Raw genomic sequence first — 254,683 nt, 5'->3', positions numbered from 1 at the left:
GTCCGTTTACATTTTTTTTTTTAACTTTCTTTGACAAATATATAGCCAATTAGGGGTGGGGTTCTAGCTCCTTATTTGGAAAGGGGTCTCAGAGAAATTGGCTTGGTTTCCAAGTCGTTTTCCACATGTATACTCAAGAAAACTTCATTCTGCATAACATTTCTCATAATTCCACACATATATACCCTTTTTGCTGTCACCTTATGGGAACATAAGATCTAAGGACAGGCGTGTGTCCCTTTGCTAGAGCAGTTCCTGACAGATATAGCAAGTCACGCCAGGACTTGTTGATTGAGCACAGAGTGAGTTTTCCTTTTTAATACTAGAATTCACCCTTTAAATTTAATATGATAACTATTGAATTGATTCTAGCTCAGTATTTTATTAGTTCTCATTACCATACCTCATGAGAAAACTGGAAATTCAAGAAATTATAGCACTCAAATTCTTTGAACTTCTGTGTCTTTATCCCAAAGTAATCAGGTTTCTGAAATTTTTTGCTCAGATAACTTACAAAATTGCCAGTCAAGTGGGAGCTTTAACCTATTGACATTTACTATTTTTCCAGAGAAAGGAAAAAGGACAGTTTCCTTGATATAGTTGGCAATAGAAAATAACCAAAAAAGGTGCACGGTATTTCAGAACTAACAGAGGTGAGGGTGTTAAGAACTGGGCTTGTAGTTTGATATTTGTGTCCTGGCTTAGATCCCATAACATGTTTCCCTGACTGTTGTATGTGAGGGACAGGCCTGTTGCACTCAGGTGGGCCACTACAGGGAATGCCTTTGAGAGAACTTATGACAGAACCAATACATGACTCATATTTTGCACTTGAGAATAAAAGGTTAATTTTGCCAAAGAGTGTGTGGACAATATGGGGAGGAAATTTGGGAAGAAGAAAAGCACAGGGGTCTTGAGGGTTTTGACAGATTTTTCTCAGTCTATAGTTTTGTCAATATTAGTTCAAAGCATAATTAGTGGTAAACATTCCCTAAATGCCTTTTCTTTTTACATCAACTTCTGTGAACTGTGGTTTTCATTAACCTAGAGTTGTTTAGGCCAAGTTTAGTGATGTCAGTGTAAGTGAAGATGATGAATGCAAGCAGAGACATATATAAATAGTAAGTGCAGAGATGATGTTCACATGAAAAGCTCCTTTTTTTGGGCGATAAACTGCTGGAAGTTTTGCAGATCCCTATTCTCCCCTTCTTTAATTTCAGATCACCTGAAATTAAATGTTTATCTGGAAAACACATTTTTCAGTCACTGGGGCTTTGAGCTAGTTTAAGAGATGTGATTGAATTCTGACCAATAGGATATAAGCAGAAATGATATGTGCCACTTGTGCATGGAAGAGGAATGTTCTTGCTTCTTGCCCCTTTACAATGGCTGGAATGCAAATATGACTGTGGGAAGTAGAAGAACCACTCGAAGTGGACATGGAAGACAAGGGATGAGGATTTCAGAGTTTTGTTGCCCCTGGGGGAGTTTACCACCACCACCATCCCCCACCACTGCCCAGTGATATTCTTTGTTACAGCTACTTAGACTGTGACCTAAGAGGTTCTGCTTACTCTTTCAATCACTCTCACTGAACCCTTGAGTGCTTTCTACAAGTCAAGCCTCATACTAGGTGGTAGAGTTGGAGTCATACTTCTTGCCTCATTAAAAGCAAAGCTATAACATGGAGCATTTAGTTCCTACCTAGTTAGGAGTTAATCTGATCAGTTTTGGAGGGTGCCCAAACAGGAGCAGAATATTAAAGAAACTAACATACAGACTCTGCTTCTTGTTGCTGAATATCTGGGGGTTTTGTTTGTTTTGTTTAACTCAGCAGTATCAGGTTGTTCATTCATTCAACTAATATCTGAGATCTGTTAGATGTCATGCTGAGGATAAATGTGATAAAACAGTTTTCTTTGTGGTTCTTCATTTTGGTTGATGGATATACCAAACCAGGTAAATAAAATGCAAAGTAAGTTTACTGGTGAATTCTAAGGCAAGGGAGATGGCAGGGTGGGGAAAGGAGAGTAATTACAATTTTAGGCATAGCAGCCAGGGAAGGTTTGAGAAGCTAATGTTTTAAGTGCTGAAAAAGGTAAGGAAGGTGTTATGTGAAGTAGATAAAACATTCTTATTCAAGGCAATTGACAAGCATGTGAATGATATTGCTAAGGTCTGTGCTTTCCTATGCAAAAAAGGAGTATTTCATGCAGAAATAGCTAAAGGCACAAACTTCTTAAAATTGCATGTTCTTTAGTCTCTGCAGGAGATAACAGTAATACCTGAGGCATTACATAGGAAATATTACTTGCTGACATCTTTGTGAATTACCACCCCAGGAATCAGTAAGGGAGAGTTCAAGTCAATATTTCATCTGATACAATTTTACTTTAAGGTGGAAAATCAAAGGAGACATGTTCAGATGAAGAATTTACAGGTAAAGTTACTTTCAACTCTAGCTCTGTTTTCTCACTGTTTCTTTCAACAAATACCAAAGTGCCTGTTTATGGTTAAAACAGTTTTCATAAAACAGTGACAAGAAGATGTTTCCATGACTTTATATAGCTTACATGTTAATAGGAAAAAGAGACATTAGGCTACTAACTACACAGTAATTTAATAGTTAAGTTTACAGCAGTGATTTGGGGCTACTAGAAATTTCAGGTAAGTCCTTTTTGAGGAAGAAAGATTTAAGTAGAGATCTAAAGGATGAAAAGGCATTAGCCAAAGGAAGGTGAAGGACCCTAAGGGCTAAGAGGGCCACCTTCACTAAAGCCTGGAGTACAAGAAGGATGTGAGGAGATGTGGGTGGTGCCAGATGATTCTGGGCCTCACAAACCAAAGTTAGGGTTTGTTTTAAATCATTTAGTCACAAGTACTAACACTCCCTCATGCTCAAAACACTAGAAAAAAACAGGGATAGTAGGAACATACCTCAACATTGTAAAGACTAACTGTGCTAAGCCCACGGCCAACATCATTCTTAATGGAGAAAAACTGAAGGCATTCCCTCTAAAAACTGGAACAAGGCAGGGATGCCCTCTTTCACCACTTCTATTCAACATCGTGCTTGAAATACTAGCCAGAGCAATTAGACCAAAGAATTAAAGGGATACAAATAGGAAAAGAACTCAAACTATCACTATTTGCCAATAACATAATTCTATATTTAGAGGATCCCACCAGAAAACTTCTAGAACTAATAAATAAATTCAGCAAAATAATAGGATATAAAATCAACATGCATAAATCTAATGCATTTCTATTCATAAGTGATGAATCCTCTGAAAGAGAAATTAGGAAAACTACTCCATTCATAATAGCCTCAAATACTTGGGAATCAATCTAACAAAAGAGGTGAAAGACCTCTCCAATGAAAACTACAAAACACTAAAAAAGCAAAAACCTTAGAAGATGGAAAGATCTCCCATGTTCTTGGATAGGCAAAATTAATATTATCAAAATGGTCATACTTCCAAAGGCACTATATAGATTTAATGCAATTCCAATTAAAATCCCAATAACAGTCCTCATAAAAATACAGAAAGCAATCATGAAATTCATCTGGAAGAACAAAAGACTCAGAATAGCCAAAGCAACCCTGGGCAGGAAGAGAAGGTATCATAATACCAGACCTTAAACTCTACTATCGAGCAATAGTAACAAAAATGGCATGGTATTGGCACCAAAATAGACAGGTAGACCAATGGCACAGAATAGAAGACACAGAGGCAAACCCACATAAGTACAGTTATCTCATATTGGACAAAGGTACCAAAAACATACAATGGAGAAAAGATAGCCTGTTCAACAAATGGTGCTGGGAAAACTGGAAATCCATAGTGGTAAAATAAAATTAAATCCCTATCTCTCACCCTGTATAAAACTCAACTCAAAATGAATTAAGGATCTAGGAATTAGACCTGAGACCCTTCACCAAGTAGGAAAAAAAGTAAGCCCGAATCTTCATCAGGTTGGTTTAGGACCAGACTTTCTTAACAAGACCCCCAGAGCACAAGAAATAAAAGCAAGAATCAATAAAAGGAATGGATTCAAACTAAACAGCTTTTGCTCAGCAAAGGAAACAATAATATGAAAAGAGAGTCTACAGAGTGGGAGAAAATCTTTTCCACACACCCTTCAGACAGAGCACTAATCTCCAAAATTTATTAATAACTTAAAAAACTATACCAAAAATACAAAGAATACAATAAATAAATGGGCTAAGGAACTGGGCGGACACTTCACAGAAAAAGATACACAGGTGATCAACAAATAGATGAAGAGTGCTCATCATCTCTAGTAGTTAGAGAAATGTAAATCAAAATCACCCTAAGATCTCATCTAACTCCAATTAGAATGGCTATTATCAATAACACAAGCAATAGTAAGTGTTGGAGTGGATGTGGGGAAACAGGCACACTCATACATTGCTGGTGGAGTTGCAAATTGGTGCAGCTACTCTGGAAAGCAGTATAGAGATTCCTCAGAAAACTTGGAATGGACCCACCATTTGACCCAACTATCCCACTCCTCGGTTTATACCCAAAGGACTTAAAATCAGCATACCACAGTGATGCAGCCACATTAATGTTCATAGTAGCTCAATTCACAATAGCTAGGTTGTGGAACCAACGTAGATGCCCTTCGATTGATGAATGGATAAAGAAACTGTGGTATATATGCACAATAGAATATTACTCAGTCATAAAGATGAATAAAATTATAGCATTGCTAGTAAATGGATGGAGTTGGAGAATATCATGCTAAGTGAAATAAGCCAAGCCCCCAAAACCAAAGGTCAAATGTTTTCTCTGATAAGTGGATGATGATACATAACTAGGGGTGGGTGGCAGGGGGTGGGCAAAAGAAGAATGGAGGAACTTTGGATCGTGTAGAGGGAAATGGGGCAGGAGAGGGTGAGGGAAGGAAACAGACATCATTACTCTGTGTACATGTATGATTACACGAATGGTGTAAGTTTACATTGTGTACAATTATAGAAATGAAAAGTTATACCCGTTTGTGTACAATGATCAAAATACAGTCTTTAAAAATAAAAAAATAAAAAAATAGGAAAAAAAAAAAAGAGTGTGAGCTGCTGGAGGCAGATACCACGATCAGATGTGTGTGTGTGTGTTTTGGGGGGGATGGGGATTAAACTCAGGGGCACTCAACCACTGAGCCACATCCCCAACCCTTTTTTGTATTTTATTTGTAGACAGGGCCTCACAGAGTTAGTGCCTTGCTTTTGCTGAGGCTGGCTCTGAACTGAGATCCTCCCTCCTCAGCCCCACCCCCACCCCAGCAACTGGGATTACAGGCGTGCACTAGCATGCCTGACCAGATGTGTGTTTTGATTGGAGAGAGGTGAAAGTGAATTAGGGCTTTGAGGTAGGGTGGTGGTGGTGGAGATGGTGTGGATTTGATGGGGTAGAATGGAGTCTAGGAGATGATTGCACACAGGAGCATGCAGAAGAGATTGGGGTTAAGAATGACCACCATGCTTTTTTTCTTTTTCCTTTGGGCAGCCATATGTTGGTGCAATTTATTGAAATTGAGAAGAGTGAAGGAACATCTAATTAAGAAAGATGAAGAGTTTTAGACTTGTTGAGTTTGAGGTCTCCTGTGAGTTATCCAACAGAGATATGGAGGGGGCTAAGGGATGGTGTTGCAAGAGTCATCTGAAAAGCAACTGAAGCCATAAGAATGAATGAGATCCAGAAGAACTGCCCTCCAACTCTGGGTATAGTGACTGTGAAGTGGCTGACTTCTGTACTGTCTTGTGATAGCACATTCCTGACAAAGGACTGCAAGTCACTGATGGAAAGCAGTTACTGTTTGTACTGCTGCAAGCACTTCTAAAATGGTCATCCTGGTTAATGATGATTGCTCACATTAAGAGGACTTCCTGTATATCAAACATGAGTTAAACACTTCACCTACAATGTCTCACTCAGTGTTGAAAATCCTGTGAGGCAGTTACTATTATTATCTCCATTTTACAGTTGAAAGTTAGCAGAAATTCAGAAACATGATAGAGCAGATGATCAAGCTCAGGTCATCTGGTTCCAGGACTCAGGTTCTTTGTTATCACTGTTGCTTCTTCCTGGTTCCTAGCTAGTATCTACAACCACTATCCCATTTCAATTTCAACCCTCCCACCCATCCATCCCCTATCAAAAATGTCTTCTTAACCCTCTTGCCTGCTTATAGTGGCTGATTATAGCAGAGGAGCCCAAACACCTATGGCAACTCAAATCCTATTTTTAGTCTGCCATGCTCAACTCCCTAAAGGTATTCTAAGGTATCCTGGAATTGTTAGGATAGCAAAAGGCAGGAGGGTGTGTGTGTTCAGATCTACCTCCCAGATAGACATCTATCTTAAGTGAGTTACCATAACAAAATACCATACACTGGGTAGCTTAAACAACAGAAATTTAATTTTTTACAGTTCTGGAAGCAAGTCCAAGATCACAGTTCTGGCTGATTCAGTTTCAGGTGAGGGCCATCTACTTGGTTTATAGATGGTCAACATCTCCCTATGTCCTGACATAGCCTTTCCTTGGTGCATGGAGAGAGTGTGCATGAGATCTTCCGGGTTTCATAAGGACACTAATCCTATAGGATTAAGGTTCTATCCTATGACAATATGTGGCCTTAATTCCTACTCCGGACACAGTCATTTTGGGAGGCAGGGCTTCAACACAGGAATTTGGGGAGAACATTTGTATTCATTTTGTCCATAACATCGTCTGAATGTGTCATCACCACATTATATTCCATTGACTCTGCATATTAGTAGAGGGCAGACATGAACTTGGCCACATCACTTGCATAGAGGAGAATCTGAGACTGGATCCAATGTGAGAAAGAACCCATTGTCACTCAGCTAGTTCAACACTATCCTAGAAAAGGGAATGAAGTTACTTAGGTAAACAGTGCTGGCAAACAGTAATCTTATCAACCCAGCTTGCTTTCTAGATTCAAGCTTTATGCAAATCCAATTACCCAGGTATTTATTTCAGAAGAGTTTCTTCATCTGAGATGGCCAAGCCTTTGCTTAGGTGGCTGGGGTCACCGCAACCCTACAGAGATATCAGATGCTTCCCAAGTCGTATATATTTTAGCACTTTTTGGTTTACTTTAAGGGAACCCAAGAGTCTCCTGGATCACTCTCGTCCAGCTAATAGTGGTCTAGGAACTTCAGGGGATTTTTAAGCCACTGAAACCTTTCTCACATGAAAGGACCAGTTCTTGCATTTGTTTGTGGTCACAGAAGGCAGTTCTTGAGAGAGTGCATTATGTTTGGAGGTCAGCTTCTCCCATCAGTAGTGCTGCCTCAAGTCTACAGCTCAGTTATAACAATAACTTACACTTGGGTGGTCACTTTGTGCAAAGATTGCGCTAGCATGTCACACTGTTTAATATTCAATTCTGTAGCACTAGGTAGTATAATACCCATTTCACAGCTGGGAAACAAGCTAAAATGGATTAAATAATTTGCTCAAGGTCATGTAGACATTCAGAGGTGGACATGAAATCTAGAGCTAGACAGTTGAACTCTAGAGCTTGTCTTCTGACCACCTTTCATACTACCTTCAAAGTCTGAGATGTATAAGAATGTCCTGCCCATACATTAATCTCCTACCTCTCACAATCCCAGATCAAGGCTGAAGGGTCCCTGATATCAGCAATATGTGCTTTTGGTATGCCAGTCAGGGTCTTGTATTTTGCACATTTATTCTCATCTAGTTCTCTCTGCAACCAATGTTGGTGCAAATGAACTGGATTACCCTTACTGTAGACTGGAGAAATTTAGATATGTTTCCAAAGACCAAGCTAAGATGCTCTGCAAGATGATCACAGAATTGGAGTTCTTGGTTTTTATTACTCTTATCCATTGCTTCCCAGAATAGGAACCAGGAGAGAATCTTGTGCTGAGAAGTGGTGATAGAGCCCGGTTAGTCTCTTCTGCAGTTCCAAGCTTTGCCTTTGGAATGTTTCAGTGTCTAACAACATTTATAAATGTTGCAGACTTGCATGGCTGTATGCATCTGGCCAGGAACAAGAGTCCTTATCTTGCTTCCAATTCTCAAAGCCCAGTGACGCCCTAAATATTTTTGAATTACCGAATTAGATAATCTGTCAATTTTTTCAGTTAGAACCCAAGTTCTGACTTCTCTAACTTCTCTAAGTTTTAAGAGCCAGATGATTCCTAAAACTCTTTAATTTAAAAAAAAAAAAAAAAAAAGGACTCCTTAGAATAAGGCTAACTGAAAATGGTCAAGGTTAGCACAAACTTCTCTATTCCCTCTCAAGTTCTTTGAAATTCTTTCTCCTGGAGGGGTTTATTCATCATTTCTTTCCTGGGGGGTTTTCCAGGGCAAACCCCTGTCTACACAGGATGAAGTGTCAGAATACTGCCCTCTCTACCTGATCTTCCAGTCTTTCTGGCTCAAGATGGCTCTTGGGAGGCTTCAGGTCCAAGGAGGCTCTTGGAAGGCTTCAGGTCCAGGGTGCAAAGGGGAGGACAGCGGGTGGAAGGAACTGCCCGCAGAGAGTCTCCAGGGAGTCCAGTTAAAAAGAATTTATTCAGCAGGTCGGGTAACAATTTCCCTAGAGACCGCCCTGAAAAAACTCCTCAGAGCAAGTAACCGACTGGAGAAAGGCAGAGAAGAGGAGAAGGAGGTTATTAAACTGACCTGGACCACAGCGCTGGGAAGGCGGGTCAAGCTTGGGTCTCTTCCCACTCAGATGGACCAGCCCTTATTCCCTTTCCCAAAGCGGCGCAACCAATAACCAGAGTGTTCTCAGCGCTGGATTTAATTCGGTGAGTTTTTATTGTAGAAATGTGGCTCACTGAGATGTGAGATGTGGATCCCCACCGCCGCGCCCTGCATGTGAGACTGTGTGCCTCTCCACCGGCCCCCTCTCGATCCCTGCCTGAAGGAATTGGGTTATTTGGACCTAGCCGGGACCCACTGAAACTCCGCGTCCTTTCATGTCCCTAGGGGAACGCGGTTCCCTATGAACATCATTCCAAAGTCCGACTGAGTTCACGCTAGGATCCTGGGGGGATTCTCAGTGCCAAGGACCAAGAAAGGTTGTAGCATCCTCCGAGAGAAATATTCACAGGGCCTGGGAGTCCGGACGCGCAGCTCCTGGCTAGTTGTGTACCGGCGGTGCCTGCCCCTTCGGTAGCAGGCCAGGCTTCTGCGCCCAAGTGGGCACACTGTCTTTCAAGATGGTTCCCCGACTGCACCCTCTGTCCAGGGGAAGAAACACTGGACCCCGGGAAGAAAGACACCCTTTCAGGTACTGGGCTAGGGACCCTGCGCAGCCTCCAAACGCCTTCATCTCTTTTTACTTTTCGGTTGCCGCTCTAGGTGGGAAAGGGTCTGAGCAAAGTGTTCCCAGGGACCTGCAACCTCAGATATCAATCCCGCTCTGCCGGGTTCATGCTGGAGTGCCTTGGCGAGACCTGGACAGTGCACCCAGCGACCTTGGCTCAGTTCACCACTACACCGGCCGAGTCTTCCAGGGAGCACGGGCGTCGCGCAGCGAACGGTCGTGGGGCAGCGCGGCGAAGGCCGAGTGGCGCAGCTGGCAGCCGATGAAGAGGACGACGAGCGCCACCGAGAGCAGCAGCAGGAAGAAAAGCAGCAGGTAGGTGGGCAGGTCGGGCTTTGTGGCCGTGCCATCCCGCATACCGCGCGCGGTGGCCAGCTCCAGAGGCAAAGCGCCCTCTGCCTTGACGGTGGCTCCCGGGGCCAGAGCACCGCCAACCGCCGCCTCGGGGCCGCCCGTGGCGTTGAACACGTCGCCGTACATGGCCCGCGGGTCCTGCCGACCCCTGTTGGACCTCCTCACTTGGCTTCGCGCGGACCTGCGCTAACCAGCGCTTCCATGGAGCTTTTCTCCCGCCCTGCCTGAAACTGACCCAGAGAGTCGGTGCCTTCCGGCCAGCTGGGAGAACACAGATCCCGGGACGGTCTGCTCACTCTCCTAGGTGCTCGGCTGCCTTTGCCGCGCCGCGGCGGACCTCTGCCCTCGGACCCCACAGCTCTGTGCCTGCGCCCCTCGGGCTTTCCCTGTTTCTCTCTGTTGCCAGCAAGAGAGAGGTCCCAAGTCTCTGATTGTCTCACGGTTTCCCAGCCGCCCTCTCAGCTCGGACCCTTAGCTCGGGGGAGCTCCGGGCTCCAGGCGCGCGTCTGGGCTGCAGCGGCTGCGAGAGGTGCTGGGTGAGTGCTGCGGCAGCTCCGCACTGGACGCAGAGAGCACCGGGGGCGGGTGGCGCGGAGTCCTCCGAGTCTGTCCTCTGGCGCCGCCGCCGCCGCCGCTCTCAGAGCAGTCCTGCAGTCCCGCAGTCCTGGGTCCCTGTCGAGACGTCCCGGTGTGTGGCGAGCTTGTCCTCACTCGCTCTGGCGACTGGGCTCCTGTTTGAGCAGGAGCCAGCTCCAAGGCTGCTCTGGGCGCGCTTTGGTCCCGGGCGGGGGAAGGGGGCGGGATTGGTGGTGGCTGCCCCCGGGGGAGAAGCTGCGAACCAATGAGTGCGAGGGAGGACAAGGCTGTGACTGCCCGCTGCCGGCCTCACATCACTCAGGAACAGAGGATACAGAAGAGCGAGAGAGCTAGAGAGGGAGGGGAAGGGGGGGTGGGGAAAGAAACGTGCGTGTGTGGGGGTGGGTCGGGCGCGGGGGGTAGGTTGGGGTCGCCAGAGAGCGCTAGCAAGCGTGCCCATAGGACCACGGAAAGACAGAGGGACAAAGACACAGCTACAGACTTATGAACAGAGCCACAGGGAAACAGTTGAGGGCTGCAAACTCAGAAACAAGGCTTAGCAGAGCATGGTCACCTGCCTTCTTCCCCCACTTGATGTCTTCCCTCCAGGCAGAGCCGGTTTGGGTGAAACCTCCACAGGCTGCTGGGTAACTTAGGTAGGGCACACCTAAGTAAAGGCATAGACCTTCAGAAGTTGTTCACAGGCCCCAGCCTGTGGGCAAGTGTGTTTCTCCACCAGGAGCTCTCTTGCTCAACACATCTGCAGCCCTGCTAGGGAACAGAGGGGCAAGAGGAGAATATGGGACTGGCTATGTCCCTACCACCCAGGCAACCCTGGAAGGGTTTGATGGCCAGAACAGAGGTGAACAGTCTGTTGACTGGGAGTGGGGAAGTCCCCTTTTCTGGGACTCCAAACTCCTCACTTCCTACTAGAAACTTTCCAAACCCCCAGTTAGAATGGGAACTCTGTCCCAGGCCACCATGGACCCTGTGCTTCTCCATTATAAGCACCAACTGGTCCTGGAAATCATTGCCCAGCAAGGCCAAAATCAGAGGCAGCAGGTAAGAAGCCTAATGAACAAGTTTGAAGGAGACTCTTGCTCTCAGGCTCCTGCAAGGACAGGGGCAGGAGCAGGCACCTCCTGCAGGTTTGCACTCCAGATGCCCCACCTCTCATGGTAATCCCAGCCCTGTTGCCTGATCACTTGTCTGACACCCTCACTGAGTCAGCCAAGTTTACATCTGTGTCTCTCTGCCCCTTCTTCTCCTATAGGGGCAAATACATAGAGAGAGCTTGGTGACATTCGCTGAATGAACTGATGAAAAATGAGTTAGTTATTCCCCTCTCCCTTCTGCATTTTGTGCCAGGTCCCAGCATAGCAAGAACCACCAAGTTGTTTCAGGCCACCTCATCCTCATAAATCCCTGTGACACCCAGAAGAAATACCTCTGTGAGTTCTTTGTCTGATTTTGAAACTGTAGTCCCCAAGTATTGACTTCAAGGTGCAAAAATTACTCCAAGAGGCCCTTTGCATATTTTCCATTTAACTTCATGGGTAGGTCTCTGCGGGCCTTACCAGTCAGGAGGGGATTGCATGGAGGGCAGGAATCAGCAGAACTCAGCATGGCCCCATCTGCTGGGTCCATGCAGACAGAGCCTGCCTTGGTGCTGGAGAACTGTCCAGTGTGCTCTAAGGGCACAGGACCCTGGCCTCTACTCTTGGCTACTGCTTAGGTCTACACCTCAGTTTTTGTATGGGAAAACTGACTCTGAGAGGGGACAGAGCTGGATACTTGTTAGAACAGGAAAGTTACCATGTAACACTGATGTAGTGGCAGCAATATCTGTGGGCAGGAGTCCTTTTCTCTAAAGAAAGAATATGAAGTTTACATAGCTTTTTATACAAACCAAGTGACCTTCCATTAAGGGACCATTGTGTACGCATACATTTAAGTCTTTGGAAAGATTATAAAAGGGGGCTCAGAGGACACTCAAACAGCAGGATCCTATAGGACATTTTGCAAAACCAGAGTGGGCTCTTTCAACTATGGGGAGTGATAGTATGAGGGCTAGATGGATGAGGATACAAGCTGTCAGTAACTTCTTGGGTCCTGGTAAAACTTGAATGCAGGGTTTGAGTAGCTCAGTTTGGGGCTTGGCCTGGAATTTTCTCCTGGAGTTTGTATGGGGAATAACAAGGCCCTTTCCTCTACTTCTTTTCAACTTCTTCCATGATACCAGGTAAGAGCTGGGTGGCTCAGTTGGAAGATCCAAGTGGAATCTGTGTAGGCCTTAACTCTTTGGGCTGTTGTTCAAGGGGTGAAGCTAGGTGACTTCTGGTCCTGCTCTGGAAGCAGGCTGTGATCATTCAAGAAATGATTGTGAAGCAGGGGAATCTGCAGAGAGTTTGGTATGGATGGAGCATCCTTGTAGCTCCACTGGTTATGGTGGGGTCAGGGCAGTCTCTGAGTCTGGGGTCCCTGACACTACTTATTCCCTCCCCACAGCTGCTTTTCATCCCCATCCTGTATCTGGGAATGAAGGAGCTGAGGCTTGAACCTCACTTGAGGTCCATGCACTTGACCGCTATGATGAACAGCCTCCCATGGAGGAGCAGTTCTGGTAGCTATTATGCATGACCTTTTACCATAAGCAGAGGACCAGGTTTCAGCATTTATCTTTTCCCCTACAGCAGCCTCTGATGGCACTGCTCTCAGTCCCACTTTCCCCAGGAGGTAGCTGGAAACCCCCAAGAGTGGTGTCACTTGGCAAGCTCACACGGTTGGGTGGTGGAGCAAGCAAACCACAAACTCGCAGCTTGTACTCATGCATTCAGTCTCAGCTGCTTTTTCTCCTGAGAAGCTCAACAAAGAATGTGTGGTCAAAATGCCTTTCCTTTTGGCAAAGATGGAGGAAGTATATTGCCCTTTTGGGGGGGTCTTTTGGTTCCAAAATGGGGATGGTGCGATTTCCCTTTTGAAAGATGTTCAGAGCCCTGAGAGGGCAGTCACGTTCCCTGCACATCCCTGGCAGGAAATTAAACAAGGCCGGTACTGAGTAAATGCAGAGATGAAGTTTACATAGCTTTTTATACAAACCAAGCGACCTTCCATTAAGGGAGCATTGTGTACTCATTCATTTAAGTCTTTGGAAAGATTATAAAAGGGGGCTCAGAGGTCAACTTTGACAGGCAGAGGTCACAGGGCTGGGACCTCAGTGGCACCTCTTTCCCATTAGGTAGTTGTTGAGTGACACACACATGCCTTCCCAGTTGGCCTGTCTGAGAAGAGCCAAGGGAAGGGAAGCAAGGGCGCTTTCCTGCCACCAGAGAGCCATTTGGCAGCTGTTGAGTGGAAACTTGGGAGACAGGGAGCGTTGGAGCCCCCGGATTTTGTAAACTGTGCTGCACCAGCTTATGGTTCTTAGTGAAGCCATTTTCCGTTTCTTCTCCATGCTAGGGGAATTAAACCACTGATTGTTGTCCAGAGGCTGGGACTGAAGGTCAAGGTGAAGGGTTGCTATCTTAAGGTTGGAGTTGGTTGCTGCTGCACTTTGCTAACCCTGTGTATGGAGAAAGGGTGGGTTTAGACTACTCTAGAATGGAATGACCCCTCCCTGTCTGTGAATGCTGCCAATGCTCTTGTTCACAAAACTTTTGTTTTTTTTTCTTTAAATCATGATCCCTGGCAATGGTTTTTCTCCTCCTCCTCCTCTTCCTTCTTTGTTTTTACAGGTAACTTTGGCAACTGCATTGGTTGGTGATTTAAGGTTATATTTTAGAATGGCCAATTTAAGAACTAAATGGCAAGTAGCCTAAGGCTAGATTCCAAAATGAAAGTTTTCCAGATGACAGTAGGCAATCGAGGACTTGGAAAATGGTCATGCCAGGTGTTCAGGGTGGCTGTAGTTTGGATCGTGAAGCAGGGCAACTGGAGAAAGCATGGGGTGTGAGGGAGAGATGGTACTATGAGGAGAGAACTCCTCTGTCTCTGTTTTCCAGTTCATCAGTCTGTGGATCTCTGACCAAATCGGATAGTGAGATGGAGAGTCAGTCTTGATATGAGTGACTGACTGGGGATACCAGAAGAGGGTACAAACCTGGACTTGCAGGCAAGCTGTAGGTGTGGGCTCTGACTCTGGTGATGGCTGATGCTGGATGTGCTATTTTTTGGACCAAGTCTCCCACCCACTGGTTAGTTCCTCAACATTGTTCTTGTTGGTTTGAATGACACGTGACTTTGCCTGCCTCTCTGGATTCCTTCAGTTGTGTGGTTTCAAGCCAAATGGGTCACAGCATTACAAGGCTTCCAGGCCACTGGGACTGATGGTTGACTGATTGTCATCCCCAGAACCTCCTCACCTCCCTTCTCAGGGATGGGCAGGGGTTTGCAGGACAGTGAAACTGTACTTTTCCTCCTGCTGCCTGAGCCCAACCAGGGGTGCTGGGGTGGAGTCATGAATGGGATCATGGCACACTAAGGGCCAGGCCACCACTCTGACCAAGAACTAGGCAGTTGACTGAAGCTGGGATAGAGCCAGCATGTGACAAAAGGAACAGGGGGACTTGGTAACAGGACAGTTGTTTGGTAGCTATTCTCAGGGACACCTGGTAGTCCAGCTTAAGTTTCCAGGTCCCTGTTCCTATACTTTTGTGTGCCTGACCTGAGAGATTATGCTTGGAGGAGGCTGGGAGCCTCAGACCCAGACACAGAGACAGGTAGTAAGGAAGGGGACAGTGGTGCTCAGTTGAGGAAGAGGCTTCACCCCTCAGTAGCACTGATGGAGAACTACTTCAAGGAAAGCTCTGGGGTCAGTTAGTTAGGCTAGGGCCAAATAACTCATTCAGGAAGTACCTGAAGCACCAGGCAACAGGGAACCTTCAGATCAAAGTGCTGATGTGAGCCCTGGGAGAGGAGAGGGAAGGGAGGACTTGGGAGGAAGAGACTGAAGTTAAAAGAGTCTCAGCCTGGCCTGCAAAGGCTGCTGGTTAGGAATTCCCTGTCAGGAAAGATGTATGAAACTGGCAGCAGCATTGGGCTCCCTGATCCAATGTAGGATACTCTGACCTCTGCTGACACTGGGGTTGGTGACCCTTTGCAGAAGGTTGTCCAGTCCTGGAGGAAGGGGCCGGGTGCCAGAGTTTGAAGTCCCAGTGAGACTTGCCCCTCTTCACAAGTCTCCTCTCCCAGGCCCTGGCCCCAGCTAACCCTTCTTTCCTGTACTCTCTGGGGCAGGTGAGACCCCAGCTGCCCTCTGCTGGTTCTGTCTCCCCAGGTTTCCAGTCATGGGTTTTAATCTCTGAGTCTGGGCTGAGGTCAGAGTCCAGGAGGTTGGCCAGCTCCCCCTTGAAGCCAGTGACTCACTAGATGGTGCTAGATGGTGTAAAGCCCATGTATGTCACAGGCTTCAGGTCCTGCCATCAGCATTTCTACTGGTATAGCTATTGCCCAAGCCCAGAGCCCTATTTCTGGACACTGAAATGACAGTGGCCTCCTGCCTTTCGCTTACCCTGTGGTCAGTCCTCAAGAGTAGATCTGAGTCGTGTGGATCTTATTCTCAGAGAGAACCCCTAAAATGTACAAGCTCAGATATTAAGACTCCAGGACAGGACTCCAGAGACTAGACTGAGAATAATAGTCCAGAATTAGATTTTGTTGAACTCATGCTAGGCAAGCACTGAACCACCTGGCTACCTACCAGAATTAGGTTTTTAAAGTGAATATTTATTTTGTATAAGAAACAGAATTAAAATAAATTGAAAACATAAAAAATCTGACAAAGATTCCAAATACGAAATGAAACAAAACCACACTATCTGGATTGGCTTCCAGCCACCAAAGAAGGACTGGGAAGGGCATCTGACTCAACCCTCTTAGGGTTCAGAAACAGTCACCCCTGTCTAGAAAGAGGAAGAACATCCAAGTTTACAAAGCTCAGAAGCATATTCCCCAGGGTTTGAAATTATATATCTTTTCTTTTCTACCAAAGGTTAAAAAACCTGAACAACTTGGTTTCTCTCCTATAAAACCCCAGTCAGCCTTCTGTAGCTGCAGATTCTATATCAGCAAATTCAACCGACTGCAGGTGGAAAATATTCCAAACAAAAAAACTGTACCTGTATGGAGCATGTACAGACATTTTTGTCCTTGTTATTCTGTAAGCAATGTATTTCTAACAATGATTTACATAGCATTTATATCAAATTAGGTATTTTAAGTCATCTAGAGATGATTTCAAGCACATGGGAGGAGGCACGTGGATAGGACATACACCTGTTTATATAAGAGACTTGAGCATGCAAGGATTTGCTATCTGAGGGGGTCCTGGAACCAATCACTTGTAGATATTGAGGGATGACAGAGGAGGGACCTCATTCTCCTGTTCAGATAAGTCTCCCTACTGCCAGTCCCCTGCTTCAAATCCTCCCTTTGGCCACCATCCAAGGGAGCTCTCATTTCTGTCCTCTTCCTTCTTGTGCAATACTGACTTCTCCCTCTGGGAGTGGTGGTGTCATGATGGTGGCCCTGAGGCCTGGGCAGAAGGGACTGTGGAGGGGGGTCAGGGGGAGACAGACAAAAGCCCCTGACATAGAAGCAGCTCAGTGGTCATCGAGAATCCAGAAAGATGATCCCTTTTCCTCTGCTAGTCCTTGATAGAGAGGGAGGGAGGGACACAGAGACCCATGGCCTGATTCGTGAGGAAATGTGAAAAAAGTTTGAAGTGAGAGAGAGAACGGGAGCCGTCCTTTACGTGGCATTTCAGAATCTAAATCGGAAACTCCATTAGCATTGCCATTTTATGCAGAGGCCATAGGGATCTATCATGCTCCTCCCCTCAGGTCCAGATGGGATGTTAGGTCGGCTCCCTCCTCTGGGGAGGCACATATGGTCCCCTGCAGCCCACCTTTGTTGGGGAGGGGGCCTCTCCCACCCCTGCAGGCTCATGTCTGGGGGATGGGAGAAGTGAGTTGGATGACTTGAAGTCATCTGGCCCCTTCTTGGAAAACGTCTTTGAGATCACACTCCCCCAGGGATGGTGCTGGGTTGCGCCAGTGAGCAGGTGGAACTGAAGAAGACACTCGGGGGGCGTTAAGGGCATTTCAAGATATGACAAGCTGCCATCCAGTTCAGGTCTCCTGTTCTTGAATTTGCCTACCTAGGCGAGAAAAGCAGGGTCCTGTGGATCCCCCAATAGGAGCTGAAGGGTTGGGGCGGCAATTCTCCAGGGACTGATCTCAGATTCTCCTCAGGGGACCTCCTCTACCCTAGCTCCTTCAGAATTACCTGTCATGCTTTTGGAAACTCAGGTTTTGGTCCTGAACCTTAAGATCCAAACCCAGCATTTGGAGCTGTGAATGGGTTGTGTATCTGCATGTATGAACATATATGTGTGTGGGTGTGTGTGATACTACCATAAACCAAGGCATTCCTCTTGCATTTGTTGACACCTGTAATCCTTTTTTACAGTCAGCCAGCAGCAGCCTGACTGCTCAATATTACTGCCTCAGGGAAGGCACAATGACATTGGACATTGCAACATTCAGCTAACAAATGAATCAAATTATTGACATATCAGATGTCCAGGCTGAGGTTTGGAACAACACACAATGAGAAAGGGCAGGGCTATGGCTAGCACATATGGCACCTACGGGTGAATTATAAAAAGGCACCTTTCCCTTTGGCTTTTTGTTGCACCCCACCCTTCAGCAGGGCGTCTTTGTGCAGTGCACACACTGCTCAACCTTATGTAGCAGCTCCGAGTTGGGACAAGTTTTTCCATTCCTGAAGTTAGAAACTATCTCCTGGGTCTTGGGACAGGGTAGAGTGGAAGATAAGGAGAATTGGTGGGGAGATAAGGAAACCTTAGCTTTTGAGGGATCTCTGAGAGGGGGCCCTGGTATGTTCTGACTGAGCATGCACCGAAGTGCTGAGAGGTCACATACTGGTCCACACAGCAGCAGCCTGCAGGCCCGACATGTGGGGAGTAGAATGGACGAGGAGGGTGACCGATGCCAGTGCAGACATAGAGGGCTGTGGGAGGGATGCAGTGGCCACAGCCGCAGAAGTTCCAGCCAGGAATGCTGGATGGGCTCTCTGGCCCTGCTGAGATTTCCACTGACTTGGAGGAATGAATTGGGGTGAGATTCCTAACAGAGACTCAAACCAAACCAGACCTTACATTTCTTATTCACTTGTGTTTGCGGATTTTTATATAAATATGCAAAGGAAGCCTCAAGCAAATATCCACTAATCATTATCTCTGGGTGGTTGGATTAAGGGTGATTTTCTTTTCTTTTCTTTTTTTTTTTTTTTGTGAGTTGCCAAGTCTTTCAGAAAACGACTCCAGTGACCATGGTTTACTTTTGTAATGAGGATAATATTTTAAGAAAACGGTATAAAACAAAACAGCAAAAGCAATTTGCTTTTTCACTCCTTTCCCCTCTCTTGGGTCCCTCCTCATTCCTCCAGGGCCTCATCCATCTGCCTCCTCCAGCCCCTCTGCCTGCATGGGCTGGGGCTTCCGGGGAGGAAGTCTGTGGGCCCCAACTCATGATGACAGTGACAATCACGTCACACAGGATACTTTTCCACCCTCCCTGTGCCCACTTGAGAGGACAACCAGGGTAGAAGAGAAACTCATCATTTTGCTTGAGAGGGTCTGGAGGGGCTAGGCTCTGCTGAGCCAGAGGGTGAGTGGGCTGGGCTCTTTCATGTCTATCTACACTCCCAAAATAGTACCCTTGCTCAAAGTCTGCTTCTCTGGGCCTGTGCAGCCGTGGCTCAGAGCCTCATTTTGAATCACGACAGAGGAAGAGGGTCACCCTTGGGGACCACTAGGACCCTTTGGAAAGGGAGGGAAGAGATGACAGACCAGCAGGGCCCCTTTAAGGACTCCCCACCTGGGCGGGGATGGGGATGAAAATAGATGCAGGGAGGCAGGAGGGGGAGGTTTAGTGGGCTGTGGGGAGCAGCGTGCTGATTATTAAAGAGCGAATTACCTGGGTCTAATTATGAATGCACTTAAACAGCACATTTTCTACTGATGCAGATCGGAAGTGGCTCAGTTTCAGTCACAAAGAGTAGGAAAGGGTGAGAGAAAAAAAGGTGACTCTCCAGTTTGTGGAAACAGCTCCTGCGTCTTTCCCATGAGCTGGGATGGGAAGAGGGGTGGACCCCGCCCCGCCCCCGTCTCTCACCCCATCTCACTTGTTCAGCCTCTTTGGTGCTTTTCATCCTGCCATCTTTGTCCCAGGATCCAACAGCGTGATTGGGATGAGGCCCCACCTTCCCCAGCTGGTCTAATGCCAGGACACCTTGGAAGGTAGTCTGTGTCAGGCTCTGCTCTGACTCCAGGTGAGTCCTAAGATCTAGGACAGAAGTGGGAGAGGATGCTGCTCATGTCCCTGTACATGAATAACATTTCCCCAGCTCTGAGAAATGGGAGACATAATCCAAACGAAGTTGTCCTTGGACTCTGGTTAGTGTCTGCTGCCCCTTTGCTGTGAGTGTTCACTTCATAGCAATGCTGTCTGATGATGGAGATGCAGCATAGGATAGGGCGGATCGAGCTATCCACCCCTATTTCTTTTCTTTTCCTTTTCTTCTCTGCTGCCTCCATGTTTCATTCCCTATCTTTTCTGCATGCCTGAATTCTAAATATCCTCCCCAAACTGGATCAGAGCCACTTTGAGCTAGCTAGAGCTCTGTACCAGGTTTGGGGTCCAGTCCTATCTCTACCACCCACCAGTCAGGTGACCTGATAACCATGGCATCCAACAGAGGACCTCTGTGGCAACCGTGTCAAGTACAGTTGGCCATCAGATGAGAGCATTTACACCCCACTCTCACTCTGTGGATCTACATTAGTAATATGGGTCTTAGGGGACCTAGGCAGGACCATTTTGAGAAATATTTATCAGTGAGTGTCTCTCCTCTCCAGGTTGCCTTTTAGGGGCAGTACTATGTACTCCTTGCTCAGCCTAAGGGCATTTCTATCATTCAGTTCTGTTCATTTGTACCCACTCTATACCCAGGCTAATTGAGCCTTCAGTTCATAGAGAGTCCCACTGAAAGGGACCCCTGCTCTACTTAAGCTTTTTCTATGAGAAGGAGGTAATGAATTCTGCCCTGCCTACCTCAGTGGGTTGTTGTGCCAATTAAATGAGATAAAGAATATGAAAATGTTCAGATAGCTGTAAGACTGGAAATATAAGAGGGAATTATCAATGATCCCTGGGTAATATGTGAATTTTCTGTCACTATAACAAAATACCCAAAATGATTAACTTATAAAATAAAAGGTTTATTTTGGTTTACAGTTTTAGAAGTTCCAGTTCATGAATGACTGGCCCCAGTTTTTTGGGCCTGTGTCAAGGTTGCACCTTATGGCAGGGGCACGTGGCAGAGCAGAACAACTTATGCCATGAGCCATGGAGCAAAAGAGAAAGAGGCAGGATCTGACATCCCACAACCCCCTTTGAGGGCACATCCCCAAATCTTTGCTAGATACTGTTCTACAGAGGATTACTATCCAGAATATATAAAGAACTCCAAAATCTTAGCATTGAAACTCCCCCAAATAACACAATGAACTAGAAAGACACTTCTCACAGGAAGTACAAATGACCAACAAGTATATGAAAAACTGTTCTACATCATTAGCAATTAGGGAGATGCAAATCAAAAGTACACTGATATTCCATCTTACTCCAGTCAGAATAGCAACCCTCAAGAGTACAAATAACAATAAATGCTGGGAGGATGTGGAGAAAAAGGAACACTTACTTACATTGCTGGTGGGATTGTAGATCAGTATAACCACTAGGGAAATCTGAATGGGAGTTCCTCAAAAGACTAGGCATGGAAACACCACATGGCCCAGGTATACCTTGCCTTAGTATTCATCCTTAAGAATCAAAGTCATCATACTAGAGTGATACATGCAAACCTATGTTTATAGCAGCGCAATTCACAACAGCCAAACTATGGCAGCCTAGGTGTCCATCAATGGAAGAATGGATAAAGAAAATGTGGTAAATATACATAATGGAGTTTTATTCAGTCATAAAGAAAAATTAAATTATGTCATTTGCAGAAAAATGGATGGAACTTGAGAAAGTTATGTTAAGCAAAACAAGCCAAACCCAGGAAGTCAAGGGTCATATGATTTTTCTCATATATGGAGGCTCTTTTCTTTCAAGAGAGAGAGCTTATTTCTCTACAGAGAGAGAGAAGGAGAAGATGGGGGTGATCTCCTGAAAATAGAAGAGAGATCAGTAAAGGAAAGGGATCAGGGAGATGGCGGAGGAGAGGGAAAGGGGAACTACTGGGGAGTGATATTGATCAAATTATATTATTATATTGTGTGCAGGTATGCATATATAACAACCAATCCCACCATTATATATAACTATAATGCACCATAAAATATGGTCCATTACATTTTAAAACATATTTTATAGGGGAAAAAAACTCCTTGGAAATCTTCAGTCCCAGGATTACCCTGTTCTCTGGGTGAGGCTCAGAGAGGCCCTCAGCAGGAGTTCTGGAGCCTGTTCTGTCCTTCCCATAGTAAGGTGTGTGAACTGAGCTGAAGACTAGGTTAACTGGCTGCCTTCAGCTTGTTCAACAAAGCATGGATCCTCCCATAAGATGACCAAATCTATTTTGCAGGACAGGGCAGAGGTTCTACTGGTGTCTAGAAACAAGGTTTCTAAGTGGAGCATAGCTGACCTGGGTAGGTAAAAACCCTGAATGCAGTTTCCTTAATACCTGCTAACCTGCGTTTCTAGCTACTGTTGGTTGAGGTGCCAGGCTGTAGGATTCAGGAGTAATTAGTTTTGGGGGGATGCATGGGTAAGATTAGTCTCCTCTAAAAGGACTGAGTATGACGTGGAAAATTCCTGGACCATCCTTATCCCCTGTGTTTTAGCTCTCTTTTGTGGGGTAGCATACTTCCTCAAAACTAAGGAGCCTAAAGTAGCAGCACTATTATTTCTCATGGTCCTGTGGTTGGCAAGGTCAAGTTGGGCAGCTCTTCTTCACACAAGTGAATCACTCTTGTGGCTGTTCTCAGCTGGGGGCTTGACCAGGCTGGAAAGTACATGAGGCCTCTGGTCCTCTGAGGTTTCTGTCCATGTGCCTCTGCACATTGGGTAATATAGGTGAGCTCCTTGACAATGTGGCAGGTGGCTTGCTGTAAGATAAGATCCAGTGGGAGTGTATTTATGAAGCCAAGGCTCCTGCTATATTTGCTAGTGCCCTATTAACTAAAGCAAGTCACATGACTACTTAGTGGCAATGTGGAAGAGAATACACAGTGCATGTATCATGTCTCATTGGCGCCACAGATGCAATGATTCACCACAACTGTATTTTCTTTTCTTTTAAAGTCATCCAAGCTCTTCACAGAACAGAATGGTGGCCATGCCAGGCACATAGAGTATCTGCCCTGAAACAGTGTATCTCTTCCAACTGGGACCAGTGCACTGGCCCACCACTTCCTGGACTTAGAGGCCTGTGGTGTGACACGGGGGAGGTCACACAGGCCCATGCTTCTCTGCTCTGCACTAGTGGTGGTTTGTGCCCATGGGTAACCATAAATCATACGGAGGAGACACTGAGGCCTGGGCCATTTTCAGATTGTGTGATTTCCCTTTTTCCATAGAGTGCCCTCACATGATGCTGCCTCTTGCCCGTTGTTCTCTGGTGTGGCCTCTAGGGAGGCCTGCAGGAGTCTCTGCTCATCAAGAAGGTAAAGCCACTGAAATCTGCTCCATATGTCCTTGGGTGGCCTCCAGGTGGACGAATGTGGGAGTACATATGGCCCATTTTCCCCCTCCTCCTCTTCCTTTCTGCCTCTGTGCTGGAGGCTTAGGGTCCAGTCCTATTCTCACCTCCAAGTCCCCCTCCTTGTCTCTGCCCACACAGCAGAGTCCTGAGGTGGTCAACCACATACCTTGGCTTGGGGTACACTTTCAGTTTCTGAGAGTTGACCTGTGACCCTCAGCCTGGTGCAGAAGAATAATGCCCTTGGTTTTCTCACACCTCTGGGTTCTTGTCTCAAGCTGTTAGCTCCCCTTTCCAGAAAGTATTCCTTTTTCGCCTCAGGCTGAATCTTTCATATGTTTGCAGGAGAGGACAGACCAAAGGTCTCCAAGAATTGGGAAAATGGTATTTCTACCCTTTGGGAAAAACACTGAGAATCTACACAGAGTGACTAGAATACTTATCCATAGCACCCTCACCTTGCGGTCTCGGCACAATGGAAATCACTTGCCTCTGAGCTCAGGCTTGGGGACCAAGAGGCTTAGGAGTCCTAGGGCACAGAAAATCGTCTGTGTATTTCAGAAGGAGCAGTGCCATGAGGTGACACTCCAGGCCTTTGCTGAAGCATGGAATATGCATTCTGCTCATGTGGTTAGTGACAATGAGAATTCTGTGAATGGCTTTATGTGAAGCTGCATCTGAAAAACCAGCCTGGTGTCAGATAGAGATGGTCAGCAGGGCTGGCCAGGCCTCAGGGGCCTCGATGTTAGTTCTGTGGATTGGGAAGGCCCCAGGGGCTCTGCCTTGCTGCAGGGTACTCTCTGTGATGGATTTGAGCTGAGCATGAAATCCTGGAGTTGTATTCTGTCTATCATTAAAATGATCCAAAAGTCACTTCCTCTCCTTCTCAGGTCTGGGGTGGTCACTGCTCTCCCCCTGGCATCTGAGTCAGTGGCATAGCTGCTGGGATTCATGCTGCTTTCAATGATCCATGCTCATGAAAGCAGCAGAAGTCCCCAGAAATCCAATATTAGGTTGTATTTATGTAATTGAAATAGTCCACTTCACCAGCCTATACCTAAAAAATAAGCCTATATATTTCCTATTTATAGCAGCAACCTCACCAGCTAGAAATTGGTTATGCTCAAAGTGTCTACTGGTTATTTCTGGAGTCTCTGAGGGATCACCCTCACCAATAAGCACAATAACCGTGGTCACCATGCCAGCAGCTTTGTCCCACCTCTGGTTTGTATCTCTGTTGGCCTCCTCTTTACCTGCTGCCTCCTCAGCTGTTGAGAGATACCTCACAGAAATGCCTGATGTGCCCATTCTGGATCTTTCCAAAGTTGTGGCCTGGACAGAGCTGGAAGACTCTTCTCCTGGGTCCTGAGGGGCTGGTGTCCTTCAGCCCCATAGCAGTCCTGCTAGGCCCCATGTAGTTTAACCTGGCCCTCCTCATTGTCCAGAATCTTACTGAGTCTCAAGAAAAACAGTCCTGGCAGATTTTGGCCTTGGCACATCTAATCACAGAAGTTCAAGACCAGACCCAGGGAAAGGGTGGGGAAAAGAAGATACAGTGTCATTTCTGTGTTCATCAGGACTCCAAGGAGGTAAGTGACAGAAAACCAATACAAATCAGCTTGAACAAAAATGGGGTTCATTTGGTGGTGAACTGAAAGGTCGTCTGGAACAGGTCACCAGATTTAAGGAAGAGCTATAGGAAGCAGGGCATCAGGGGTGGGCTAAACCCAGGGTCAATGTTATGCTATATTCTCTCCTTCCCGCTCTTCTCCCTCCTCCTCCTATCTCTTCTCCCTACTGTTTTTCCTTGCTCTTTGGCATCATTTACAGACAGTCCTTCTCCAGATGGCAGGGAGGTCTACTGTGAACTGGATGCACTTCTCCTCTTCCTCAATCCTGTGGCCGCACACACATAGACAACTCAAGGAAAAACTGATCAGCCTGCTTGGGTCTGTTGTCAATATTGGGAGAAATGAGCTTCCAGTTGACTGCATTGGGTTTAGTTTCAACTCCATGTCTGGAGTTGGGTGTGATCTGTTCACAGCCAGTACAAGGCCTGCATGCCCCACAACCTTTCCCTTTCTTCTCTCTCTCCTGTTGGCTGATGCACCTGCCCTTAAGTGCCCAGAAGTATCCTGTTAAATTTTTATTTGGCATATATAAATTGCTTTCTTTTGTCTTCTATTTCTCCAATGTGCTCCAAGTCTGCCAGGGCAGGGTGAAATACTGACCTTGGGGAGTGTGGGGTCAGTGGCCTACTAGAAAGTTCTTGCATGTCATTGCTCCCAGGACATATGGCCTCTTGGTCAGCCCAAGTAGTTGATGCTACATCTAAGCATGCCTGTCAAGGCACAGGGTGCTGTTTGACCCAGTTATATCTGACTCAGATACTCGGAAGACTCAAAATCCACACTTTTTTAAAATTCACATCATAAGTAACTTTGCCCCTGCCTGAACTCCTTCTTCCATGTCATTCCTCCTGGGAGCAGGGCAGGGACTGGTTGCTCTGGAGACCCCCTGGATACTGACAGGTGGTTGAACTGGTCCCTCGCTCATTCCAGAAGAGCCAGTGTAGGGTTGCTGGTTCAGCCACAGCCCAGGTTTCTAAGGTCATTGGTACACTCCTCTTCCATCTAGCCCTCTCTGCTGACCGCTTTGACCTCTGCTCTCTGACCTGGCCTCCATTTCTCTCATGCCCCAATTGGAGGAGAGCATTCCTGGGTTGGGGAGAACCCTGAGCTCCTCCAACACCATTTCTCTCAGATTTTCAATTTTTCCCTCAATCCTCCTCTCCCTTCTCTAAAGACCCAGATCTCTGGAAACCAGAGCCCACACACATTTCCCACCTGTGTTGTGTCTTTTCCCTGAAGCAAAAGGCATAGGGTGTCCCTGCTGCTTGCTAGGGGAAGCAGAGGAGCAAAAGCAGGTCAACAGTCAGTGGGTGGGTTTCCCACAGTGGAAGCTGGCCTCGTGGTCTCCCTCCAGGGCCAGGCAAGGTTGGGGTGAGCCCCAGAAGCTTTCTGTGCCTGGGGCCCAGGGCTGAAGGTACTTTCATTGCCTGCTTGACTTGTGTAAGTTGGGTTACAGCCATGTGTTTCTCCTGGAATTCCTTCCCCCAGGAGTTCCACCCTTTGAGGGAAGAAGGGAAGAGTGGAATAAACATAAAATGGAGTTGTGCATGCCTGTCTGCATGGGCAGATCAAAACTCCTTGGCTTGCTGCCTTGAGGGCCCCTCAGACTCTGCACTTCACATAAGCATTAATGAACCTTTGGAAGAGGGGCATACATCCATGAGGGCGTCTCATCCTCCCGAGACAGGTATGTGTGGTCACAGTCTTCCCAGGCCGCAGCCATTCAGGTAGATTTCTCGAGTCACACCTGCATAAGGGAATCTCCTCCAGGTGTGTCAGGCAATTTTTGTCTTGGGACCTTGCTGGGTGAGGGGTTGGGAGTTAATCTCCCATTGTTAGAGGAGGCTGCTGTGCTTTCTCAAGTGTGTTAGCATGTGTCTGAGCATGTGTCCTTTAGCAATAGCTCTCTGGGCTAATTCGGGGCTTTTGCCTGGGAAATGTCACTAGGACTTGTTGAGTCCTATTAGGAGCTATTGGAAGGTGACAGGTGACTGGAGAACTTGCTGCTTAACCTTTGGTCACCTCAGAGACATGGCCAGCAGTTTTCACTCCTGAGTCCTTAAGACAGTGAGCAGTGCATTGTGTTGGGAAAGGCAGTGGGGCTTCCTTCCAGGCTGTGATTAGAAGGGAAATGGGTCACATGGTTCAGTCACATCTGGGCAGAGATGCAGCAGGGAACGGATTGCATTTTCTGCAAATCCATGAAGTTTTTCAGCGTCCAATGGTGCTGTCTAAGGAGCTTTAGAAAAATGAGGCCCAGAAGGGCCCAGCAGTAATTCATTGAGTGCCTACCCTTTGGCCCTGTGCCAGTTGCCTGGTGGAGAACAGACCAGATTCCCTCATGGAGTTTCCTCATGGACTGTGAATAAAGACACTCAAGGCATATGTTGTGGACAGAATGACAGTAAGTGTGCAGAGACACAGAGCACAGGAGGTACTTTAGGAAATGTGGGAAATGTGCATATCTTGGGGGAGTTATGTGAACTTTTTCAGAGAGGTCCTGGGCCCTTTCTCATTTGTTCTTGAGTTCCTCTCAGGTTCCATTCCACACTGCCTTGTCTGACATCTCCAAGAGCTTCTTCCTCTGCTTGGCTAATTCAACACAGGCCAAGGGTGTGGGGCAAGTGAGGGAGGTTGTCGGTGCCTGGAAAATCACTAAGCTCCTGGCCGATGTGCTCTGCTGGCCCTCTGTTCCAGGCCTCCTCAGCAGCACTCCAAAGGGGAGTCCCTTCCCCGCTCCACCTGGCCACCATGAGTCCATTCCTGGACCACTCTCTCACCTCCTGGAACTTGGCATGAAAAACTTAACAAATGGCCTGGTTTTCTTTTCCCATTTTTAATTACTTAGGGTGGTTTGTTTTCTTTTATCTCAATGAGGAGCAGATTGGATACTTAGGTGTGATAGGAAAAGGGTGCCACAGCTTGAAAATGGGTTTGCCAACTGCCTGTGGTTGAAGGCAGATAGGGAAATTGAATAATGCATCTCAAAAGTGTTGATTAGCATTCTGATGAAGATAAGTGGGCGATCTGAAAGGAAATCTTCCAGAAGTGTTGATAATTTATCCCCTGGGCAAATCAATTGCTCTTCTACAAAGCATATCCGTCTCTCTATTCCAAGTCCAGGCTTGAAAAGGAACCCTCCTGGACGCATGTGGCCCGTCCCCAGTACTTGGCAAGGGACTAAGAAAATATTTGCTGAATGAGTTCATTCATCTTCTGCAGGCTTTGCGGGGCTTGGATGCGTATTTGAGAAAAGCTGTGGGTATTTTCTCCAGAGCTGTGCCATCGCAAAGACTGGCACACGATCTGAAGGACACTTTAGGACTTGAGGTTCTTTTAAATTCATCCATGGTCCCCTACAGGCCCCAGGTTAAAACTCCCAGACCAGAGTTTATATCTGTAAAGTGCCCACACATGCAGTTTGCCCGAAGTACCCACAAGACACCTGTATTTCTGTGTTGTTTGAGCACTGAGTGGTGGTGCAGATGGGCTGGGGAGACCCAGGTATGGAGTCACATATCAGCAACATTTCTGATGACCTATCTCAGCTGCCAGGGGCTCAACAAAATTGACTTTTCCTCCAAGAAATTGGGAAGATTTGGCAAAACTGGGCCGGATTGCTTGAGGCAACCCACAGTGGGGCTGGTGTCTGCAACCTGCTTAAGAAGGGCACTGACCAGTTTGTCACAACCCATCCTCACAACCCCGTAATGCTGGGAGCAACTTCACTTTTATTTACTACTTCATCTCATCCACTGTTTTCTTAGAATTCAGTAAAAATCTTTTGCTACTGAAGATATATTGTTCATCTTGAAACACAAACCCTCTCTCTTTCCATATATATATTATATATATATAATTCTGTACTTATGTGGGGTTTACACCCCAATTAGGTCATCTTAAGTTGAAAATATTGTAAGTAAAAAAATGCTTTCAATAAACCTGCCTTGCTGAACATTACAGCTTACCTACCTTAAATGTGCTCAGAACTCTTACATTAGCTTACAGTTGGGTAAAATAATCTGACAAAAAGCTTATTTTATAATGAAGTGTTGAATATCTCCTATAATTTGTGGAATACCTGTATCCCAAAATGCTGGTAGCACAGTCCATCATAGAGTGCTGGTAGTTTACCTTTGTGATTGGGTAACTGACTGGGAGCTGCCATTGTCCAGCATCATAGAGAATATCACTATGCATGTGAACAGCCCAAGAACAAATCAAAAGTCAAAAATTAAAGTATGTTTCTACTAAAAATGTATGACTTTCACACCATAATAAAGTGGAAAAATTGTTACATTCAAAACTATTATACACTGAGGACCATGACTCATATGTACATACACACAAATATGTGTGGATATATGTATGTGTGTTCTCATGCATGCATATGTGTGTGTGTGTGTGTGTGTGTGTGTGTATATATATATATATATATATATATATACAATACATAAATATGTATCTTATATATTTATGATTTTTTGTTCTTCCCTTTCTAGGGCATCTTCAAGGTATTTGAATTTGTAACCCTGATCCTCACAGGGTTGCTGTGAAGATTTAGAGAACTGATCCATACAAAGCCCTGAGCATATCTCCTGGTACACAGTAAGTGCTTAACAACTTTGAATGGCAGTCCCTGGAACCAGTGGGTTCTTCTGGAACCCAATGGTTTCTTCAACCTGCTCAGAACCCAGGTTTCTTCAACCTGCTCAGAATGGGCATTGTTTGGGACTGGGCGCCCTCTGGTGGCTGTTCTTCAGATTCCAAAAAGGAGAATGGGGTTCCATTCTTGACCCCCAATTTCCTGTACATACACACCAGAGAAAAACCTGAGAGGTGGATTGGGAGAAAACTTCATCTTTCTCATCATTTTTTTTTTTTTGGCTTCCTCCTGGCTTTGATGAGTCTAGGGTCACCAGGTCTGGGGATAGAAAGTGGGGCTTGGCAGTAGAGGCCAGAGCTGGTAACTTCTTGGGGATCTTGGCTGCAGGATTTCGCAGGGGTTGGTCCCTTCTCCTTCCAAGTCATCCCTGGTGTGAGAGTTCCTAAGGCCACCTTCAAGACAGAGTGCAGGACAGCTTAGCAGCACATCCACAGAGATTCCCCAGGTTCTTATGAGGTAATTTTATTTCTTTCCATTTTAGGTAAAAATAGTAAATACAAGATAATCTTAATAAAGGTAAAAATACATCATTTGGATTTTTTTTTTTGTTGTTGTTCTCTAAACAGTGCTACCTACAGTACAATTTTTGACTTAGGATTTTTAAACATTTTTTTTTTATAAACAAATAGAACTATTTTGCTATTAGGCTATCTGTGTTCTCATCTGGCACTTAAGAATAGATCACAGGTCACCTCCCGGTTCTGGCTGGATGTGTGGATAGGTGGCAGGGGGCAGCAAGAAGGGGCTTGTGGGGTGAGGAGGTTTGACTTCCCGGGACACAGCCAGAGTCGCAGTCCTGTGTGCCGTGGGAGGGCACATGTGTGCATCCAGGATGGCCGTTTCCTGCTCTGGCCACAGGAACGTATTTCACTGAGGCTGGACTGGAGGCCTCCTCTGTGTCGGGGGCACTACTCTTCCAGGTAGTTTTTCTTACCCAGCAGCCTAATTTCACAACTCTGGGTCCAGGCAGGTCCCTGGGCTGGAGATGTCAGTGGTGTGCTCGAGACCAAGCCAGTGGATCCCCTTGTTTCCTAGAGGAGTGGGCCAGCACCCTCCCCACCAGGGCTGGGGGCCAGGGCATCCAACCTGGCCTTGGAATGCTGGTAGAAGTCACAGATGCCCACTGGGCTGCTAAATGTCCTTGCCCTTGTTCACCCTCAGGTGGTCTTTGTTTAAGTTCTTTCCAAATTTCTCACTGAGCTGTTGGATCAGGTCAGCCAGCTCACCAGTAGCTTGGGACTTCTCTTCAAGAAGCTCATAGCGCAGGCTAGAGATATCCTGCTTGATTTCCTTCAATTCACCTGCAAGGACAGAGAAGGTTTTGCTGAGTGTGAGCAAGTAGAAGGAAGAGGCTCATCCCAGGTACACATGGGACCAGATACCAGGGCTAGAGGTGGAGCAATGGCAGCTCTGTTTGACCTAAAAACTACCCAGCCTCCCACTATCGAAGAATATATCCACAGAAAGTCCTCCTCCTACCATTGCTGGAAAGTCTCTCCCCCATGACTAGAAGGAGGTGTGGAGATCAGGGCTATGAATTGTGTCAAGCACCTATCTTAAGAATGTTTTTCTTGGGGTCATTAAAGGCACATTTCAAGACTGAGCAACACCTTCATTAACTGGAACATGAATCATTTTCATGATGCTTTATGTTTTGTTCTGTTGAGATCTGCAGGGAAGGGAAACTCCAAGACACCTGAGAGAATGGCTCAGCACAGTGGCAGCCACAGGCTGGTCAGTCTCCAGGAGTGAGCCAGCTGCCTGAGCAGGTCCCCTTTGCCCACATAGGCAGCATGGCCTCACTGATAGAACCCTTACTGATGCCTGCCACTGCCTCCTCCCATAACAAGGGACCACCCACTAGGGACCTTCACTTTTTATTTCCACAGTAAACCAACCATGTGGTTAGAAGTCCAATGATCCGGGCTGTGGGAATCTTTTTGTTAACCACAAAGAAGAGCAGAAAGGTTCTTTCCTGATATTATAGATACTGGACTTTACTCAGTGGGAATCCACTGCCTGTGGACATGTTATATGAATAACAAAGTAGATATGAATCTATTTCCTAGGCATGTCTTACATACATAAAATGTAGAGATCATGAAAGTACAGCTTGATCCATCTTGACAAATGCCTGCACCTATATTTTCTTTCATCAGGTGCTTCACTGAGACCCATGTTTGTGGTGTCATTTAGGTGGCACGACACCTGGTTTTCCCTACCTTCTCTATCAATTGCATCCATGTCAATCAGAGTTAAACACTGCTTGAGGCTGGCAGGCATGACACCTGGCAGTTTTATGCTTGAGACTCACAGTAGGGGTGGGTAGATGGGCTGCTGCTCAGTCCCTAAGCAGTGTCAGCTCAGGAACCAGCTCATCCTTGTTGAGCTTCAGGCTACAGGCTGGGTGCCCAGAATGGGGCAAAAGTCCTCTCACTGACCAGGCCTTGGTAGCCCCTGAGGCCTGAGTGAGGGGGAGACGAGTGCCTTTGGTCATGGACTTCGCTGTTTCTAGGTAGTAAACATCCTAGGTGTCTTGTGGAGATTAATGACCTGGTATAAGAAAATTTTCTTTTCGTTTAAAAGTAATTGCTTAAAATAGACTGGAAAATAACCCAAACAGTGAAAATAATGTAGTGGGAAAACTTCAGTGTGCCTGAGAATCACCTGGTGTTATTATCCAAAATGCAGACCTCCAGACCCCATTCCGGATACGCCACTTCATTAAGTCCAGCTGGAGTTTGGGATTTGCAGTTTTAACAACCAGTACAAAGTTGGGGGATACTTAGAGAAACCGCTGGTTGTCAGAGGCTGAGAGCCTGAAGCTGAGACAGGACAGGGCTGGCTGGAATCGGCCCAGTGACAGCCTCTGAAAATGGTATACAGGTTGCCCCCTCTGTATGTAAACCCACAGAATGAGGTGAGGCACTGGAACTTTGGGGTGTCCTGAACTCAGGGGACCTGAGACTGACTCAAAGCAGCCTTCACTGTGGAAGGCACAATAATGTCTCCCACCTCCATGATGTTCACATCCTAGCCTCTGGTGTTCACCTGAAAGTGCTGCATTACATGGTGCCCAGGAACTAAGGTCACAAACAGAATTGAGATTGCATTTCGTTTGGCCTTAAAATAAGGAGATCATTCTGGATTATCGAGGAGAAACCAATCTAATCATGAGTTCTTAAGGGTGGAGGAGGAAGGCAGAAGATGAGAGACGACAGGCAGGTGAAGTGGCAGCATGAGGGGAGGGAGGCTCTGCTGCTGGCTATATGCAAAGGCAGGAGGTGGCCTCTGGGGTTGTGCTCAGGGCAGCCCCAGCTGTACCAGCAAAGGTATGGAGACCTTGGTCCTGCTGCCTCATGGAAATGCACTGTGCCACACCCAGTGAGGGAATGGATTCCCCCAAGCCTCCATAAAGGAACACAGCACCCCAACCACACCGTGATTTTTGCCCTGTGAGACCCACATCTCACTTATGACCTGCAGAGACCCCCACGTTAGGCCCCCACGTTTGCGGTGATGCAAAATAACTTACCTTCATTGACTTCGTCATTTTCTCTGTCCACCTGGGCCTTCAGGACATACCTTTTTATGAGCCGTTTCATGATTTTCTGAAATGTGAAGCAAGAGGAGCTCAATGCCAGGCCTAGCACAGAGGCAGCCTACATGATGTAGCAGGAGGCCCCCTTCCCTCACAGTGCCTCCGGAGTCCCTGTGACATGCCTGACCCTGGTGCCTCGCTCGGGATGCCCTGCCTGTTGGGGGAAGCTAGCCAGTCTCCCTTTAACCTCTTTAGTTCTCAGGGTTCAATGTCCGCCTGCCCCTGGGATATAAGAACAGGACACTTCTCAATGGCAGGAGGCTGAGCCACAAGAGAGGGAGAAGGAATCATCTGGGATGCATTGTGTTGCTTGAGGGTCCTGGGCCTGATCCTACTGTGGCCAGTCATGGCCTCTTTTCTGGACCTTAGTTCCATTTAAGGAGGGTATGTTGGGAACATTTTATCTGTCCAGCCCAGGTGGAGCTGTGTCCCCTGGAGGTTGACAGTGAGAGATATGCTATTCACAAGAGGAGATTGCTTGGTGCAGAGGTCAGGGTCAGGCTTGGAGGACAAGTCCACCATACCTTGGAAATCCCCTGCCAGACATGGCAACAGTTACAGTTTGAGAGACCACTTCCCACTAAATCCCACAGGTCTGACCCTGTGTTGCCATCATGCTGGAGGAGAAGGGTTTGGGCCTGAGGTTACAGTTATTATGTAGTCACTGTGTTCTCTAAGCAAATGAGGCATGAATAAACACATAAGAGGCACCGAGAATAGAGCAAAGTGTAAGAAAGACTGCAGGAGGTGAACTTTGGGTTTTGTCAGCTAGTTGATCCAGGGTTCCTGCAAAATCACAGAATTTAAAAATATTCTGGAAGTTGAGACTCTGACTCTTAAGAGAGATGAGCAGCATGGAAAAGAAGGAGGGATTTCCCTGCTCCTTGATCATCCTGTACTGTGGCCTACTCATCTGCCCACACTTAGGACAAAAGGGACTGAGGCAGCATTTTCTAGACTGAAAAAACTCTAGGGGCTCAAATGCTGTTCTTGGTTTGCAGTGTGACCTCATACAGGTTGCTAAGTTCTCTCTGAATACACGGGCTCTGGAAAAGCTTCCTGGAAGTAAAAAGGAAGTGAAATAGATGCAAAGAGCTGAGGGTTCAACTCATTTTTATCACCGTTTGCTGGTTCTCTCCATGCCTAGGAAGTTTCCAGACTCTGATTCCAAGACTCTGTCTGAACCTGGCCAAGGCTCTCACCCGTGACTCTGGGTTGACTCATTCAGGCTGGTGTGCCTTTTTTTCTGCTATGGGGCTCATGTCCTCCTGGCTCCAGAGTTTGGGGCATTGGAGCAGTTATCAGCAAGTTGCCTTTCTGCTACTCCTTCTCAGAGAGCCTGGGTGTTCTCCTATTAGTGGTTAAGTTGTCATGCAGACTTTCTTAGGGACATTCTTCTAGTCAATACAGTAGTTATCTAAGTGTTATGGTTTGGATGTGTGGTGTCCCTCAAAACCTCATGTGTGAGACAATGCAAGAAGGTTCAGAGGAGCAATGATTGGATTGTGAGAGACTTAAACCAATTAGTGAATTAATCCCTTTATAGGGATTAACTGAGTGGTAACTGAAGCACGGTTGGTTGTGGCTAGAGGAGGTGGGCATTGGGGGCAAGACTTTGGGGTATATATTTTATATTTGGTGAGTTGACTTTCTGCTTCCTGATCATGTGAGCTGCTTCCCTCTACCACACTCTTCCACCATGATGTCCTGCCTCACCTTGAGCCCTGAGGAATGAAACCTGCTGTCTATGGATTGAGACCTCTGAAACTATGAGTCCCCAAATAAACTTTTCCTCCTCTACAGTTTTTCTGGTCAGGTCTTTTAGTCACAGTAGCAATAAAGCTGACTAAAACACTAAGTTATAAGAATATGTACCTTTCCATGAGACTTGATGATACTATTTTCACTTCTTCTTTTCCTTCCTGAACTAGCAATTTGAATCCAGGGCTCTCTATTACCTAGCTACATTCTTGGCCCATTTTTAAAATTTTGAAATAGGGTCTCACTATGTTGCTCAGGCTGGCTTTGAACTTGCAATCCTCCCGTGTCTGCCTTTCCCTCCCTGCCCCTGGAAGCTGATGTTACAGGTGTGCACCACAGTGCAAGACTTTTTTTCTCTTTGAATTGGAAAAACAAAAGCAAAAACATTGTTCTCATGTGGGGTGGGGGTAGACCAAAACTACAGATACCTAAGTATCCATCATTCCTACTAAATAAAAAATTCAGAAATACTCTTCTACTGCAAATGTTCAGGGTAACACAATCTAAAGGGATCTAGTTCAAGTTGGTTGCTTTAAGGACAAACCTCAAGAATTAACGGTTCCTCAGTTTCTAGATCCATCAATAAAAGAGGCTTTTATGTATGATGATAAACCAGAGCCTAGAAGTTCAGTGGCATTGAGTAGAATTCTTTCATGGACATGGTTCTTCCTGCTCGATATGTACTGTATCTGTACCACATGACTAAACTGATTATATTTAAAAAAAAAAAAATTCCGTGGGTTATTATAACAAAATATGCCCTTCAGGCTCCATTTGGTTTGAATTGATGAGATCCAGCTCACAGGCCTCCTTCAATGCCAAGTAGGAAGGGAGAAAGGATGGGAAAGAAACAGACAGGCATATCGAGTGCTTCCTCTAGACTAGGGTTGAACTAGTGTGTCTCACAAAAGGATCTCACCAAGTCCTCCCAGAAACTCAGTGAGATGGGAGTCTGATCTCCATTTATAGTGAGGACACAAGGACACGGATGCTCAGACAGCAAGGTGATTTCTCTAAGGTCACACATGGGAAATGGGAGATCTAGGATTCAGCCCAAATGGAAGCCAAAGCCAGGGCTGTGTCTGGACTTCAGAAAAAGGTTAAGTGTGAGATGGGTTAGGGAAGGAGATGCCTTGCTTGGTAACTGGTTCCATTAGTCAGAGGGGGTTTGGGCTGCTTCTGGTACCATGAGCTGTCAGGTAGGAGGAAGTCTCACTAGGTTTCAAAAGTGGTGCCTCATCCAGTGTCCACCCTTGGGGGAGAGGTTCACTGGTATAGCACTGGGATCAACACTCATGCCCATTTTTGAGCACTGGCATTATTGACAGGAGTGGGGTTTCTGCAGACCTGTGGTTCAAAGGGTTTCAAAGAGAAGGTTTGCTTTTAAGTCCTCAACATGCATTAGGATCATAGATGCTTTGTGGAAGCAGATCCTGATGGCACTGTGGGTGTGCAGGGACTCTGACATTCCTCTTCACCCCCAAGTTACTGCCAAGGTGACAGGGACCTTCAGTGGGAGCAATGTGATTATTCACTGTCCTTGGAGATTTCCTTCATGTCTTCAAGGGAATCTAGTTTTTCTTTTGGTACCTGCATGTTGGAAAACTTGGACTCTGCAAGAGCGAAATGCTGATATTGCCATCAGAAAGTTTACAATGGTTGGAAATAACCCTATTTAATATGATGGTATAGAGGATATCTGTTTCCAGAGAAGGTGGACATCAAAAGCCTCCCCTCCTTTACTATGTGGGGAAAAAGTTGTAAATTTGAGATGTCTCCTTGCTGTCTTCCATAAGAGTACTTTCAGCTCATGACGATGAACTTTCCCTGAGTGAATATGTCCCTGTTGGAGGCAACTTTCCTGCCCCTGCCCCCATGCCTTTAGCAAGCACTGGAGAGGAGTATATTTAGCAATATTACTCAGGCAAAAGAAGACTCAAGTGGATGCAGATGGGATGCACAATGAGTAAGAATGGCTGTCCCACAGAGACCTACCTCCAAGGAGGAAGGCACACAGTTCCCCCAGCCCAGACTCCAAGGGTTCAGTGGCCTCTGGTTGCAGCTGGTGGATGGGAAAACAGAACATCTTTCTATGGGCGATAATGCCCTCTGTGCAGCCAGGGCAGTTAAGGACATAGATATAAGGACATATATAGTTAAGGACATAGAGGAAGAGAACACATACACAGCCAGTGTGTAGCAAGCAAGAATCCAGAGGGGAGCCATGCTGTCACAAAGGTACAGAGAAATTGAGGAATGTTTGGAAGAGACTGGACAAAATGGATGTCAGGACAAGTCATTTGTTAGACTGGGGTTTATCAAACCCTGGAATAGAGGGAATAAGCATTAGCAAGTTGTCTATCCTATTGGCTTTGATATACTGTGTGCGTGTATAAATACACTGTGGAGAGTGGTGACAGAGGATGGGAGAGCAGTGACTGAGATTGGGGGTCTTTCCTGACCTCATGGCTGTGGCATGCCTGGTGCCTGGGAATGTTCCGCTGCAAGGGCACAGGATGCTTAGCTGCTGTGGTAATGCCCTGCATGAGGAGGCTCTGGGAATGAGTCCTATCAGCTCTGAACTTGATCTCAGGCATACGGTTCCTGGGAATAGAGGAATTATTATGCTAGACAACTGCAATGTCTCACCAGCTCCGTTACTCCTGAGCCTACCCATTTTACAGTAACTTTAAACAATGGACTTTCTTGAGAGCTACACAAAGCTCTTAACATTAGACTCTGCAACTGCGGATTGCAACCATGGGAAAGCTACATAGATGTTCTAGTTTCTGTAACTTTCCTGAGCACAAAGAGTAATGGTTGCATAGTCTTTAACCTGATAATGAGACACATAAATAAATATTGCTGGCATAACTCTTTAGATCTGCTTCTCCATCAGAGAGCAGAGCTCCACCTGAATCCAGCTTTATCTTAAAAATCTCCTTTTGTGAGTCTTTTATTTTTCAAATTCCCTTTCATCCCTTGCTGGAACCACAAGTTTGGCTATGCTGGATATGGCAATACACCACAGTGAATTCCACCTTTATGAGTATTTATAAAGCAACAATCAAATATAAATAAAAGGAAATGAAAGGAAGACCAGTAGAGTAGAGGAAGGAGAATAGGGGGAGGGCCGAGGAAGGGGTGGGTACTGAAATGGAGTAAATTAAATCCCAAGCGTGTAGGATTGTCAAAATGAACCCAATGATTATATACAACTATAATGCACTAATAAAAAGAAATAAAAAAAGAGGACTTCCCACTGGGTTTCGGGAAAGAGAATACATGGTAAAGATTGGAACTTATTTGAAGAATGGGCTGTGCCTGGCTTCTCTGGTTTATGTGAGATGCAGCTTGTTTGCTTTGTCCATAAAGAAATGTACCTCTCACAGAGTGGAAATACAGGGTCTGTACCCATCCCCAATAAATTGACACACTGGATCTTGGAACAGGTCACAAAGTAGCTCTGAGAGAAGGCACACTTTGGCCATCTCACCAATATCAGAGTTTTGTTCCATTGTTGGGTCTTCTGCCACAGAGTCCAGAATGAAAAGATTGCAAAAGTAAGAAACTAGTTTTTGTGCAAAACAACAACTCAGACTCCTGGGAGTCTAAGAAAAGCACAGAATGCAGAGAAAAACCTCTGAAGTCTGCCATGTGTTTTGTTTACAAAGAGGGGCTCCCCAAAGTCGGAGGATTGGTGAGCTTAAAGTAAACATTGAAACAATTTGTGAAGATCTAACTGAAGCAAGCTGACTGTGTGTGTGTGTGTGTGTGTGTGTGTGTGTGTGTGTGAGAGAGAGAGAGAGAGAGAGAGAGAGAGAGAGAGAGAGAGAGAGAGAGAGAAAGAGAGAGAGAGAGAGAGAGTTTTGTTTTCAGAATGCTACAGGATTTCTTGGAACCACAGCAATGTGAGAGGCAGACAGAACATGTTCTCAGTGAGGCAGCATTTCTGGGGACAGCCTGGAGAGTAAGCAAGAAGGAGTGATCTGGGCTCCTCCTATTCTCTGCACATCTGGAAGCTGCTTTGGAATGAAAGCATGCAATTTTGACACCCTCTAGTGTGTCCAAGGAAACAGATGAGCCATCATCAGATCCCTGCCTAAATACGTGCTTTGGCTTCACCTGATGTTTGTATGGCCACAGTGCACAAGTGCCTCCTACTGCTCTGTGTCACCGGAAGCTTGGAAGGCTCAGACATGTCTCAACGCAGTGACCATCAATTAGACAGGCAAAGCAGGTTCTGAAGAAGGCTCTGGTGCAGTACTATGAGGATGGGTGATAGGCAAGTACCTGGATAATGCAGTGTGATAAAAGAGGCAGTCACAGTTCAGCCAGCTGTGTGACCTAAGCCATGGAGCCTCAGTTTCCTTATCTGTTAAATGGGGTGAAAGATAGCACCTCTCTCCCAGAAATGTGGTGAGACTACACCTGGGCTAGTGTTGAAGCTGCTCTCAGCAGTCATTTAGGGCCTCAAGGTTTCCTCCTATGGTGAGCAGCAGATGATGACTCAGGAGGATGCCAGGTATAACCTGGTAATGTGGAGGAGAGTGCCCATGTGCAAATTCAGGGTGCTTCAAGCCCTACTGCTGTCCCAGCAAACCTTTCCCTCTGATGCTTGCTGGTGGGATTTTTTCCCCCCTTCTTTGCTATGACAACTATTTGAATAAGTAGCCTGGGGGCTTTTCTACATGGATTCACAAAATACAAGGTGAGCAAAGCTTGCCAAGGTCATTCACAGCCCAAGGCTGCAAACCAACCAATTTCTGTAATCACAGTAGGAAGCTCTTGGGAGATTTAAGGCAGGAGGGGCCCAACCAGTGGTGATGGAAGATGAAACAGGATTGCTCTGAAACTGATTTTGAAGACAGACTCATTCAGAAAGGATTCATTCTGGGTACAGGACATTCACACCTAATCAGTCTTCCTTTATCTCAGTAGCTGATTCTGCTCAAAATCAGGAGAGATTTGGCCCTAACCCATTAGGGTGTTCTATCTTTTTCATGACACAGATAATCTATACTTCTCTCTGAGAAGCTGAGAAATAAAAATCCTTCCACTGACCAAAGGATTTGTCCTGTAAAATAACTCAAAGCTGATCATACTGGGCAGTCCAAATTTTGTGCACGATAAAATACAAGATTTGCCCATTGCCAATTTTTAGTCCATGTCATCTGATAAAGCTATAAGTGCTTTGAGGGATGAGTCGTTTCTTAATTGTACAATTAAATCCTCCTCACTGCACAGCTGGCTTCTGAAATATGGATGGAGAGATTCAATTAGAGACCTGTGTCTGGAAGATGCTAAGTCTGTAATTGCTCCCTGTGGGAAGGTGGCAACAGGGACATGTCACCTCAGCCCAAAGGTATGCTCAGGGACAGTTTTAAATTCACATCTGATAAGAAATGATCAGCATGGATGAAACTGCTGATGGAGGAGAAGTGGGAGGTAGGAAAAGAATGGTCTGAACTTTTATAACCCAGTACCTGTAGTTAGCATTCATCACTAGCTCATGAGCTGGTTCAAATGGATACAGAAATTTACCACTAGTTTCTAGAAGCAATTCAAGAATTACAAACACAGAGGATCTTTTTTTCTAATTTTCCTAACAACAGACTGGGCAAGCTGGCAGTCTAAGGGCAGATGCTCACTGAAGGCCATGATATCTAATTGGTTGCTTAAGAAACATACCCGGGAATCAGGCTGGGTGCTGCTTCTTCCTCCCCCATGTCCACCCCCAGCATCAAGTCTCCTTGGCTGGTTGTCCAGAAGGTACACTGAACTGGTCTGCTTTTCTCCACTGCCCTGCTTATACCCCTTACGCCCAAATGACTGTCACATCCTCTTCACTGATCTCTTGTCTCTTCTCATTAAAGCATAAATATGATTTTATCATTGCCTCTCCCCTGCAAAGTTACCCTTCCACCACCCTGACCTTTTTAGAGAACTATAATACACTTCACATTCACAGTGGTCAGACTCTGCCTTCCCTCTGCCCTCTTTTCCCTCTACTGTCTCCTCCAACTGCTCAGGACCTGCCCAGCTTCTCCCTTGCTCTGCCTGTGTGTGGAAGCCCCCATGGCTGCCCGCCTCTTATCCATGAGGTCTTGGCAACTGTTCTCTCCTTGAAGATGCTCTCTCAATCAGGACCTCCCTTTTCTTCTTTATTTTGAACCCTAGTCTTTTCTTCTAGTCTTTTTAATCAATTTGAAGTCACATTTATCTGTGTGTTTACTTGTTCATTGTCTCTCCCTGTCACTAGCCAGCCTGGAGGTGCCATAAGGTAGGAACCATGTCTGTATCCTCAGTAAGTAGCACGTGCCTGGCATGTAGCAGGCACTCAATAAATATTTGATCAGTGAGGGAAGGAAGGGAGCTGTGCTCTGGGGAGATGGCATAGCCATGTGACTAAATCCGCGTCTTTGTGGTGTCTGCTTCTGCTCGTGCTTGGGAAAAGGGTGGTTACCTGGTATCTGGTAGGCTTGCTGAAAGTGTTATTTGCTGTCAGGTTTTCAGAATTCCTCATGCCAGCCTGGTAGCGAGTCTTCTGAAAAAAAAAAAAAAATCTATATATATGTACACTTATGGCAGGATTTGAATAAACAATATCCACATGTGGGGTGGCTCTACAGGAACCTGTAGGAAGCTGATTTACCCCTGCTGCTTAGCTTCCTAGGCCTCTATTCCTGGGAAACTTAGTTCTGTGGGGTGTTCACAAGGTTACAGAATGTTGATTGGTTAACCTGGTATGGGAAGCTCTGAGTTAAAGTTATGCAGGTGTCTTTCCTCTAGGACTCCTCAGAGCTTCTGCTAATGGTCAATGAGAATCTATAGGAGGGGAGAGTGGCCAGGGAAAATTGCTCAGAGACCCTTCTTCAGATACTTTCTTGGAAAAGCTATTCTACTTCCAAGTCCACTGAAGAGTTATCACTGGGGTCATGGCTCAGCAAGGCTTTAGGCAGCAGACAGTGTGTTATGTCCCCAGCAGAGCACTCTCCACGGAATTAATGGAAGTAGGGACAATACCACAGGTGGCCTCTGCTGGGTTGGGCCTTTGGGGATGTATCCAGTAGATTCTAAAAGATACCAGCCCCTCACAGCTCCAGGTTTCCCTTGTGTAAGGGGCCACCATCCAAATTGAACACACACAACTCCCACCCCGCTCCTGTTGCCTTTTCTAGCCCCATAAACCAGATGCTACCTACCCTGAATTTGGAATTCAGCATGCCCATTTCAAGGTCATTTTCACAGCTTTTGGCCTTAGATTTGCAGAGTTTTATGAGGCACATCTTGATTCTCATTATGAGATAATAAAATGATTTAGGGCTTGGCACTAGATTAAAAGGAGCAGGTAGAGTTCTTCCTTCATCAAAGTAAGACAGCCAGAGTTTTGCTCGGGCAAATTTCCATTCCACGTCTGCATCCTCCTGTGGAACAAGGGAATCAATGATACGCCATCAAAGGGCACGGCTTAACAACTGAGCTCAGTGTGACGGGTAGAGATACAGTCTGCAGATTCTGAGAGCAGACTTCTAAATAGGACTCAGGAGCGCTTGTGGATATTCACCCTTTCTACAGATGGCATAAAGATGGGGCTTGTTCTTGCCAAGACCACAGGCATGCGTCACTCTTAAAGCTCCACCTACCTCCTTGGAATTCTTCATGGTGGAAGAGCTGTGGTCAGTGCATGTCACCCTCCCCTATACCCTATGGAGTGTTTTCCCCAGTGTGCCCCCCTTGCACCTTACCAAAGAACTTTTCTCCCTGCCACTTCATCTTGATATCCCTTAAGTTTTACAGCTCTGCTAGCAGATTCACCAACTACTACAGCATCAGGGTATTTATTGATCATTTAGAGAAGTGCTGTCCAATAGAAACACATTGTGAGCCATGAAAGTGAGCCACTTAAATTTAAATTTTCTGCAAGCCACATTATAAAAAGCAAAATGGAACAGGTAAAATTAGTTTCACTGATGTACTTTATTTGATCTAACAGATTTAAAATATTGTGGTTTCAATAAGTAATCATTATAAAAGTTATTGCTCAGTGGTAGAATGTATGCTTATGATGCACAAGGCCTGGGTGCAGTCCCCTGCACTACCAGGAAAAAATATTCCATTTTCTCTGCATACTAAAGTTTTGAAATCTGGCATGAATTTTATATTAAGAGCATATCTCAGTCTGGATTAGCCTCATTGCAAGTGCTCTTTAGGCATGTGTAGTTAGTTGGACAACACAGTGTATTTATTAAAAAGCGTATTTCTTATTGGTCAGAGGAGTGCTGGGGTGGGAGATGTTAAGAGATCTAGCACATGTTGCTCAAGGGGAACAAAGCCTGACTATGGTTTGTAGGAGGTAGTCCAGCTGCATTCTCTTCTGGGAGGTGGGGGGGTAGATTAAAAATGAGGATCTGTTTTCTCTTACTTAATGTCAATCCCAGAATTCTCAGTGCCCTCCCCCTCCACCCCCCGAAAGGGTGGTGGTGTGTTTTTTTTCAATAGACAGGCTCCTGAAACCTCTGTCCTAGGAGAGCAGTTTGAGGCCAGGAAAGAGGATAGGATTTTAGGTTTTTTTTTTTAATTTAAATTTTTATTTTTAATTGTTCATGATCTCACTCATTTGAGAATAGGGTTCAGAATCAGAACAGCTCTTGTTTCAAACCCCTTATTAGCTGTGTGACTTTGCTTATCCAGAAAATGAAGACATCATAGTTCCCTCACGTGGGAACTGAGGTGGGCATAGAGCATGTGCTCAGTTCCATAGGCAATGGCTACACACCAAAGGGCTATGAGGCCAGCAAGGGTCCACAGGAGGCTGCTGGGATGCACCATGAGAGTATAAGGTCATAACCAGCAGGTTCAACCTCTTTGTTTGCTTTTGTGGAGGATCAACACCTGGCCTGGTCTACTTAGGGACATCCTGGGTGGGTCTGTTAGACTGGAAGTTTTGTGAGGGTTGGGTCGCTTCTGGTCTAACAGTTCACAGGAACATCTTCGCTGAGAGGATGGGTGGTATAGTGGTAAGAGCACAGGTTGTGGAGTCTGCTTGGGTTCAAATCCTGGCTCTGCACCTTACTAGGTGTGAAAACATGGCAGCTGACTGGGTCATTCTGGGCCTCAGTTACCTCATTTGCAAAATGGGAATAATAGTACCTACCTTATAGGTGGTTGTGAGAATTAAGGAAATTAATGCATAAAAAACATTTAACAGTGCCAGCCCTGAGTAAGCCCTCAGGTAATATTTTTATAATATTTTCATAATATTATTTTTAATATTATAAATATTATAAAATATTATTTTTATAATATTTTATAATATTATTTTTATTTCCATACCCCAGAACAGGCCTTGTGAGCAAACATTTATCGAGTACCTACTCTGTGCCTGGTCAGTGCTGGGGAAGAACTTGCCCTGATGGAACACCTAGTCTGGCTCATGATGGAAGTCTGTTAAAATGCTCATCAGCCAGTCTTTGACTGAGAGGTGTGCTGGGGCCCTGGGAGGATCTCATGCTGGCCCTGACCTGGCCTGGGGCTGGGAAGGCTGCCCCATGGCTGTTGTCAGAGCTCAGCAGTTCTCATCCTGGTCAAGTGGGGATGTGTGGTATAGAGAATGAGTAGGAGTTCACAAGTGGGAAAGGCAGAGGGAAGCATAAACAACTCTGGAGAAGGTCGGCAATAAAGAGCAAGGAAAAAGCGACTGAGAGCTGAAAGTGAAATCCAGGGAGGATTTTTTTAGTTCTTCTTTTTTTTTTTTTTTTTTAAAGATCAAGGGACGTATTTAAATGCTGACAGGAAGGATTAGGTAGAAAAGAAGAGAGTGAAGACACTGGCCAGGCTGGATAGGTTTATCATGCAGGGGAGGTGCAGGAGGGAGGGAGCCCCAGGCTGGGCAGGGCTGGCCCCAGGTGGAGAAGGCCTTTCCGGCCCAGCTGGAAAGGGTCGGGGTGGCAGGCACAGCTGCAGGAGAGTTTCTCATAGAAACTGCCTAAGACTTATTGAGTGAGTAAATAAGTGTTCACAGGGAAGGATTTGCAAATATTCTTCATCAAAACTAAATGTGGCCAAGAATCCCTGGCATTTTTCATGGTTCAGTGAGGCAGGTGGGTGTGTGAGAAGTTCAGAGGAGAAGTTCAGAGCCCAGAGGGGAGACGTGGGGCTGCAGCATGTTCTCTCCATCTCAGGCACCATTCCAGGCAAGGGAACCTTGACAGCACAGCTGTGAGCTGGCCCATGACTGCCCTAAGTTAGGGGGCATCTCTCAGCCAATCATGGGCCTTCCTATGCCTCAGTCATTAGGAGTGAAGCATGACAAGCTTGTTAGGATGTGGCAGCTGCCCTGGGTGAGTGTCACAAAGACCCACATATTTTCTAGGAGCCATCTGGTTTTCTCTTGAATGCAGAGAAACTGAGGCCCAGAAGGACAGAGGACTGGTTAGAAATAGCTCATCATCTGCATAGGTGACCAAGTATATGAAATGCTTTTAAAAAATCTATGTTGTTTGTCCATTTGCACAGTGCTGTGTTCTCCCGGGGTGAAAGGGTGGACAGCTAAGACTTCGGGACTCGGGACACCTCTTCCTCTCACTTCTTGCCTCTTTCAATTGCTCATTCTATGTTTTGGTGGTGCCGAACATGTCACACCGTTTCACCCCTCCCCGTCCTGAGACACACTGTTCCAAAGGTTTGGAATACTCTTTTTTGGATGAGCATTATGGGCTGAATTGTGTCCCCTTAAAACTCCTATGTTGAAGCCCCAATACCTTAGAAGGTGACTGTATTTAGACATGGAACCTTTAAAGATGCAGTTAAGGTTAAATGAAGTCACAAGGGTGGGACCCTAATTCAACAGATTGGTGGAAAGGTCACACAAAGACACAGCAGGAAGGTGGCTGTCTGCAAGCCAAAGCCAAAGAGGCATCATGGAAACCATGCCTGTGGACACTTTGAACTTCTAGTCTCCAGAACTATGAGGAAATGAATTCCTGATGTTTAGGCCACACACTCTGTGGGATTTTTTTAAATAAAAACCCTAGTAAATAAAGACCAGAGGTCTTTATTACTTTTTTTAATAAGAGAAATATACAAATAATCATTTCTTATAATTTAAGCAAAAGTGAAAGCCCCAATCTCCCCTCTCCATCCCCTAGAGGATGCCCTGGTCAAAAGTGTGGTGGCATCCTTGAAGTTCCCTTTTCTACCTTTGCTTTCTGTATATTTGCATTTGTATTAGTATGTGACTATGAGATTAGTATGAGACTATTTGTAATTTTTCACTTAATAATCTGAGGGATTTTTTCCATGTCAGTACAAAAAGGTCTTTCTTACTGTATATATAAAATATTCTATACAGTATTTGAGAGTGTGACTGTGTCAAGGGTTACTTTAACATATTGATGGGTTATTTTCAAGTTTTCCTTTAGTGAATATCCACATAAGATCACATTTACACATGGATCTATTCCTAGAATTGGAAGAGCTGAGTAAATAGGTTAGTGCATTTTAAGTTTTAGCTTGTTTTATTTAACTTTATGATAGGCAAAACAATGATGTGATTAATAAAGCATAAGAAGATAAAAAGTATAAGTGAGGACACCTGCCAGCAGGTCCTGTCTTATGGCCTCTTTCAGAGGCTTGTTTCTTTTTCAAATGCTAATACGATCACAATTGAGTGTACAGTCCCTTTTCTTCTCTTCTACAAGACAGAGCACACTATATATATTATTCTGCAACTTGATTTTTTTTTCACTTAACACTATAACTTGAGGGTCTTCCACCATCAGCATATAAAAAATATCTTTATGATTTCTTTATAAAGATGCACAAGTGTGCTATTGTTCAGAAATATAATCTATTTAATGGGATTCCTGTTGCTCATTTAGGTTGTTTTAAATTTCTTGATGCTTTAAACAAGACTGCAATCAAAAGTTTACAGTTTGTGCATTTTAGATTTTGGACAATTTACCCCCTGATACTTTTGCCCCTTGATTCCTTTATCTGCCTGGAATATTGTTTCCATATTTAAATAGCCATCAAGTATCACCTCTAGAAGCTTCCTTCCCCCACAGTTCATCTCTCTTTGCGTTGCACTTTCTGTTCTTGGTTGCACTGATCCCAGAACATTAAAACTTATTGATGACCATGCCTGTTTTTCTCAGTGGACCATAAGCTCCTGGAGGCAGGGTCTGTGTCTTAGTCATCTTTGTGTCACCAGTGCATCGCACAGGTTTGGCATAGAGTAGGAACCTAATAAATAACGTGAGAGGCACATGGGGAGTGGGCTGAAAGACGGTCATTCTGATGTGCCCTGGGCCACTTGCATGATGCCCTGAGGGGACACGTGTCAAAGACACATGATTCAGGACCCCAGTTCTTCCTGCTTTCACTGGGCCCTTCTATGTGGTGGTGCCAGTCATGCTATGTGGCAGACTGACTGGAAGCACTTGTTGGAGCAGTCCCCAAAGAATATCTGGTGCTTCTTATTTGAACTTAACATTTAATAACACACAGGTTTCTGACGTCATTGCCCACGTTGCTCAAAGCAGCCATGTCAGTTACCCAAGGGAGGTAGATCATTTTCGATGAGCTGGCCTTACCTCGATTTCCTGATAGGAGTTGTTGATCATGGCTATTAGCATGTTGAGCAGCACTACCACCATGGTGACGTTATAAACGCCATAGAGAACGTAGCCGATGTTCTCGATGAATTTGTGGTCATATTTCAGCACCACCGAGATCACTTCAGATAAGCCAAATATGGACCAAAATAAGGTTTTAAAACTTTCTTCAACCCTACAAGAAAACAGACAGTCCTTTCATGCATTCCTCATGGGCTTACACTTTAATGAATGCTGTCCTTGACCAGACTTTAGTGGTCCCCCTGGTGTGGGGACGAGGCTTGTTGGTGGGATCTATGTTCTGAAATAATGAGATCTTCAGATTTCTAAAAAAAACTTGGAAAGAGTATAATAAATGGCAATCTCTTCCTTTTCCATTCAATCTATTTACTGGGACTCCTGGCTGAGGTATCGTTTTTATCTTGCTGTAATTAATTAAACATCTAAAATTAAACACCAGGGCTAATGTTTGCTCTGAAGCACTATCAGCTTCAGAAAGTACACGGTTCCTTCGGTAGACTCTTCAGCATCTTGTCTCAGTCTACAGAGCCCCACATGAAGGGGAGTGAGGGCTGTGACCTGGGGAGGTGGGCGTATCCACAGATGGCACTGGCTTCCTTGGGGCCTGGTATTTGCTGGGCACTTGGCTGGGAGCAGCTCATATAAGTCTCATGACCACCTGTGTGGTGGGCTCACTTTTTCCTCCATTTCACATACCTGGGGCCAGCTGCACCTATTAAGTCTTCTAAACTGGGGTGGAATTGTTAGAAACGAGAGTGTAGAGTCCACATTGTTGAAATTCACCAGGAAGCTGCACAAATCTCCCCCAGTGGCTCATTCAGGCGGATGCTGCACATGCTTTGAGGGTAGTTTAGATAAGATCTGGCTTTTAGAACATTGTTCTTGGACTCTTTTGAGACTAAGAAGTTTCTGAAATACAGTTTTAAGACTAAAGGCCAAACACATTTCATAGTCCCTATTTATGGATATGCCCATGTATCAGATTTATGACCTTGAATATATAAGAAATCTGAATTTTGCCTGGGTGGTTTAGAACATACCGATATAGATGGTACCATTCAAATGGTTAAGTGCAGTTCTTTAATCATGCACCCAAATTTTTGTTACCATTGTGAGAAAGAAAAATAACTTCTTTTCTTTTTAACATTTCAGGTTTTTAACACTCCACCCACAAAAGGCCAGGATTAACTAGATCTCAAAAAGAAAAAAAAAAAAAAAAAAGTGTCTCTCAAGGATTGATATTTATTTGACAAGATGTATAAAAATACTAGTACTTGTCACTTGAGCTAAAAATCCACTCTTGACTTGCATGAATTTACAGCTTTCCTGAGTGTGTGTGTGTGTGTGTGTGTGTGTGTGTGCGCGCGCCTAGCCAGCTGTTTGACTTGTTCCCTATGAATCCAAGAGTCTGAAAAACTGGTAGGTGAAGTTGGGTTTGTGTTGTTAGTGTTCTTTTTAAATTTCTTTTAAGGCTGTGATTTTGGAACATTTAATTTATTTCAGTGTTAGCTGGAAGAAATTTGGTTATGGGATTTGAAGTAATGACTGGGTCCCTAAGCCGTGACTGCAGAGATACAGCTCCTGATGCTGTTCTGAGATGTAGAAAAGCAGTTTCCTTATGAGATGTGGCACCAGCTTTGTGGGACATGATGCCACTTGCCGTGTGGCAAGATTCACTGAAGTACTGTCTCCTATTGCAAAATAATCTTATGGTTATCATCCCAGTGGAAGAGAACAGTGCAGCTGGAATCCAAAACCACTGGATGAACCCCAACTCCCAAACTGGTAGGGGATGGCCAGGATGTGGACTCTTTGATGGTTGTTCCCATCAGGGGAAAACCAGAGGACCCACCCTTTCTGAGAGAGGATTGGGAAGGCAAGTGCTGGCTCAGGACTCTGCACTTGCCATGAACAATGTAAAAAAAGGATAATACTTGTGACTGAGAAATGTTTTACCCAAATTCATTTTTCTTCTCTTACCTTGGAACACCCCACAAACTTTGGCTGACATGAAAGAGGCAAGCAATTATAGAACGTATCCATGGAAAACCTTCTGAATTTCGATCAGGTAAAATGGGACTGGTTTCAGTATATATATTTTTTTCTCGTTTGCTTCTCACCATGAATTTTGCCACTGAGCCCTGATTTACCCCTGGCTCCTAACTTAGGTATTCTGGGTTAATAATCAGGAGGAGGCAGAGGTGGCCCATTAAGCATTGTGTGTTGTGGAAAAGAATACTTTCAAATATCTCAACTTTCACCTTAGCTCCTCTACCTAGACCTCCAGCAGAGAACAAACATAGCTTGGAATGATGATCAGTTCTGTTTATTGCCTGTTTTCCAGACAGACTCTATTCTTTACCTGTTTCATTTCCATTCTATAGTTGAGAGATTAACCTCTGGACTTGGTCTTGACCATGATCTTTAGGAGACTCTAATTGTAAGGAGCCCAGACTCAAGGGGATTGCCAGGGTGAAAGTCAACCCCTCTAGAGCAATAACCAGTTGTGCCAGCTGGCCAGGAAGAGCTTTTGGCCAAACTATGCATTTCTAACAATTTTTCAAGCTCTGAAGGGACAGGATCTATGGCCCTTGTTTCTTCTTTTTGTTGTACTGCTGGGGATTGAACCCAGGGCCTTGTGCTTGTGAGGCAAGCACTCTACCAACTGAGCTATCTCCCCAGCCCATATTTCTTTTTTTTATGAGGCAAAATGAGTTGAGATAATAAAAATCTTTAAAGAAAAGGTGGGTGCATTGACTTGAATCACCCCAGATGACCAGATTCACCATTTGGGTCTCTTGGGTCTTTCATTTGTACCCATTCCTTGTGACATGACCATAGAAAATTAACTTGTAGATATCAAAAACATAATTTAAAAACTATAAGGCAAAAAACTAATGGAGGAAAAAAATCTGTATTTGCAAACATGAGGAAGATAATGGATGATGTCCTTAATACCTAAAGAACTCTTATAAAAATCAACATGAAAATGATAGACATAATCATAGAAAGCAAAAGGGAAGAAAAACTTTAATGAAAACTATAGTGATAAGAGCTTTATAATTAATGTGAGGTGCCATGCTGGTGTCATTTTCTAATTTTAATATGTGGCTGGAAATAAATAAAACTTGGCCTTACTCTGCTGAGTGGGAAAAGATTTGTGTTACCTTGACCTGGAAACCTACAAAAATATATTCTCAGAGAGAAGGTTGGTCCTGGCAATAAGCCACTAGTACATTTCTGATCCCAAGGGCTCAGGCCCTACAGTTGGCCCTAGTGTCCTGGGAGGTTATTATGCTCTCTGAGTTAGACATTAATCATCATCCACAATTTTCAGGGGCAATGGAACATAGAGCATGGGACACTCTTGTCACTGGGGAGATCTGGGACTGGCTTTTAGGAAAAAAGTGTCTTGGCATGGGCTTAACTGATGTTTACCAAGAAGCCACTCCTTTCACAAACTAGTTGGTTTCAAGGCTAAAATTGAGGTTATTTACTGACAGGGATGGAAGCCACTTCCTTCCACCCATGCTGCCTGCAGAGTCACAGATTCCTTCAACTGTGTCAATCACAGGAGGCTTCATAGAGATAGCTAGGAGAGTAAAAAAGGCAAAGGTGCATAGCTGGGTTCAAATCTCAGCAACATCATGCACTGACTGTGTGAGTTTGGGCATGTTACAAAGCCCATCTGAGTCTCAATTTACCTATCTGTGAAATGGGCATAATGGCACCTTATCATTCAGTTTCTATGAAAATTGAGAAACCTATGTGATATATATAATAACAGCCCAATAAATGATAGCTACTATTTTGATTCATTTGTGTATTTTCTGAATTTTGTGTACCAGGTTATGAGGATATAGTGGTGTTCAGAAAAAATGTGTTTGTCTTTTTTTAGGTCCCAGTAGAAAAGAAAGCCCACTAAGGTGAGAGAATGCTGTAAAGCCATAAGCAAGTTGTTCTGTTTGCCTCTGCCTTCCTCAGTCACACATATAACTCCTCAACTCCTTAGGTGCTTCCATCCAGGTCTGAATGAAGTTAATAATTCAGTTACTTATTGACTTCTCTGAACAAGCCTCATTTTCTTTCCTATCTGCAAAGATCATCACAAACCCTCGATTTCATGCAAATTATCCTTCTGATTTCTCCAGCCCATGCTGTCTTTTTATTTTTGGCTCTTGGCTGGCAGTGGAAGGGACTGAAGTTTAGTCAATAGGCCACCCTAGCATAAGAAGCACTCCTAATGAAGGAAGAGAGAAAAGTGCCGGTGAGTGATGTTGAATAGAACATGATTCACCCTTCTCTGACTGGGCGGGGGTGTGTGTGTGTGGGAAGGTTGGGGCTGATTTGTCATGCAGAAAGCAGGGACAAGGTAATCAGTTCTCTACCAGGTCTGTCTCGCCTGGATAATGAGACTTTAATAACAGGTTGCCTGAAGAGGCAGTTGTGTATGGGCCTCAGAGAACAAACTGATCAACAAGGCGAGGGTTTAGGGAGATTGTTATGAAAATTGCTGCTTCTTCAGAATGCCAGGACTCCCTCCCCCCACCCCACCCAGCAGTTCAGTTCAGTTACCTACCCAAATCTGCACATAGCAGGCTAAAATTAAGCAGGAGGATCAGACCTCAAAAGGCTGTTTCTTGGGTTCAGAAGATAATAGCGGCTGCTGTGCTAGAGTTCTACCACAGGGAAACAATGCCTGCTGCCATCGGAGCTGGGTTGATGGAGGAAGTGTCCGGAGTGAGAACAGATCTTACTGGAGGGCTTGTTTCCCCAGTGGCCAGACCCAGAGACCAAAAACAGTCAGATTAGGCTTGAGGTAGGTCAGGGGAGATGGCCAAACAAATAAGGAAGTCTGTCACCCTGCAGGGTTTTATCCTCTGAATCACCTCCTGGTTCTACCTTGGGTCCTGAATAAGGAGTTTGATATAGACAGTCCAGAAGGAGAGGAGTCTGTCCACAGAATCAATACCAAAGAATTGGGATTGGCGTAGCCTGTGCAGCCTGGATTCATTTACATTGAGGGTCAAACTATAATCACAGTAGCTTGGGAACTCTTCGAGGACAGAGCCTAAGCCTTCTTGTCTTTGAGACTACACACGCAGCCTGACACCCAGGAGGCACTCAGTAAATTCAATGTGAATGAATAGATCTCTGATGCGCATTTTGACTTCCTTTTCTCTGATCCTAGCTTTAATGGTTGATGAATGGGTCAGTATGTGTGTTCTGAAGCCAGGCAAACCTGTGTTTGATGGTAAGTTTTTGGCCAAATATCTTACCCTCTCTATGTCTTTTTTTCCCCTAGTGATAAAGCAGGAAAATAATAATATCTACTTCATAGGATTGTTGTGGGGATTAAACGAATTAATAGGATGCTTTTGAGTTGCATGGAATACTGTCTGGCACTTACCAATTGCACAATTAAGGTTACTAATTTTATTATTATTATTAGTATTTCCCCCCTTCCATAACTGCAAGAGGCTTTAGGATCTGACTGAAATCCTCTCGCACCCACCGTTAACTCTCAGAAGAATCCTTTACAAGTTGAAATCGGATCCTGTTCCTCCCTTCTTGGAGTCCATATGGTCAACAATCAAAGCCAATCACCTGGCTGAGCCCTCTAATGCCAACCTGGCTCCTTCCACCTTCTGGAGCCCCCCTGGGCAGTTCAGTTTCCTGTCACACTGTCACTTTAAGGAATGACAATTTAAACTGTATTTCTACCCCAGAATTGAATTTTAGTGAAAAAAAAAGGTAGAAATTTCTTTCCTGTCAGGCTGCATCTGAGAATAAGATGGAGGATGTGGGGAAGCGTCTGGAATGTGCCAAGAGGCCATCGTTCAAAGGAGCATGTTTTCTGTGTATCCTTGGGTCTCTTTCCTCAAAGCTTTGTGGCCTTTCAGCCTGGTTCAGAGGCCCAAAGTTACCAGGTTTTTCAAATCCATGTCATGGATAAACATGAGAAGAACAAATAAGTAAGCATTATATGATAGGAGAATGCTGTAACAGACCTTATTATTCTTCTGAAAATTTACATTTGTATTGTTTATTAGAAAGTTATACAAAGATAAGAACTTATATTACATCTAAACCACTTTGTTTTGGACACATCAAAGTCATTTTCATTTACCCAGTGTCTCTGGGCCTGACCTGGGCCCTATCATTGACCATGTGGTGTCCTTCAAGTCTCTGAATTTCTCTGTGCTAGTTGCTCTGCATGAAATGGGCTCAATAAGCCCTCATACCCTCAAACACCTTTATTAAAGTTGTAAGATGAAAGGTGGAGATAACTTTCACAATGTAAATAAAGTATGATGATAAAACCTGGCCTGTGGAGCTTCTGTATCGGGATGCCCATGTTTCAACACTGACCCAGGAACCTGGGAAAATCTGTCCTCTGTGGGACCCAGTAGGTTGATGCCCTTCCATGTTCCCCACCTACGAGCACATTCAGCATGCTCTGCACAAAGACAATGGCAGTCAGCCAGGTCCTATGTGCCATAGGGTGACCTATCCCTGGCTTCTCTTAATAGGACATTGGTTTTGGTGGGTTTTACAACATAACTCAGCCTTGGGTGCCACAGCAGGACACCCCTGTGTGTCCAGATCCTTGCACTGTATCTCCTCTGCATGCCTCCTCCATCCATACGGCCACTCCCTTAGTGCAGCTGCACATCCTCTCTGTGGCTCCCTGCCAGAGCCTCCTAGCTCAGGTCCCTCTGGAGTTGCCCTTCTTTCAGGTTCCTTTATTGCAGAATGTCTTCTCTGTTACCATGCCTCTTTCCTGTGATTATGTGATGAACACCTGTCTTTCCAACCGATCTGCAGCCATCGTGATGAAAGAGGCTGAGGCTGTTCTAACCACCTCATCCCCCTTCAAACCTGTCCTTCACACAGTTGCCACAGCATTCTTCCTCAAGGTTTCTTTGAGCATATCTTCTTCCTTTTTAAAAGGCCTTAGTGGAGACTATAAAACCTAATTAGGACTTAGCCCTCCACAATCTGATTCCTTCTGGACTCTGATTTAATCTTCAGCCATCTCCCCAAACTCTTACCTACTTGTAATTCCTCAAAAGTGCCCTGCATAGGCTGGAATGCCCTCTAGTCATCCTCTGAAACCTTCCTAGGGCCACCCCTTCCATGAAGCTGTTCCTGGCCCTTCCAGGTAGAGTTCAGCCACTCCTCACCATGCTGTCATTTGCAATGGTCACATGGTGTCATAGCTGCTAGCTGCTCCCCTCCTCCCCTAGTTTCCACTTGTCTACAAGTTCTCAGAGGCATAAGGAATCTCTTATTAATCTTCATGACTCCAGGGCCCAACCCAGGACTTGGCATAGAGTGGCTGCTCCCTAAATGTTCCTAAATGAATAAACTCACCTTGGAGTAGAGGGCTTGTTTCACACGGGGGAGAATCAGAGGCTGCACAGTTAGAGCTGAGATACGTAGAATCATCAAATTCTCATCAATAATCAAATTCTGGATTGAGCACCCTATTCTTTAGAATTTAGTACCACAGGAAAGTGATCCAACCTTTAAAGAGACAGGGCCTTCACCTGAAAAGCTCATGGGTATGGGGTTCCCACTCTTGTTAATTTCAGGTCAGAAGGTGGAGGATAGCCTTGAATCATAAAAATCTGGGTTGGATTCTCTTCCTGGCTCTGTGATCTTGGATTAGTCCAGGATCTTTATAAGCCTTGATTTCTGTAGTGGTATCTATGTCATTCCACAGCAGGGATTAAATGAGAGGGCAGATCTTCAAGTGTTTGTCGTAATGTGTGTTCAGCACATGGTATTTATTATTTGTATTCCTGCCCCTCACTGCCTCCACAGGGACTGTTTGGAGCCTTGATTTCTCTGAACCAGGAGTATGTGAGGCTCAATCTCCAGACTTGGACAGTTGGTGGCAGGTAGAACAGCATTAGGGTGGGGAGGATGTATGTGGACAGGATCTTCAGGATTCTCTTCGCCAGCCCTATACCCTTCAGTATCACTGGAAGGAGATGGAGCTGGCTTTTCTGTGACCTGGATAGGCTAGGCAGGGCTGGATCAGTGCTTTCTTCTCCTGGTGGTATATGAATCCCTTTCTTTTACAGTGGGGAAATTTTCCATAACTGTCATGGAAAATAGAAGCTTCTAATTTTGCCTAGCACTGCTGAAACTCCTTCCATTAAAATAATTCCTGGGGAGACAGAACAATCTTAAGAGAGGTATTATTTTTGATTAGAAAAGTGTCAACCCAGCTCTGCTATGAAGCTGACTCCACAACAGTCTATAGAAAAGGTTGTCTGGGATCATCTTTTGAGGGATGGAGCCCACATTTAATCTGCAATCAGAGTTAAATGGGGGAGGCCATATTCACCCACAGGGGAGAGCAGGAGCCCACCATGTGTTCTGTTGGCAAGTTCTCCATTTCTCTGCTTTGGGTCACTTTATTGCCCCTAACTTTTCCTATTTTTCTTGTATTTGTTTACACATAATAACATTTCTGTCAAATGCTGGGTTGCATCTATGACAGTGGTCACATATAGCCTAGGTGTATGGTAGGCTGTACCATCTAGGTTTGTGTAAGGAAATGATATATTAGCACAGTGATAAAATTGCCTTGTGTTGCAATTCTCAGAATGTAACCTTGTAAAGCCATGTGTGACTGTATAAGGAGGGCATTTATTCTATGCATTTTCTCCCAGTTATATTTCATCTATGAGCTAAGGACCTTGTTTCTCTTTTTCTAACACCATACTAATAGTTCTGGGACTACGAGGTTTCCATATAATCTCTAATCAGAAATTCCTTGCTTTATGGAATATGTGCACTTCAAAAAAGTTGCCTATAAAACAAACATCCAAAAAGCAAATCCTATTTCTCCACTCACTTCCACGATATAAGCAAAACTATGTCCCCAAGAAGAATGAAATTCCTAACAATCTGAACTGAGAACTTAAAAAAAAAAAACTTTTCTACTTCCTCATCCACATCTTGGAATACTTTGATTTTGTACTCTGAGAGCATAAAACTGATCTGAACACCTTGTCTTCCTCCCCTTTGGTCATTTTCAGTTTGTAATAGAAGTGGCTTGGAGATAATGAACTGCCAGCAGGTGTGCTATTTGTCATGTCCAGACAGGTTCCTGCTCACCAACTAGGGACCCTTGTCTCCAAGCTCACCCACCAGCGACCTTTGTATCCACTCTACTCCTTCCCTTCAGGCCAGCCTCTCTCAGGGAAGTGCCTGTGAAAAACAACCCAGACCTTTGGGAGAATCTTGGTTCTGAAGTGGAAGGAAGATGAGAAACTGAGAACCACTTACAGGATCTGACTCGAGGGCTCGGTCTTCTTGGATCTGGCTATCTACTCAATACCTTATGCTTAAAAAAGTCTGCCTGCATGGCCTGAAATCCTACCAAATAAGATAGTCACTTAGGTTAATGAGTTTCTTGCTTTTGAGATTCACAGATGTACAGTGGCTGCTATCTCCTCAACTATGCAGTGATGAAGTTGGATCAGATCCACATTTCTTATCCTGTGATCCTAATACTACCTGTGCAGAACCCTGCAGAGCCTTTGTTAATATGGATTTCTTGGCCCTACCCTGGAACTACTATAATTAGATGCTAAAAGTTGTCCCAAATTTTTCCACTCCCCCCACCCCAGTTGATTCTGGTGTGGTTTGAAGACCACTGACTTCAGTTAAGGGTGTTCATGTTGTTTTTATTCACACTTTTGGGTGAATCAGTTCAATCCATCCATTTTCTTCTAGCTCCTTTACTGAGGTCTACTGGATGGAGGAAATGGGATTTTTGAATGTAGAGAAGGAGTTTTGTGACTTTGAAGTGGGAATACACTGAGAGTTAGTGCAGGGCTTTATTGAGGGCTGGAGGTTACAGTTGGTAGAAAAATTTTATTCTCCTTACCTTTCCTTTTGTCTCAGACTATCTGCTTTACCCTCTGCCTTACTACATCTTGGTAAATCTCTAGTGGTACTGACTTTGGTGACCTGACCTGGGACCATACTCCTAGAGCAAGAAAGGCTCTTTTTGTCTGTGAGACAAAACTCACAGACAAAAATCCCAGATAGATTCCTAACAGCTGCCTTTAAATTTTTTTTTTAATTTTAAAATGTTTTTATTAGTGCATTATAGCCATACACAATAGTGGGGTTTATTTTGACATGATCACACATACATGGAATATAATTTGTTTCCTTTCAGTCCCCAGTGCCTCTTCCATCCCTTCACTTCTCCCCCACCCCTGCTCTACCTCTTCTACTCCACTGTCCTTCTGGCCTTCCCCTCATCTATTTATTATTTTTATATATTGGTGCTTCCCTATGGTACAGTCACACATGCATACAGCATAATTGGGTCAACATCATTTTGCAGTTCCTCCCCTTTCCCATCCTTACCTCTTCCCACTCAACCCTGCTCCTCCACTCTACTCTACTGATCTACCTCCCATTTTTGTAGTGGTCCCCATTCCCCACTGCCTTATTTTGCTCTAGCTTCTGCATTTGGCCTTAACTTTCTGAGTCTGGCTTGTTTCACTTAGCATGATGTTCTCCATCCAGTTCCATCCATTTACCAGCAAATGCCATTATTTTGTTCTTCTTTATGGCTGAGTAAAACTCCACTGTGTTTATGTACCACATTTTCTTTATTCATACATCTGTTGATGGGCACCTGGCTGGTCCCATAACTTGGTTATTGTGAACTGAATTGCTATAAACATTGATGTGCCTGTATCACTACAATATGCTGATTTTAGTTTTTCTGGATAAATACCAAGGAATGGGATAGCTGTGTCATATGGTGGTTCCATTCCTAGTTGTTTGAGAAATTTCCATACTGAACAGCTGCCTTTTAAGTGGATTCCTGAACAGCCTTTAGGAATCCAATTTTCCCTTGAACACAGCCAGAACAGAGATGGGGGGCAGGTGGGTTGGTTCAGAGTGGAGGTGAGGGGATTCCTGCAGTGTATTGCAACCCACATTTCCCTTCTGTAGGATCGAGTCTTCTGAATCTACAGAAACGGATGAGAAGAGCGCTCTGCCTTACCCTGCAAACTCAAAATTTTGTAGGGAGAAGGCCACTTATGTGTGGGTGGGCAGGTCTGGTTTGCTCTGGAGCAGGCACGCACCTGAGTGGGGTCTTCATCATCAGCATAGCTGCAGTCAGCAGAGCTTTGAGTTCCCTAAGGTACAAGTCTTATTTATTCTCTCATGGCTTTTTTATTATCAAAGATCTCCGGGGGGAGGGGGTTGTGATACACTCCAGAAAGCAGTCAAAAGGTAAAAGATGACATTTACAAAAATCCATTCTTTCCTCTCTCCACTTCAATGCTCTATTGACTTTTCCTGTTCAATCAAATCCTATTTACAGCTACTCATCCCATTTCAGGAACTGCCAAGGCAATGACTATCCTGTTTCTTTTTCACTGCACTTGCCGCTCCCCACATGTACCCATCCCCATCCTGGAAGAGCTGGGGTCCTCTTTGTTTGGGTCCCTCAAGTCTAGAAAGTCTTAATTCCATTCCAAGCACAAGGGAGTTTCCTTTCTCCTGATTTTACTTTTCCCCATAACTTCCTGACCCAGAGATCCCAGTTCAGGCCACCTCTCCTTACTCTCTCTACAGATAGCTAGGTTACATCTGGTTGAGAATTATGGCCAGATCAGTCCTATTCATGGCCTTCTTCATGGTCCTGTGGGTTCATATGGGTTCCCTGTAAGGGGAGGAAATAAGGGCTGCACAGATCAGCCAGGACAGCACAGATGGGACAGGTAACCAGATGCCTAGTCTATTGCTTACCTGGCTGCCTTGAACCTGGCTTTATTTTTCCTGTTTATTCCCTCATTCTTGCTCATGAAGCATTTAGTGGGAAACTACTCTGTGCAAGACACTGGGCTAAACTGGAAATGGGAGGGACATCAAGGCCTGACCACAGAAAGCAAGAGCCTTGTTTCCCAGGCTGTCAACTTCTTCATGTCCAAAACAATGCATCTTATGTCAAGGGGATGTGTTTAGCTCTCCTCTAGCACATCTAGAGCAAAGTTACTTGTGGAGAATTTAAGCTTATTCCCTTCCTGCAATAGTTAGCTGCTGAGTACTGCAGTGATATAAAGTAGTCCACCTAAATCAATAATGTGCTTAGCCTGAGCTGGTGGACAGGGTGTCAAGTAGGCCACTATCCACAGAGGGTCCCATAATGCCAAATTGGTACCTAGGTGTCTCTGCTGTTTGTCTTTTCCCCAATACTTGTCTCCATCTTCATTATCATCAGTACCATTTGTTAAAGATTTGTGATAAGTCAAATCCTGTATATGTCCCATTTCTTCTAATCCTGTATGGATGACTCTCTTAGTATGTTTTATCCTTCCAGAATTGGAAAAATCAGGGTACAGCACTTACCCAAGACCACATAGTGAGCAAGAGGCAGAGCACAGACTGAAACCCAGTCTGTCTGCCTTTTCTGTTGTTAAGGCTGCAACATAGCCTGTGGCACCTTCAGAGACATTTCTCATGACTGGGCCTGGCATAAATTCTCTGTGGACAATAAGCTAACTTCTTTTTTTGCCACAGATAGCGGTAGCCTCTGAGGTTCAGCATGGAGGGCCACCCATCCAGTAGGGTAGCACAGTCCCTGGTTCTGTGCTGAGCAACATGACACTCACTGCACTTGGTTCTGAGACACAAGTATCTTTCCTTGATGGGAGATTTTTCCAGAAGCTGGGTAAGCTGAGGTCCTGTTACAAGGTGGGAATTGCTCAGGGTGCCTGCATGACTAATGCTTACAGCCATCTTTAATAACTGGAATAAAGGAAAACTTAAATGTCAGACCACCCAGGGTTTCCTGGGGTTAAGTGTCAGGAAGTGCTTAGCCTGTTGGTCCCAGCTACTGCACTTGTGGTTGGAGTCCTCACTCTCTTTTCAAGATTCTGGTAGGAGACTGATGAAGGCAAGGAGAAGTTGTGTAACTGGGTGGGTCTGTGGAAAGACTAAGACTGGAAACTCCCTGTGTTCAGGCACTTTACATAAACTGCCACATCATCTATCCATGTAGGTATTTATAAAGATGGGAAATCCTATTTCCATTTTACAGATGAGTACACAGGGCTCAGATAAATCAAGTGATTTGGCTAGAAGTCATCAGCCAGTAAATGCCTGTGTCAGAGTATACATCTAGCCCTGCCAGATCCTTTCAGACCTGGCTCAGGCCATGAGCACAAGGGAGTCAACTGATTTGCTGCTATCTCCTGATCTTACCCTTACCTCATCTCTTACTCTCTCTACAGATAGCTGGGTCACATCTGGTTGAAAATTATGGCCAGATCAGTCCTACTCTAGATCATGGGCTTTTTCATGGTCCTGTGGGTTCATTCAGGTTGCCTGTAAGTAGAAGGAAGAAGGGTGGCACAGATAAGCCAGGGAAGGGAAGGTGCGACAGAAGCCCACATCACCAGATGTACCATCAGCCTGCTGTTCCCCACAGAGAAGAGTAGTTTTGGATTTTTGTGGGCACAGGCTTAGTGAGCTCTGTCTCATAGTGTTTGGGTGCCACTGTGCTGCTTTGTTTGCTTGGCTGGCTGGAGCCCCTCAGAAGCAATTTCTGAACCCTGATGTCAGAGCCTTACCTCTTGCCCAGGCCACATGTCTCTTGGCTACCTTTCCTGGGCCTCCTCTCTGGCTGCAGGGGCACATGATGCTGCAGGACTTGCTTGGTGCCCAGGCATGGGCAGTGGTGTGCCCAGCCAGGTGGGAAGAGTTGCTGACCTGTGCCAACTTGCAGATCTACTTCCCATGCTGTGTGTACATAGCTTCCCTAGGGCTTCCCTGGAAGTGTAGGTGAGTTCATGAATCTGAGTCATGAGAGACAGCAGATAGTAAAGATCTGACTGGTAAGTTCTCTTTCTCAACCTGATGGGTTATTCTGATGCCCCTTTCTTAGTACACAGCAGGTACTGAAAATGCTTGTTAAGTAACTGAATGAACTCCTAACCACAAGTTCAGAGAAGTCACAAGTAGGAACAAATGAGATCTCACAGGGACCAGGAATCTGCAGGATCTTGCCTGAAAAAATATTCTTGGGTTTTATTCCCCAGGTAGTCTCCCTAGCAGGGTCCATCATGCCCAGGTCATGTATTCTGGCAGATGGTGCTCAGGGCAGCAGCCTGTATTTGCCTTTCCCATACCTTACTTCACATATTGCCCACACAGTGAGACCTTGACTTTGTCCTTGCTCACCCTCACATTTCATATTTCATACTCTCCTCTCATATTCACTTTCCTTTCCCCTTCAGTCTTATTTTCCTTGGATTACAACTCACTTCATCTAATAAAGTGCAGGCATGCATGTTTTGCCCAGGGTTCTGTTTTCCAGGCAACAGAGGCAAGATGATGATGATGATGATGATGATGATGATGATGATGATATGATGATGATAATTATAACAATAATATCAATTCCTCTCATTTACAGAGCTTACTGTGTGAGTTATATCATCTCATCAAATCCTCACACTACAAAGCAGGTATTATTATTATGTCCATTTTAAAGATGAGGAAATGAAGGTTCAGAGGAGTTAAGGAAGGTGCTCATGGCCATACAGCATGTAAGTGGCAAAATAAGGATTTAACCCAGCTCTTCTGTTCTTGCAACTTTAGAACCTGAACTCTAAGCTACCCTTGAATAAAGCTATCTTTAATCTTGAGAAATACCAAAGAAACCTGAGTTTCTGCAAGAAACCACTTGCAAGAGACTCCCAAGGATTCCCAGGAAAGCCAGAGAGAGCCTCAGGGGAGAGCTCTGGGATACTCACGTTGTAAACGCTGGGTTGTACTTTGCACCTCGGTAGTAAGAATATAGGTTGAACATCCCAATCATGAAGGCCACAAATACCATAATGAAAATGACCATGAACTTGAAGATATCTTTCACAGTTCTCCCCAGGGAGATCTGCAGAGGCCCAAAGCTCTCGTTGGCTGGCAGGATGTACGCAATGCGAGAGAAGCTCAGCACGACCGCTATCGCATACAGCCCTTCCGATATGATCTGGGGGTCTGAAGGCCACCACTTGTCCCTGGCTAAAAGAAAACAATCTGGGTTACTCACTGGGGGATAGAATCTGCTCTGGAAAAGAAACCAGTTAGGCATTTTCAGGAGTCTCCAACCACATGACTTGTCATTCCTACCCTGCCCTAGATTAATCCCAGTACACAGAACAGAGGGTACCACCCTCTCAAAACGTGCTGGTCCACTGCCCAGAACACACTTTCCTCACTTCAAGGTCTGATTCATTCCCAATCATCCTTTAAGGATCTGCTCAGGTGTCACCTCCTCCAGGAAGTCTCCCAAAGGCTGGATGGGATCCCTATTCCCCTGTCTGCTCTCATGGTATCCTGTGCACACTCTGGTCATGGTACTTGCCACACTGCTTGCTATTCTGTCCCCCTTACCAGTGTTTAAGCCCCACATCTAGGCACTGTCCCACTCACTAGGGGAAGTAGCAGGAGGAGGAGGTGGCACAGGAGCACCTATGGCAAGGGTTTGGAGTCAGTCAACTGATTTTCTGGAGCCTGGTTCCTCTTATCTGTACATTAGGGATCATATCAACTCACAGTACTATGAGGAAGATGAAATAAAATCTGAAATGCAGTACTCAGCACAGCACCTGGCACACAGTAGGTGTTGATGAATGCTTGTTAAATGACTAGATGAATACGTAAGCACAAGTTCAGAGTAACCACAAGTTGGAACAAATGAGCTCACATAGGGACCAGGAATCTGAAGGATCATGCCTGAGACAATACTCTTGGGTTTTGTTCCCAGGTGGTATGTGCTGAGGATTTCGTTTCCTGTTTGAGTTAAGGCCCCCAAAGTGGTGACCATTCAGGCATGTTTGCCACAACAGCTATGTGTTCTGGGTGGGTAAGAGTGCTAAGTCCAATCCTGAGCTGGAAAGACTTTGCTGGCAGTCACTGGTGACCATCAGTGCTTCAACTACCCTTTGGGCATTCTTGCAGCAGACCAAACCTACAATTGCTCATACTACAATTCTAATGCCATGAGAAGCAGCATCTGTCACCAATCAGCTGCCTACTATGTGCAGGACACACAGCCAATCTCAAGCGAGGGCAGCACTTCCCTCCCAGGAGAAGTGTGTGGGGCTGTCTGTGGTCATTGCAGTGACTGGGTAGGAGTATTACTGGGATGCTTAATATACTGTGGTGCACCAGACGGTCCCGCACCATGGAAACTGCCCTGCCGAAAAAGCCAATAGTGTCCCTGTTGAGAAATGCTAAGTGAGACTTAAATTGAGAAACATTGAGAAACCTAAATTAGCCCTTACACTTACATTAGCTGTAATTTTCACTACAGCCCTGTAGAGTAGATATTATTATTGCCATTTTTAAGATTGGATTTGGGGTATGGGGTCCTTTTCAGAGACTTGTAAGTGCAGTTAGCAAGGATATTGCACAGCAATTCCTGGCACCCCAAGGGAGATGGAAGAGGAAGAATTTTATTCTTTATTTTCAAAGCTAGATTCTGTTAAATAATTATAATAATGGAGAGCAAGTAAGAAACCTTTAATAAGGAAAGCAGGACCACAAAGTTTCATGTAGCACATTCTAAATTATATTTGGAAATATAACAATTGTATAGACTCTATGTTCTCATCAAGGTCATACTCAGAAGTTCATGAAAGACAAGTAAGGAGAACAAATTATGTGTTTTCCAATATATCTGTCACCCTCTATGGATAAGTAACACATTTGCATAACATGAAATAGGATGTGACTTCTTCTATTAAACAGACACTAAAAATAATTTTTTCCTGCCACCTATAATTTACCATCTTCAACCTCAGCTGTAATAATACCACACCAATAATCTATTAAGATAGATTTAGCTGTTGTCAGATTCTAGTGACCAGGTCAGGACTTTTAGTGAAAAATAATCTGCTTGGAATGACTTATAAGAGTTGTGATGGGTGTAAAACAAACAGCACTGTGATGATTCAGACCTAGGGAATTTCATCTTGGAGTTGTTTCCATGAGAAAAATGACTTTGACACAACCTGAAAAATCAGGGTCTGTCTATATGGGGTTGTAGAGGTTGGAAAGAACCACTGGTTGTCTGGCCACAAGGGGGCTCTGTTCTCCCATAACTGGAGCACAAGGGAGCATGGAGAAATGCAGATAATTTCCAAGGGCAGAGGGTGAACCACAAAAGCAAGGACAATAATGTGCTATGCTCTGGGTTGTATGAGACTTCATACAATTCATAAAGGAATAAAAGTCACAAGTGAACAATACTGCAGCCTGAATCATGGCATTAAGAAACGTATCTCTCATCTTTCCTTGATGAACTTTGAGCAGTACTGAGGGGAAAACATACAAGCTTATTGTGCTTTAAGAAAGTCTGAGTTTGCCAAATTAACAAATGGTGGTTTGTGTGCGTGTCAGGGGCATGGGTAGTGGAGGGGAGAGTAGATGATTTGTAATAATACAAGACTCTCCATTTCTCAATGGGGGTTTTCCTATCAATTTTGCACATAATACCATCTATGTTGATAGTAAAGAGCAAATCAACTTTCACATTAAGCGACAATCCTCTACAGATCTTGCTTTACCTGATCATGAAGATTTTGTAGGGACAACAGCCATTTGGTTTCATGTCACAGGGACATTTGACACTTACACCCTTCAAGGTATAGCAGCTGCCATTAAGGAACACTTATTAAGCATTCAGCTACTTTTTACTGGTAACAACAAATAACTTGTTCCTTCACTCTCTCATCTTTCTCTTTCATCATGGAAAGTACAGTGTTTGAGCAAGAAAATGACCCAAGAGAAAGTACTGATAATGACTACTACCATTTAGTGAAAATTTAGTATTATCAGGACATGGGGCCCAAACTCTTCACAGGTACTATTTAATCTTCAAAACAAACATTTTGACATAAGTATTATTATCTCTGTTTTACTTATGAGAAAATGGTAGCTCAAAAGAGTTAAGTAAACTCATGTCACAGTAAGCTACAGAACTAGGATTTGAATTCTGGTCTAATTGTAAAGCCTGGGACATAAGTACCATGCCATTCAGCATTACTTTCATTTCATCTCAGGCCAGGATTCCCTGCTATACAAAGCAATCCTGTATTTCTGGTCATAGTATTAGCCCTGCCTTGAAACATTTTTTTTTTTTTCAGTTATAAAATAGGAACAAACAATCAGGTCAATTTTGTAAACTATTACAAGGACTGGAGTTTATGTGTGTCAATATCTACACAGTTCTTGGCACATAGTAAGTCCTCAATAAATGGATGCTATAGCTATTATATTCTTATAATCTCAATTTACTACTTCAAACCATATGGCTTTGTGGTTTAAAAGGTAACTTCTGAGGACCTATCTCCATGAGGAAAGAACTTTTGAACTGGAAAAGTAGGTCTTGGTACAAAGCAGGGATCCAATATGGAAAAACAATTTTGTGGTATATATGTTCCTTTTAGTACTGGATTCACATCAGAAAAAAAACGTTTTTTAAAATGCAAAAACAAAAACCTACAGAAATAACCTTTCCTAAACAAACTCATCCTTCCTAATACAGACAGATCCATTTCTAATTCACTAAATTAACTCCACGTTCTGTTCAGCTGGTTGCACTGAAGGAACAAGGTCTTTTAGGGGGTTCTGGGGGCTCTGACCCAGCAGTCAGATGACATGACCAAGTGGGCCAATGTGTAAATCACAGGCTGTGACACCAGCCAAGGTCAAGGGCCAGGGCCGCGTGCCAGAAGCACTCAGGGCGGAACCAGACTTACCATAGGTGAAGTAGGCCACTTCCGGCGGAAGGGAGACGTTGTGCAGCGTGTCGTCCTGCACGTACTGGTCCACGTACAACTGGGCCTCGCTGGCCTTGAGGAAAGCCATGAACCGTGCGGTGAAGGAGGCCACGAAGATGGACAGCATCCCGAAATCCAGGAGGTTCCACAGGTGCAGCACGTACTCCCGCGGCCCCTCCTCCCAGATCTCCTTACATTCCGACCAGATCATTCCTGCGGGAGAGGGAGAAGGCCAGGCCGGGTTTTCAGATCCTTGGGCGTTTGCGACCACAAGAGCGCAAGGAGGGAACCAGGATGCGAATTCTGAAAATAGCAACTTTTTGGTGCTAGGAATGCTGTTGACTGGAAGCAAACAGAAAAGTGCCTTCAAAGATAACTTTGTAATCAGGAGTTCCTCAGATTGGGAGAAGACATCTCACTTGTCCCTGTCCTTACATATAAACCATTTTTGGAAGAGAAGAAAGAGTTCTCAACAGACAGATTCTTGGAAGCATAATAGGGGAAGTATGGTTGCTGGCACTTACACATGGTAGATGTATTAAGGGACCATTCAGTCATAGATTAAATGTAGGAAAACTGAGTCCAGGAATTTCTTAAGGTTTCACATATGACCTAGAACCTAGTTTCCCTAATTTACAGATTAGAATGCTTTCCTCTATATTTTTGTAACTGTTTCAGTGAGCTTTAGTATGTGATTATTTGGTCTTTTTTTTTTTTTTTTTTTTTGGTAACAGGGATTGAACCCAGGGATGCGTAACCCCTGAACCACATCCTCAGCCCTTTATTTTTTATTTTGAGATAGGGTCTTGCTAAGTTGCCGAGGCCAGCTTTGAATTTGCCATCCTCCTGTTCCACCTTACCAGCTGCTGGGATTACAGACGTGAGCCACCCCACCCAGCAGTTATTAGTTATAAAAAAACAATTATTTTTTAGTTTTCAGTTATTTTTTAAAAAATAATTTGTTGGATTTTTTTTTTTTTTTTTTTTTTTTTTTTTGGGCTGTGCTGGGGATTTGAACCCAGGGCCTGTGTGCTTGCAAGGCAAGCACTCTACCAACTGAACTATATCCCCAGTCCTAATTTGTTAGATTTTAAAGACATGAACTATGTTAATAGTTTCTCCACCACTTTTCCAAGACAGTCCTGTGAGGTGACCTGGGCTAATACTTTGGTGGGTATTCTGCACTGTCTAATATGTAACTACCTTGCAGATGTTTCACAGGTGAATATCTTCCTATTTCTTTTTAAGAGCTTCAAAACTGAATTCCCCCTATGCAGAGACTGCTGTTAGTGAATGCCTTGCCAATGCCCCAATGCCAGAAATACTGCCTACCCCAAGCTGGCCTCCCTATCCTTCCCACCCTCATTATGTGTCTCCATTGCCCAGTACTCTACTGCATTTCTGATTCCTCTGGATGTCATCAGTGATCATGGCAGCTCTGCATATCCTTCTCTGATAGACTTTTAGATCCATCCTGTCCTTTCAATTTTCAATTCCATTCTCTTACCTCATGAAGTACAAGTCATATCATGGTTAACTTTCCTTTTCAGACACCTGCAATGTAGTCCTCATTTAAAATAGACTGTGGATCTTCTACTATCCCATACATCCTGCACTCCAGCAGATCAGTTCTACCTACCAGTCCCCCAACAGTTCAACCTTCAGTCATTTGCTTATGTACTTTTCTTCTTTTCCCCACATCTCAAATGCAAGCACATTGACAGATGCGCACCTTATAATACAGTCCTACTTGAGGGTTTAGCTGCTGAAAAAGCCTGAAGTCAAAGATGATACTGAGAGCAGATGACAGTGATGGTGGCTCTGCCCTGGCCAGAGTATGACTGACTTGGTCATAGGCCCAGCTCTGGGCATGTGTGAGTGATGAGCTGATTGCCTATACTCTTCTGGGACTCTGTCCAGGAACTGTTTTTGTCAGATTTTTTTTTCTTTTTTCTGGTGGAAATGGCCCATAAAATATAAAAAGAATTGAAATGTTTTTCTAAGCAAAAAATAATTTGAGAGCAGCTGTTTAGAGAAGAGTCATGGCTTTGTGTGCTGAAGATCAAATTGGAGTCCCCACATTAGGAAATATCCCAAAACACTGCAGGTCTGTTGACAAGACTTCCCCCAACCCCTGCCTCCAACCTACCTCTATCCCTCCATCCTGCTACCCTGTCAAAATTTTCATGATAATTCAATAAAGTCATAATTTTCTTAAAACACTGAAATATACTTCCATTTTGCCTGTTCAAATAGGTATTTTAAAAATGTTATTAGTAAAACCATTATTTGCTGGAAAATGTTTATTGCTTTCCTCTACCTCTAAATTAAAATTCCTAATGTTTTAGTGAAATTACTTTTAGCTGAGCCTTAGGAGAACCACAGGCTATCACTTAGGGTGATTGGCTTTAATTTAGGAAATCCTGGGTTCAGGGTATAGCTTCATCAATTAATGGCAGTGTGACTTTGGATAAGTCCCTCGATTTGCTATGGGACCTCAGATTTTATATTTGTGAAATGAATGAATTGAGATTTTGGAGTAACTTCAAGCACTTAAAAGCTCTTTGGATCTGAAATGCAAATTATTTACTGAAAACTGACTTTCCTGATGGGTAGAGTAACACCTCATTGGGCATTGCAAATCACTTTCTCCATGGTCAAATGTCTGCATCAGTGTTCCTGGATTTATATATCAACTCACCCAGACTAATTTAAATTATTCCAAGGCCATAAGTAAAAGTAACAGTGGCCCAAGTGTTTGAGCAGCAGGAATGCTTAATAAAAAAAGAAATGTGTGAAATAAACTACTTTACTGAGTGCAATGAGGCCCCCTACTTCCAAGATGCCACGGGTAGTTCAGGATTTTATACTGGAGCTGAGCCCCAGGGTCTTTTGCCTCCAGCATGCCAATCAAAGTATTCAGAGCCCAAGGGTTCAAGGTCTGTGAATACTGGGCACTTGAGCCTCCTTCAGGCAAAATTCTCATCACTTAGGAATGCCTAGAGCTCAGAGAACAAGGTCAGAGATAATTAAGAAGGGTGCCTGGCAGAGGAACCGGCTGGGACTTGCCAGGAAGCCTTAAGGGAAATGAATAGCTTGATGTAGATAGCTTCTGAGTAATGGTCTGCAGGCTGTGGAGATGGAGTTTGACAGCTAAAAAGGCACTCACTTCCATCCAGGCCTCAGATGGTATTCAGAAGGGCTCCCCTTCAAAGTCCTGTGAGGCCTAAATATGCCCAGTCTTTAAATGGTCATTGTTTCCAAGGCTTCCTCTTCTCTGTCTCAGGGCCCCACATTCACCTTTCTGTTCCCTCAGGCCAATTTATTATCATTGGTCCAGGTCAGGGATGTTCTGTGAACTCACAGGAGGGCAAATATGCCTGGAAGCTCTGTATCCACAGGCCCTAACATCTGAACTCTATCTCAATGACCAGTCCTTTGCAAAAATCTGGATTTCAGACACTTTAGGGTTTGTTTTCCAGGAACCAAGATATTACTAGATTTTAAAATGTCCTAAGAAAACTCCTTCTTCTTTTCTAATTATAGTAGCCAGTAATTATTGAGTACCTTCTAGGTTACCAGGTCCTGTGCTAAGCACTTCACAAACATCGAATCTTCATACTATTCAGATAGATAGTACTATAATTATCTCTACTCTACAGGTAAGGAAACTCATATAGAAAGGTGGCAAGTGGGCTGTGCAAAGCCACACAGGCAATCCAGGCTTCTTGGTGTCCACAGTGCTGTCTCCACTATGCCTTTCACTAGGCACAAACTTACTGTCCTTGGATGGGAACTCACTTATCCATGCATGGACCAGAATTTCACCTGTGTGCTGGCACCATTCTTGGGATGCAACAACCAAAATAATGGTAGTCTTTTTGTAACAGTGATCCACTTTATGCTTAGAATATAGCCCTTGCTGCTCTGCCACTGCAACTTATTTTTAGAATGAACAAGTTTCTTTCTCTTCCTCTCTCCCTGATCCTCCCTAATCTCTCCCCCTCCCTAATCACAGGGGAAACTGGATTATCTTTCTTCCCCATTTTAGGCAGATTTATCTGTTCTTGAGGACACACCCACCATAGGAACAAAGTAACCCAGACTTTGGGATGGCACCAGAAGTCTCAGAAATGACTCTCTCTCAAATTAACAAGTGAATTAGAACTCCAGCAGAGAACACATGGAATGTAGCCTTTGAATCACTTCTTTAGAAGCCACCTGTTCCTGCCAATGGGCAGAATCACAGCCTCTGGGACAGGAGTCACCTGTGTTTGTCCTTTGCTAGCAAAGCAATAAGCCTTCTTTATATATATATATATATATATATATATATATATATTTTTTTTTTTTTTTTCAAAACTCTCCTCATTATTGTATTGGTATTGGGGACAGGGACCCAAGCTTTTGGTAACATTTTCCTAGTAAGTTAAATCTAGTGCTGGAGACCGATGTGTCTAAAGGTAGCAGTGCTACAGGGATGTTGTAACAAAAAATGTCCAGGAGACTGTTTGCAGAGACACAGGGATAAGAGAGTCAGCATTACAGTCATGTGACCTAGAGTGCCTGGTATACCATATATCCATTGACTCAGTGAAGGGGTGAGTTCATGGAGGGGGTGACACTTGCGGTGAGTGACCAGTGATTGGCTAGGTGAAGGGGCAGGGCAGGCAAAATGTTTCAGGTGGTGGTCATGGACATAAGCAGGTCTTTCTAGGGAACTGAGGTGCTCAGTCAAGTTCAAGGATCAGGTAGTAGCTGCAGGTGAGGCTACTGAAAGATTCTCTTTTAGGCCATGCTAAGGAGACGGGTTCATTCTGTGATAAGAAGGGCAGCCACATGGTCTGACTTTATGGAAGGAACTTTGGAAAATGGTTGGGGTATTTTGTTAAGAAAATTTACCTAGATAAGTGGAGGCTGTAAAAATAGCAGCCCACATGACTTTATAGTTTTACTCTTGATCAAACCTAAATGTGTGATTCTGGAGCTAAGATGTAGCACTGCCCTCAGAGTTTATAATCCTGGGTGGGTTGGGTTGAGGCAATAGCTAGCCTCTCACATTTTACAGATGTGGAAACTAGAATCCAGAGAGGCAAGACCACCAACCCGAGAGGGACACAGTCAGGACTGGGTTTCCTGACTCCTGGTCCCAAGCTCGTTCCTCTAACATTTTTTTTGTTTTGCTGCTGTATTGGGCATTTGCATCTCACTTCAATTGAGTTTTCAATACTTTGACATTAAGAAGACACTGCCAGGTTTTCTAGGAGACCTAGGAAAAGTGTCTTCCATAAAATGATTCTATTCTTGGATGGAGGAATCACATGCATTAGGAGAGGTTTCCTGACCTCCAAGCCTCTGATGGTTTTCTGGGAACTACTAACATTTTATGCAGTCCGCTGATGAGCATCTCCAGTTGAGGAACTTATGACAAGTTCTTTAACTACTCTGGAGTCATTGTGTATAATTGGTAACAAATATAGGCAGCTGATGTTGGGGATTCATCAGGCTGGAAGGAGCGATGGTCTCTGGTTGCTTCATACTCTCTAAATCTACTCATCTGAAAACTCTACAGAAGATACATGCCTACTAGTAAATTTGTCCTTCCTTCCTTAGTCATGCTTCTCACTTGGCATCCTTGATGCTGTGTCCTCCTGGGTCTTCTACCTCGCTGGTTATATTTTCATAGTCTCCTTCTGATCTTAACCTCTTCTGCCCATGCTTTAAATATCTTGGGTTGACAGAATTTTCAGGAAATTCTGCTGATAACCAGGTAAAGCATTTGGAGTGAAGGAAGAACATATTTCTAATTGGGTTTAACTGTCCTGTGAAATGATACAGTGGAAGAGGAATAACCTACATGCTCAATAGGAGGAGGTTGGGGAAATATGTCACTCTGTGTGGACACTGAAAGAGGTCATTGGGAAAATTAGGTGGCCATATGGAGAGAGGACAACTGTTAAACAGAAGATGACAAGAGACAGCTGCAAATTTGTGTAACTGTGGAAATAATCATGCTAATTTAGACAAGAAACAAAGAGCATAGCATATAATCTTGTCAGAGGTGTTAACTATTATGAAGAAAAACAGAAGGGAGGAAATACAGAATAGGAAGACGGGGGTAGGGAGACTTGCCATTTTAAACAGGTTTTTCAAAAAAGGCCTTATTTTAAGAAGGGGATTCTTGAGCAAAGACCTGAGAATGTAAGGGAGGAACTCTCCAGGCAGAGGGATCAGCTTGTGCAAGCCTTCTGAGGCAGAAAGAATGAGGCAAAAAGATCGTGGGCCTCAAACAGGGTTAGTGAGAGGAAAAGTGGCGGGAAGGGAACCATAGAGATGGGGCAGAGAGCTGAGGGCATCATAGACCACATGTAACACTGGTTATCATGCTGAGGGAAATGGGGAACTACTGAAGAGTTTTTGAGGGCACAGTGACAAATTTTGAGTACATTTTAAATGGATCACTTTAGCTCCTATGCTGAGAACAGACTGAGGCATGAGAGTGGGAAGGGCAGAATCTGGGAGACTTGAATAAGGTCATTCTCCTCCCTGTGACTAAAACCTCCATCCCTGAATGGAGCAGGTTGAACTTGTTAGGGTCCTAAGGTTCTCTTCAACTCTAGAGCTGCTTATGGCAAAGAGGCAACAATGACTCAGGTCTTTTCATAACCAGTCTGTCTGAAATACTGCAGTTATGAGTGTGATATGTCGTGGGGAGAGAGGTCTATGCAGTTGTGTTTCTAACTGATTCAAGGCCTTCCTGGCAGTGCCTGGGAGCAGAATTCTAAGATGCCATCAGCAGGGGCCTGGTTCAACTTCATGCTCTGCCACTTCTGAGCAGGGAGTGGATTAGATGTTGGATCAGAATGCATCAACACGAGCAGCTTTCTATATGAACACAAAGGTTATCTCTCAAAGGTTATCATGATTATTTTTGTAATAATTAAAGAGTTCCAGAAGATATTTAGAACAAGGTAATACTAGCCCTATTTATAGCTGCTTGTCTAGTATCTGGCACAGTGCTTAATAACTAAATGCTTAATGAAAGTGCTTAAAAACCAAAACATACTTATTGAGAAAAATGGATAAAATAGAAAACATCAGAAAAGAGCATCTATATGTTCCCATCACTGTATCCCACACCATCTGCACTATGCCTTCACCTTCCCACCTGTTACAATAAATGAAGTTCCTGGTAAGACCAAGCCCTCTACTTGGGCAATGGATATCATTGCTCTTACCTGTTCAGGAACTTTCCTTCCATAGTTGATGGTCAGTCAGTTCTTAGGTCTCATGTTATTTGATCCATCAGTCATATCTGACATAAATGATCACTCCCTAGTTCTTGACATAGTTACTTTGATTGGTTTCTGGGTCAACATGCTCTTGGTTAACCTTTTACCTCATCTTTTTTGCTGGATACTTTTCATCTTTCCATACCTTAAACATTTCCATACCTAAACCATTGGTTTGATTCTCAGTTCATCTGTCTATGCTCAAAGTCAAGGTGAGCTCATATAATTTACTTAAGTATACTCCTATGTCCAATTTTGTTTCCAGACTCACTTCTCCTCTGAACTTCAGACATGTGTGTCCATTTGCTACTGGACATTTATTCTTAAATGTCTAATACATAGATCTCAAACTGAAGTCTTGATTTCCATTTCTTTTCCCTGTTCAAATAGATTTTTGTCTGGTCCTGTCTTAGTGAATGGCTTTGTGTTATCTCATTGCTTGACTGCTCTCTTTCTTTCATATCCCATATTATATAATACAATAGTAAATATTATTGGGTTTTACCTTCAAAATATAATCACCATCTCCTGCCTCCTTACATTAACCACTTGCCACTTGGATAATTTCAGTGACTTCCTAACTGACCTCTTGCTTCTGTTCCTTTTTTTTTTTTTTTTTGTAAACAAATGGGGTACAGCTTGTTTCTCTGGTTGCATTGCTTCTGTTCTTGTCCCATGGTCATCTGTTCTTAACACAGCAGTCACTGACCCTTTATTGAATTCATCCAATGTCATTTCTGTGCCCAGAATTCTGGAAAGCTATTCCCCTGCCTTCATCTGTACTTCTCTCCTCTGTATTTATCTACTCCAACCACACTAGTCTTCTTGATGTTCTTTAAACATGTCCAGTTTGCTCTGGATTCTAGCTTTAACAAATACTGTTCCTTCTGCCGAGAGTGCTTTTCACCTTATCAGAGAAGGGGCATAAGAGTGCATACTCCCATCTGCTCAGCTACTCTGATAGGGTGAAACAGAGATCTGAAGGAAGAGAGGAAGCAGGTCATGCTGTTACTTATTCATCATACCTCTCTCAAATCAAAGGAATTTGTTAGTAATTGGATGTATGAAGATATTAAGAAATTATTAATTTTCTTTTAAGTTTGATAATGTTTTTCTGGTTGTTTTTAGAAAAAGTGTCCTGATTTTCTTTCACATTGGAATAACAGAAGAAAAAAGAATTATTTTCAGACACTGGAGACAGCATAAGACTGTGATTCCTAAGTAAAGGGAACCGTGAGGTAAGTCATATGAGGACACTGTCTCGCTTTCTGGAAGCATATTCCATTCTGCCAGGCATGGGAGGGGACCCAGAAACACAGCAGGCAGTCTCACTGAGTAGAAGAGACTGAGATTGGAGCTCAGGCAGAGCTCCAGAGAGAAGGATACTGTGCAAACACAAGCAAGCAAGTAAGCCAATCAGCAAAAAAACCCAGAAGAAAACAAACAAAAGATTCCAGAAATTTGAAGAATTTGAATGTTCCTTGAATACCAAGTCATGAAAACACAAAGCAGATTCCACAGACAACAGTCAGGGAGCTATACGTTGAACAATTTCCAGAGCTCACCCAGACCTCTGACCATCAGAGCTGAGAGTCTTTGCTGACCACTAGGACCTTCAGTGGCGCCTCAGAAGTGAATCTCCATAATACAAAGATGAACAATCCTTATGATAAAGCTTTCCAGATCCACTCTAAGAAAGTTTGGAAAGGAATCAAAATGATCTGCAAATAACGTAAAACCCTATCAGAATAAAGTGAAACACTCTTTTATCTTTTCCCCTTGAATACTAAGGATTGAATCCAGGGCCTCACCCATGCCAGGCAGTGCTCCTCCACTGAGTTACACCCCCAGCCCCACTCTTTAAAAGAGACAACAGCTATGATTTGAATATGGTTCAGGGAGACTTGAATTCCCAATGTACCAGTGTTGGGAGCTAGGCCCTAGTGTTAGGTATTTGGGTTGTGGGGGTGGAGTCCTCATGAATGAATTGTTGCTGTCTTACATGAGTGAATTTTTGCTCTTGTGGAACTGGATTAGATACTGTTAATGTGGGTTTTTGTAAAAGTGATCTTGCTCCTAGCATTTTCTCTCCTTCATTCATGCCCACTTGCCCTTCCACTTCCTACCACAAGTTGACACAGCACGAAGCTCTCAAGTAGACGCAGCTGGCTTATCTTGGACTTCTTAGACTCTAGAGGTGTGAACCAAAATAAACCTCTAACACAAATAATGAGAAAATATTACCCTTTAAATTGTAGATTTATATTTATTATCAAGATTTTATGTGTCTGCAATAACAAAAATGTCTTTTAAGCTATACAGTTTTATATCCTTTTTTTTTAGAAGCAGAACTTAATTTCCTAAGGTTTTCAGGAGACTATATTTAAATGATCAAAATAATGTTTCCCATACAAAACCACTTTACAATCACTTTCAATACATGTATAATGAAAAGTACTTAACAAATTTTCCCCCAAACATTTCCTTTCAAAATTGGGAGTTAAGGCCATTAATATTACTCCAATTAGAATGGCTATTATCAAGAACACAAACAATAATAGATGTTGGCGTGGATGTGGGGGAAAAAGGCACACTTTTACATTGGTGCAGCCACTCTGGAAAGCAGTGTGGAGGATCCTCAGAAAACTTGGAATGGACCCACCTTTTGATCCAGTTATCACACAACTTGGTTTATACCCAAAGGACTTAACATTAGCATACTACAGTAATGCAGCCACATCAACGTTTATAGCAGCTCAATTCACAATAGCTAGATTGTGGGACCAACTTAGATGCCCTTCAACAGATGAATAGATAAAGAAACTGTGGTACATATACACAATGGAATATTATTCAGCCATAAAGAAGAAGAATGTTATGGCATTTGCAGATACAGGGATGGAATTGGAGAATATCATGCTAAGTGAAATAAGTCAAGCCCCAAAAACCAAAGGCAGAATGTTTTCCCTGGTGAGTGGATGGTGATATATAATGGGGATGGTGGGGTGAGAGAAGAATGAAGAATGGAGGAACTTTAGATTACGTAGAGGGAAATGAGAGGGAGGGGTGTATAAAAATGGTGGAATAAGAGACATCATTTCCCTATGTACATGTATGATTACACGAATGGTCTGACTCTACATCGTGCACAACCATAGAAATGAAAAGACGTACATTCATTGTGCACAATGAATCAAAACGCAGTCTGTAAAAAAAAAAAAAAATTGGGAGTTATATTACACAAGCCTGTGCATTTTCAACACAAGCTCATATAAAAGTTGACTTTGACTTTCTTGTTGGTCATCCACTTGCGAGAGGAGATTGAGTTCAGAAATCAGAGTTTAAAAATGGCCTATTATAATGAGAGGTGGAGAGAACAAAAGAGAAGAGCAACTTGCTTACCTAAGACCCACTTCATGATGAGCATTTCTGTCCACGAGAACTGTGTAGTTTTCACTCTGAAGATCTGTTTTGGGTAGTCTGTGAAGGTTTCATTGGGCAGGGTTTTAACACCTTCAAATCGGTCGGATGCATTTACCACTAACAGTCCCAAGAAGATTGTAAAAGAAACTGCATGGGCTACAAACTTCATGAATGGGCTCCTCAGGGTTCGTCCTAGCTGAAAACAAAATATGCACAAGATGTGTTAAACTGGCAGCTCCAGGTGGGTGCAGGTCTTTTTTTTTTTAAACATTGATTTCATCACACCAAAGTTTAATGAGAGAATCCTTCACCTTAGACAGAAACTACTAATGAATCCAGATAGATTTTCTCTTATACATAAAGGTGAGATACTGTTTGACCAAATCTATTTTCTACTGACTTCAGTTTTTTCCTATTTAACAGTCTGAGAGGGGCTAAGGGAAAGGAATGGCACACACTGATATATCATCATGTTACATCTGATTGCACAGGTACTCTTAACTGCATGGGTATGATTTTTATGTCCTTCAAATCTGGGAAAAAATAATAAGTCTGAATAGAATATATAATTTCAAAAGATGTATTTTGGGTATGCTCTTTTGCTGTTTATATGGGATTTATGCTTAGATAGTTTTCAACATTTCTTCTATCTTGATTAGTGTTTTTGAAATCTATATATTCCTGCTGGTTCTGCTTTAACTGGGCATTTTCATTGATAGTTATGCATATTTTATAATTATCTTTTGATTTAATTTTCTACTTAGGTATTACTTTCTTTCCTTATTTTTCCTGCTTTCAAAAATTCTAACAATTGCAGCATATTTATAGAACAGAGACTATGCTATTATTTTAAAATTGAAGTTTTCCTTATGGCCTAGTGTTAATTCATATAATCATTCTATGTGAGCCTAAAATGGTTCAAAAGTTGCCCTGTATGGGTGCAAGTTTTTGTCACATTTTCTCTGATCTCAGGGCATCCCATCTAAAGGCCACTTATATTTTTGAGGGCTAAATTAAGGACTGTACATTGAGTCCTTGATGAATCCCTATTAGTGAACTTACTTGGGTCTATTCCTGGTCACTGTCGTCACCTTCATTTAAGCAGCCCTCAGTCAGTTACAGTAACAAGACAAGAGCAAAGAGGGAAATCATTTCTGAAGCTCAGAGCTTCTGTAGTATAGCTATTCAGTTATAACCAGTGACTGATTAACTGATGTTCACACTCTGCCTCATTCAGGAGTCCTAGAGTGAAATGTTACCCAGGAGCTAGAGTTTGGATACAATAGAAAATCAATTACAGGGACTTTTCTAGGTAAAATTTCCTAATTATGACTATGTTCAACATCATGTTTGTAAATCAGATAACCTGATAATGTTCTTTAAATGTGCTTCAGTATGATAGTTTTTTACTTCTTTTTTTTTGGCCATGCTGGCGATTGAACCCAGGGCCTTGTGCTTGATAGGTAAGCACTCTACCAACTAAGCTATATCCCCAGCCCCAATAATCTTTTACTTTTAATTCTAGTTATTAGTGTAACATAATTTATTATGAGTCTGATGACATGGAACCTATCAACTGCAATATTTTATAAAAGTTTGTTTTTATCTTTAAAAAAAAAACCCTGCATCTCAGGTCCAGATGAAGGAAATCCCTGATGGTGTTAGAAATTACCTGAGTTCACATGTGTATGATACTTGAAATAACTTCAGAAATGTAAAAAGATGCTTAGCTGAGAATGAAAGGCCCACAGCAGCTTACAAATGAAATTTATATAAACTGTAATGTTTAATTTATTTTTGTTATTTACAAAAATAGAGACTGTAGTATAATTTTGGCAATAGGCAGATGTACTAATTTCAGAATTCAGAAACTAAATGAAAGAACTAATAAAAATATCTCCCAGATATTCAATAAAAACATGAATTAACTCATGTCTCATTTTATTTATATGATATTAAATATACAGCTTGAAATTTTCAACATTTTAGCTAATGGTATTGGCATCTTGGAGCACCATTTCCCAGCCAGGACCTTGGAATATTTTGGTGTACCTAGGAGATATCCTTAGTCTTCACATTGTTTCTTATCATTTTGTCCTGACCAAGGTTGTGATTAGAGGTAATAGAAGATACAAAATGACCATTGGGAGGACAGTAGGGAGAGGGGAGGAGAGGGCAAGAGATACCTTATCTTGTGTGTCACAGCAGATTCACAGGAATGTCAGAAAAAGATGGAATACTCAGACATGGACATAGCTCTTAAGGAGTTGCTGGTCAATTTTCCTGACCTTTTATCTATGAACTCTACATAGTTTCTTCCATTGAGCACTCAGATGAGGATATGGGGTACATGTTTCTATCTTCTTACCTAGGTGAGGCCCTGATTGAATACATATGTGACTAAATCCAAGCTGCCCTTGGGATTCCCCAGAAGACCTTGTTATAAGAGATTTATTCCCTTTATTACCTTTCAAGTTGGTATCTCATGGCAGAAAATGAGTGCGTAAATATGATTAGTGCAAAATGTAATTTAAAGAAAACTGATAATGCCCTATGGTGATTTGGAAGGTTACCCTGGGCTCAGTTCCCACTTGATCTAGGTCATAGGGAAGAAAAGTGAGGTTAGGAATTGATGTGCTTTTTTTTTTCCTTTTTGTTTTTTCTGGGACAAATGCATCTTTTTAACTGGTAAAATTTTGATAAAGGTTTAAATGGAATTTTACACATAAAGATAATTTTTGAAGCAAATTACCCTTGGAGAAAACTTTCCCCTTCACAAGACCACCATGAGCCAAAAGAAAAAAAAAAGAAAAGTCAACCAATATGTGCCAACAGCTCTTAGTTATGGAATCATTAAAACTGGGTCAGGTCACAGCTTTTAAAATGGATATTAGAACTTTAGCAACTGTAGTTGTCCATTCTTCCTACAGTGCAGAACCTGTGAGTCTGATAACATGCTAAAAGCAGCTCAGGACCTTATGAGCTGAGAACATAGCAGGAGATTCACGTCTGTAGAATCTAAGTCTCTGACTTGTCCCAGACTTCCTCGGCACTATTCTTTTATTCTGAGAAATATATGAATTTGAGAGCAACCGAGTAGTGCCCTTGAATTAGCTTCAAACAAATGCATACACAGATCCTCAGAGATGGGCACCTGCACTTACTGGTTGGGATAACTTTGTTCCATTTCACTGGATTATGGACCCTAACCACTAGTGTAAGCACTTAATGGGGAATCTGGTGGTCTGAGGGTCCCCTTATGCCAAGAAAACAAACCTGTAGCCATGGTTTTAGTAGATTGCAAGGAGAATGTTTCCTATACCTCTTTCTACTACCAAAGTCTCCCTCAATGTCACTTTCTGCCAGATGCCCAATGGTCTCAAGCAAGGGCTCAGTTTAAAGTTGGAAAGTTGAACAGAGGCAAACTTTGTAATCATTCCAAAAAGAAACATGTACTTCTTTAAGGTCTAGTTGTTTGAAATATTAGAAAGATTCTAGTTAAATTGTTGGTAGATTCCTTAATATACTTCTCCCAAATTCTTATTCAAGATGTCTAACCTAGGGCTCAGGAATATTCCCTTTTGTGGGGAGTATTCATTTAGATATCTCTAATCAGGGTGTTCTCACATTATAATGTGAAACCACATTCTGTTCTGCAGACCAAAGAGGTGCTGAGTGCTAATGGAATTTACACAGTGGGACTTTTAATGAAAGAAAAGGAAGATATAGAGTTTATCCTTTAATGGTTTTCTTTTCTCCTTTCTAGAAAAATCCTTCCAGCTCTGACATTCCAAACCAAGTCCATTTCAAGATCAGTCAGCAGTTAAGATGTGTACAGTAGGTAATGAAGGTTGTAATGCTGTTGATGTAACCAGAGAAGTATGTGTGTGGGCATGTGTGTATGTGTGTGTATGTGTAGTGGCTATGGACATATTTCTGGAGTGGGAGATCCTAGGTTTAAATCACAGTTCCATAGGTTTTTGGCAAGTTGCTTAAACTGTTAGTGTCTTAGTTTCTTCTGTAAAGTGGAGACAAAAATGGTACCTCCTGCATAGTATTGATGCAAGCAATGAATTATATAATGTGTAATGTGTGTATGGTGTGTCTCAACAGGTGGCACTAAGCAGCTCAGGGAACTCTCCTAAAGGGAAATTTAAAAGTAACTCCACTAACTCTTGAAAAAGGTTACATTAAAGGGTTCACAAAATTCTTCTGTGCTTATGCCATGAACCTGTTTGTGGTAGCATCCATGTGCAACTTGATGCAGGACACTAGAGGTGATGGAGGTAAAACAGAGTACAAGAGTTGGTCCTTTCCTTCAAAGATTTCCTAGTGGGAGAGATGCAGACTAAAAACTGTGATAGGAACTATATGCTGAGATGAGAGGTAATATTGTGGGACTCAGACTGGGCTTAATATGAAAGTGGCCAGCATTTGACATTCTTAAGTCCTATCCTAGCAGAGTGGATTATCCTTTTGGACCTAGGGGAAGAAGTATTACCAATTTTAGAACATCAGCACTCTGTTTCCTGGCACACATTTTCCTTTCATGGCTATAACTCAAAAATTATATCATGATTTACTGTAATCTAGTATAACTTCCTGGTACAGGGAAATGTTAGAGAAACAGGCCTTTGGAGTCACTGTCCTCTCCTACTTGACTGCTAGATCACGTGATTTTAAGTATAGATCTTTAAAAGTTGCTTGCTCATTCATACTTTTCTCACTAGATGTTGTTGTTTGGAACAGTGGAGGGCGATAATGACAAACACTTAGACACCCCTTTAAGCAAGAGTTCTATGGCAATAAGGATGATAGATGGCACGCTGAGAAGATAACAGGTCAAAATCTAAATATGTTTACAGGTCTCCCTGTCTGATGTCTGGGACTAATTTTAGGGATAACTAAATAGCAAAGGTAAGGTAATGAAGGAAGAAGCTTCTATCATACTTTTAGAATCAGAACTTGTGCAAGTTTCAATATTTTCATGATGTTGATTTCTGCCCCAGTCTACTTGCAGTTGAGACACTGTTTGAATCCTTGAGGATGACTGTTAATTCTTTCAGCTCTGAGAGTTTAAGCAAACAATCTAAATTGTAAATCAGAATGAAATAACAAAGGATGGAAAACAGTCTAATCAGTCATAAAGGCCCTTTGGCCTTGGGGCTTTTGTTGAGAGGATAAAGAACTCTCTAGGAAAAGACCTCTAATTATATAGGTCCATGTATTTAAGAGCACATGTTCTTCTAGTGGTCTGTCTGACCTCAGCCATGTTGGTGATAACAATGAGATATGATAAACAAAATCACTGTTCTTTTTTCTTGACCCTGACAAACCTGTCCTATGCTTCATGTCTGCACTTATCACCATATGTACTTATCTGTGACTTGTTTACCCTCTTCAACCAACATATTAATAAGCTGGTTCCTTTTGAAATATTTAGTTTTATAACCCCCTTATTTAACTGCCTTTCTTGGGGACCCTCAGGAACTTAAAAGAATATAAAAGTAGAGTTGACAGCTTGGGAATCTAATAGGAAATAAATAATGAGTTAATTTTGGCAGGCTAATCAAGTAATTTTGTTGTTCCTAATAGTCCCTAAATTAGAACTGCAACTATTAGGAAGTAAATGCACCATTAGGTTGGAAACAGAAATTCCAACATTTGCTAGATATTGATGGACATCAGCCAGTTGATGAAATTTAGCAGTAGCATTTTATAAATATATTTGTAAAAAATACCAAGGTCTAGTTTCTTAGATGGAGGTGTAATAATGTCGTTAAAACATGGAATCCCTGGAATGCATTGTATTTTTCATGAAATTACAGAAATAGACATAATGGCAGTGACCCCATTGGGAGGAGGAATACCAGCCCATTAGCAGACTTCTTCACTGTGCCTTCCTCCTGGGAGGACATGGTCTTCTGCACATCAGGAGTCCTTAGTGAGGGCTGGTATTGTCACATGGTAGATGTGACCTCTCTGTAATTCCCAGTAATATCTCTGCCAAACTTGAAAAGATTTCTTTCTAAATGGTGAAAGGAAAAACTAAAAATATCTTGACTGTTTTATCTGTCCTTTGGTTACCTCAGAGCATGTTCCCAAAGCTCTTTAATGAGGGAATCTTTCCTTGAAATGAACAGTACCACCAACAGTCATCTTAATACCACAGATGAAAACTTGTCACTCAGCTATCAACATGCCCCCACCCCTGCATTGAACTCAGACTTGAATCTACAAAGTACACAGAAATGACAAGTGGCTTAATGATCAGCCCATGTTTATCTCCAATACTTTAAATTTTAGTCTCACTGGAAGTTTAGGGTGCACCAAATGCCAATCAGATGAGTATCTGAACAAAGGAGAGAAAGCCCTAGTCATGGATCAAACTTTCCTGTAATAATTTCCTCCAGAATGTTGCAGTGGACTGTTACAGGTCTGCATAAGGGCTCTAGGTCTGACCCTTAAGCCCTAGGGTGGTGTTAGCTTCCTGAATTTACTGGGGCTATGAAATTCCAGAATTCCCTTCCCATACCACATACTTTTTTGGTGGATCATATATGCATATTTGCCGATTCTTCTCAAATCTACCAAAAAGCTAAAAAAATGTAGTCAGCAGCTGGCATATCATTTTTCTCTGAATTGTTTCCCATGCCACCAGGCAGGCAGTGGCAAGTCAGTTTGCTGGTGTTGGTTAGTTCCAGGTTCTTGGAAGCTGTCACATTTAGCTTTGTAGCAAAAGTGAGGATTGGCAGCATTTTCTCCACAATGTTGTATTTTAATGATCGAAAGGTCTAGAATTAGTTTTAAGACTCAGAAAGAGTGGAGGCAAGTGTCTCTATCCGTACACTCTCTGGATGAAGGCCAGAATCCAACTTCTACTACATACTAGATGATTCCAGCATCAAAACACGTGCCTGCAACCCAATGACCTGCTCCAGTCCAGCTCTATATCTGGTTAGTTTTTTCTTTTTCTTTTTTTTTGCTTTCTGAGCTTTTTTATCCCATAATAAAAGACAGTAAAAAGTGGTTTTATCTACCTATGTATTATTTGAAGAATTTTGATTTAGAAGTCCTTGGCATGGGACTACCATAGAAACAGAATTCTCAATAGATGTAAGGTTGAATACTATAAATGTTTAGTACTTCGGCTTCATTTTCAATATTGTCCACAGAAGATGATGTTTGAGGCCTGGCCTCCCTCTTTGACCCCTCACTGACTCCAAGGCAGTCAATTCATTGCCTGCATGGTTAGATGGCCTCTGCTTGGAGCCCTGGAGCCTCAGGCCTATCATTCTGGACTGAGTTCTCTATAAATGAACTTGACAAGCGGGTCACCTCACTGGTGACATTTTTATTAAGTACATTAGTTGATCAAATTTCCTGTGGAACTAATCTCCCTATAGTCATATTTTCTCTTGTGAGTGTTGATTACTTAATTTCTTTAAAAATATATTACTAGATAAATGTAGCTTTGGAACCTTTAAAAATAATCTTAAACCTATGAAACATATTTTCAAGTCTCTGCATGGTTTCATCTTCTAGACTCTAATTCTTGCCCCCAGCTGGAGTGCTGCTGCTTTCTATGACTTTGGCCCAAATGACTGGGCTGTGGGGGTGATGTAACAGGCAGTGGGACAACTTGGCACCTGCAGATACCATTCCTCTTGTCATCAGTTTGTTGTCCCTCGACATTCTCTCCTGGGTAAAAAAAAACAGCCCTGCACTTTTTGAGCTCAGTTTTTGCCTCTTTTGTCTTGTAACCTACTTAATTGCCCGTGTGGGCCAGAACCTCATCAAGGAGGCTAGGGAAACAAGAACAGTGTTGCAGTGGGTCTGCAGTGCCCCAGAATGAGCTGCAATTTAATTCTCAGCCTGCTAGTTATTTCTCACTTCTGAACCTACTTCAATGAAGCATATATGTTATAATGTAATTGAGGGAGTCAAATGAAAAGTTCATGAAGAGGACTTAGCAAAGAAAGTACTTAATAAGTGCTGGCTATTACTATTACCATAATTATAATTATGGTACTATGGGTTTGGAAGACATGCTTTGCATAATTAGAAGAGGAAAAGTGCCTTTAGTCTTTCTCCGTTCTGTATTGATCCATTTAGATTATGCTTCACATACTTAAAATTTCCCATTTTGTTGCTCTTCTCTCTTTGAAAATTATGATTAAAAAACAGGTCTTAGCATTTTCCCTCCTATGCGACTTTCTACTTTTGCTAGATGTCTCAGGACTATTATCTTTTGAAATTTAGTTTGGTCCTGGGGCTGGAACTCAGGACCTACCCTCATGCTAGGTAAGGTTTCTACCACTGAGTCACATCCCCAGCCCAGGACTATTATCCTTAAATAATAATGGGAAAAGATTAGTGCTGATTTGAACAACATGAACTTCAGGTCATGCTAAGAAGAGAGAAGAAATAACTGCAAACGACATGCACCTTAAGCAGTCTGTACCTTGCTGCAGGGAGCAATCCAATAGGCTATGGCGAGAAAAGGGAGGCCTATGGAGACTCCAAAGACAGCCAGAAATTTCACAGCGATAGACTGTTGACGTAAGCCTGAGAGATTTTCATACCACATGGTAAGCAATTGCTGCTGACAGTTAGGATGAGCAACGAACTGTAAAAACAAAACAAAAAACAAAAACAAAACGCAAACAGGAAAATGGCATTGATAGCACTTGAACAGTATACAACTTAGGAATAACTCGGGGCTGAACTGTTTCACCTGGGCCGACCTGAGTGTTGGAGCTGGAGTAGATGGGGAAGGTACCTGCAGGGGTGAGTGGGAGATGGGTGAGGCTTCTGACTCTGGGATGCTGGGAGCTTTGTGCTATAGCCAGAATCCTTGTAGACTGGACTGGCTGAATTAGTCCTTTCCAAACTGAGGTTCAGGAGAAGCCTTAGTCACAAAAATTGATAGTCAACTTTTGCATAAATGTTTGTCTTCAGTCCAGGCTGTTTATCTGATCAGGGAGATTTATATCTGGGCTCATTTGGAAAGTCACTCAGAGAAATGATTAGATCATGAATAGGGGTTTGGAGTTAGATTGTGGGTTTGGATTTTGTTCTATGATTTACTATCTGGGTGTCCTTGTGCCATCTACTTAACCTTTCTGAGCCTCAATAGCTTCATCTGCAAAACAGAGTTTATCTTGTCCTCTTAAAGAGGATTAAATGAGATATTGTAGAAAGGTTCCCCTTTTCCTATGTAGTCTAAGGAAAAACAATTACATTGTTTCCAGAGAACTTGTTAAAAACTCTTCAGTATTTCCTCTCATCTCACTGGTGTTCAGCTTGGATCCATGGAGTCCTCCTGGTGTGCTGGAGCACTGGCACATTGTATCCCTAGGGACATCAGGCAGTCTCTCACCACCACCTCCCTCCCTTGGAACTGCCCTGCTCTAATGCCTAAATTATAAGATGGACCTCTTGTGACTATTTGAGGTTGTGTGGCCAGATCCCCACTAGATACAGTTTACTGGACTAGGGATAGAACTTTGACCTACACTGGGCCCATCAAGTTTTCTCTCCTAGGTATTTGGAAGTATGATAACGCAGGCAGTTTATTTGGTGGGCAATTAACATGTAACCTGGGGAGATCTGGGTAGCTATGTTCTGTGTAGACTACTTGGCAAAACAAGCCAGTTGAAAAGAGAAAGGAGAATGAAGATGTGAAGAATTCTGTCTGAATCAGCTCCACTCTGCTCTCATGGTCCCTGCGATGTCCTTATATTCATAGACAAAATCTTCCTTTTTCTGCTTGATCCAGCATATTGGCTTGAGTTGTTACAATCAAAACACCCCTTTCTGCAAACAATTTTTACCACTTGATTATTTGTTTATTTGACTCTGCCTTAGCCAATAGAAACTGGCAATAGGAAATATTTAAGTAAAATTTATGGGAACAAAGTTTAAATTTGAGAAAATTATAAATATTAGCTTTTCTTCCCCCCTGTGACAGGAAAAAGATATTATTTGCTTTTGTCAGGCCTGCCCTTTGACTCTACTTAGGATACACAATAGATAGGAAGGAGCACTATTGGGACCTATGGAACTGGAGAAGCTACACTGAATAGTTTTTGAAAAAAAATTTCAACTGATTATCCCAGAGTATAATGTGCCCATTTCATCTCATTTACTCATTTGGGTATTAAGAGAACATGTACAAAGATTCCTGGGAAATGTAAAACATTCCTTTTCATTATAAGAACAATATAAACCGAGCTATTTTAGAATTTTCAATGCAGTCAGCACCATGTTCTTGTTTCTGGGAGCTCACAGTAGCAGCAAATGATCTGCAAGGACACTATCAAAGGTTTATTTGGCTCTGCAGCCTCTGATGATACTATTACTTGAATATTAGATGCAAGCAAATGAGGCTTTTTTTTGTAGCATTATTGGATTCATAGCAACCATTGTGGTCTTTCTCTCCAAATAGACACAACAGATTCTCCTCAATCCACAGAAGAACCCCCAGATCAGCGGATAATGTACTATCCTGGCCCCCTTTCCAACCCACAACTAAGAGAAGCAAGCAACAGAAAATTCTGTGAATGTCATAGTAATTTAGAGTCTAGTCATAACAAGGAACCAGCATGGATGGTGGTTGAGCAGGGAGGGTGGACATCATTTTTGTTTTTCATCAGTCAGGCATTTATGGGCACTGAAAGGGCCCTTACACTGGAGGAGACTCAAAGTCTGTTTCCAAGGTGGGCCATATACCCATGAAATAGAAGATGACTGCTTGACTCACCCTAGGGGTCCCTGTACTGTAGCTTCCCTGGAAAGCTCTTGTTGCATTCGCCATTATTAATTTCCTTGTAGCTGGGGAGAGTCCACCCATGCTTGCTCTGCTGTCTCTCTGTAGGCAAGTCAGCAGAACAGATTGGACAGTATGGGGTGGGGACAGGGTTCTGTGACAGAACAAAGTGGGGACCATCTCTACTCTCCTTCACTTGCCTGAGGGGAAGACAGTAATCTAACTAGAAGAGAGGTGCTCTCCTGAGACTCTGCATTTCCTTGATTAGATCTTTGCCAATTTCCACAGCTGCATTTATTCTTCCATAATAAAGCAATCTGGCTTTAAATACCCTGTTTATTTGTAGACAGACTTTATAATATAATGCTCCCAGAAAGCTGACAGCAGCTGATAGCTGAAGCCCAAATTGATGTTTACCTTTTTATGGACATTTTTGTATACTCATGGCAGATCTTAGAAGACAACTTCATGACATGTAGTTTGATGTGGATCAAAGGACTTTCTCTGCTGTAATTCTCATGCACAAAACAATATCATCCCTGATCCAAGGAGGATGAGAGCAGTGAATGAAGTATACCAAGAGGACAAAAAGAAAACTCTAACCAAAAGGGCAAACAGCCAAGGAACAAAGGCAGGAAGAACTCAGGGTGGGAGGAAGATTTTCAAAAGCAAGGTCAGAGAGGAACCCATGAAGAGAAGCCTACAGCTAGAAGAGAATGGAACTCAGAAAATTGATGTTGATTTGGGTTTGCTTTCTTTGACATCCAGCTTACAAAAGAATGGAATGATCGAAGGATGAATGTCACCAAGGGTTTTACCCAGGTCATTCCTGCCCCAAAGCCATTTTGGCCTATAGCATGGTACTTTTAGGAAAATTCTTCAAGGGAGGAGCTGATGTGACTGCCTTGATTTTCCTAATGATAATGATTCGTACACTATTTACAGTAGGGAGTTTGTAATGGGCTGGAGTTGAGAATCTCTTAAGGTGGGTTTACATGAGGCTGGGTAGCCTCATAGGAGAGAAAAGTAAAACTATATTCTTAATTGGGATGAACTGTTCAGTAAACTAGGTGATGGAGGGAGTTTAGGGAAGTTCAAGTGCTGGGCAAGATAGGAAAGTACTCTGAGACAAAATTCTCTATAATGGGAAGGGGACTGGGATTAGCCAATTTGGGAATAGGACCTGAGGGACTGGAATTCATGGGCTATTGGTTCTTGAATCTATCTCAAGTCAATTTTCCTGGTGGCCCATTTGCACCAGCGTTCACAGATAATGTAACATTTATACACAAGGCTAGTTTCTTCTAATATCTCATCTAAACTTTTTGTTTCTCCTAGCCACAGCAGGTGCACTCTAAGAATAAAATGCTAGCTTATGGGGACTTTGGGGATATGGACTGAATCTTGGCTCTTATTTTGATTTTAATCAGGCTGTAATTTTTCTTTGATAACCCAAGGGAAAACCACCCTTCCACTCTTTGCTCTACTTTATATTCATTCACAAGGAAGTAGCTGCTGTTTTAAAAATTAGTCAGTTGGGGAGAAGCTACAAAAATTCCTTAACTCACTATTGAGTTTTTTAATGACTGCTTTATTGGACATTCAGACCCATGGCCCAGATATTAAAAACAGGATATAAGACCTCTCTGATGGCAGGTGGTTAAGTACATGGATTGCTGTAGTAGTACTGCCTGAGTTCGAGTCCTCATCCTGCCTTAGTCTGGTCAGATGCTGTTAGGTTTTTCTTAGTTCTTTTTTTTTTTAATTCATTTTTATTGTAAACAAATGGGATACATCTTGTTTCTTTGTTTGCACATGAAGTAGAGGCATACCATTTGTGTAATCATACATTTACCTAGGGTAATAGTTTTGATTCATTCTGTTATCTCCCCCCCCCCTTATCCCTCTATGGAGTCCCTCCTTCCTCCATTCTTGCCCCTTTCCCATCCCCTATATGGGTCATCATCCGCTTATCAGTGAAATCATTCGTCCTTTGGTTTTTTGAGATTGGCTTATCTCACTTAGCATGATATTCTCCAATTGCATCCATTTGCCTGCAAATGCCATAATTTTATTATTCTTTATGGCTGAGTAATATTCCATGGTATATAAATACCACAGTTTCTTTATCCATTCATCAGTTGAGGGGCATCTAGGTTGGTTCCACAGTCTGGCTATTGTGAATTGAGCAGCTATGAACATTGTTGTGGCTGTATCTCTGTAGTATGATTTTAAGTCCTTTGGGTATAGGCCGAGGAGTGGGATAGCTGAGTCAAATGGTGGTTTCTTAGTTCTTTATATGCTTAGCTTCCCTTTTCTGTAAAATGTAGCTAGTGATAAGGATTTAGTACTATGGTTTAGATATTAGGTGTTCCCCAAAAGCTCATGTGTGAGACAATACAAGAAAGTCTAGGGGTGAAATGATTGTATTAGGAGAGCCTTAACCTAATTAGTGCATTAGTCCCCTGACAGGGATTAACTGGGTGGGTCATTGGGGGCATGACTTTGGGGTCTATATTTTGTCCGCGGGGAGAGGAAAGTTCTTTCTCTCTGGATTCCTTGTGCTATGTCCTGAGTCATGTTCCTCCACCACATTTTTCTGTCATGATGTTCTCTGTCACCTAGGGCCCAGAGCAATGGAGCCAACTGTCTATAGACTAAGACTTTTCTAAAACAGTGAATGCCAAATAAATTCTGTCCTCTAAAATTGTTCTTGTCAGGTCTTTTGGTAGCAGCAGTGAAAAAGCTGACTAAAACATTTAGTGAGTCAGTATTTATAAAAGTCTGAGAACAGAACCTGGCAATAGTATGTTCTATATTAATTTTGGATAAATAAAAACAAGCCAATGACTGTCCTTTCTTTTCCATTTTCTCCTCCTCTTTGTTTTGTATCTCCTTTCTTTTCTCCCACTTCCTACTCTGCTTTCCTGTCTGTACTCCTGACTTCTGTTTTGTTGGCAAACATTTTCTTGAAGTATCCATGTAACCTAAGCAGGCAGGTTAGGCCACTCCTCCTTTATCCAGTTCCTCTCTCCTCATCCCCCACTGAAGGTGGAGCTTGACTTATCCAGGCTATTAAGTCAAATGGGCTATTCTCTGCTGGGGCAGTCAGGGTTACCATCAAGTCTATTCATCAGACACATTGATACTAGCTCCTCTAATGATTATGGAGCCCTCTCTCAATGAGGAGCAGCACAGATTACAGAACCTGCCGAAAGCTCTTCTCCCTCCCTTAGAGCCTCTCCTTTCCATCAACTTAAAAGCTGATAAGTCCCGTAGCCCTTTTTGGGAGGAAGGGAAGAGCCTTGAGACTATATGATTTCCGTATCTCTTAAGCAGATTTTTCCTGCTGATACTAGGTCTTATTTTACAGTAATGAGATGTGACAATGCATGTTTTGATAAACTGAAGAATAATTTCACTGGAGAAAAATTTCATGAAATTCAATGCTTATGGGGAAGAGAAATTTCTTTAATATAGATATGCTATCAGAGCACCCCTCCCCACACCATGTCTCATGTGAGTATGGTCAAGATTTTCCCCTTTACTCATCACTAACATTAGCTTATAGGAATCCTTCCTTCTAGAAATTGTCTTCAGAGGAAAAAGAAGAAAGACTCTGTATCAGTCATCAAGTGTTGTTCTCAGTATGGGCAGTCCATCTGAATTAGAATAATTTTGTGGAGGTGTCATTTCCTATTTAGAGCATTGTGTAGGATTGGGCTCAGTGGTGTTAGTGTTCTTTCCTTCCATTTTGTCTTGGCAGTGCTCTCAAATCATGGTGGTTGAGAGAAAAGAAGAGAGTTGGAAAGGTCATTCATTTACTAGTTTATTTTGTTAGTTTATTCACTCGATCATTCCTTTATTCACTCAACAAACCCTCCCAAATGAATTCTCTAGTAGGCACTGTGCTCTGCACTGGGGACAGGTTGCACTTCTTGTCCACATGGCACTCTCAGCTTTATGACTGGAAGTGGAGTGGGGCTTAGTAGCAACACACTATCAATTCTTGAGCAGGCAATTCAAGGTCGATGAATGAATGAATAGCAAATGCTCATTTGGAGCATGGATCATCAGACGGTGCCATTAGTACCATTTCTTGTGCGTCTCTCTTTATTTGTGCCCCACATCTTCAGAGAATCTAGTTGCTTTGCCTCTATTGATAATTTGCCCCATAAACTGCTCTTCTCTGTGCTAACAGAGTGGTTAAGTGTACACATTCTGGGGTTAGACCACCCAGGTTCAAAACAGATCTTCTGTTTCCTATGTGTGTCCTCCTGGGCCAGCCATTTCACTGCTCTTAGCTTTGTGATATCTGCAAGAGGAAAATGTGTGCTGGATGCTCAGCATACAGCTCAGTACTCAGGAAGTATTGAAAGTGGTCACTTGCATGACTGTTATTCCCATTACCACTTCTTCTGGTTTCTCTCAAGTGTTGTTTATATAGTTCTCTTATTCTTCCTGAGTTTATACCATTAGCATAGAGTGTTGAGTAGCTATGTACTTTTAGAGTTAAACATCCAACAAAAATTGCCATTATTTTATTAAGTTTTAAATTTATGGGGTACTTTGGTATGGGGCAACATTGTTATTGTGCTCATTGAACCTATTTATGTAGCCAATTCTGGAGTGGCCATTACAGATGATATTCCATAATAGTCCTGGGAGAATGGTGGTGGCAAGTTTTGGGTGAGGAATCTATATACTCATAGCTCTTTTAAGGTGCCTCTAAGCATGGGCACTGGGCAAAATAGAAGGTTTTAAAGATACTTTTTAAGTTTGTACTGTTATTTATTGAAGATCTAGTATGGAAAGAACTGAAGTTATTTTATTATCCATAATCTTCACAATAAACTTCCCCCCAAATGGATGTTTTATATATGTCCCCATACACAAATGGGGATGTATTATCATATCCATGTTTCAGTTGAGGAAAATGAAACTAGGTTATCTCAAGTTATCCACAGTTCCGTGACTAGAAATTTGAGGTTCTATTTCTCATCTGCCTCTAAGCTTGAGCTCTTTTCACTTCACTAAATGCCCTCTTGAATTTTCTTGATCTGGTTGACTTGGACTTTAACCTTTCCTGGTCTTAGTTCCTTGTCATAAATAAAACAATAAAAAATGAGTATTTACTGAGAACTTACCATTTTTCAGGTCCTGTGTTGAGCATTTTATGAACATTTTTTCACTTATTTCTTGTCAATATAGTGTGGTGAGAACAATTATTATGCCCATTTAAAAAGTGAGAGCACTGCGATAGACAGTGTGCTGACAGTCATTCATAACCACTTCTTTATAATGCTTCTCCCAACTGAGGCTTCCAGCATCTCCTCTAGGTCAGGTCGCTGTCCCATTCTGTCCACTAAGCAGGAGGGCATCTCTGTGAGCCTGTGGATTTCAGATGCGCCACAGAAAGGCTTGTATGTTTTACCAGTCAGAGTTCTGGGTGTCTCCTGTTACCCTGTGACAGTGAACTATGTCCTTTTGGGGAGAACAGTCGATTTCTGACTTTCTTCTCCGGAGTAGAAGTTGCTATGCTAATCCCATATCCACTTCATTTATACTGTTTGTGATAAATGGAAGGATAGAGGTATAGATGGATGGAATTTTAACTAGGGAAAAAGGAAGCAACTGAGAAGGGATGAAAAGAAGAAAAAGAACAAAGAACAAAGCAAGGGAAGGGAGAATGGAAGTGGGAGATAAAGTTAAAAACTTGATCTCCAGCTCTTATTCCAACTTAGTTTCTACTCTTTTCCTTCTCATTACTAACTAGTGTCTGGTCAAACTGTGCAAAGCTATTCCTGGAGTCTGCCACAAGCATCCTATCTCTGAGCCTCTGCTCAGGGTATCTGCTACCTGAAATACTTTTCCTTTTATTTCTCCTTGTCCAAGTTTTATCCAGCTTAGCAATTACCTCTTCATGAAGACTTACCAAGATTCTTACCAGTCAGGTGAGAATCTTTCCTTCCTTTCATGTAATTTTTAGTGTATCTCTTTTATCATAGGTATGTGCCTGTATGAGCCTCTGCTGGAGAGAGGCTCATACAGGCACATACCTATGGGTCCCTGTTGTCCTTAGTAAAGTGCTAAATGAGTGGATGCCATTTGAGTAAATGCAGAGTCAGAAGTTCTCTGATTTAGACTGCAAACCTGGTATCACCCACCAAAATGGCCTTCTTTATTCATTGTCCCTGTGGTGTGGCAGATTCTCAGCACTACTAGCTATGGCATCACATCTGGAAGAGGTATATGGGTATAAAAGACTAAAGCTTTGCTTGCTTTCCAGGGGACATGTTGAACACATAAATGATTGAATTAATGTCTCTGCTGAATTCAGTTTTACTGTAGAAGTGCCAGCAGATTGGAAAATAATAACAACAACTTCCTTAATTCCCAAAGGCAATTGAGTTAGGAGTTTAAAGAGCTTGCCAGGAAAAAAATCATAGCACCATCTGGAGGGATACCTTAAGAACCATAAGCCAAGGAGGAGGATGGGATTGGAACTCAGCCCAAGGGAATTTTTGACTGTAATTTTTAAAAATATAATCTGCTTAACCACACTGTGCCTGTACCCTTTATACAGTATTGCCTTAGAATTTCTTGATTTTCATTTTGATCTTTAGGTTTTGATTTTGGGGATAGAATCCAGGGCCTCAAGCATCCTAGGCAAGTGCTCCACCACTGAACTATCCCCAGCCCTAGAATTTCTCATTTTTGGACTACCATCAGAAACATCCACTTCACGGTTGGGAGCTTCCATTTTGACACATGTATTGATGTCTCTCATCTGTTTCCAGCCTTCTCTGATTTCTCTTTCATGTGTGTACCCCAATCCCAGTCAACTCTGGCATGCTTTTTGATTGTATCCACAGCTGAGGGTCCTGCCAGACAGCTGCTCACTGAGCATTCTGGAAGTCTGCCAGGTAGCCAGAGGATATGGGAACTGCTGAAGGGTCTTCACACCTGCAGATATTTCATATTACCTGAATTTAAGGTAGCTGTCTCTATTATTCTCAAAGGTGAATCTCTGTTCCAGAGATTCTCTAGCAGAACATAAAACAACTCTCTCCCACCTGTCCTTATATAAATCTCCAGTTTTCTAAATTAACAGAAAATACTTACACAAATGCCCCAAATTGGTGGGCTGCTCTGAGGATTATACTTGTGACTCAGCAGTATCTCTCTTACCAGAGAAAGAATAATTTTCTGAAAATCATGAACCAGCCTATGCCTCAGTCTCAGGGGTACAGGTACCAAGACAAATGTCACTGGACTTCTCCCAGAGCTGTGGGTAAGCCACTTCCTGAGGACAGGTGCCTAGGCAGCAGGCTGTGACTGGCATTCCTGGAGATGGATGAAGTGCTGTGTTTTCCAAGTGCTCACCAGGTTGTCCCACAGCAGTGAACCCAGAGAGTACAGATGACGTGATTGGTTTTCAGTCTGGCTGTGCTGCCATGACCAGAGTCCTACTGAATGCTCTAGATGATTGCCTCTGTTCTTTCACAGTGTCACAAAGAAGCTACTCTGCATACCTAGGAAGCAATTTTTTTTTCACCCATTCAGGGCTATGCCTTATCCTCAAACTAAAGAAAAAGTGGAAGTTGCTTCTAGAAAGCTTTCTTGAATTATTTTCAACTACTTCCCTTTTTGATACTTTCCCTCTAGCCAAGGTGCTGTAAATACACATATATTTTCCAAACATGGCAAATATAGCTACCCATCTGTGTTCAAAGAACTTCCTTCTAACTCCTCTCACATTCTGTTCTCATCAGTCTTTAAAATCCAACTTCCTCTTCACCTGCAAGTCCTACCAAGTCCCTTGGTCTCCCGAGATGTCTTAGACTCCTATAGATCTTATTCTTGCCTCACTTGGCAATCAGTTCATGAGTGACGCTGTGGATAGTTATACTCTTGTGTTTACATTTGATTTTTTCTATTATTTTAATCTCCTTGGGAGAACCGACTATCTGTGTATGTCCAAAAGTGTGCAGCCTTATGTTTTGCATGTAAGGGGTGCTCAGTAAACTTCTGTTGAGTGATTGATAAATTGAATGCTCTTCTAAATCCTTTTAAGAGTTGTTCCCTGATTTTCCCTGTGACTCATCATCCCAGAATAGTTTCAAAATATAACAAATTCTCTATTACTTAGGGTCTGATGAACACTTAACTGTCTTCACATCTTTACTAAAAGGTAGACAAGGAGAGATGATGAAAACTAAATGGGGCTCTTGTCTTGTTGTGCGGAAGATTGAAATATAATTCTAAAATAGGTGTTGAGGATTGTTTCTTAGATCAAATGAGGATTATTTAATTTCTCTGTATATTACAAACTCCTGAAAGCTTATATCAGTTCAATATTTTGACATCAATTCAAATACTTATATAATAATAATAATTGCAATATAAGGAATAACTAATGTTTTTGAGCATTCTTCTGTGCCAGGCTCTGGGCTTAGCCGTCATTATATTACTTAATCCTGTATTAATTCTGCTTTTAGTTAGTAAAACGAAATACCTGAAGCTGGGTATTTATAAAGAAGAGGCTTATTTAGCTCACAATTTTAAATGTTGTAAGTCAAAGATTGAGTGGCTCCATTAGTTCTGCCTCTGTTGAGAAGTGTTTAGTTATATCACAGTATGGCAGATGACATATTTGTGGGAGCTCTGTGTAAGCAGAGAGATCACATGGTGAGGCAGAAAGCTAGAGACTAGGGAGTGGGCCAGACTCGCTCTTTTATCACAACCCAATCTTGTGAGAATAAATTTATTCTGTAAAACCAGCATCAATCCCTTCTGAGGGTTATATCCCAATGCCTAACTAACTTGCACTAGACTCCATCTCTTAAAGGTTCTACCACCTCTCAATATTGGTGCACTGAGAACCAAGTTTCTGGCACATGAACTCTGGAGGCACACACTCAAACTATATCCAAATCATAGAAAACCCTCATATAGCAATTCCTCAAAATTCATATGATTAGGTAGTTATTTTAAATTTGGGGCATAAGATAGACTAATTAGCGTGCAATCAGTCACAAAACTGTTTATTAAAAGTCAATTTGACTACAAGCATAATTTTTTGAACTATTATCTGTATTTTCACAAGTTAGATTTAAACTCAGTCAGACATGCCAAAGCACGAAGAACCATGATTTCTCCAAGTCTGCAAAGGCAGATGACCTCACCATCCAAAGTTCTGTTAGAACTCCCAAGTCTCTTTGCACTTCTATCTATTGGCCTGCCAGGTCTCAGTGGAGAAAAAGATCAGGAATACACAGAAGAAGGACTCAAAGTTAATGCTCTTGAAGGAGTGTGATGTCATGCTGAGGCTGAAATCCTGTTTTTTTTTTTTTTTTTTTTTTCTCTTGCATATGGAAAGGAGTAGCAGCGACTGATACTATGATGGCTCAAGTTCCTGGTCACCACTTTGCCAGGAACCAGGTTAATGTAGAGGTCACCTAAGCCCAGATTTGTAGGCTTGGATAGTGCAGATTTCATTCAAAAGACTTCTTTGCTGAGGGAACCATTTAGAATCTCAGGCCCTTTGCCAAATCACACCTACCCTGATGTCTTAGTAGGAAAAGCTGCAGTTCTAAGTACTTCCTCAAGCCTAAGTTTTGATTGAATACTTGCTAGTTGGTTGCATAATTCTGCAGAACTTCCTGGCTGTGCTGACCTTTGGGTACCAGGATTCATGGCATTGAGGACATGTGGGCTCTGGGGTCAGTCTGTTCAGTCTTGGCCCCATCACTGACTTGTGAGGGATCAACTAGCTTAACTTCTCAGTTTCTCTCTCCGTAAAATGACCATAAACATGACTAACTCATGGGATATTTCAAGGGCTTAGGAAATGCATATTCATTTTTTGGTATAAACTATGGTGCAGTTCTTAAGTAGCAACATACTATTTTTTGTTGGCATATTATTTTATTTATGAAAAATCATAAATAAAAATCACTTATATCATGCATTGAATGTTTTGATCAACCAAAGTATGCTCACTAACAGAGAACCTGTTTACTTTTCATGGTTTTTAGGTAGAGAAAGAAACTTGGTCATCAATAAAAGGAGTAATTATTACTGTGGTTTGAACACTTTATCAACAAGGAGAACATATACCCAATGTTACTGATATTCAAACAAGAAATTTGCATGGGAATTTGTGTCTATATTTAATCAAATGAAAGAAGACAGAAATAGACTGGAAATACATTCTTCAAATATAAACCACAGCTTCGAACCAATAAAAAAATTGTAGTTCTAGGCTGATATAAGGATCATACAGTTCCCAAAATGACTTCCTCAGCCAGGATTGGTGGTTCATGCATGTAATCCAGCTACTTTGGAGACTGAGGCAGGAGGATCACAAGTTTGAGGCCAATCTGGGCAACTTAGCGAGACCCTGTCTCAAAATAAAAAATTAAAAGGACTGGGAATGTAACTCAGTGGTAAAGCACCCCTGGATTTAATCCCAGTACTTGGGGGGGGGGAAGACTTACTTATATTTTCAAATTAAAATTTGGTCAGTTTCCAGCAGATGAAGAAATCAGAGGAAAACAGTTGGGGCTTACTTATCTGTTGTGATTCCAAGTTTCCCAAATTTCTTTTGCAGAGAAATGTGCATATAAGCCAGCAATGATGTTAGAAAATTTTCCTTTTAAAAACCACATTTTTTTTTCAATTTTTATTTTAAACTAATAATGCTTTAAAATTAATTTTATCTTCTGTGAATTTATATTATGATACTGATGTATATTTAACATATTTTACCCATATTTTATTTTTACTTGACGTTTTATGTGTATGTGCAGTTTTATAGTTGAAATCTACTCAAGATTTAGTGCTACCAGTTTTAAATTTAAATTTTTGAATTCTCGAATTTATAGAATGTTACCCTTACCAGAATTTTGATCTTATGAGACATAAAGGCTGAAATACTGACAAAGTTACTGGTTCAAGAATAAGAAATAACATGTGTAACCCCAGTGTCCTAGGTCTTGGCAGCTGGTAAGAACAAACCTAGTCTCAGTGGGTGACAGTCATCTATCCATTCCCCAGACATATAGTACATGCTTGTTGATACCATGTATCACATGCCTTTAGGAATAGAAGACACCGTGAACAAAATGGTCAAAGCTGTGTCTGGGAAGTTTGTTAATTTCCCAAACTTGAGTCCTTTCAGACTGGGAAGTTTTTTTTAATTACAACTTCCTCCTGTGTTTTCACATTTGACTTAAATTCCTCACTGAAGTCACTTTACCTATCCTTAAATATACTAAGTGCAGACGTCAACTCCTCATTTTTCATTTTTTGAAAGAGCCTAGGTAGGTCAGGCCTGCACTCAGGAATGGCTGTTGCTGTGTCTCTCTAACTCTGCTCTACTGCCCCACCTTCCCCTCTCCACTCTGTGCTTCATTTGCATCAAAGCCTCCTTCAAGGGCTGGGCCCATTCCTCTGGCCAAGTATAACCAGCCTTCAACTCTCTACTCTGTTCTTGGGCTTTCTCCTAATGGGCCAGCAGGGTCCCCTTTAGCTCTGGGTGCTGAAATTTCTCTGAATCTTGGTGTCTCCTTGGCCTGTGATATCTTTTTTCTCTGCTAAGGTGGCTAGTTTGCACTCCTTTGTTCTTACCTCCAGATCTCTCCTATTTTCACAGAATGACTATCTCTTCTCATGCCAGTCCTCCAAGAGAATTTTCTGGTAGTGAAGGCCAAGGTGAAGTATGATATTTTGATCCATAATTTCTCCTTCCCAGGCTTTAGGCCTGTACATTTTTTGCTTTTGATGATGCCAAGTAGGGGGTTTGCTTGATTTATTTCATTTTACCTCCATCTGACTACGTGAGGTTGTCTTCTACTAAGGCTAGATGGAGAGAGGCATAAAATCCTGGTGCTCACTAAGCTCATCTTGGCTTATGGGAAGGGAGGTTAAGGAGGACCTAAGGGTTCTGAGTTCAGAACCACTGTTCACCCTTCCCACTTAGGCCTTAACAGATTGCTTACTTTGGGAATTTTTCTCTTAAATTTTCCTTAAAAGTTAACATTATCTTCTTGCTCTTCTACCCCTTAGCACCAACCTAATCAATAAATTAAACCCAGTTCAAGTTCTTATTCACGTGATCTGGGTTCCATGCAAATAATAGAGGAGTATGCTTATCAGTGAACATCCCTTCTCCTTGAGAGACCACCATAATTCTTCACATATGTTCATATATTTCTCACAGAACACCTTTTTATTTTTTATTTTATATATATATATTTTTTAGTTGTTGATGGACCTTTAGTTCATTCATTTATTTATATGTGAGGCTGAGAATTGAACCCAGTGCCTCACACATACTAGGCAAGCACTTTACCACTGAGCCACAATCCCAGCCCTCACAGAAAACTTTTAAGCGATGTCTTCTAATTTCCTTATGTCGTGCTGCCCATTATTACTCTCTAATACTTTAAGAGACATTGTTATTTAGATAAAGAATGTGGCACATGTCTAAGTGTGACACTTAGTAAATGTTGGCTTCTTCATTTTTTTTTTTTGTAGTATTTGTAACCACTCTGTCACCTGAGGCTTCTGGTTTGGACAACTTCAATTGCTTTCTTCACTTCCCTGAGAAATGTGGAAATTTATCACATCCCAAACATTGGGAAACATTTCTGGTAAAGGCACATTTTGGTCATGCAGGTGGCCTCCAGCTCCTAACTCTTGGATGTCAAATGAAGACATGAATATTCAGCATCCAATGCAAAGGTCCCTTGGGCACTTGGGATTGCTAGTTGAAGAGTAAGTACTCCCATTTTTCATCTAGGAGCCAGTTCCATGCCATGATATAAAGAGTATAGAAAATTAATGAGTTGGGTTAATTTTGTTCATACTTTGATGGTTTTTTATTAAGCTATGGTAAATATAATCTCTCTCTTTCTCTCCATATTCATATTCATATTCCTCAAAATAGGGAACTGAGATTGAATCTCATAAAATGTTGCAATACATTCGAAGTCATATCTGGCTACGCTCAGATTTATCTAAACATTTATGTATTCATTCACTCAGCAGATATCTACTGAACCAGGCACTAGGAACACCAAGTCAGTAATAATGTCCTGACTCTCATGGTCCTCTAAGTCTAGTCAGGGAAATGGTCCAACAGGCACATTTAATGTAGTTCAATTAGTGCCATAGCAAGATACCATGAATTTACAGAGAAGACATGCCCAGCTCAAACTGGGATGAGGAGGGTCAGTGAGGAAAGGCTAGCTGGGGGAGGAATTTTTGTGTTGAGTAATAAAGGCTATACTCAGACCACCAAGAGAGTTGGGAAGGGCATGCTGAAGAGAAGGAGCAGCAAAGCACTTGGGCTCTAGAGTCAGACAGATCTTGGTTTAAATCTTGCCTCTGTCTGTGACTGACTGACTGATATTTAGCAAGTTACATTACCTCTGAGCTGCATCTGTTTTATTGGGTTCATTGAATGAGACACACTTGGCATAGTAAAAGCATAGGTTAAGCACTTAATAAATTGTCATTGTTGCTACTGAAGCCTCAGAACATGGGTGTGTCAGGAAAGTTGCAGGTAACTCAGGGGCTAGCCAGGAGTGAAAGAAGATGGGAAACCTGAAGAACTTGTGAATCATGCTGAGATGGGGACTGAATATGACATGAAAAAGTCAGGTGCCTTTCGAGTTAAAAGTTGTAGTAGACTTTCACTTTTAGATATATGAGTTAATATCCATAGTGTAGGATTTTGTGTACCCACACTTGCCCCTGCTGTACCCCCATGTACTTAAGAGCAGAACAACATCCTCTATTTAAATTATAGCATCAGACAGTCTCAAAAGGCTCCAGGGACACCTGATTCATGGAACCTGCCCAGTGGACAATGATAATTTATTGCAGCATCCAGTATTCTGTTGCAGACTCTTTAAATGTTAATGACCAATAATGTAATTATGATGGGGAAAGTTCCTGGGCCAGTTGTGGGTTTAATTTAATTTACAAAGCCATCTGGAGCTATGCAAAATTATTTTTTACATTTTTTTCCAGACCAAATTTGGATGGCTTCTAGTTACTATATCAAACCTATAGCAAAGACACTATCCCCAGGGTCTGAGATCCAGAAGGAAGCCCAGTGGCCCAAGGATGAGTTGACACAAGGAGCATTATCTGACTAGCAAGGATGAGTTTCTGTTAAGAACTGAGCCTCATTCAGCTCTACAAGAGGTCAGAAAAATAGCTGTTTACTATGCTTAGGAAAAAAGTTTATATTTGTTCCCATGTCTATAAAGTCTTTGGTAGTCTGGTTTTTCTTTACAGTCATTCTCCCTTTTGCTCATTATGATCCAGCCCTATTGGCTTCTTCACTATTCCTGAAATGCACCAAGGCCTTTCTTGACCACTCCGTCTAAAATATAAGTACCTCCTTTCTTCTTCAGTTCTTTCCCGTTCTTTCACCTGGCTTTATCTTTCATCACTTAGCAACTACTAGAGTTTGTTATGCATTTATAGTCTGTGACTATAAAATGTACTAAAATATAAGTTCCCTAAGAGCAAGGATCCTTTTCTTTTTGTTTATGGTACTGTATCTAGATTTAGAACAGTGTCCTGTACATGGTAGCTGTTCAACAAATATTTGTTGAATGAATAAATACATGAATGAATCCTGTGGCTCATCACTTTGATTTCGCAGTGCACTCCCACAAGTAGGAATGCTAACTCTTCTCTCCTCCTGAGGGGTATGGCATTTCCAAAGATGGCAGCAATATCTCTCATCCCAATTGCTCTGGAATTTGATCCTAACAATCCCTTATCAAGATGTGGTGTCTATTTCCCTTCTCTGAGAGTTGATCTAACTTTCAGTGACCTATTTTGACCAATAGAATGTGGCAGAAGTGATGTTACAAAACTCTCCAGGTGAAAGCATTAGAGATCTTTCAGCATCTGCCTTTATTCCTGGGAAATCTTCTCAGAAATCCAACTCCTGAGACCACCATGCTGTGAGGATGCTCAACATAGCTACATTAAGGGAGACCATATGAAGAAGCACTGAGATGCCAGACATGTTTGTGTAGCGTTCTGGCATCTTCCATCCCAGTCCAGCCACGACTTGAATACAGTTGAGCAAATGATTCTAGTGTAAGAACTTCCCAGCTGAGCCCTGCCTGATTTCCAGATCCCCAAAATTATAAGCAATTAAAATGATTTTTTCTAAGTCAACACATTTTATGCACCAAAAGATAAGTTGAACACCTCTTTTCAGTTTACAGTTTGAACATTCCATCTTATCTCCTTCTCCATGGGGCTTTGGGCAAGAGCTCCTTCTCTGGCCCTCAACAATTTTTGCCTTGCTATTCATCTTGCATCCCTCTCCTTTCTCAGTGGAAGTAGCATCCCTCCTAATTGTAGCTACTCTCACCTTTGTTCTTGGTGCTTCCTACAATCTCCCAACTATCTGAAATCTGACTCCTGAACTCTATTGAAGTCACTGCCTCAGAATATTGTTAATTTCTTTCTGGTTGTCAGACTCATGAGTCTGTTCTATGTTTTCTTTCCCTTAGACAGCTCTGTGGTCCAGATGCTGCCTACCATTCACTGAATCTTAAACACCTTCCTTCTGTGATCCTTTCTGTGTGACTGGGTGTCTGAATAACCTGCCTGGGAGATGAACCAGTCTTGTTTTATTGGTGAAGACTTATCATGGGAGAATAAGTGTCATTTTGCCTTCTGTCTTTTGAGGAGGTGGTCAGGAAGGCTGTGGGCTCTGGTGGTCCCAGCTGAGGAAGAAGCTCACAGTTTGGGTGTTTTAGATATTGTTCTGAAGACCACAGACAGGCTTTTTTGGGAGACTGAGGCCCAGTGAAAGGAAGGAGTTGGAGGAGAGTGCTTGTATTGGAGTGGTGCTTCTTGAGACTGGGGGAAGGGAGTGAAGTCTTCTATGTAGGTGGAAAGACATCAGGTTCCATTTTAACTCTGCACTAGAGGTAGATGGATACTGAAATGCAGGTCATTCCAGAGTGTTGGCAGGGGTTGACCAATGTCAAAGTTCTTCTTTGTGAAAGTTCAGGGGGGGGTCTCAGCACCTGTCTGGCTCAGAGATCTTTCTTTATTAGAAGCTCCAGGAGGGAAGAGATTCTTGTCTGTTTTGTTTGTTTGTTTTTCTGTTGTATTTCCAGAACCTACTACACTGTCTGGGACACTGTGTGTACCAAAAAAAAAAAAAAAAAAAAAAAAAAAGTATTGAATGGTAAGATGGAATACAGCTTGGGCCAGATGATTGTTATCGGTGTTTGTTAGTGGCTTCAGTATGCACAGGAGAAGGGCACAGGACAAGGGTTCTCCTTTAGGTAGGACAGGTGAGTCTTCTGGACTTTGGTATGACTGACTGAGAGACAGGATTTCTGGTAACCTGAGCAAGACACTGAACCAGATTTCATATGATTAAGAGTAAGTGAAAAATGGTAGGAGCCAACATTTATTGAGTACTTATGGTATGCTAGACACTGCTCTAAATGATTCCCATGGATTGATCAATACTTCAACAATTCTGTGACATACGAAGACACAATTGACACAATTATTATTATATTTTTTTCAAATGGGGAAACTGAAGCACAGGAAGGCTAATTGACTTGTCTGCTGGTCAGACAGGCAGGATGTGAACTCAGACATGCCTGCTTCAGAGTTGGTTCTATACCAAAAAGCAGCTAAGATGTGAAATTTCTTACCACCTAGAGACATGAAGCAAACTCATACTAGTTTTTCCTTTTTCTCCAGTTATTACACACATAGTATTATATATGCATATGTACAGATAATATATAAATTTTAGTAATATAATAAAATGATACTTCAAAAGATTAAAGTTATAATTTTCTAGTAATAGAGTACAGCAACATGGAGTGGGTTGTGCCTTGCTTGCCACCCAGATGATATGCAGCCGGTATCCTAACTAGTACTGGCTATGGACCAAAATAGTTCCTAAAAGACAACAATTACAATGTACTGGGAGCTTGCATTTATCTGGTTCTTACTAGGTACTGGAAGTTTATAAGGAAAGCATGGTTATCCCTACCTTAAAGGGGAAAATTAAGGTTATATAATTTGTCTAAGGTGACCCAGAGTTAGCTCCAAAGCTTATGATTCTCACCACTGTTGTACAATGGATACTTTTTTCCACATGATGTTGAAAGGTGTTATTTGTTTGTTTGGCAGAAACTTACATTCTTTGTCTAGGAAGGACTCAGTTATTTCAAGAAGACATCTATAACTACCATTGTAAAGAAATTTCAGGATATTTGTATACTGTTTGTAAATGTAATAGCCCATAACGATTATGATGGAATATTAAATATATGTATGTATCCCCCTCTCCATAGTATGAAGTTAGTCTAGGTAGTGGTTTATTATCAGCTAAGGATCTGTAACTGGCACTAATGGATTTGGTTGTTGAATATTTGTCTTTGAAAACACTCCCTAATGGGTCTTAATTTCACTAAATTCAGCCTGATGATCACTAGAAGCAGCTTCTGAATTAGCCAATACCTTCACATTTCCTTTTTGCCCAGGTAATGAAGGACCTTGTTAGAGAAGCAAGTACTATGTTTATTTAATTGAAAGTAATTTGCGGGATCTGGATGAGGAGGGTAGCTGAGGATCTGGCAAGTGTAATATTTCTGAGGGTCTCTGTGGCCTGGAGTGGGAGAGCCCTGCTCTGCAGGTTCACTTGTCTCTCCCCACCATGGGAATTTCTCTGGATGCCTACTTAGCTGCTCCCAGCACAGTGTGGTGGTTAAGAACAGAACTCAGTACAGGCTTTGGAACAAGTTGGATGTGAGTTGGAGTTCTTGCTTGGCTTCTTACCAGCTGTGTGACTAGGTGACTTGCCATTCATCTCTGGCTCTCAGTTCCTTCATTAGTAAAGCAGAGAAATCATGATAGTGGCTGATGTGGGAATGCAGCATGTATGAGAAGGGCAGGGACACAGCTCCTGCTGGTGCTCAATCAGAGCTACTTGACCTCCCTCCTTTGTGAGCATCCCTCTTAAATCCCATTTCCTCTCTCCTTGTTCTTTGCTCCAATCCCTTTCCCATGCACTATGGGACTAGGTCTTCTTTGGGTTCTGTGCTCTGTGCTGTCCATTTCACCCCAAAGTCCTCCAGGTTCCTAAATGACCTCTAATTCCCCCTACCCTCTTACCTAAATAATACCTCTGTTAGTGTAATTTAGAAATCTGAGTAGTTTATCCTAACATTAGTAGGCCAGACTCTTGTAGCTGTGTTTAGACTAACCTGGGCATGGTGGTATGCACCTGTAATCCTAGCAACTCAGGAGTCTGAGGATTGCAAGTTCAAAGCCAGTCTCAGCAACTCAACAAAGTCCTAAGCAACTTAATGAGACCCTATCTCAAAATACAATAATAAAAAGGGCTTGGAATGTGGCTCATTGGTTAAGTGCCTAGGCTGATTTTGTGCCCTGAATCAAAAACCATTATTTTTTTTTAGGTCCAAATAACAGTTATACAGATTTCTTCCTGAACACAGCATGGCCTGTAGGTTCTCATCCCTTTCTTCTACTGAACTCCTCCAATAGCATATTAGCCAGTTCCCTTTCTTGGATATACCATCAAACCTTGTTACTTGTACAGCCTTACTGAAGCAGGGCTAGCAGTCACCACACACCACTAATTTGGTCACAAATGTGTAGAAAATTGTGTATTGCACAAGAGTCATAAAACTCAACATCGAAAATAGTAAAGTTCTAGTATGGAAACACTAAGAGATATTGGTAGTGTGGTATGATGGACTGCTGGCGGTAGGGGCAGGATTCACACAGAAAAACACTCATCTGCTTAGTAATCAAAGACATGCATTTTAAAATATGCATAAGATAGTATTTTGCATATATTAAATTAGGGGGAAAATCTTAGTAGTATCCAGTGCTTGCAAAGTACTGATGAAATCAGTTCATTTTATACCACCGATGGCACCGAAAACTAGTGTAGCCTTTTGGAAAAATATCTTTCAATGTATTTTAAGAACCATAGAAAATATTTATGTCCTTTGACAAAGTAGACTTACTCTCAGAAATACAACTTAAAGAAATAACTAAAAAAAAAAAAAATTGGAAAAGAAAAAAAGGAAAGAAAAACTATGTGCAGTAAAATAAATATATTTAAAAAGTGAATGTTCAACAATAGAGAAAATATAAAAATGGAACATCAGTCTTCTGTTCACAAAAATATAAATTAGTAAAAACATGGAAAAATGCTTTCATTCTGATGCTTGGTGAATCTCATCACAAAATTATTTCTTCTACAGTTCTGAGTATGTAAATGCATATCTGTATATGGGAAAGAATTAGAAGACTGTAAACATGAAAACAATTGATATATGGGGCATAGCATTATACATTTTTGTTTTTCTTCTAATTTTCTTTCCTATTTTTAGGTGTTTGTGCAAAAATAAAATCAGCAAGATGAAAAATACAAACACTGAAGACCATCTGCAGGATCCCCTTTCCATTATGGAATGAAGATGTTCCCTTTAACCCATTTTCACAGCCCCTTCTGCTGGCCTAGCCCCCCAGCCAGATGTCTTTCCTCCTACCCCAGGAGCCTGCTCTTCCATACCTGCTCTGCTACTTGTCTTCTCCTCCTCATATGCCCATCCCCAGACTATCAACGAGCCACCTAACATTATCACGCCTTTGTTCCTCCCCCATGTTTCCTCTGCCTGGATCGTTCTCCACTTTTCCTTTGACTTCTGACCTTTCAGTTCTGCCTAGACTTTCAAGGCCTGGTGCAGAGGCTACCTCTTTTTCCATGACACTTTTCCACACTATTTTTGGTCTGAACTAAACTCTCCTTACTGTTTGTTAAAGGGCTAGATTCAGATCACATAAACCTTTAGGAAAGACACTCCTGACAAGTGAGGTCTGGGTCTTATTCTTTATATTGCCCACCGCTTTGACGAAGTAATAGGTGCTACATGATTAGCCACTCCTTCAAGTTTGCTCTATCTGGTAAAACCTATCAAAATCAGAGCAAGCAAAGCAGTCAGAAGGTGATATATCAGATGAGTTTATTATGGAAGTATACAAAGATGAATTTATAATACTTATATTTCTTTGTGTATATGTACAAATATGTAACAACAAATATCATCGTTAGGTACAACTATGATGCGCTAATAATGTGAAAAAATAGTTTTACTTCTGTAATAAGTATATTTGAGTCTATTATTATTTTATAAGTATACTAATACTAATAAGTATATAACAATAATAAAATACTGGGGGTGAGAGAAAAATGGAGGAACTTTGGGTTACATAGAGGGAAATAAGAAGGAGGGGGTTATGAAAAATGGTAGAATGAGACAGACATCATTACCCTATGTACATGTATGATTACACGAATGGTGTGAATCTACATCATGTACAACCGTAGAAATGAAATGATGTACCCCATTTGTGTACAATGAATCAAAATGCAGTCTGTAAAAAATAAATAAAAATAATAAAATAAAATATGAATTAATTTGTGATTTTTTCAGATGCAATTTAGAGATCATTATCATTCATTTTATTAAATAGTATTTTGTATTTAAGTGACTTTTTGTTGTTTTTAAGTAAAATAAAGTCATAAGTTAGGATCTGAGGTTCCTTGGAGTCAATGACAATAGTTACAGGAGATGAGAAATGAGAAAAATAATGCCTATTCTATTAATTCATCATGGACTACTTTCCTATTTATCTCATTTACATCCTCAAAATAAGTCTGTGGGTTTCCTCCATAGTTTCTAGAAATGCATTTCACCTTGATCTTGCAATCATGTTATATTTCAGAAAAATAATTGGAAGAAAACTCAGGTATGATTCATTTATTCATTCATTCACTTAATAAATATTTTTGAGAGTCTTCTGGCTTAGGTTTGTTATAGGTTAGGGTTATAGTGGTGAGCTGTGATAGGGGTATAGGACATACTGTGTTGAGGGAAATGAATGGTAAACAAGTGAACAAAAGAAATAAATGAAATTCACTACAGAAGGCACTGAGATGGAGAGAGACTGGTGGGGGAGGAAGCATAATGGTGACCATGTTCAGACAGAGTGGTCAGAAGGCCATTGATCTCAATCTTTATTGCTGAGGAGGATCCAGTCAGCAGAGATCTAGAGGAAAGGGACCAGTAACTTCACTGATTTTGGAACTAGTGTGGAGTATTTAAGGCACAGAAAAGCAGGTAATGCCCCTGGAGATTAGGGAGCAGGAAGGAACTTTGGTATGAAAGAGTTAAAGAGGAAGGCAGGAGCCAGATCATGCAGCAGCTTGCCAGCCATAGTTAGTGGTTGAAATCCGAGTGCTTTAGGGCAAGAGGATGTTTGTTTCCTGTCAAGAACCCCTTACTAGGAAAAAGCCCCCAGCCCCAGATGCTGGGGTGCCGGCTGCTGAGGGCTCATAGATATACTCTTTCCAGAAATTCCCTCCAGTCAATGGGAACCACTTTGTCCAGAAATACTTACATTTATTTCCTCCTGTTGGGAGGCCTTCAACTAGTGACTGACTGATACAGGTATCCAAAAGATCAATCCCCTGGCCTTAATATTGGGCAAATCTGTGGTGCTACACTCGCCACACTCCAAGGCTCCTCTTGAGATCAAACTGAGGATGGACTTCTTTGAAACCACCTCTTAGTTTAGCTTCTTCTCCTGCCCCATCCTACTTCTGCCCCTTCAATCTAGGTTTCTCCTGAGATCATGATTTTAGTAAAACAGGACTCACAAGAGCCCTTATCTTAGGTTTTGCTTCTAGTAGTGATGAGTATCAGACTATACCTGGCTTATAGATGAAAGATATAAGCTGGGAAATGAAATGATTCAATTACTTAAATTTTTTTCTGATGTGTGTGTGTGTGTATCTGTAGGGGAGAGGGAGAGGGAAGAGGAAGACTGACCTGTTAATTACATGCTATGGTCATCAACTAGGCATAATATAACTATAGCTTAGATTTCATAAAGCATCCTTATTAAGCAAAATTTTCTCTGCAATTATACTTATAAAACTTCCCTTCCATCAAGAAAATGTGCATGTGACTTTAGGCAGATGGATGTTAAAAAGAATAATGCATTATGGCACAGAATGGGAGGAATATATGAAAGATCAAATGCTCATTGAAAGTCTAAGTCTATTTATGAGCATTTAGTACAAAAACAATGTGACAGAAATGTGCAGTTGTTCTGTATCTTAATTATTGGAGTTAGTCACAGGTTCTTGGGGGAGATTGTGATTTCTAAGATCTGTTTAATTCTGGGATAAAAGTGACAATTTGGAAATGGCTTTTGTTTTCCTTTCCACTTTGGGCTAGTAAATATTTCTGATTGCATCTCTTTCTGGGGCGGGTATTAAGGGGTTGTATGTTTCTGTCTCGAATGCTACTCATAAGTTTCTCTTCCTGATAATTCCCAAACAAGGAGGTAATAATAACCAGGTTCTGACTTTCTAAACGAATTCAGCACACAATGAATATAGTGTTGGTTAAACAAGCTAAGTCCACATGGCTTAGCAAACGTGATAACCAAGGAAAAAAACAATGCTTTAAAGAATTATCCTTCCACTCAAATATTTATGTATGATAAGAGCTGAATGAAAGACAGCAAGATAACCAAAGGTAATCATGTTCTGCCCTGCTGTACAACCCTTACTTTGAAGATCTGAAATCTCTTTTGCAAATTCACAGTGGTATCGGTGTATTAGAGAAAGTCTTGTGAGGTGATTTGTCAGCATGCCTGAAGAAGGGCGGAGAGAGCATTCTTTCTTCCCTTCCTCTTCACACTGAGCTTGGCAGGATATGGGAATGGGGCAGCTAATGAGAGGAGGGAGTTCTCCCAAGATCCTCTGTGTAGCACTCAGGGAAGCACTCACTCAGTGATCTGAGCTCCCTTCAGGAGGCAAAGTCCCCAGTGAATCTCCCTAACTGTGCAGGACTCCCTGGAAGACATTCACTTCTCTACTCTCTCCCTATAGACTTCTAGGCAAGAAACAGTATTAGGACTTCCCTGGATAATAAGAACTTTTGTCAAGTTATAAATCCCAAATGGGCACGTGGTTGGCAATGAAAGGATTGTAGATGACAGGCCCAAACTCTGAGGCCAGTCTCAAACATCACCTGGATTCTGATGGATTTTTAATCACAGCGACAATTACAATCAGAGAAGCAGTAAAGCCTTTGACTTCCTACTGAACACAACCTCTATTCATTTAGTCAACATGGAGGCTATACATTATATGTAGAATGTGCACTGTTCTCAGATATCAGAGACCAAGATGAATGAAGAGAGATATCACCTTCTAGGAGCTCCATCTTTATAAAATTTAAAATAATTAGTGAGTCTTTAGAAAATACTAGCTGCTGTGCTCCCACCTAGATGAACTGGATTAGACCCTCTGTGGGTGGGGCCCAGGCACTGGTATTTTTAACAAAGCTCCCAAATGGTTTCCTTATCTAGAATTTGGGCCCATGATTTGAGAGTCACTGGACTGGAGAGATACAATACATCCCCAGATAACTACAATCACTGACTTTAGGGTCTTAAAGTTGAGGGGTTGTGGCCTAGATCCTGAAAACTAACACAGAGGATCTCATCAGGGAATGATTTTGGCTTCCCAATTTTCCCAAAGACATTAGAGATAGTCTGGATGGATATACATTTTTTTGTTGACAAAAGTTGAGGGGAGGGTGCTATTGAGCAAAGGCCAGGAATTCTGCTAAAAATCCTGTAATGCACAGGAGAATCCCCATGAAAAAGAATTATTTGGCCCAAAATATTAGTAGTGCTGAGGTTAAGAATTGCTGATTTAGTCTGAAGGGCAGTTCTTATAAAATCAATATGGCAAACAGCTGCAATTAGCTAGTTTATTATGCACTTACCATGTCCTAGGACATTATGTGTGGTAATAAACATTGACTATTATTTATTAGATACTATACTTTTTTCCCATAATATGGATGAGAAATTGAGGCCCAGAAATTAAATAATTTGTCTACAGGAAGTAAGTGAAAGACTTGCAACTCAAACATGGGCATTCAGCCTCCTGGCCAGAATACTACGCCATTGTCCAGCAGGTTCCTTTTTCTTCTGGAAATTTTGCCAGGCATAAAAAGTATCATAATTACATAACATAATTATTCTTTTGTTTCTGAAGATTTTCTGCTGGAGGAAAACAAAACTTCCTCATGTAAAAGATAACTATTCTGGGCCAGGTGATTTTTGTGCCACATGGCCAGGCTAGAGCCATGGAGGTGCTCAGAGGAATCCCCAAAGAGGAGGATGATTGATGCTTTTGACACCAACAGCGTTTGGCAGTTACTGGCATCATGCAGCGCAGTTGGGGTAGTGCCTGACCGGCCAAACTGTCGCGACAACTCTGATCTCCTTAACTCTGAGCATCTGTTAGAATGATGCCTCAGTAGGGAAACACAGTGGGGAATGTCTGCTCAGAGCATGTGAGTGTCTGACTGGTCCCTCATATGTCCTTTAGAAAGGCCTGATATCCCCAGGTCACCTGTGCTCACTGGCTCTGCCTTGTGCTTTGTGTAGACAGAGGAAATAAAATAGGACCCAGCAGAGGTCATTCACCCTCTCTCCAGTGTCCTACTTGTGGTAACCACATTAGGGAGAGGATGTATGCCAGTTGTGTGTCTGCTTCGGGGCATCATTCTCTCTCTGAGAGGCTCTTGAGAGTTGCAGCAGTGTCCACTGTGTCTGTGAGGCCCTGCAGGCTAGCAAATGAAATAGCTTGTCTGAAGCCACATATTTAGTAAGTGGGAACTCAAGTAGTCAGGCTCCTAGCCATAACACTATACTTCTACTCAACAAGTTCTGCTTTCTTCTAGGAGTTTTTCCAGGTTGAAAAGTGGGCCCACTTATGGCAAGACTGTAAACTGTGCATAAGATGATCATTTGGCCCAATTTTAGACAGGTGACATAGATGGAAATGGTCCTTCCACCATGGCCCTCCCTCCTTGACAGTCCTTTCTGAGGGGAACCTTCCACGGGACACATTTTGTATTTTTCTGGTCCCATATCTATAGAAGAATCTTGAAGTTGGCATTAGGGAATAGAAGTTTATGGAGAGCACTGACTTGGTGTGTTACCATCCTGTGTGGAGAACTTCCAATAAATTAAAAAAAAAAAAGAATGCAGGCAACTGACAAAGTATGCAGTCTTATTCACAGAACTCCCACGGAGTATGCAGTCTGCCACAGAACTTTCCATAAACATTTTTTTCTTTTTACTTCCTCAGTCTGCCTTCTTATTTAGAGAAGTTGAAGCACTCAGTATGAATTCCCTTGGCTTTTCTCCTGTGATAATCATTAGTGCTATTTCCCAAACTGCTGTTTTTCTCTCCTTTCAAACACATGGCAAGTTTCTACTTCCTGATCCTTCTGGAGGTGGGGTTGGAGGTAGGATTAAATCTTCACAAAGTAAGAGGAACAAAGAGTGTCCCATCCAGGGAAAAGCACGTGATCATTGGGGTGAGGCCCCAGGTCTAGGCTCTACTTTTCTACCTCCTGGCATGGTGGATACATTGACATGGTGGCTGTTCTATCAGCTTGGATTCCTGAGTGGATCCAGTTCCAAGATGGAAATAGAATAAATAATAATTAAATCTTAATTTGTTAAAAGTCACAGCAACATTGGTTTTCTTTGTCAACACAGCACAACTTAGCCCATCTTGACTAAGATCCTGTCCCTTTCATCCAACAGAATGCTGTATTCATGCCCACCTTTTTTGCCTTCTAGACTTTAAGAGGGTAAGCTGTCTCTCTGGCTATCCCAATCTTTAAAACCACTCTTGATTATCCCTCAAAAAAAAAAGAGAGAAAAAGAAAGAAAAAAAAAAAAAAACCAACAAAACAACAAAACAAAACATCCTCAAACCAATCATTTAGTATTTAGCATGGTCTACAAAGCTCTCTATGGTCTGGTCTGTCTTTAGACTCACCCCACACCTCACTTCTCATGCCCTCTTACTTGGCCACATTCTCTTTCTTTGGTTCCTTTTGCTCTGTTTCTTCTCACCTCAGGACCTTTGGACATGCTTTAAGTATAATCCTTTTTGCTAGAAATGCCATCCCCACCACTGGTTGACTTTTCTTATTCTTTATCTCTTGGAGTATGGGCTTCTTAGAGAAACTTCATTGACTTCCCTGCTAGGTAATATCTGCTTTTAGAAGCTCTTATAATTTCATGTTCTTTTCTTCATAGCACTAAAGATTGCAGTATTAAAAATTATTTGTGTGACGTTTTGATTAATGTCTGTCTTCCCCCTTGATAGCCAAGATCATGCCACTTTCATTCACTACCATGTCCCCAGTGATTGGCAAATCCCACTTTGTAATCATTCAGTAAAAACCTGTTCAATGTACAAATGAGGATATACAGCCATGCTGTCCAATTTGGTAACCACAGGCCAAATGTCAAATTTAAAGTAATTAATTTTTAAAGATATAAATAATTGTTCCATAATCACACTAGCCTAATTCCAATGCTAATTAGCCATATGAGGCTTATGACTCCCATATTGGACAGTAGAAAATAGAACATTTCTATCATCACAGAAAATCTTATTGGGTAGTCTTGGCGCTATAAAGTCCAGGAGCCAGTACATGGCATGAAATGCCTTCAAGAGTCTGGTTCTTGGCAAATCTTCAAGCCTGTTTCTTTCCCCATAATGATAAAGCCACAGGGAAGGGTCATTCCTCTAAACGCATTCCCTGAACATGCTTCAGTTTTTGCCTCTCACCTCACTCTGCCTAAATTGCCATCCTATCCAGCACTTCCTATTCATCCCCACCACAGATATTTCTGTGGAACTACAACATTGGTGATATTTTGCCAAGGTCCCAAACAGTGTTGATCAGTGTTTCCTTTGGCCTCTGTATACCCCTTTCCCATTCCTGTGTACCGTGCTCAGACAGGTGTGTTTCCTTTGTTCACACTATTTCTTCTATCACTACATGAGCCTTTCAAGAGCAAGGCCTGGGCCTTGGTCTTCTAGTGTGCCAAGCACAGAACCAGTGATATGGTAGACATCAGTGGGTGTTTGTGAAATGAGGAATATGTACATGAATGAAAATCATAGGGAATGTTATTTCCTTAATTCAGTAGCATGAGGAAAAAGTGAACTGCATTATTGAGGTAGAGGTAGTAGGGTCCTTCCAGTCCTTTGTGCTCTTACCTTCTTCCCCATGATCCTGTCCCAGGCCCTTATTTTGTATGAGAATAGCTCCCCAAGTCAGGAATGAGCCCTAAGTTCCCAGGTCTGGAAGGCTTGGGAGCAGTGGAGCTGCTTCTTGAGGAGAGTGGGGACCTCAAAGCTGAATAGAAAGAAGGCCCTGATTAGAGTCCAAGCCAAACTGCCTTCCAAGATATTAGAACTGGGGGCCAGCTGGAAGTCTAAAAGAGGTCAGAGCTGTGAATTTAACTTTGCTTAGTTAGTTAAATAGTTAAGAGACTCCCTCCTATGCAGAGGTTGTTGCTGTTAGAGTCCTGGAATATTTGTCCCTTCTCACCCACTAGACGGATAGCTTATACACTGCCTTATTCTCCTTGGGTCTCTGGTGGGCTGAGGTCAGTATCTGCAGAGCTCATGGGTAGTGGCTAAAACAATTTATTAAATGGAACCAATAACACTTGTTGGAGATACTGCATGATAACAGACATGTTTTCTGCTCTGGGAATAATATATTTTGCTAAAAATATTCTCATGTCTTCCTTGTGATTTTTTTTTCAGTAGCAGGCCTTTGCTTAATTATGTCCATCTCCTTTTCAGGTGAAGTTACAGCTTCTGTCATGCAAAACAGGACATTCTGGGTCTCTGCTCCACTCTTCTTTGAATATTGAGCCTACAGGACTAGTGTTCACATAGTTTTCCCGTAGTGACTAGGAGATTCACCTGATCCTCATTAAGGCAGATAGAGGAAGGAATGATGAAGAGATGATATAGGGGAAGGAAGGGAAAACATGGTCAGCCCAGATATGAAGAGGCAACAAAGAGGAGAGAGACAAATTGTCCATTAGACAACTGGTTCCTTAAACAAGTTGAACAAGGCACCAAGAGCTGTCTCTGTGTGTCTGTGACCTATCACTGAGTATACCACACACTGGGTTCCCTTTATGGGTACAGCCTGAGCCCAGATGAGCCTAAACAGGGACCCAGACTGGTGCGGTCTTCCCAATTGGTGGGGCTGGAACTCTCTTATGCATTTATTTAGAGTCAATATGTGGCTTGAGAAGAAGCCTTTGAGAAGGAGATTTAGGTATGATTCCCTGGGGAACAGACAAGAGAGATGGGGAAGACAACAAGGTGTCTGTTATACAAAATGGCCCTGGAGGAGGAGGTCTGTTTCTTCTAGAGTAGTGATGAGTATTAGGGACTCTGTAAAGTCTTTAAGCATAGAAATCTGTTTGACTACCTTTAACTCATGGCCTCAAAATCTATTTAAATACAAAACATTTTCTTTCCCTCTCTCTTTTTAAGGTAACACTTAATTAGCAGTTCATGGAACTGCCAAGAACAATTAGTTTTCTTTGATCACTGAATTAATGGGTTGATTTTCACATCATGTAGACAGAGCCATAGGAATTTTTAATGGTTCAATATTCTAGCCATATACATATCAGGTATAAAAGGTTGTGTATATGTAAATAGGCCTTGGTGCTAGTCATTTGTAACTCAAATATCCAGGTTAGATTGTGCCTATGCAAGCATGGTAAAGTTAATAAATTAAAAAAATGAAAGTGCATTAGTATGACTTTTTGCTATTAGATATTTTCACCAGTAATTCATAATATAATAAATGTCAAGGAAAACTTCGAGTCTGTCTACTATTGCATGATGGTATACATGATTCGAGAGAATTTATCCCCTGGAAATGAGTAAAGTTGGCATTTTATGTTGGTTGTTGATCATCTTCCTGCCTATGGATGACAGCAGACATTTGACATTCATGATGGATATTTCCTGAGACCTTTATGACTCTCCTAATTGGAAAATACCACTAGAGCAAATAATTTCCCTCATGAAAACTTTTTATTCTGAACCAAACCATTATGTTCATGGAGGGCTTCCCTTTTTCTTCTCATTCATTATCAGGGCCATTTTGTACTTGGTAATTGACAATGAGAGGGAACATGTAGCTATGAAGTAGTGGCAAGACTTCTGGACTTACTGAGTGACTCTACCCTTGATGACAGTTCTGCTAGATTTAAATTTATGTTTCAGAAAAATGGGTAATGCCTGCATGCCATGGACTCTTGGAATTGCTCACAGTAGCCAAAACTGTGACTGTAAATCTTCAAACATCAAGCATCATCTCCTGTTCTCTGGCTTTTCAAAGATATCTTTACTTCCCCCCTGTGCTAAATGGTAGGAAGATACTCTGGCTTGGGGAAGGAAGGAAGTGTTTGTAGTTCTGGAAATTCAAGCTCATCTTTAGCCTCCACAGCAGGTTTGTTTGAACTCAAGGGCATGTACATCTCAGCAGTTTTAGGAAGTGATTGCCATGCTTTGGTACAAAACCTCAGGGAGTTCTTGGCTTAGTCTAAAAAATGTATTTCCCTGAGCGAAGAAAATATCATTGTACTTAAAACCACAATCTGACTTTTCCAAGCACCCCAGTAAACTCTCTGCTTTCTAATATGTATTTCAAGGCCACCTTTTTCCATGTTTTATCAATTTGATCTTTGGAACTCAGAGTCTTAGAAAAGAATCAATTTTTTTCGTAGGATTTGTGATTATCATTGAAGTAAAATGGCAGGAAGATTTTATCAAACTTGAAAGCTCTCTCTAGATGAATTCCACAGATCCATGTCATTTCTTGAAGACTGCTTGACCCCACACAAAGTAAGATAATCAGGGGAGAGGAGACATGTCCAGTGGCCAGTTTGAGGGTATTAAAATACCTTGCAGTTTTGATCATGTGAAATAGCCAAAAAACCCTAAAATCCTCCTGCACAGATCAGCTCTGCCCTGCTTATATGGAAAGTCCACTGACATTTAACCATGTAGGTGTTTGGAACTGTCCAATTTTCATCAGGATGAATGATGTCAGCTGACAGAGCAGATTCTAAAGAATTCAAAGTATATAAAAAATGGAAATGTAAATGACTTTTCCTCCCTAGAACTCTAATCTGACCAGACACTACAGATGCAAGGGTTATTGGATGACAAGGGTCATTAAAGACATGTTGATATCTATTGAAGAGGAGGAACAAGCTTACTTTTGGAGAAGTCCTACTAAGAGTTTTCATACTAAGAGTTTTCATACGACTTTGAAGTAAATTTCTCTAAGACTTTGAGGACGATGGATGCCATAAATCCTTTACACTGAACCATTTTCTACACAATTAATGCTTTTGAAAGACCTGAGTTAAATGTTTCTCAAAATTTGGAATTAGCTTGCTAGCTAATGTGATTCCTCACTGTGACACTGTCCTGCCAGTTGTCTGGAGGCCGAAAATCTCCTCTTCTGTTCTCTAGGCTAAAGGTCTAGTCATGGACTGACTCATGATTCCTCTCTCTCTTCTGGGAGGCTGGGGATTGAGGTAGGGAAAGGTGGTGAGATCTGAGCAGCCCTGCAAGACTGGCAGTTCTCTGTCTGGAGAGAATTTGGGTGTTATCACAGTAACTTTGCAGGAACATGAAATATGCATGAGCACAAAGCTAGGCCAGCAGCCCTGTGAGGTCAAGAAAGATGGGAAAGCTTACCTTCTTGACTTCATATTTAATGGCGAGTTTGATCCGGCTCAGACTTGGACGGTGGTGCTCGGACCAGACTTGGAAGTTCACATCACCATTTAAAATCGCCTCCACCTCTTCTGTGTCTCGGCACAGGTCCAGCACGCCCACCACAAAATCCTTGCATTGCATAGATAACTTCCTGTAATCGTTCTAACAGAATAAAGAAAAATCAGGGGTGTGTCACACTGAGCCCCACAGATTGGCTTGCCCAGCACAGCAGTGTTGATCAATAACTGTCCAACAACTGTGAACTTAATGGAGTACGTTGGAACCAAGGGCATTGCTGGATCCAGAAGACAGGGCTGTTTCTCTTGACACACAACCTAGAGGATATCTTCTCTAAGTCAGCACTTGTCAGAGTGTGGTCCCTTGGCCACCTGCATTAGAGTTACCTTGGGTCATGCTAAAATTGCAGAATTCATGGAGATGAGACTCAGAAATGTGTGTGTTTTTTTTAAAATTTGTTCTTTAAGTGATTTGAGTACCTATCATAGACCAATCCCAGGCTTTCAAAGCAGCAGCTCTCTAGGCCTAATTCCTAGCCAATTGTAAGGAAGGAGTAATAAGGAAACAAACTTTTAAGATGCTAGAAATAATACCTCACTCATTTAGCACCAACCTATAATGGTGACTGTTCTACACAGGAATTTACTGGAAAGATAAGACTGATACACTAAAGTTGGAAGAAAATATACACAGTTGTGCTTTTTATATGTGCTGGAAAATGGCTTGTAACTTATACATTTAAAACTCAAATGTAATTTACACCTAATAGGATCCTTTCTTACTACAAATCCATTTGCATAGCAAATCATGGCTCCTTAAATTACTTGCCAATTGAGTAAACGCTTTCAGTCTTGACCTTTTTGTTGTTTCACTTTTTTAACTAGTTGCTCCTGGGTTTCTCTTTTCCTTTCCCTAGGTATATCTTTGCAATTATCTTTGAGAAGTTTACTTCCTTTCTTAGCAACACTCCAACTTCTCTTGCTCTCAAACACACTGCTTAATTTCTAGATAATGATCCAAAATGTTGGACAAAAGAATGTTTCATGTCACTCTCATACCACTACTTCCCTCCAAATATTTTCCCCTGAGGCCTTCTTATTGGTTTCTTGGTTGAAACGAGTCTATTCGGAAACTACATAAGGGCCAGATGTCACTTTCAATGTTAATCAATGTCAACAACCCTCAGACTCATAAATAGTGGTTGGCAAATAGGAGTGCAGTTTTGCTTTTCTGGAGCCTGGATTCCTCAGCAAATAGGTGGGAGTCTGGCAAACTGCAGAAGCTCAGCTATTTTTCTGAGTTAATGATTCTTGTCTCCTTCCAGGACTGCTGCATCAAAATGTCACTTTGCATTAGAGAAAGAGGTAAGTAAATGCTTGCTTGCTGGGAAAGGGAAAAGGATCATGAAAATATTTTCAGACAAGAATGGCTACCCTTCATTTTCATGTATAATTTAGGTAGAATAAAGGAATTTTGAAAATTCTGAGTAGAAAAGTACTGCTCAGCTTAGCAGACTGTCATGGAGAAAAATTCAGGTAAAAGATACTTAGAGTGTTCTAGGTTTTAGCATCTATTACAAGGTGGGTTGGTGACATGAAGAGCTGTATCCTGTGCTTCTCCATCCCTAACATCCACCCTTCCACATTCATTCATTAGTGAGGAGCTACTGTGTACCAGACAATGAAAAGTTAGCAGAGAATGAGACCAGGGTGGTTTCTAAGTAGTGTGGGTTGAAGGAGACTGGAGATTCACCCTCAGGGTCCCACAAGAGCAATGCCAAGTAAAACTTGCCCAGAGTTTGTCCTGGCTAAAATATTCTGCAGAGTTCTGATGAACCAGAGTTGGGAATCTCAACATGACATACACTGGGCTCAGTAAAATGGAGAAGGTGGATCACCTCACCACATGGACCCATTGCTCTGTTGCTACTGATATTCCCCAAATCTCCTTCCCCTGCAGCATCAACATATTGCCCCTTTAATGAGAACAAGAAATGTCTTTGAATGTCAGTTTTCCTGATAAAATGGAACCTGTTGACTAGACTAGACATGTTTCTTGGTGGAAACTCCTACCTAGAACTGAATGCATGAATGGGCATGTGAAGTGGAAAAGGTTTGCCCTAGCCCGTGGTCCAAGTTCCCACAGTAGGAACAAGTCAGGATGTATGGCATAGAATCTGCACATGTTTGGGTTCTGCAGAGTTTGAAGCAAAAAGTGCTTCTTCATTAGAGGCTGTCACTTCCCTGGGCTCTTTTATCCAACCTGTCCATCAAAAAGAAGGTACCAAATCAGCCAAAGTGGGTAACTGCATTTTTGTCTTCTGCATTAAACTTAGGCTGAATGTCAATAAAGCTGGTGTCTGAAGATGGCTGGAAGGAAAAAGAAAGAACCCAGACCTGCCAGGGAGAAGGAGATTCTGTGGACATGGATGGTGGTGGCAGAGAAGATTATAGGTGAGTATCTCTAGAGAATTATGATGAGTATGCTTAATTGGGTCAACCCTGAGCTCAGGGAGACTTCCAACACATACCCCTCACTGTAGTTGAGGTGGATGAGATACATTTCCAGGAGGTCAAAAGTGCCCTTTACAAACTTTTAAAGAAAATATTCCTAGATGCTGAGGTTCCTAAGTCCTAGTGGGTGACAGGTGTATTCTCTATCTCAATTCTTAAAAAAAATCATGATCACTATTTCCAACCCAAAGATGAGGAGACTGAGACAAAGAGAGATAAACAGACTGAATACACTTCTCTTTCTCATATTAGTTACTGATCTCTGGGTCACTCTTTCAACTTTGGCAATTTGAGCTCCTGCCTTACTCCCTTTGTCCCAGTATTACTGCTTTTGTTATTCTTGGCAGTTTCAATATCTTTTTTTTTTTTTTTTTTGGTACCAGGGATTGAACCCAGGGGCACATATCCACTGAGCCCTAGTTTCAATATTTTGAAAGACGACTTTCCCATTATCCTGCTCTCTCATTTTCTTGACAGACCCTTTTCTGGTGAACTCATCCTTAACCCAAACTCAGCCACCCAGTCTCTTAGTTATTCCAGTAACTATATCCTCCACCAGACTATAAGCAATCAACCATTCCTCCTTTACCCTAATTTTCACCTCCCCCTTTAGGTTACTGTCTTCTTCTTTAAAGAGCTTATATTTCATGGTCAATCATTATGATAACCCCTGCACATATCGTCAACTTTTCTAGGCTCCTCTTTTTTTATCCTTCACTGGATAAAACCCTGGCCTTGGTTGAGTCTAATTCTCTACCACTCTGGTCCTGCCACTGCCCAGTAAATGTGGCTGAGATGAGACAACTGCATGGATCCATCTTCCTGTTAATTGTCTCTAACCTCAAGTAGTCCTTAGTACCCTTGGCAATTTACTCTTCTAAACAAAATTTTCATACCTTTTACCCTCCATCTTCTAAAACTTCCACTTCTTCTTAACTCTTGGATGAGGACCTTGTTTTCTGTTTTATTAAGGAAATAGAAATTATCTGCAGAGAAGCACCACGTGCTCACACCATCACATATATCTAACTACATGCACTGGTGCACACGTATTCTCTTTTCCCTCTTTTTACTTTGGATGAACTGCCTCTGCACCTCTCTAAGGTCAACCCCTCCGCTTGCATCCTGGATATCAACCTCTGATGCCTACTCCAGGACATGGCTCCTGCAACCTTCCTTTCTCTCTCCTGCACTGTTAACTTCTCCTCTCCCTACTTGCTCATCTTACAAACATGCCGTTATTTTTCTTATTTTAAATGGAAATTTATCTTGACCTCACTTCCTCCTCCAATTGCTACTCCAATTTTCTGTTCTATTTTACACCAAAACTCTTCAATAGAGTGTTCTACATTCATTGTGTTCAATTGCCCTTCTTGTACTCTTTATTGTTCCATTTAATAAGACTTTCCTGCCCACTGAATTTACTGTGACTGTTCTCGTTAAAGTCAAAGGATTTTCATGTTCCTAAATTCAATAGGTGGTTCTCAGTTCTCATTTTACATATCAAGTGCTTTGATATAGTGGATCATTTCCTCTTTCTTGATATACATTCTTCACTTGGCTTCCAGCATAACATACTTTTCTGTGTTTTTTTTTCTTTCTGAATTATTACTTTTTTCATTCTTTGTTGATTCATCTTCATTTTCCTTATGTCTTATTTTTGCAATGCCCCAAAGATGTGTTGGGTCCTGGAACATCTCCTTTTATCCATTGTCACTCATTGACTTAGTGATCTTATCTAGTGTTATGGCTTTCAGTAACATCTATATGCTGATGAATCTGAAATTTATATATTTAATGTATCCTTCTCTCCTGAACTCAAGATTCATATATCTGATTGCCAACTTGATATCTTCACTCAAATGTCAATAGGCATTTCAAACTTAAAATTCTGAATCAAGTCCTTATTTATTCTTCCCCACAGTTTCAGTTATTCTAGACAAAAAAATTCTTAAATCTAGCCTTGATGCCTATCTTCCTGTCACAACCCACATATAATTTGATAGCAAATCCTGCCAATTCTACCTGCCTAATATATCCACACTCTGACCTCTCTTCACCAGTTTCACTATTTCTACCTCATTCCAAACCATCATCATCTCTTGCTTTAACTAGCCCAGAGACTCTTAACAGATCTCTGATTTGTCCTTTATGGTCTAGTCTTACTATGTAAGACAGAGGGATACTTAAAAAAAGTAGTCAGATAATGGCATTGAATCCTTCAAAGTAAAAGTGGAGTCAATACACTGCCCTCCAGGCACCCCATTCTCTCCCTGATTTTATTTTCTATTTCTCCCCTCAGTTAACTCCAACCACTTCTTGAGGGACCCCCACTATTCTTCAGATACACTTGGCATGGACCAGAGCTTGCACTAGCAATTTCTGTTTTTTTGAATGCTTTCCCAAGATTTCTATATGACCAACTCTGTCAGTTCCTTTAAGTCTCTGCTGAAATGTCATTCTCAGCGAAGCTTCCCTATCTTTTTTAAAAAAAGTAACCCTCCTCACATTAGTTAGGTTTTTGTTATCATAATCAAGTATCTAGCACAGACTAGCTTCATAAGTAAAGAGGCTTATTTACCTTATAGTTTTGGAGAATGAAAGTATAAATATCATGGTGCAGGCTCTGGTGAGGGCTGCCCCTTGGCTGTGTGATATCATGAATAGCAATGGTGGAAGGGCATGCAGGAACAAGAGGTCACATCTCCCACAAGGAAGCACAGAGGGGAGCAGGGCCAAGTTATTTTCCTTCATAACAATCCCTTTTGAGAACTACCTTAATCCCTTTCAAGAATATGCCCCCTAAAGACTTAAGGACCTTACACTAGGTCCCACTTCTTAAAGTTACCATCCTGGGGACCAAGCCTCCAACATATGACCCAAACCATAGCATTCCTCAACTCCCCATTACCCTTCTCTTTCTTTTTTACTTTCTTTTTTTCTTCAGTACTGGGAATTGGACCCAGGGCTGTACCACTGAGCTACATACCCACCCTTTTCATTTTTCATTTTCAGACAGAGTTCACTAAGCTGCCAAGGTTGGCCTTGAACTTGTGATCCTCCTGCCTCAGCCTCCTGATTCACTGGGATTATAGGCATGTACCATCACTCCTGGCTTTTTCATTTTTCTTTATTAAACTTATAACCATCTTATGTATTAGATATTTTGCTTATTTGTTATATTTATTTTCCAAACCCACCACCAAAATGTAATATTCTTTTTTAAAAAAGTTTTTGTTCTTTTTTTGTTATACCTGACAGTAGGATGTATTTTGACATATCATATATACATGGAGTATAACTTCCAATTTTTGTGGATGTAAATGATATGGAGTTACACTGGTTGTGTATTCATGTTAGAATGTAAAATTCTTGAGGGTAGGATTTTTTCTATTTTATTCACAAATGTATCCTAAAGCCTTAGAACATTTCCTGGAACGTGATAGGCATTCAGTAAATGCTTATTAAGTGATTTGCAGCAGTGAAATTTTCTAAGACAACCTACTACTAAGTGGTAGAACCAAGATTCAAAATAGGTTGGGTTGACTCAAATGCTATTCTCTTCCCTCTCTTCCTGTTGCTTCTGGAAGCAGCATGTTTTCTTTTACTTAGCACACTCTAAAAATGGGCCTCAACTAGGGTTTACGCTCAACTCATTTGGGGAAATAAAGGGTGGCATATGAATATCTGAATCCCCAACAGATTTTATGGTGCAGTAGGTAAGTGCCTAGGCTTTGAAGCCAGAAGGATCTGAAGTTTGAAATCCTATTACTTGCCAGTAAAACTATGACACTGAGCAAGTCATTTAATTCTATTGCATCTCAGTTTTTCCTCTGTGCTAATATGCACATGATACAATCACTGGGAGAATTCAACACTGAAATAATGTAAAAATGCTTAGAATAGTTAATAATAATACCAGAAATTACAAAATAAATAAAAATAAAGTTTACAAATGGTGATTGTTTTTATTGTTACTAGCTCATTTTAACCATTAATTTCAAACTCCCAACCTCTCAAACCTTTGTGGTTTTTAACTACTCTAATGGAAGCAAGACTGGCCTATGGGTAGTGGGAGAATAAAAAATTACCAGAAAAACACTTAATTTTTCTTTAATACTACAGATCTAGTCCACATATTAAATACCCTGAATATGTCTACTTTTTTCATCTCTGGTAATTATACAAGTCCTTCCCAGGTGAGTATCTGTAGTCACCACATACAAGTTAACAGTGTTAAACTTGTGAAACCTATAATCTTACTAGTCTCTATATCAGTCAGAATGATGGTGTTCACCTTGCTGAGACTATCTCAGAGAAATGAATAGGTTGAGCATCAGGGTTCATCTGATGAGGGATTCTTTTATATCCACAAAGATCTTTCTTACTTGCATAACTTGTATCTGGCCTTCTTCGGAGGAATAGGATGCCATAGGTCAGATGGAAGTTCTCTCTAGTCTTGTAAATGCTGATGGCATCCATAAAATGATCAGTGTAGGATATATGAATGTAGACTTTGCCATTTATCTTTCTGAACCACTTGGTAGACCCAACTCATCTTTACTTCATCTCCTTTAGGGTACACTTAAGTCTGTTCTTGAAAAGGGCAATGAAGGAGGTGTTCTTAGCTTCTGGGGACTGGCAAATGGATGAGGAATAAACACACCAGTCAATCTGTCCAGCATTCAGTGCTTAGAAGCTGCTGTTTGCTGCAGTGCTTCATTGGACCATAAGCTATGGCTGTGCTGAACATGGAAAGAGGCCCTAGAGTTTTGCCTCTTATAGAATGTCACACAAATGGCATCATATAGGATATAGCCCTTTGAGATTGACTTTTTTCTCTGAGCATACTCTTTTAGATCTATTCATGTTTTTGCATGCATCAAGAACTTATTTCTAAAAAAAAAATATTCTTTCTGTTTAACATCTACTATATAGTTGTACCACGGTCTGTATATCCATTCATATCCATTCACCAATTGGTTGTTTCCAGTTCTCAGCAAGTAAGAAGGTTGCTATAAATATTCACATGTAAGTTTTTGTGTGAACATAAATTCTTATTTTTTAGAGTACCTATCTAGGAGTGGGATTGTTGAGTATATGGTAAGTTCATGGTTTACTTTGTAAGAAACTACCAGTTTGTTTCTGGAATAGGTATACCAATTTACATTACCACCAGAAAATTATGAGAGCTCTAGTTATTCCATAGTCTTGTCAGCTCTAGGTATTGCCAAATTATTTTCTGTGTCATGGTACCTTATTGTGATTTTAATTTGCATTCACTAATGGTTAATGAAATTGAGCATCTTTTTCTGTGCTTCTTTGCCACCTCTGTATTTTCTTTGATGAAAGGTTTGTTCAAATTCTTTGTCCCTTTAAAAAAATTGAATTGTTTATTTTCTTATTATTGATTTTGAGAGTTCTGGATACTATTTCTTTTGAAGATATAGGATTTATAACTATTTTCTCTTAGTCTGTGACTTATTCTCTTAACAGTAACTTTCAAAGAACAGATGTTTTTAATTTTGGTGAAGTCCAATTTATCATGTTTTCCTTTTATGGTTATGCTTTTGGTGTCGCAACTTAGAAATATTTTCTTAACAAGGTTCTAAGTTTTTCTCTATAAGTTTTATAGGTTCATTTACATATTTAGGTCTATGACCTATTTGTGTTACTTTTTATATAAGGTGTGCATGCACATAGATGTTCCTTTGTTCCAGTCTCATTTGTTAAAAAATTATTCTCTTTCCATTGAGTTGCTTTTACACAATTGTCAAAAATTATTGACAATATTAGTAGTGCTTATTTTAGTACTCTCTATTCTGTTTCCTTGATCTATACACCTGTCTTTACACTAATACCCAATGTCTTTGTTTTTGTAGTTTTACATTAATTCTCAAAAGTAGATACTTTGAGTCCTCCAACTTTGCTCTACATTTTAAAATTGGTCTGACTTTTTCCATTCCTTCACTTTTTACCTAAATTTTAAAATAAATTATTCATAACTAATAACTTCTGAGATTTTTATTGGAATTGTATTGAATCTATGAATCATTTTGGGAAGAATTGACTGTTGATTCCTTCAAACCACTAACGTGATATTCATCTCCATTTATTTAGGTGTTCTTTGATGCCTTTTACTGATGTTTTATAGTCTTGAACTTATGGGTTTTACATATGTTTGTAAGATTTGTATTTGAGTATTTAATTTTTCAGCTACTAGAATTATTTTAATTTTTTCTTTTTAAATTGCTCATTAAGTAGTAATATGATTGACTTCTTTTTGTGTTCCTTATGTCCTGTGACCTTGCTAAATCCACTTATTGAGATTTGTAGATTTCTTGAGATCTTTCCATATAGACAAACATGTTTTATGAAAATATGAATTTTGACCTTGTATGAACATAGTATAGATACATTTATTAATATGACTTATAAAATGCTCAGCATGATTCTTTTACATTTGTTTAGACTTATGAAGTATTACTTTTAGGAACAAAATGTTGCCAAAAATTGTTTTCTGCTGTCTTTTAACCCAAACTTACTAACTTCATACTTTTTATATAGTCGATATATTAAATAGTCTTTAAACTATTCATCCATTTATTTTTTGTTTTCCATTCAACACAGATGTTAGCTGAAATTCTTTGGTTCATAATAGCCTAGAATTTCTTTTCTTTTGGTCCATAAATCTCACAAGTTTATTTATTATTGAGATGTGTTTCTAGTCCTAATACAAAGGACAAACTGAAACCATCCAAGAAGATAAATTGATATCTTGAACTTTTGGTGCTGAGGCTGTTGTTTTGACAGCATCAATTTCAGGAAATGATTAGTTTGCTTGATTTTGGTTAAAAACCCCAACTCTCCAATTTTGTAAAAGCTACTGACAAACTTACATCAAAAGAGGGAGAGAAGCTCATTACCCTGATGGGTCAAATGTTAAATGATTTTCTCAGAAGGATGCTGTTGAGACACCCACACAATACAAAACAATTAACACTCATTTCTCAATGGAGACCTGAGAAATTAAATTTAAAAAGAGTGTGGTCTTCAAATATATCCCCCAACCCCTCCCTTCAGGGACCTAGTTATTTGAAAGGAATGTTTATGGAAAGCTTCAAGAGAAATACAAAAGAAGGTAAGTCAGTAGATGTGTGTATGCTGTAAACCTGGGAAGTATTTCTGCTTTTGACATTAAGGCTAAGTTTAAGAAATGGTAATGTTATGCCAACCGCTAATAATTAAGATGTTCTAAACATTTAAATATGTCATTAAACAGTCACAACTGTCCTATAGCAGATAGGGCATTATTCCTGAATGAAAGACGTGAGAATTGACTAAAATTGGAGGTCATTGGTCACCATGACTGGAGCAATTCTGAGAGAGTGAAGAGCATCACCAGAGAAGATTAAAAGAAGTTGGGAGAAGTATTGGAGCCAATGATGTAAACAGCTCTGTTGAGAATTTTATTGCAAAGGGGATCAGAGAAATGGATTAGTAGCTGATGTGAGAAGTAGGGTCAAGAGAAACTTTCCTTTCCTTTACTCACTCACTTTCTTCTTTTATCCTCCCATTTCCCCCTTCCTTCTGTACTTCATTCCTTCCTTCCTTCCTCCTCCTGATGGGAGAATATTTTGTATACTGATGGGAATTAGATAATTATGCTAATCATTGCCTATGATATTAGTAGATCATTATATTAAGCAGTAGATTTCGTAGCTCAGAGGACTGAATGCAGTGTATAAGTGGAAGAATAAATTTGTATAGAATCACATATGGTAACAGGAAGGAAGGTCAATTTGTAGGTGAGGAAGCTAGTAGGGTGAATGCATTGATGGAGGAAGATTATAGATATTTTCTTCCTATTGCTTTAATTTCAGTGAAATAGGAATAAAAATGATTAACTGAGAGTGGAAATAAGGGATGAGGTGGCAGAAGTTCAGAGGAGGTCTGATGTAGGTTTTAGGAGAACATGAAAATGCGAGGATTAGGCAGTTAAGATATGAATATGGAGAACAATAAGAGTCCATTTGAGATTCATGGTCCTCAATTTAAATAAAGTCAGTTAATGTGGTGATTTTTTCCCTAAGCACATTCATCTTCTTGGGTGCCAGCATGGAGTAGATGGAGATTTTACCAGGTTTTTTTTTTTTTTTTTTCCAAAGAGTATAACAAAGCAAGAGAGGGGCTGAGGAGGAGTTGAAGAGTATATGAAGGAGGGCTTGTAATAATAGTTCATGGAATTGAAACTGGTGTGAAGAACTTTGAGGGGGAGTGGGAAAATGAAAGAAGGGTTAGAGTTTGGGGTCCTGGAGGGAGGTAAAAGACTGACAGAACTGGGATAGTCAGGGAAGACCCAAACATCGGAGCTGATATTCTGAGATTGTGACTTGTGATGCTTAGATGATGAAGGATTTACATTTATTGAACATAACAAGCATAGGCTCAGGTAAGCTCCTGGTGACCAAAGTAAGTGTGGAATGGAAAAGATGAGTCCAACTGAGTCAGAGTATTGGAAGAACAATCTATGTCTATACTAAAGTGCCAAGAATTTAAACAGTAGGAACTGAAACCATGAGGAAGGACTGAAAGTGACCAATTGTTGCAGACTGTACCAATAAGGGATATGGCAGATATCATGTAATGAAATATAACTCAAAGATGAATGCACTTAGGGAGGAAAGATGAAGAGAGGTCTGGAGCAAAGGGGATGCCCACCCCATTACCAGGCCCCGTGCTATGAAGACTGTGTGAGCAAAACCAGCCCCAGTTGAGAGGGCTGCAGGGGAAACTGTGTCCTTAGGGGGACCCAGTCTTTAAAAAAGAGTAACAAGGAGGAGCACCTCTTAGGGAAGGAGTAAATAAACAAGGGGCCTTTGCTGAGGAGGGACTGGGACTTCTAGTGGATGAAGTGGGAGGGCACCTGGAAATGAAGAAAAAGGCAGGTATGAGAATTGATTGGGGGAGAGGAGGAGATTTCTGGGGAATCCAGTGCAGGTTCCAAGGGGTGATCTGGGGAACAGTGGCTTCCTATGGCAATGACATGGAGAAGTTTACTTATGTGATGTGAGGATTTGTGAAGTGGAGGCAGATAAAGCAGGAAGAATGGTGATGGACACACAGGTCACACACAGTTCCTTTTAGCTAACTCAGAACTTCAGTGCTCCATCCTGTCCTAGCACATTCCCTTCTACGCATCTCCCAACTTGGTTGGTGGATGAGAAAACTCTGAGTGCTAAGATTTAACACACATGGCTGAATTCTTATTAATTATGACCGGAATCACTGAAATAATTAATGAAAGTGAAATACTGGGTAAGAACCTGAGCCTGGTGCTCATTATTGCAGATGAAAATTGAAAAGCTTCAACCCATGTTTTAGCTTTCATGCATACAATTAATTGTTTCATTAACCTTCACCATATCAATAAGCTCATGAGCCAAACGATCATCAAGGCAAATATTCTTCAGTATTTAAACTCCACTTAGGAGCACAGGTCTAAGGAATGTGGTTCAAATTTTGCATGTGATACAGAAATCCAGTACTTCTCTCAGCTTTCTCAGGGACATTTAGTCCTTAGTCCTTAGCGTCCAGGGTTCTGCCCTGAGGGTGGGGTCAGATAGGGCGGGGTCCTTGCCCAAGACCCCCACAAAGGCTCTGCCACTGGTTACCTACTATCGCCCTGAGTTGATTTGCTCTCTGCAGGAGACTTTCTTCTGTTCATCCCAAATGTACTCCCTGAATTTTCCAAGTTCATCTCTGTGTATCAGGGTTTCAAGATCTGGGAAAGAGGATTGCATGTGTGTGTGTGTGTGTGTGTGTGTGTGTGTGTGTGTGTGATGGTGATTTTGGAATTTTTACTCACTTTCCTGACTAGCTTTTTTTCATGAAAAGGATTGCTGGATGGTTAGTGCCTGGGTTCAAATCTCAGCTCTGCTGCATGCTGCATGTGTATTTTTGAGTGTAAAACTTCATCTCAGTATTTTCTAGTTAAGTCTGCATAATGGGGATGATAAGGATGTCTACTTTGTAAGTTGTTGCAAGGAGCATACTGAAAAAGATAATCCAAATAAATTGCTTTACACAATAAGTGACAATGGGTCAATATTACAATGATTTGGCTTGCAGGTTAGCAAAATGTCTAGTTGTCAATTTTGGTGTCAGTCTGCAAGTGCCACATCTAATAAAGTTGACAAATCTCCTCATTGGATTCACTCTGTGTGAGTCCTCAGGTAGAAGGTGCAAGCAACAGGACAGAAGCTTAGAGCATGGGGATTGGGGCAGTTCTGCTAACTCACAACTGAGGAGCAGGACCCTGGTACTGAGCACTGAATGTGCAGTGCACTGTGCACCAAGTGTACTTCCTCTACCAAGCAGAGCTGACAGTGCCTCTGTAGACACTTCAGTTTCCCACCTGGTTTTTGGTTTACTTAATTGGCAGCTACTGACATCGTGAGTGGCTCTTAGCACTTCAACATGACATTTGTGAAATCCCAGAAGTAATGGATTGCTCTGCTTGTTGATTTCTTAACAAGTTCCTTCTGTTGGATTCAGAGGCTTGCCTAGGGACATAGGCTGTCTTTTAAGGAAGCATCTCAGGTATTTTATTAGCAACTCAGATATTATATCCACTGATTCAGCACCCACTGTGCCAGGTCCTGGGAATACAGATGGAGACAAAAGACAGTCCTCACCCTTGAGGAGCTCAGGGTCTTGCTGGACAGGGCACAAGTAACCAGAGGAGAATTACAGGTGGGAGTGAGAGCCTTGGGGCTGAAGACAGGATTGGGGCACACCACCTGACCTATAGATACCAGGGGCTTCTAAGAGTTTTGTGAACAGAGACCTGAAGATGAGTAGATGCCAGTAGAGCTGAGGTAGGTGCAAGAAGAGGTAGCAGAGAATAGACATTGCAGAAGGAGGGAGCTGCTAGTGCAAAGATCCATGGGGAGAGAACATTCATCCATGTGTGGCTTGTGATAGATATTAGCTGACTTTAACCAGAGCATGGTCATATGCATAGGCTATGCACAGTATTCAATATTAAGCACAATTTCTCACAATTAAGTAAACATCAATATGCTTATGTGTCTGGAGAGGAATTTGTGTACACTCTGCACATCCTTATCTGCATTAAAGATGCTGCTTGGTTCTCTTGTGGAACTCCCAAAAGACCCTCTTAGCTATCTGCTCTTCCTGCTGGAACCACAATGAACCCAAACTGAGAGACAGGTCTGCCTATAGGAAGTTTGCCCCTTCCTGTACCCTATGCCTCACGACCACCTGACCTCCTCCTCTCTTTCTCTCTCTCTCTGTCTCTCTTTCTTTCTGTCTCTCTCTATCTCTTTCTGTCTTTCTCTGACTCTCTTAAATACACATACACACACATACACATCCCTCATGCTAGCCAATATAGGCCTGTGCTCCGTGACAGAGTGACTCCTCCAAGCTGTGACTCAGGAAATCTGCCAGGACATGTGAGTTTAAAGAGGAAAGGGGACCCTACAGCAGCCCTGTGGTTCACTTAATTAGAAGCAAGCCCACCTTCCTTCAGATCTGCCTCCATCTGAGTTGACCTAAGTATGATTGATTGGTCTCTGCATTTACCACAATGGGAAACTACCATGGTTTGAATGGTGTCCTCCAAAGTTTATGTCTTAGAAACTTAATCCCCAATGCATAGTGTTGGGGAGTCTAATAGGAGGTGAGGAGGTCATGACATCTCTGCCTTCATGAATGGATTAATATCATTATTGGGGGAGTGAGTTAATTATGGCATGGATGGGCTTATTATAAAACCAAACTCAGTCTTTTCTTATTCTCTGGCACTCTCTTGCCCTTCCACCTACCAGAATGGGATAATGCAGTAAGAAAACTTTCACCAGAAGCTGACACTTTGACGTTGGACTTCCCAGTCTCCAGAACCATGAAAAATTTCCGTATAAGTTATCCAATTTGTGATATCTATTATAGGAACATAAAACAGACTAAGACAGAGACAATATTGAAAGATATGACTATTACTATTATTGCTACTATTAGTGATTATTAATTGTGTTTACTATGTACCTGGCCTTGGGCTGAGTGTTTTACATATCTGAGTGTTTTACATATCTCATGGGAAACCTAAGAAGTAGTTACTATCATCTTTCCACTGTGTAGATAGGGGAATGGAAGACCATAAACTTCAATAGTAACTGAGATCTGAACTCAGGTATGGCTGACTCCAAATCCATGATTTTAACAGTGGTAAGTACCCATTGATAAAGATATCCATTGCCCTATCACATCCCCTGAACATGACCTTGCAGGGCAGAGTATGATAGGGGTATTCAAGGTCCTTCCTGCTAAAAAGGAAGAGAAAGATGAGGGACTATGGTTAAGAGGCAAAGGTACTAAAACTAAGTAGGGCAATACCCTTTGTTGGAATGCCTAAAGGAAGATTAGGGAGGAGAGACCGCTGAGTCCAGGGATCTGAGATCAGCCTCCATACTCTTAGGTTACCAGTAGGTATGCTAATTATCAAAAAGACATGGCAGAAACTATCCCTAAATGTGATAGGCTCATTTCTATTGTTTTCAAGGCTCTAAGCCCCTGATCAAAATGTCCATCTGTCCACTCCCCCATACCCTTTTGGCTTCATGATTCCTACCAGAGTGCTGGTCACTTCTATTCTGCGATGAGTCCTAATTCCATCGAGTATGACTATTTTCATGACGAAAATTATGGAAATGGGTGGGTAAGCAGAAGGGTTTGCTGAGTTCCCTCCTGATGTGACTTGGGGAATCTTCACAGTTCTCAGACATACAGAGAAACAGCATGGCAGGATGATGCAGCATTACTTATGCCCCTTTAGTCCATAAGGAGACAGAATGATGACTGCTGTTCATGGTGCACTGGCTTTTAGCTGGCACATATTTGGGAGTCTGTTTGCTCTACTGGAGAAAAGGCATATAATATAGCTAAAGTCGATGATTTCTTCATCATAGATCTTTCAAAAGTTTTCATCCACAAAGCACAGTTCAGCCACTTCTGTCCTGGATTGGCTCATGATAGACCTCATGTATACATTAATTCATTTAATCAATAAGCTCCTGTCATTTGCTAAGTACTGTGTTGGAATCCTGATGATACAATGGAGAGTGAGGCAGGCATAGTCTTGCTCTCATGGATCTGGCAGACTTGAGGACAAGGTAGACAATGAAAGTCCAGCAGTGAAGTGGCATGGTGAGCTCTCCTCTTTGCAAATTAGACCTGAGTCCCTCTACATCCAACCTCATAGTTATTCCTAGGAAGAATATCCTTCCAAATAAACCCAACTGGTAAACTACAGAAACTGGGAACGAGTGATTTCCAGGAGTCGCCCTTATGGAAAGGTTCTGCCCAGTTCAGCATAGGCCTACTGAGTCTCCTGTGTGCCAGAAATTGTGTCTTGCATTGGAGGCAAAAGGAGGAGTGAGATGGCATTACTGCTCACCCATGGAGATATCACACAAGCTGATTTCTTTAATATCATGTGGTGAGTGCTAGTCATTCATGCAGAAAATGACCATCAACTAACCACTTTGGAACAGGTGCTGTTTTAAGTTTTTGAGGTACAGCCACAAGCAAAAGAGACAGCCTCTCTTCTTGTGGCATTTTATTTTGTCAGGGAGTAGGGACTGCAGAGAGGGGATCACTATTTCGTATAGATGGCGAAACAGAACTCCCTCAAGGGCATTTTGAATAAAGAGTTGAAGGAGGTAAGGGAGTGAGTCATATAGATTTATGGAATGTTCTAGGTAGTGTCACAGTCACAGAGTGAAAAGAGTGTAAAGGGAGAAGAGGGAGAGCATCAGGGGTTTGTCAGGACTAGCTGGGGAGCCAGTGACTGGGCAAAGAGGGCAAGAGGAGAAAAGGAAGAGTTCGGGCCAGGAGAGCAGTGGGAGCAGATGGCCCACACCCTAACAGGTACTTGTCAGGACTGTAGTTTTTCTCTGGTAAGATGAGGAGTCATTAGAAGTTCCAGGAAGTGGACCTGAAATGATCTGATTTGTGTTAAGAGGATCATTCTGGCTGCTAGAACAGAATAAATTTTAAGGGGCAAGACCAGAACAGAAGGACCAATTAGAGGGCTGTTGCAATTACCCAAAGGAGAGAGGAAGGTGGCTTGGATCTGAGAAATGAAAAGTAAATGGGAGGTGAGGAGTGTAGAATTCTGGATGTCTTCAAAGAGTAAAGAGGATTTGTTGATGGACTGTATATGAAGTGTAAAAAAAAGAAACAAGGATGAATCTGAGGTTTTGGGTTTGAACAACTATTAAGATAGAGTTATCATTGAAATGAGCAGTAGCATAGGCTAGATAATTGTTTTGAAATACTTCCCTCCTCCTTCTCCATCTGTATGAGAAGAATCTACATTGATGTTGGCTTTGGTCATAGGACTTGCTTAAGCAAATGAAATGTGGGTGAAAATGATAGTGTGGGGCTTCTAACCTTGGTCTTAAGAGGTATCATGTATTTTCTGTTGCCCCCTTGAGAGCTGATTGCTGCCGGGAGAATGTGCCCTAAGTAGCCACACACTACCTAATGGGCTCCAGAATAAGAAGTAATGCAGCCTCCTTCACTAACCCCATAATTGCCAGCATAAAAATAAAATAAATGAGGTGGTCTATTACACAACATTAGTGTGGCAATAACTGACGGTTAAAAGGAACAGAAGTCGGCTCAGTTCTTTCAGACATCAGTATCAACGACAGGTTCTTACCCATGTTTGGGTGTCAGGGAAGTTGCCCTGGAGGAAATATGCCATTACTGAGTCTTAAAGCTTCACCTGTCCAGTTTGAGAGGTGGAGGGTGAAGGATTATGGAAAATAACATTCCTACAAGACAGCTCCCCAAGAAAAAAGGAGGACAGTGTGGCTCGGGAGCAGGAAGGGGAAATGGACCAAACATTAAACCTCTCCCAGTGCACCCTTTCCCAATAACAATGGGCCCTGAAGGGATAAAGCAAGCTTTCATCCCTTCCCAGGTTCATCCCCAGCATCTCCACCAAAAGCAAACATTTACCCCTTCCCAACCCCAGTGCATCTTGAAGGAAGGAGGCAAATACTGAAATGCTGAACCCTGGACTTCCCCCATTACAAATTAGCCCTAATTGGAGGCACAGCAAATATTGAAACTTTGGGAAACAATGAATCCCAGAGAAAGAAAAGCAATGGACAAGATTTAAGTACACATCCCTCAGGATCTGGACTCCTATCTCCCCAGATAATAATGAGTTTCAAACTTTTTATAGCTACCTTCCTAAGTTAAAGTTCTAACCTGAACAACTAGCCCTTGACTGTCAAAACTGCATGTTCGCAGTCTCCAATGAAACTATAAAAACCCAGACTCTTTCTGTAACCTGGGGCCAGCTCCAAACCCAGTAAGTGGGTCTTCCCATGCCTGATCGATGGACTTTGCTGCAGAATAAAGGAAAACTTGCTGATCTGAGGTTTGCTTCCCATCTCCTGCCTCCATCGTTTGTGGGCCATGAGCTTAGAGAGGGCATATCACAAGCAGACACAGATACACAGGAGAAACAGTACAGGAATACGCAGGGAACTATGCAAGGAGAGATAGGAGATACAAAGATGAATTTGGAGAAGTAAATAGGAAATGGATCATAGAGAGGTTATTTTTATTCCTAGATAAAGAGACAAAACTTTATTCCCTAGGCAGAGGGGCTCACCGAAACCTTTTAAGTGGGAGAATGTCATGGTATGATTTGCACCTAGGTAAGATTCTTTATTTTTCCAATATCAACATCACGAAATGAGTTTATTGAGTATTTGTGAGGATAACAAAATATAAGATTCTTCTGGTTTCTTGTGGAGGACAGCTCGGTGTTGTGGAATGTTGTGACCTGAAGGCAGAAGGGTCAGGCAGGCTGTTGATAATCACCTGGTCTCTTGCAATGGTGTTCAGGAAGCAGGGATGGAAATGGACTGGGGAACCATTTACGTGATTAGCAGGATTTACAGAGAGAAAGAGCTCAGTATGTGGCATGCTTGAGACATCAAATGCTGGAAGAAAATTCCCTAACAAGTTAATGAATTATAGATGATTCCTGGATTATAGATGATTTTTCTTTTCTTCTATACAAATTCATTTTCTACATTAATCACACATTTCCAATATAAACAGATAAAAGTTTTGGGTATACTACATGTTTAAATCTGTGTATTTTGCTGTGGATCAAATTCGTTGAACCTTAAAATCTCAGTGTTGTCGAATCTTAAAATCTTAAAATCTTTGATGTTCTCTTGGCTAAGGTTGCTATCTTCTCTACTTGGTATCTGACTATTTGAATTGTTTTTTAGATAAACTGAAAGAAAATCTAAAAAGAGGTTCAGAGCAAATGTGACCTATGCATCTTATTTGTACTAACTGTATATTGTGAAAACATTTCAGAGAAACACTAATTTGGATTTGGCATCACCAGATAACATATCCTTCCAGAGGATTATGTCATGACTCATCTGATTATAGATTCAGAATAAGAAATGTGCATGAGATTCATTTCAAAGAGTAATTAAAGTGCAGCATATATATAGGAGTAAATTTTTAAAAATTGCTTGTGATTACTGAAAATGCTATTGATTAAGAGGCACTAATAGCTAGATGGCAAAGTAGCAATTAAAAAAATGTAGAGACTTGCTGATGATAAAACAAAGAACAAAAATTAAGTTAGGCAAATCAGTACTAATGATTTCTCTGCTCAAGGAACATATCAGGACTTCCATTTCAGTGTTCCTGTCCTTGGTGTTTTAAGCTTAGACTGACACTCTTCTTTGCTATCTCTAAGAACCCTACTCCTTTTCAAGACTAGCTTGAAAGTAACTCCAGGGTGCTTTTTCTATATTCTTGGGGACGTCCATTGTTTCATGCCATGGGATCCTGCTGCATTTTATTCTTAGGGTCCAATAACCCTGTCCATGTGCTCTCTGTATTTGTGACACTTGGATACTTAACCAATTAAATTCATTCATTTGTATACTCCAACCCAGGGCATGACACACTGTAGGAGTTAAGAAGTGTTGCATAAGAATGACTTAATACATATATGCTGATTTAAGAATCTTTTCTATAGGAAGCTGAGGAGCAAGTAAATGTTGGTATGTGGCTACTAGGAAATTTATCTGGATCAATAAGGAGGTCTAACTTGGCTCAAAATGATGGTTTTGAAACCAAAACTGGCTGTTAACAGTCATTATCTTGTGCACAGATAGTTGCAGTGACTTTTCTAAAAGTCCTAGAGAACATAGATGAAAAATGAGCATGTGATTGCATTTAAATCAGTTTAAATCTAATCAGGAAAATAAGATTTCAGATTTTTGCTTTGAACTGATTTATTTAACAAATGACTGAATAACAATTGGAAGTAGTTCTTATAACTATTTTGTAAACTCAGAGACTGAGGCTTTGACACAAATTCATTTATTTCCACAACTTCAGTGGTCACTTATGTGCTAATTCCTATGCTTTTACCTCCAAATCCAGACTGTACTCTAAGGAGCTGATTTGTGTATTCAACTTCGAAGTGCTCATTTACACTTCTTGGTCCTGTAAACTCTTCAAAATCTGCATGCTCAAAACTAAACGAATGGGGCTGGGGATATAGCTCTGTTGGTAGAGAGCTTGCCTTGTAAGCACAAAGCCCTGGGTTCAATCCCCAATACTGCAAATAAATAAATAAATAAATAAATAAATAAATAAATAAATTGACTGTATTTTAAAAAAAAATGTCTAAACATATGGATATTCCATCTAACACCCAAACCTAACCTTCTGCTTTAAGGAAAGAGTCCCTATACACTCAGCCTCTGGAGCTAGAAATTCTGAGTTCATCTTTTCTCTGCCAGTTATTTGCCAAGATCTATGGATTCTGATCTAAGTTATCTCTTATGTTTTGCCCTTAAGCACCATACTGATAGTCATAGGTCAAGTTCTCACCATTTATTTTCCAGCCATTTGAACTAGCCTATTGATTGGTCTACTTACCAACAGCAGTTCCTTTTTCTACCCAGATGCTCAGCCACCCTCCCTTAGTTCAAAAGCTACAAGAGCAAATTCAGGCCTTTTTATTATCACACCTTATTAATATCAAGCTTCTTCCTATAAACTCAACTTCCCGCCAGTCGCACCTATCTGCCATATTATTAAGCCCGTTCATGCCTTTGCACACACTCATTCTTCTGTCTTTATGCCTTTCTTTTTCTCTCCCACTCATCAAACTGTTCTTCATCCCTCAAGAACCACTTCAAACTATCATCTCTTCTAAGAAGGCTTCTCTCACATTATCAGGCAGTTCGCTGCACTCTTCTGTTTTCTGCTAGCATTTTGCTCACACATTTCCCTACTGTGATGATCTTGGTACAGTCCAGCCTCTCCCTCGCTTTGAAGACAGGGCTTGGAGTTCATTCCCACTTGTATTCCTAGGACCTAGCACAAGATTTGGCATGCAGAGGGAAGACTACCTTGCTACTACTATTCTAACCATGCTCATTCTCTTTCCTCATCTGTAAAATGGGAATAATAATTTCTTTCTAAATTTCAATTTAGATGTTGTTTATGGAAATGTTCTGTTGAAGTGAGTAGAAGAAAGGGCTAAAGAAGAGGGGAGCTATTAAGGGATTATTTAATCCAAGCCCTTGGCTTTATGAATGAGGAAGATGAACTGGAGAGCAGTGAAATGATTCAGCCACGCTCACACAGTTCATTCCAGAGCCTGGGTCTCCTGACTCAAGGTCTTTCCATTCCATTTCTCTGCCTTTGAACCCTGCAAGGCTCTATCCTAGTATTGTCCCAAAGAATCTTCCTTTCTGATGCCATACAACTTGAGACATATGCCATGCCCTGAGGAGAATCTGATCATAAGGCTCCAAGCTATTTGCTTTCCCCAAGTAATCTCCAAAATAGGACCATCATGCAAGCACTCCTCAAATATTTGCATGAAATATTTGGGTTAAAAACAGACCCAACATGATGCTTGAAGTCTGATTATCATATTTGCAATCTTAGAGGAGATTCTATTTAGAGGAATAAATGCTGGCTTCTGATTTCTTCACCCTAATTTAAATATTTCTTTTCCTCTTCCTGCACACTTCTCAAGCTCATTTCCATGTTTATGTTAAAATATCTGTTTTAAGCACATAAAACATAAGTTTCTGATGTCCTTTGGGAAAGTATTTGGTGGATTCTTTGGAGTATGAACTTCAAACAAAATAATCACCAGAGAAGAGAACTGTCATCAGAAAGACACTTGGTCTAGCATTCCTAAGTGAGATGGGAAAAGGCTCAAACCTCGATTTTCAAAGAATGGGAAGGAGAAGCTGGTGATGAGGAGCATTAATCCTCATCATGCAGAAGGTTGGCAGCTGCATGCTACTGCTCCCAAGAATGAAAACGTGAATTCTGACCTCCAAGCAATTGCATTATGAGTAATGACAGTGGAGAGAGAGAGTGAATGAGGCGGGGGGGAGAGAGGGGAGGAAAGGAGAGGAGAGAAGAGAAGAGAAAAGTAGGGAAGGGAAGAGAAGAGAAGAGAAGAGAAGAGAAGGGAAGAGGAAGGACAAGAAGGGAAGACAAAAGGAGAGGAGAAGTGCTTAGCAATTCAATGTGGCCCTTCTCAATTTTCTTAATTTTCAAAGCATTTGTCAATCAGTAATTAGCAATCTTGATGTGGAGTCAAGAAAAGCATGTTGTAAGTTTGAGAGATGGGGAAATCACAGTGAAATGAAAGATAATCATGCTACAAAAAATTTGGATAGCTTATTGCTGTTTGAGAACTGATAGTACTTAGACAATTTTAGCTTAAATAATTCTTATATTACAGTAATTTTAGGAATATGTGTACAATCTAAATTTGCTTGATTTTCTGGATCTTATACAACATGGCCTCAACTGTTACCAGAGCTTGTACTACTTCTCATTCAGACTTCTGGCTCTTAGGGATCAAGAAAAGAGTGTAGATGGCACCACACCACTTGATACCTTTTACTGGGAGTGGATAGAAAAGTGCATGACCTTCTGTTGCACAAGCAGTGCATATTTTGAAAGGAACTCTGTGCCAGAATATTAGAAGACTGTTTATTTCAGAGTTCCTTATTGCTACATTATGTTTGAATCTGTGACATCTATGGTAGGTACCAATCACATAGTTTGTAAATGGAAAAGAAAGAGATAAACACTTAGTTCATCAATGTCAGGAGAGATTTCTGGCTTGTTACATCTGAGTGATAGAGGTTTTTCCATTTTTCAGTCACATGCAGTTTTCTCAGCTTTCTTGATTGGCATTAAATGGTACTCTATCTTGGATCCAGGGGCTGCTGCAATGACATTCATCAGCTTCTTATAACTCATGGACTGATGGGCAGAGACAAGAACTATGACTTATTTACTAGCATGCAGCACAAATACCAAACACTAAAATAATCTGAAGCCTGAAAAAAATTATTAAAAATTAACTGAACATTGCTTTTGACTTCCTGTTTAAAATTTGTGGATGAAAAATAAATTTCCTAAAAATTAAGAAAACAATTCTATCCATAATAGCCCCCCAAAGTAACTAAGAATAAATCTAATCAATATTTATTATAATCAGGCTGCTGTCATAGCTCAGTGGTACAGTGATTACCTAGTATGTGTGAATCACTGGGTTTGATCCTCAGCACCACATAAAAATAAATAAAATAAAGATATTGTGTTCAAATACAACTAAAAACATTTTTGAAAAGATTTATTACAATGTATTTAAGACTTAAAAGATAGCTACAATGAAAATTATAGAACATCAAAGAAATAAATTGAAGAAAATATTAGAAGATGGAAAGACCTCCTACATTCTTAGATAGGCAGAATTAGTATTATTAAAATGGCAAAATACCAAAAATGATAAACAGATTCAATTTAATCCCCATCCAAGTACCAGTGACATTCACAGAACTAGAAAGACCAGTCCTAAAATTCACTGAGAAGAATAAAAAACCCAAATAGCCAAAGCAATTCTGAGCAATAAGAGCCATGCTGGAGGCATCACAATACAGAATTTCAAATTATACCATAGAGCTATAGTGACAAAAACAGCATGATGCTGGCATAAAAACAAAATGTAGACTAATGGAATAGAATAGAAGACAAAGACAAACTCACACATGTATAGTCATCTGATTCTTGACAAGGTGCCAAAAACATATGCTGGAGGAAAGATAGACCCTTTAACAAGTTGTGCCGGGAAAACTGGATATCTGTGTGAAGAATGAAACTAGATCCCTATTTCTCACCTTTCACAAAAATCAACACAAAGTGAATTAAAGACCTTGGAATTAGACCAGAAACACTGCAAGTAGTAGAAGAAAATATCAGGTCAATATTTCAATAGGTTCAGGCATTGCCTTTCTTGATAAGACTTCCAGTTCAGGAAATAAAACCAAGAGTTAATAAATGTAATGGCATCAAATTAAAAAGCTTTTGCACATCAAAGGAAACAGAGGGTAAAGGAAGAACCTACAGAATGGGAGAAAACAATTGCCAGCTACTCTTCTGACAGAGGATTAATATCAGAATACATAAAGATCTTGAAAAACTTACCACCAAAAAATAAATAAATAAATAAGACAACCTGATCAATAACTGGGCAAATGAACTAAAAAGACATCTCTTGAAAGAAGAAATATAAATGTCCAACAAATATGAGAAAAAAATGTTCAATATCTTTATCAATCATGGAATACAAATAAAAACTACACTGAGATTTCATCTCCCTCCAATTAGAATGGTAAATAATTAAGAATACAGATATCAATAAATGCTGGCAAGGAAGGGGAAAAAAGGAACTATTATACATTGTTCATGAGATTGTACAACCACCATAGACATTAGAATGGAGGTTCCTCTACCCAGCTATATCACTCCTTAGTATTTATCCAAAAGAATTAAAGTCAACATACTACAGTGATACATGCTTACTCAAGTTTATAGCAGCACAGTTCACAGTAGAAAAGTTATGGAACCAGTCATGTTGTCTATTATGATTTAGATAGTAGGTGTCCCCCTAAAGCTCATGTGTGAGACAATGTAAGAAAGTTTAGAGATGAAGTGATTGTGTTATAAAAAGTTTAACCTAATTAGTGCATTTATCCCCTGATAGGGATTCACTTGGTAGTAACTGTAGGCAGGTAGGGTGTGGCCAGAGGAGTTAGGTCCTTGGGGGCATGCCTTGGGGTTTTATATTTTGTCCTTATTGAGCAGAGCTCTCTTTCTCTCTGCTTCTTGAGTGACATGTTCCTAGTTGTTTTCCTCTGCCACACATTTCTGCCATGGTGTTCTGTCTTAGGTTACACCCAGAGGAATGGAACCAGCTATCTATGGACTGAGTGAGACATCTGAAACAGTGATCTCCAAAATGAACTTTTCCCCATTAAAATTATTTTTGTCAGGTCTTTTTGTTACAGTAACAGAAAAGCTAACTACAATAGTGTCCATTAAGAGATGAGTGGATAAAGAAAGTGTGGATAAAGAAAAATACAAAATGGAGTTTTGAAAACATGACATGAAATCGTGTCATTTGCAGGAAAATGGATGGAACTGGAGAACATAAGTGAAGTAAGCCAGACTCAGAAAGTCAAGAGCAGTATGTTTTTTCTCATATGCGAAAGTTAGAGAGAAAAAGGGCAAAAAGGGATTGCATAATAATAGAAGGGAGACCAACAGAGTAAAACAAGGGGCCTAGGAGGAGGGAATTGGGGAGGGAAAGGGGAAGTACCAGGAAATGAAATATATCGAATTATGCCATGTGCAGGTAAGAATATTGTTTTAGTTAGCATTTTTTTTGCTGCTGTGACCAAAAGACCTGACAAGAACAATTTTAGAGGAAGAAAATCTATTTGGGGCTCACGATTTCAGAGGTCTCAGTTCATAGAAGGCCAGCTCCACTTCTAGGGGCTCAAGGTGAAACAGAACATCACAGTGGAAGAGTGTTGTGGAGGAAAGCAGCTCAGGACAAGGAAATCAAGAAACAGATAGCTTTTACTCACCAGAGACAGAGACACACCCCTAATGACTCACCTCCTCCAGCCATATCCTACCTGCCTACAGTTAGCACCAAGTTAACCCTTATCAGAGGATTAATGCACTGATTAGGTTAAGGTTCTCATAACCAAATCACTTCACCTCTAAAATTTTTGCACTGTCTCACACGTGAGCTTTAGGGGGACACCTAATATCTAAACCATAACAAATATATCACAATGAAGTCTACTATTACATATAATTCACCAATAAAATATTAAAAATAATTTGTGAATAAAAGATACCCATCATAAGCAAATTAGTAGTCCCTTTTATTGGTATCTCCCTTCATTCTGCTTAATTAAGTTCCCTTTACTGATCCTTTTAAAGAACACCCTTTTCCCCATAGATTTGACCTTGCTTTAGTTGCTGGGTCCCACCCTCATCCTGCCTGAGACACAGAAGTGTTCTAGGGTGGCAAGTTACCACATTGTCAAAGAAAGTTTTATTGATGGGGATACTAAAATCATATAGATATTGATGTTTATCAAGTATTGACATAACATGGGGAAAAGCCAAAGCTACAATATTCAGTGAGAAAAGTAGGATTCCAGATTGTCTTGCCACAATTGTACAAGACAAATAAATCTATGCACAGAAGGAAAAAAAAAAAAAAACCCGGATCTTCCTACTTGGTAATGGTTATAAAACAACCTAGGAATGAAACTGTAGAGAAATGGGTGGAGTAATAGTTACACTGAACACTAGAACGGAATAAGACATCCCAGAAACAGAAACTTGTGCATTGGGAATTGGTATTTAACAAAGGTGACTTTGCAGAGAAGTGGAAAAAAGTTGGATTATTTAATAGATGATGCTGGGAAACTATGTTGAAACAGCAAAACTTGGTAAAAACTCACTCTACATAGGAAAGCAAACTCCAATTTGACTAAAGACTTAAATGACTGGTAAGTCTATGAAAGGAAAAGAAAGAAAAAAAGATGTATCTTAAGACCTTGAGTGGGGAACTTTTCAGCAAAACTAAACACATGAAACATTTTGAAAATAAGGTTTCTCTTCAACAAAGCTACCAGATATTTATCAGATATTAGAGCTCAGAAGACAATACCCCAATAGACTTTGAGAAAGAGATTGGGACAGCCTCAGAAGCAAGAAGGTCATTCTGACTTTCCCCTCTCTTTGTGTGAGAATTGACCATAAAGTCATCCCCTGACCTACCTCTCTCCCTAAAGTAGGTCATAGACCCTCAAGCCAGAGGGGTCCTACCTTATGCCCAGGGAAAGGAATGGTATAAAGAAGAGACAAAAAAGAATCTAGACAGACCTCACTATTATCATTAAGTTGTACTCTTGTTCAGTCACATTGTCCATTCTTCATTGAACCTAAGCATAGAAATAGATGGTTTTCCCTGGGTCTTTGGTCTTCATTTCTGAAGAATCCTATGATATGTAAAACCGTTAAATAAATTTGTCATGCTTTTCTCTTATTAACCTGTATTGTGTTATAAGAATGTCAGCTGTGACTCTTGTGATAGGTTGAAAAGACATTACACCCTTTTTGCTCCTATACATATAAGAGACAGACTAGAAGATATTTTCAGTGTCTGAAATAGGTCAGGATTTTGTAGAATATGTAAAGAACTCATAAGAAAATTTTAAATATCCCAAGACAAGCTGTGTGTGATGGTGTACACCTGTAGTCTCAGTTACCCTATGGGCTGAGTAGGAAGATCTCAAGTTCCAGGACAGCCCAGGCAACTTAGTAAGACCCTGTGTCAAAATAAAAAAGGACCACGGATGTAGCTGCGCGGAGAATACCCTTGGGTTCAATTCCCTGTATTGGCAGGAAGAAAAGAAAAAAGAAAAAAAAAAAAAACCTACTGCAAGACAGAAATATATTACAAAGTGGGTGAAGGAAGAATAGAAAGAGGCAATTCATGGTAAAGAGAAACTCACATGGCTAAATAGTCTAGGAAGTGTTCAACCTCACTAATTAGAGAAATGCAAATCACAGTGACTTCACATTTCTCAGACAGGCAGACAATGAAAAGCAGAGTAATGCCTAGTGCTGGCAGCATGTGGTAAAACGAAGCCCCACGGGAGTGTAACCAGGGCAGGCCTTCTGGGCAGAAGTCATTGTGTTCAGAGACGGTAATCACGGATGTTCCTTCCTGAGTCTGGAGCACCTTACATAAGATTGTAAAGGGGTACAGGGATATCTTTGCAGGCTCATTGTGGTAACATGAAGTTAGAAGTAATCTAGGTTGCCATTCCTATGGGAAGAAATAAGTGAAATATGCAGAGGATGGATGACTGGATGGTGGAGAGAAGAAACAAGCCACGTTTACACACAGCAACATGGAGACATAGAACAAAAAAGTGTCAAGTGACAGAGAATAAGAAAGATCATTATTTTATACCATAATTCATTATATGTAATTTACAAATACACAAATGTGCCCAATTAAGAGTCATTTTTCTGTAACCTCCATAAGAATGTAAACTTCAAGAGGGCAGAGATTTTTAATGATCTTGAGGCATTCCCAGTCTCTAGAACTTTGAGAATAGTGCAGGTACAGAGGATATGTTTCTTAAATGAATGATACATCCGTGTCAACATTCTTATATATATAAATACATTTCGGTGGGTGATATTTGTGGTAGGAGGGAATGGAAATGGAGATAAAGCACCAAGGGAAACAAAAACATGGTGCTAATATTCCATCACCTAAGTCATAGTAGTGATTCAAGTTTTTGCACCTGTGGATAGGAGGAACTCTAGGCAGAAACATTCCAAAACACACATTATTCTTAGATGCTGGGATTAGTGCTCATTTCTTTGTCCCCTCTGCTTTTCTACATTTTCTAAAAGTTCTAGAATCAGTATGTTTTGGGGCGCAACTTAAGAACAGACTGATCACCACTGAGAAGTCCAAATTTGAGAGTCTTTATTAAGCCGGCCGGCTGACTGTCTCACATAATGCCCCCAAAAATGGCTATTGGGAGAACGGCCCTGACCACAGGGCTGTAGGGGCTCTCACACCAAAAATTACATTAATCATAAGTGTCTGCTGCCATGACTCGAAATCATGATGTGTACACATCAACATCATGAGATCATTGACAGAGGGGGAAGTGGGTCAAAATGACCCCCACCTAGGCACAAACCAAAGAATGGCCACCAACATCCACATAATCACTGTCCACATGCACACCGTTCAGGAGCAATAGGAATCAAAAGAGAGCAACTCTTCTCCACGTAGGAATTATCATTCTGCATTGTCAAACATGTCACATGAAGCAACCAACGATGGGCACAGAGGCGGGGTGCTCCCATGGGAGAAACCCACTTCCCACACAACATGGAGTCCCAGAGCAAAATGGAATCCATTCAGTCACCTCCTCCAGAGTCTGGCCTACAACATTCTCATGGAGCCAGCTCTGTCAGCCCACCACAAGTAGTATTCTATTTTTATTATCCCCAAATCCAACACTTGAAAATGTCTTCCTCATACTTGAAAAGGGGCAATGCTCTCAATACCAAGTTTCCTTCCATTGCTTCTGTCACCCACCCTCCTACCTTTCATCCACCCTGTCTTCTGCCCCCACCCCTGACACTTGTATAGAGTTCTAGTATAGCATTTTTGGCTCTGCTGTACCTCTGTCAACAAATAGAATCAGCAGCCTCACCCTTTTCCTTCAAACTGATCTCCTAGTGTAGGACTGACTTTGGTTTTCCAGAATAACTAATCTCTGGCCTCTTTTCTTGCTTTACTCTGAGGATCTGCCTTGTTTCTTGGTCTCCACTTTCTCTAATTCATGTCAACCTGGTACTTCTCCCAGTCTACTGGGCTTAATAGTGTCCCCTACTCCAAATCCTATCCTTCCTAGAAATTCAGAATGTGATCCTATTTGATAATAGGGTAGTTACAGGTGTCATTTGTTATTACAAATTAAGTGTGACCCCTTAATCCAAAATGACTGGCATCCTTACAAGAAGAAAAGACAGAGAAACACAAAGATACTACCACATGACAACAGAGGCACAGACTGGAGGGATGTGTTAGTGACAACTACCAGAAACTAGGAAGAGGAAAGGTTTTTCCTTGAGAGCCTTTGGAGATAGCATGACCCTGCTAACACCTTGACTTCTAGCCTTCAGTATCAAATACACCCACTCTGACTCAACTGGGTATACACTAAGGAGGATTTGGGGTGCCTAGAAAACCTTGTCTGCACTCAGTCTCTTTTTAATCTATCTTTCTCAATACCAAAAGCCTCAAGGGGTAAAGGAGGAGAAAGGAAGGGAGATCTACTCCATGCTTATATTTATGCTAAAATGAACTCCAGCCTAGCACAAATTGAGATATGATTCAACCATTTCCCTCAGTTTTAATGATAAATTAAAATGGGACAAAGATGTCTTCAGAATATGGAACATGCAGTTTAAAGATTAATGTCCAGTGGGATCCTTTCCATTCTGGGATTATCACTTCTGATACCACCTTCCAATATCTCTGTGCTGCCAATGCTTTGCAGTGAACAATTTGGCCAAGGCTGGAAGTCAACATCTTCTTTCTCCAAAGGTCAGGGTGGTAGATTGGGATCTGCCTCATTCTCCTGTCCTCTTCCTACTCCACTGGGATTCTGCCTTGGGGAAGAAGTTAAAGACCTGGTCTATTCTGTTTTCTCTTCCTGTGCTTTTCCACTGCCTGGTGTGCCCCTGTAAAATAGAGATCCCAGAGACAGGAGAAGCAGGGCCTTGGGAAGCTCCTAACAAGAAAGCTGTCCAGGAGGCAGTCACATCCTCTGACTGTGCTGTTTCCATCTGTGATGATTCACCCAGTGGTGGTTGACATGTGCTGGTCATTCTGGACTCATGTGCCATTCACCCTCTTTCAGGGATGATCTCATCTTACTACAGCAATCTTCAACTTCTTCCTTTCTTGTCCTCTCCAATCCATTTTCTACAGCAGGCAAATTGTGTCTTTCAAACTGTAGATATGAGTCACTCATTCACCTGCTGAAAGTTTCCAATGACTTTCCACTCACCTTATAACCAAGTCCCACTTTTCACATGGTCACTAATGGTAAAGCCATATCTAAAGTCATGGTCAGCATCACTATCACCTGCCTCTTCTTCCTTTTAATCCCTGCAATGGATCCATACTGTGATACTTGTAATTTTCTGAATGAACCTCCTTCTCCCTCTCCGCAGTGTGTTATTTCACGTAACTTTTCTATGCCTGGAACTCTCTTTCCCTTTCCTTTTATGCCTTTAGGTTTCAGTTAAAACATTTACTTCTCTTAGAAATCTTCAAACATGTGTGCGCACGTGTGCGCACACACACACACACACACACACACACACACACACCTGTCTCACTCAGTCAACTCTTTGAAAACTGTAGTTTATAATTTGTAATGCTGTGCTTATTTTTGTGATTGTATGAAGAATGCTATTTCCTCCACTAGATAATAAGCTCCTTGAGGGCAAGAACTTTATCTTCATCATTTATTTTAGTACCTAACCCAGAGGTTTGCTCAAGCTAGAGGCTTAATAAGAATTTGTCACGGCCTGGCATGATGGCACATGTCTGTAATCCCAGTGATTGGGGAGGCTAAGACAGGAGGATTGCAAGTTCAAAGCCAACCTCTGCAACTCAGTGAAGCATCTTAGCGAAACCCTGTCTCTAAATAAAATATAAATAAAGGACTGGGGATGTTGCTCAATGGTTAAGCATCCTGGGTTCAATACCTGGTACCAGAAAAGAAGAAGAAAAAAAAGAATTTGTTGCATAAGTGCTTGGATTTCAGATAGCTCTATAATGTTATGTAGTTCTGATATTCTGTGAGTCTACAGACCCTATCCCTCTCCCAATATCCTGACATGTATCTCCTCATTTAATCTGAGTGTGAATTCATTGCTAATAAAAACACATACATGCCTCTGTGCCATTTGGCATCTGCAGCATACTTGATTAATGCTACTGGACTGTGATTAATTTGTATAGCATTGTGACTCTTCTTTTTCAGAGAAAAATCCTTGAGTTTCCATTTGATTTAATTTGTGCTACTACTTATTGGCTAATTTTCTTGAAGAACCATCTCCATTTTTCTCTATATCTCTGATTCAGACTGATAGTTGCACTTGTGTAGGAAATGATTTTTCCCATTTTTTGTGTGTGTAGTGATGAATTTTTTCCACAGAGATATTTTTCAAAAAATAATCTCTGTCTGCATTTGGCAGGAGCTCTGCCTGCCTATTTCATACCCCCTCTTTTGCTTCTCTTTCTTTCCAGCCCACGTCACTTCTTTTCACAGTAATATTTGAGCAGCACTCTTAGTTCGTTCAGTTTCAGTGGTATGCATTTTTCCAATTGGAGAACACTTCCTTGGCCTATTTCTAAACATGGAGCTCACACATTCAACCTAAACTTTTTCTTTTTCTGAAAAGATCTGCTAAGGGGGTGGACAGCTCAGCCAAAATCAGAAAACCCCTATGAATAGAGGAGGTGGTAAAATGTAAGCTGTATTAATTGTGAGGAAAAGTTGTGGTGCTGAAAATCCAGTGGACTTTGGGAAACCAAAAGGAATCACCACTGAGCTCTGGTGAAAAATTAATAACGTTTATTATGTATCAAGACCTCTGCAAGAAAATATTCTTGATCTTACTTAATCCTTACCAACACCCTGAGTGGTCATTATTCATAAATTCACCAACTTATTTATTTATTTACTGAGCACCTAATTTGTGCCAGGACTTTCTTGAAATTAAATGGGATGAGGTATATAAAGGTTTTAGTAAGTCATGGTGTCACTTACAGAGATGAGCAGATTAGGGTAAGAGAAATGTTTGGGTGGGGGAACAAGCAATCCATTTTGAACAAGTTACAATTGAAGTATCTAGTCCCTCCCTCCCAAACTCCATTTTCCAAATAAGAAAATTAACTTCAAATAGATGTCCAAAATCACATGACTAATAGGAGATGGAGTCCAGGTCCAACTGACTCCAAGGCCAAACTGTGCTCTCCACTCTTCCATTTCTAGGAAATGAGGTGTGGCTACACTGGGTGCTCACTGGAGCCTGACTCTGCTTATGGACTGTTAAGTGGCTTCCTTTATCTCACCCGAATATCTGTCGCCCAATTCACACTGTCTCCTTGTATTTCAGAGTTGATCCTCTTAGCACAAACCTTGAAGAGCAATCTAATTTTAGGCATTATTTGTGATCTAAAAAAACTGTCATTAAAGGACACATTAATTAGCTAATTTTCCTGTGATGACTCATTAATGAATTCTGTGTCAAAAGTGCTCCTCCAGACATTTAGGCAATGAAAGAGAAAAAGACAAAGCTACCTTGGGCAGAGACACCTTTATTCCTTTTCCTGAGATAAGCCAATCCTGGACCACAGCCCCAGGTGAACCGACAACAGTGGTGCACACCTCACTGCGTGTGCGTGGTGAGGGCCAGGCCCTTCCGCTTATGACCTGGCCTCTCTAGTCATTCTCTCCTCTGCTCATTGTGCATCATCAGATGTTCAAGCACAGGGCTCGAGTGGCACAGTCAGGTCCCTGAGGGCATCATAAGTGAGTGCTTTGAGGGCTTTTCTGCCAGATTCTCTTAGACACACATACACCACACACGAAAAAGCTTCCCTTTAACACCTGCAGCCTTCACAGCTTAAAAAATATTTTCCCAGTGGAAAAGGAAATGATTTGAAAATCATTTCCTGCATGTTAAGCAGGCATTTGTTTATACTACCAGCTAAGCTTTCAAACTTCAAGGAAATATATTTTCCTAGGGTGTTAGTATATAAAATTTAAAAATCCTAGAAATATTCAAAGCATATGAGAAACTACTACAAACACTAGAGGGTGGCGTACAGACTTCTTCAATCTTTGGTACGGCCTTCAGCCCAGGCTGGGCCTTCACTCCTCTTCTTTTTCCCTGGCTCCAGATGGCCATAGTTCAAGGGTAGTCTGAGCTCTCAGCACCACAATTCAAAGTCACTCCTCTTTCTCCCCACCTCTTCCCTCTTCTATCTTGATAAGTTTGCAAGCAGATTACAAACTGTCATCTCAACATCTTTACCTTCCACAATGGGATCTCACTAGTATCATAGCAGGTGGCAAATTGGTCTGATTTATCATTATTTGCATTTTTAATTTGTGGTATTTCAGGCCCAGAGAGTTTTTTATGGGTCTTAAAATGACAGCACAAACATCAATACATAATTCAGCATCTAGTTTTCATAATACACATGGTTAACAATCCATTGATAAGCAGAAAGGTCATTAACACTTAAGGAGAATGAGTTACGGTATTAGCTTTCTTGATCCATTTTCTTCCTCTCTGAGGTCTATAAGAATAAATTGCTGTGACTGAAGGACAATAGACAGTCTCCATGCTGATCCTGTGTCAACAGGAAGAGCCTTCTTAGCGGCAGCTTTGCTTGTCTTCAGAATGGCCAGACGTTAAATAACTGAGATTTCGAATTGAAGGAAAATTGTAAGGGAGCAAGAAGGACCCCTGCATCCCATCCTGCTTTCTTCCTGAGGCCCTGCACTATTCCCTTTCATCCTGCCTTTCCTCATCCCTCGCCCTGCCCCATGGGCATTGCTGCCACCCTACTCTGAATGAGAAGAAATACTGACTTCTCTAATCATTTTGAAACATCATTTCCATAGATAACCAACATACACAGACAAACTGCCCAGGAATGTGACTAGGAAGTTACCAACAAAATCAAAAGGACCCTGAGCAATTTTATCACAGAATGATCAGCAAAGAAAACCAAGCAGACTAATTCAGAAAAGCAACAGAGGCCTCATTATATTCTTGGTGGCATGAGTTATAACACAACTGACATAGACAAATTCTTTATTTTTCCTTGCTACTGCAGATGCTTCTACACAGAGAGAGCCCATTCCACCAGGGTAAAGCACCTCTGAATAGTCCAGTTCACACCAATCTCCCCTTTCTCTGGCTTCTACTGCATAGGTAAACCAATCATTCAAAAGGTCAATTTTTGGCAGTGCTCTCAAACCTCATTTTAGGTAAGACCAAGGAGATACACTTTGCCATCCGTATACCATCCCATGCAACATATGACTAGTCCTCAATCATTGAGTGAGGATTTTATCCCCCATGACCAGCTGTAGCCTTCTTTAGAACTTTCCCACTTCACCATGTCCATCAAATACTTCTATGAAATTCATAAATGTGTTAAGTTTGAACCATAGATAAAAGTAATCACTTGCTTCATCAGCTGAAATGATTATTCTTTTAGAATTTATTTCATTCCTTTCATCAAGTATTTCTGGAATGATTACTAGTTTACTGGGTATATTCAAAGCACTGGGAGGCCCCATTGACCACATTGAATTTTAATATCTTTCTAGACTCAAGAATGTTAGAAACATAAGCAGACCTTAAACAACTACACAATTTCTCTACCAAAAAATAATGGCTTGCTACTAGGCATCTGAGTTCAGTCACAATTTACTGGAGACCTTGACATTGACTGTACTTCTTGTGAATGACTAGACTCTATTCTGGTAATAAATTAAAATGACTCCAAAAACAACAGTTCAGGCAACTGAATTCAAGCTTTTCCTGAATGATGTCTCCTAGTCAGGACATGTCACTCCAGAATGAGTGTTTTAGAAGATGTGGAGGATGACATATGACATATTTCCAATGAAATCCTGATAGTATTTTGCATAATTGATGACACTGGATCATCTCCATAACATGTGACAACAAGCAGTCACATGTAGTCCCTTGAAAGCAGAACAGACTCATTAAGAGTGCAATTTAGAACACATCCACTGGTTCTTTATTCTTTTATTACAGTTTGACTTCTTTCTTGCTAAGCTGTTCTCTGAGAAGATTTATAATGTCAGGAATGCACATACAAGGATAGTTTGAATAAGTAATAAAGTTCTAAAGGAACAGTTATGTTAATTTATAATGCACCATTTGTCGACAATCTGAAAGACATTACTTTAAACAAAGGTAACTAGGGGGATGTTAACAGCCAGCAAATGTATTTATGCTAGCTCTTATTCTGAGTAAATGACTTTATTGTAGGAAGCATTTGCTATCATGTTAGTAGTGTTCTTAATTGTCTACTATTTTCATAATTTACTTTTTAAATCAAAATATCATAGAAAATGATTTCAACAAACTTCCACTTTTAGATATTATGTACACTAAAATATGCCAGACTTTGGGTTTTAGTAAATGAAACAAATGGCTCAGATGTGTTCCCAAATGTTAGTCTAGCATCATTTTATTTAGGCTGGCGCACTCCCAGATGTGAGATAAGTAAGGAATTGTGCAATTATCCAGATAATCTGATCCAAAGCACATTTTTTTTTGCTTGCTTTTTTTCCTTCTTGGCCAGAAATATCTGAAGAAATTGGCTTTGCTGTTCCTTTTACACAGCCTGTTCAGGATTGGTCTGAAGGCTGGGGAACAAGAAAAGTTCCACCAGCCTTTCTTGGGACATCCTTGCCCTTGGTGTTAATAGGTGAGGGTTACTCTACAGAAATGAGAAGAGAAAAAGCAATAGCTATATTTCTTGGGAACTTCTCTGGGTAATTTTTGCATCAATAGCCACTATGTTTTCTAGATGAGGCCATAAATGATGCCTGTAACATGGAAGGGGCTCCAATTCAGTGGAGTTAAGGGAATAGGTGGAATAAAATGAGCTTAATTACAGGGTGCTTTATCAATTCACAATCTGTGGTGCCGTGCAACCTCCTGTTGGCCTAGTTTATCTACCCCTTGCTGGTGGGACAAATCTTTCCCTACTGAGAAGCTTCCATGGCCTCATGTATGAATACCTGAATTGCCCCTCTCTGTAGTCCCAGTGTCCCATCCAGTTCCAGTCCAAACCCTCCATTTCATCTTACCTATAAGTTAAAAAAACTTCCAAAACTTGGATTTTCTCTACTTAGTACCCAAATCATCAACTTTTAGTGGCCTTCCATTTCCTACAGAAGAACACTGAGAGTGCTCAGCCGGACATGCAAGGCCCTCTGAGATCTGCCCCAGTTCATCTTTTCAGTATTCCTCTTGGATGCCCCAGCAGGAAGTCGGTATTCTAGCCACACGGAGTTTCTCATTTGATCTCCTCCCTGCTCTGGGCTTTGTTTGGTCTTATCTTCATGTGCATCATGCAAATGCCTCCAGATACTTTGCTTTCCCACCAAATCCAACTCCTCCTGCTCAATAAGACCCAACCTCATTCCATCTCTTCCTTTGAGACCTCCATGAACAACATGGCCTAGGGGACCCTTCCTTGCTATGAAATGGGTACACACCGTTGGTTGACTAATTGTATTCTATGTAGGGACAGCTCTTGGGTTGATGTCTCATTTGGATAATGAAATTTTCACTTGAAAGTGACTTCTTTTCACAGTTTGATTGCCAGCCCCCATGTGATGCCTTTTTGTATGTTCCATAGCATTTAGTCCATAAGTAGTCTCTGATCAAATGCCAGGAGGGGAAATAATAAGTCCCATTTGTGGTTTCCCCTCTCCCAGCCACACCTGCAGTGAGGAATCCCTTCATGATTCAGATAAAGGTCAATAAAACTCTGAGAAGTTCAATATATGAACAAGGCCTCTGGCACAGGTTTGCTGGGGTGACTAGACTATAACAATGGTTTTATTACTTATTAACTGTGTGCTTTCTCTCTACTTCTATGCCCCCATACAAAATGGGGATAATACTAGTATCCACAGCATATGGTTATTGAGGGGTGTAAACCAAGATCAATAGGTAAGGCAGTTAGTGCACTGCACATAGTAAGCGCCCACTAAATGTTTGTTCTTTTTATTAAACAGCATGTCAAAAGAATTTGTTACATTATGTTCTTGTCTTCTCTTTCAGGGGGAGTATCAGTTGACAGTAAAAGCACAGGACCACTCTTAAATAATGGACTTTGGAAATGAGTATCCATCCTCTGGGCTGGCCTGATAGGTGTCCTCAGGGTGGCTGAATTGTAGGGCTTTGACCTAGGTTCATTTACTGGAATGACAAGCAACTCTACAATTTTATTTTCCTTTTCATGTGATGCTGTCACAGCCCATTGGCCAGAAAACAGCAATAGCTTGTGAGGTTTAAGAAAGGCCATCCTGAAGTCGTTTTGCATTAGACTGAGACTGAATCCAAGTTCAACACAGTCCAGCATGGGATAGAGATGTGAATGAGACAAATCAAAACCATGCAGATAAAACAATCAAGAAGTCTAAGTCACAGACTAGGAAGTAACATTGGACTGTTAGGTATCCTAGACATTCCTGAGTGACCATGGACAGGGCTGAGGTATCTGCACCAGCGCCACAAATTCCTTGTCTTTTACCATACTGATTTGTGCAAAATCATCTCTTTATTACATTTATGTTTTTCAAAAAATATTCCTGCTAGTGGGCTGCTTTCCCCTCAGGTCTACAGCTGACACATGTGAGATGTGTAATCCTTCCCTCTATGAGCCTGAATGACAAGAGCCTGAGGCTTTCACCCTTTGTCAGACCAGACGACAACCCATTTTGCTATTGGACACACATGGAAGAGCCCACTGGGCAATCTGCCCTCAGGATGGTGAGTGAGAGAGTTACCTTGAATTCAGTCTCAATGTTGGCTAGTCTGGCTAATTCGTTGCTTAGCTCCAGCGCTGTGAGGACAGGATCTTCACTAGACAGGGACAGATAGGCGGCGCTTGCCAGTCCTTTGTAGGCATTCATGCGGGAGCGCGAGTGGCTGAAGGAGTCTTTCCGCTGCTTCTCGGTGCACTCGGTGCACTTGCAGAAATAGTCATGGGGCCGCTCGATGCGGGCGCCCTTGAGCAGCAGGATGTGCACGATTTCATACTCCTGGCAGTGGGCTGCCAGGATGATGGGCGTGATGTCATGGGAGAAGCGTGTGCCATCCTCATCATAAGCGTAGAAGTCGTCGTCGCGTAGCTCCTGCTCCAGTGGGCTAAGCGTCAGGCGCTGGCCCTGTGCGAAGGCCGGGTGATTGAGAATGGCCTCCACGATGCGCACATAGCCCTTGCTGATGGCCAGCAGCAACGCGTCCCCAACCCGCGCCAGGTTCTCCTTCTTGAGCAGCAACTCCGTGACCTCCAGGTGCTCGTTGCCCACGGCCAACTGCAGTGCATTCTGTCCCATGTAGTCCACGCAGTTGAAGTTGAGGGTCTTGGACTCCTCCAGCATTTTCCTGACCACCGGGATGTTGCCATACTCAGCTGAATCTAGAAAGCGCTCTTCCTCAGGCGTCAGGCTAGTGCCCTTCTCGTTGAACATATAGGCTGGACCCCGGATGGCTTGTCGGCGGCCTTTCTCTCTCAAAGTCGTGTGCCGGCGCTGCATGTTTTTGAAGGTGCTGCTCCCCAACCTATGGGACAATAAGGCAAAGAAGCTCAATTACTTACCCAGAGGCCTGCAGACTTCCCAGAGGCAGAGTAAACAAAAATTGAGATTAAAAAAAAAAATCATGATTGGAATGATATTACAAATTATGAAATCTAATTAGAAAACATTGTCTTAAACACCCAGATCAAAACATAGTTTCCTGAACTATTTTTTCAAATGAAGAATCCTCAGTGATTCAACTTTTCTACCCCAGGGTGGAGGAGTCCAGTGGAGCTAAGAAGTGAGTTGAGGTGGAATGTGATGGGAGATGAAGGAAGAGTGTGGGGCATGGGTGTGGTTGCAACAGGGCCTGTTTCATCCGTTTGTAGTAGTCCAGCAAGTCACTTGGCTCCTCTAGATTTTGGTTTTCTTATCTGCACAACATAGAAAACTGCGCACCATAGGGTCCATGGGGGGATTAAATGAAGTAATTTGAATGAGAAAGTAGGCAATATTAGTTTTATTCTGTCCATTCAGGTCTGTTGTTATGCCCAGTTCTCCAAGGGCTGTGCCCACAACAGTTGCTGCCACCTTTGCTTCAGCTGTCTTACTCCATTGAGTTCTCATAGGGCAAGCATGGTCACACAGGTCTGCTTCTGTATTCTGTACTGTTTTCTATGAGGACTGTGTTTTCTGATGCCCATGAAAATTAAGCACCTAAGAGGAAAGATATGATGGGGAACAGGACTAGAGTCTTGGCCACGTGCTGATGGCTGCTATCAACCCTCCTGAGGGAGTTCAGTTGTAGCTTCTTAAGATTGAACCTGGAGTTTTATAAGGGTGAAAAAATAGGTCAACTTTTATGCTGGGTTCACTTCTAACTTGTTCTTTCTAACTGTGGTATAGTGTAGAGGTTAATATTAACACCATTAATTATAGCAGTTAGCATTTATTAAGTGCCTATTATGTACCAGGTGCTATACTAACGTGTAGGTGCTAACTTCACACATATGAGTGTGTTAATTCTTGTATCAGACCTATGAGGAAGACACCATTATTATCCTCATCTCCATGAAAATATAAGAGAAGCTAGGCTCAAAGACAGTATCTGAAGTCAGAAGGTTTAGAGTAGAAATTCTGACTCTGCCATTTGCCAGTCTGTGACTTTAAACAAGTTATCTAAAAGATTAGTAAAGTTTAAAAATGGCAAATGAGAGAAACTAACAGCTATCATGTAGTTTGAGCTCAAGTCAGTATGATCCATTTCTAGACAGCCTTGAGACCTTGATCAAGTACATAATGGAGGATCTGAGCCAGATGATCCTAAGCCTCCACTGACTTGGACATCTTAAACTTTTCTGATTCTCAAGTTGATCTTACCTGAATTTTCTATTCTCCTTCTCTAGTCTACTTTCATGGACACAATATTAGAATGGCATCCATTTAAACAAGAGGTATCTGTTCTAAAGATTAAGTACTTAGGAATTTGTTTCTAAATTATTTTCCATGGTCCAAGAAAATTATCTTTTTGTTGTCAGTTATATCTCCATGCATAAAGAATACTCGGTATTTCACTTAAGCCATTTTTAAAAGTAATCACTGAGAAAGAATTTTAAATTAAAACTGGGGCTTTGAAATTAAAAAAAAAAAAACTATTAATTAGTCTTAAGGATTTTTAAATTTTGGGCTCCATTTACTTTACTGCTTATTTTACCTTTAGATCTGTGCCAGTGTGATCTTTGGTGTAAACCAAAGATTGAAGGCCAGAGTTTAGAACTCTAATTCTGCCAGTAGCTGAGCACAATTCCCTTGGGAAAAGCTGCTAAATTATATGGTGGAGCACGTTCTTCATCTGCAAAAAGTAAAGGGAATAATTATAGGCAATTCCCTCTCAAGGCAACTGTCTTTGATAATTCCTAACAGACAGCTATCACTGTTTTAGGAGGAGAATCTGAACTGCCACTCACTTTTCTAAAGTACACTTTGTAAAAGATTGCTGTGCAAAAGATGGTCAGTTTTCAAGTTCACAAGTTCCTTCTGAGCGCATTTCTTTCAACAAAGCTATTATTCCAGGAAGAGAATCTCCTTGTTCATGCCAAAGGCAGACCCTAGACTGAGAATCCTATAGAAATATTTACAGGAGAGAGGGATTCACAAATAGTATGCAGACACTTATTGTTAATGTTTTTCAGGAGAGGGGTGATTGAGTTGAAAGCTAGGCAGTCCCCTCATTTGTTTCTCCAAAGGGCCTTTTCCAGAGGATGTAATAAGTTTAGTTTCTAGGCCTGTCATCTGGGCACACGCACACACAGGTGGAAATTAAGCCAACACCAGACCAATAATCTTCCTCATGGAATGAACCTATCCTGTGATAGGTTTCTGCTTTTCTCAAGAGCACCTCTCTGCACTTAACCGTCGCGACTCAACCCAGGAAAAAACAGTTTCCATTCAAAAGCCTGTGAGCTGTGTGTCAGATATAAAACAGCAGCCCTCCTTGAAGAAACAGGCACTACAGCTTGATTCCACGTCACTTTTCCATTAGAGGTCTGTCCAGGAGGGAGAATAGTTCACACTACAAGGTCAGGGATACCCAACTATTACACAGCAAGAAGCATTGGGGAGATAAATTCAAAGGAAATATAATAACTACTGAACCAAGTCAGCAGAAAATCATTTCAGAAGTACCCAATCTAAATTCAGAGTCCATATAAGTATCATGGATGCTGAAACCTTCAAACTTAAAGGATGTTCAAATATCATTTTTAATTCCTCTCATTAATGTAACAATAAGAAACAAGGTATTAGCTTTCTCATTTTTAGATGGAGAAACTGAGATAGGTGAAGTGAAAAGAATAAACCTTGTGTAAATAATTTGTGCACATGGGTAAGATATCATATACATCTTGCTGTTTCTATAATCATCATAAAAAGTATGTGTGAGTGACTGGTATTTCTTAGAACTTAAAATGTCTTCACCAGTTGTCATGCATTTTTCCAAATGACCTTGAAAGCAGACACCAGATGTAGCAAGAAATAAACAAGTCTCTCTTTCACAGCCATTAAAACCTCAGTTTTGAGATACATTTGGATGCCCCCAAAATGGTCAGTTATGCCCTCTTTCTAATGGAATTTGGCATTAAAAATGAAACCTTATCAGTCTTCAAGTCACTTATTCATATGAACATGCAGTGGGATGGGTTACCCAATGAGATTGCTTCCAACTTGAGGGGTTTCACCACAGACTCTGGAGCCATGTAATTGATTCAGATTGATGGAGGCCTTTTAACCTTACTGTGGCCTTCTTGGTAATTTTGACTTACTCTTAGGAACACCTCTCTAATATCTATCTCATTTCAACATTTGGACACTTAAAAATACATTTGGTTACCATATCTATGCTGTTTAATCTTAAAATTATAAATATTAATTATTTAACTGTATGTATCCCATGGGTTGGAAAGAATCCACCAAAGATGATGTGTTGCAAAGATAGTTGTTTGGCCCATAGAGCTGGTGGTCAAAACTCCCTCACAAATCCAATGTGTTCCCTTGCTGAACTCTGATGATCCTATTCACATTTTAGCGTCAAAAATGAGCAAAATGATTCTCCATAAATGCAATTGGTGTTTGATTGCCCCTACTTTATTATTTTTTAAATGAACTTTGAATGCAAATGTCTTTATGTTTGCATATATTATTGAGATAATGATTGATCAAACTCATCAAACACCTCAATTAAGCTACTGTATTTTTCTTTTTCCAGAAATGCATACATTGACATTTTGTGTCATTGAGAAAAAGGGTTCCAGTGAAACAAAACCATATTTGAGAGGAGAACTGATTATTAAACTCTCTCTTACTCCCTCTGTTCTATTTTTATCAAGCTTCACTTACAGATGCATCAGCCAGTCTGAAGGAAGCCAGATGTGAGTAATCTGTGAAAAGTATGAATCTTGCACCTTAAGTCCAATGCAAATGAGCATGACCATAAAGCTTTTGGAGACAGGTATTGTGGTTAATTATTGATTAAGAAAAGATCTCTTAAAATGTCTTTTTAGTGATATTTGTTGTTTTTTTTCTTAAACTGCTATATGCATCAAAGGTGTCTGTGAAAATTATCCAAGCCTGAAATCAATTCAGTCTATGAAATTCCCCAACTGGATGTAGAACCAAACAAAATCCAGAAGTCAGATCAGGTACTCAGGAAGACCCAGCTCTGGACTGTGCCTCCTCTCCTAAATGTTCACCTTCTGAATTTTAGTCCATAATGACAGTGATAAAATAGTAAAGTGATCTGTATCTTCTCCTAAACCTCAGTTCTCTTACCATTATAAAGGGAGTGATATAATTCATCTCTCATATTTCTTAGGACCACATTAAAAATTAAATAGTGTATGCCAAATGCCCTGAACACTATAAAACTTTATACAAGTGATCATGACAATAATGATCAAAATCTTGCATATTGATACACTTAAGTACCAATACACTTAAGCACAAAATTACTTAAATTTATTCAGATTTTACCCTACACTGATATATTCAGCTTCACTATCTTTAAAAATGACTATGTAACAGTGATAGTTAACATATATTACACATTTCTCATGTGCCAGACACTAAAAGTGATTTATATGAATTATTGTTTCAAATAAATTATCATGTGTTAAGCTTAGCTATTTTCTTAAATGACTATTCAGTCTTGATGATTAACATTTATTACACATTAACCATGTGCTAATCTTCATGTTGAATACTTTACATGCATTATCATTTTAAGTTCTCACAAACTACTACATTACTTATGTGTTATCTTTATTCCTGTTTAAAGGATGATGAAAGGAGACACAAATAGGTTAACCATATTTCTCAGGGGACAGAACTTTTCAGTGGTGCACCCAATATTTGGAGTCTAATTTCAAAGTCTGTGCTGGTGTGCCATTGCCATCCATCTTCGTCCTGCATTTCCTTAAGTTTCTTTTGTCCATAAAACTTTCCATTAGAGTGAAGGATACTTGAGGGCAAGGGAATTGATTATTTACATGGTATATGCACCTGGTGCCCAGTATACCTGATGTTTGGCATATGGAGCATGGTCAGATGACTTAGTTAATTCTTAAATACTTGATCTGGGTTGGTCTTTCAAGAGGACCAATAAAATAGAGGTGTTAATGTTTGCCAAAATCATCTTTCTTACAAATACAGAAGCCATGTAATCTTATAACCACTATTTCCTATTTCAGACTGACAACTATTAAATAAGGCATGGATTCCAAAGTAAAATCAATTTTCAATTAGCTCCACTATAGATGATGACCCATAAGTTACTAGATGAGATGGCTAATATCAGAAGTTTTATTAAATCCCTTGAGTGACTGGGGCAGAAAATCGAGACATTTCCATTTCATAATACTGAAAATATTTGCATATTTCCAAAGGCATCCAACTTATTTCTAAATGCCATCTTTCATATTATGTTGAAGTTGAAGTGAGATAGTGAATATAAATTACTTAGTACCTAATAAGTGCTCTAGTGTCATTGAATATTAACTTTTTTAGTTTATCAATATTAATTGTGGGTCTAAAGCATTCAAGTTCCCACCTAAACTATTGACAATAATATGCTTGACCAACATTTATATTTTGAGTGTAAGAAAAGAGATTACCCACCTAATTACTCTGTTATTTATGTGAGTTCATACATTTTACCAATCCAGTCCTAAGGAAATAAGCAACTTGACCCTCTGCTATTAATTACAATGTATAATATTAAGATATACTTTCCAAACAATTCTACTAATGTAGGATAGTTTTTCCATTGAATCTGTATTGAATAATATTATCTAGTGTTCCTGAATGTCAACAACTGATTCTATTAGTAGTTTGTTTTTTTCACAAAATAGTATAATTTAGAGAAGAGGCTATTCTCAGTAGTTTCAAGCTACACGATATATTAGCTGTCCAAATATAACTGGTGTTTGTGAATGCTTCCTTTTTTTCTCCTTACCTTAAAAATTCTTATTTGCTTATTTGGGCCAGGAAGTTATGAAACTGGATATCTATATCTCATTGTCTCTAACTTCAGATAGAATTAAAATGGCAAGTTCGAATAGTTACATATAAAAAGATTCATGTTGTAATAAAATTGATATGTATAATATTCTGATGGTTTTATTGACCTCTGTGCCTAAAGAGTCTGATATGAACACCTACCACAAGCAAAAAGAGAGGTCCTTAAATTGTGGAATGAAAATACTAGAAAAAGTAGCATGCTGAATATTTATCTCAGGAAAGTGTTGATTACTTTTGCTAAGCAGCAGCTCCTGGTAGTTCTCATCCAAGATACCACAGGCATTCTGCAATTAGCCTCAATGAGGCTCCACATAGTTCTGATTTTTTTTCTGGGTTAATTACTGCCTTAAGGAGTTAGCTAGTCTACATGCCCCTAAGCCTAGGAGCAAGTGTTTTGGAGATAAATATTTATGGAATTATAATTACAACATAGAACCTTGGTAAACTGTTAGACAACTAAGTCAATGTCATTGTTAAAAAACTCTTAGTGGGTTTGCATCATATACATATTGAATATTCTGGATTTTATGTGAGTTCATTCATAAATCTGGTGTGCTCAGTACTTTTAGAAATAGAACCCACCAGTAGGTGGCATTCTGAAGCAAAAATTCACTGAGTGCCACCAGACAGGGTCAATCATTATTGCCTTTTTAAAATCTACCCTGATCCATTAAGCCTTTAAATGATAGTTAATGGCAATGGCATCTTAGTTGTGTCTACTCAATCATACCTAAGTGAATTTACAATTTCAAACTTAAAGGGGAGACTCTGTGATCCAGATTATCAAAGCTCATGTCAAAGCTCTGCCCAGACTACATCTCTTTTATTAAGAGCATATTTGTTATTTTGAAATGGATGTCTAAAGGAGACATAGAGCTCATACCATATTTTCAACAAGAAAAAAGGGGGGAAAAAAGGAAAATCACAGCCCTTTTCTTGCCACCTGTAGTTCTTTAACAGTGACTGTTTATTAGAATATATCCTTCTTCCTTCTTCCAACTCCTTGTTTATATTCAAATAAATAACAACAGAACACCAAATCATAAAAGCTCTCAGTAGTGAAAAGGGAAAGACAACACACATACTCTCTTTTAGACATAAAACTATATACTTCTCTGGCACAAAAAGATGAGGTTTACCAGGAGGAGTTGCCTATTTCTAAATGGCTTTGTAAACTTAGACTGTCAATAAAAGAAAAAAAAAATTTCCTACCAACTGAACAAATAAGATGTCATATGCAGACAACACCTAAAAACCTAAGCAATGACCCAGAGAGAAAGGGCTAATAAATAAAAGTTTAATTTCATATTTCAGGGAGAAAACAATCTCTACTGGAAAAATCGATATGAAAGAATCGTCATAGCTACTTACATTGAGGGTAAAATACGCAGGCTTGTCCCTCCTCTAGATGACCGGGATCCGGTGCAGAGTCGCGGGAATCTGGCTCCCCATGGGTGGTAGCTGAGAAGGTGCTGCTCTCCGTGGTGCTGAAGTACAAAGCTGGTCAAGAGAGTGGAGTTGCGATAATGTGAAGGCGCGCTCTGGTTTTCTTTGTGCTGCAATGGTAAAAACTCGCCTTTCGTCTTTGGTGGCAGACCCGACTTCCCGTCCTTTTCCTAATCTGGGGGAAATTTCCCAGAGAACATGAAGGAGAAGCATCCGTGTGTGAGACTGGCATGCAGCGTGATGATGGGTTAGTATAGTCCCCACCCCCTCTTCCAGACATAGCTTTGAGAGGGAGAGAGCAACTCTGTTTTTCTACCATAGTCCCTCAGAATTTCTACCTGCCTCCTCTGTCCCAGAATAGTGCATAAAACACACACACACACACACACACACACACACACGCACCCACACACACACACAAACACACACACACACACACACACACACACACACACTCCCCTCGGTTACATAAGGGAACATGATCTGGCTCCTGAAGCAGAATGTTCATCAGTTTAAACAAATGAAGTAGGGAATAAACTGGCCTTCCTACCTGTTGTGTCTGCATGTATTTATAGAGGGAGAAAGTTGAGAAGAAAACTCAAACCAAAAGATTCTGAAGTGACAAGAGTAGTTTCCTTTAGTAAGCCTTAAGGCCACACCCCACTTTATTTTCTGAGTGATGCATCTTTTAATTCATAATCTTAATCTTATCTTTATTTAGGAAGAGGTTAGTGACATAGATCAGGTCTGATGTTAGTAATAAGTCTTTAAATGATTAGCTTTCATTTGTAATTTTTCATCTTTTGAAAGGAAATTCCTAATGTAAAAATCCATTCTTCCAATTGTCTGCATTCTTACCAATTGCTGTTACCACATAGTCTATGATTCTTAAACACTAAGGTATTTTGGTGACATCATTGGAAAGAAACACCTCAATTGAAATATTGTCTGTGTAAGAAAAACTGATTGTTTCCAGGTTCTATCTATGTTGCTGAATAATAATTCATCATGCTTATTCTTTGAAATCAATTCATGGATTAATAACTGGCACTCTGTAGAGACTGTCTCTGTGTGCAAATGCAACACTTAAGATTAAAGAGTTGGCTTATAGTGTATTTTGCACAGTTCCATTCTCGTTTTATATGCAAATCAGATTGCATTTGTTCATTTATATGTTACTAGCATTTACTCTGGGAATACCCTGGTATATGGGAAAAGATCCTTGGATTTTGATTTACTTATTTGTGTGACCTTGGACATAAGTTAATCATTAAACTTCAGTCCCTTGATATGTATACAGTGGGTAACAATAGGATTAATAATGCATTTTACCAATTATTATGGTGATGAGTTAAAATAAAAATACAATGCAACAAAGTTTGCATTTAAGACATGCTTGATACATTTGGATATCCTTCCTTCCCTCCTTGTTCAAGAGAAGTTAAGTAACTCATTAAACTCTCCAAAAAGACTGAGAGCAGATTAATTTTATTCCATAAACCTCCACACAAACTTTCCAGTATTAATGATTGTGCTTTGTTGAATAAAATACCATTTTAAAAAGACATTTCTTAGAATTAAGACTTTTTATTCAAAATTTTATAGACTTGAAGGATAAAAGGAATTTTTACTTTTTATAGAATCAGAAACAGGTTTAACTCATTTAAATGAAATGCTAATGAATTAATAGCTCTATAGTGTTACACTGAAGTGCAGACCAAAATATAGTATGGGAAGCCAACAGAAGTGTCTTACACATCCACTAAGTTAGAAGATTAGCTCTGACACTGATAATATCCTTTTGATTGGGATCCTCATCATCATGATTAGTGAATCAGTATAGAATAAGATACTCTTAATTATAAAATACTTTCCGAAGAACACTGGCTTGTGGCTTTTAGTTGATAATAATGGAGATGATATATTGTGTTTTTAATAAATATCCAAGAGCATATTTTCATCAGTTTCTGACATGAACTATGTCCTTGTTTCCACTCAAGATAATGTCATTTAAAAATTCAAACCACATTTAAAAAAATATTCTATCAATGATAGATGATACAGTAGTTACTTCTGTGTTTGTGTGTGTGTGTGTGTATATATATAAAGAGAGAGAGAGAGACAGAGACAGATAGAAAGTGAGTGAGCTAATTATTTTATAGGTATATCAATTAATTGAAAAAAGGTCAGAATCAGGCCAGACAGTTCTTCAAAAATGATAGGAAAGATGACATTTTGTGAAGGATCCAGTCCTCAAGGTCCTCATTATTGGAGTACTTTACCAATTCCAGAGGATGTCATTACACAGACATTTGGTTCAATAGGCAAATACTTGTAATCTGAAAAACATTATATGCATATCAAAGTATCATTTTAAATATCTAAAACACTGAAGTAATTAGATCTTCATTATTAACAATGAAAGTTCAAGACTCTCAGTTCTTGGACTAGAAGATGTCTATGATATCTGCATAAGACTTGAAGATTTGCTTTCTTACAGTCTCTCCTGGGAATAGGCCCACAGCAGAATTTAGTGGTTAAGAGTGCATAAGACTTTGAGTCAAACTTTTTTGTATTTTAACTCAAATCTTTCATTTTCTATGTGCATCCCCCAGTTTTATCACCTGTAAAATGAAAGCTGCAACAGTCCCTTGCTTGTAGAGTTATAGTGAGGATAAAATGAGACAACTCACATAAAGAGCTTAGAATAGTGCCTGGCACATTGAGCTCAGCATATGTTGCTTTCACTATTGCTTAACAGCTTGCTCTATGACTGAACAGTGAACATTCTATTGATCAGTGGTTCTCAGACTTTCTGTGCTCCATCATAACCTAATACCCTGCTAAAAATATAAAAATACAAATTCTTGATGATACTTACCCTGGAAATTTTCCTTTCTCTCCCAAGAACCTTGAGTGATTCTTAAACAGGTAACTCACAAATCACCTACTGTCTACTACTAAATAGACTACTATTGTCTATTTAAAGATTAAACTGTTTTAGAAACTACAACCATGAGTCTGAATCCACTGGGACACTCTTTTCCCCCCACCTCAGATGTTCTTTAATAGTTCTTTAATTTGTTTGGTTACTTAGCAAATCTAATTCTTTCTCCTACATAGAAATATATTCAACAGACTTATTAGACTTTTGATTTAAGAACTGATTCTAAAAAAGTTTTCAGAGAAAAATATGTCTGGTTGAAATGAGTAGAAGCCATTATATTGAACCCATTTTGAAAAAGAATAGTTGGGCCAGGTGCAGTGGCATACATCTGTAATCCTAGCTACTCTAAAGACTGAGGCAGGAGAATTGCAAGTTTGAGACCAGCCTCAGCAAGTTAATGAGACCCTTAACACTTAGTGGGAACCTGTCTCAAGATAAAAAATTGAAAAGACTGGGTATGTAACTCAGTGGTAAAGCATCCCTGGGTTCAATCTTCAGTGCCTCCCCTCAAAAGGCATAGAGGATCTCTCTTATCATCTCGTTTAATAGTCACATCATTGACTGAAAACAGCACTATGTCTCAAAATGATGATAAGAATATTATTTCAATTCTACTAATATTTATGTTTTATGCAATATTGCTGATCTTCTGTTTTAGGCTATATGTTGTGGTTTTCAAAGGTTGTGCTTTTATAGGATTTGTATAAGCTACAATTGACCCACAACCTATTAAAGTTTCTTTAAAAAGAAAACAGAAACTAATATGAAATATTTATGTCTATTCTTGAAAATATGCTTGAGATGCTGTGGTAGACAGGAAGATCCCCTTCAATGAAAGACTTCTGCAGAGATAGTAGTCAGTTGATAGCCTCCAGCTGTCATATCCTGCAGAGTTTGCTTCAACTACAAAGACCTACCTTATCTCAGATCACACCCTTTCTGGGGTAGACTACATTTTGTGGATAAGCAAGTGAGAGAATACAAGCCATTTTAAGGACACTCTTATGAGCAATACTCATCCTAGGGCTTCCTGTTATATTGGTCAAATTGTCATAGTTTGATTTCTTCTTCTGATCAATCTTGCTTCTTTCCTCTTTCTTTAATAAATGTTCATTCCTAACAAATATCTTTCACCTACATCTCCATAATAACATCTACTTCTGGAGAATATAATCTGAATTAATGAATACAATGAATGAATTGAGAAAGTAGATGGGTTTTGGAGCTAGGTTGCCACCATCCATTTGGCAATGAGGACACCATCATTCGTCATTGATGGAGCACAGATGGCTTGTCGAAGAAGGTGGTGGTCCAGTGGTTAAATTTTCACTTGTGATTTAGGAGGTAACACTAGTGGAAGAGAATGTATTTTTAAGTGTGATGCATCATACATTTAAAACATAGAAGAAATAATAATGGGAAGCATATAGTATTATCCAGATGTAAAAGTCAGAGGATGTCTTGATTGCATATGAAGATGTTCTTACTGACTCTAATGGAGGAGTAGAGAAAGTCAGTGTGCAGGCTTTGGAATTTGTATTCAGACTGAATGTCACAGCTGACTAAATGCCCAACTAGGGTAGGTCTGTCATGCCAAGGTTAGCATCCTGGACGTCAATGGGATGAGTATATTTGTTATGGTTTGGATCTAGGAATGTCCCCCACAAAACTCATGTGTTAAACAATGCAGCAATATTCAGAGGTGAAAAGACTGGATTATAAGTGCTGTAACCTCATCACTGGGTTAATTCATTTGATGAAATAATGATTTCAGTGGACTACTCAGTGGTAACTCTAGGCATGTGGGGTGTGGCTGGAGCAATTAGGTCACAGGGGGTGTAGCCTTGGATTATATCTATACCTAGCCCCTTTTCTCTCTCTGCTTCCCATCTGCCATAATGTTTCTGCAATAGAGTCAGTCACCTGAGGACTGAGACCTCTGAAATCATGAGCCAAAATAAATCTTACCTACTTTAAATAGTTTTTTCCAGATATTTTGGTCATAGTGATGAAAAACTAACTAACACAATATCTGCATGCATGTTCTGAGGATTTTGACATTACATATACCTCTGAACATTTAAAGTAGAGGTCATTGCTTATTAAGAGCAAGCACCTATCATCTATACTAGAAGAAATTATGTAGACTTCATTCCCATGGGGTAACACATGCATGACTTGGACCTATATCACCTTCCCTTCTGCTCCAAAGGCATATTCTTAAGGTTAAGTTGTACATAGGGTCTAAGGTGACTTTGATACCCACAGAGGCATACTATAGCAAAGGATGTTGTGAGTCTAAGTAAGGCAGGAAAAGGGCAATTCTCAAAGAAGCCAAAAGAACTCTTTGACATGTGCTGGAATGAGTTAGGCAGTATGTGTGGGACTTGATTCTGAGGGTGCTTGATCAAGAAGACCTAAAATAAAAATTGGATGGTGAATAGTTCATTGCCTTTATAAATGTTATCTTGAATTATGGTATTTAGTAACTTGGCAAGGATCCCAGGGGATGATATGAATTCACTATTAGAATGATCCCTGGAAACAAGAAAAAAAGCAATGGCCCACATTACACAAAATTGAAATGACACAATCTCCATGGTGGAAGGTAGGGAAGGTAATAAAAAGCTTATAAATGTGGAGAAGTTGGAATCAATCTAGATGGTTTGACTAGATGGCCCAGGAGGTGACTGCATTCATGGGGTTTAAAGAACATATTGTTTACAAAGAGCATAAGAAATGCACTGGTTAGAGGTGCACCTCATCATTTAAAGTTTTTGCAATGGTTCTCTGTAAGCCAGGTCTGACAGCAGAACTTGGCTTATGGATAGCAATATGCATGCTAGAACCCTGAAACAATAGAGACTGGTAGCTTAATAACTTTGGCCTCCTAGAGCAGCAGTTCTTGGAATTAATGTAATGACAGCAAGATTGGAGGGGCAGTCTAAGGGGCATAGCCCGCAGAATTATAGAAGTGGTTAATAGAACACAGCCTCCCTAGGGACAAAATAGTTATATTGTTGCCTAAGATACTATTAAGTTTGCTACACACGTGTGGGGGGAAGGATAATTGGCAAGCTGAGAATAGTTACTACCACAGAAAGTCATGAATCCAGATCATAAATGCATATTACTAAATGAAATAGGAAAATCAAAAAGGGTACACATGCTGTATAATTACAACTATATGGCATCCTAGAAAAGGCAAAACCATGAAGACAATAAAGTCAAGGGCTAGGGGAGGGAGGAATTAATAGGTAGAAGACACAGGATTCTTAGGGCAGTAAAATTATCCCGTGCTATACTGTAATTGAGGGCAGAAACATGTCATGATTTATTGTCAAAACCAAAAGGAAACCCTAATGTAAACTATGTACTTCAGGTGATAATAGTGTGTCAATGTAGGCTTATTGATTATAATAAATGTTACACTCTGTTGTGTGATATTGATAATGAGGGAGACAGAATGTGTGGAGGCAGGAGATATATGGAGACTCTGTGTATTTTTCAGTCAATTTGCCTATGAATCCAAAACTTCCCTAAAAAATAAAGTATATTTTTAAAAATGTCATGATACCTTGATTATTTTCTGGTTCTTATTCCACTTTCAGACCAGAAACTAATTGAAGAGATTGGTCAATTCCCAAGAGAAAGAACCCTAGGATCTTTACATAGTTGGAATGACCTTAGTTCTTACTTGATTAAATTTCTTGAGTAATTTTGAACTGAGGAAAAAAGGGGAATGTCCAGGAATTTGGGGCTCTTTCAGACCCGGAGTTTGAACTTTCATTAATATTCTGAAGCCTGAAGCCTTATCATGGCCTTCTTGTTAGAATGGTGGTAAATGGAGATCAAATGACAAATGAAGTTCAGGCAAATAATGAGTGTAGAGGAGGCCCACTGAGCCTATGAACCCACATGATTATCATTTTCTTGGTCACAGCATGAGTGAGTTTTGCATTCTTGGCATTTGGTTCAACCTCACATTTGGTTCAGTCATGTGGGTAAAAGCTATTATAGCAAGGAAAACCAAGAAAGACTCTTAATCCCCCTCCCACCAGCCAAGATGGGAATTAAAAAATAGTAACAGCATACAAGAGAAGGAAAGTAGTGGCAAGAAATTAATTAATTCATTATTCATTCATTCATGATTTAAGGATTTAAGGATACAGAGGTATAGTATCTGAGATACCTCCATTTAATTGGTCAATCTAGCACCTGTGAAAGTCAATGACCCTAGGATGATAACTGTAGATTATTACAAGTCAAGTCACTGTGCTAGATGTGGTATCTTTGTTTGAGAGGATTGATGGATACTGGGTATATTGTCATTGTTTTAGAAAATATATTGTTTATACCACATGATAAAAGAGAACTGGATATTATTCATATTCATGTGGAATCAACAGCACATTTTTATGGTTTTGCTCAAGGGCTTATGTTAACTGTCCTGCCCTCTGTCATAATAGAGTACAAAGAGATTTGGGCTGTCTGAGCACACTGCAGGACACCACATTGATTTATTATGTTGATGATATTATGTTGATTGGACCAGATTAGCAAAAAGTGGTCAGCATGCTGGAGATTTTAGTAAATCACTTGTACTTCAGAGGGTAGGAAATAAAACCTTCCATAGAGAAATAAGTGTGGATTTGCCATATCTAAAAATTTAGGAGTCCAGAAATCAAGAGCATGCTGGTTATCCCCATCCAAAATAAAAGACAGATTATTTGGTCTTACAATCTTATACTCAAAGAAAGAAACACAAAGACTAGTGGTCCTCTTTGGGTGTAGAAGGCACCAAATTCTGCATCTACGATTTTGCTGTAGCCCATATCATTCAGGAAGCATGAAAGGTAGACTAGAGCTCAGAACAAGAAAATACTCTTCAGCAGAACCAGGTTGTGATTCAAGCAGCCTGGATGTTGAGGTCACACAGTCTGATAAACCAAAAAGGTATTGGAAGTTATCCATTGTAGATAAAGATGTCATGTATAGCTTGAGTCAAGTCCTGGTGAAAGAATCAGAGTTTGGGCCCATACAGTTTGAGCCATGTCATTTGCAGTGGAGAATTGCATACCTTTTGAGAAATAACTTCTGTCATGCTACTGGATGCTAGTGAAGATGAATCACCTGACCATAAGAAAGTAAGTGACCATATGTCTAGAACTCTCCATTATGAGTTATATAGGTTCTGTTAGATTCACTAAGTTATGAGGACAGATGGGTCTGGGGATGATTATTGTGAAATGGAAGTGTTATATCTAGGATTGAGTGCTAGGAGGACCAGAGAACATAAACAAGTGGTTTGAGCATGAGCAAATTGGTTTCAATTTCCATGGCACCTACTACTGTAGCACCAGTGTCCCTCCCTTGACTCATATCTATTACTATATGGAAAATATAAAATACTAGGTGAAAGAAGATGGAAAAAACTGAGTTTGGTATATAGGGAAGCTGGCTTAGCTTTTTACAAGTAAAAAGTAGATGGCAGCTATACTACAATTTCATTCAGGAGTAGTCTTGAAAGATAAGGGAAATGTACCCAGTGCACAGAGGTGGACCTTCTTTATGCGTGGAAAGAGAATTAACCTGAAATTAAATGTGCATAAACTAATGGATAGTGATGAATGACTTGTCTAGCTGGTCAGGAGCCTAGAGGGAGAAACAGTGGAATTTGGAAACAAGAAAGTGGGGCATATGCATGAGACTAGACTTACGGGAATGGATATTAATTGTGAAGACTTTCATATGTCAATATCCATCAGATAGCATATACCATGGAAATAATACTAAACAATTAAGGAGACAAAGTGACCTATCCAGCTGACATCAACTAGCCTGTCATCAGCCACCCCAGTGCTGCTATATAGTGGATACATAAATGATGGCAGCAGCAATGAAGGATTTGCATGACTCCAATGACCCGGATTCCCACATACCAAACTTTTCTAGCTATGGTCACTGTTGAACATCCAACATACCAGCAACAGAGATCAATGTTAACACCTTTACTGAAGACCAACCAGCCTCTAGGTGGCAGGTAAACTACATTGGGTTCATTTCATTTTGAAAGGGTTCATGGCTTATTCTCACATGTTTCCTGGGAATGGACATTTGCTTTTCCTCCCTACATGATCTCAATCAACACTACTATCTGAGAGCTTATAGAGGAGTTATTGATTTACTGGAATAATATCTTGCATAATATTGCATCAGACTAAGGGACCCACTTTGTAATAAAGAGGTTCATGAGGGGTCCCCCAGTCATAGCTCTACTGCTGCATTAGGAAACTGCTAGTCTGATAGAACTTTGTAGGTTAGGAAGCATTACTCTACACAGATGGGGTACTATTCTCTAGAATTTAGTATATACATCAAATCCATGACTTTTATATAGTATTGTGTCCCCTGTAGGAAGAATACACAAGAAATCAAGGGATGAGAATAGTAGTGGCCCCACTTGCATCACTCTCAACTGTCCACTTTCCTTTTTCATAATTATCTGTTCTGCTGGGTTAGAGATCCTAGTCTTCAAAATGGGGGGCACTTTGTCAAGGAGGAATAGAAAGAGACCCATTAAATTATAAGCTTGTCACTTAGGCACCTTACTTCCTTGTGTCCAGGGACAAAAGGCAAGAGGAAGAGTCACTGTCTTGGCAGGGTAATAGACTCTGACACTTAAGAGGAGGCAGAACTGCTATTGCACAATACAGCCAAGGAGGTCTATGTTTGGAACTCAACCGATCCCTTTGGGCCCATCTTAGTATGCCTTTTCCCAATCGTGACTCTAAATTGACTAGTACTGTGACTCTATCCAAAGAGGCTGTTGACTATTGGCTCAGATCCTTAGGGATGAAGGTCTGGGTCACATTAGCAAGTAAGCAGTGGAGGGCTAATTGGATTCTAAAATGCGCAGTGAAAGAAGGAGAAAGAACATCAGTTGGGATCCTAAAGCCTGAGATCTACTTTTGCTTTAGGCACTATAGTTTAGTCCACTAATATCTGTCTTCTAAGTTTCTTCATAAAGAGAGTCACGCTAGACATCTGAATGATCTGGTCTTCCATCCCACATGCAGTTTGATCTAAGCACTAGAGGGGTAGACCATGGAAGACATAGCAACGTGCCAACTGGTTTCTCCCTCCAGAAAAATCTTGCTGCCCAGTGAAAGGTAATACCAGCAGATAGTCTCCACATTTCAGTTACTCTGAAGTCTGCTTAGCTCTAGACACTCACCTTGCCTGAGGTCAAATCCCTGTCAGGGCAGCCTTTGTCTGATGACTGAGTGAAAAGTGTGTATGCCAGGCATTTGGGCTTGACACAGGGCATCTTAATGGGCAATAGCTAGTACAGAGTGCCCTGCTAAATTGGTAATGTGAGGATAAGGCCTCATTCTTCTCTTCATCAGTGTTGATTAGAGTTAAACATCTTGTACAGCAATCTCTATTTCTATTTCTAGATTACTCAGTCTGCAACAGATGGCATATAGGGATATATAAAAAAGTAGAAATAGGTGAAAAAGAATAGGGCAATAGTAAGGATAGGGACATAAAATTATTTGGTTCAAACCAACATATAACTCCCTGAGTCCTACCCACTTCTATGGTCAGGATCCAAGTTTTCTAGAAGCAAGAATAGAGTGAAAACAAGCCATATAATCAATGGAAATCATGTGACCAGGTGAAGGACAACAATTCCTCATCCTAAGAGCAGAAAAAAAGTTTCTGAGAAAGGACACTGTGTAATGAAATGAACAACCTTAACAATTACAATTATGCTGCATGGTTAACTAGATGGCTCATTGCCATTTATTACATTTATTTGAAGTGGAATTACAATCAATCACATTATTTTAAGCAGGTTTATTTTTTGTCACTCACATTCCTTAGGCTCTGGATCAGTGGGTAAGTATTAGTCATTGGAACCCATTATCCAAGGGTGCTTGGTTAAAATGGCTTTATCGCAAATGGTATATGCAGAACAATGACTAATGCTGTCCACACATATTATTATTTATTTCATCCTCCTGTACACCAGGATGTTTGTGCTTGAGCTGACACATTTCCCATTTTGACTTTCCTTCCCTAAAATGGTGATACTAGCCAGTGCAGAGAAGGACAGCAACAAGAAGAGAGGGCAGAAAAAGGAGAAATGGGATGTTGAAGGCCCTGAAGAACGCTCCAACTAGAGAAATCTTTTTTGAATAGCTGGATTGTGATTTATCAAGATATTTTATTTTGAACCAGGAGAATGAGCAGATATGTTTGCTCTTTTCCCTACAAGAAAGTGACCTTATCTCATTGTACTAATTATGGGAATAAATCATTCCTTAAAAATAATCAAGCTATTTGTTTTACATCTTTTCTATGAACTAACAGACTTTCAAAGGTGACTATCTTAGGATTTTTTTAGACTTAAGATATATGAATAATCTGATAGACTTCTTATGGTATAAAATAGAATGTTAGATTTAGTAAAAGTTCATATTTCTGAAACCATTACATTAAAACACAGCACTTAGAAAAATATAAAAGATAAAGGAGAAACTTTTGCTTCCTTTTTCAAAGTTTCTAAATTCCTGCATTCATTGCATTTAACTCATAATTTTTAAATTTCTTTTTCATTCAAATTTACTTAATTTTTAATAAATACAAGTTAAATATTTTTATTCATTTGTTTTCAGTTTGATCTTAGACTCAGTCTTTTGGATGCTTCTGTGTTTTGCAAGACTAATTCTGTATTTTTAATCTTCCGAGTTCCATCCCTACATTCTTATTTTCTCAATCCTCTTCATTAAAAAACATACACACAGAATAAAAACTCTTATTTACTTGAGTTATTACTGGGAGAGATGATTTGAACTAATAAGAAGACTGTTTTCCAGTCTATCTTTAAACCATTGGATACCTTTTAAATTTCTTATAGGAATTTGACTACAAGAGTATTTCTAATTAGATGTTATCTTCTGGGAATTTGTCTTCATAAAAAGATAAATAATACTTTTTAAATTTTGGTTGTTGTTGAGAGCTCTGCCTGTCCTTTGCCCTCAGACCCTTCCCTTCTTTTATCTGTCCTGCCTCCTTGTCTGTCCTGTTTTGTTAGGGGACCTAACTTTTGTAGGATGCATTTCCCAGGCTCCCTTATCAGTTAGTCTCCACCTGGGTTTGGTTCAGGGGAATCACTGATGGAAGATTGATGGGCAGAAGGAAAGGGGGCATTTCTACAACTCTTTCTATGGATGCAGCAACTGTAATCCTCTGTGGTTTCAGAACTTATTGGGTAGATTACCACAATTTTATCTTTTCCTTGGTGACATAAACCCTGGACTTTGGAAACATTTTCTTTTCCCTTTAATACTTTAGCCTAGAGATATAGTGGCTTCCTGTGGTTGCCAATCTTTGAGATTCCCTGTTGCTCCCTGTTTGAATTCTCATCTCATCCATACATAAGTCATATAGTCAATCCCATGCCTCAATTTCCTTGTTTTGGAAAATATGATCTTTAAAAATAAATGAGATTGGGACAACTGGTATTTATTCAGAAAAAATTAGTTTCTTATATCAATTACCAGAACAAATTTCACATGTATTAGAGATCTAAATGTTAAAAATAACCCAACAATTAGTAGAAGAAAACATGAATAATTTCTCTTGACTTAGGTATGGGAAAAAATTCCCACTGTAATCCAAAATACAGAAATAAAAAAGGAAAAACTGATAACATAAATTACATAAAATAATGAAAAATAACTTTACATGACAAAATTTCACATGCAAAGTGGAAAATGACAAATCAAGACACTTATATTGCGGTAAAGAGTCAATTTCTTCAACAAATAGCTATTCCTTAAAAACCAGGAGAAAACTGCAAAGCATAATACAAAATGGACAAAGTCCCCAAAGAGTCCACAAAATGTAAAAATGACGCTTAAATACAGGAGAAGATATTCAACTTTAATCATAGTAAAATACAAATTAGAACATAATGGAGAGACCATTCTTCACCTGCCTCCCAGATTGGTAAAAACTTCAAAATCTAAACATGCTGATGAGGCTGTGGAAATTCAGATATCTTCATATAATTCTGGTAGTAATGCAAAATGATACAATTCTTCTGGAGGGTATAAGACAACGTTTAACAAAAGTATATGTACATTTACTTTTGACCCAGGAAGTCCACTTCTGAAAAATTTCCCTGAAGACATACCTCTACAAATATGAAAAAGCATTTGAGCAAAGTTATTCATTAAGGAATAATTTATCATATAAAAGTATTGCAGTCTAGATGATCACTGAAAAGATAATCGTTGAATTAAATACAGTATTTCATACAATGGTGTGCAATATGGCTAAAGAGGAAGAATAAAGGAAGCTGTCCATGAATCCAGGATATATAATTTAATGAAATAAGCAAATCTTAGTGAAGTGCATGTAATAGGCTACCTATCATGTAAGAAAGAAGGGCAAATTGCTCATTTGTACAAAATGAAGCAGGAAATATAAACCAGAAATTAATGAAAATATTGACTTACAGAGTGTGTAAAGATGGCAAAGCAGGTATGGGGATGTATGGGAAATTTGTCAGTAACTGTCATTATGTAATCCTAATTTTGAACCATGTAAATGTTTTCAATATTCAAAAACATGATAAAAAGATGAGAAGACACTGAATTTGAATAAAAATAGAAAAATAACCCAAGTGCACATCAAATTAAAACTAACCACACAGAGAAACAAGAAACTTGGGAACAAAAGGCTTTGACTGGATATTCGAAATAGAATATATTATAAAGTCAAAAAGAACTATGGGACTGGGGTTGTAGCTTGGTGTGGGAGCACTTGCCTAGTTTAGCATTTTTTTTTTTTTTTTTTTTTTTTTTTTTTTTGTGGTGCAGGGGATGGTACCAGGACTTGAGCTCAGGGGCACTCAACCACTGAGCCACATGCCCAACCCTATTTTGTATTTTATTTAGAGACATGGTCTCACTGAGTTGCTTAGCACCTTGGTTTTGCTAAGGCTGGCTTTGAACTCTTGGTCCTTCTGCCTCAGCCTCCTGAGCCACAGGGATTAGAGGCATGTACCACTGTGCCCAGCTTAGCTTAGCATTCTTAAGGCCCTGGGTTGGATCCTCAGTTACACACACACACACACACACACACACACACACACACACAAAGAGATGAAAACAATAAAAAAGAAAAAGAAACACCTTTTACTTAACAGATTTGTTCTTGGTAATGGTATTGATGATATTATTCTAAAATTATTTTGTGTATTTAATAGGATAAAATGAATATGCAAATGTGTATATTTATTGATAACTTATGTAAATAAACATATTTATGTGTTTTGGGGAAGTAGGTTTTTATTTTCCCAGGTGAGGATAAATTGCATAGAACTGGATTTCAGCCAAACATATCAGTATGAGACCATGTTTATACACATGGTTGAATAGATTACAGACATGGATGCACCCTTCCTAGCTCTGTCTGCTAAAAAGAATTATAAGCAAAGTCACTTCAACAGCAACAAATACAGTTGGCACCTATATCTGGATTTCTAAATACCAATCACCACTTAAGAACTCTTTAGAGAAATGAATGTTGCCAGATCCAGAGCAGGGAATTTACAAGGTAAACCTGAACAGTCTGGTTTTCCAAGAGCAAATAAGTGCACAAAGACTAATGGGTTCATTAAAAAGAAAAATACAAAAACTGGCTTGGGACAAGTTACACATCAAAAAGAATGATGATAATTGATCATAAAACATTAAGTAAAAACTGAATTTGTGGTTCATAATAATGATGAGAGAGAGGAAGGAAGAAGGGGGAGAGAGAGAAAGCACTTTTTGTAAACAAATGCTAGCTAATAAATGTAGATGGAATAATACAATCAGAAAATGAGGAGCATTTCAACCTTAATATAATAATTGATGTAATAATCAACTGAAACAATAATGATCAGGGAATGCTGAAACCATTGGGTAAAAAATTGCTGTAGAACAGGATATTTATGTGATATCCAAGTATCATTCCATTATTAGGGGTAAAGGAAAAGTGTCGTTTTACACTGGACACATCTGATGTTTGACACCACTTTAAGCAAGTGATCAAACCTAGCATCTCTTAACAGTGAGATAACATTATGTGAAGTAATGTAGTAGAAAGTCAAAAAATAAACTAGGTTTTATTTGCAAAAAGAATTTAATTTAAATCTCGGGTCAACTTTGGTAAATTATGTTTTTTGAAGAATTCTTCCATATAAATGACCAAAATTATTGACACAGCGCTCTTCTCTTATCATCTACATAAGTAGACTTCAATGGTATATCCCTTTTTATTCCCAATATTGGTAATTGTGTTTTTAAAATTTCTTCTCCTTGATCAGTCTCAGTGAATGTCTATTAATTTGATTAATTTTTTTCAAGGACGTTTTTGGCTGTCCATTTTCTCTTTTGTTTTATTTTAGTTGAGCTAAAAGAAAACATGTCCTTTTACAATGAACAGCTCTGGTTTTAGTTCTTAACCAATTTCTATTCATACTAATTCCTACTCATATTTATTATTTCCTTCTTTAATTTTATTTTGGATTCAGCTTGCAGCTTAGAACATTGATTTGTGACTTTTCTTCTTTGCCGTTACAATTTGACAACGTTATAAAATTTCCCTTAAGCAGTGCATGACTGCATGCCACAAATACTGAAAGGGTTGTGTTTTCAATATCATTCAGTTATAATTTCTTCTTGGACTTATGGATTATTAAAATATTTAAATATGGATCATTTATATGCTTAATTTCTAAATACTTGGGAATTTTCTAGATACTTTATTTCTATTAATTGCTAATTCAATATCATTGTGGTCATGGACATCCTCTGTAGTATTTTATTTCTTTGGCATTTCTGATACGAGCTTTATGGTCCCATTTATTGCTTATCTTGGATACTCCATATGCACTTGAAAAAATATGTATTCTAAACTTATTGGGAAACCTGAATCTAATAATGAAAAGTACAGTATATCTAGAATCTCATTTATTCTACAGGATAACTGACCTGGAATCTTTACGAAAGTCAGTATCAGAAAAACAGACAATACACAAAAACATGCAGACTTGCCCAAATATAAAGGAACAAAAGAGGAGAACAATCAAGAGAAGTATATGAACATTAACTGGATCCTGGATCAGAAAATAAAAACAATGAAAGATACAGTGGGAACAATCAAAAATTTAAATACGGTCTGCTTAACAGATGATTTTATTGAATCTTTTTTTTTTTTGGTGTAATAATGTGTTTAAATTCTGCTAGAGAATGTCCTTATCCTCTGGAAGTTGATGTTGAAGTTTCAAAGGTCAAGTATTTAGGTGTGATCTACAAGTTGTTTTCAAATGGGAGGCGCAAAATGTAAACAGCTGGTTGATCTAAGTAAGGGGAATGTGGTTATTTGTTGTGCTGTTCTTTAACTTTCTCTTAGGTTTAAAATATTTCAAAGTAAAAAGGCAGGAGGAAAAAAGCCTTTTGTGTACATAATTAGAATAATTTCTTATTTCTAGATAGGGTTGACTCATCTAAGTTTCAGGTCTGTTCATTTAGTTTTTGGTATCATCACTATTATCATACCATGCCTGCTTTGCCATGCCTCAGAGAAAAGTAAAGCTAAATAATGTTCCCAGTGCCATGTGAATAGTAAGAGGTGGATTAGGTCTCATATTTGGGTCTGGTCATCTCCAAAGCCTATGCTCTAAACTTCTAAGCTGTCTTTCTCTCAGTTTGTCACTCTAAATGTTTGAATTATTCATTTTTCTGGTTGATGTTACTTTTTTCCTTTGCATAATAAAAGTTCTCCTCAAAGATAACCTTCTACCTAGTCCATATTGGACTTATGAATACCAAAGTAAAAATTTCACTGAAAAAAGTTTAGGTAAGGAAGATTTTATTCAAAGCTATTGCAATAGGCGGGGAGACGTCAGAATCCTGGAGTGGTTAGACTTCTACTCTGCTGAAACAAAGAGATAGAAAGTTTTTTTTTTTTTTTTTTTAGTGCTTTCCATATTACCATTTTTAAAAATTGTACACAAATAGAGTAAAACTTGTTTCTCTGTACATGAAGTAGAGGCATACCATTTGTGTAATCATACATTTACATAGGGTAATGACGTTTGATTCATTCTGTTATTTTTTCCTCCCCCCATCCCTCCCACCCCTCTTTTCCCTCTATACAGTCCCTCCTTCCTCCATTCTTACCTCCCTCCCACCCCCCATTATGTATCATCATCCGTTTATCAGCAAGATCATTTGTCCTTTGGTTTTTTGAGATTGGCTTATCTCACTTAGCATGATGGAAAGCTTTTAACAGGGGTAATAGTCCACCTATGTTTGCTAATTGGCTTTATCCAAAGGAAAAGTAAACTTTTTGTATCTTCTTGACAGGAGGTAGACACAGCTTTGAGTAAGGTGCCCATGAAATTTAGTCTCCTAACCTCCTATGGGAACTGGGAAATAAGAGTACTATCTCCTTTGCTATGTACATTTCAAGGCAGGGATTCAGGTCCTTGAGAAAAGTATTCTAGCATTGTGAAACTGGTAAGGAGTTTTAAAAACATTTACATCTCCAAGGAATAGAGAAAGGATTAACAACTACAAATTTTTCTAAAGTAAATGTTCTAGGAAATGGGATAAAGGGGTTGAGGATGGAATCAAGAAGAAACCCAGGGTATAGTCAGGCTTGGGGATGTTAGGGCTCTCTTGGTCACGCCGGTGCAGGTTCATAGAGGTCTGACTGAATGATGTGAACTCATGTCACCCACTGTGACCCTCACTAAGGTTCCTTATATGTTCTTGATCTGCTCAGGACTGTAGACAATTCCTTCGATTCCTTTTGACCATACATGCGTGCTTCCTTCTGCTCACACACCTTTCTTAGTCCCACCTTACTTTTGCTGAACATTCCCTTTACAAACGGGTGGTTTGCCTCTCTCAATTTCTTCATAGACTTTTTATCTTCTTTTCTTCTTCATTCCTTCCTTGTTGGTGGGGTAGGACAGTCTTTGGCTCCCTTCCAGGTGTCACTCCTTATAGGGCTCTGACTCTTCCCTTGGTGTCCACCTTGGGAAAGACAGGGCTGCACCAATGTAATGAAGAGTCTGGTTCTTCTTGTATTTTCATCTAAGGTAATGACTGAGCAGATTTTCTGTAACCAGAGCCATAGGAGCACTTAGATTTTATGGTCAAAATAATGATGATGCCCCAGTGCACACATAATCATTTTTTTTATTTCTCACTTTATCACAAACAGTAAAGTGAATTGGTGACAGGCAGGAGTTATGGCATCAGAGATAACTGGGTCCTAGATTTGCAACCTGCTGTATAACTTTGAGCAAACCAGTTAGCCTGTCCAAGCTTCACTACATTTTCTTGCAAAATAAGAATCATAATCACAGCACTAACTTTAAGAGTTAACTAGGGTAACAGTTAACAGTGTCATGTGTTTAGGAAACTCTGTACTATTTCTTTGAGGAAAACCTAAGACCTTTGATATCTGTGGTTGGGATCAAAGGTATTTTCTTAGGCAGAACATCTGGTCACAATTCTCTTGTGCTAGATGTGCCCTCGAGAATAAGTGTGGTGGATTTATGTTGTGTCAACTTGGTTGAAAGTCCCTTTCTTAGAATTCCTTTCTCTGCATAATGCTATGCCAGTTGGATTACAAGGAGGCATTTTTCAGGAGATGTGGAGATGGAAGTGAAGCAGCAGCTATATTCTTGATGCCCAGTAGGGTAGGGCAGGGAATGAGGAACTTCTGAAGCCCACAGTATTTTGTGCCACATTGTAGCTGATCTCCAGGCTTGCTTCCAGCTCCTGCCGCATCTGCCTTCAGCTTCTGTGATCCTTGGAGCAGACATGTGCTTAGTGCTGTGATGAAGGATGCTTCCCCTGCAGGGTGACTTCATCATCAAAGTAGGAGGCTTAGAAGCAATGAGTACTAGTCCTTTTCAGTCTTCCCTTGCTTCCCCCATTTCACATCCATTTTCTCTTCCTTGTGGCTTTGTCTGCAGACTTTAGGCACTGCTGCCAGAAACAGGTGGAATAGCTTAAATAGAGACTATTTAATCAACTTCACTAATAACATAAAGTCAGATAGCTATATTGTGTCTCTTAATACATCTAATCTGTCTTAGTGGATTCTCTGATTGAGTCTTTTCAGACACAATAGGTAATGAATTTGATCAAAGTCCCACATGGCTCAAGCTTGACATCTCTTACTTGGATAACTCAGTAAGACCATTTTCTAGGGAAGAAGAAAGGAGGCTCTATGACTGGTGCTTCAAGTCCTCTTTCTTTCTTTTCTTTTTTTTTTTTTTTTTTTTTGGTATCAGAGATTGAACTCAGGAACACTCGATCACTCACTAAGCCACATCCCCAGCCCTATTTTGTATTTTATTTAGAGACAGGGTCTCACTGAGTTGCTTAGCACCTTGCTAAATTGCTGAGACTGACTTCGAACTCTTGATCCACCTGCCTCTGCCTTCCAAGTTGCCAGGATTATAAGCATGCAACACCATGCCTGGCCCAAATCCTCCTTGTAGAGCATTTATACATATTTCTCTTAGCTGCTAACTTCTTTGAACCAGACTAATTGTAGGATGGTGTTTTCACTCCATCAATGATTATAAGCTATAATGATAGCCTTTCCTAATGTGGTGACAAAACATCACATAACTTTTCAAATGTGACTTTCATAATTTCTAATACCAGCATTGAATGATTTTTACAGAATCAGTGTGTGCCATCTTGCCAATTTTCACATTTTGAACATAACATGTAAAAATAGTACCTTTTGAAAGATAACATGCGATATAAAATATAACACAAAAAATATCAGTGGAAATGCAAGCTCAGAGAGAGAGAAAGAGAGAGAGAAGATTGTAGTAGTTAGAAACAGGATAGGACCAGGCTGCCTGGAATGTTGATTGTTGACTCCAAGCTTGTTACGATGTGATATTGGTGATCACTTGGCCTCTCTGTTCCTCAATTTCCTCCTCTACAGCACTGAAGCACAATCAGTTTTCAGTAATGAGGCAATAAATGTGAAGTATAATACATGGCAAAATGTAGGCAGAAATCTTATTTTGGTTGGACTGGATTCTCCCTGATAAAGAGAAGCTGTTGATTGGGGCACCCTCTAAGCCAAGGAAGATCCTGTTCTAAGCTTTTGGGATAAAAAGAAAAGTTGGACGTGCTCTTTCTTGCACCAGTGAGCTCATGACCCTATAAGGGAGACTGAACCATAGACAATTGTAGTGTTTAACCTTAGCATTCATGAACCCTCATAATCTGGATTCAGTCTGTAACACTGAAGGTAGCACATGGTTATGATATAAAATGAGGTAGTACACAGCCAAATGAATAAGAAAATACTATTTTTTATTTTGTCATTTTATCACAAGCTTTCCCCCTTATCACCTTTTTTTTTTTTTTTTTTTTTTTGTACTATGAATTGAACCCGGGACAATTTGCCACTGAGTTACATCCACAGTTCTCTTATTTTTTTTAAAGTTTTTATTTTGAGACAGGATCTCACTAAGTTCCTTAGGGTCTTGCTAAGTTCCTGAGGATGGTTTTGAACTTGAGATCCTACTGCTTCAGCTTCCTCTGTTCTGAGATTATAGGTGTAAGCCACCATGCCAGGCCCAAATCTTTGAAGTCACAATTTTTATCAGGAAATTGTATTTTGTTACATGGAAATGTACCTTATGTGTGAATTGGATGCCTTACCCATGTCTCTTTGGCATTATTGTCAGAGGTGTCCTGGAAAAGTCCTGCAATACATTCAATGATCTGTGCCCAACTTTTAAGTTTCACAGACGCCTCTCTTCTTCACAACTGCTACTTACTTGATTTTATGCAGTACTTTCCTCATCTTCTTGTTTTTCCTACAAAGCGCCCACTTTCCCATCTCCCTTTCTATTTGAATGGTGCGAGGTGGAGAGAGCACAAGGCAAAGAAGAGTTGATGTCAGTCAGGGATGGAGATGTCACATTTCCTTTGCTCTCTAGCAGTGCCCAACATTCATTCCTCTGACAGAGGTGGGGTTGGGCCGGTCATACGGACTGCTTGATGGTGGCAAGGTGATTAAATGAGACATAGTTAAATTTCTAACCCAAGCCACTTTGTTGCTAGTTCATCAGCATTTCCAGGTGTCCACGCTTCACATCCACCCATGAAAGTCTTCAAAGGATTTCAAGGAAGACATTATAAGGGCATAGAGAAAAAAGATCACTAGTCCATTTGGTTAGTGAGAGATGGTCACTATGTTTTTGAATATTTTAGTCAGGGAAATTTGGAAAGAAGTCTCCTTTGGGGCTAGGAACACCCAGAGAAGCAAAGTCTGAGAAGCTAGAAAGAATTTCTTTGCTTGACCCTTTTACAATAATGTTGTCTTTGGATCTGAATTAGTAAACAAATTTGAAAAAGGGCTCTTTGTGTCAAGACAGTAAATGTAAGAAAAATTCACTTTGTGATGTTGCAAAACAAATGTTAATATAGAAATACTAATAACAACAAAACAAAATTGTATAAGAGACTACCTAAAAATAAAATCTAAAAACCCAAACATTAGATATTTCTATGTGGCTTTGCATTATGCCAAGAGCTGTGTATTATTTTATTTAATCCTCACACAACCACATGAGACAGGCACTTTCCTTTCTAATTGTAACTGAAATTGCCTAAGGTCACAGATGGTAAGTAATGGAGCTAAAAATTCCAGTGGGATCTGCTTAATTCAACATTGTTAATTCTTTTTTTCTTTACTCTTAGGGGACAAGTCATCTGCTGGGTCTTCTTTACAAGGGCTTAGCAAACTATGAAAAATCCTGTGAGAGCTGTATGTCTGAACTTTAAAAAGCTGTGATTTCACTATTGATTTCTAATTTTATTGCCTTGTAGTTAGAGAATTCAGTGTTTAATATTGATTGTTTGGTTGAAGCTTCTTTTATGGTCCAGAACATTGTCAATTTTTGTGAATTATCCTTGTGTGATTGAAAAGAATGTGTTTATTTTAGTATATATCTGCTGGGTCAATATTGTTTATTTTGTTGTTCAAATTTTTTATCACCTTACTAGATCATCTACTTGATCTATCAATTTCTGAGAGAGTTGTGTTAACATATCCCTTGGTAATTGTTTGATCAATTTACTCTCTCTATTTTGCTTATTATTCCTATACACTTGAGACTGTTGTGGTTGCATTTATACTGGAACAAGTTTTAGATCTTTCAAGTGGATGTTTATGTTAAGATGCTATTTTATCCTTAAATATGCCTTTTGCTTCATTATAATTTGTCATTAATATTATGTAAAATTTCCATTAGTATTTTCTTTTTTTTAATTTTGCTTTACTAAACTTAAAAAACAACACAAAAATCCCAGATTTGTGTTTCTCTATGTGCTTGTGGGGGTGGGCAGTGTGTTTTGTTTAGTTTTTGGAATTAATTCTAAAATTTGTATGGAATGGCAAAAGGCCAAGGATTGTCAAAACTTTTCAAAGGAAAAAATTTGGTGGAGGGGATTGATCAAGATATCAAGATTTTTTACAGTTGTAAGATATAAAGTTGTATTCAAATATGGATAAAAAACAGACCAATGAATCTAAACAGAGTTCATATACATTAAATTTGAATTTCAGACAAAATTGAAATTCACATCAGTGAGGAAAAGGACAAGTATAATATATGGTACTGGGACCATTGCATATGAAAAGTATATGGTTAGCCCTCTATAAATGTGATGAACTGACAGATCTGGCTCCATGAGAATGTTATAGGCCAGACTCTAAGGGAAATGACTACACAGACTCCATTTTGCTCTGAGACTCCATGTTATGTAGGAAATAAGTTTCTCCCATGGGAATACCCCACCTCTGTGCTCATCATCAGTTACTTAGTGTGACATGTTTAATAATATACAATGGCAACTCCTATGTAGTGAAGAATTGCTCTCTTTTGATTCCTATTGCTCCTAAACAATGTACCATGTGAACAGTGATTGTGTGGATGTTAGTAACCATTCTTTAGTTTGTACCTAGGTAAGGGTCATTTTGACCCACTTCCCCCTCTGTCGATGATCTCATGATGTTAATGTGTAATTTCGAATCATAGCAACAGACACTTATGATTAATGTGATTTTTGGTATAAGAACCCCTACAACCCTGTGGTCAGTGCTGTTCTCCCAATAACCATTTTTTGGGGCATTGTGTGAGACAGTCAGCTGGCCAGCTTAATAAAGACTCTCAAATTTGGACTTCTCAGTGGTGATCAGTCTGTTCTTAAGTTGCACCCCATAACATAATCATGGAGGACTGGTTCCAGGACACCCCTTTCCTGCCCCAAGTAGACTATAACCTGCAGAGGCTAATGTCTCTTATCTAAAATGGTATTTGGTGGGGACTGATACTAGTCAAATTATATTTATGTTGTGTGCATGTATGAATAGGTAACAATAAATCACATCATTATGTACAACTGTAATGTACCAATAAAACATGTGGAAACAAAAAAAAATGGTATTTTGATCTAACTGATGTATATCTTCCTATATGTATTGTAGCTAGATTACTTATAATACCAAATACAATGTAAATGCTAGGCAAATAGTTGTTATACTGTATTATTTAGGGAATAATGATAAGAGGAAAATCTAGACATGTTTAGACATAGTTATCTCCCCTGAATATTTTGTTCTGCAGTTGGTCAAATTCATGGATGCAGATATAGGGGGCCAACTATTATACTTTGATTCCTTCCCAAAATCTTACTAAAAATTGAAGCAGAAGTTCAAACCATGAACTTTTATGAGACAAATAAAAAACATATTATGATCTTGAGGTAGGAAAAGACATCTTAAAATATGAGCAAAAAATCTCAGATTATTTCATTTGACTACAATAAAATTAAAAATTTGTTGAGCAAAACCCCCAAAGTGAAAAACACTGAGATAAGGAGATATTTGCAATACTTGAATCTGACAAATAATTGTTACCTATAATCTCACAAATATTTGTTTCCTATTATATGTAAATAACCCCTCAAAAACTCAATAGAAAACTAGACAAAGGGTAAACTGGTATACCACAGAAGACAGATTCAAATGGTCAATCAACATATAAAGTGATTAACCCCATTAGTATTCAAATAATTACAAATTATAAAGCAAAGTAAATGTTATGCCCATCAATTAGTGAAAATTGAAAACAATCATTTTGTAAACAACCTTTAGTACCTTGTGACCCAGAGATTCTACTCCTAGATGTATAACATAAGGAAATGCTAGTTTTTGTGTATCAGGAGTTGTTTAAGGCTTTTCATAGCAGAAATGTCTGTATTAACAAAGATCAGAAATAACCCCAATACTACTAATTATAGAATGGAAAAATACATTATGGTATAATTTTACCATATATAATACTATGTATATACATTATTATACTGTATACAGCAGGGATTCTGTAGCCCTGTGATTAGAGGTGTCTCAGGTGAGTTTCTGTCCATGTGATTACTATGTACCCCTATGAGAGCTGTGTACTTTGTAATCCTGGGTTTCTGTGTGCATTTTAAAACCCCAGCTGTCAACCCTTAGAACATATATCTGGTCCCATACTCCCTTTACCACCATGGCAACAGCTTCTTCTCACTACTCTGCCTATTAGTTTCTGGCACTTGGGGGTTTCCTTTTCTTTCTTTCACATTTAGCTTTGAATTTTACATTTTGTGAAGAATGTTTTATCAAGCATTGCTATGAGTTTGCAGTAGGGGAAGGTTTATCTGCATCAACAGTGGCATAAGAAGCCCCTGACTGCCATCTGCATCCATTCTGCCCGTTCCAGGATTCACTGCGTTGCCAAAACCATATTGCTTTGCCCAGGTTCAGCTGTTGTTTCTGCCAGCAGGCAGAATGGGTTCTTCATGAAATCCTTTTAGAATTCTCTTTTATAACCTTGTTCCTCTTGCTCAGAAAGGATATAGAAAAATTCTACAATTTAGAAATATAATTATTTCTCCTTTTAGACCTAGCTCTGTTATTTCCACACCAATTTGTATGATGACTTACCACGATAAAGGCATTAAAAAAAAACTTTTCTTAGGGCAGCTATCCTGGTGCATTTGAAGAATAATTTGCAGCTATTCTAAAAGACTGAATGTAGACTTGTAAAAAGAGACCAAGAATGAAAACAGAGTATTGTGAAGTCATATGTGCAAAACCAGGATTTTAGAATGTAGTTGTAAACCTGAACAAGTGGGCTTTTCTTCTTTCTTTCTTTCTTTCTTTCTTTCTTTCTTTCTTTCTTTCTTTCTTTCTTTCTTTCTTTCTTTCTTTCTTTTTCTTTCTTTCTTTATTCCTTTCTTCCTTTCTTTCTATCTTTCTTCCTTTTTTCTTTTCTTTTTTTTTCTTTTTTGGACCAGGGTTAAACCCAGGGCATTTACCACTGAGCCACATCCTTAACATCACTAGCCCTTTTTATTTTTTATTTTGGGACAGGGTCTCCCTGAATTGCTTAGGGCCTTACTAAGTTGTTGATGTTGGCTTTGAACTTGGAATCCTTGCATCTCAGCCTTCCCAGATACTGGGATTACAAGTGTATACCACCAAGCCTTCTTTTCCTTAACCCTCCACCCTTTCCCCTGCTCCTTTTCCTCTTCTCCAGTCTCCTTCTCATCCTCTTCCTTCTTTTTGCTTGAGGATTCTCTTAGTGCATTAAAATTTCTTGGAAAAGGCTATACCACACAATTTAGTCACTCTGGGAAACATTTTTGAGACATCTTAGAATAAATTCCATTTGGTGTGCCAAATTGTCAGAATCCTTCATTTACCTATGGCTGGTCTCTTATCTTTTTCTGTAATAGATCTTTTTTATCTAATGGAACACAGACGAATCTGCCTAAACTATACCCATTAGTTGAAATCCACACTAGACTGATGCAAACCAAAGGTTTGAGATCTTCAGTATACAAGGTTCATTTGTCTTGTACTATCTTTGATTTTTTCTTTGGCCAAGGAAAACTAAAAGGGAAAAGTTTCCAGATTGATTGTTAATAATTATATGTTGCCTTATGTTTGATACCTGCAAGCTTTTTCTTTATTTAAGACTCCACATGAAGTATCCCTCATGTTATTATCACATATATAAGAAATGAAATTAACCAAAAGCCCAAGAAATAAAAATAAAAATATAGCAAGGCATATGAGTCAAATTTCTCAAAACCAGTGACAAAAGGAAAATGTAAAAGTAGTTGAAGGAAAATAAGAGATGATATCGAATATAGACACAGAGATCAAGAGGCCAGAAAAGTTCTCATCAGAAGAAATGCAAGAAAGGACACTGGAGCAGCATCTTTAAACTACTGAACGAAAAGTAGTGTGGACCTAGAATTCTGGTAAAAATATTTTTCCAAAAGGAAGGCAAAACAAAGATATTTTTAGTTACATGATGCAAAAAGTATTCATCATCAGTGGACACATGTGACAAGAAATGCTAAAGAAAGTTCTTCAGATAAAAGGACAATAATACCAGGTGGAAATCTGAATTCATAACCAGGAATAAAGAGACAAGCCAATCTCAAAAAACCAAAGGATGAATGATCTCACTGATAAGCGGATGATGACACATAATGGGGGGTGGGAGGGAGGCAAGAATGGGGGAAGGAAGGACTGTATAGAGGGAAAAAGGGGTGGGAGGGGTGGGTGGGGAAGGGAAAAAAATAACAGAATGAATCAAACAACATTACCCTATGTAAATTTATGATTACACAAATGGTTTGCTTTACTCCATGTACAAACAGAGAAACAACATGTATCCCATTTGTTTACAATAAAAAGAAAGAACACAACTAATGGTAATTTCAGAGATAATAGAGAAGATTTTTATTATTTAAATCTCTTTAAAACATAACTGACTCTTTAAACAAAATAATAATTTAATAGAAAGTTTAACATATTGGGAAAGTATTACATATGTGTGTAAATGTGACAGTAATAGCTTAAGAATGGAAAGGTGAGAAATGGAAGTATGTAATTCTGAGATTCTTAAATTCTATGTGAAGTGGTATAATATTAATTGAAGGTAAACTGCAGTAACTTAAAGACATATACTATAAACACTAATGCAATCACTGAAATATTATAAGAATAGCATCTAATAAGAACAAAGGAGAGCTAGTGAAATCACAAAATCCAAGAAAAGGCAAAAGTAAGAAAAAGAGAACAAAGAAGAAATGGGACAGGCAGTGGTCCCAGCTGCCTGGGAGGCGGAGGCAGGAGCGTGATAGTTCAAGACCAGCTCTAGCAACTTAGAGAGACCCTTTCTCAAAATAAAAAATAAAGAAAAAGGCTGGGGATGTAGCTTAGCTCAGTGGTAGAAACACTTCTGAACTCAATTGCAGTACTGTAAAGGAAAAGAAAAAATGGCAAGATGAAAAACTTAAACCTAATATATTTAGTATTACAGTAAATGTGATAACCCTAATTAAAGAGCAAAGATTATGAGATTGGATAAAAAGAGACCCAACAATGTGTTGCTTACAAGGAGTGTAAAGACATAGAAAGGTTAAAAGTTAAGGAATGAGAAAATGTTTGTTGAATGGCACTCAGCAACTAAAATGCTGAACTATGGATATATATTATGATGACTCTTGAAATAATTATGTTAAATAAAAATGTCAGACAAAAATAGAGTACATAGTGTATGTTTCTATTTATCTTATTCTAGGAAACTGAATCTAATGTATAGTGATTGATATTAAATCAATGTTTGCCTGAGTTCCTGTGTGGGACTGGGGAGGGGCAGAGAGAAATATTACAAAGATGCAGGAAGCAACTTTTGGGGTAGTTGGATATATGCACATTATTTTTTTCTATTTCAATATTATTATTTATCTAAGTCACTTAAAGAAGTCATGTTTGCCATATCTCAAAATCAATCATGGTTGTGCTCAGGCCAAGATTTATATGTATTTATAACAGAAGTGAAAAATGAAAAGATATATATGATCCCATCTGTTGTATCCCATGCAAAAGAAAAAAAGAAAATACAAAATTTCTTTCTGGGCATATGTGGCAATATCCATGGCAGTTTTTCTTTTCCAGAAGTAGAGGAGAGCAATTCCCTTCTGCCTTTACCTGCATTTATTGAACATCTATTATATGCCAAGCACCATATTGGTAGGAACATTTATGTGTTAGCTCTTGTAACCCACAAAAATTTCAAGATTGTTAGAGTAACTGAAGTTTAGGTCAGTTAGTAACTTTATGAAAGTCTCACAGCTAGGATGTGAGACTGGGACAGTATTTTTTTCTTTGTATAATTTATTTTTTAAAATTTTAAATTTATTTTTTAGTTTATTTTTTTGACTTTTTTATTTGTTCTTTTTAGATATATGTGACAGTAGAGTATGCACATTATCTTGACTGTGGTAATGGCTTCATGGGTATATACATATGTCAAAAACTTGCAAAATTGTACCCTTTAAATAGATGCAGTTTATCATGAGTCAATTGTGACTCAATAAAAGTATAAAAAACTCAGAACATTTTAATCCTCATATTCATGAGGAAATTGATGTTCAGAGGTTGTTTTACTTAGTGCCATATAGGAAAAACCATCCATATGCTTTACATATTTTTTTTACTTAGCCCTGAGTTGAGTAACAATTCAGAAGGGTATGTATTATGTGTCTCAATTTACAGAAGAGAACAATGAGCTTGATAGGATTTAAGTAACTTATTCATGGTCACATAATTTTCTGTTAAACTAAATTCTGACCCATATCTCTCTGACTTCCAAAACTTGCTTGTTACTATTGAACATCCTGACATCTCTGGACTCCAGCCAAAATTGCTGAGTTAAGGAAGGAAGGGAGGGAAGGAGAGAAGAAGAGAGAGAGAGAGGATGGAAAGGAAGGAAATCAATGCTGAATCTTGAGAATTCTCTCCAAAGAAACACATGTGGCATCACCCTGAGGAGCATATCTGAATCCCTCCAACCACCAGTATCCGGTCAATGATGTTGATGTGTATATGACACTCTTCTTGGTATTCCTAAGATTGTAAGTAATTTCACCAGCCTAACTGCAACTCCAGCCTTTCCTTATCATTCTACAAAGTGGGCCAGTGAGAGTGAAGTCTTCTTAATTTAACCTTATAAAAGCAAATAATTTATAAACTTCACTAATTAAAAATAACAATATTTATTTAATGCCAGATTCTCTGAGAACTTTACATATGTTCTTATTTAACACTCAAAATTCCTAAAAGGAAGTTATTGGATATTTTCTTTCATTAAAACATGAGGAAACTGAAGCTTCATGGGGTTAAGTTACTTTCTCAAGGTCTTGCAATGAGTCAGTAGAGAAACTAGGAATAACAATTCATCTATCTCCAGAATGTGCTTATCATCTATGCTAAATTACCTTTTAGTATTTCACTTTTGTCTAAAATAGTTTCTGGCATTAAATTATTGGAAATGCACCAGCAATAGTTCATGGCAACCCATGGTGCTTGATCCTCACTAGTGGAGGTACTTTTATGACCCACAACCCTTAACAATCCATAGATGAGACTCCACAAACCAGAGGAAATACTGCAGCCTCTTTAAGAGGAGGAGATGTGTGACAACAACTTGATTAAGAAGAGCCATCTTGTTGAGGGAAGGTGATACATCAGGGATGTCTTGAGGATTACTGATTTTTATCAGTGTCAGGATGTATTAGGGGAACAGAGCAGATGGACATCATTTCTGTAAATGCTTAGAAAATGATGTCAACACTTTCCCCCCTCCTCTGTGCACTTCTCTGAAGTGAACAGATCCAATTCCTCAGATTATAGAGAAAAACCAGGAGAGTTGCTTCTTTCTCCTCTCTCTCAATGACAGAACCCCTAGTTTCTTTTTCCAATTGCTTCTAGAATTGTACCCAATTTCCAGAATATTAAAAAAACCAATCCCTCCACAATTAATAATCAATACTGTTTGTTATAATTTGATTCTGAAGTTTTCCCGAAAAGCTCACATGTTAAAGGCTTGGTCATCAACTTGTGGTACTGTCAGGAGGTGGTGGATCTTTTAGGAGGTAGGGCCAAGTGGTAGGAAGTTAGGTCATTGGGGAAGTTAGGCCATTGTCCTTGAAGGGAATATTGGGAACCTGGCTCTTTTTTCTCTCTTTTGTCATAAGGTAGAAGCTTTGCCCTATTACATGTTGCTCACAATAATGCTCTGCCTTGTCGCAGACTCAAAAGCAAGGAAACTAGCCAGTTATGGACTGAAGCTTCTGCAACCCTGAGCCCCAATAAATTTTTCCTTCTTTTAACTAGTTTATCTCAAGTATTTGTCATAGCAGTAGAAAGCTAACATTGTGGGTCATCACATATTGAAAAAAAAAAGATAAAGATGACACATAGTCTTCAGAACATCAGTGGTTAATTGCAATTGTCATATTTGTGACAGGAAGAAGTCTTTTTCAAACTTGAATTTTGTTTAGGTTTTGTCAGTGGGATGCATTTTCCCATTTAAAACAGATAAATTAAGCGGTCTTTTGTTAATATGGATTGATCATACATTTATATTTATACCATTCATTTATGATGAGGCAGTTCATCAATGTGGCTTCTGGGTTGAACATAAATATTTGAAATTGGGCCTTCAGTGATGCCTCCGGACACACAGTCACTTCAGCATCTTATGAAATGAGATGCAAACCTTGGTGGGATTTTGGCAGCATCATGCAGAATGCTTTGTGAGACAGTGTGGAATTGTCAGAATGGCTGAATGATCCTAGGAGAAGAGTGGTTCCTGTGGCTGGTGAATCCAGAAAAAGCTCGAGGCATAGGGATTGGAATGAATCTTGAAGGTGGATAAGGGTTTGTTGGTGAAAAGAGAGAGAGATAAGGGAGTGGAAGTCCACCGGTACCATCTGCCCCTCTGTACCCATTTAGAATTTGTCTCTGATATGGATGGGTTCGTGCTGGCTGAGCAATAATCTGTTTATGTACAAATGTCTCCTTTGCTGACCCAGAACTTCTTCGGGTTAGGGTCTGTATCTCACTTGTCTGGGTTCAATGCCCTCTTCTCTCTTCCACCAGCAGCCAGTGCATATTTATTTGATGCTTGGGTTTCCAGATGAGGGAGAGGGGCACAAGGTGTGGAGCAAGAGTTCATCTCTCCCCAGTTTTAAAAGCTAATTCAAGCCCTGCTCCATTGTCCCTAAACTAACAAACAATTCCTCAGTGCCACACTGTGAAGGTCCCAGGGGCTCAGCAGGATGCTTGGTTTTATTTGGGGCAGCTTGACAAACAACATAAAGGCATGACTCTCCTGTTTAGACTGTCTGCACAGGCACTCTGAAGTGGATATTCTTATCAACTAATGTGCTTATGCTTATTCTCTTTAAGCAGGTTTCTTCAGTACCCCAGAACCTTCAGTAGGCGCTTTGTTCTTAACTCTCAAGTTACTACAATATTTCATGTGATTCCAAATGAACCCACCTAGTAACCTGGGTGCCAGATACTGGGTGAGGTACTACAGTATCTCAGCACCCATGAGCTGTGGTTGAGGGTTCATGAGCAGCGAGGAAGGTATAAAGTCAGACATAATTGGTTTAACTACAATAGGGGAGCTGAAGGAAGACAGCCTGATTAATTGTTAAGTGAATTATGCTGACAATAGATGCTCTGGGGTTTCAAAAGAGGAAGGTGAGAGTTGTCAGGGAAGGATTTACAGAGAATGTGGGGATGGATTTGGAGGATGGGAAGGCTTTACACCACCCAAAAGTAAGTCAGAGGATGCACTAGGCAAACTGAGCCAAAGATTAGAGGAGGGATGCACACTCCAAGTTCATCATGCCACCTGGTTTGACAGGAGGGGAATTTTTTCTTGTAGGGGTGTGTGTGTGTGTGTATGTGTATGTGTGTGTCTGTGTGTGTGTGCCTGTGTACAATAGCAACAATAAAATAATGACAATGAACATTAGTTAAAGACATAATCCTTGTCAACACTGAGCTAAACACTCCATAGTTATAATCTCAACGAATTCTTACAAAATCTTATGCCATAATCAGAGCTCTGCTAGCCTCTACAGTGGTTTGTGGGAATGAGAAAATGATGACTCCTGGGACAAACACATCTCAGGGGAACATGAATGAGAGTGACTGAGAAAACTTGAGTCATGTACCACTACCCAGCTGCACCCAGTGGTGGAAACAATCATGACTTTTATTAGGTAGAGACCATGGACAAGGCTCTGAGTTAGTGCCTTGCATATGCATGGACTTGTTTACTCCTCTTAAATGACCCATGGAGTTTGTATTGTTCATCTCCCTGTTCCTTGCAATTCCACTTTGGAGAGATGAGGGTAAAACAAGTTGGAGCTAAATTGTGGACCTTGATTCCTCAGTGTGGGAATCAGACTTTTTTTGATTGACTTATAAGAATTTTACCCTTGTAACTCAGTGAATTCCTCACAAACCCTTCCTACTTTGCCTCAGTTGCCCCCTCTTAGTGCATGGTTGATTCTCTCATGTATTTATCTCACACCTGGAGCATGTTTATATCCTCCATTTTGCTCTTTCCATTTGGAGGCTGCCCTCCAGCCTCCTGCTCCCTTATTATCATAATCGCTGGCCTCTCTGGACAAACCCCTTAAAGAATGGTACAGGGAGGTCTCTGGTCACTGTGCACATGAGTTCTTAAACGCAGAAACAATTTCTCTTGTTTGAGCCCCCATATCACTAAGCATGGATCTTTGGATTTGGCAGTAGTTGTGTGAACCTTTCCCAAGGAATTCTGTCTCCGCCCCCACACTTCCCTTTACTCAAAGTTCTACCTCCTAGGCCCACCTGGCTTCTGGCACTTTGTGTCTCTGCCCTAATGAGTATATTTATCCATAGCAGAACCTAGCCATCAACCCTCCTCACCTGCTCCCTGTGATGCCCACTTTCGGTGTTTCTTGTCTGCTATTGATCTGCTGTTCCTGGCTTGCCAGCTCTCAGGTGCCCTGCATGATGCAAGTACCCTGCATGATGGTTCTTTTGTCTCCTTGTTTGAATCATTGTTGAGTATCAACTGAACCACACTCATTTAGGCACGAGGGATGAGATTTTGTCTCCTCTCTCCCATGCTTAACTGCACAAGAAGGCCTTGGTATTTTTTTTCCTAGATGGGGTTATTGCTCTAGCTGGTCTGCACTTACATGGGCATGCTTGGGGTTACTTTACTAATATATTTTTGTTTGCTGGTAAAGAGCAACTGCTCCAAGCTCTTTAAGCCTCCTCTGCCACTATCCTCTATCCTGCTCTTATCTGTCTGCTGAGATCTCCTGAACTTGCTCCAAATCCAGCAACTCAAGGATTAATGTGTAGCACAAAAGGAGACCTCAGGTCCTTCCTGAGCCATAAGACTCTATCATTTCTAATTGGGCTAAACAAGTCATTCAATATTCTGAATTTTACTCTTGTCTCTAGGTCAACAAAGGCCTCCCTTTCTTTTAATTAATCACTTTCATTGAAATAGGAGGAAAATTTTCATTAGCGGAAAAGACTTTCAAATGATGGGAACCATCATTTATTAAGCTTTAATTCTTTATCAGGTACTTTTCTGAGCGCTGTACTGGAAACACTTTAACTTATGCACAAGTTTTGTGAGGTTTATAATATATTTCACCTATTTTGTGATTGAGAAAGAAAAAAAAAAAAAGCTCGTAGATCTTGCTCAGGACTAGCAAGTTGCAAAACTGAGATGTGAACCCAGGCTTTTCAGGCTAGCAAGTCCATTCCCTGGGCCTTGAAGATCATCCACATTTTAGTCATTCTCTGTTCCTTCAAACTCAGGTGACCTCAAGGAGTACATTCTCCAGTCACATTATCTTCTCACTAGACACCTTTGAGTTCTGGTAAGTACACTCTGGATTGATGGAACTCTCTAGATCACATCTCATAAGGATTTTGAACTTCATCTAAGTTGCCCCTCATCTGAGTAATATAATTACATCCATTTGGAGCATCTCTTTGTAGCAGATTATTTAAAATAGCACCCCAAAAATTATAACTTCTTGTGCTTATAGTCCTTTGTGACATAACTTTGCTGCTTAACCCATTCAGATGTGGATTTTATTTCCTTACCCTTGAATCTGGACTGATTCTGTGATTTGATTTTACCAAGAGAATATAGTGGACTGATGTTCTGAAACCTGCCAGCCCAGGCCTTTAGAGACCTTATAGCTTCTGCTTTTGCTCTCAAAAGTCAGCCATAATGTAAAGAAATCTAGGTAATCCTGCTCCAGAGAGGTCATTTGGCAAGGGAGGTCACCTGGAGAATTAGGCACCCAGCCCACTGCCAGCACCAAGTTCCCAGACAAGCAATGGGGTGCTCTTTAGTCCTCTCTTGCTAACTTAGTCATCTCAGCTGACTCCAAGTGTGGCAAACACACACCATCCACACTGAGCCTGTCCAACTCAAAGAATCAGGAGCAAAGCCAGAGTTTGGGGGTGCCATGTGATGTAGTATATCAGAAGAGGAAAACTTTATTAAAAGTCAATGTCTAAAAAATAATTTATAATTGTTAATAACTCTTTTAGATTGTAGACTGACAACAATTTGATTCTTTGTTCTTGACTGAGGGTTAGACAATTTGTTACACAGAGAAATGTAATGAATTCAAAGGAAATCAAAGAAAATCCTTCATCTAAGGAAATTATTATTGAAATAAACCTTTGGTATCCAACATCTTCCCAAAGTTAGCAAGTAAGCAGAATAAAGGATGTCCTTGAGAAAAATCTACAAGTGATTTTTTTTTTATCTAGACATTTATTTGAAAATCACACACATTTTTAACTCTCTTAATTATGTCTAGGGAACAAAATCAGAGGAACAGAGAGATGGGTGGTGAGCATGTTGCAAGATGAAAACATGAATGTAAATCCCACAAAGAAAGGTAGGTACATTTTCCTAATACCTTCTTTTCAAAAAGTGTTTGGAAACATTACGGATAATCATATATATCTACATGAATCTGTATATATATGTAAATATGTATATGTGTCCTTTAAATGTACCCCTATATTTAAATTCAGTGAGAACTTATCAAGTGATAAGCATGCTCCAAAGCACGTCTGTCTTTTACACAGCATTCAAAAAAAATAGTGAATCTCAATGTTCTGTAGAACTCCTAAACAGTTCTAATATTTTCTGACTCTGATTTCTGGAATGCTAGTTTTTTGGTGGAGTCTCCATGTATATATGAGTAAATGAGTAAATGAACGGATGAATTAATGACTAGAGAAGCTGAAGGAAGGAGGCCTAAAAGAAAGAAAATGAGAAGAATCAAAGTTGTTTGGTGTGGGAGATGGGGAGGGAGAATCTAAAAACAGAATAGTTCGTTTCAGGGGTTGGATATTGACTGAGCATTGCTGTTTGGAAAGTTGTTCTCTACCAGAAAAGCTTCCATATCTTAGAGATTTCTCAGGCTTGGAGGTAATCTGAGTTCAGATAAATACCAAGGTGAGTGAAAATGAAGCATGACTATTAGTTGTACTAGTAGCGTATGGTGTATGGACTGCCCTGCTATGGGAAATGGCAGTCCTGGCTTCTGTCCTGGACAGACTACCCTGGTGGTTGTCAGGGGACAGAAACAGGAACACAGAAGTGGGAAGTGAGTATCTGCAAAGGACCTAGGAACATCCCTGTATACAGTGTTGAAGTATTGGGGATGTTTAGTCTTTAAAAAAAGGATCACGGGGAGTAAAGAATTATCTTCAGCATTTGAGCTGTTTCCATGAGGAAGAGACTCACTTTGCTTTTCATGATCCCAGAGAGCAGAAGGCAAGGCCACCAAGCAGAAGTTATATGTCTATAGGATTTATAAATGATTCTGAATAAAAGCTCTTTGTGGAGTAGTGATTCACGATCCCAAGGAAGACTATATTCCGGAGAGATGTATTTCCTTCAGTTACTATAGGATTCAAAGAAGTATGACTTTAAGTAGATCAAAGGATAGAGATGTGAGGGGGGTTGGAAGATATCTTTACCATGGGCATTCAGAGAACAAATTTTGAAAATGGATGGCCGGGGTTAGACTCCCAGCTTTAGAATTTACTATTTTGAGCAAGTTACTTAGCCTCTCCATGACTCAGTTTCCTCATCCATAAGATGGGAATACTAATAGTAGCCATGACATTGGTGTCTGAGGATTAAATGAGTGAACTCCTAGGACAGTGCTGATATATGGAGAGCATTATAGAAGTGTTAGTTATATTATTCCTACAAGAAGGACAGGAATCTGCAGCTTGACAGTCAGGTTGCGTTCTCTCCTTCACAAAGACATGGTTATTCACAGTGCACACAACTCTTTCACGTGGAACAACTGATTTGGTCCTCATGGCAATATGTGCTATTGTTAGGGTGGATATTATAATCCCCAGATGAGAAGACAGTGACTTAGCAAGTGAGTTGGGAAAGAGTCCTGGCCTGAGCTTGAGTCTTGACCAAGTCCAGCAGTCATTTGTCTGCACCAAATTGCCTCTTTGGCAATTTAACTGGACAATAACCTAAGGATGATTCTGAATAAATGACTATGTTCAGCTTTCAAAAGCATAGCCATTTCATTCCCCAGGCTGAATCTGAGGAACAATACATCTGTGAATTACATTTCCATATTTCCTCTTTAAAAGTAAATAGTTGGGAATGGGGGTATAGCTTAGTAGTTGAGCATGTGCTTAGCATACACAAAGCTCTGGGTTCAAACCCCAGTACCTGTAAATGAAAACAAAACAAAACAAATCACAAAAGAAAATAAACTGATAAAGGAGGTTACCTCTGGCACACAAATTTTCCTTTTGCTATAAAATTTTCATGCCACGTACTTCAGCTGTGATGATTGAAAGTCAAATTATGAGCCTCAGGGCAAATGCAATATGAGGTTTCAAAGAGCCATCCTGAAATTATAACCAGTTTCCCCATATTAACCTCCATGGATTTATCTCAGTGCAAGAGTTGATCATACAAAACAGGCGATGAAGTGATAAATATGTTTCCAGGTTTCTCTCTTGCAGATCTAATGAGGTCAGTGCCACAGTTGCAAGGAAGGATGCTCGATTCCTGTGACTTTCCAGTTCCTGTCTTATTCTACCTGAACTGATGAGACTTTGAGTATGGCAGACACTGCAGGGGAGACAGCCTTCCCATCTCACAGTAAGAAAGTAGGCCTCAAACACCAGGACTCTTGATCGCTAGAAAATTCTGTTTTTTCTAAAATGGGATTCAGTGAGATAATATATATAAAGTATTGGAAACTGTCTGACCCATAGTCACTTCTTAGGAAAGGGTTTAAAACAAAAGTTATGCATAAAAGCCAAGAATAGTGATTTGGTTGACTTTGCCATCTTCAAAGCTTTCCCAGGGAACTTTGCTTCCTTTGTATTATTTATCCAAACTTCATTTAATAATCAATCATTGATCATTAAATTCCAAGAGCTCTGAGCAAAAATCAGTCACCTTTCATATATTTTATTTTAAACTAACATTTCACTAGGCACATGGTAAGAATGAGACAAATATAATATTTGATTTCAAAATGCTCAAATCATCAGAATCAGATGAACTAACAGAGGTAGTGGGATGCCATTTCCATGTATTTAATTTTCTGAATGCTTCTTCTTCTTCATCTTCCTTTTAATCCTACAGCTTATTCTCTGTTCAGACTAGATCTGGAGGCATTTTTGTGTGTGCCTCTGGGAAGAGTCGTTACGGGAGAACACAGAAAGATATAAGTCAAGTCCTTGCTTTTAAGTTTCCAAATATATTTGAAAACTCAAGGAGCAGACAATAGTTTGGAAGAACTTTTTTGGATTTTAAGGGTATAGGAAATTGGATTCCCAAAGTCTTTGCTTTGAAAGTATTAGATTAATCAGAGGTGTTTTTTTCTTTCTGTTCCATAACAGATAAAGATGTTCTGGGCTGATGGTGGAGAGCTAGAGAGGGGAAAATAGAAATAATTAGGGGTGCTGTTCCCCTACAAAAGGTCCTCTGATGCTCAGGGCTGAGTGCTCAGGGAGGATGGGAGGATGTGTGGTGTTGAGAGCATATCCAGGCAGGATGGAGACAACCTGGAGCAGAGAGTATCTGTTCTTAACTTTCTAGAGATGGTATGTCAAGCATCTAGGATAGATGGCTTTGAGAAAACTTTTGGGAGCTCAGCAGTGCATGGAGAACAGGGAGATGATTCCCATGCACCAAAGAGAAACAGAGGAGAAATCAAGATAGTATTGAATTTTGAAAGGCAGATAATGGGGCTGACTAGACTTCTATAGATTGGTAATAGATGGTTGGAGGGAGTGGACTACATCTCAGCATTCCAGCATAAATTAATAATGACAGCTGAGGGCCAATTGTCCCATTCATCTCTTTCTCACCCTCAATGATGCCACAACACTGAGAACTCAGAGTCCATACTGTAGGGACTGGGGGTAGGCTTGAATTGGTTAAAAATCCATAACTGTCTTAAATGGTGTTACTTAGAGTGACTGAGATTATTATTTGGGAGGTCAAATAGAAATTAAGTTCATTTATTTACTAATAAAGCAAAAGTTCTGTGTGTGTGTGTGTGTGTGTGTGTGTGTGTGTGTGTATGTACAACTTAAATTGTAGGCTGAGATATACCACCCAGGCCATTCAAGTTCAGTGCTACATGGGCCATGATGGGAAAAGAACAAAGCATGCAGAAGCTCATAAGAGGTCACCTGACCCAGTCTAGGGTGGGAGGGTATATCAGGGAAGACTTTCAAAGAAAGCAATGCTTGAAGGGAAAAACTATAGCAGTGAGTAGCTCAAGAAGTTGGGAAAGGGTAATCCATACAGAGGAAATAGTCATACAAAGGTGCAAGGTGTGAAACTTACTATTTTGGGGGGAGGGGAAAATGTAGCTATCCTTGAAGAATGAGAATTAAAGTTACATGTACTGGGGACAGGAGTGGACCAATTTTTGAAGGTTTTGCATGTTATGTTCCTTTGGGGAGAAGAAGACACCACTGTAGATGTTGTGAAACTGAGTGAGTATGTACTCCACAGGTGGAGGAAGTGGATAATGTGTTACCAGCTTCCAAGAGAAGGATGGTAGTGGGAGCAGTTATCAACTAACACATAGAGGTCAGTAATTAGTTTTTGAACAATTTGTTCCAGCCTTGTTCTGATTTCTTTATGTGTAATAAGTCACTTAACTATTATAACAATTCTGTGAAATAGGTGTATTACTATTTTCTCTATTTTTCAGATGAAGAAACCAAGGTTCAGAGAGGCTAAACAACTTGTTTAATGTCATATGGGCTAACTGGGATCACAGCATGATTCTCCTAGTTTCAAAGTCCTTCCCCTTAACTTTAACCCACTTAATCCTGGGACATTTAGTGAGAGTAAGCAAAGGATTGAGGTGTTAGCTTCAGGGCAGAGGAGACAGCTAACCTGCAACCCACCCATGATTTCATTTGATGAGAGGTTATTGGTGAAGTCATATTCCCATGTGTTTGTGGACTCGTATTCCAGAGAAATAACCTGACCTAACATAAATAGCCCCATCTGGCCACCACCAGTGGGGTGGATTGTGGGGCTAAGCTGGATCATCCACTCCCAAACATACTGTGCAGAGGGGGCCAGTTGCATTGAAGCTCCTATTCCAGCCTGCCTTAATATCCTCAGAAAGTCTATGGGAAGATTCTCAGTGTGGAGCTGCTTAAAGAAGAATAGGTGTTATGATTTAGATATTAAGTATCCCCCAAAAGCTCATGTGTGAAAAAATGCAAGAAAGTTTGTAAGTGAAATGATTGGGTTATGAGAGCCTTAACCCAATCAGTGAATTAATCCCCTGTTAGGGATTTACTGAGTGTTAACTGAAGGCAGGTAGGGTATTGTTGGAGGAGGTGGGTCATTGAGGATGTGCTTTTGGGGGTATGTGTTTTGTCTGTGGTGAGGGGAGTCTCTCTCTCTCTGCTTCATTTTGCCATTTTTCCAGCTGCTTTCCTTCACTACAACCTTCTGCCATGATGCTCTGCCTCACCTTAAGTGGAGCTGGCCATCTATGAACTGAGAACTTTGAAACTGTGAGCCCCAAAATTAACTTTTCTTCCTTAAAATTGTTCTTGTCAGTCTTTTGATCACAGCAGTGAAAAATCAAACTAAAACAGTAGGAGAATTTACAGCAGAAGTAAAGTTTATGCAAGAGAGAGCAGAGGGAGCAAACAGACCCAGGGACATGCTTCTCAGCCCAGAGCCCACAAAAAAGTATGGAAACCCTGAGGAGAACATTTGCTAATAGTGAAGGTCACTTTAGGAGAGAGGTAGGCATGATACAGAGCAGTGGAATCCTCCCTGAATGCTGAACTTGGTTAAGGGGATCCTCTTTGAATATTCCCAGAAGTTTTAATATAGGTTCTGATCTTGGAGCAGATTCATTTATTTATGTAAATTATCTCTGAAACATTATTTGCATTGGGCAGTCCATACTTTGGTCAGGTGTGCTACTGAGAATTCTTGGCTGTTTCAACAAAGCTAGCAAGATATGGGATATGTCAGGGTGGGACAGAAACAAAACATGATGCTTAGAAGTTGGATCTGGGCTCATGCTCATGTGTCTTGAAGCAGGGGTCAGGAACTTACACATACGGGAGTGAGAGGCCTGGGCCTTCCCCACCTGCTCTGCCACTAACTAGCTATGGGCATTTGGATATGTCACTTCTCCTTTCTGGATTAGAGTTTCGCACTTATAAAATGGGATTATTAATAATGTTTGAGGGTTGCTGTGAAGAGTATATGAAATGATGTGTAAGTTGCTTGGAATAGTACTCAGTTACTTCTGTGATTCATGGTAGTTCCTATTTCTGTGATAACCACTCCATATGATATTTACTATTCTTAAAGTTGAACTGTAGACACAGTTGTAGTGTTAGGTTGGGAATCATTTTATCCCCTGTCCTGGTCTAAGCCTTTCCTCTCAGCTGCCCTCAGAGTCAGAGGTGGTGTACTCCTCTGCAGAAGAGGGCTGACCAGACAGGGAATGGATTCTGGAGACCTAGGATTTTCTGTCACCTGGCAATGAGAAAAGGAAGTGCTTCACCAGGGAAGAAGGGTGGTTGAAAGGGAGCAGATTATTTCATAAGAAATGTCATTGCTAACTGCACACAGACAGTCCACTAGGGTCTTTTTGCCATTCAATCTGCAAGAGAATCTTACTCGAGACTACCAGGAACCAGGTGAAGACTGATCAGCTATGTGACCTCTTCTCCATCTGCCCCACACAGAGGTTTTTATGAACCATAGTCCCTGAGTTTTGAGGAACTTAGCAGGGAGGCAGGTACTAAGTGAGGGTCTCCAAGGTATAGTTCCCCAAAACTTGAGTTTGGAAGTCAGAATGGTGAAAGGGCCAACGGCAGGGTCTCAACCTTCAGATAGATCTGGATTTAGATCCCGACTTTGCTACTTATAAACCATGTGATTTGGGTGAGTTACTTTTATTCTCTGAGTCTGTTTTCCTGGCTGTAAACCAGAGATATTTTAAACTGCCTCCCTTTTGGAACTTTCGTTAGTATAGTGCTTGGCAAATATAAATGCATATTAAATAATTCTTAAAATGATAAAGTCACTTAACAAAAACTTATGTGATGGTGCTTATTATGTACCAGGCACTATTTTAAGCAATTTTCAGGCATTAGTTTATTTAATCTTATGAAGGTAGAAATTATAGCACAGAAGGGCAAAAAAACTTGTTCAGAATCTCACAGCTAGCTGGTGGGTTCAAACACAGGCAGTATGGCCCTGTACTAGACTTACGATCATGATCATAATGACATTCCATAAAGGAAAATGCTAAAGGACCATGATGGTGTCAATATTGACTATAATTCAGTAAACCTCCCAACCCTCCACCACCTAATAAGTCACTAGCACTTACTATAGCAAGATCCTCTGTTCCTTTAGGGACATAATTAATCTGCATATCTAGTGACCACATAGATGATGCTCTACAGGTCTAGCTAAACCTACCCCTAATTTCCCTTTAAGAAGTCATTTTCTTGAGTGGTTCAGAAAACAGAGCACCATCTACTTGGTTTGTGCATTTCACTTTATTTTCTAGTTCATTTGCTTGTGAATGGTCAGATGGAGACTGCCAGGGCCTCTCCTCCACAGTTAGAGCTCTGTTGGATCTTGAAGAGTGAGAAACCCCAAATCTTTAGAACAAAGCCCACCTTGGTTCCAGCAACCAAGTGTCTGCTTTGTTCTTGAACTATGTACTCAGCTCTATGGCCACACACCTCCCTGTGCACACATTATCCTCATCATGGCCCTTAGCAGAGCAGGTTGAAATGATCTGCTTGTGTGAGTGAAATGAGGTGGAGAATTTCTTGCAAGAAAAGCAGTCAAAATGAAAAAAGAACTATGCTTCTCAGGGGCTCCTCTCTGGGCAGAGAGGGAGAACTGGGCTATGAAGTTGCTGATTCCCCCAGTTCTGCTGGTACAGCCCAGGTGGAGGCTTAGTCCCAGTAGCAGTTTTGGTACAGAATTAATGTTGTAAGTTCAGGGAAGAGAGGAGGTATCAGATTTCTTGGAAGTAGGGTTCATCAGGGAGGGAGTTGAGTATGAAGGTATCTCAGAGCCTTGGCATAAAGCAGGACAGAGATTTAAGAAAAGGGGATTAAAGAAAAAAAGAATGTGGGTGATGAATTGGATCCCCTTTGATATTCTTTTAGAGAGATAAATAGAGATTAGCATTGTGGTTCAACTCTTAGTTGAATTTATGCTCAGTTCAGACAGAGCTCAATGGGGTCCTAGGATTTATGTTGGTTATTGTGTTTGTCTTTTCTATTACATTGTGCATTTCCAGAGAACAGGAGCTATGTCTCTTCTCTCCCCATACCTTGATGTCTGGGGCACAGCACAGAGTGGCACACTTTTATTGGGTTGAATGATGGTGACCAACTCATTCTGGTTTATCAATCACTGTCCTGGATTTGGCACTGGAAGTCCCATGTGCCCCAAAGTCCTGACTCCCAGGAAAACTGAAGCAGTTGGCATCCTAAACTGAACCTCTAATCCCGACTTTATTTCTTGCACTTAGTAAAAACTTGTTGAGAGAGACTAAGTAGGTGGCGATGGAAATCCAGTCCCACCTTGGGTCAAACCCTCTGACAGGGAGTCTGTTGGAGGCACCATCCATGGGATGCTATTTTCTGCCTGCAGAGCTCATTCTCACTGGGTGATAAATGTGTAGTGAGGCCATTTCAGGTGCCAGGCCAGCTAGGGGGGTCTCTTTTAAATCTTTTGTTATGTTCGACACAGATCTGGCAGCTGGTGGGTGCTCATCACTGCTCTATCAAAGATGAGTTCATGAAAATGGCTCCTCCATTCTGAAAGAAATTGGCTCCATCTCAGTGTGACATAAAACAACTTCTTTTCAATATCAGGGTGTTAAGGGAAAAAGATAGAAAACGTTCCTAATCCCAGATACAAGATTTTATTGAATGTCTCAGACCCAGAACCTCACAGAATTTAAACTCCAATCTGGTGGGGTATCTCTTCTATCCAAGGTCTTGGGGAGGATTCACAAGTGGCCCTGATTCAAAGGACATGAGTCTTATGTTAAGCAATTAACTATTTACCAGGAGATAGAAAATAAGGATATAAATAAATAAACATATATAAGATAGGATGTGATAAATGCTACAGGATCTGTTCTGATGAATGCTTATGTAGATTTAGAGAAGGATGGATTCAGACTTCATGGGATATGGGAACTGAACTATTCTTGAAGGCTAGGTAAGAATGATCCAAATAGTTTGGAGTCCTGGAGTTTATTCTAGACAAAGGAGTCCAGAGAGAAAGTCATAAAAACAAAAGATAAAGGAGATCAGCTCAGTAATGGCCTGGTATTCTTGAACTGGAAAGAGGCTTAAAAGGAGATCGGGACCAGATGTATGAAAGTTTCATCTGCCAATCAGGTCAAGATGCTTGGCATATAACAGGGAAACACTGAAGATGGGAGGGAAGGAGAGAGCTGGGGTACTAAGGACAGTAACTGACCTTCTGAAACCATCAGCATACAGTAGAAAGAAGACCAGAATTAAGGATTAAATGGGAGGAGAGACTGGTGGGGCATTTGTCTTCCCAAACTAACTGCATCATGAATGTCCAACATGCTCTTTCAGATTGGTCTTCCAATCCAAATTGACCAAGTTTGAAACTTCTCTCCTCTCCACCTCTCTATTCCCACTGACATTTCTTTGCACAAAGCCTGATAATGACATTCCTTTGCACTCAGGAAAATGCCCAAATAGCTAATACCCTCTGGATTTTACTTCACCTTTGTCTGTGCCTTATCTCCTGCAATTTCTTTTCTTTGTTCTTTTACCACTGTCGATTTTTCTTTCAATTAAATTTTTATTTTCTCAAGCCGACTCTGCTTCTCTCACTTCTGGGCCTTGAAACACACTGTTTCTTTGTCTACTATTTCTTCTTCCTTTTCTTCACCTACTGACTTGCTCCACAGGGTAAGTGTTTTCCTGCTGGAAGCTTTCCCCGACTACCTTTTCCATTAAGAACAGATCTGCTGCAATGTATCCCCTAAAATCCTGGATTTATACTGTCACAACCTGTTTGCATACTCACCTCTGTACTGGGAGATCCCTGAGGACGTGAACCATATGTGATATGCTCTCCTCTGAGTGAGCCAAATGGGTGGGATAGGAGCCCCATATGAATGACAAGGACAACTTTAGAACATGTTATCTCTCAGAAGTCTGTTGAATCACCTGGAAATGAGTTTGCCAAAGATGATTATGATTTGAAGAGAAAACTTGGCTGAGCAGGTGCTACAAATGGATGACAGAGATGTGAAAACAGAACAGCCAATATATCAGAGGGAGTTTAGAGTTCCCAAATCAGATTATAAGCAGGTATAAGATTAAAAGCTCCCTTGAAGTCTGTCTTCAGGCTGGTCCACTGTTATTCTTTCATTTTATGGTGATGGAAGAAGCAAGTCTTATTTATGGGGCCTTTTCTTATTGTACGAATATGTTGGGGTTGTTGTGTTTTTTTTTTTTTTTTTTTTTTAAGTTTTTTTCTCTAGATGCAACCTAGAAACTGCCCAGTCCAGTTTTATAGGAAAGAAAGCAGTCACATAGAAGGTCTTGTGCATAAAAGAACATACAGAAAGAGCCAGAATCCCTGGGTCTTATACCTGGCTCAGTATTATCCTCTGACTTAGTTATTAGTCTGTGTTAATAAATACTTGTGTGCACTAGTCATTGCATATGCTTTATCTCATTTATTATAAAAAAAATCTTGACAAGTAAATTCTTCTCACTTCACAAATGATGAACCAGTGATTGATTCCAATCAGGGTTTGAAGATACTGTCACACAAACAGTATGAAAAAACAAGGATTCAAACTCAAGTCCATCGGAGCCTTTATACAATATTTCTCTTGGTTTCTTCATCTGTTAAATGAGATCTCATCTAGCTCTGTCATTCTTAGATGCATGAAGAAATACAAATCATTCATTGTTTTACCAATGTTCACAGATTGAAAGCCTGTCAGAATAGAAAATATTATACATGCATTTTGAATTGGATATTTAGTGATAAAGGTCTTGGGATAACACATTTATTTATTCTAAACACATACAACATGTAATTGTTGAGCTTATCATTACTCTGCCTGATAACAGGAGTCAGCTCTGTAGTTCTGAGATGTCTTAATGAAGTCACTCCTTAGACACCTTGTAAATAAAAAGGCAGCACATGGGGAAATAGAGTGAAATTCTTTAAAGATGATGAAAGGTGACCTCTTCTCCACTCTCCAAAAAGGACTAATCTTCTGGATGAAAAAACTCCTCCTCCAGAGCTCACTGGGGATTCTAAAGACTGCATCAATGCCAAGCAAGCTGGTAACACTCAGGTTTTTGATGGCATCCCAAGTACCTAAAAGAAGTACTCTTAACTCTAAAACCCAGAGTGTGTAGTGATTAAGGCCTGGATTCTGCAGTCCAACAAAGGGTTCAGATCTCAGATTCTCTGTGTTGTTCTAGGACAAGGGTAATTAACATTTCTGTACCCAGACCTTTCAGTATCTGTTGAAAGCCATGGACTCCTTTTCTGGGTAATGTTTTCATAGGATTAAAATAAAATACATAAGGTTTAAATAGGAAGCCAATTATATTAAAATGAGAATATATAAAATAATAAATTTGTGATATGGAAATTTATATATATTATATATTTATTTATTTATTAATGCTTATCTGTGACTTCCATTTTTAAAAATGTTACTACTATGAATTCATCTGTGGGATATTATCTATACTCCTAATTACAGTGTATGCTAAATTTCAGCAAAAGGTTAGTAGAAATGTTGATGTCATTATTTTTCTCATCTGAGCTCATGAGCCCCCTGAATTTTATCTACAGACTCCTTGGTCCTCTGTACCACAGGCCTAAAAGTCTGTCACCACATTTTTCATACTCTTTTTGGCAGAGATCTGACTTAGGTACTTCCTCCTGGAAAATATTTGGGCACTTGGGTGAAGGAAGAAAGGAACTCCATCCAGCCCGGCATGGGTGGCATCAGCAGATGGCTGCAGCAGCAGAGGCAGCCCCACTGCAGTACAGGGGCCAAGGGCATGGGTCAGGAGGGTGTGGGCTCTGGATGGGACAGTGATTCCCTGCAGTTCTTTATATTTGGACACGATACCTTTATTTTATTTATTTATTTTTATGTGGTGCTGAGGATCAAACCCAGTGCCTCACACGTGCTAGGCAAGAGCTCTGCCGCTGAGTCACAACCCCAGTCCCAAGTTCTTCATCTTTGGATCATGCCATGACTCCCCTTTGCTTTTCAAGCTCTCCCAACAATTTTGTGTTTATCCTCTGTACTTGAGTTGTCTAGGGTGGCTTCTGCTTTCCAGATTGAATTATGACAAAAAAAAAAATCACATTAATTCTGATACTGAGGTAAGTTAAAGGAGCTATGTCTCATTTGTATACTACCTAGCTTAAAGGTTTGTTGTAAAAACTTAATGGCACAATATATATAAAGTATTTGGCACATGGAAAAATCTCTTCTGATATTATTTAGTAAAGTTTGATCAATTATATTAATGTTAGGATGGCATTTCAAAGAAACTGGATTTGTTAGGATTTGTTATCTACAATTAATATGGGAAACTGATCTGGCCTTTGATGCAACTAAGTAGGATCATCTGTTTATAAGATTTTATAAAATAATGGAAAATGTCTTTAAAAAATAAAAAGCTATTGTAATTCGTATTAATCAATTGCTTTTGCTAATCTCAAGTGTGTTTTCTTGGGCAGTTACGCTGTAAGGCCCCATGATCAGTCTGACCCCAGTAGGACTGTATAATACTGACTCTGTTTTCAAGTCCCCTTAGAAATAAACCATTATGGATGATCTCTAATTCTATCTTAAGTAGTAATAAACAACAATACTACACATCAAGGCAAATCAAATTCATCAAGCTCAGAAGAGAACATTTTACAAGACTACAAAGAAGTTGTGAAACATCTAAATTGAATTCTTTGGATAATTCTACCAATTTCCAAAAATTTTCTGTGGAAAAATTATTTGTCAGGGTGGTCACAGCTAAGATAGTGTGAGGCCTGAGGAGATACAATGATTCTCCATTCAAAAAGACTCTCTAGAATTTTTGATTTATTAAGAAGTAAAGAAAGAGGAGATGTCAGAATGATGCTCATCTACCCAGAATAAAAAAAAAAAAAACAACAACAACAACAAAAAAACCTTCCCTATCTGAGATAGGGACACCAGGCCTTCTTGGGAGATTCCATTTAATACTGGACTCATCCTAATGTGCAGACCCAATAATCCTGTGATAATGATATGGCTCTCTCATGTGGACCTGCCTAGAGAGTCGGAAAAAGATAATAAGGGTAGCACCAATCACAATAGCTAATATTTATTGTGTGCTCCCATTAGGCCATGAATCATCTAATGTATGATCATGCTTGATACAATAACCCTATGAGGAAGGATTTATTAATCTCTCTATTTTACAGGTGATAAAACTGAAGCAAAGAGAGGTTATGTAATGAAACTGAAGTCCAAGAGTCTGTTATTTTTTGGGACAATTAAGGGTATCCTTACGGACCTACTTTCTTTTTCTTTCATCCCTGGATGTGCTTCCAGGTTTTGATCTTAAATTGCTTTACTAGTTTTCATACTTTAGCATGTGTGCTGACACTGCATCACCAAATTTGAGTGATGACAACTGATTTTGCTTTCTTGAAATACAGATTACGTTTCCAGTTGGATGCTTCAAAAATCCATTTGGTTAGTGGAATTGATGAGTAGAGGAAGCCCATGCAGGCTGTTTTTTGAAATTTCCTTATCTGTATTTCCAAAAGTGCATCCAACAGGCTTATTTTTGTTTCTAATTAAGGTTTGCTTTTATCTATTTCACGTGATCACCTCTGACCATGTTTTACCATAGGCGATGTCACCTCTTTTATAGGACAACCTTCCATCCTGGTAGCCAGCAGCCTGTGAAACTGGAGAGGCTTGACTTTGAAGCTGCCCAGTGTTCTCAGTATACTCCTGTTGTGAGAAGGAATTTAGGCCTGGTGGTTCCAAGGATGAGCATCTCTGTAACTCAACTTCCACTCAGAGTCTCAGATTCCTGAAGATGCTGTTGGTTTGGGGGCAGGCAGAGCTGGGGAATGAAATCAAGCAAAAATGAGAAATGATGGTACCCACAACCAAAGCTATTTGCTCTAAGTTATTTTTTAAAGAGTTAGAAAGCTCAATTTTCTTGTCTTGAAATGATATTGTTCCAAGTCAATATGAAGGACTGGTAAACATGTCACAAACAAGGGAAGGACAATACCTTGGTGACAGACCTGCCACAAGTAATGACACTTGTTCCTAACTCTTCTGGAAAGACTGGCATGGCTTAATGTTCAGATGAGGAAGTGTGAACCAGGGATGGGATAAAAGGAGCAAAAAGAATGAGAGAGAAAATACTCTGCACATCTGCCTGTGTGGCCTAAAGCGAGCAAAAGCTGCCTCATCACAGTAGCACTCCTGGGGTATAAACTTCCAAATTCCCAACAGGTTTCAAATTCCACTTACATAAAATCAGTTCTACTAAACAGAACTCCATGGTCACAAAATGAGCCAGAGGATTCTTACATGTGCATAGTTATGCAATTTTATCTTCCATAAATGTTCCAAATAATTTGCCCATGCAGGGTAAGGTCCATGCTCCTGAGAATTGGTCTCAATATTTAGACATTCAAGCCTTTTGTCTCTGTCACCATTGTGATGCGTTTTTAATGTTGGTATGCATTTCAGTAGCCTGGAAAATTCTCATCTTGTAGCTCAAAATCAGAAATCAAGCACAAAGCTATGAGATATTTTATTTGAGTGGTACCATGACTGCGTAAGTAATTTTGAAGAAGCTTATACTCATATCAGACAGGTACATCATATCTTTGGAGATAGTTTTATTTCTCACTAGCATATTTTCTTTTTAGTTAACTGAAAGTGAAAACAAGTTAGTGAAAAATTATTGATTAGCTTTGGGTATTGGAAGCAATAGGTATCTAGCTAGAAAAGAAGAAAGGGAGCATGTATATTCCGATATTCAACAGAAGAGGCAACATAGGGAATAATTAAGGAAAATGGACATGGAAGTTCATCTGTGATGTCAGTATGGGGGAGACTCTTTCTGCCAATTTAGACCAAGGATACACGTGTTAATTATTCAGTGACTCCAAACTTTGCTGCTTAAAAACAAATATTTATTATCGTACAGTTTTTATGGGTTAGAAATCCAGCAGCAACTTCACCTCGGGATTCTGGCTTTGGGATCTCTCAAGACAAGCTGTTGGCTAGGGCTGCAATCTCAGGCTTGACTGGCTGGAGGTCCTTCTTTTGAGCTCATTCATGTGGTGTTTAACTAGAATCTTCTTTTCCTCACCATGTGTGCCTCTCCCTAGGACTGTACATGGCAGGGCTTCCCCTCTGAGCAGGTGAAGAGAGGGAGAAAGTACAAACGACAAGCTTTTCATAACCTGCTCTGGCAAGTGGCGCATCTGTACTGGTATGTTCTCTCTGTACAAACTGAGGCACCCAGTTTGGCCCAAACCCTGGAGGAGGGAAATTATACGTCATTTCTTGAAAGCGGGAGCAGCAGAACATTTGTGGGCATAATTTTAAAGTCAAGACCGTGTCCATGCCTAATGTCTATCAAGGGCCTGGCCCCATGCCTGGCAAGTGGGGGATACTCAGTTGACAGCAACCCCTTGTGATACCAGGTTAACTGTGGTGGACATGATGCTGAAGACTTACCACCAGAATGAATTTGAGGCCATTTATCTTGAAACAAAAACCAGATTCATCCTTGACCGTCTCCAATTCACTTAAGCAATTCTCCCCATCTGGGCCTCAGTTTTCCCATCCTTAAAATGAGGAGATTGGCCTAGAAAACTCAAATGGCTTTTCCAGTGTGACTGGGAAATTAATGGAACAAATATGCCCCACTGTTTGTGCTGAAAACACATTTGTGTGAAGACACATTGCTGTGTTTTCAGCAATAAAGTGGAGTATCAAACTGATCAAAAAAAAATAATGGTACTTTTGCCCCAAATCTTGTGATTAAGTTAAGGATGTATGTATGTGTGTGCCTGGCTGAGTCTTTGCATGACTCCATATTTTCTGGTATGTGTCTGCGAGTGTGGGGGTTGGGGAGTGAAGTCAACAGTCAGAGAGGAAGGACCTGAATACCTGTGTCTCTGTTCAGTACTGATGCTATGCTAGGAATTTGGCCTAGACAGATGTTGCGGGAGGGTTCCCTGCCCTTGTGAAACCGATGGTCTGGTTGACCCAGTTACTGCCTCATTCAGTACTCTCAGAATCAGAAAGACCCTCAGTGTCTTTGTTCAGGGAATGGAGTTCCCAGAGCTGGAGAATAACTTAAGGCTCATATTGTAAATGTTAATCATGAAGGCAGGAGCTGCAGGCACTTGAGGAGGTCAACGTTTATTATTCCTCTTACTGGGAGTTTCTAGTGAAGTTTCATAGCTTGGTAGGACTAGAGGCTGCGGTGATTAATGTGGCATAGGAGCATAGGGCAGGTGGCCCTGAGCTTGAATGTAGAGCAATTAACATTTTATAGCTCCCCCACCCTCTGCCCCTCATTCAGAAGGCAACACTTGGCTAAAATCCAAACTTTCCAATTATGCCATCAATAAATTTAGTGACATTGGCAAGAGTGGCAAAGGGAGAGAGTGTTTGCTTTGCCTCAGGTCTGATTTCCACCCTCACACTGTCACTCCTGCTGGTAGCTTCCCCATGGAGCATTTGAGGCAATATCGGAAATAATAATTTAAGGTCACAATGAAGATTACTGGTTTATAGAGCTAACATATGTTCCCATATGTACTTTCTTTATTGGAAGATTACTCCCTCTCAGCTCATTTCCTTGTCAACCCAGGCTAGAATTGAAGGGCATTCAGACCCTATTAAAGAAAGGGACAAAGTTAAATTCACTGAAGAAATGGGAGGATTGTGGCTACTTCTAATTCTAAGGAGAATGTTCTGACTGTACTGAAGGTTGTTTCTCGAAGTTGTCATCTTCAAAGGTGTTTGTGAAATTTGTCTGTGGTGTTTCTTATATTCTAAGTTCTTTGTGGCAGGGACTATGTGTATATGGGACCACTGGGGAGTTCAGTAATTCAAGAGATCTCTAAGTGAACAGACATGTACAAAGGTCAAGGTTGTAATGTGCCAGGCGCCATGCTGAGTTCATTACATGAAGGATGTCATTTAGGTCTTCCTGAGGCAGCTACCAGTAGAAGTGATGACCCATGAGAATCAGTAGAAAAGAGGAAGGGAAGAATGAGTAGCTCTCATTCCCTGTCTCTAGTGTCCTGAAGAAAGCGATCCCAACAGTTGTCAGAAGGAGTATTTCATCTGCCGCCATCCCTCTTGCCCGCTGCCCTGAATGTCAGGTTTTGAACTTCATCCTTCAAGAGCAGTTTATTCAGCCAACAGATGCCACATTTAAAAACACAAATGGGTATTGAAATGGAAAGTGGGGGCGAGCACTGAGCATGGACACTTTTGAGTGGCCAAAAGTTACAAAAACAGTAGCCCAATTCTCCACATTTGGGCATCATTTATGAGTCTATGAGGTGTGGAGGCTTAATTCCACTGTGCATCAGGTTCAGTTGGTGTGTCTCTTACATCAGTAGGCGAACCAGTCAAAATTCTCTTTTCATAAGGGCTGAGGAGCCTTCTAGAGAGAAATCATCCTAAAGGCAGAAGGAAAGAGCAAGTATGATTCATCACACAGCAAAAAGGTCTTCTTTGTTCATCTCTCATCTTGGGCCTTTCTGATGTGTGACTAAGTTATCACACATGTGAGCAGGGAGCTGGAGACCTCAAGGAAGTGACCAAGGGGCATGGTTTTGGACCTCTCTGAGAGTACATGAGGCTCCTCCCCCAACAGCTTTGTTTTAGTCAGCTTTATTGCTGTTGTGACCAAAAGACCTGACAAGAACGATTGTAGAAGAAAAAGTTTATTTGGGGGACTCATGGTTTCAGAGGTCTCGGATCATAAATTGGGGTGCAAGGTGAGGCAGGATATCATGGCAGAAGAGTGTGGTAGAGGAAAGCAAGTGGGACCATGGCACCAGGAAATTGAGAGACTCCAACTTGCTGGATACAAAATATATACCCCACAGGAATGCTCCCAATGACCCACCTCCTCCAGTCATACCCTGCCTGCCTTCAGTTACCATTCAGTTAATCCCTAACAGGGGATTAATTCACCAATTGGGTTAAACCTTTCAGAACACAATCATTTAACCTCTAGACCTTCTTGCATTGTCTCACACATGAGCTTTTCAGGGACAATGCACATCCAAACCATAACCAACTTCATTATCCTTGTGCCATTGTGAGCATGCCAGGGACCTTTCAGAGGGCAGTACCCATTTAGAAATGGCAGCAGGGTCTGGGCCAGGCAACAGTCTTTTAAAGTTGCAGGTATAACCAATGGTGTTGCCCAGGAAAGACAAGGCAACCAGAGAAGTGGAAGTGGAACTCACAGGGTGGTTCTTAGACCAAATCACAGGTTTTATCTACTACTAATTTAACTCCAGAAGTCTATTTCTTTATTTGGAACATCTTGTTGAAGTATTTTCAGTAAACTGATGTGTTAAATTGGGTCATTATGTTTATTGTATTATTTTTCTTTAAAGACTTCAATTTACCAAAGACTACATTTTAATACCTGGTCAAGTTGTATCCCCACCATCTTTTTTTTTTTTTTTTTTTTTTTTTTTTTTAACAAAAGCAATGCTGCATTTTCAGCAATTGCCTTGTGGATTGAAAAGCTTAGAAACATCCATATTGGTGTCTGTATGTGTACAGCATTGAATGTAGCAGGAAGTCTGGCAGCTGCTACATTATTTATTTATTTATTGAAAACTGGGGATTGAACTCAGGGGAACTCAACCACTGAGCCATATTCCCAGCCATTTTTTGTATTTTATTTAGAAACAGGGTTTCACTGAGTTGCTTAGTGCCTCACTGTTGCTGAGGCTGACTTTGAATTTGTGATCCTCCTGTCTTAGCCTCCTGAGCCACTGGGATTATAGATGTGTGCCACCATACTATATATATATATATATATATATATATTATTTTTTTTTTTTTTTAAAGAATCTAGAAATTCTGCCATTTGAGGGGTTGAAGGAAGTTTCAAAGTTTCTGAATGAATGTTGTATTTTGTCCTCAATTTCTGGGAGGACTCTCTCTTTGGTGGGGGACCTTTTTGGCCGTGTATGTAGGGAATAACTCCCTCATATTGCTTGGGAAAGCTCTCACATGTGCCTAAGGGTGAAATGGAAGCACTTCAGACTGGGATAAATGTTCTGTTAAGGCAAGGCTAAATGTATTCCCTCCAAATTGGAGATCTTCTTTAATTTTGTTCTATCTTACCTCTGGGATCTTGGAAAGCACATGAGTCTTCTCACTCTAGCATCTATGCACCGAGGAAGAGCACACAAGAGTAACAGGGGTGCTGGCCTCAACTCACCTCTTTGAGGTGGGGAAAGATTATGAAGAGGACCTGGGCCAAGCTTAGGCAGAGTAGACCACTGGTGTAACTTCTGTACTATTATTTAGTGTCGTAAAAGGCCAGATGTTACTAAATTTGTGGTTGGTGGTTATGATTTTCTTTTCCATGTATGGACGTCTTCCTGATGGAGTAGAGGTTTCCAATGTCAAACAGGAAAGAAGAAAATTTTAGGGCAGGAAAAATGCTGGCATTGAATGGGTGTCTGTAATCTGGGGCCAAAGTGAAGAGGGATTGGGAGGTCATATTCATGAAGATGCTTAGAACTGGGCCCTGTCATCTGGGACAGGCTGGTAGAGGGGCAAGGACCAGCGGCTTTCTTCAAGCTGAGTGAGGTAGAGCCCATGGGCACTTAGAATAGGCAGCTCCAGGATCATACAGTTTCAGGAAGATTTGTGCTTCCCCGAATCTGTGATGTCTGTTAACACTACAGCTGTGCCCTCACCCCAAAGTGGAGATGATGTGGTCATCACCAGCAGTGACCAGGAGGAAAGGGTGGTTGCATGTGGCCAGACAGGAACATTCAAGAAAAAGAGTAGGGATAAATTAGAAAGAATTTGCTGGTGGAATTTATATAAGTAGAGTTCATTCTCTAATCATTTGAGTATTTTTTAAATGGTGATTTTGTGCTGTAGACCCAGAATAGTGAAGAGGTAGGCCCTGGGTTTCTGTGGGGATCCCCCCAAATCTTAACAATACATTATTTCTCTTCATAAAAACCAAGCTTAATTTCATTAGTGTGTTGGATTCATGCCATGAGTCTGAAATGAAAATGCAAGGGGTACTTTTGGACCAGAAGGCAAGACTGAGAGGGGTGAGGACTGATGTGCTCAAGGTCAGTCCTGTGTAGGATTGACCCCAAAAGAAAAAAAATTGTTCTGTACACTTACCACAAGCTGGAGGGAGACAGGGTTGGCTCTCTGCCTCTCACTTTACTATGAAACATTGCTCATTGAGTGCATCACCACAGGGACGAACACTAGGTGTTTAAAACAGATGAGAACCCAACAGTGCAGCATTCTTCTGGATGCAATTTGGTGGAAAATGTAGAAAATGAAACATGTGATTGTAGAACCAAGTTCATACACATTTTACCTTTTTAGACACTGATGTGAGGAACCAGAAAGAAAATACCAAAAGAGATAAAGAGAGAGAGAGAGAGAGGGAGAGAGAGAGAGAATTTTTTAAAACTTAGCATTGCATTGGAGCATTGAAGAGAGTTTAGTCCAAAGTGAGACTCCAAATTCCTGTGACCTTTAGGAGGATCTTGGTCCTTCTAGCTCAGGACCTCCCCAGTGCAATGAGAGGTTAGGTTTAGCTTTTGCTTCTTTCCAATTATGATGCTTAGGTCTCTGTGATGGGGTGATCACTTGCCTGAGACCAGGTTTCTCTCAAATTGAAATGTGTAGAGCACTGTATTTGGCTACAGATACATCTGTGGCTTAAGTAGAGAAAGGCTGGCCTTCAAGTGTCCCAGCATGAGTGAAAAGGCCTCCATTGCCCAGGGCAGCCTGGATACCTCAGAGCCCTTTGGCAGCGCCCCCTGGTGTTTCTGGGCACCATATGCAGGCATCCTTCTGATCACTTGCAGGTAGCTACTAACCTATTAGGTAACACCAGGACTTCATCTCAATGTTGCCAGGCTTGCCAGGTCATTTCTATCTGCCCAAGTCTCTACACCAAGTAACAATATTAAAATGCCAGTTACTCCCAGTAGAAAACAAGAAAGAAGCATAGCACAGCAATGCTGACACATTCCATTTCTGCCTGATCCCAAGTGGGGACAGTGCTGATGGGAAAGTACAAAAGGATGAAGGAATTGAACTTCTTTAGAATTGGAGCTATTTCCTCATTAGCTTCAAATTAAAAGCATGTTCTGGGTACCTTGGCCTTTGACAGTCTGTATTTGGATCACGTTCTGGTTTATAAGCAACTGATGTGTGATTTGGGATATAACAGTTATCTGTAATTGAAATCACCATACCCCACTCCCTGCACTGGCAAAGATGGTAATGAACGTCAGGAATGCTGTGTATTGAACATTCAAGACCCATAAAATATGCAAGATTAATCTGCTGAACTTCATTTAGGCTTCCAGCAGCACTGTCACCTGGGACCAGAGGAGTAGCAAATTCACTCTGAAACTCCTCTAGCTTCAAAACATCGAGTGGCCTCCTTTGTGTCACTGTCTGCTGCACTATGTCTTTGCCTTTGCAGATACTTTCTGGAAAACTCCAAGATTCTGTTTGGCCACAGAGGTACCCCAGTTCTCCTTCTGGTTCCCAAGACCTCTTCCTTCCTTCACATCTCAGTAAACTTCATTTTCTCCTTCAGGTTCCTAGAATTTTAAATTCAGAAAAAGAGAAAATCCTGACTTTGGCCATCAGGCCAAGTCAAGGACGAAGAAATGCTTAATGGCAGAGCATTGGAATTTGAGTTAGGAAGTGAAGTTTGTTCTGGACAAGTTGCTCTCCTTCTTTGTGTCCTGGTTCACCTTTTTAAAAGAGAACTTTTCAGTTATTTTATGCTTGATTTCAAGGAAGGTTTGGTGGACACTTTCGGACTTCAGGTCTCTCTGTTCAGTCTTGTCTGAACCAAAATATTACCAAATATTTACCAAAATATTACCAAAATAATACCAAAAATATTATTGATGTTTCTCTCCTCTTTGTCAATTCTTTATGATTGGTGGCTTTGTATATAATAACTCTTTTATTCCTTAGCTATTATTTTTTAAAAGTTTTGGTTAAAGGTGAACATCAATGTACTTTTAAAATTCACTATAATTGATTTGAAGTCTCTTGACATTTCATCTTTTAAATAAGGTGATACTGACTCACACATTGTTGGTGGGATTGCAAATTAGTACAACTACTCTAGAAAGCAGTGTGAAGATTTCTCAAAAAGACTAGGAATGGAACCACCATATGACTGAACTATCCTTCTCCTGAGTATTTGTCCAAAAGTTCTAAAATCAGCATATTTTGGGGATACAGCCACATCATTATTTATAATAGCACAAATTATGGAACAAGCCCAGGTGCCAGTCAATAGATGAGTGGATTAAGAAAATATTGTATTTATATACAATGGAATTTTACTTAGTCATAAAGAAGAATGATATTATGGCATTTGTCAGTAAATGGGTGGAACTGGAGAACATCATGCTAAGTGTAATTAGACTCAGAATATCAACAATTGACTATTCTCTCTTATGTGTGGAAGCTAGAGCAAAGTAAGCAAAGGTGGTGGGATCAGATATCATAAAGAGATAGGGAAGACCCAAGGAGGGAAGGGAGGAAAGAGAAGAACTTGTAGAATGAATTTGACAAAATTTTGTTATGTGCATGTATAAATATACCACAGTGAATTCTAACTTAATGTGTATCTATCTGTAAAGCACCAATTCAAAATGTCTAAATAATTGGAAGGTATACAAGTAGAGCAGAAGAGGGGAATAGGGGGAGAGAGGAAGGTAGGAAAAGGTGAGGCACTGGGAACTGAAGTGGAGTAAATTAAATTCCATACATGCACAATTATGTCAAAATGAACCCAACTTATGTGCAACTATAATGCACCAATAAAAGCAAAAGAAAATAAGGTGGTACTGTAATAATCTAATTATTACAGATTAGAAAGCAAGCCCAGAGAGGTTAAGAGAATTACCCAAAGCTGTAGAGCTAGTGATGGATTTGAACCTAAAGCTGCTTTTTAATAAAACCTATATTCTTAGCTACCAGGCTGTGCTGGAGTCCTGGGCTTATTTATCTGAATTTTAAACTTATGGCTCCTACGTGTCCACCTCTCCACCTGGGTCAGTTCTGGGTACACTGGCAACACCTGGATTATAAGCTGCAAAACTATAGAAAAGTATGGATCATGGCAAAGAGATAAAGGATACTCAACTCCAATAGGGACTTTTTGCTCTTAAGGAACTTTTTTGCTAGCCTTTCCCCTGTGCCTCACTATGTACATGATATACATGATATACGATATGGGTTTTGTCATACTTTAACTTCTACATATAAAATATTTGCTCATCTGCCAATGAGCTGTGCTAGCAGGAATCCCAGCACAGAAAACAATATAAGATTTTCTTTTCTTTTAATTTCTGGCAAATAAAACTTTATTTTATTTTAATTTTTTTAAGTACCAAATATTTATTTATTTAACTTTGGAAAATGTTTTTCTGTGGGAAGGCATTGTGGGGGTATGAAAGATGGTGGACTGAGACAGACATCATTACTCTATGTACATGTATGATTACCTGAATGGTATGATTCTACATCGTGCACAACCATAGAAACTAAAAGTTGTACCCCATTTGAGTACAATGAATCAAAATGCAGTCTGTAAAAATGAGATTTTCTTTCAAGCACACTCTTTTTTATCACTCTTTTTTAAATTGAAATTTCTACTGAGCCAATTATAGATCCACATGCAGTTACAAAAAATAATATGGAGAATTCCATATATTATTTCCTCAGTTTCTCCCAGTGGTAACATCTTGGTGTTTACCTATTTTTAAAACTATTTAAATATCACTTTAATGCATTTGCATTGCCATAGGGTAAAAAATACTAAAGTACAAAGAAGAAAACATGAGGGTCCATCATTCACCTCTTGGCCGTCCTCCTGGGCTCTTTGTCCTCACTCTTGGGTCCTACTTTAGTTTTCTGTGCCTCCTCCTTTTCTTATGCTTCCTTATCATCTTTTTAAAATGGTCTGGATGATTCTGGGGCAAAATGGAATTGGGGATTCTGGCTGACATTCTAACAACTCTCGAGTCAGCTCTTCCTCTAATTGTCTGCCATCTTCTCAATTCCTTGTTTCCATCTTTCTCTGCCAAGTTAGAAAAAAATAGTATTTATTCTTTAATTGAATGTAAAAGCTTTTCTAGACTTTGTAGTATTAAGTGCTAGTAATACCAATCCTACTGAAGACACTGATTTTACTTTTTTTATTCAACGTATACTGGCAGCCACTGTTTTAAGCACTTTACAAGTGTTAATTCATTGAATCCTTATAGCAGCTCTATGGGGAAGATATTATTATTACTTTCATTTTACAGGTGTAGATAGACTTACAGAGGGATTGGATGACTTGCCCAAGGTCACACATTTAGTAAACAATGGAGATGGTATAAACCCGTTAGCTTGGTTCGGACTCTGCTCTTTACCACGTGCGAATCACTTAGTGACTGGTAGATAGTTGTGTGTCTCACCTTCTTTCCTAATATTTACACATTTCTCTTACTTTGGCTTCTATCTTGTAGGCTATCTGATATTTGACACTTTAAAACACACCCTCTATATTATCTTTGTCCCTGCCCCTTATCTCAAGACCCTCCCCATCGCTCTGTGCTGTGCTGGTTTACACAGGTCTGGAGCTACGCTCCTTCAACAGTCATCTCTGCCACCTCCTCTCATTCACCCTCGGACCCACAGCAGCCGGAGCTTGTCTTGACCTCTGAATGGAAACTGCTCTGGCATGATCCAGACAGTCCTTTCCTTCTGCCCCTCCCTGCGTTGATGTGATTAATCTTATCAATGCATTTCTTAATATGGAGCCATTCTGACTCTGGCATTTGTTTCCAGTCAGTACTGGATTCCATTGGCTAATATTTTATTTATGACTTGGGTTAGTATCAGAAGGTTGGGTTATTTCCTTTCAACTCAGGAGAACATAAGAAGTTCTTTCCAGTCCATTTAATTTCCTTGTTAATTTATAGGGGTCAGTTTCCTTGTACAAATAGTTTTACTCTCTGTGCTGCTCATGTTTCTCTCCAGGAGATGTCTTTAATTTACCAGTGAAAAAGGAAATAAATGTACTTTCTAATTATCACTGAAATAGTCACAGAAGGCAATATCTTCACACTGGGGCACGAATTGGGAAAGCTAGAATAATCTGATTGATGATGCTATTTTTTGAGTCCCCAGAAAATGCAAATTGGTAGGAAAAACATTATCTTTTGAGAGAAGCCAAAGAGTAATAATAATGATGATAGAGACATAAAGTAAAATGCAGACGGCAGTTATAAATATTTTAAGAACTTACACAATGGTAGTCAAGCATGTTACACATTACGTGCTTTCTTTATGAGGATGTAAAGTCTGTGAGGGAAGAACTATCCATTATTCGATTACTACTGCCTTCTTGAGTCTATGAGTTGGGAATTGGTATTATTCCCATCTTTCAGATGAGAAAACTGAGGCTCAGGGAGGTTGTTATGGTTTAGATGTGAGGTGTCCCCCAAAGCTCACGTGTGAGAAAATGCAAGGCTTAAGGAGAAATGACGGGGTTATAGCCTTGACCTAACCAGTTAATTGATCCCTGATGGGATTAACTGAGTGGTAACTGGAGGCAGATGGGGTGTGGCTGGAGGAAGTGGTTCACTGTCGGCTTGGCTGTGGGGTATATATTTTGTATATGGAGAATGGAGTCTCGGCTCTCTGATCATCATGTGAGCTGCTTCCCTCTGCCACACTTCTGCCATGATGTTCTGCCTCACCTCGAGTCCTGAGGAATGGAGCCAGCTGTCTATGGACTGAGACCTCTGAAACTGTGAGCTTCCAAATAAATTTTTCCTTCTAAAATTGTTCTGGTCAGATCTTTTAGTCACAGCAGCAAAAAACTGACTAAAATAGAGGTGAAGCAACCTGCTTAGGTTCCCCCAGAAAAACTCCAGGGGTGGTTGTTGGTTGGATTCTGGTGAAGATTAAATTTGGTATTGAACAGGCACCGACACTATGGCCAGGCCAGTCCCCACTTGGTGCCTCTTACATCCCACTGTTCCAGCCCGGCAGAGTAGTTTGCAGTTTGCAACACGGACCATTCACGTCCATGTTTTTGTACATTGTTTCCTCTAGGAAATGTTCTGAGCTCTGCTCACCCGGCCTTCCTTCCACTTGTTCTTTGAAGTTTATTCAAGTACCACTTCTTTTCACTGCCCCTCTTCCTCCTTCCCAGGCCTGGAGTGGGTGCTCTTCCTCTCCACTGCCCCCCCCCCCCCCCCCCCCCGTGCTAGTTGTCCCCTGTCACTCAGCCCATGAGAGGTCCTCCAGGTCCTTGCCTGTCTCCTGTACCAGGCAGGGGACTTGGTTGTTCCCTGTTGGGACCAGAAGCTTCTGAGACCTCTCAGAATGGGTTTGCTGGATGGGTAAAGGCTGAGTCACCTGATGGTCCCTGTACCAGCTGAGCCTGGCCTGGTGACTGGCAGTGGTTGCTGAGTACCGCCTTCAACCATGTTGGACTCACAGGCCCTCAGCCTCTGCCCCTCTGACCATTCTCTGACCCCCTCAACCACCCATTATTTCAAAAGACATTACAATCTTTTCTGTATTAGTACATTTTCCATTACCATACAAAATTATTGAGGCTGGGTACTTAATAAAGAAAAAAGGTATATTTAACTCATGGTATGGGGAAGTGTTCAAGGGCATGGTGCTGGCATGAGCATGGTTCTGATGAGGGCCTCATGGTGAGTACCATCACAGTGGTGAGAGACCACATAACAGGGATTGGTGACATGGTGATAGGCAGCCACAGAGGTCAGTCTTGCTCTTTTGTAACAAACCTCTCACAAGAACTAAGTAGGGTCCCTCAAGAACTACATCAATTCCTTCAAGGGCAGCTCTCCCAATGACTAAATATTTTACATTAATATTTCCACACTGGGGACCAATCTTCCAACACATGAACCCTTGGGAATCAAATCACATCCAAACCATAGCACCTCCCAAAGAAAACTACATTTAGCTCACTTAAAAGATTAATAAGCCATATGACTCATTGAACAGGAGGCTGGAAACAGCTATAAGAAAATCAGGCTGACGTCAAATCCACCCAAATTTGGGGGACCACAGTCATAGGAATTCATATGAACAGTCTGTGAAAATCCCTTCTTGAGTTTGATGACTACTTCTCAAACAGAACTATATCTAAACCATTCCTTTTCTCACGTGGTAATAAATACTGTGGCATTCAGCTTGGTCAGAATAATCCAACCCATCTGTATTTCCAGAGGATCCATAGCAATCAGCACACAGATTTCTTCTTTTCTTTCAGAAACACAAATTTCTTTCTTTGGAGAAATAAATAGAAAAAAAAATCCAGAAAATAATCCTTCTGTTAGTTGAAAAGATATAAAATTTCTAAGATGATTACTATTTAGTCAATAGCAAGAAGAGGAAAAAAATAAAGCAATATTTATATATTGAAGTAGGATAGAGATCATGGGTCTCTTGCTTGGTATGGAAGTCCCTGTAGGGTTTTGCTATTAATCTGCTATAAAATCCTAAATATTTTCCTAAAACTGAATCATCAGGTCAGGATGACATAGATGTGGCAGCTGTCACACAGCAGGTCACTGTTTTCTGAAAGCAAGCATGTCCACGTAAGAGAGTAACACTGGTCTACTAGCCTGCCTCTCTGTGTAGCCAGGATCATCAGCATCATGTCCATTGGGGTCCCATTGAATTTTTTTTTTTTTTTTTTTTTTTTTTTTGGTACTGGGGATTGAACCTGTGGTGCCCTCCCACTGAGTTACATCCCTAGCCTTTTTGTTTTGTTTTCTTTTCTTTTCTTTTTATTTTGAGACAGGGTCACGTTGAGCTGCTTAGGGCATTTCTAAATTGCTGAGTCTGGTCTCGAACTTGTGATCCTTCTGCCTCAGCCTCCTGAGTCACTGAGATTACAAGTGTGTGCCATGGCATCTAGTCCATCTGAATTTTTACCACTACTTCTGACCTGGCATCTAGTCAGAACTCAGCAGCATATGCAGAATGAATGAATGACTCAAAAGGTGGGTGACTGCATTCACTTCTTCCAGACTTCACACCATGACTAACCCCTCTATCTATTCTGTAAACACAATGCTTCCAGAATCCCACCCATTCTTTCAGCCCAGCTACAGTGCCATTTCCTCCACAACATACAAGGATTGTGAGAGTACTGAGGAGGAGGCACCTGACCATGGGTGAAGAGGCTTAGGTTGGGGGAGAGGCATGTGCACACTCCTATTGGGCTTCTCCCAGGATCCAGGAAGTCAGAACCTCAGGCAAGGGTGATGATTATCTGTACAGCTAACTAGGAGCAGAAGGGTCTCTCTGCTCCCACATGCAACATACCAGTGTGTAAGTATCTGAGCTGAGAATCTCCCTGCTTTGGCCTAGCATGCCCCCAGATCCCAGGCAGATTCACATTCTACAAGATCACGGCAACAGCTGGGCTGTCTTTAGAGCTCCCATGGAAACACGTGAACTTCCTTTTACTGTTCCCTCATAATCCTCCAGGGCCCCTTCCTCCAGTGGCCCCAGAAACAGTACAGGGCCAGACACAGCACAGGGCTCAACAATTATTTCTTGAAATTTGGAGATGGAGTCATTATCACACTCTCCAGCTAAATTAACCCTGGATTGTTTCTTCATTCTCAGAACTCCTGGTAGAGGGATGATTTGGATCATTTCTATTCCCCCTCAATATTCAGAGAGCGAATGCCCTGTCTGCTGCTCCTGTTTTCACCTAAGTAGTTAAACATGCCATGAAAGGAGGGGAAACCTCTTGTCCAAGCTGCCACCAGACACTAAATAGAGTGTCACAGTTCTGCCTGCCAGATCTCATTAGGATAAAGAGAATTAGCCTGTTCCTGAGGATGGGGGAGAAAAACAAATGGTAAGATTAGGTGATTTGTGGATGACTACAATGTGCACAGGAATTTCAATCAAGTGTGAAGAAACCAAGAGGCAGGGTTAAAAGCAAGAGTTTCACATCCAATATGATGTGGAAAGGAAATCAGTACCCCAAATGTGTGGTAACCACTATTTGGAAATTTCTGCCAGTTCTGTTGGTGGTAAAAGGGAATTTGAATGAGCTGATGCTCTGAGGCCTTTATTTCTTCCTTTCTGATCACAAGGAAGCTCTCGTGCTATTTAATGGCTCCATAACTGGATATACTAAATTAATTTTTATTTTGGGGTACCAGGGATGAATTCAGGGGCACTTGACCACTGAGTCACATCCCTAGACCTATTTTGTATTTTATTTAGAGAGAGGTCTCAATGAATTGCCTGTCACTTTGCTTTTGCTGAGACTGGCTTTGAACTCGTGATCCTCCTGCCTCAGCCTCCCCAGCTGCTGGGATTACAGGCATGCATGCTAAGTTAATTTTTAATAGTTCAGGAGGTTGACATATTATGTCCTATTCCATTTTGAGAGAGACAATAAATGTGAACTCGTGACTTGCTTCAGGACTCCAGGCAGGTGCTGAGCTCTGCCTGGGCTCCATGAACCACCTCCTTGCTGACCCACTGCTGCAGGGTGTCTCTTGCCTTGGTTACTGTCTTAGTCTCTGATGGTTTTCAGTTTTTCTCCCTGCTCCTTCTCTAGTCTGTGTCCCATGGTTCATCTAATCCATCTGCCATAGTGTCACATTGAGCTTTCTGAGATCAAAACCTGACCACATAATCCCACATGTGCAGGGCCTGGCTCTGCTTGTCCTTGTCCAGCTCAGCTTCTGTCACTCTGTCAGCATCCATCCATATTGAATTTTTCTTTCCAAACGAAGTCAGTCATTTTCTGCTCTTTGCTTCTGCCTATAATTTTCTTCCTTACTACCACTATTTTTCCTTCCTTTGACATATCTGATTTTGTTTTCCTTCAAGTCTGATAGTCACCTCCCCTTTAAAACTCTCCTGTAGTTATCCTCCTGTGTTCCTGTAACCTAGACAAATCCTATCAGAACAATCTCCTCATTGCATTTGATTATATGCTCACCTCACTACCCAATGGTGTCAGTGGGGGCAGGAGTTGCATCTGCTTTCCTATCACAGGCTCCTCAGACCAATAGAGTCCATGGATATAGACGCCTGCTGTCTCCAGACATTCCCTCCACCTGATAGGTAACTGAACTACTGCTACCCCTCTCTGAATTCCATAAGAATCTTTCAAACGTTGTTTATCTATGTATTAGGCATAATTTATATACATTAGCATGTATGTATTACATAGACATACATTTATATATATGAGTTTTGAAAAATGCATACACCAGTGTGATCATCACCTTAATTAAGATATAGAACACTTTAATAATTCCTAAAATTTCCATGGGTCCTTTTGCAGTCAATACCTTTCCAGTTATCAGACGAATGCTGATCTGTTAATCTATTGTCAAGAGTTAGTTTGCCAGTTCTAGAACTTCATGTGAATGACATTGCATAGTATGTGCTCCTTTGTTATCTGTCTTCCATTTAGCATGTTTTTGAGGTCATCTGTATTGTGTGTATGGTCTGTTCTTTTTCAATGAGTAGTATTCCATTGCATAAATATACTGCGTTCCATTGGTTTGTTGATGGATGTTTGGATTATTTCCAGTTTTGGTCTATTATCAATAATGTTATGAATACCACTGTCCATTTTGTGCACATATGATTTTGTTATTCTTGAACAAAATACCTGGGAGAAGAATTTCTGGGTTGTAGATAAGTATGTGTTCAACTTTCCAAGAAGCAAACGAATTTTTCCCTAAAGTGGACATTTCATTTTATGTCTACCAGCAATATGTGAGAGCTCCAATTGCTCTACAGCTTTGCTTATAACACCTCATATTCTGAGTCTTCTTAACTGTACTCATTTAAGTGTGTATGTAGTTGTTTCTCATTATGATTTTAGTTTGCTCTTCCTCAGGTGTTGAAAATCTTTTCATATGCCTATTGTCCATTTGTATATCATCTTTTTGATGTGTCTTCTCAAATAATTTACCTATATTTTACTGGATTGTTTTCTTATTAATGTTTTGTGTCCTGTATAAAATAATTTTGACTAACTTAAATTCATAAGTATTTTATCCTTTTTTTTCTTCCAGAAGTTTTGTAGTCCTAGCTCTTAAGTTTAGGTCTATGATTCATTTTGACCTAGTTTTTATGTATGGCATCAGGTAAAAATTAAATTTCATTTTTCCATGTGTATATCTAAATGTAGCACCATTGTACAAAAGACTGTCCTTTCTCTATTGAATTACCTTGGCACTTGCATAAAAAAAGCAATTTATCATATATGTAGGCCATTTCTGGACTATCTTCTCAGCTCCAGTGATCTGTGCATACACCAATATCATAGTCTTGTGATTATTGTGGTTTGATAAGGTCTTGAAATAGGATAGTACAAGTCTTCTAATTTTATTCTTCCTTTCAAACTACTTTTGGTATCCTACATTTTTTGAATTTGCAAATAAATTTTAAACAAATCAGCTAGACAATTTCTATTTTTACAATGTCTTGCTAAGATTTTGATTGAGATTATATTGATTCTATAGATCTATTCTTGTAGAAAGGAGTGTTAAGTTTTAAAATAGAGGTCTTGTACTTCTTTACACATTCCTAGGAATTCTGTGGGTTTGATGCTTTGATAAATCATGTTGTTTTTAAAAACTCATGTTTTATTTTTGGTATAGATTTACAGAAATATCAAAAAGACTGAATAAAGTTCTCAGGTACCTTCCATCTGGCTTCCTCCATTATTAGCAATTTACATTAGTGTGGTATGTTTGTTAAAATGAAAACAACTTTGGTGTCTTATCATTATTCCATTTTTAGCAAAAAAACACCATGAACACACAGAATTTTATTTCTCTTTGGATCTATTTTTTGAAGTAAAACCTCTAAAGTATTTTTTCTAAGTTTTGTGAAATATTTTAAAAAGTGCTTATTATACTACATTTATATTAATGGAAATTAAATTACTATTCTAATAAAGTACCTTGGAAAATGTCTTTAGTAAATATTTTGTGAAAATGAACAGAATAATGACTGATTAATACAATTTAAGTGTCATTACATTTATAGACATAATCATGAACTAGTTTCTGTAATTAATGAGAATATATACATAATTATATCTTAAAGTGGTGGCCAAACCTATTGCATAATTAAATGTGTAGCTAGATTTCTTTATAAGGCTTTTTCCTTCCCCCTATTGTCCAATCTCTCTAAATTCATTAATTGTATTTTTCTGTAAGACTTGTTTCATTTCCCTTATTTATTCATTTATTTATTTATATAGTATGAACATGTAGATATTTCTTTCATTCTCTGAGTTCACTCTGCATTTTGTAATCAGATTGTTCTGATTTTGACTATTTTTGAGTTTTTTCAGATTGGCTTCTATGTTTTGTCAATATGTCACATTTTTTTCCCAAAGCATTTCTTTATTTTCTGGCATCCCAAGAAGTTTCACTTTCATCTTTTATGTTACCTGCCCTAGCTCTTAGAAGGAGTCATTTCTCCAAGGAACCCTGGCTCATTTTTTATTGGAAAATGGGATTTAGAAACCAAGATCTGGGGATTATGTGTGCTTAGAGCTACTAGAGTATCATTTCTCTTAGGACATCTCAGTGGACAGAGCTAAGAAATACATATATGTATACTGAATGGTGCATATGCACATCTGTATTTATTTCTAAATCTACATGTGCATGTCTTTATTTATGGTTTTTGTGCTTTAATACCCCCATGTAAGATTTCAGTAGAAGTAACAGCATATTGTTCTAGCAACTTTGTGCTCCAGTTCCATTTAAACATTTGTACCATTTGCAAAGGATAAATTACTTATCCAATGTTATTCCCCCACCCCATGGTTATCACTTTCTTTGATAATGTTTTATAAGAATGAACTTTGTGGTCACCCATAAAGAGAGAATCTATCCAAATGTAGATTGATTCTATAATTTCCCTTAGTAAAATCTTTGGACATGAGTCTACCTTTGTAAATATTCTGAAATATTTCCAGTATTTTTTCAAAAGTTAATATTCAAAATATTATTTTATTCTTTCTTTATGTGTCCAATTTCTTGTCTCCTCTCAGACTTTGCCTAATTGATCATCTTCATCTTTATTTTTCCTTTTCTTATCGGAGTACAACTACGATCAAGTCTCTCTTATTTTAGGAACCTTTCCCTTGACTTCAGGATTCCTTCTGGTGCTGACCTCTCTTGCTTTCCCCATCACAGCCAGTCCTCTCCAAAGATCCATCTACATTGATGTTTCTATTCTTTAGGGTTCCTTTATTTACCTCTTAACTCTAGGATTCATCAGCATTTATTCCATGGAACCCACCTCAGCTACTTTTCCCCTCCATATAACGTGATCTCCCAGTGGTATCTGGTATTCCTCACCTCTCTCTTCAAAATTCTCTGATTTCAAAAACCCCTAAGACCTACCTTTAATGTCAGTATTCCTCAGACTTCCATCCTTGTTCTCTCTCTTTCCACTCCTCACGTTTTCCCCAAAGTACCCAATGGTAAATTATTATTAACTGAAAACCACATTTTATGCAGATTTCCTTAGCTTATTCTAATGTCCTTTTTCTGTTCCAGACCAACTCAGGATACCATGTTACATTTAGTAATCATGTTTCCTTAAACCCTCTTGCCTTTAACAATTTCTCAGACTTATTTTTTTTTTTTTTATTTTGAATGCCTTGGAAGGTTTTGAGGAGTATTAGTCAAGTAGTTTGCAAAATGTCCTTCAGTCCAAATTTCTGATGGTTTTCTCATGAGTAGGTTTATCCAAATTATGGACATTTTATCTTTATTTATGCATCCTAATTTTGACTGGAATTATGTAGTCTCAGAAGGAAGACCAGAGGAGTGAGTTGCCATATCTATGACATCTTAACAAGTATACCTAAAATTAACATAGTTTGTCATCGTTGATATCGATCTTGATCATTTGGCTATGGTAGTTTGTGTCAGGTTTCTCCACTGTGAAGTTACTCTCTCCCTCATTTCCATACCATACTCTTTGAAATGAGGTCAATACATGCAATCTACACTTATGGAGTAGAGATTTACGTGCTGAATATGCTTGTTGCTACTGGAAGTTGATGTTTTTAGGTCCTCTCAGCATTCACAGCAAGGGAATATATGTGCATATACTAACCTGCATATGTACTTCTATCCATAAATCCATGTGTAGCCATTTTTAACTATATTAAACTAACCTTGAATTCATACTGATATCTTCAACTCCAATTCATTACTACATGGATCATTTTACTTACTACCCCTTACTTTATCCTCCTACTCTGGGAATAAGAAAACAGAATTCCACCATCCACCAACCATTTAATTAATAATTCAATTCCAGTGCTCAGGTATTGCAGTATCAGAATTGTTAACCCATATTCCCATGGGGACTACTTTATCAACTAGACCAGTGTGCATATACAGTTCCTTTTTGCCTTTAGTCTTACAGATGACACTCATTGCAGTTACATGTGTCAGCATCCTTTATCCCCATCCCTTCACTGAGCTTCTTTTCATACAGTTGTAATACAGTTATGTCATTTTGAAATCTCCCAATTTTCTAAATGATTTTTTATTTTTTAAATTTGCATACATTAAGTCATTCATTGTATTGTAACATTGTATGGGTTCTTACAAGTGACTGTCTTGTATTTACCATAACAGCATAATTCATAGTCGTTTTGCTACCCTAAAACATTCCTTGTGCTTCACCTTTTTAACCCTATCCCTCCTCTGAATCCCCTCAACTATGGATATGTTTACCATCTCTAAAGTTTTGCCTTGACCTTTGGAATCATTTTGTATGTGCCTTCTCTGACTGGCTTCTTGGACTTGTTAATATCCATGTAAGATCTTCCCATGATTTCTTGTAACTCAACAACACATTTCTTTTTTTTTTTATTATTTTATTGTAAACAAATAGGATACATGTTGTTTCTCTGTTTGTACATGGCGTAAAGGAATACCATTTGTGTAATCATAAATTTACATAGAGTAATGCTGTATGATTCATTTTGTTATTTTTTTCCCTTCCCCCCCCACTCCTCCCACCCCTTTTTTCGCTCCATACAGTCCTTCCTTCCTCCATTTTTGCCCCCCTCCCTAACCCTAACTCTAACCCTAACACTAACCCCTCCCACCCCCATTATGTGTCATCATCCACTTATTAGCGATATCATTCGTCCTTTGTTTTTTTGAGATTGGCTTATCTCACTTAGCATGATATTCTCCAATTTCATCCATTTGATTGCAAATGCCATAATTTTATCATTCTTTATGGCTGAGTAATATTCCATTGTATATATATACCACAGTTTCTTTATCCATTCGTCAATTGAAGGACATCTAGGTTGGTTCCACAATCTGGCTATTGTGAACTGAGCAGCTATGAACATTGATGTGGCTGTATCTCTGTAATGTGCTGATTTTAAGTCCTTTGGGTATAGGCCAAGGAGTGGGATAGCTGGGTCAAATGGTGGTTCCATTCCAAGTTTTCTAAGGAGTCTCCACACTGCTTTCCAGAGTGGCTGCAGTAATTTGCAACCCCACCAGCAATGTATGAGTGTTCCTTTTTCACCACATCCTCGCCAACACCTATTGTTGCTTGTATTCTTGATAATCGCCATTCTTATTGGGGTGAGATGAAATCTTAGGGTGGTTTTGATTTGCATTTCTCTTATTACTAGAGATGTTGAACATTCTTCCATATGTTTGTTGATTGCTTGTAGATCTTCTTCTGTGAAGTGTCTGTTCATTTCCTTAGCCCATTTGTCGATTGGATTATTTGCATTCTTGGTGTAGAGTTTTTTGAGTTCTTTATAAAGATTCTGGAGATTAGTGCTCTATCTGAAGTATGATTGGCAAAGATTTTCTCCCACTCTGTAGGCTCTTTCTTTGCATTGCTGATAGTTTCCTTTGCTGAGAGAAAGCTTTTTAGTTTGAATCTATCCCAGTTATTGATTCTTGCTTTTATTTCTTGTGCTATGGGAGTCCTGTTGAGGAAGTCTGATCCTAAGCTGACATGTTGAAGCTCTGGACCTACTTTTTCTTCTATAAGATGCAGGGCATCTGGTCTGATTCCGAGGTCCTTAATCCATTTTGAGTTTAGTTTTCTGCATGGTGAGAGATATGGGTTTAGTTTCATTCTGTTGCATATGGATTTCCAATTCTCCCAGCACCATTTGTTGAAGAGACTATCTTTTCTCCATTGCATATTTTTGGCCCCTTTGTCTAGTATGAGAAAATTGTATTTATTTGGGTTTGTGTCCGTGTCCTCTATTCTGTACCATTGATCCACCTTTCTATTTTGGTACCAATACCATGCCGTTTTTGTTACTATTGCTTTGTAGTAGAGTTGAAGATTTGGTATTGCAATACCCCCTGCTTCACTCTTTCTACTGAGGATTGCTTTAGATATTCTAGGTCTTTTATTCTTCCAGATGACTTTCAAAATTGCTTGCTCTATTTCTGTAAGGTACATCATTGGGATTTTAATTGGAATTGCATTGAATCTGTATAGCACTTTTGGTAGTATGGCCATTTTGACAATATTAATTATTCCTATCCAAGAACATGGGAGATCTTTCCATCTTCTGAGGTTTTCTTTAATTTCTTTCTTTAGTGTTCTGTAGTTCTCACTGTAGAGGTCTTTCACCTCTTTTGTGAGATTGATTCCCAAGTATTTTATTTTTTTCGATGCTATTGTGAATGGGGTAGTTTTCCTAATTTCTCTTTCTGAAGATTCATCACTTATATATAAAAATGCCTTAGATTTATGGGCATTGATCTTATATCCTGCTACTTTACTGAATTCACTTATGAGAGCTAAAAGTTTTCTGGTGGAATTTCCTGGTTCCTCTAAATATATAATCATATCATCAGTAAACAGGGATAGTTTGAGTTCTTCTTTTCCTATTCGTATTCCTTTAATTTCTTTGGTCTGTCTAATTGCTCTGGCTAGAGTTTCAAGGACGATATTGAATAGAAGTGGTGAAAGAGGTCATCCCTGCCTGTTCCAGTTTTAAGGGGGAATGCTTTCAGTTTTTCACCATTTAGAATGATATTAGCCATGGGCTTAGCATAGATGGCCTTTACAATGTTAAGGAATGTTCCCACTATCCCTATTTTTTCTAGTGTTTTGAGCATGAAGGGGTGCTGTATTTTATCAAATGCTTTTTCTGCATCTATTGAAATAATCATGTGATTCTTGACTTTAAGTCTATTGATATGGTGAATTACATTTATTGATTACATTTATTGAACCAACCTTGCATCCCTGGGATGAAACCCACTTGATCATGGTGCACTATCTTTTTAATATGTTTTTGTATGCGATTTGCTAAAATTTTGTTGAGAATTTTTGCGTCGATGTGCATTAAGGATATTGGTCTGAAATTTTCTTTCCTCGATGTGTCTCTGTCTGGTTTAAGTATCAGGGTGATATTGGCTTCATAGAACGAGTTTGGGAGGGTTCCCTCCTCTTCTATTTTATGGAATATTTTGAGAAGTATTGGAATGAGCTCTTCTTTAAAGTTTTTGTAGTACTCGGCTGAAAACCCATCTGGTCCTGGACTTTTCTTTGTTGGTAGGCTTTTGATGACTTCATCTATTTCATTACTTGAAATTGGTCTATTTAAATTGTGTATGTCCTCCTCGTTCAGTTTAGGCAATTCATATGTCTCTAGAAACCTGTTGATGTCTTCGAAATTTTCTATTTTGTTGGAGTATAGATTTTCAAAATAGCTTCTAATTATGTTTTGTATTTCAGTCGTGTCTGTTGTGATATTTCCTTGTTCATTCTGAATTTTAGTAATTTGGGTTTTCTCTCGTCTTCTCTTTGTTAGTGTGGCTAAAGGTTTATCAATTTTGTTTATTTTTTCGAAGAACCAACTATTTATTTTGTCAATTTTTTGTATTGTTTCTTTTGTTTCAATTTCGTTGATTTCAGCTCTGAGTTTAACTATTTCCTGTCTTCTACTACTTTTGATCTTGGTCTGTTCTTCTTTTTCTAGGGCTTTAAGCTGTAGTGTTAGGTTGTTTATTTGTTGAGTTTTACTTCTTTTATTAAATGCGCTCCATGAAATAAATTTTCCTCTAAGTACTGCTTTCATAGTGTCCCAGAGATTTTGATATGATGTTTCTTTGTTCTCATTTACCTCTAATAATTTTTTAATTTCCTTCCTAATATCTTCTGTTATCCATTCATCATATAATAGCATATTGTTTAATCTCCAGGTGTTGGAGTAGTTTCTGTTTTTTACTCTTTCATTAATTTGTAACTTCAATCCATTATGATCTGATAGAATACAAGGTAGTGTCTCTATCTTCTTGTATTTGCTGACATTAGCTTTGTGGCATAATATATGTTCTATTTTAGAGAAGGATCCATGTGCTGCTGAGAAGAAAGTGTATTCGCTCTTGGTTGGATGGTATATTCTATAAATGTCTGTTAAGTCTAAATTATTGATTGTGTTATTGAGATCTATGGTTTCTTTGTTCAATTTTTGTTTGGAAGATCTGTCCAGTGGTGAGAGAGGCGTGTTAAAATCACCTAGTATTATTGTGTTACGATCTATTTGGTTTCTAAAATTGAGAAGGATTTGTTTGACATACATGGATGAGCCACTGTTTGGAGCATAGATGTTTATGATTGTTATATCTTGCTGATTTATGCTTCCCTTAAGCAGTATGAAATGTCCTTCTTTATCCCTTCTGACTAGTTTTGGCTTGAAGTCCACATTATGTGAAATGAGGATGAATACTCTAGCTTTTTTGCTGGGTCCATGTGCATGGTATGTTTTTCCCCATCCTTTCACCTTTAGTCTATGGGTATCTCTTTCTATGAGGTGAGTCTCTTGCAGGCAACATATTGTTGGATCTTTCTTTTTAATCCAATCTGCCAGTCTATGTCTTTTGATTGATGAATTCAGGCCATTAACATTCAGGGTTATTATTGAGATGATTTGTATTCCCGGTCATTTGGTTCATTTTTAAATTTTTATTTATTTATTTATTTTTTTTGACACACCTTGGTTCCTCCTTTGTTTGACAGTTCCTTTAGGATAATTCCTCCCTTTGCTGATTTGCTTCTTTGTGTTTTATCTCTTCCTCATGGAATATTTTGCTGAGAATGTTCTTTAATGCTGGCTTTCTTTTTGTAAATTCTTTTAGCTTTTGTTTATCATGGAATGATTTTATTTCATCATCAAATTTGAAGGTAAGTTTTGCTGGGTATAAGATTCTTGGTTGGCATCCATTTTCTTTCAGAGCTTGAAAAATGTTGTTCCAGGTCCTTCTAGCTTTTAGGGTCTGGATTGAAAAATCTGCTGATATCCGTATTGGTTTCCCCCTGAATGTAATTTGGTTCTTTTCTCTCACAGCCTTTAAAATTCTGTCTTTATTTTGTATGTTTGGTATTTTCATTATAATGTGCCTTGGTGTGGGTCTGTTGTAATTTTGTGTATTTGGAGTCCTATAAGCCTCTTGAACTTGATTTTCCATTTCATTCTTCAGATTTGGGAAATTTTCTGATATTATTTCATTGAATAGATTGTTCATTCCTTTGGTTTGTTTCTCTAAGCCTTCCTCAATCCCAATAATTCTCAAATTTGGCCTTTTCATGATATCCCATAGTTCTTGGAGATTCTGTTCATGATTTCTTACCATCTTATCTGTTTGTTCAACTTTGTTTTCAAGGTTAAATATTTTGTCTTCAATATCTGAGGTTCTGTCTTCCAGGTGTTCTATCCTATTGGTTGTGCTTTCTATGGAGTTCTTAATTTGGTTTATTGTTTCCTTCATTTCAAGGATTTCTATTTGTTTTTTTTTTAATATCTCTAACTCTTTATTGAAATGATCTTTTGCTTCCTGTATTTGCTCTCTTAACTGTCGATTGGTGCTATCATTCAATGCCTGCATTTGCTCTTTCATCTCATCATTCAATGCCTGCATTTGCTCTTTCATCTCCTTGTTTGCTTCCCTGATCATTTTAATTATGTACATTCTGAACTCCCTTTCTGTCATTTCTTTTGCCATGCTGTCGTTGGATTTTATTGATGTAACATCTAGATTTGTTTGGGGCATTTTTTTCCCTTGTTTTCTCATATTGTTCAGGAATCAGTGGGTCCTTAAGATATTGCAGATTTCCTCTATTGACTTATAATATCCCTGAAGATTGCTAGTATATCCCCTCTTAGCCTTCAGTAGCCTGAAGTCTTGGAGGAAGTTGATAATGCGATGCTCCACAAGGAAGATGCCTCTCTAGGGGTGGTGACCCTCAGGTGGGGTATATTCCCTGCTAGTGGGCAGAGGTGCCTCCACTTGTTGACCAATGGTCATCCAAAGGGGAACTAGGCTGTGGGCTGAGGCGAGGCCTGTTTGTGCCTGTGTCTCTGGTTTTACCGTCCGTGTGGGAAAACCTCACCCGGCAGGGAAGACTCACCCAGTGGGGAGGTCTTGCTGGTCAGTTCCCATCCTAGAGGTTCCCCTCAATCTACAACTACCGCCTGGGCTGGGCTGTCTTCCTCTGCAATGGTCCCAGGGGCCCGGACCTACCTCCTGGGCCTGGGAGCCTCACCCTTCCCAGATGAGTCTCCTTAGGTTGCCCCTCCTCAGGGAATCTGCCCGCAGTCCTAGAAACTTCGCTCCACCCCTAGGCGTGTCTCTGTGCGGCTCTTCCAGCAAGAAGCTGGTCCTAGGACCCTGCTCTGCACCTAATCGCCTGGCAATGCGGCCCCTCCTCTGAGCTGCCACCTGGAGCCCCGTACAATAGCTCCGATACCCAGAGACCCGCCACACACCTCCTCCTCCGGACAGTTGCCCAGTTTCGGATGCAGTCACTAGGAGTCCAAGCAACTCACTTCGTGTCTCCTCCTCCCGCCAACCGCCCGTAACCCTAGGAAGTCACTCTGAGTCCAAGTGACCCACCCTGTTCCTCCTCCTCCTCGGGGAAGCCCCCCGGGTGTTCAGGAGTGGTCACTTTGAGTCCAAACAACTCACCACTCGCCTCCTCCTCTGACAACTGCCTGTGGCTCTGATGCAGTCACTCCTAGACCAAGCGACCCGCCGCGCTCCTCCTCTTTCTTTCTCCGGGCAGCCCTGTGGTGTTCAGAAGTGGTCTTTTTTTTTTATTTTTTTAATTTTTTTACATTTACATAGGGTAATGATGTTTATTTTATTTTTCCCCTCCCCCCACCCCTCCCACCCCTCTTTTCCCTCTACACAGTCCTTCTTTCCTTCATTCTTGCCGCTCTCCTTAGCCTCACTCTAAACCTAACCCTAAACCTAATGCTAGCCCCTCCCACCCCCCATTATATGCCCTCATCCGCTTATCAGCGAGATCATTTGTCCTTTAGTTTTTTGAGATTGGCTTATCTCACTTAGCATGATATTCTCCAATTTTGACCATTTGCCTACAAATGCCATAATTTTATCATTCTTCATTGCGGAGTAATATTCCATTGTATAAATATGCCACAGTTTCTTTATCCATTCATCAACTGAAGGGCATCTAGGTTGGTTCCACAATCTGGCTATGGTGAATTGAGGAGCAATGAACATTGATGTGGCTGTATCTCTGTAGTATGCTGATTTTAAGTCCTTTGGGTATAGGCCAAGGAGTGGGATAGCTGGGTCAAATGGTGTTTCCATTCCAAGCTTTCTGAGGAATCTCCACACTGCTTTCCAGAGTGGCTGCAGTAATTTGCAACCCCACCAGCAATGTATGAGTGTTCCTTTTTCACCACATCCTCGCCAACACCTATTGTTGCTTGTATTCTTGATAATCGCCATTCTTATTGGGGTGAGATGAAATCTTAGGGTAGTTTTGATTTGCATTTCCCTTATTACTAGGGATGTTGAACATTTCTTCATATATCTGTTGATTACTTGTACATCTTCTTCTGTGAAGTGTCTGTTCATTTCCTTAGACCATTTGTTGATTGGATTATTTGTATTCTTGGTGTAAAGTTTTTTGGGTTCTTTATAGATTCTGGAAATTAGCGCTCTATCTGAGGTATGGTTGGCAAAGATATTCTCCCACTCCGTAGGCTCTCTCTTCACATTTCTGATAGTTTCCTTTGCTGAGAGAAAGCTTTTTAGTTTGAATCTATCCCAGTTGTTGATTCTTGCTTTTATTTCTTGTGCTATGGGAGTCCTGTTAAGGAAGTCTGATCCTAAGCCAACAAGTTGAAGATTTGGACCTACTTTTTCTTCTATAAGATGCAGGGTCTCTGGTCTGATTCCGAGGTCCTTGATCCATTTTGAGTTGATTTTTGTGCACGGTGAGAGATAGGGGTTTAATTTCATTCTATTGCATATGGTTTTCCAGTTTTCCCAGCACCATTTGTTGAAGAGGCTATCTTTTCTCCATTGCATATTGTTGGAACCTTTGTCTAGTATGAGAAAATTGTATTTATTTGGGTTTGTGTCCATGTCCTCTATTCTGTACCATTGATCTACCTGTCTATTTTGGTACCAATACCATGCCGTTTTTGTTACTATTGCTTTGTAGTAGAGTTGAAGATCTGGTATTGCAATACCCCCTGCTTCGCTCTTGCTACTGAGGATTACTTTAGCTATTCTAGGTTTTTTATTTTTCCAGATGAATTTCATAATTGCTTGCTCTATTTCTGCAAGGTACATCATTGGGATTTTAATTGGAATTGCATTGAATCTGTATAGCACTTTAGGTAGTATAGCCATTTTGACGATATTAATTCTGCCTATCCAGGAACATGGGAGATCTTTCCATCTTCTAAGGTTTTCTTGAATTTCTTTCTTTAGTATTCTGTAGTTCTCATTGTAGAGGTCTTTCACCTCTTTTGTGAGATTGATTCCCAAGTATTTTATTTTTTTCGATGCTATTGTGAATGGGGTAGTTGTCCTAATTTCTCTTTCTGAAGATTCATCAGTTATGTATAAAAATGCATTGGATTTATGAGCATTGATCTTGTAACCTGCTACTTTACTGAATTCACTTATGAGTTCTAAAAGTTTTCTGGTGGAATTTCCTGGTTCCTCTAAATATATAATCATGTCATCAGCGAACAGGGATAGTTTGAGTTCTTCTTTTCTTATTCGTATCCCTTTAATTTCTTTGGTTTGTCTGATTGCTCTGGCTAGAGTCTCAAGGACAATGTTGAATAGAAGCGGTGAAAGAGGGCATCCCTGCCTTGTTCCAGTTTTTAGGGGGAACGCTTTCAGTTTTTCACCATTTAGAATGATATTAGCCATGGGCTTAGCGTAGATTGCCTTTATAATGTTTAGGAATGTTCCCACTACCCCAATTTTTTCTAGTGTTTTGAGCATGAAGGGATGCTGTATTTTATCAAATGCTTTTTCTGCATCTATTGAAATAATCATGTGATTCTTAACTTTAAGTCTGTTGATATGGTGAATGACATTTATTGATTTCCGAATGTTGAACCAACCTTGCATCCCTGGGATAAAACCCACTTGATCGTGGTGCACTATCTTTTTAATATATATTTGTATGCGATTTGCTAAAATTTTGTTGAGAATTTTTGCATCGATATTCATTAAGGATGTTGGTCTGAAATTTTCTTTCCTCGATGTATCTCTGTCTGGTTTAGGTATCAGGGTGATATTGGCTTCATAGAACGAGTTTGGTAGGGTTCCCTCCTCTTCTATTTCATGGAATAGTTTGAGAAGTATTGGAATGACCTTTCTTTAAAGTTTTTGTAGAACTCGGCTGAGAACCCATCTGGTCCTGGACTTTTCTTTGTTGGTAGGCTTTTGATGACCTCTTCTATTTCATTGCTTGAAATTGGTTTATTTAAGTTGTGTATGTCCTCCTCGTTCAGTTTAGGTAGTTCATATGTCTCTAGAAATTTGTTGATGTCTTTGAGGTTTTCTGTTTTGTTGGAGTATAGATTTTCGAAATAGCTTCTAATTATGTTTTGTATTTCACTCGTGTCTGTTGTGATGTTTCCATGTTCATTCCTAATTTTAGTAATTTGAGTTTTCTCCCTCTTTCTCTTTGTTAGTGTGGCTAAGGGTTTATCAATTTTATTTATTTTTTCAAAGAACCAACTATTTATTTTGTTAATTTTTCCAATTGTTTCTTTTGTTTCGATTTCGTTGATTTCGGCTCTGATTTTAACTATTTCCTGTCTTCTACTACTTTTGGTATTGGTCTGCTCTTCTTTTTCTAGTGCTTTGAGCTGTAGTGTTAAGTCGTTTATTTGTTGATTTCTACTTCTTTTTTTGAATGCACCCCATGAAATAAATCTTCCTCTAAGTACTGCTTTCATAGTGTCCCAGAGATTTTGATATGATGTGTCTTTGTTCTCGTTTACTTCTAAGAATTTTTTTATTTCCCTCCTGATGTCTTCTGTTATCCATTCATCATATAATAGTGTATTATTTAGTCTCCAGGTATTGGAGAAGTTTCTGTTTTTTATTCTGTCATTTATTTCTAATTTCAATCCATTATGATCTGATAGAGTACAAGGTAGTATCTCTATCTTCTTGTATTTGCTAACAGTAGCTTTGTGGCATAAAATATGGTCTATTTTAGAGAAGGATCCATGTGCTGCTGAGAAGAAAGTGTATTCGTTCTTTGTTGGATGGTATATTCTATATATGTCCGTTAAGTCTAAATTGCTGATTGTGTTGTTGAGATCTATAGTTTCTTTATTCAATTTTTGTTTGGACGATCTATCCAGTGGTGAGAGAGGTGTGTTAAAATCGCCTAGTATTATTGTGTTGTGGTCTATTTGATTTCTGGAATTGAGAAGGATTTGTTTGACGTACGTGGATGAGCCAATGTTCGGGGCATAGATATTTATGATTGTTATGTCTTGCTGATTTATGCTTCCCTTAAGCAGCATGTAATGTCCTTCTTTATCCCTTCTGATTAGTTTTGGTTTGAAGTCCACATTATCTGAGATGAGGATGGATACTCCAGCTTTTTTGCTGTGTCCGTGTGCATGGTATGTTTGTCCCCATCCTTTCACCTTTAGTCTATGGGTGTCTCTTTCTATGAGATGAGTCTCTTGCAGGCAGCATACTGTTGGATTTTTCTTTTTAATCCAATCTGCCAGTCTGTGTCTTTTGATTGATGAATTCAGGCCATTAACATTCAGGGTTATTATTGTGATATGATTTGTATTCCCAGTCATTTGACTCATATATGTTTTTTGACATGATTTGGTTTCTCCTTTATTTGGCTATTCCTTTAGGCTAGCGCCTCCTGTTGCTGATTTGCATCGTTGTTTTTCATCTCTTCCTCATGGAATATTTTGCTGAGAATGTTCTGTAATGCTGGCTTTCTTTTTGTAAATTCCTTTAGCTTTTGTTTATCATGGAAGGATCTTATTTCATCGTCAAATTTGAAGGTAAGTTTTGTTGGGTATAAGATTCTTGGTTGGCATCCGTTTTCTTTCAGGGCTTGGTATATGTTGTTCCAGGCCGTTCTAGCTTTTAGGGTCTGGATTGAAAAATCTGCTGATATTCTTATTGGTTTCCCTCTGAATGTAATTTGATTCTTTTCTCGCGCGGCCTTTAAAATTCTGTCTTTATTTTGTATGTTAGGTATTTTCATAATAATGTGCCTTGGTGTGGGTCTGTTGTAATTTTGTATGTTTGGAGTTCTATAAGCCTCTTGTACTTGGTTTTCCATTTCATTCTTCAGATTTGGGAAATTTTCTGTTATTATTTCATTGAATAGATTGTTCATTCCTTTGGTTTGTTTCTCTAAGCCTTCCTCAATCCCAATAATTCTTAAATTTGGCCTTTTCATGATATCCCATAATTCTTGTAGATTCTGTTCATGATTTCTTACCATCTTTTCTGTTTGGCCAACTTTGCTTTCAAGATTAAATAATTTGTCTTCAATGTCTGAGGTTCTGTCTTCCAGGTGTTCTATCCTATTGGTTATGCTTTCTATGGAGTTTTTAACTTGGTTTATTGTTTCCTTCATTTCAAGTATTTCAGTTTGTTTTTTTTTTCAGTATCTCTAACTCTTTATTGAAATGATCTCTTGCTTCCCGTATTTGGTCTTTTAACTGTTGATTGGTGCGATCATTTAATGCCTGCATTTGCTCTTTCATCTCCTCCTTCAATGCCTGCATTTGCTCTTTCATCTCCTCATTAGCTTCCCTGATCGTTTTAATTACGTACATTCTTAACTCCCTTTCTGACATTTCTTCTGCTGTGCTGTCATTGGGTTTTATTGATGTAGTATCTAGGTTTGTTTGGGACATTTTCTTCCCTTGTTTTCTCATATTGGTCAGTTGTCAGTGGGACCCTGAGATATTGCAGTTTTCCGCTATTGGCTTATAGTGTCCCGGTAGATTTCCAGTGTATCACCTCCCAGCCTTCAGTAGCCTGATGTCTTGGAGGAATCTGATAAAGCAGCATATCCGAAGAAAACTGCCCCTAGCCCCCTACTGGTTCCACGATTTGGAACTGGCTCTGTGCGGAAATGCTCTCACTGTGGGCCTGCGCCGTGCAGCTGGCCGTGTGGGAGGAGCCCACTGCCGGAGTGTGGAAGGCTACCTTGGGAAGATTCTAGCTGCCCTGCCCGGCTCCAATAAGCCACCTCTATCTGGGCCTGCCACCCGGGCCGAGCTTTACCCAGTGGGCAGACTCACCTGTGGCTCTATTTCAGTCCGAGTCTCTCAATGCCTCCCCTTCTTAACTCCTGGGTTCTGGAGCGACTAAGGGTGCAGTCTCCCTCTAGGCCGCCATCTTGGATCGCCCCGTGAAGAGAGCCTGCAGCTGGAGTGGGCAGAGCCACCTGAAGAGGTCTCTGGCTGCCCTGCCCTAATCCCAGAGGCTGCTTGCTTATCGCGGCTCTCCGCTGGTTCGTTGCCGGAGTACGCTGCGCTGCAGGGGCTCTGGGACTCGGAGCTTGTTCTGGTCAGAAAGGCTCTCACTAGCGGGCCAGTTCCGTTCCGAGAACCTGGAGAAGCTGGCTGTGTGGGCGGGGCCCACCGCCGGAATGCGCAGGGCTGCCTGTGGATGACTCTAGTTGCCCTGCCCGGATCCGATAAGCCACCTCTATCTGGGCCTGCCACCCGGACCGAGCTTTACCCAGTGGGCAGACTCACCCGTGGCTCTATTTCAGTCCGAGTCTCTCAATGCCTCCCCTTCTTAACTCCAGGGTTCTGGAGCGACTGAGGGTGAAGTCTCCCTCTAGGCCGCCATCTTGGATCGCCCCGTCCAGAAGTGGTCTTTCTGAGTCCAAACAGCTCGCCACTCAGTTCCTCCTCTGGCAACCGCCTGTAGCTCTGATGCAGTCACTCCTAGACCAAGTGACCCGCCACGTTCCTCCTCTTCCTCCGGGCAGCCCCCCTGGTGTTCAGAAGCGATCGCTCTGAGTCCAAACAGCTCGCCACGCAGCTCCTCCTCAGGCAGCTGCCCGGAGCCCCAGTGGTTGCTCCGAGTCCAAGCGCTGTGCTGAGCCGCCTCCTCTACGATGATCCCAGTTGTCCGTGTTTACCGCTCCTGTGGGGGGAGGGGCGTCTCCTGAGCAACTCTACTTCACAAAGTTCCCTGCGTTCCACGGCTACCGCCTCATCCGGGATGCCTCCCCAACGGGAGAAACTCACCCAGCGGCTTTGAGTTGGTCCCAAGTCTCTCACTATCTCCCCTTTTGAATCCTGCGTCCTGGAGCAACATGAAATGCAGCCGCCCTCTAGTCCGCCATCTTGAAACCCCCACATTTCTTTTTAATTGTTGAATAATATTCCATTGTATGGACGTGCCTACTTTTTTATTCATTAAAATGTTGAAGGACATTTTAGCTTATTTTCTTGAGTGTTTATCAATAGAACTGTACACATTCATGTACAATTTTTTATTTGTGGTTATAAATTTCCAAATGAGTATGGTAAATTCCTAGAAGTTTCATTGCTGGATTATATGGTAGAACTATGTTTATAACAAACTTCCAAACTGTATTCTAAAGTGCTGTGTCATTCTGATTTCTCACCAGTAATGAATGTGAGTTCCGTTTTGTTTTAAATCAAAACTTTCAAATTTCAATTTAATGCAGAAAATATAAGACAGCTTTTGGATCCAAATTATGGTCTATTTTTTCCTCAGTTTTATTCAGGTATAATTGTTAATCAAAAATTACATGTATTTACAGTATAAAATATATGATGATATATGTATACTTTGGGAAATGATTATCATCATAAAACTAATTAGAATGTGCTTAACTCACAGTTATCTTTTTGTTGTTGTGAGAACATTTAAGATATATTCTTTTAACAATTTTTAAGTGTATAGTACATTATTATTTACCATAATCATCATGCTACACAATATATGAGAATGTCTTTGTTTATCTTTGTTTATATTTACATCCTTGCATTTTTGGCAGCCATTGGTATTATACACTTTTTGTTTTTTTGGTCTCTCTAATACATGAAGAGGGGAATTTCATTACTGTTTTAATTTGCAATTCTTTAAAGATATACAGTGTTTAATATCTTTTCTTATGCTTATTTCCCATCAGCATATCTTCTTTGTGGAGGTGTTCGTTTATATCTTTTGTCCATTTTTAAATTTGGTTGCTTCCTTATTGTTGAGTTTTAAGTCTTCTGCATATTTTGGGTACAAATCCTTTATAGATGTTGCATTTGAACATTTTTTCCTAAATGTTGGTTGTCTTTTCATTCCCTAATAGTGTCTTTCACAACACAGAAATTTTAAATTCTAATAAAGCCACTTTTTTTTTCTTCTTTCATGGATCATGCTTTTCACGTTTTCTCTAAAGAATCTTGTGCCTAAGCTCAAGGTTACTTACATTTTCTTCTGTTTTCTGTTAGATTTTTTTTTATAGTTTTATAGCTTACATCTAGGTCCGTGGTCTATGAGGCTTATATCTAAGTTCATCTGCTTGTTTATGGCTATTCATTTATTCCAATATAATTTATTGAGAAAATTATACTTTTTCCACTGAATTGTCTTTAACATTTATTATATTTAATTATATTTGCATAGGTCTATTTCTGGGCTTTCCATCCTGTTCAATTGATCTTTCTGTTTATTCTTTCACCATTACCACAATGTCTTGGAGTGGTTTTCATTTACATTTTACTAATGATTAGTAATATTGAACATTTTTTCATGTGTTTGTTGGCCATTTGTACATCTTCCTTAAATAAATGGTAATTCAATAGCTCATTTTAAAAAACATTGGATAGCCTGTCATCAGTTGTAGACTTGTACAATTTTTAAAATACATTGTGTATAGTAGACTCTTATGGGATATATAATTTGCAAATATTTTCTATGATTCTGTAGATTGTTCATTTTCTTGATATTGTCCTTTGATGCACAAAAGTTTTTAATTTTGATGGAATCCAATTAATCAATTATTTTCTGTTTTTGCTTATGATTTTTGTTCTTATGGTAGTGTCATAAGAAACCACTAATGAATTCAAGATCATGAAAATGTACCACTATATTTTCTCCTGGAGTTTTTTTTTTAATTTTAGCTTTTATATTTGGGTCTTTAATACCTTTTTGTATACAACGTGAGGTAGAGATATTACTTCTGGTGTGAATGTCCTGTTGTTCCTGCACCATTTGTTGCAGAGACTATTTTTTTTCTATTGAATGGTCTTGGCACCCTCATGTAAAAATCAGCTGACTGTATGTATCTGAGTTCATTTCTGAGCTTTCAGTTCTATTCCATTCCATTAATTTATGTGTTTATTCTTATAGGAGTACCACTGGGTTTTTTAAAAAAATTTTTTAGTTGTTGATGGACCTTTATTTTATTTATTTTTATGTGGTGCTGAGAATCGAACCCAATGCCTCACAGCTGGTAGGCAAGTGCTCTACCACTGAACTACAACCTCAACCCCCATCCCCCGCCACTGTTTTGATTATTATAATTCTGCAGTAAGTTTTACACTGGGATATGTGGATCTTCCAACTTTGTTTTTTTCCATACTATTTTGACTATTCAGGATCCCATGGAATTCCATAAAAATTTGAAGATCTGCTTTTCCATTTCTGCAACAATGGCATCTTGAATTTTAATAGGGATTGCATTAAATCTGTAGAATGCTTTGAAAAGTATTAAAATTAATAATATCAGGTACATCAATCCATGAACATATTTTGTCTTTTCATTTATTGAGGTCTTAAGTTCTTTCAGTAGTATTTTGTAGTTTTTAGTGAGCAAGTCTTATACTCCCTTGGTTTGATTTATTCTTCAGGATTATCTCCTTTTTGATGGTGTTATAAATGGAATTTTCTTAATTTATTTTTGTGTTATTGAATATTAGTTTATAAAATACAACTGATTTTTGAATGTTGATCTATCTTGTATCCTGTAATTTTGGTGAACAATTTAGTTCTGATAGTACTTTTTTTGAGTGTGAATTCCTTAGGATTTCCCATCTGTAAGAGATCATTTTATTTTTTCCTTCCAATCTTGGTGACTTTGATTTCTCTTTCTTATCTAATTGGCCTAATCAGATCTTCCATCAATTCCTATGTTGAAGAGAATAGGCAAGAAAAGATGAATTTAGATAGTGTTCCATCTTTTACCATTAAATAAGAAGTTACCTGTAAAGTTTTAGTACATACCTTCTGTCAGATAAAGGGATTCCTGACTTTTAAATTTAATACCATATAGTTTGAGAACATATTCTGTACTACTTTTGAGATTGATTGCTTTCTTTTTGGCACAGTTTATGTTCTACCTTAGTGAATATTCAGCATGTGCACCTGAAAAAAGTGGGTATTTTCAAGTGGTTAGTACAGACTAGTGTTCTGTGTTAACAAAGTCAAGTTGATTAATAATGTTCACGTATTTTATATCCTTTGTGGACATATTGTATTAATTATTGAGTGGACTGATAACATATCTATGCTGGTTTCTCTTTTTCCCCTTTAATTCAATCATCTTGTGAACTTCAATGCTCTATTATTAAGTATGTACATGTTTAGGCTTGTTTATCTTTCTGGTGAATTGCTCCTTTTATCATTATTGTATCTCATGATGTGTCTTGCATAAATTTATAATATTTCTGGCGATGTCCTGAAATTTTTGTCCGATATGACAGGCACTTCCGTTTTCTTATTAGCAGTGTTCGCATGGCATCTCTTTCCCTGTTCTTCAGTCTATGCATGTATCTCTTTATTTAAAGTCCATGACCACCATTCTTGAGTCAGTCTGCCAGTCTGCCTGTGAACTGTTTAGTGTATGGACATTGATTGTAAATATTATTATTTTTATGATTGGTTTAATATCTTGACATCCTGCTTCGGCTTGTTCCCTGTTTTTTGTTCCTCTGTTGCTCCTCTATTGCTGTCTTCTGAATGCTTTTTAGATTCCATTCTTTTTTTTCTATTCACGTACCTCTTTTTGGTTTTAAATTTTAGTCTCTGTTCTTAGGATCAGAACATGCATATTTAACGTTTTACGATTTATGTACAATCAATATAGAACCACTCCTCAATTTGCACCAGATATCTCACATTTTCTGCTTTGCACTTTGTACTTCTCACTTCACTTAAAACTTCTGATTTCCTACTTCAAATTTCATAAATGTGATAACCTCCTACAGTATTATTCCATTCACAAACTCCATTTCCCTTTTGCTACGACAGTATCCTTTACTTCTCCATAGGTTATAAACCTCACTTTACAATACTCTTCATTTTTGCTTTGAATGGTTGACTTGTCTTGCAAGGATATTTTTAGGAAAAAGAAAACAGCTGTATCTTTTTATATTTGTATATGTATTTACCATTGCTGTTGATCTTTCTTTTCCTGCACTTCCAACTTTTCATCCAATATAATTTTCTTTTAGCCTGAAGAATATCTTTTGGCATTTCCTATGGTTCAGATTTGCTGGGACTGAATTCTCTAGCTTTTATTTCACTGAAAAAAATCTTTATTTCACTCTTGTTTTAGAGGCTATTTTAACTGATAGAGAAGTCTGGGTTGATTTTAATTTTTTCTGGTCATTGACTTCTGGTCTCCTTTGTTTCTGATATGTCAGTGATCATTCAAATTGTTTTCTCCTTTGCTTATCTCCTCCCCTTCCCTGGTCATTGTCAATATTTTCTCTTTATTTTGTGTTTTTAGCATTTCTGCTGTAATGGGCTTAGATGTGGTTTGTTTTTATATTTATGCCTCTTGGGGTTTGATGAGCTTCTCACATCTTTAAGTTGATTTTTAAAATCTAATTTGGGAAGATTTCAGCTATTATTTAAAAAATATTTTTTCTGACCCATTTTTCATTCTTATGTACTTTGGGACCCCCATTACCCATAAATTAGATGATTTCCCACAGGCCCCCAACTCTGTGATCACTGTTCTCTCATCTTTTCCTCTTTGTTCTTCAAATTGTGCAATTTTTATTGCTCTTCCTCAAATTAACTGAGCCTGTTTTAACCATCTGTCTCCAATGTACTGTTAAGCTCATCCAGTAAGAAAGTTCATTTGATTAATGTCTTTTTTAGTTCTAGATTTTCTAGAGCTTTTGGTATGATTTTTAATTCTCCAATGAGAATTTCTACCTGTTCAATTATTAAGACAGTGTTTTGTTAATTCTTTAAAAATTTTTAATACTTAAAAATTTATCATAAATGCTTTAATATCACTTTCTGCTGAATCCAACATCTAGAATTTTTTTTCTTTCTTCCTGGTATTAGGGATTGACCCAGGGGTGCTCCATCACTGAGCTACATCCCAAACCCTTTTTATTTTTTCTTTTGAGACAGGATCTTGCTAAGTTGCTGAGACTGGCCTCAAACTTCTTGTCCTCCTGCCTCAATCTCCTGAGTCACTTGGATTACAGACATACACCACCATGCCCAAGTAAATTTTTTTAAATTAATCAATTGCTTTTTCTTGAGCATGGAGCTACATGGACCCATTTTTTATCTTCTCCTTTTTCTCTGTCCCCCTCATAATTTTTTACTGCTTGCTAGATATTGTCAATTATATATTGGAGAAACTCAGGAGTTTGTTATCTTCCTCTGAAGAGTGTTAATTTTTCTTCTGCTCATCAGTTCACTTACTGACTGATTTCCTTCAACTTGTGAAGACTTGGCTTTATACTTCATTTAGGATGGATCTGTTTCCAAACCCCAGGTCAGAGGCCCTGCAGAAATTTCAAATGACTGGCTTCCGTTGCCTGCCTGCATGAGAAATAAGAGAAAACAATATAAAAGGGAAAATGAGTTTCATCACAGTTTGGCCAAAATTGGAAAGGCAGATAATCTACCTCCACTTGCCCTATAGGAACCTTACAATTTATAGGAATAAAAACCAGGACATTTACATATGTAGATTTATCCAGACTATTCTAGTCAGAGAACATATTACAATTTCAGATTTTCAGTGCTTGCTGGTACCTGCCAAGGCTTTGGGGCCAGTTCCTTAGTTTCCATTCTCAATGTGAGGAAAATTAGTTGCAAAAACACCAAGTTATCAGGACATTAGAGTGATTGTGGCTTCTGATTTCAAAGGGGCTCTCTCACAGATCTGTGAAAAGCTGGAGTTGTTTCCCTGGCTGCTCTAATTTGGTGGAACTTGGTTTCCAAAATTTGTCTTTCCTTCTAGATCTTGTTAAGGCTTGGAAGGAGGTTTAATTAAGGTAGGTCTAGAGTACATCCTATCATAGGTGTAATCTTTACCCCTCAGGCTCAGCCTCCCTGGTATCTAAGCAGGAAGTCTGCATTGTTAAAGAGGTATTCATGAGTGTCATACATTCAGGTTAGATAGAGACTCCAGTGTCCCCTAATACTGCTGGACTTTAATTACCTTTGCTCTGGTCTCTATTTTGTAGCAGCCAACAAACTCCACATTGTCTATCCTACACAATAATAACCCAACCTAGCTAATGACTTGTTGGCAACTCCCAAACAGGCTTTGGGAGGACCTTTCTGCCCAGATCCTGTTATGGTTTGGATATGAAGTGTCCCCTGAAAAACTCGTGTGTTAGACAATGCAGGAATGTTCAGAGGTGAAATGATTACGAGAGCCGCAGCTTAGTCAGTGGATTAATCCATTCGATGGATTAATCATTTGAATGGGCTATTGGGTGGTAATAGATGACAGGCAAGGTGTGACTGGAGAAAGTGACCTGGGGAATGTGACCTGGACTATGTTTGTCCCTGACCTCTTCCACATTCACCCCACTGCCCCAGGATTCTTGGCCACCTTAAGAACAGCCCTTCTCCTCCATGCGCTTCTACCTCAGGCTCAGGGCTGGGAAGTCCACAGACTATGAACAAAACATCTGAAATCATGAATTCAAAATAAACGTTTCCTTCTCTGAGTCTTTCTCATTGAGCATTTCGGTCACAGTATGAAAAGCTGACTAACGCATATCATCTATATCTGGGGCTGATGATCTCTGTCTCCTCAACTCAGGAGGATTACCATGCTGTGCTTGGACTCTGGCTCACTGTCGAGTCGTCAGGAAATTGTTCCTAAGCAATGACTGGAATAACATGGGACTCACTTCATGAGTTCACTTTCCCTCGGGGATCAAGGAATTTCACTGACTATTAGCCAATGTCTGAAAAAATTGCCAATATATTTTGTCCAGCTTTATACTTGTTTTCAGTGGGAGGCATAATGTAGGACAAATTACATCCATCATAGCTAGAAACAAAAGTTTCCAACACAACATTTGTGTGTATGTGTGTGTGTGTGTGTGTTAAATTCATGTCTTTTTTATTTATTTACTTATTTTTAATTCATTTTTATTGTAAACAAATGGGATACATCTTGTTTCTCTGTACATGAAGTAGAGGCATACCATTTGTGTAA

General features: G+C 40.3%; 2 protein-coding genes across 2 annotated transcripts; both read right to left on the bottom strand.

Moving 5' to 3' along the window:
- Positions 1-8,912: 8,912 nt before the first annotated feature.
- Positions 8,913-10,307, bottom strand: Smim32 (small integral membrane protein 32). The gene has a single exon (XM_047556775.1). It carries the CDS (start codon positions 9,835-9,837, stop codon positions 9,526-9,528), a length of 312 nt encoding a protein of 103 aa, XP_047412731.1. The 5' UTR covers positions 9,838-10,307; the 3' UTR covers positions 8,913-9,525.
- Positions 10,308-29,970: 19,663 nt separating this feature from the next.
- Trpc7 (transient receptor potential cation channel subfamily C member 7) lies at positions 29,971-175,230 on the bottom strand. The gene is made up of 13 exons (XM_047554779.1): positions 175,138-175,230; positions 164,879-165,123; positions 156,701-157,478; positions 118,462-118,644; positions 85,392-85,556; positions 76,907-77,123; positions 66,192-66,425; positions 62,184-62,448; positions 47,332-47,527; positions 41,941-42,162; positions 41,202-41,282; positions 32,909-32,984; positions 29,971-30,674 (listed from the first exon to the last, which is right to left on the bottom strand). Exons 1-13 carry the CDS (start codon positions 175,228-175,230, stop codon positions 30,505-30,507), a joined length of 2,925 nt encoding a protein of 974 aa, XP_047410735.1. The 3' UTR covers positions 29,971-30,504.
- Between the last annotated feature and the right edge of the window lie 79,453 nt (positions 175,231-254,683).

Source organism: Sciurus carolinensis, chromosome 6 (assembly GCF_902686445.1).
Source record: "Sciurus carolinensis chromosome 6, mSciCar1.2, whole genome shotgun sequence".
Taxonomy (NCBI): domain Eukaryota; kingdom Metazoa; phylum Chordata; class Mammalia; order Rodentia; family Sciuridae; genus Sciurus; species Sciurus carolinensis.
Note: the sequence above shows the minus strand (reverse complement) of the source record. Positions and strands in the feature narration are given on the sequence as shown.

Bases quoted from the DNA above. Each gene is read 5' to 3' on its own strand.
- Trpc7 (XM_047554779.1), bottom strand. From the start codon at position 175,230: ATGCCCTGTGTCAAGCCCAAATGCCTGGCATACACACTTTTCACTCAG. The intron at 41,283-41,940 runs GTAGGTAGCATC...TTTTTTTTTCAG, and splicing joins TGCTGAATTCCAAATTCAGG to AAGACTCGCTACCAGGCTGG. The intron at 30,675-32,908 runs GTAAGTTATTTT...CTGTCCTTGCAG, and splicing joins AAATGACGAAGTCAATGAAG to GTGAATTGAAGGAAATCAAG.
- Smim32 (XM_047556775.1), bottom strand. From the start codon at position 9,837: ATGTACGGCGACGTGTTCAACGCCACGGGCGGCCCCGAGGCGGCGGTT.